This window comes from Coturnix japonica, chromosome 3, assembly GCF_054131305.1.
Source record: "Coturnix japonica strain WE chromosome 3, WE-NBRP24, whole genome shotgun sequence".
NCBI lineage: Eukaryota > Metazoa > Chordata > Aves > Galliformes > Phasianidae > Coturnix > Coturnix japonica.
Window position 1 is genome coordinate 82,833,628 of NC_140665.1, and position 236,239 is coordinate 83,069,866.

At 37.4% G+C, this 236,239-nt stretch overlaps 3 protein-coding genes across 8 annotated transcripts; 1 reads left to right on the forward strand and 2 right to left on the reverse strand.

The window, feature by feature from the left end:
- Positions 1-36,008: 36,008 nt before the first annotated feature.
- Positions 36,009-130,841, forward strand: HMGCLL1 (3-hydroxy-3-methylglutaryl-CoA lyase like 1). 5 transcript variants are annotated; one of them, XM_015859229.3, is made up of 10 exons: positions 36,009-36,251; positions 54,709-54,786; positions 55,565-55,672; positions 59,076-59,171; positions 60,484-60,632; positions 70,930-70,993; positions 75,143-75,331; positions 101,497-101,622; positions 105,303-105,412; positions 118,276-118,408. In XM_015859229.3, exons 1-10 carry the CDS (start codon positions 36,159-36,161, stop codon positions 118,307-118,309), a joined length of 1,047 nt encoding a protein of 348 aa, XP_015714715.2. In that variant the 5' UTR covers positions 36,009-36,158; the 3' UTR covers positions 118,310-118,408. The 5 variants fall into 5 exon arrangements, with proteins under 5 accessions (XP_015714715.2, XP_085399973.1, XP_085399972.1 ...); XM_085543847.1 differs by lacking the exons at positions 36,009-36,251; positions 118,276-118,408 and adding exons at positions 36,376-36,565; positions 128,891-130,841; XM_085543846.1 differs by lacking the exon at positions 36,009-36,251 and adding an exon at positions 36,376-36,565 and having other exon boundaries at positions 118,276-118,407.
- On the reverse strand, positions 111,350-138,025 carry GFRAL (GDNF family receptor alpha like). Of its 2 annotated transcripts, XM_015859232.3 has the most exons (10): positions 137,825-138,025; positions 134,027-134,161; positions 127,800-127,952; positions 125,852-126,280; positions 125,130-125,186; positions 124,194-124,518; positions 121,412-121,671; positions 119,508-119,603; positions 113,831-113,912; positions 111,350-112,855 (listed from the first exon to the last, which is right to left on the reverse strand). In XM_015859232.3, exons 1-10 carry the CDS (start codon positions 137,844-137,846, stop codon positions 112,768-112,770), a joined length of 1,647 nt encoding a protein of 548 aa, XP_015714718.1. In that variant the 5' UTR covers positions 137,847-138,025; the 3' UTR covers positions 111,350-112,767. The 2 variants fall into 2 exon arrangements, with proteins under 2 accessions (XP_015714718.1, XP_032299512.1); XM_032443621.2 differs by lacking the exon at positions 113,831-113,912 and having other exon boundaries at positions 137,825-138,023.
- Positions 138,026-142,098: 4,073 nt separating this feature from the next.
- Positions 142,099-172,938, reverse strand: HCRTR2 (hypocretin receptor 2). The gene is made up of 8 exons (XM_015859165.3): positions 172,490-172,938; positions 159,799-159,977; positions 157,866-158,109; positions 151,991-152,106; positions 146,555-146,775; positions 144,999-145,120; positions 143,725-143,925; positions 142,099-143,200 (listed from the first exon to the last, which is right to left on the reverse strand). The coding sequence occupies exons 1-8, from the start codon at positions 172,716-172,718 to the stop codon at positions 143,007-143,009; spliced, it is 1,506 nt and encodes a 501-aa protein (XP_015714651.1). The 5' UTR covers positions 172,719-172,938; the 3' UTR covers positions 142,099-143,006.
- Between the last annotated feature and the right edge of the window lie 63,301 nt (positions 172,939-236,239).

Sequence of the window (236,239 nt, forward strand, 5' to 3'; positions counted from 1 at the left end):
AATCAACAGGAGAACAGAGATTGAAATAGATATGTCTGTTCTCTTGGAAGGAGCAGCTTCACATTTATGTATCTTTCCCTTCCTTCGTCTTTGAGACCTGGGATGTGCACCATCAGGATCCTGGAGAAATGACTTTCTGAAAGTCACAGGAATGAGCTGATACTGAGCAATGGTACCACCTTAATGAAAACAGTTCTGTAAAAATTCTTAACTTTCTACACGTTGGCCTTCTACAAGAAAATCTACTTCTTTTTGCTTAGGCTTTTATAATTCATGTAGCTGCCTATACTCATCTTTAGCCTATAAGAAGGAGTAGTTCCACAGTCATCATAGTATCTTTTATCCCTTTGAGTTTCTCTTCAAATATTTTCTTATTCTGTTCTCCTGAGCTATATTTTTCTTTCAAATACATCCAGGAGAAGGATACAAAGAGACACCATAGAGATCAGTGGTGTTAGCATTTTGCATAGGATGCTGAGATACTGAAGATGTTGCCTTGAAAACCCTCAATCTCTTTAGGTTTTCAAAAGGATGACTGAGGGGATGACTTGAATGCTGTGTTTAATTACATTTGTAGAAACTTCTTGACATTGCAGACTCATCTGAAATAGGAGTCTCATGAGGACTGAAACAATCAGAAAGAGTCAATGAATTCAGATCATAGTTCTTTGTTTTCTTACTTTTACAGCTAAAGCCAATTCCTGCATTTGAAAATACTTTAATAAAAAAAAAATTACTTAAGTGAAAAGAGGTTAAATAAAAGGTCTAACAAATATTTTGTATTGACCTAACCCTTTTGTTTGATAAAGCAAAATCTGGGTTAACTCATTATGTTGATACTAACTGCTCTAGCAGTCCAGCTATCACTGTATTAATTATTCTAGTGCTAAACAGACATCCACCGCAGTGGGCTTTGTATTCTCAAGTTGATGTAATCAAAAAGGGAACAAGACTCTGGAATCATCTGAGCGTTCTAGGGTATGCAAATAACCATGGTCTTCTGTCAATGGGAAAGTCAGGGAATGGCCTACCCGTATTTTTATCTGTTAATTTGTCTCATATATGTTGAGAAGGAACAGGAAAATTTAGCCAAGTATTGTTATTATCATTTTTCAGTCTTAATATTGATTTAAGGCATTCATTTCATAATGTATTAATGTTAGCAGTAACCTTCAGGTGAAGTTTTCTTATGACCTCTAACTTTTGCTTTCATGATTTGAAGGTCCTCAGCTTTATAAAAGGTACTTTGCTAAAATAGCTATTGTATAGATGGCTGCAGAACATGTCTCATTTACAAAGTTATAAGGAATGTAAGAAACATGGATTGTTGAAGCAGTCAGGGATATGGACTCCTTGGGGGATGACCCAAACTCTTCTCTTAATGAAGAATATCAAGCTCAGAATTTAATTAGAAGAAGTAAAATTGTGAAATGAAACAATCCATTTTTAAAATTCTTAGGAGGCAAAATGACTTTATTCATATGCAGCTTTTGTATCTGTTTTCTGGAATAAGTGGTAGCAAGGGTCTTTCACTCTACAGTTTACCAAATTTAAGACGATGAACCGTCTTCAGCAAAAGTACTCATGTCTGCTCAATAGGCCAGCCAGCAGCTCTGGACTCCTGCAAGCTGTTCTGAAAAAGAAAGCATTTGACTAATTGGACAAAGGTGCTTGGTGGAGCTCTAAAATAATCACTACCATCCCTCATCTTTCCCAGCCCTAAATGTACATTTGAACTCTATCTTCTAATCCCCCCCCTTTTTTTTTGGCAGAACTCTTTAATCTCCTGTCCTCCATACTCACAAAAATTCATTTGCATGTGAGTTTAAATAAAAAGTCGTTATTTATAGTAGATTCATAATGTCTAAATTTTTATTATACTGTCATGAAGAATTTTTCAGTGTTTTACTTTTAATGGAGATTTAGATGTGTGCTCTACATATACCCTCTAACTACTGATGTTTGATTTTTTTCCTTCCAGTAGCAGTTATCATTACTTCTTGCAATCTTTTTCTAAAATGCAGTTTGAAGTCATTCAAAAACAGCTGCAAATTTCACTTGAATTTTGCTTTACTGTTCTTACAAAGTGAAAAACTAAGATTTTGGAAATGAGAAATTTCTAAATGATTTAAAGCCTATTGTTTGGTTTACAGCAACTCTAAGATACCCTTCATAAGCAGGTTTTGCCACTATCAGTGAACTCAAAATAGGATACAGAATCACAAAACTGTAGGGGTTGGAAGGGACCTCTGGAGATCATCTAGTCCAACCCTCCTGCTAAACCAGGTTCTCTAGAGTAGCTTGCACATGTAGGCATCCAGGTGGGTTTTGAATATCTCCAGGGAAGGTGACTCTACTGCATCTCTGGGCAGCTCGTATCACTGCTCTTGTCACCCTCAAAGTAAATAATTCTTTTTTTTCTCACATTCATATGGAAATTCCTATTACATTACAGTGTTAATACATTTAAACTTGCAAGGCTAAATCTAATGATCAGATGTGCTTTCTGTGAACATTATATCCTCATTCTTTTTTGGAAAGTGAAGACCTGAAAACAGCTGTTAGCCTCAAGAGAACAACGTTCTGAACATTGTTCAGATGTTTGCTGCTGTTTTAAATTGTTTCAGGAGACCAATGTGCAATGCTCTTTAGTTCTTTACACAAATAGATTAAAAGTTACATAAAAAATTAAAGACAATAAACAATGAAAGCAAAAAGAAACATCTTGTTTTATAACCAGGGCACACTATGTGCAAATACTTCTTTTCACGTTTGTCCATTGATATCAAAATGTAGCATCAATTGCAGTAGACATATTTTTTTATCATGACAACCCTTTTCTTTTTTCATCCATTCATCAAAAACTAGAACAGTCTCCTGCACTATTTTTGACTTGTAAGAACTTGTTTAAAGTAGAATCACCATTGCATTTATTGCTTAGATCATTAACATTTGGAGAGCAACTATGGTCCAGTGAAATGTAAGTGCTAATAGATTATTCATTCCTGCATATAGAACCTTCACAGTTCTCACACAGCCAAAACATGCACTTATCCACTCCTTAGTTCTCCACTATTCAAAGCAGAGAGCTATTGTTTTATAAGCCAGAATTTATTCTTTTTTCTTTCACAGAAGGCCTCCATTACATGGCTATCAGTGATAGTACTGAAAGTCAGCATGAGGGGCTAGGAGAACCTACGTTAAGCATGATAAGTGGAAACCAGAAAAAAAAACACACAACAACCATAAAATATAAAATTTAAAGTATTCTTGATCTTTTCTTATATCAGTGTTCATTGCTGTCACTCATTTTTCATTTCAAGAAAGGAGCTTGCCTGTTTTATTTTACTATTAAAAGAAAACAAAAGTGGCACAATTAAAGAGCTCTGGGTGCAGTTCCTTGAAGAGAAGAACATCAAGAGCAGATGAAGGGCTGTTGAACCTATAGCTGTGGCAATGCTAGTGGGAAAGGCTGGAACAGCCAGGAAGAAAGTGCCAGCAAATAAACCTAAAAAACTGTCCAAATGCTATCATAAAGCCCTTCTCATAATAACATTTTTAATTCTAATAATATTGCTTGGTTTGTTTCTTAGGGCCCCATGTTTCTTTTCACACAATTCTTGAAGATGCCAATCTATGGGATCTCCCCTGAACTCCCTCAATACACTGTTTTGGTAATTTCCCTTTGTATCAAGAAGGTCCCTTAATAAGTACACACTGTTAGAGGTATTAAATAGGCCACCCACGCTTCTAACATGCACAATCCACATTTCTCTCTGCTCTTCATGGCAGCTAGCCTAATGGGAATGATGTCAAGGGGTGCAGTGAAACACTCTGTTTGCCTCTTGACTTCTATCTTAGGGTGGATCTTTTCCTGTTTGACAACTATTCATTTACTCAGAGAACACTTAAGTGGAGTTCATTTAGTGCTGACAGGAAAGGAAGAGTGCCACCTGCCATATCATCAGCAGCAGACCTGGCTTACAGCCTACACTGCTGCCCTCTGGTCAAGTCTGCATACACAGACCTGTAAGTTGCTCTAATGACACATTGCTCTGAAGTTTATCATTCACACGTGTTGCATGACTGTGACCCATAAGCAGCATCTGCAGTGGTGGGAGCCTCATTTCTGGCTGACTCCAGACATCTCATGCTTGCTCTGTGCTCCTCCCGTCTGTCTGGCCAGCTCCTCTGTCTGCCCAGAAGTAGACAAGCGAGCACAGATGAGGTTCTCTAGGAAGTACATGTCTGTGTGCAACCCTTTATTACAGACAGAGATCATTTATTACAGACTCTGCTTATTTAAAGTTGCCTGACACTTCTAACTATAAAATCTAATTTTCAGTGCTGAAGTGTAACCATCTGATCTGAAATGGTCCAAGTCAGTAGTCCACCTCAGACTGAAGTGATTGTGTGGGGCATGTGCTTCTTTATTTGAATCTTTCAAGCAGAAAGTTAGGGACAAAAATACGCAGCTTTACAAGAAGTGCACTTTTCCCACATTACAAAAATGATAGCTCTTTGGTGAGTTTTTCTTTGAAAATTGCTCATGCCTTCATAATAGCGGGGATGACTGCCAGCTCTGCTGGCATATGGTGGCCTTTAGCTTAGGGGGGTATACTTGTGCAAATGTGTCCAAATCTGGCTGAGGGTTAAGCCACCAGCTCAGAAATTACAACCTGCCATGCAATTGCAACTTCCTTTGCTGTTGCTGCAGCCACCCGGAAGAGTGTGGGCTGGTTGTAGGCTGCTCACTTCCATCTCTTGACCTACCAGGCTCCTGACTGCAGCACTGTGAAAACTTACATCTGAGACTAACAGCTACTCTACAAGCCAACTGTTTGAACTGTTTAACTGATTTAACTGTTCTCTACTGACTAAACAAGTTCCATTTATGAACCATACTGCTGGTTAGCGGTGGTCCCTAGTGTGTGCCATCCCTCTGGCGGTGCTATAGCACTGAAGGGAAAAGCACGAGTTAGCACAGGAAAGTTAGCTGAAGCCATTTCTCTGATATCATTCCATAGCGCAGTCAGAGCTACTGCTGTGACCTGAACGGAGGATGGCCAGAGTACTCAGACTCATCCAGTTAAAAAATAAGGGTATTTACAACAGAATTCAGACATTCAGAAACCCTGCATTCAGTCAGATTTGTAGAGAGGCAAAAAGAAGGATCAATGGGGAACAACACCAGGCAGAAAAAAATTTACTTTCTGAAGCCTACCCCTTGCAGTCAGAGCCCAGCACTCCTCCCCTGCTATCACGCTGCTATCAGCAGACACTAAAAATGTGACCTATCCTTCCTAGTGATAATGAACAAAGAAGAAGGCCACTCTAAGTATGTTATCGAGTTACTTCATTTGTTCAAGTGGAAGAATTTTTGTCTGGTGTATTAGGACATCAAAGGGCAGATTCTGTTCTCTTTTCTGTTTTCTTTTTTTCCCCCAATTTGTTTTAAATGAAAGCACCTAGACCTTTGCACATAAAAGAATTGTAATTCAATCATGTTCAGATATTCAAAATATAGGAAATTCCAGTATTCAAGTCTTTTATCCTGACAGTGTTTGTATGAAAGCATAATTCAATAATACATAAATATAGAATGCAACCAGTCATTTTTTACAAGGCAATCACAACCTACATCATTTTTGATTTCCTTACATATAATCACTTATCTCTGTGTCTGCTGTACAAAATTTTATTGAACTGGTATTTTTTACTACCTCTCTGTTACATACCTAATGCAATTTACCAGTCAAATGCTAAAAAACTCCTCAGCTTGATCCTTTCTTCTTTCTAGAACTCCTATTCATGAGTAACAAACCTAATCACATACGCATTTTTCTACTTAATTTGACATTTTCTTTATGTAAGTATCCTGAATTTTAATGGAGAAATTAAGTCCTTCAATCATAATTACAAAGAAATACAATTGCATAAAAGAAAAAAAAAAAAGCATAATACAAAGCAATTGCACACTATTGTTTCTAATAATTGTTTCTAATAATTTTTACTGTTGTAAAAGAAAAAAATACAGTCCACATTGTTTTCAAGTTGAGCAGCTTCTAGAGAGCTTTTATCAACAGCAGCTGTCACAGATGGGTTATGTTAGTTAAGAAGATTCCAAAACAGGAAAAAGAGAAAAGAAAAGAAAAGAAAATGCTCATATAAATGAGGAGTATATCAGCTTGATTATAATAGTCTTTCATGAAAAGAACATTTAGTGCTGGGCTCATCTGTGTTTCCTTAGACATGTGTAAGGAAGTGTAGACCATAAAAATATAGTCCAGAGCACTTTTTCCCATCTAAAAACTTGCATTTATTCACATGCTCAGTGACTAAATAGAACATAATTTATCATTCTGCATTTTTTGAGGACTTCGTAGGAGCCTGGATGAGAGAACTGTTAAGAAGATCATGAATCCAAATGCTAAATTCATTAGTAAAAGAATAATACTTTATTGCCAGATTTGTTTCAGAATGATACTGATATTTTTATCTTAATGTATCATAAATTTATATAATATAGCTATGAATATAGCTATTCATTTTTATTTCAATCTTTACAGAACTTTAATTAAAAAAAACTGTTTTACATTGACTTAGCATAGGCAGTCACAAACCAAAATGTATTAATAATCTGAAAATGACTGGAACTTTGTCTGACATGATCTCACATTTTTATTTTTAGTCATGTCAATAGAATTAGCTGGAGTATATGCTGAGATTTCTGTTATCTATGCTGCACAGCTCTTCGTGAAGGGAAAATAATGGTGGTGGTTGTTGTCAAGTTCATTGCATAGTCAGATGGAAGAACTAATTAGCATCAGAACATTGATTTAAATAACATTTCTCTAGCCAAATTCATCAGCATAATCTAATAATAAGCCATTCATTTCAGTTTTTGTTATTGAGATTATGTCTCTACATTTTGTTAACTTGAGTGCAATGCATATAGTTCCAAAAATGTGAATATGATCTTATGTACAGAGGGCTCTAGCAGTCAGAGGTCCTTCTGATTCCACAGTTGGTGTCCTTGGCAGCCAAACTGGGCACCTTCACTAGGACAGTCAATAAGTTGAAAAGAAAGATAAAGATTCAGATCGTCTGAGGTTAAATTGAGATCTAAAATATGATATTTTAGGTAGTGATAGTAGTTTCAGCATCTAAGTCCATCTGACAGAGCAGTTAAAATATGTGGAAGGGTCAGAAATCTGAACCCTTTCCTTTGGCCATATCCCTCATGTAGGCTGAAGTTATCCATATCCTCCTAAGGCACCTAGCTTTCTCCATTTATGGCATAGGGAGTACAGATTCCTGACTCAGTGTTATGAATTTCATTCCATAATACTGGTGCAGCAAGTCAAATGCAGCTGTGTGATACCAATATGCTTCTCTCATAGCACGCCTGAACAAGAGAGTAAGATACACACATTGCACGTTAACCTATACTGATATGTGAACTGTACAGCCTGCAGAGGAAAAACATACCTCTGCACTTAGCCATGGCTATGCTGCTTTTCAAACTAGTTACTTTCATACTTGATATTCTGGTATCCTGGATATATTAGAAAGGTTTCTTTAACTACATGTATGACATAACCACTGGCTTGCCAATGGAAATGAGGTGCTGGAGAAACATCATTGTAATACACTGAATAGAATGTTTAAATCCACGTGATCTCAGATTTATTAATCACCTTGTAAGGTGGTATTTGTAGTGTAACATGAGACCTGTGAAATGTGAAAACAATGCATAGGTTTGGATATGCTCCAGAATTTCAGTCTTTTGGAGAACATGCTTCACTAAAAATTTGTCTGTTTGCTCATTAAGAACTGAGGAGTTCACCTATCCCATTGCTGACATCCTCATCTGTTCAGACATCTGTAGTGTCTGAAACAATTAATTCACTAAAGTTACAGTTTGCACTTAGAATGAAGATTGTTGTGTTTGTGATAAGCAAAAAGTCCCATGTTCCTGAAAACGTAACTGCTATTTCAAACAACACTGATCTAAACCCTCTAAAACCTGCACCCTGTTCCTATTGAAAATAAGAGCCTAGACAAATCTGTTGAAGATCTATGCTTCTAAGCATGTCTGTAAGCTCTTTTTGTATATCTGCTATGTATAGAGTTTTCTAAACTCTGTTAAGATAAGGCATGGGGTGTTCTATGTGGGAACTGTCATATAACACATTGTAAAATTTGTTAAAGTTTAAAAAGTTTTACTGTATCAAGAGGTCAGAAAGATAGGAGATTTGGGAAGAGGAACGTGTTAGCTTGCTTTTAATAAAGACAAAAGGAAGGGTCAATAAGTAATGCATACTAAAGCTACTAAAGGATTAAAAGGTGCAAAATTCTAAATAAAACGGCAGTAACATTTAACAGTAATTACATGAGCAGATCCAATGATTCTTTATATTTAATATTCTTTGTGAGCATAACATATTTGGTACTAAAAACTAAAGTTTTTTGGTTTTTTTTTTTTTTTTTAAATAAAAAAACCCAAAACATTTCACAAAACCTTATTTTAAGAATCATTAACTATGAGAGGTAGTAAACAAGATAGCAAGAAAGAGAGTAAAAAAAGAAAGTAAATGAGAGATAGCGAAAAAGGATGTATAGCAATGAATGACTCATAGAGCCAACTTCTAAGCAAAATAACAGACCTCAGTTCAAACTGCTGGTAAAATTAAATTTGTTTGAATGAGATATCTTCAAGTAGCCCACTGAACCAGTAAAATTGAAACCAGCTATTGAAAGCACATCAAGGCATCATCAAAAGGACTCACTGGAACCAAAAGCGGAAGAGGCTGTTACTGATTTCAACATGAGTGAATTATGCAAATAGAAAGAGATACAAACAAAAATATAATTTATTTTTCCTTAATCGGTGTTAATCAAACACAGAGTAAGAGTTTTAGTTTGCTATTTCCCAAAAGACAGTCAGAATGAAATATTAAAGTAACTCATCCTTTTCCCTAACAATTTTTTTTCTTGTTCGTTGTTTCTACTATGGGAGGATCTTGGCCTAGCTCTTTTTCCCTTCAGCCATAATTTGTAAGAGGTCCAACATCTATGTTTCCAATGTAGATGTAGTGGAAAAGCTAAGAAGAGCACGTGTGTAAGGGAGCAAAACCAGCAGTCTTTTTTGTTCTCACTTCTATGAAGTAAATACCCTTGTTTGGTAGACCACAGGAGGAAGTTTAGCCCACACGTAACATTTTCACCCAATCTCTTGTTCAAAAGTGTTAACCTAGTTAGCAGAACTGAAGTCATTCTGCCAGAACACTGTGTACCTTTGGCATTCCCAGATAATCAGACACAGAATATATTCCTGTAGGTATAATTGAATTCTGAAGTAAGTACTTACTGTAGTATAAAATACACTTGGGCAGCATTTTCATTACAGCACTTAATCCAACAGGAATCTGTATGAATGCCTCAGAATTCCCCCAAAGAGTATCACATTTTCAAAAATAGATTTGACAGATGTACAATGGGTCATGAAGTACTTAACAGAGATAACACCTCGAAAACATGATTACTTCTACAATGAAATGAATAAAAGAAAGGTGTAGAGTCTTAAATAAAACAAGTCTGAAATGCTACACAGCTGACTGGTATACTAAAGAGGTCGAGCTTTCCAAGAAAAGAGCTGAACCTTTTTACAAAATGGAGGTGAAATATCTGCTCTCAGGACATGGCTTCCAAAATACCAATTACTTTATTGTGACTGTAGCACATTTAAGACAAAGATTGGTAGAAGTATTTTAGTTGTGTTTTAAAAAGCATTCCTCAAGTCTTTGAAAATTATTCTAGTGATTTACTTTCAAAAACACTGTACCTAATTACAAGACATAATAGAATAATTCTGAATAGGTTTTCAGCTGCCAAATTAGTTTCAGAACTAAAATAAGTCTGGAACTTCTACTGTCTGACTTTTCAATATTATAGAAAAATCTACATATAGGGGCACGTATTTCCATTTGATCACTTTAAATGGTCTTTCTATCATCTTTTCCAAAGAGATTGGAAAGTATGTTCAGGTAAAAAAATATGTGCTACACATATATTTCTGATAAGAAATCTCATTAAGTATATGTATAAATTCCCTTATGTCCGAAAAGAAACATTTAATAATATATGAAGCAGATGTTTTCAGCATAGGCAACTGTAGAGACTGTATATATAGTCACTGAAATTGTATGGTGTAGGGTTTTATTTCCACTTACACAATATCAAAATATTTCACTGCTAGGTGTCTGATTTACCCAAGCACTTGCAGTTGCTTCTTAACTATGCAGTTTTTACATCTGTTAGCTCTGATTGCCTAATAGTGGCTGTCAGGTAATCAGAACAGATTAATTTGCATGATGATGATATATTACTTCTTCAACGGCTACCAGCTGAATAGACAAATCTCTACTTGATGGGATGTCTACAGCCCTCCTAAAGATTTTCAGAATTATTACAATGCTTGCCAGCAGTAATGATTCTGTTTCTCTCCTCCCTTCTCTTAAGTGCAAGCAACCACTCCCAGTTTAAACCAAATAAAGAGCGAATTTACATACATAGAAGAGAAGGAAAATCTCTTCCCTCTAGACCTAGTTCTGCTGTAGTTGGAGGCAGTGGAAGTTTTGCCAATGACCTCAGTAGGAGTAACACTTTGTAAACTTCCTTTCTTCTAGCAGCCCAATAAACTTCTTATCTGCACAATGACTGCCACATATTTGTACCACATATTTTTACCTACAGTTTGACCAGCTTAACACTGGGAGAAGTTACACAGTCATAAATTTTGGAAGCGTTTAATAGGGCTTTTAGGCACACAGTCCCCTGCAAATCAGCAGAAACTATGCAGCTGAAACCTGACATTCACTCTGCAAGTGCTATTGAGGTACCTTTTTCTTGTATATCCTGACTGCTAATAGACATAAGAGTTTTTATATCAGAATAATGAATGTAAAACAGATATTATTTACTTGTTATATTATTTACTTGTTATATACACTACTGGACACGTGAATTAATGAAACAGAATTTGTACATGGATGGCAAACTCAGGGAAAAAGATAAAAATATAAAGATACTACTGCCTTATTCAACCTATTACTGCCTAATTCAACCTTTGACATATTCATTTACGAGTGGCTGAGGAGGAAATCTGGTGTTGCTCGTTTTGTTGGCTCTTACAGTTCTAATTGTAATTTGAAATTTGGAGGAGGGAAAGCAATTAGTGAAATTATATGTATAACTGAAGAGTAGACAAATGCAGGCAAGGCTATTTTCCAAATATCAGTCTACTCATGTGTCTCTGTGAGGACTTGAAAGAGTATCATAGAGGCCAGGCAGATGCAGTCTTTTCTGACTAGAGGAAGCAAAAAAGGCAACTGTAATGCAGCTATGGAATAATCACGTATGCCCATTAGGCTCTGGACATCTATCTCTCTTTAAACAGAGCTGCTGCACAGCCATCATTTACATTAAAACTTCCAGTCCATTACTAACGTGTGACCTTGTGACCTTCGTTTAAATGCTTCACATCTTATTGCTTTCCTTTGAGCCATCTACTTTTTGAATACCTTTACAATGAGTCTTAGCATTGTCATGTATTTCCAGGTTCCAACTCTGGAAAATGTTTCTGTTTGAGAAAAAAAACAACTCCACCATGTGCATTATTTTAATCTTCTTGTGTAAGCATGCCATTACCTTTTGCTGTCCATAGCAATGGACTGAAAATACATTTGTGTGCTTCTCTGTCCTGGGCTCTGGATGATGGCAGTTAATTTTCCCAGTCTTTCAAACAAACAACAAAGAAAAAGCAACTAATGTAATCATAAATGCATTGAAATTAAATACTAATAAAGGGTCCTTGGAAGAAAGCATATATTCATGTTCCCACTTAAAATAAAGGTTTATTATACTTGAAAAAGATATTTGAAGCATTCCAGCTCTCTAAAGCCTTGCAGTACACTTCTGCAATAGCTTGTTACCCATTACCGAATAGATCTAATTATACTTTCTCTGTAGTAGAGTTTCAGTTACAGATGTTTTTTTGCTACTGATTGGAACGTCAGTAATAATTTAATTAGATATTATGACAGTTTCCATGCCTTATATGTTAACACAGTTAAATTCTCTCTGTAAACTAGTTTTGAGAACAAATGTTTCTGTTCAAGAGCTTTTACAGTGGAAATGTTTCAAAGGTAGAAAAAGCTAATTATAAGGCTTTTTTCCCCTTCTAAATCCTCTGAAGGAGCAGGAACATTTTCCATGGAAATATGGTCAGTGGCTGAAATGTCAGAGAGGCTCTAACTGTCAGGCACTGAATAGTAAATGGAAAGTATATGAAATTTAAACTACCTTACAATCTAAGTTAAGCGGTACTATTTGTTTATATAACTATAGTGACCCTCACTGTGCAGAAGATATGCTTTTTACTGTGTGGTTTGCTTGTATGCGAGAACATTGAATGGCTGTATTATATTTAATTAAAAGCAATAGTGGGCCTACCCAGATGTTAAAAGGGCTTGATCTCAACAGTGTGTTGACATCAGATGAATAGGAGAGGCCACCTGCTAGCTCCACTTTTGGCTTTGTGGATGATTTGCATTCCTGTGGCCTGTTACTCTGCATGATTGCTCTCAGCACTTTACAGCCCCATGAGCTGTTTAATATCATGGATACCTTCCAGCCATGCAGGCTATCTCCTTTTGTAACATCAGTGCGAAAGAAAGAATGACCACTTGCATGATTCTGATGGGTAGAGTATGATGTTTTCACTTAGTATATACCACATCAGAGAGGAGGAAATGCTTTTATATAAACTGGCTTAAGATAAAAATTAATTCATTCTTGCCTAAGAGCGCCAACAGACTTTTTTTCTCTTTCTGAAGGATAATGCTCATCATTTGAATCTGTGTACGATGTGGCTCAGTCTGTGAGCAATACCCTTGTCTTTTCACTTGAGCTCAGAACATTTTTAGTGCAAACACATAAAATGAGGATAATTTACTAAATGTGTTCAGTGATTGTCTGAACATTGAGGATCTCTTTAGCAGTCTAAATGCATTCATGAACACAAGTGCAGCTGTTAGATTATATGACTTATAAGGCCAGTGCAGTCCTGATTTCTAACCTCCTTCTATGAAATAATAAATATTTTAAGTGAGAAGAACCGGATCAGAAGAAAAGGAAACAATCATAACAATATTTTGCACTGGGTAATAGAAAAGACAGAAGAAAAACATGAGATGCGTATTTCCATATATTGTCTTCTCCTGGAGTTACATTTGCTGTGTAGTTTAATTTCCAACTTGAATGTTACAGCATTATCACTCAGGGAGCAGAGGTGTGCCATTAGCTAAAAATAGCCATAGTTGTTTTACAGATTATTTTGCATTTGTGATCTGTATTTATTATTTCAGAAATGTGTTGACTTCATCCCAGCAAGCTCCACTAATATTTCCTTGTAGTTTTATACTTGGTATTAAATAATGCATTCATCAGACACAAAAATGCATCCCATTATGCTCTGATAAAAGGTACATTCATTTACTTAAGGTCCAGAAGCAAAAGCTAACAATTTAACTTACAGTAGACTGCTGAAAAATACACTTGCTTTTTTGTTTGATCTGTCTTTTTCATTATGCAGTATGATGATTAAGGTGCAAGACTGAAAAGTGGATTTTAATGCATTATGTGCAGTAATTCAGTTTTAACTTCATGTTAAAGGATTGTTAAATGTTGAATATTTTAATTCAACCTTTTGCTATGACTGGGCAATGATTTTTTGTGCTAAATTAGCAAATTAAAGCAGAATATATATACCAGGAGTACAGTTTTTCTGACTCCTTACTAGTTAATGCCTTGTGATAGCGGTATATAAAATTCCTATGCATTTAAGATTGTGATTTCAAAGCTGCTCATGACTCTTAATTTTAATACTCAGCATATCCACAGACAATTCAAGTCTTTGTGCTTAGAGACAGTAGAGATTTTATTTTGAAATTCAGAGGATAAAATGCCCCTCACACTTAAGGGAAATACGGTTTCAGGCTCATCCTTTGGTTGTAATGGTCTGACTGTTTCTAAACCACGAGACTTCAGAGGTCTCGGAGCATAGGAGCTGCCAGAGTCTTGTGGCTAACTAAAGTTTTTCACAGACTGATTAAACATTTTCTAATAAGCAACTGTGATTCAGAACATCAGTGAGTGAATTGGTACTATCCCAGGGAAGACTGCAGTGATAGCTCAGCTAGTGTGACCTGTGCCACTGCCACTGGCTAAGCAGTAGGCATGTGGCTGCCCCAGTTTTCTTGCAGGAAAATTGACCCCAGTTTCCAGATTGTGAAAAACGATCAAGCAGAGATATCTCTTCAATCTGTAATTAAATATACAAAACCTTAAATGGGAGAAGACAATTCACCATGTAGATCATTTCTTACAAGCTGCCTTTATTGACCCCTGCTTTCTGAGTCCAGTTCATGGGTCCCTGATTCTGCCCCACTCTTGCACAGGAAATCCAAAACGTGGCTGTGAAATCTGTTAAGGAACTACATTTGGGTACTGAATATTCACAACTGCAGCACTTGAATACTACTCTTTTATTATTATTTTTTTGATGGTGGTTCCAGTAGTAGGATCTGCAGAGAAAAAAGATCAGATTCTGGAAACACTTGCAGTGTCTGCATACACACCAGACTTGTGTTCACCTGGATTGCCATTGCAATTAGTAAAACTATAAGGCCTTAGAGAGCATGTTGCAACTAATACAAATGTCGTATACCAGCCATTTACAGGTAACTGTGGAAGCTAGGTATTGTATGCCCCGACTGCAGCATAAACTGCAACTACTTAAACAACACCATAGCATCAGGAAAACGTAGAGATAAGAGAACATACTGATATCCCCCCAGAAAGCTGGATTGCAGGGCATTTAACTAAGAACTCATACAGCTGGTGTCCACTATGCTTCTTCTGGAGGGGCCACACAGGCTTAGGAAAGCTCAAGAAACTGAGACTGGCAGCAAATTAAAGTTTAATATGCATTGCAATTTGTATCTTTTAGAATCCTACATCACTTCCTCATCATAACTGTGTGTTAACTGCCATTACATCCAAGTATATGAAGTAATAAATATGTCCCAAGTGCCAAGTAAATAATAATAATAATAATAAAACAAACCCGAGGCATTTCTCCATGTGGGAACCATCCCTGGTGAACTATAGTTCTGTAAAATGAAACTTATTACTGTTGTTCTACAAGTGTTTTCCTTCACTAGAAAGCTGCTATGGAAAATGACAAAGAGTTTACTTTTTTGTTGAGTGCTCTGTATATGTTGTATGCCTTATCCAGATACAGCTTTACAGATGGAAATATTTGAGGTGAGGCTGAGTGCTGTACAGAATTGCGATCTGTTATAACAGGAGTTTTCTCAGTCTAATTCATTCTGCTTTGCACTAGTCAGGTGCTGCAAACCAGCTGTTGGACTAGCTGATATATACAGCTGTAAATTCTCCTGATGCATGAATGCTCGTGCAATGTTGATAGAAAAGAACTTGATAGCTTCTTACCAATAGACTTTCAGACACAAAGAATCATAGAATGATAGGATCACCAAGGTTGGAAAAGACCTCCAAGATCATCTAGTCCAACCATCCACCAATCACAAATAAATATATGACCACTAAACCATGTCCATTAGAACCACATCTAAGCATTTATTGAACACCTCCAGGGATGGTGACTCCACCACCCACCTGGACAACCTGTTCCAGTGCCTGACCCCTCTTTTGGAGAACAGTTTTTGTGTAGCCTGAACCTCCCCTCAAGGAAAGAACTCAAGGCCATTCCCTCTTGGGAGAAGAGGCCAAACCTACCTCACCACAGCCTCCTTTCAGAGATTTGTAGAAAGCAATAAGGTCTCCCCTGAGCCTTCTCTTCTCCATACTAAACAATCCCAGTTCCCTCAGCTGCTCCTCATAAGACTTGTGCTCCACATCCCTCATAGCTTTGTTGCCCTTCTCTGAACATGCTCCAGGGCTGAGCACAGGGAGACAATCACCTCTCTGCAGCACCATTTCTGATACAGGCCAGGCTGCCATTGGCCTTCTTGGCCACCTGGGCACGCTGCTGGCTCATGCTTAGGCAAGCACTGAGCCCTAGGTCCATTTCCTCAACCATCTTCCAGCCACTCTGCCCCAAGCCTGTTGCATTGCCTGGGGTTGTTGTGATCACAGTGCTTGAGAGTGTTGAGATCCCATTGACCTCATCTCATCAATTCAGTCTGTCCAAATCACCTTCTATAGCCTTCCTAACCTCAGGTAGATCAACAGTTCCTCCCAGTGTGGTACCATCTGCAAAGTTACTTAGGGTGCATTCAAACCTCTCATCCAGGTAATCAGTAAAGATAGTGAACTCTGGTAGAGCTCAGAGGGTTGTGATCAGCAGTGCAGAGTCCAGTTGGAGGCTTGTATTTAGCTGTGTTCCTCAGAGGTTAGTGCTGTGTCTGATTTTGTTCAACTTCTTCATCAGTGACCTTGATGTGGGGATAGTGTCCACCCTCAGCAAGTTTGCTGATGCTACAAAGCTGGGAGGAATGGTTGACACACCAGGAGGCTGTGCTGCTGTTCAGTGAGATCTGACAGGCTGGAGAGTTGTGCAGAGAGGAACCAGATGAGGTTTAACCAAAGCAAGTGTACAGTCTTGCATCTGGGAAGGAAGAACCACATGCACCACTCCATTAACTCCACTCACCAGCACTCTGTGGGCCTGGTCCTCCAGCCAGTTCTTTACCTAGCAGAGAGTGTACTTGTTCAAGCTACAGACTGCCAACTTCCTTAAGAGAATACTGTGCAAGACAGATGGTGTCAGAAGCTTTGCTGAAGTCTATGTAGACTACATCAACAGCCTTTCCCCCATCCACCAAGAGAGTCACTCAGTCATAGAAGGAAATCAGCACCTGCCTTTCACGAATCCATGATGGCTAGCCTGATCCCCTGGCTGTTCTGCACATACCATGGGATATCACTTAAGATGATCTTCCATGGCACCAAGGTCAGGCTGACAGGCCTGTTGTTCCCTGGCTCCTCCTTACAATCCTTCTTGTAAATGGGAATCACAGTGAAATAATGAAATGAAATGAAATGAAATGAAATGAAATGAAATGAAATGAAATGAAAACAAATTGGATTTCCCTGAATAGGTGATAGTCCAGAACATTCCTGCACTACACTACACCTCTTTATGTTTGTGAACATATCCATATAATTTTGAAGCAGAGCTAACTTCTACCACACTCAAATTAGTTTTTGCTGAACCTCAGCAACACTGAAAATGACCTAAAGTCAGCTGTGCCACTCATACATGTCAAGGGGTTATGTTTAATTAGCCCTAGTTAAGGAATTTAAGTAGAAAGAGTAAGATTATATAAATCTAACTTTTAAAACAAATATAAGATTATCATTCCTTTGACCATATCTCAGAGCTTTACGATAGTATCTCTAAATATGTCCCAAACATGATAAGGAATTGCTAGTGGATGTTTTTGTTGCTATAGCAAATGGAGTGGCAAGGCACGATGAAAACAACTGCTATATATTGCTATTGTATACATAGTGATGGGGTTGCAGGGCACCACTCTCTTTGCTTATCTTTGTCTATTTTTAAGCAAAGTGTTAATTGAGTGCAAATGTGTCTGATTCTGTGATGTAGAGAACTGTGCTTTGTTGACAGTCTTTAGTCTCTTGATTGCTTGTTTGGTACTGACCAGCTGTAGCCTTGAGTGATGAAATATCTTAAAATATGAACTGTGCTTTCTTCAAAGTATGTATTCTTCCTTCACAGAAACCAAGCCTTTAGATTTAGCTTACAGGAAGAGAGGAATTTTGCTACAATAAGTGCTGTGGGGGATGGGGGTGGGAGGGGCTCAGTTCAAGGAAAGAGGATACTGAGGAATGTTAAAAGCAGATACTGTTATCTCTCAGTTTGAGTACTGAGTTTACCTTCAAGTACAGTTGCTTCAGATCCTCCTTCTCTAACCTTAAAGAAAGTCTTTCACAATTATTGTGACCTACTTTAAAAAAAGATTCAGCATTGAGAGAGGGTGGGAGGGGAAGATCCCTATTTTCTCTTCACAGTATTTTTATAGGGACTACATAGCGAACCCTCTGGATTACATGAACCTTTTTAAAGTTCTGCCTTCACAGTAACAGTTCAAACAAATGAACAAACAAAACTACAGCAACATAATTTGTTTAAATCAGAAATTCTAACCTAGAAAATTCTCCGAATATTTTCACAATGTTTGGAAAATTAGAAAGTGTACGTGCCACTCTTAAAGGGTGTATGTTAACAACTTCTCCTCCTGCAATAGTTGCAGGGAATCAAACACACTTTCCCTCATATTCTAATAGAATATCTATATGTAATATCTATATTTGAGGACAAGCCTGTTCACAAGACAAAATCTGAAAAGCTTAGGACCTTTGTGCTTAAAAAATAAAGAACTGACCCCAGTCTCACCTTATAGGCACACTTGAGTGGTAACTGAAAACTGACTAAAGTCTATGGCTCCACAGGATCTGGAATGATGTCACTGTGGCATTCATTTCAACAAAGCTACTCAGATGGGATGAGAATTCACAGAACCAAGTGCAAGTAAGTTGCTTGTCCCTCAGAGAAAACATCTCTTGCTACTTCTTTTCCAGAATTATTTGTATTTTTAGCATAGTTTCTGGTGTGTTTGGGAAGTGTGCCTCACAAGATCTGTTCCGCTTCCTTGAAAAATAAATGTAACAATCATATTTGTGGTTCACATTCGCTCCAGTGGAATCCCTGTTTCCTATGTCTTTGTAAGTCACACATTCTCTGCTCTCAAACCAGAATCACACAGAATCACAGAATGGCCTTCATTTGGCTCCACTGGGAGAGAGCAAAACTGTCTGTGATTCTCTCCTCTAAAGCATTTCCTCACTTATTCTTGTGTTTATTATCTGAAGAAGGTGAGGAAGTTCTATCTGGCTGTATAATTTTTCTTGCTACCCTTACATAGTGATTTCCATTGGCAGAAAAGTTGGCATCCTGCTAGCACATCTTTCTCACTTGTACTTTGTGGGAACTTACACTGATGTGGGCACAGTGCAGGTCTTAGCAGCTGGAAATGGACTGTCAGGCCTAGCCAAAGACAGGTGTTGAAAAAGACCAGAGATTCTGATTTTTATCAATAAAGTCACTAGAGTATTTGCAACAACCACACGAGTTGCATATGTTTGGATATGTTAAAGTTGCAGTCTTTCACATGGGCATGCCATTTACATATGTATATGTGAGGCTTCATCTTCTACAAATCTTTTTGGTAAGCTGGTATCATCAATTAAGCTAAAAAAAAAAAAAAAAAGGATCTGATTTTTCTTTTCTTTCATTCTTTTTTTTTCATTTTTTTTCTTTTTTTGCAATTCTTCAATTATGACAGGTGACACTTCAAAACAGTGCGTAGGTAGCTCACTTGAGATCATCAAAACAGATTTACTTCTGGTGTGATGAGCCAACAGGAATTGCAGTGTATAGAGCTGAGTAGGCTGTACCCAAATTTCTTACAATTGGAGGCTGGAAAAGGGCAAAGAGGGAAGGTAAAGTAGAAGGGGTTAGAAATGGAATATGTTATTCCCCTTCCTTCCAAAATGAGTTCCAAAATTATAAGACTGCTGTCAAGATTGTGTTCTCAACCTACAGTAAAGAGCCCGGTCTGCCAAAACAAAGATGATTTTCCACCTTTGAGGCTCCTGTTATTTTTCAGTGAAGCCAACATAGCAGAACACCCAGCGAATAAAACAACTCTAACTACTGTTTGGAGGGGGAAAAAAAGAGTTTAAATTTCTGTCATCAGAAAGAAATGTTATTCCTAAGCCACTTAGTTGTGTTTTATTATCCATTTGAAATGTTACCTTTGAGGATGTTTTCCCCCTGCTGCTTGTGAGCACATTAGCAGGTATCCTGAATCTGGAATATCTCTTCTTGAAGCATGATTATTGTTATCTACAGTCCTAAAGCACCGCACTCTTCAGAGTTAAGAAGGCAGAGCAAAGGTCAATGGAAGCTCAGCTCATGACTTTTTACAATCCAGCTTTTTCTTTAGCACACACTGTGAGGAAGTCCAAGCTGTGGTGTTTCACTATCATGAATGTCTTTTGGCTTTCACTTCAGCTTTGTATGTGAAGTTGGATAACTGTTTTAAAGGGCACTTGAATTCAGTGTCCTTTGTAACATACTGTTCTGCGTCTGTTTAAGAGGTGTTCCATGTGCTTTTTGGCAGATGATATATCCAACCATTCTGAAATGTTTTAAAAGGCCAGTTTTCTGAACTGCCTGCTGCTGTGTATGCTGTAATTCCAATTCAAGCTTTTGAAGTTAAGGGTAGATTCAGAATTTCTGTTTTACTTTGTTGTGAAATTAATAAGCAAAATAAAATACCCTTCCAAAATACAAATAACAGAGGGAAAAAAAATAGAAAAATACAGATTTAATGATTCTGTTGTATGTCTTTTTATATTTAGAAGACTTCATCTTGTTTCTTCTGATCCAGCCAAGAGTCAACAGTTTTCACTGTAGCAATATGAGAGGCTACAGGCCCAGAAAATATCACTGCAAAAGAACAATATTGTTAATTATTGGGTAAATAAAATACATTGAGGGTGACTCCCAGACTAAGTATATCAAATCTTTATAAGCTTATCTATTGTGACACTCCTCATTGTTCTGTAGACAACATGAGATGAAATACAGAAAGGTTGTTTCACCTTGCAGCATGATGCAAAATATGTATCCAAGCAAGTAAGATGGGATGTGTGGGAGACCCCTCTTTCATTTCTGTTTTGCTCATTAGAAAAATAAAATAAATTAAAAAAAAATAAAAATAAAAATAAAAGCTGTTGTGACAGAGCTTGTGGCAGAGCTTAACATTCAAAGGGTGTTGAGCTGCTTATCCTTATGTCAACCTTAAACCAGAGCTACTTTTTTGGCAGTTACAGCAGACAGCCATTCTAGATGGGAATGGTTCGCAGTTCCATTCATCTGCCATGGATATACAAACAACGTATCACACCTTGTATTTCAAATCCATTAGCTCCATACAAACATCTCATTCACTAAAGTGCTTGAAAAGATCAGACAGCCATGTTACAAGCCCAAATCACTCCCCAGATGGACTAATTGAGAAGGAGGAAGGGAATCAGTTCTTGGCAAATATTTATAAAGAAGGATTCAGTGGTTGTCCTATGTTTTGTTCACCAACAAACAAGTACCTTGATTGTAGTTTAGGTATTCATATGCCAGTATTTAAATTCTGATAGGAATATACATGAATGCTATGCAAGTTTATGTCTCAGTATTAACAAGAAAAGGTACACCTCACTGTGTGTTTGTGTTATGCACATTTTCTACTTAGAAAATGTATTATTGGAAATACTAATCTAGCACATTTTCACATGTATAGTGAACGGACAAGTTCTTCCAACTTAGCATACACTAAATATCATACTCCAAGTCATGTGCTTATGAAATCCAATTGGAACAGTATGTATCCATAATATACAGGACCTGCTACCTTTATTTAGACTTCTAAATTTACATTAAACAATGTAGCTACTGCATTTTTAGTTAACAAAATACTGTTCTACAGAAGGAAATTGTCATAACAATCAGACATTGCTGGTGTTGAGGGTGTTTAACTCTGTGCTTCAGTAGCTTTCATATGAAGCTGGAAAATAGGATATTGGGGTGTTCACTCAAGAGCAGTTATTTTGAGTAATCAGAACTGATGGCATAACAAAATGCCTTTCTTTTTGCCCTGTACAGCTCCACATTTAAAAATATTATGTGTCTTAAGTTGGGAGTGCTCAGCACTTCACAAAATAGTCCTGGAGCAGCACAGATGTACAGTTGCATTTTATTAAGCTAACAATAAACGTTCACTTTTCAGCCTTGGTATCAATTTTATGCTGTTCACATGCTATGGTAGTTTGCTAGATTTGTTGCTTTTGCCTCACAGTAAGAGGCAAGTTTACAATGTTGCAGAACCGGCTGCACCTTGGTAGAAGCAAATATATTGCAGACATATGCTAAGCAGCCACCCTGTTACACTGTTTCTTCTGATCTGTCACACCACTGTGATCACCGATTAGAGCCTCTCCCGAGCCAGGGCGGCCAAATGTGCTGACATCCCTCCAACCTGTGTGGCAAGTCTCTTAAGGGCTCTCCCGACATGAGGGAGGTTTGGTACCTAAAGAGGGTTTTGCCTTAAAGAAGTGTATCAAATCGAAGGCAGTTGTAATTTGGAGCATAAATCATACATCAAGTAACTTAACTGTAGTTTGCCCATTATTTTTTCACATGGAAAATACGCATAAAAGGTATTTTGATAGGGAATACATAAGTGGTGTTGCAGTGTGAGAGAATTCTTGCTTTAAAGGAAGATTGGCCCTTTACTTGAGAAAACATATTTTATCATTAAGATTAACATAGGTATCCAAAACAGTATTTGTCTGCAAAATTCCACAATAATTTCAAAAGGATTCCTGTTGGAGGGCAAGGCTCACCTCAGACTGACTTCCACATTTGTCGCCTTGCTGATCAGGGTCTAAAAAGTTTACATCTGTGTGAAATGTCCTTTATCTCCTTTCAGAGCAGGTGAATTTGTCAGATGGGAAGAATGATACCAAGAAGACTCGTTCTAGCCCACTTTATCTTTCAGTCTTGTTTTGCTTTATTAAATTTTTTAATCGATTCATCAGGTTAGTCACCAAGCTTTATTCTCTATTATTACACTAATTTTAAAATGATACTATTTTGTCTGCAAGAATAATGAGATAAAGTCCTTGGGGATCAGCTGTGGATACATGGCCCCTCCTTTACTCATGCTCTCATGAGGAGGATTAGTCATGTGTTGGTTTAACACATCCCTACAGGCAATGTCTTATTGCTTAAGGTTCAGAAATATGAATAATAAAACTAGACCATAAGCTATTTAACTTGCTAGAAATTAAATTTAACAGCTTCAGCTCATGAATCCAGCTGTAAAAGTACATAGAAGGCATTAAATTAACAGGAACACGTGGAAATCTACAGGATCGTATTCCAGAGGAACCAAGTTTTGTGTTTGTCTTACCAGATAATGTGGTAAGACTAGACAAAACAGATTTCTTTTTTCTTTTCCTCGCATGAAACATTTCATTCCACTGTGGAAATCCTTCTCTGAAGAAATGTCACTGCTATAGAACAATACTCATAGCCCTGATTTGTCCTTAACTCCAAAAAACATCACATCTCTCAAGTCGTCACTTTCCTCCATCCCTGTTGAAGAAAAAAAAAAAAAAAAAAAGAGAGAGAAGTTACGCAGGATTAAAGTACCCAAAGAATCACGTGCCTTTTTTCCTTCCCAAGTATAATGATTAATCTCCCTAAAAATACAGCCTCTACCTACAGACTCGTGCATATTTTTCGACCACAGCCACAGCAGTGCAGTGCTAATAGCATTAGTACTTGACAATATATCCATATTAACAAAAATTAGTAAAATCCTGCATATCAAAATAAATTCCAGTCCAAAATAAGGTGTTTTTTTTTTTAATTGTTTTGTTATTTTGTTTATTTGTTTGTTTTTCAAAGTAAGGGCATTGCTTTTGTTATTGATTCTATGCACTCACTCTGCAGCAATAGGCAGTAGTACAGGGTAGATCATCTGGATGTGTTCACTGATAGCACTTAAGATACGTTTGAGTCTTTCGTGGCAGAAGGTTCACTAGGAAGTTTTTCTGCTTACTGCTATGACTGGCTTTAAGATGAGTGAGAAAGTAAGGATGATAGTGTAGGGGCATCATAAAAACGTGAGCTTTTAATCTGTTATAGATATATCAGTGGGGACATATTGGGGTAGGCCAGGTTACAAGCAGAAATGAACATCTGGCCACTTGTCTTCCTCCCGATCCTACATGCAACACCTGCAGAAAGCCCAAATGCTGTGTAATTACATGGGACTTTAGGATTTCTCATTGTGTGAGGAAAATAAAGTGCTTTTTCTCCCATGAGGAAAATCCCAGTTCTGCTTTTGAGGCCAAGAAGACCCCTTCTATGCTGAAAGGGTGTTTTGGCAGCAAAAGTCATGACAACGGACTTTGATGGTATATCTCTGTACAGACCAGTGTACCAATAATGGATAAGAAGGAAAGCCAGGCCAGTGGTCAACTGATAGCCATCTCTCTTCCTTCAGCAGAACTACACTAGCTGCACTAACAGCAGGATGTTCTGCTTATTCATCCATAGCACTCAATAAAAGATGAACTGCTATCAAAGTCTTGGGTCATATCTTGTATGAAGTCAGTGTTCCCCTGCGGCCTACATATTCTTTATGTAGTTACTGGCTGGGCAGCCCTTTAGGAGAAAGCTGATTTCATCATAACCTCATATCCATCAACTTTATTGTTTTCTGACATCATTGCTCATGCCCTTGTATGTCTGTTGCTAGGTGACATCACCTATTGTGAAATCACATCTGAATAAGTGTTGTTCAAATTGTCATGCTTACTGTCCAGCTATTGTATCCAGTCTTATCTTTTGTGGTGGTAGAGATGAAAGGATTCAGCTGTGGCAATATAGAAGGGAGCAATCAAACCTTACTTTAAAATTACAACCTGATTAATATGATTATCCAAAACATAGCACTGCACACTGGTACACATGATGTGTTTTGTTCACATCAGAGGCATGTATTAAGATACCTCTTTATGTACAGATAGATACAACTACATCAGGCCTAGCTAATAAGTAATCCATCTCAGGAGCTGCAGTCCATTGGCTATTATAAAAAATCAGGTAGTGACCAAAAATTAAATCTGCTTCTAAGGAAAACTCTCTAATTCTTCCACGTGTCCACTGGGTAAACACTTGGTGTATTTTATAGCCCTTTGTTTTCAACTATCTTTTCATGCATGCGGTCATTAGTCCTTCTTATAATTCTTCTAAGGTCTTAGATTTCGTGATGTCTTATGCAAATAATCCCTACTCATTAAGAATTGCCTAAATATGTATTGAAATAAAAAATATTTCTATCAGTTTGAAATGTTTCGCTTGCCATGAAATTTATTCTTACTTTTATGCTATAGGGCAAAAATGTGACATACTCAATGTTAACCTTCGTTAAAAAGTCCTCCTTTTTCTGATTTGTCATGATGGCATGTATTAAGAATCAAAGGAACCATTTGCTTTCTTAATGGAATGGGAATATAATTTGCAGTTTGTTTTTAAAAGCTGAAACACTGTTTTCAGATATAATTCCTCACAAAATATGTTTTCAATTATACCCCTTCCCCTTTTTCTCTTAAAGTAGCTACACAGTATTTTAAAGCAAGATACATTAATGTTTTACATAAAGATACTTCTCAGATACCTTCTTTTCTAAGTTTCCATTTTGTCTTAGAATTGCTTATGCAATATCTAAAATAATAGGCCTCTTATTTAATTATGTCCACCTCACTAATTGGTGACTGTGTTCAGTATTGCTCTGTCTCATGAAAAGCACAGACCACGAGTGTTATATTTATAGACTGATAAGACCAATTGGCAGTAGAAATGAAATGTTCTTTTAATGTTTTAATTAAGTCTTGTATTGTCTGTCTGTGTGGAGAACTAGTGGCATAATAATTCAAGTCAGGGAATTTCAGATAACCCACATTTTGAATACAATAATACAGTCATACAGTATGATACAATAATTACCATGCTGAACGGACCACTTATGAATATATACAAAGTTCCCAAATCTGTCTCGGCAGACTCGAAGATTAATAAGAATTGCTTCATATCTTCCTTCAGAAACAAGACTTAAACTCTTTTTGTCTTTTCTTTACAGCTCTCTCCTGAGTGGAGTCTTCATCAGTGTTAAGCTTGTTCTGGTTAAAACTCTGCCTTACACTTTGGAGCTCCACCTATCTTCTCTATTCTTAGGACTTGACTTTCATCTCCTTCCATTTAAGAAGAGCCCATCTTATTATCTCTCTAGCATATGACTGTTTAAGTGCCATAGGGATGATTTACTTAAGAGATCTAACAACAAAAAACCGATAATTTCTTGCATTCCTTATGAGGTCTTCAGCAATGCATCTCATCTGCCCCTCCTTAGCTAACGTGCTCATTCATAAAATTTAGTAATGACACAGAAAAACAGAAAACAGCAAGAGATTCTATGCTCCTTGGTTTATTCCTAAGTGTTTCTGTCCAAAATAATTTATATTTTTGTATCTTTGTCAGTGAAAGGCTTGTAAATTTGCTTATCTTCTGATTACCTTCCCCTTCACATATTTCTGCTCTCTCTTTTTGCATTTTGATAAATTAGGGTAGGGACTATGGTTTTGTGTGTGTTTTTGTTTTGTTTTGTTTTGTTTTTAATGCCTAGATACAATCAAGCTCAAGAGAAGCGCTGAAGTACTGTTTTATTTTCATATGTTCATAATTAATATCTTGTATGTTAGCAGAATGATCTCTTGCTGGAAATCATTGTTTCAATAAAAAGAAAATAGTCCATAGGTACAATAGAACACCTCTAGAGCTAGCATTCTGTGATTTAGCATTCTGTGAATTGGCATCTTGTGAATTATCATTCTGTGACCTTTCTGTTTTTACTGTAAAAAACATAAGTATCAGACATTTCATCTATGAAGCACAGCATCCTGTCAGTGATGGCAGCCAGCACCAGATGTTTTAGACAAAGGTGAAAAAAATCCTTACAGTAGGCAGATGTTGGATTATTTTTCTATTAAGAAGATCTCATCCTAAACCCTAATACTTAGAGATTGTCTGAAACTCTAAAGAATGAGGTTTCAAGTTCATTCCAGAAATCTTCTTTAGTGTCTTATTATGTTTGTTGTGGAACAATGGCAGGAATTGTGTTGTGTGGGCTCCAGATGTAGGTTCAACATTGTTTCCCATGCTGGAGCAACATGCAAGAGCACAATCTGCTCAACCAGTATTTTAAACTGCTTAGCTGTTAGCCCCTAGCAAGCATAAAGAAGAAAAACATAACAAAAACATTATACTAACAGTTTGGAAATTAGATCAGTATTCACCTAGACAACAGAGTGCATGTTCCTGACAGGTTGTACTGCTGTTAAACTCTAAAGATTTTCTGCAAGTCATGGGGATATCTGTCCTTCAGAAATAGCTTGGCATACTTTTGTAATGGAAAAGCTTTGGCAACTTAAACTCAGTGGTTGCTATTTCAGGCACCCATTTACCATGAGTAAACACCACTGTGTTTACAATGGAAACATAAGTTCATTGTCTCAAGAAACTACATGGTGACAACAGTATGGCCATGAGAAGGAAATGGATGCTAATGAGGCTGGAAGAGCTGCTCTGGCAATTCCAAAAGTCTCTCTGGGACCAACTGCAAAAGAAATTAAACCTTCCCCTCCTGGCTGTGATGCACTGGAGCAAAGCTCCTATCCTTGTGGTTATAGGGCTGCCTCTGCTGTTAGGCCTTCTGGAGCTCCATGCCTATCTTCATTCTTGTCCCTCAAACAACCCACTGAAAGAGAAGCATAAGAACTCAAACACCTCCATTAACATTGCTGTATGAGCATTTTTGATAGCTCACTCCTTGAGCTCTGAGTTATAAATCTGGTTTATAATAATGAAGGCATTGGGTCAAATTGTTCCTTAACATGGTATGAAACACCTCAAAAATTTCAGTGGAAGTCCTGTATGGGCAGCAGACAAAAAAGCTTTTTATGAAACCGATAAATAATAGCTTCAAGTCCAAAAGTCTAAAAGTCTATTTACCTGTTCTCCTCAAGGGAAGCTAAAGATATTTAAGAATCTCTCAGCCTTAGAACCAGCAATACTTAAAGGTCAAAGAAAAGTCAGAATTCTAACACTAATGTATAACTAAAGAAATACTCTGTGCATTGTTTTTAATTCCTTATTACTCAAATTCCTGGCTGTGCAGTGATCCAGTGTCAACATTTGGTTTGGCATTTAGGATTCTCTCCTAGGAAATAGGAAGTGTGGGTTCAGTACTCTCAAGGCTTCTCAAATCCTGAGCCAGTAACTTCATGGCTGTTCTTCTGTGCTTGAGGTTTCCTACTGGCCAAACCTTACTCACAATATGAGCATATGGCACTGCCTACAAGAGACACCTAGGCTTCCTTCATTGCACAGCAGAAGCAAGCCTAAATCTTGGCTGCTCCAAAGAACTCCCTGCGAGTGATACGGACACCTACCTCTCTGCATTGGCTCTGCAGAAATATTCAGCTAATAGGCAGTCTGCATCTCTCCAAAGGCTCATAAATGCTGCAGTGCCTTATTTAAAAGCCTAAAGTAGGAGGTTTGACTAATACTTCATGCCTATTTTAATTCTCCGCAGTCACATGCAGATCTGTATCTGTTAACCCCAGCAGGCAGCTGAGCACCACACAGCCACTTGCTTGCTCCCTCCCTGTGAGATGGAGAGAGAATGGTAATGGGAAAACAGAGAAAAATTAGGGGTTGAGATAAAGTCAGTTTAATAGGTAAAGCAAAAGCCACACGTATAAGCAAAGCAAAACACATATAAGCGAAGCAAAAATTCATTTGCTTCTTCCCACTGGCAGGCTGATGTTCAAGGCTCATTCTGTGTAATGGTTATATGGGAAGGTAAATGCCATCACTGTGAAAGTCTCCGCTTTCCCCCTTCCTTCACCCAGCTTTTATTACTGTGCATGACACCATATGCTGTTCAGTAACAGATAAAACACAGGTGTGTTACCAATACTGTTTTGATCACAAAACAAAAACATAGTACCATATGACCTGCACTGAAGAAAATTAATGTCATTCCAGCCCAAATCAGCACACTAGGAGCATACTGTCACATTTTAAAACTACTCTTTGCAATTAGAAATATTAGAAAACTGCTGATTTTCTAAGGAAGCTAATTCTTTCATTGCCACAAACCCCTAGACCTTCTATGTGAAATGAAACCCTGAAACCCTTTTTGCTACTGGTATACAAATACCTTCTGCTTTGGAGGCAAATTATCCTTTAAATGGGGGAGAGAAACCAATTAAGGGTAGAGTGAAATAGTTGATATTGTGAATGAAACTCTTATGAAAAATAATGTTCTCTTTTACAACATGGCATCAGTATTTCCATTTGAAGGTTGATTATTTTTTACTATTATTAGTTTTTTCTTCAGATGAACCTTAGTTATGTTTTCATTTCATATGCTTTGGACTTGAGAAAGTGCTTATTATAGCAACAGTATTATGAAGTAGAGCACATGAATATTTGGGTGATCTTGTCTTATGTTATGATGAAGTGAAAAAGTAAATATAACCTACAATTTTTACAAGTGTTTTATTTTAACTTGCTTTTGCTACTATTACACTGCAAAGGGAATCTCTGAACGTAAATATCATTCCAGTACTTCCTATGTGATCCCTTCCTCTAGAGTTACAGCATTCATTTGCTTGATTCAGTCTTTGCTATTGAAGCCAAAAAATACAACCTTTTGTCCTAACTTACGCATACTACCAAAGAGGATTTCAGATCACAGAACACAGCTGAAAACTGCAGTCTGACTCTGAAGTTAAATGCAAACAGAAATGGAGTAAATAAATGACACACACACTTGAGGATCTCAGATTACTTTGTCTTATGGTGCATATGATACTTGTTTTTCATCCCCATTACACACTATTTCAATTTATTTTTCATTATTTAGTAGTATTATGTCCAAAAGGTTTGTGCTATGTTGATAGTTTAACAACTGCATTCAATTGAATATCCATTTTAATTATACATTGTTTAGTAAAAATGATATAAAGTAAATTGAAATATGCCATATTAAACACGAAGAGACTACCTTGGCAAGCATGGTATTTTGCTGTAAGGAACAGAAAATTGCACAAGATGCATTATTTCTGTCTTTTCCATCATTGTTATTTTAGTTGGAGAGAAAGCAGTTTAAAAGAGGAGTTAATAGGACAGAGTACATATCAATAATTTAAGAATGCAATACAAATCTTCAAAGAATGATTGGAAATTTTATAGAGTTTACAAACGTTTTGGAACCTTAGTAAATTCAGAACTAGGAGAAGGTTGAAAAAAAAAATTAAAATATTAAATAATATTGAAACAAATCCCTGTATACACATGTACAAATGTATTTGGTAGATGGTAGTTGCTGTATTTTTAATGCAACATCATGTATTTTAAGCACTCTAAAGAAAAATGCCCTCCAGGCATAACCGGAATAACCCTGTATTCTTAGTGACAACACAGCTTATCTCCAACACCTAATACCTTGAGTTTGAGTTCTTACATATTCTTACAGTTCTGACTAAATCAGAAAAAAATAAAAATTCATAAAATAACTCTCTGTACTCTGATTTTGCAATATATTTTTAATGAAGCATGCAAATATAACCGTGCTTTGGATCTTATAGTTCAGAAAACCGATTTCATTGACCCACTTAGCTGCCATCCTTCATTGCATTTTTAAGGAATTGCCATTTAGAACTCAGTTATCTCAGTTATTTGAGGGGATACTACATGAATCTTCTTGGAATCAATGATTTCAGTTTTACGCAGCCACTGCACTGAACTCTGGTTATTGTATCTGCATTAGGAGGATAATGTTTGTTAAGTAATACCTTTGCCTTTTTCAGTTTTTGGTTGGCAAATTAAGATGCATGTTTATACTGGACTAGAAGACTTCCTGCATTTATTTTTTGTCCCATGTTGAGTACTGCTGGTGACAGAGAATAGATAGAAAAATTATATTGACAGACAGGTTACCATACTGGTATTTAAACACTGATGTTCCTCTGGGACAGTTTAATGACAAGGACATAGTTATATAGCCAACACCTAAAAAAAATTAATTCAAACATAGTCATTCTTGGTATAGTCACAAATTATTTTCCATTGTACATCAGCTTAGTAATTACAAGAATAAAACCAAAAATAATGAAATCTAACTTCTGAATTTTATTGCCTACCTATATTTGTGCCAAATTAGATAATTGTCAGAGCTGTATCCACTGTCACTTCCTAGAAAAGTATGAAGTTCTTGCATATTAGATTTTAGTATTGGATCCTAGGATTTGTAATAAAACCACCAACAACCAAGTTAGCAACTCATCAATCTCTATTTTGTTATTTCACTGCCTACGTACTCAGTTCCTATCTGGGCTTCCCAGAAATGCTCCAGTCCTACTCCATCTCTTCTTCCCTACCCTTAATGTAGAAACCACATTCAGTTCTGACAGTCTGTAGCAGGGACACACTGGCTATTTGTCTCTTTTATCTACCTGCCTCGAAGCTATTACTGTATAACCTTTAGAAGATCAAGTTTGGCACCATATGTCATGCAAGGTACAATGAGATTATATATTCCTATTTTCAGATTACGTTTCTTTTTCATCTTTCCCTAACAGCAAGATGACAGAAAATAAAATGATAAAATTGTACATGACATTTCTAGTTATTATCATTTAAATTAAAATGGTTATACACAAAAAAATGACTCGATCCATTTTTGACCAAGATCAGACAACTTAACATAGATAATGCTGTACATGTCATCCTGCTGCAATTTCAGTCCACTTTCAGATTCTGCGGTGATTCTTTCTCTGAAGCCAGCAGCAGGTTTGCAAGTAATACTGGTCTGAGACTTTCCTTGTCTGCACAAAGCAAGTAGAAATCAAGTACTTGAAACTCGACTTGAGCTGAATGGAATGACAATACAATTGACTTAATCTAGTTAGCTGGACTGGGTCTTATTTAAGCATATTTAGGCAATGCAGCTATTTATATCTGAGTAGTTACTTCTGGTTCTTGATGTTAGGTACATATGAATACAGTAGAATGTGGTAAATGTGTCTTAAAATAAATGTTTAAAGTAAGTTAGAAGAATTGATCCCTATGAGAACACAGACAAGGTCCATGTCTTTTTGTTGTTGTTGTTTCTTTCCTCTCTGGAAAACTCTATTCTCAAAAATCACTGTAGAATTCACTTGCCAGGTGATTAATTTGTGGTGTTTTGCTTTAATTCCAATAAATGCTAAGCACTTGGGAATAAATGAATCTAGCATAAAAGTCATCCCAGCATTTCCTTATTCAGTAAACACTTCTTAAGGATGATTTAGAGTTTCTGTGCAGTGAGTGATGTAAAGGGGGTGCTTACTGGAAAAGCAAGAAAACTGGCCCCACTGACAATCTGTACTGTTCTGCTGACTCTCAATAACATAAAGGGAGGAAGGAAATTGGAGGTTTCTGCCTATTCCACCTCATACTCCATATAAGAAATAACATCTGTAATTACTGGCAGAAAAGACTGGCTGGAGAGGGAGATACCAGCTGCATTTATGTGCAAAACAGAGATGGGAACAGTATGAGTAATGGTAGGCAAAATACGTGCTCTGAAATGTTTTCTTAAATATCATAGTAGCAGTTTTAAAATCCATTCAGGCATCAGCTCTTAGTTTCTCCTGATAAAGCTGAGTAGTAGGTAGGATCCCTAAGATGAAGAACTTGGAAAAGATGGAGTCAGGCAACAGACAATTTGTTCACTATTTATGGAAAATGGAAAATGTAACCCATAAATAAACCCTTTCTGCTTCAATTAGTATTTGACTGTGATAAGCCTCACAATGATTACATTTAGCTGTGTAGTGCTGGCACTTCGGAGGGCCCTTGAGAGGTTCAGAGTACCATTCTCAACAGTGAAAAAGGCAGTTTCCTTTATATATACAGCATAGCTGATGGCACATTCCTTTCTTTTAAGAGTCTGTGCATCAGTGAATAGCTTTCATGATTAAGGAACAAGCTCTAAGCTCATAGAATTTCCTTATCTTTAACTTAATACTGCTTAGTAGCGCTAGAATTATTATTATTATTATTTTCTTTGTTTGTTCTAGTTGGCTAAAACACTGCTATCTGATTGAATTAGGGAAAGAATAGACAAGAACAGGATCCAACATCTGGCAAGATGCAACTTGGACTTTCTTCCTGATTATGTCTGTTTCAGATGCCAGGTGTCTATCACCTGGGGTGCAGTCTTTCTTTGGCAAAGTAAATCTATTACTACCTCTCTGAAGAATGCTGTCTCTGAATGATGCCGTTGCTAATGGAACACTGATTTACTGCCACAACTGTAAAGAATCTTTTTTAACATTGTGTTACACTTCCCATCAATTTAGATCAACCAGACCTACCATATGTGAGAAGTTATCTGCATTTTTCTCCAATAAAACTGAAATGATGAAAGCTTTGCTTTCCCTAAGGTATCATCCACTATTGGTAGCGCAGTTGTTTTTTCTTTAGCCCCCATCTTCTCTGACAAGGCTGGAGCATATTATTCCTGCAGTGCTTGCCAGAATTCTATGGCTTATTTGTTGTTTGAGACTCACCATATGTGTCTTTGATCCCTGCCTAGTAGGCACCTTGGCTGCTTGCCAGTTTGGCACTTAATGATTATCAGCAGTATGAATAGCTCCCTTGCTTCTGATTCTGTCCTTCTCACTGTCATCAAATCTCTCTTTAAACAACTTTCTTATTTTATTTTAGATGCTTGTAAATGATCGACTTATTTTTACCGTGCTTCTCTTGGCCAAGGGTTTGTGTCGCACTGCAGGAAATCCAGCAGTTTGGTGTTTCCACTTCTAATGATCTGACTGCCAACTACCTGTGTAATTGCATGGAAACAATAAGCAGTACAGAAATATCTCTCATGGTAATAGCTGAAGTTTCTCTGCATTTTACCCAAATGTGCTGGTTCTTACCATCTGGTACACTTGGTGGCAGGATTTCTATGAGATTATTTATTGCAGTGAAAAGCATTCCTTTTAATAAACGTTTTAAAACCTTTGACCAGAATACAGCAAGCCAACGACAATGATAGATTCAGAGGAGTATCAAAATGATAAATAGTTTTATGAGACAGATGGAGAGCCAAAAGCCAGCCATGTGCAATTTCTGTTCACTATTCTGATATACCACTAAACACATCTGAGTCCTTCCATGTGTTCTTGTAAACAGACATTCCTCCAAAATGCCATTTTTGAACAACAAAAAAAACAAAATAAAGAACAGCACAGGGCATGTAAAGGTCCAGACCACAAGAGGCCTGCAGCAGAAAGATCTGCCAAAAGTCTCCGTTCCTTCCATCAGTAAATATGCTGGTACTACCACTGAGGCTAGATTAAGGTTAAGCAGCACATGGTACCATGACAACCTTCAAGTTAACTCATACTGTAGGGTGAAGTTAAGTAAGTTTTTTAACCCCTGCAACTAAATGACAGCATCAGCATGATTAGGTCTGCATATAGTGCACTCAGAGCTGCTTCTACTTTGTATTGTTCCACATGACTCCCATGCATGTGATTTGGTATAACTCTAAAGCTTTTAGCACAGTGCTTTTCCAGTAGATAAATCATGATTATCTTAAGAACCAGCCAGTTTCAGATGAATATTGTGCTCATACAAACATGTCTCTTGATTTTATGGCAGCTGTTTACATATGCAAAAGAAAAACAAAACAAAACAAAACCAACAAACTATGAAAACCTGTTTATTTGGGATTATATTTTCAAGTATCATCATTATGTTTTCCTTCTCTGCTCAGCACTACTGGGATTTCAGTTAAAAATGCTCCTTTTCACCTTAGTTAATGGCACTCTGAGTCTTAAAGCCGATTTGTGCTACAAAATGTTGACAGAGGCCTTAGTGTGGAAGGGGACTGTGAAGCTCTGAGCCCCAGAAATACAACATTCAAATCTGGCACGATGTTTTTCTGGTTATGATAACAGTTACACAGAAAAAGGCTTATACCGAGTCTTGTCATGAAACTAATTTCAGGCATATATATATACATATATAAATGATTAAAGGTTTGACTCCAGTGCTGGAGTAACTGGAGAAGAGTCCAGGTCAAGTAGGCAGGAGAGGTACACTGTATACACAGGCAGACTCTACCTTTCCCACATAATTGGTTTTTTTTCAGCCCATTTCTAATTTGCTGAGAAAACACAGTACAAAACAAGAAAATATTTACATCAATGCAGTATTGTTCTCTTCACATACACCACATCTGAAATCAACAGCCTGTCACGGGGACACATAAGAATATGGCTTGTTTATTGTGTATATTGCCTTTGCGCATTTTATCCTCGGTTTTACAGGCAGCAGGATTCAGAGTCAGCATGTAGTGGGTAATTTGTGGAATCTTGAGCTGAGAACATGTAAGAATTTTCAAGGCAAATACTTATCTGGTAGAAAAGAGAAAGGATATGAATTGCTTCAGATTTCAGCCAGCAGAGAATCGCCTCTGCACTTTCCCGTGGGCAGGCTTGAAACTGCAGAGATGCCCAAGAGTGGCATTTTATAACATACCGTAAAACTGTATTTTAAATATTTTATTTCTGTCACGATCCTCAGAAAACAAACATTTCCCAGCCCTGCAAACACATCCTAGCGCTGTTTTACAGGGTTTCAATAGACAGAAGAACAAGCCCAAAATACAAGTTGATTGCCTTGAGACTCTCATGCCTATCAGCAGAGAGCTGAAGCAGGGACTTGGCTGTAAACTTGCTAATCTCCTTTAGAAAACGAGGGAAAGGTGAGTGAAATTATTAACTTGCTGATACCCCAGAAAAGGAATTATCCAGAAAGCATAAGGTATTTCACTTGAGAGGAGCCTGGAAAATTGGCTGACACTGAGCACTGAAGGGAGATGACAAAACACAACCTGCTGCTTTTGAGAGAGCTGTTAAATGTGAACAATGTGCTGCTTGCTCTAAGTTTCCACGGCGCAACTGCATAGCAGACGTGCTGACAAGCACAGGAAGACTTTTGTCGAAGACCTGCTGCCACCTGAACTGCCAACCAGGAAAGGTTTTATCTGGAATCATCGGCACAGCCCCAGGGTCCCCAGCCAGGCCGGCTCGCTGTCAGTCCTTTCTCCTTGCCCAGAGCAGAGCACAGGCCGGGCTCCATACCCCCAGGATGTGTGTGCTTGCCGTCGCCCTGCGGCAGAGCGGTTGGCTGTCCCACGTTCGTGCCTCCCGCCCGGTACAGCTGTTGTCCCCGCGTCCCCTCAGAGCTCCCTCCACGCTTTCCCGCAATGGCAGGCAGCTGTGGAGCCGGACAAGGCACCGCCCGACGCGGGCAGGCAGCGCCCGGTGTGAGCAGCGCTCGGGACGGCGCGGAGGGGCAGGTGAGGAGCGGGGGCAGCGGCAGCCACCGCCGGTTGCGCTGAGGCGCGGTTGCCGCATCAAACTGTAGGCGGCGGGGGTGCCGGCACGGCGGGCTCTCGCCTTCCGCCAATCGCAGGCGCTGCCGGGACCGGGCTGCAGCCAGTGGTTGTAGCGGGAGCGGGGCCGGGAAGCTGCGCTGACCTTGCGGCTGGCCGCCCGCCACCCCGCCATGGGGACGGTGCCGTCGGCGCTGAAGCACTGCCTCAGCTACCAGCACCTCCTCAAGGAGCAGCTGTGGATCGGGGAGCCGACCGCGCCTCCGCACCCCGGGCAGGTACCGCCCCGCGCCGCGGGGGGTGGAGGGGTGGGCTGGGGCCGGCCCTGGGAGGCGCCGCCGCCGCCGCCAGGGGGAGAACGGGGCGCGGCTACCGCCATGCCCCGCCGGGCGGGGGGCACCGCATCGTCCCGCAGTCACCTGCGGCACCGCTGTGCTGTCTGCGTCTGGTATCCGACTGTCCTTATCCTTCTATTGGTCAGTACTGCAGTATTTCTCATGTGCTTGAGGGTACGAAGGCCCTACAAAGGGCTCTGGATAGGCTGGATCGATGAGATGAAGCCGACTGTATGAGCACCAGCAGGACCAAGTGCTGAGTCCTGTACAGTGATCACAGCAACCCCAGACAGTGCTACAGGCTTGGGACAGAGTGGCTGGAAAGGTGCACAGAGGAAAAAGATGTGGTGTGTTGGTTGACTGCCAACTGAGTATGAGCCAGCAGTGTGCCCAGGTGACCAAGAAGGCCATGGCAGTCTGGCCTGTATCAGAAATAGCCTGTATCAGAAATTAGGATTGTTGTTTTTTTTTCTCAAAGAGTGGTCAGGTGCTGAAACAGGCTGCCCTGGGAGGTGCTATAGGTGTGGCTCTGAGGGACACGGTTAGTGGGCATGGTGGGGATTAGTTAACAGACCAAATGATCTTATAGGTCACTTGCAACTTCAGTGATTCTGTGAACATGGCAAGTTTTAAACTATGCAGGTAGGCTTCTTCTGAGTCGATCTGGGATCAGGGATGAAGCACTGTTAAAAAAGAGTTCCACTTGTGCATCTCACACTTCGACCCTTCCATTATAGTTCACAGTGTGAAAAGTGAGATAGTTTAAAAATTGTGGGGTGACAAAAATCTTGGCAAGGCACAGTATCATCTTTGCTTACCTGAGTTCACTTTTCACAATCTCTTGTTCTGGGCCTCTCGTAGAGCTGCCCATGGTGCTGCCCACAGTTCCAAGCCATGCGGATACTGAGCCTGCTCCTGGTGCTGCTGCTGGCACCAATGGAACTGTCATACCCTCCTGTAGATTGCTGTGCTCTTACCAGGCATGGACTTGTCATGGAGCCCACCAACATGCTGGTCAATAGGAATATTCAAACATTTTCTTCTGCATTACCTCCCTGTTGTTTTGTTGGATGATTTTAGTAATTTTTTTTCCACCTTTCATGGATGTTCAAATATTCATTTTTCTCACATGGATGCTCAAACAACATCTATAAGTTTTCCTTATGCTTGAGTGCATTCTTGTAACTACTATGTTCAAGAAAAGATATGTTCTACTTTATATGATAGAGAAACCACAGTAGCTCAATTGATGGCTGTAGAAAATGAGATGTTTTTAGTTTGTTAGATAGCTGTTGTTGGGACCTGGGGGATCCCTGGGCAGAGAGAGAAGAGCTTAAAATAAGAGAGTGTTGCTACACACATACAGACATATATACTCAGATTAAATATGGAGTAGAAGTTTAAGAGCTAAGAATCAAGTGCTGGTGGTTTGTAGTAGCTTTTGAATCAAAATGACAGACCTATATCAATTAGGTTTAGGAATCGAGTTAGATGATGCAGTGTCCATAGGAGCAAGAGTGAATAGCTTCCTAAGAGAGTTTGAAGCTTGGTTAATAAGGACTGTGGGAATAAACATTTAAGTGATTCTTAAAATACAGGCTGTTCCAAATTCAGTTTTTTGATTGTGTCACATGACTTAGAGTACATTGGACAATATGAGTTTGGTGAGTCCAAATGTCTATTTCGGTGTGAATATTCATCTTCTGCTTTCAATCAGAAAACTCAACTGCAGGAAGGTTGTAGCTCAACATAAATAGGTAATAAGCATCTTTCTCTTGGACAAGTTGTATTGTTATGAGCCACTGGCTAGATGCACTGAAAGGTGTGTTATATTATTATTTATCTGCTTTGTTGAGAGCTGCTTGTATCTATTACATGCAGAACTAAAATGATTAAAAAATAATGCTCTGGACTCTCACTCTGCTGGATGAGGCTGTGACTGTAGGAGCCACAAATCTAAAAAATGCTTATTTGTACAATGTAATCTTGTCTAATTTCTGGCACAGATTTAGGGTCCTGTGTTGGATGCAGTATGCTGAGTTATTAACTGATTGATATGTTATCACTGCAATCATGGTATACATTAATGTTAGTTATAGAACTACAGATGAATTCAAAACATGTATAAATTTGTATAAAAACAAACCAAAGCTCAGGTCCTTTAATTTAGACAGTTAACATCTGTTTCAGTGCCTAGGTCACAGTGATTTATATCTTATATGCCTAATTATGTTTAATGACCTAGACCTAAAATGCACTCCGGCAGAGGGCTATGAAGATGATTAGGGGCCTGCTGTACTTCCCTTATGAAGAAGACTGAGAGCCCTGGATGTTACCAGCATGGAAAAGACTGAACAGGGATCTTGTGAATATCTCATGTGTGAGAGCCAAGTGAATGAGGCCAGGCTCTTTTTGGTGGTGCCCAGTGGCAGTACAGAGGGTGGAGGGCACGAAATAGAACCCTGAAGTTCCATCTGAGCATGAGAAAGGGCTTCTTTTTCTCTGAGAGCAACAGAGCACTGGAACAGGCTGCCCATAGAGGCTCTGGAGTCTCCTCTGGAGATGTTCAGGACCAGCCTGGATGCTTTGCTGTGTAACCTACTGTAGGGAACCTGCCTTGGCAGGTGGGGTTGTGCTCCATGATCTCCAGAGGTCCCTTCCAACTACTGTGGTCTATAATTCTGTAGTTGTGTTACTTTTGCAGTTTTAATTTAGTAGTTTAAATATTGCAGTGTGCTGTCATTTTTTAATGGTACGCTAGAAACCTCTCAGATTTATTTTTAAAGTAATTCAAGAATAATGTGATGAAAACTGACAAGTTTATCTCTTTTTGTCTTTACCACCTCTTGTGTTCAACAACTGAATCTTGATTGAAATTACAGCATAAAAATGGAGATGTCTGATATTATGCTGCCTGGGAAGAGAAGGCATGTCTGTTATATATGAATCTTTTAGCTACTCCTCAGAGTGATTGATTTGGGACATACTGCACTTAGTGTTCTTTTTATCTCTGTGTAATTATATGTTCCAGCAATGAAAGTGCATTGCAGACTCTTCTTACATTACTCGGTAATTTTATTTTATTTTTTTATTTAACATATTTATTTTAAGAATTATACAGGATTTCTGGTATTGCAAATATATTATGGCAATTACAGTGTACAATAAGTACATCATAATTTACATTCAGTTTGTTTTGCTGTGCTGAAAGTTGCATACTTAGTCTAGTATGGGAGGAAAGAAAATCTGAACGTCGTAAACTTTATATTGTGGAATTCTGGTTTCCTGAGTTTTAGAAGGATGATATTACTGAAAGATGCTTAATGAACTCAGTACTCAGTACAGAGCAAGTACATTCATTTCAAGGGGCAAGGATCTGGCATCCTTTTTTTTTTTTTCCCCCCTCTCTTTCTCTCTGTGCTTTACCCAGAACTTCAGAAGTATTGAGAAGTAACGTTGTCTTTCATGTAGTTTAAATAACTCATTCCTAAGAGACTTTGAAATTCCTAATTTCGAGCCCTGTGTATTCCTCTACATGCTGTGTCAGTACAGAACGCATCCCAAGAATTAGACTTCTCTGGTTTGTTACAGATTTCCACACATTTCCAAGTATTGCTTATTTACTTGATAAGACAGAAAGCGTACGATGTTATTCAACCAATAAATGCAATCAGAAGAATAAAGTGGGAAGGATTACTTGAAATGAAGAATAATTTAAATTGTTAACTGTTGATATCAGCATGTTGTATCATTTCTTGATGACTTTGGGGATGGTAAATGGCATTTAACATGTGCTAACGCTGAAGGTACAAAATGAAACGCAAAATACACTCCCACTGAGTTTAACAGCAGTAGAGAGAGTTCACTGTCAAACTCTTTCCAAAAATTTCCTTTAAGTCAAGTGGAATTTTCCCTTTAGAAGACCAGTTCAATAGACTCATCTCAATTTTTTCAGCCAGATATTCTTCATGCTGTTATATAACAGCTCGAGAACATTGCTGCATAAAGCGCTGAAGAGTGGAAAGTCTGAAAAGGCCAAGCAGTCAGTTTTCTAAAGGTGCCAAACAGAATATTAGAAGATCAAGGTTGGATAATAAAGTGTAGGTTTGACACATGTGAAATCACTGACTTTTTTTTTCTTTTTAATGCTATTGGATTGTGAATGATGGAAAGATAACAGAAACTTTTTAGCTGATACAGATCTATGCTATATTGGGATTGTTATGTAGGTTTAGAACTTTGTAATGCAGCTGGAGATGCTGTAAAGGATTTTACAGATCTTGCTCTGCAAATTTGGGAATTAAAAAAATACACAGGAAATTTCTGCTCAGATCCAACATCTGTTTTTTGGTGAGATCTTGTTTTTGACTTGTCCCACCTCCACCTCCTTCAAAGACTGCATACGGGCAGGGATGTTCATTTCCTCTCTTGCCAGCTCAAGGAGGGAGATTAATTTCAGACACCCCATGTGTCAAATCATCATTCTGACAATTCATATGTCTCGAGACCATTCTTCTTAATTCATTTCCTATTTGCTTTTGCTGGGGGTAAAGATAAGTGGCTTGTCTAAGATGAGCTAGATTCATGTTTAATTTCTGCAGAAATAAATGGAGCTTTTATCATTAGCTCTGGTTTTAATCTTAATAGTGGCTCAATTTACAATTTGTGGATCTTCCAGCTACAGAGTTACTGTACTTTGAGGAAGGAAATCTCACAACCTGCCTCATCAAACTAGCAGTAAGTCAGGCATAGAAGTTTTCATAAAGCAAAATATTTACTGTTCGTAATGAGTCAAATTTTGAATCCTGAAAATGTTTGATGAGGATACTAATTGTAATAACAGTAGTTTCTGTGGTTGCTTGGATCAACAATTTGTTTATTCTTCCTTGGGCTTAAAGGCAGAATGTTGGGTACTTAGAATGAAGTTACATTTATTTACTCTCAATTTTAATCCTTTTTTTTTTTAAAACTTGTAATTGTTTTGGAGGAAGAAGGTACCTCTTGTTCTTGCAGAACCTGTTATGAAAGATTCACTTGCATATGAAGAGGTGTAAGAGGTGTATTAGAATTTGTTTCCTTGTGAATATCATGTGGGGTGCAGTGTAGGTACAGTCCAGAGATAAAGCTGAAATGAGTTCTTGTCACCCTCTTTCACAGCATAAATATTTGTGGTATTTAACCAAGGCGATGATTCCATGAAATTTTAGGAATTGAAGGTTACTGAAATCCTTTGATGTGTCAAATGTGGAAGGAGTTATGTTAAAGGAAACTGGGGGGGACTCCAGCAAAGTAGTTATTTAATACTTCAGGCTGTGTTGAACTCTCTTGAATTGTTCGGCTCCCTCATTCATTTAACAAAGACGGCCTATTTTCCTTAACATTCTTCTTTTCCCCCCAAATGTATATTTTAAAAGATACATGAAGTATGAAGAGGAAAATGTGCGTTAAAGATGGTGCTTACTATTGTGAACTTGCTGGGGAATGTGTGCTGAAGTGTGTGCCAGGGCACATCATCATGCACACATGGACCTTGGCGCACTCATAGTGCCATCAAGGACCATTCACCCAACTTCTTGTAAGAAGTAAGGCTCATCAATTAACTGATGTTCAGAAAATAATGGAACAGAAAGATGTTAATTTTAAGAATGTGAAAGACAAGCTGCCAGACACAAATTTATAGGGAAAGGTTCCCTTTGACTATTTAACCCATCCATTTTCTGTCACGTGGAAGAACTCAGCAGGATATTGAAGCTCTCAGAAAACTTGCTTTATTGGCTGATTTGGAATGTCTGAGATAAGAACATGTAATATGAGACCTGTAACTCCGTGATCAAAATCAGGCTTTCCAACTGTGCTAAATACCAGTAAAGCTAATTCAGCATTTTAGCTTTTCAGCAAAAGGGAAATATTTTATTGCTGCTGTATTAGTGGTTTACACAGGCATAGACCTCATGGGACAGAAATGTCAAAATTGTGCACAAACTTTAAAGCTGAGTAGTGGAGTGAAGATAAAAGGTTTCTTTTCAGTTTTGCAATGTATTGGTAGGGAGAAGGATTTAATGAATAAACAGTTTGTTCAGGAGATTATGAATCAGATATGGATTGTATTTTTCTGACTTTCCGGCACTTTAATCAATATCTTGCTCCAAAGGAGTCAGAAAACAGAAAAACCTTACAGGGTTAGTTTTAAGGTTTCTTAAGGTATTGAGTTGAAAGTAATCAACTTTCCAGACTTTGACTCAGATAGATGTAATGATTGGCAGTGAAGATCTTGACCATTGTTTGAGGTTAAATCTGATTGTGAAACAGAAGCTGCGGGGGATAGGGAGTACATTATACTTCCTCCCTATCTCAGTGTTGTGGTACCTCATGCTGTTCTTAGATTATTCCTTTGTTAAACAGAGATTTATTATTTGGCTTGATATAAATGAATGAAACATACTCCAATTTTTATATTCCGTTTGAATATATTAGTTGGATTATATGTATTTAAGAGTTCTTCTCAGCAGCTTTAAAAAAAAATAATAGATTTATTACACGCAGAAACTGCTAACAGTGTGTTGGTAAAAAGCTGTACTGGACAGATATTTCTTCTTTGTTTGGCTGGTTATTTTTTTTTTTTGAACACAGATGTTAGCTGTTTTGTATGAGAATAAAGGTGTTAGTTTATGAGTTTCTTGGAAAAAAAGAAAAAGTTTAAAGGCTTTGAATGCATGAGATGTGGACTGAAGCGCCAGAGGACATTGGTGGAATGTTAGGTGAAATCCACTGGGAAATAATTGAACAGCAGCATCTGGAAAGGAACTATATGTGGCTTTAGGGTTTACTTTTAATGCAAGTAGTTAAGATGAGATTAAATATAGGTGTTAGTATGTGAGAAATGGGGGAGCAAGCTAAGTGATGAAGGTATATCATGTGGAACACTGGGATTAGGAAAAAGATTTAACTGAATCTATAGCTGATCACAGCTGAATTTTTAAAAGCTTGGAAACGTAATTTGACTTGAACTATGTGTTGGCTTCATAAATGGCAAAACAGCTTATATTAAGAATATATTGGGAAAGAGAAGAGAAAGGATAGGGAAGCTGCTTGGACCTACTATTTGTCACTTTGCCTGAATGGTATGGAAATGGATTAGTTTAGCTACGAACCAAGCTGGGTGTAGGCTGTATGGAGAGGAATGTGCTGGTCACTGAGAATTGTCTTATCTCCCTGTCATCTTTTCATCTTTAGACTTGATGAAGTTGCTAAAGTGTAGTTGACTGGTACTGTTTGAAAAGGTCCAAGGTAACTGAGACATCTCAGAATGTTGGCCAGTACCAAACAGGATTTATGGGAGATCTGTGTAATGGTAGCTGGCAGTCAAGTAGGATGCATCTCAAAAGGTACTTGCAATTAACCATCAGAATTGTGCCCATATTACTCAGTTGAATTGTTCTGTATGCTTTTGGCCATTGCTGATGGTGCTGAGAAATGTCATCTAAGATGCTCTATGATATCTTGTACTCCATGCCCCCAAAAGGCCACAGGTCCCTATGTCCTACATTTTGTCTTAAGACTGTATATGTGAAGGTGTAAATGGACTTTACTGAGCAAACCTGTAGACAACAATGTAGTGTTGATACATTCTTGTTCACATATCTTAAGTTCCAATTCAGTTTTATCAGTAAGGTCATGTGTGGACATCTTGGGCTTAGTGGTATTGCTGGATTACATATTTTACACTTAGTTAACACTGATCCACTGGTCTTATTATCAATCCTACAGCAGTGCGTTCTTCTTTTCATATGTTGTATATCTTAGTTTCTAGAATATTAAGGCTGAAAAAAAGTCTTTGCTAGGTCAAGAAGTGGAAGCAATAAAACACCAGGAGATCTCATGATGACTTTTGCCATGACAACCTTTATTTTTCCAAAGTAGTCTGAAGTGGTATGATTCCATTCTGTTTTTCTCATATTTTCTCCAGTACCACTCATATTCTTCTGCCTTTTCCACTTCGCTATTTTCATGTTTGCATGATTAGATATGTTAAAATTTCATACATTGGTGTCTGTTCATAATACATACTATACACTGGAAACTTAACCAGTTTGTCAGAAGCCTCAAGTATACATATCTTTACAGTGGCATATTATTCTATTTGTTTTGAAGTAAAATGATAAATAGTGTATTTATTTAAAAGTAAACAGCATACCTGTCTTTTTCTGAATTTTAAATAAGGAGAAATTTCAGTATCTTTACTTGTTACCACTTAAATGGTCAGAAATTGATATTCTTTAAATATAATCACAATTTACTGATTCTGTTGTGAAAAGTGGAACATTCTTATAACACTGAGAATGTTGTAGTGTTCAAGATACAATAATTTCCTTCCTGCTATTGGGAAATTATTATGGTAACACTTTACAGATGTTACCCTTCTAAGGAGCTTCATAGATCTCAGATTCTCCTGGAGTACAAGTTGCCAACTATGGCTAAATAAATAATCATTAAATTACTGTCATTTTTATCAGTGTCTTTTGGGGAGAGCTGTGGAAAAAGCAGCAGTAGGCCAGCTGTAGTTGAGCTAAAAATTTCCTTGATTAGGTATTGGTTTTGGACGCAGAAGGTGATTTTGATGACACTAATAATTGAGGATAGTTTATTTGCTTCCAGCTTTTTACTTGAATTCTCAAGGATCTAAACATAACTCACTTTTATTGACAATGAGGTATTCAAAGAGCATATCTGATAGGGTGAATGGACTGCCTTGTCAGTGTATTCATTTTTTTTTGCCATTGATAGCTTGAAGTATTATAAAGGGCAAATTGCTTTCACATGTTGGTCTTGTAATGATGATCATGCCTCTGCTTTTTCAGTGCATGGAAAAACACCACTCTTTCTACGTTCTAGAATTCTGTCTTCAGTCTTGCCCGTAGAACACCATACACACCATAATACTATTACCATAAATAATAGTAAAGGAAAGTGTGGGAGGTTTTGGCTCCAGTGTCATCAGTATGCTGTTGATCACAGTTCTCTGTATCCTTTTCATCCAACACAGATGGCAGAGTATAATTGCTTTTCCAGACTTTGACCAAGATAGGGAAATGGATGAAAGTGAGTTGGCTGCAAATCAACTTGGTTAATGGAGAAATGCTGCTTGTTAGCCAAGGGGAGCATTTAGGAAAACAGAAAATGGTAACATATACACTGTGTCCTGAAAATACATTTTTAGTTTTTGCTAAGTGACCAGAAGTGCTGGGATCTTACTAACAATAGGCCTGTAGTACTGTTAGTTATTAATGTTTCCTCTGTAACATAAGTCTAACTGTGGTCATCTGTGCCTCTGCTACTGCCTGATTCTAGTAATACATTCCCTTCATCATTATTTTGCAAACATTACACAATCATCTGTGACTACAGAACATCTGTCTGCTTTTAGGTTGCATGAACTATTGATAGCTGTGATTGACACTTGTATGCAAACTTCTCTGATAACACATGTACTCCATTTGTAGAAAATAGCAAATCTTTTTTCTTTTAGAAAATGGCAATTCAAGTTGTCCCTGATAATTCAGAGTTCAGACTCATCCAGGAGTCTGTTAGTTGACATACTCTGTTTAACATTTTGGTTCTGTCATGTTACTTTATGTCATATACATACACGAATGAAGAGGAATATCTTTGTTTTTGCAGGCTTGGAATAGCCTATGGGCTTGGTTTTATTCTTCTGAGTATCTTGTGATAGTTCTGCTCATTTCAGAGCATCCTGGCAGGGAATAGGTTGTGATTTGCAGTTGCTGTTAGAACTAGCTGCTACTATTGCTGGACATTCAGTCTGCAGTTCCTGACGTTTCAAATCCTCAAGGCTGTCAGAACAGCAGTTTGAATAGCCTGCATCTGCCTGGACAGGTTGGAATGCTGAAAGAGGTTACTCAGTAAGGTTGGGGATGCCCACTCTGTGGGGCTGTGTAGGGCTTTAAGCAACCTGTTCTAGTGGGAGATGTCCCTGCCTATAGCAGGGGGATTGGGACTAGATGGTCTTAAAGGTCCGTTTCAACTCAGTCCATTCTGTGGTTGTATGATTAGGTGGTCTTACTAGGTTTTGCTCTCTTAATTACTGTTCTTAATTTTCTATCTAGCACAGCTGTTACTGTGTACCTGAGACATAACCACCAGTTAAACTGTATTCTGTTATTTCACTGTACCTGGCTTTGCACTGTTTGGGGGTTAGAAACAATATATGAACAGTTATGAAGCAGAGGACTGCATTAGAACTGATGCCAAATAATATAGTCTAGCAACTCATTGTTTTATATATTGCCATTGGGGAAAAAAAAAACAAAACAACAAAACTGCACATGCCTGATGTAGTATTTCCATATAGTCCTTCAAACCTGGAAGAAATAATACTTTTACATTCTGTGCTTGCATCAAATAATGAAGAGATTGAGAAGAAAATCCAGTTTATGAGGAAAATGAGATGTTATTAATAAGTACGGGATACTGTGAGATCAGTATGATAGCCGATGCAATTTGTTTAAGTAACAGGAGTAGTTTCAGAAAGCAATTCAAATGCACGATATGATAAAACAGTGATGAGGAGACTTTAAGCCTGTTTGTATTACTTTTGAACTCATGAAAGAGGGAAAATGAGAAATAATCTAATAAAGAATGTTGGTATAATCTTTCGTGTAGTTTGAAGAATATAATATGAAAGAACTTCTTTTCTGTACTAAAAATGTATTAATGAAATATTAGTGCTTAGGCTTTTAAAAGAAATGTAGAAGTAGACGTTCCTAAACAGTATTTGAATGTGTGACTGCTTTTTCAGTTAAACAAGAAGAAAGGAGTCAAGGTTTTAGTCTGTGTGTATTTGTAGTTCAAGCTGAGTTCACTGGAATTGGTTATACAGGCAAACTATTTGATGGAGGCAGCTGCAGGTTTTATTTGCATCTCCAATCAGCTACGGACATCCGCTGCAAGCCAAGTGTAAACTGCATCATGGAAAACAATATCCAGCAGGTGTTGCGCGCAAAAGATGCGAGAGATCACCTCTTCAGTCTGCTGTAAAGGAAAAAGGTCTGAGGTGAAGACTTCTCTTATTCCCTGTGTTTGACTCCTGCAAGCAGAAATTATATTGATTTATGGACTCTGTAAAATTGTTTGGAAAAGATGCTTTTCTGTGTTTGGCCCAAAACAGGTGTTCTTTCATCCAGAAAGGGGTTGCTTTATTTAATCTGTTGTTATATGAAATCTCTTGCTGCATTTTGCTAAGATCTAGGAGATACCAAGGGAAACAAGCATACATGCTTATTAGTATTCCGGTGATTTGTTTAGCAGAATGTGGCCTAACATGGCTGCATACACTTTCTTTTGAGTAGATTTGTATTTATGTATCAGACAGAGCTCTTTTCCTATTAGTTGGAAGTTTGGTGTGTTTTTCATGCCAGAGGCCTCTGCTTGTATTTAGAGCCCATGTTCTATCAGGACTTATCCTTTGGTATGACTCTCATAGCATCAGATAACTGCAGCCTCCACTGGATGTGGAAGCAATGCAACCACCTCCCTGGGGAGCGTATTACAGTACCCTACTACCCTTTCTGTAAAGAAGTTCTTCCTTATATCCAACCTAAACTTGCCCTGGCTCAACTTGAGGCCATTTCCCCTCGTCCTGTCACTTGTCACTAGTGAGAAGAGACCTGCCCCACTCTCACTGTAAGAACCTTTCAGGTACTGGAAGAGGGTGATAAGGTCTCCCCTCAGCCTCCTTTTCCCCAGACTAAACAGCCGCAGCTTTCTTAGCCTCTCCTTGTAGGTGTTTAACCTAATTATACCAAAGAACTGTCCACTCTGGCAGCAGAAGCATTTATAGTTTGGCTGAATTCCCCTTGTGTTTAAAATCACATTTATTTTGTTTTTGAATGACTTGTATTTAGTTGTAAACAGCCTTGCAACAATTTAATAGGTGTGATAGCAGATTACATTTGGGTTTTACAATTAAAGGAAATGATGGTGGAAATGTTAGATGTATTTGCAATAATGAATCCTCTATTCAGGTAACTTCCTGATATATCTAAATCACTACTCTATCATGAGCTCTCACAAACCCTCTAATAAAAGTTATAGGCACATTTGAATTAAATTTGAAGAGATGGACTAAAGTAGTAGCTGTATGTTTACTTCCCCTTAGAAGTCACGTGGACATACTGGATTGGGTCCAGCAAAGGGCCACAAGGATGGCAATGGATGGGAGCATCCCATGAGAAATGAACCAAATAGAATTTCTAAAAGACAAACATACAACAATTATTTTAATTAATCAGTCAGTATTAAGTATGATCATTAATCAGACAGTATTTAATTAATCAGGATTACATACAATAATGATAATCCTAAGTGTTATGTATTGCTTTATTGAAATGCTTTGTGTTTCAATAGGGGATGCTGGACCAGATGACATCCAGAGATTCCTTCCACCTCAAACATTCTGTGGTTCTGTTTGTTTCTCCTGTGTGGAAATGGAATTTTGAATCTTAGTCCTGCCATCTAAAGCATTTGCAAAGTATTTGACTGTGGTATTTCTGTTCAAGTTATGAGTGTGTAATAGTATGAAATGAACAATTTACTTGTGGAAAAATTCTCAAGGGCTGATGAATTATTTTGATATGTGCTCCTGGCTAGTGGCCATACAGCAGTCATGTCAGCGGCATGCAGTAGACATTCTAGGATGGATGGCTCAGTTTATCTTTTTCATAGAATTATAGGATGGTTTCGGTTGGAAGGGACCTGAAGGATCATGAAGCTCCAATGACCCCGACACAGGCAGGGCCACCACCCTCCACATTTAATATTAGACCAGGCTGCCCAAGGCCCCATCAAATCTGGCTTTGAACACCTCCAGGGATGGGGCATCCACAACCTCTCTGGGCAGCCTGTTCCAGTGCCTCACCACTCTCATAGTAAAGAACTTCCCCCTGACATCCAACCCAAATCTTTCCTCCTTCAACTTAAACCCATTTCCCCTTTTCCTGCTGCTATATACCCTTTCAAAGAGGTAACTTCCCTCCTGTTTATAGTCTCCCTTCAGGTACTGAAAGGCTGTAATTAGGTCACCCCACAGCTTTCTTTCCTCCAGACTGAACAAGCCCAGCTCCTTCAGCCTGTCTTTGCAGGGGAGGTGCTCTAGCCCTCTGATCTTCTATGTGGCCCTCCTCTGGACCCTCTCCAACAGCTCCTGGTCTTTTTTGTACTGGGGGCCCCAGACCTGGACACAATACTCCAGGGGGGGCCTCATGAGGGGAATATTCACCAGTTGTGTCCCTCCATTTTCTGAATATCGGTATATATTCTTCATATCTCCAGGTGAATCTCCGCACCTTTTTCCCTGGTTAAATTGGGAATTAATATCTTTTATGTACATCTTCTCATGGTGTGTGCTGTATAAACAAGTCTCTGCAATAGCACTTCAATCATAGTTTTGTAGTAATATTTTATTTTTTTCCTGTTTATTTCTTCTATGTCTTGTAAAGTTTAGAGATGTCTGTGCATTCAGAAAATTGACCACTGTTTTCTTTGTTCTCCTTCCAGCAATTGTTTGGGTTTTTTTTTTTTTGTAATCTCAGAGCCTTTACTCAGTTTTTGGGCATTTATCCATGTTGCTGCACGTGTGCATACAAGGTCGTAATGCCACATCCCTGCTGATTCGTCTTTAAAACCATTCTCTCGAGCAAATTTGCTATCAGATGGTCCTGCTTTTGCTCTGTTGTCCTCTGTGGCAGAACACCACCTTGTGGAAAAGGAAAGCAGAGGCTTCAACTCAGTTAGATTGAAAAAACCAAACCTTCAGTTTATTCTCCCTTGGTTTTGGGTCTCTTTAGTTACTTTTGATCATCTCTGGGTAATATTTGCCAGTGCTGTTAATCCCCATGTAGATGAGCTGCATGGAATGAAAGTGAGAAGTCTGAATAAACCTTGGTGCCTTCATTAGAAGTTTTGAAACAGTGACAGAGCTTAAAAAAGCATGTTTCTTTAATTTGATTACATTTATGGTTACATTAAATTGCACTGCTTTAATTAAGGATTACTAGGATCTTCTATAATAAACTTGAATTTCCAGCTATTTATAACTCAGGGAAAATATTTCCTTACAGAAATTTGGCATCCAGTGTCTCAAGCTGAATGGTATAGCTTTCCTTCTTCTAATTCTCTCTCTCTTTTTTTTTTCCTCTTTTTTTTTTTTTTTAAAGACTCTTTGGCTGGGTTCTGTTTTGAGGGAGGCAGTTTTTTGTGGTTTTATATGCTTTTTGTTCTCCCTTGGCAAGGCTTGATACATGGAAAAAACAAATTTTCCAGGCTCTTAGTCTTTTATGTCATCTATTTCCTTCTTGATATTTCAAACATCATGCTTTGGTAGTCATTACTCTTTAACAGAGCCAGTATATAATTCAATAAACAGTCACCTCTAAGTATCTGCCATAGCTACTTTTTTTTATACTTCATTACATGAAAGTAGTTCATATAATACAATTAAGCATTATTTTTTTTCTGAAACAAGACTGATTTACCTTACATGTTTAGTGTATCATAAATACTTGTTTATGTCTGTAGGGTTCATCTTTTTTTGGTTTCTCTTAAACTATAAAAACTATTTCTCATTTATTTGTTTATTACAGAAATAGTTCATTTAATGCCGTACTTAAAGGTATCAAAGGTCTCTTATGTCTTTTTGTTTGCTGGTTCTGAAAACCCTTCCCATTTACCCAAGGGGATGGTACACATTTAAAATACCTGTTTTAGAGTTAAGGGGACTCCATCCCTGAGTTCACAAAGTCCCGATTAAGGTCTAATGCCATCCAGATAGTGTTTAAACTCCATGTAAACTCTTAAAGACTTTGGTCTGTTTTGTGGATTTAATGTTTGCCTAGTGAATGCAAATGACATAGACCCTGGCACAGAATGACTGAGTGGCCTGTGCTCAATTCTTCAGCTGTGTTTTAAGCGGCATCCAGATATTCTGCAAGTGTGATGCTGTGATCAAAAGACCAAGCAAGAAAGCAGGGAGTCTCATTTTCTGATTCCGTTGTCATGTATGTATCTTCAGCTTCTTGGATGAAGGTCCTAACTGCTTGGTTACTGAGTCCTGTGAACATAGAACAAGTGAAATGAAGGTGAAGAGAATTTTCTTTCCCCTGGGATTCAACTTGAATACAGACTGTAACAAATGTCACCTGAGAAGATGGCATATGTCATCACATTGGCATATGTAGCCCCTGTTTTATTTCTGAGTTTTACTCAGTGATTATGTACTGTAAAATGTGCAAATAGTACACAGGGGACTGAATTTGTATTTGTGTCCCTTTTACTTGTTACCTGAGCTCTGGCAGTACAGCACAAGAGAATTTGTGTTGTGCTGGGGAGAAGGATGATGAGAAGAAGAATTGTGAGATGAGTAAGAAGCTGGCTGAGGAGGAAATAAGAGATAATGTTGAAAGCAGATGTATTAGACTGAAGAGGCATTGCCGGTGGAGATCCTCAGGTCATTTTGTTTAATGTGTTTCTTCAATAATGCTAACTCAAATATATTGAGTTGAATGTATTTTTGCTAAAATGAGGTGCTCGTGGTATTCCACGTGTTTTAATTATGAAATATCAGGGTGGTAATGTCTACTGATGACAGAAAGACAACCACTTCAGTACCGTACTGGATAGCGCACAGGAGGAACTGGGTGACCTTGAAGACAGAGCAATAGAATGTAATAGGTGAAACCAGATGAAATGTAATGTCAAAGAAGTCTTTCGTGGTCTGAGAGCCAAGATGTTTACTCTGAGCCATTAGTTCATCAGCATGAAGGGAGTTAGGATTTGTCTGTAGCACTGCCCTGAATTTCCATTTTGTGACTTGCCTTCATGAAAATCATTCTGTACCCTTTGGTCAGCGTTGTGGTCAAGAACAGAGTTTAAATTGGAACTGACTAATGAGCAAGAGGGATACAGAGAAAATCAGATATGTACGCATGTAATATCACAAGTGGAAAATATAAATCAGTATTGGAATGGCTTTCTGCAGCATCATTCACTCTGTCTTCTGTGAAGTCTGAAGGCTGCAGAGCTCCACTTGACTGGCCATGTAAGTGGCTACAACACATAGTACAGCTGTGTGAGTTGTTCTGTAAGGACAAGTACGGCTCTTCCACTTGACTGGAAGTTTTACCACAGTAGGGACTGAGCAGGATTTACAGGATTTGGCCTAGGAGTTGAACATTTTTTGCCACCAAAGTTTTATGGATATTTTTCATACTCTGAATTAAACTTTGCATTATCTATTTTAGATCCTTATTTTATTTTTTGTTTCTCCCCCCACTTTTCTTTTTCCCTTCCAGTCACAGCTTCTATTCACAGCAACACTGTGGCATTTGCCTTGTAACAAGAAGGATCTATAATCATGAAATAACCCAGATTTATGCTTGAAGCTGTGCCATATTTGTGAAAATAACTCGAGGGGGGAAAAAAATAAAGAGGAACAATATGCAGCAGATGTGAAGGTTTTACCTTCCCATTTAAGTAGGTTTATACTGTCAGCGAGTGTGGGCTTAGCACAGCCTGACAAAGTTTTAACTTACCAGATGTTCCACGTGATCAAATAGATACTATACAGCTGTTTCCCATTCTTTTTACTGTGCTCAGATAAATATACAGTAAATGCACTGAAATATGTTTATTGTGTTTTGGCCAGTATGTCTCCTGTTACTACGGAGAGCTTCCTTTAATCCACAGGCGCTGAGAACACAGGGGAAAACCAAAGGTGCTGTAGAAGTGTGGTGCAGATGGCTCATTTTCTTTCCATTGCTGTGAGGAGAAATTAGCAGCGCTTTGATTGGAACTGCACTGATGTTACTAACAAGAAAGGGATGAAGCACACATTTTGAATGTTGTGAGATCAGTGGTCTTATTCATGTGTGGTACAAACAATTTATGTAGGCCGTGCCTGATCTCTGTGCAAGCTCTGACTCCTGCATACAGGATTGGTCCCCTGGAGCTGACAGCTTCATGGATGCAGTGGAGTTTAGCTGCCAGGGGAGGTCATGGTTATGAGAGAGCTGCAGTCCCACAAGTAGCTTGCACTAATCCCATTAAGGGCTTTAGCACGAACTGAAGACACCTAATAGAATTCTGGATTCAGTGCAGTATAGAAAACAGGGCACCTCCGGAGCTCCTGGTGGGGCTGCCTGTATTCTTCATCCTGTCTGCTCATCCAGGAGCTGGCTGCCTGCCCGAAGATGGCCATTTGATTTGTTTTTTAAAGACACAAAGCATTTTGGGGTCAATCTAAGCAACTACTCTGAAGTGTTTCAGGACTTCAAGGTGCAGGTTACATTAACTGCCGCACCTGTCAACTTGATTCAATAACAGAGCAGCTAAATAATAAAAAAGGAAGTTTCATTTCCCCTCACCTGCTTTTCTGCTCTTGTTTCTTGTTCCTCTCCCTTCGACTCCCCATGCTCTCCTTAGCCCTATAACCTTACTGTTGCCTTCTTTCCCTCCTTTGAGCCTCCTGCCTTTTTGAATCTTCTCTTACACCTGGAAAATTCCTCTTGTCTACCAGGGGCCTTCCTTGTTCCCCTTTAAATCCTTCTTTAAAGCCTTCATCTTCCAGCAGAGGAATTACTTTCATCTTTCACTAATAATCTCTTCAATGTTTCTTGACTTTGCTCTGTTCTTTCCAGATTTATAGCCTAGTCTTGCAAACCTTTACACAGAAGTAACTGTTTGGTTAAATTGAGAACATTCAGGTAAAAGTTTGGAGGATGGTAATGCGTGTTCACTGGGAAGCTTTTAGAAATGGGAATATTTCTCACTTTGTAAAACAAGATGTTCACTTACGGTTTTCTGTATGTTCTTAAAATAAGCATTTGTAGCCTCAGTTGCTGTAGAACATACATGTCAATAACTTCTGCCTTTTATTCCCTAATTCAGGGTGTGGAACATATTCTCACAGATTTTTTAAAAATTTACTGTTGACAATATGGCTTTATACCTGGAGTGATAGGACATGTACAAGCTGTGCCTTTTATCTTACAGGTCTTCATTGTTTTGTGTTTCAGGAATCCCAAGCATCTGGGCTGCCTGAGTACATAAAGATTGTGGAAGTTGGGCCAAGGGATGGTTTACAAAATGAAAAGGTAATTTCTTTTTTTTTTTTTTTTTCATGTGTGCCATATCTTGACATAAAAATCAGTTTCTTTTCATTGTGTAAAATACTTGCATTATAATAATTATATTTTTTCAATTTTATACAGGAAATATAGTTAGTTATGTGTATTAATAACTGTCTTGTGTCTTAGAATTAAAGTATATTACTGTTTAGCCAAAAGTTAAATTGCATCACCTCTTGCTATACTTGATTAAGTAGCCTTTATTTTATTCAACCACCTTCTTTTCCTCTGGAATTTTTGTCAGCTAATCACATTCTGTTATGACATAATTAGCAAACACCACAACACACTAGCTATCTTTGTAACATGGAATATGTTGGTATATATGTATGGTAAGCATAGTATGATAGATTTTGTCATAATTCCTGATGAAATGAAATTAGGGAAAGAAAAATAAATATTAGTCCTCTGATATTATTTGCCTAAAGGAGTATAGGGAAGTATGGAAGTAGATTGGAAGGGATTATTTAAAACACAATACTTTTGTCAAAACTCAAACAATAATTCTTTTCCATAAATGTAAGTGTTTCCTCATTTTATTTTCGTGCTGGAAAAAATGGTCTAGAATCTTGTGTACCATTTATTGCTTCCCCTGAATGGTAGCTTCTGCTCTCAATAAGCAATGTAACACAAGTATAGTTGGTTATTTTATAACACATGTAGTGATTATTGATAGGAACGTGTCACTTATACAAATGACTCGCTTCATGAAATACTTTACAATAAAATGTCTTTGTGTTCACAGGTGATGGTCCCAACTGATACCAAAATAGAGTTAATCAACCGACTTTCTAAAACAGGCCTTCCTGCAATAGAAGTGACCAGTTTCGTTTCATCCAAATGGGTGCCTCAGGTGTGTAAAATCATCACAATTTCTACTTTAAATTTACATGTCATTTCATGCAGTAGTGTTTTCCAAAAGTACAGCCTGTGTACTTATCCAAGAATGTGGAACAGGAGTAATACATTGTTTCTGTAAAATCAGATACTATTGTCAGATGCTATTTATGCAGTTTTCACGTTTCATGGTTTTCTCTAGATTTGCTGAAGTTGAGCTAATAATAGAAACGTAGTCTCAGTGTATGCACCTTTATATAAGAACCATACATTCCTTTATCTATCTTTGTGTCTTTGTTCCACAGCGTGTTCTAATAAAAAATAACAAGTTGAAAGTATTTTTATTGTATTCACCTGTGCCCATTGAAGGGCTTGTTGGAACATGTAGGCTTTATAGCTTCTAATTATAATCTAATGTTAGCCAGAGCCACGCATTGCATGCCCTGGAGTGGGAATCACCTGCAGTGAATGCAAACAGAGTCGGTGTCAGCAACTGAACAAAAGTTCTGAAAAAAAACTGGTTAGAGTGAGGAAACAGCAAAAATAGATTGCTCCAGAAGGGAAAGGGAACCCTGAATCAAACACAGTAACCAGGATAGCAGAGTCTGTAGCCTTGTTGACAAAGGGTCATTCCAGCAGAGTCCAAGAACGGAGCAAGGTGGATGAATATAACCAAGACTGGCAAGAGTACACATACTGAGGCAAGTCCATGGTGATTTTGCAGTTCAAGACAGGAAGTCACATCTATCTGTGAAACACAGTCAGGATCCATTCAACAGATACATGGCCAAGCATGGGCTTGGTTGCTCCACAGCTGTGCTGTTCCTCCAGCAGGGAGGAAGCAGTAGAGCCTCAGCTTTTGACTGAAAAGGGAAATGTCTTTAACAGAGCAGTTTGGAGGAGCCTCTGCTGAACCTTTTTCCAGCTTTTTCTTACTTCTAGCTTTCTACTTCTAGCTTTCTTCTTCCAGCTTTCTGCTTTCTTTCATAGCTGAAATCTTAGACTTAGTCATCACTCCCAAACATAAAAAAATTCTCTACAGTCAGAGAAAGAAAACGTAATTGCACAGAACATGTGCAAACTGGGGATACTTCAGAAATGTTCCCTAACACCAAACCAAGGCAACTGACTTCCCTGACTCTGAAGTTCCCCAGTATATGCAGAAGCACTGGAGTATTTGTATGTCTAATAAGGACCACTCAAGTTATTGAGTGAAATATGAATATAATTGATGTGAGAAAATATGCTAATTTTTAACATTTTTAATTGCACATCTTCTGTTAAAATGTATACAAATTTTGTCCAGTTTAAGCTGTTGAGAATGTGTCCTGCAAGTGAACTGTAGTCCAGACTTTCTTCTGAGAAAAACATGATATGGTCATACTTTTTCTTGTTCTTGAGATAGCAAAGCAAACTGGCTGTAGAGCACACCCTGATTTATTTCAGTGTTTCTGGGATCACCAGAGAAGAACTCAAAGAAAGGATAAAATAAGGATGACAGCGATAATGCAGAATTTCTTTGGTGGCAGTGTACTTTCAGTTGTGCTCATTAAAGTGCCTGTGCTAAGTGTCATCAAACTTTGCTGCCACAGCAACACAAAATCTAACATAAAGTTTTTAAACACGTGAGGGGAAAGTCTTGAAAGAAAGAAAGAAAGAAAGAAAGAAAGAAAGAAAGAAAGAAAGAAAGAAAGAAAGAAAGAAAGAAAGAAAGAAAGAAAGAAAGAAAGAAAGAAAGAAAGAAAGAAAGAAAGAAAGAAAGAAAGAAAGAAAGAAAGAAAGAAAGAAAGAAAGAAAGAAAGAAAGAAAGGAAGGAAGGAAGGAAGGAAGGAAGGAAGGAAGGAAGTGATGGACTTCTTCATTTTCTATCTAATTATTTCCTTTTCCTATCAGCCATTAAGAGCATCAAATTTAACACTGCTGTGACTGTGTCAGAAAAAATGAACAGTCCCTTTTTATCTTAAATACACGTCTGAATACTTTATTTTAATGACTTAAGTTATGCTTAAAATGTTTCTTTATTTAAAATATAAGATTGTGTTGCTTTGATAGGAAATGCAGTCTTTAGTTTGTCTTTTCTTTGCTCATTTTTATTCTCAGGAGTCGTGGGAATAAAATTCTTGGTTATGTTTAGATTACTCATTTACTTCTTTATTTTTTGTTACTTTCAAGTTCTTTTATGGTTTCCTATCCATTTTTTTTTTTTTTTTTTGTCACAGAGATTCTGTTGCTGAAAAAAATGCTAGAAGTCCCACAGTAGAACAGTAGAAGTTCTATGTAAACAGGATCCTGCACCTATAAATTACAGGCCCCCAAATTATAAATGCCTACCATTAGAAATATTATTTTTAAATACATTTGGAAAAGAAATATTTTACTACAATTTAAAATTTTCTATCATGCAATGTGTAAAAATGGGATTTTACATACAGGAAAAATAGTAATGGGAGAATATACTACTTAAGGTACTTTTTGGACCTGGCAGCTTTATACAGTTTGAAACTGTGTCATTTTTATTTTCTAATATATTTTAAGTTGGACTGTAGAATTAGTTCCTACATTTGCCATTTATTTAGTCATTTAGTTTTAAATGTTCTCCTTTGCTCTCAGAAATGTTATTAATTTGAGGAATGAAAAACTGTCCTTAAATATAGCAATACAGAATGTTTTTCTAAGTTTATCAACTATGTTAGGTATAAAGACTGATACAGTTTATGTGGAAGCAATTACAGAAGTTGACTTTGTACTATTTCTTGATTCCTGATGTGAAATAAGTTGTATCAGCCTGTAAGACATTCTGCATACGTACCATGTATCTGCTAGGTGCACTTTGGGCTTACACTGTTGGAGGCAGGCTTGCATTGTTCTGATATATTTAATTCAGCCATTTTCATAATAGGAAACCAGTGATGTGAGATTCTAGATTGCTGGTAGTATTGACACTTAGTAATCTAGAATATACTGTGATTTAGATACTGCAAACTCTCAATATTTCACATCTTGCAGTTCCAAATAACAAGTAGTGAAAGCTTCATAGCTCATGTATTTTTTTAATACAGTATTCCTAAGTTGACTCTGCACAAGTGTGAAAATAATCAGTATTGTTGTTTGGAAATTTATATGAAAACTGATGTAAACAGCATTTAAAACATTCTGTGTAGATTGATTTTTCTAAAACTCAAACTCTGTAAGATGCAAAATAGGAATTACATGTAATGTTAACTTTATTGTTTTCGAACATAGGCAACATTAAAAAAATAAGTAATCTACAGTTTAATACACAAATAAATCTTTGCTTTTTCTTCTTTGTTAATACATGGAGCTATATTTAATTTTGAGTGAGAAAAGAGTAAGTATATCTTGCAAAGGCACAATTGCTCAGGTGTGGGCTGACAATGCAAATTATTTCTGTATTTTAGATGGCGGATCACAAAGAAGTAATGAGAGGCATTGAGCGTCATCCTGGAGTCCAGTATCATGTTCTCACACCTAATCTTAAAGGTTTTCATTCAGCTGTAAGTGTGTTAGTAGCAGACATGAATGTTCCTCCTCCATATTTTCATTTTTTTTCTTCCACCAGTGAAAATATCCATCAGTCCTTTTATATTCATATAAATGATGCTTGCATAAAAAGGAGAACTCCCTTTTTTTCTTAGACTTGTTGGCACTGGGAAAGTCTCTGCAGAATTTTTTCTTGTTAGAAAATAGTGAGTGAATTAAATGAAAGAGGTTTATAGGAATGTATTAGATTCCTTAAATATTTCATTTAATAAATTCTTAACTGTTCCAGTTCACACAGTGTAAATATTCATTATGTTAAGACTCAGAATGGTATAGTTCAGTCTTGAAAAAGCAATGCATATTGATATTTGTCTTTACATAGTTTGTTTGGTTTTTTTTTTGGTGTTGTTTGTTTGTTTTTTCCTAAAAATGTTTCATTCTTCCATGCTTTGCCTTGAAAGAGGGCAGGCCATATTTGGGAGGCATACTGCTTTACAGATGGACAGTTGTGGTATAGTCTGTCATTCAGTTTCTATACCGCATATGCAATCTCTGTTAAGTACAACCCTATACATAAGTGAGTCAGCTACCAATAGTCAGCCAACTTTGTCTGCAGTGGTTTCTGATTTGCCTCGTGTCAGTTGATTTACTGAGTACAAGCTCAGGGTAATCGTCCCTTCAGTGAAACACACACATTGACACTAGGCATTTTCTAGGCTGGTATTTGCTCTGACTCTTCTAAGCAGTATCCAAACACCCTCTTTCTATATTCTCTGCTCAGCTATGACGCCATTACCATTACACTCGATCATTGCCATCAACTGTATTAAGGAGATCTTATTTGTTACTGTTGCTGATACTGCAGTCAACTGTATCAAGGAAATCTTGTTGGTTACTGTTGCTGCTCTGTGTATTTGTGGGTTCTGGTCTAAATCTACTTCCTGGGGTAGGCAAGGAACTGACTTTGTACAGAAGATGAATATTTCAGAGATGTTACATGATCTTTACTTTTGAAAAAAAGAAATGAATTGTTATTTTTATTATATATTTTCCTACATTTTAATACTTAAATTTTATTACTTAAAAATATATGCATTTTTATATGTCTATGAAGAAGAAGGAGGTTTGTCATAAGCAAATGAACTCAAAAGTTTGATTTGATTGATTTGTATGCAATAGATTAAAACATAAGTAATTAAACTTATACGTTAGAAATAGAGATTTATAAAGTATATTAAAGTTCCAGAAGCTCTTATGGAATTAAATACTTAATCTCATCTTCTAATGTATTGTTGTACTTCTGTTCTGTTGAAATGTATTTTTCAGATTGCAGCAGGGGCTACAGAGGTCTCAGTATTTGGTGCAGCATCTGAATCTTTTAGCAAAATGAATATTAATTGTTCTATTGAAGAAAGCATAGAAAAATTTGAAGAAGTTGCTAAGTCAGCAAGAAATATGAATATTCCAGTGCGTGGGTAAATATTAAGATTCTTAAATCTTATAGAATTTTCAGAATAATGTTAGAGGGTTTATTTTTTTTCAGTAGAAAAGATCATTATCATATTTTTATGTAATAAATTAATGAAATAGTAGCCTTTTCTGTGATATTATTTTCCAATGTGAATATATTTAGTAATTCATTTCTATATTTTGCAACAATTAGTGGCAACTAGATATATCTGGAAATTACAGTGGATATATACAAATCTATTTTATTATGCAGTTGTTTTTTGTTTTGTTTTTTTTAATCATCACAGATGACAGGAAAAAAACTTACTTTGTTTTGCTGATGCCATTCCCTGAACCTTAAAAAATATACTGAATGTTTTTATTTTGTAGTAGTGTTCATGATGTATCACTTCATACAATGTATAATGGAACAAATTTATTCCTGAAGAAAAAATTATTTTTGTTGAAATCTGTTGTGAAAGCTTGAGGATCTGAAGCATACAGGATATCTGAAGTATGAAACTTTGAAATCTCCCAGTATTGATCTTTTTCTGGAATATTTTCTTTTAAAATTTCAGAATTCCTGAGTAGTACTGGCCCTTTGACAATCTTTTTCATTTCTGTTTTCTGTTGCATTACATTGAGCTTCATATCTAAGATTGTTTGTGAATGGAAATAACATTTACATATATGTTTCAAAATGAAACTCAGCACTGAGGAGTGCTAGTTATGCAAACTATATCAGGCTCAGGAAATACCTGCAGCTGAAAAGAAGTAAAGTTAGATACATCAGAGACTCTGTTCTTGGAAATCTGTCTGGGAATAAATACTGAGATCCGTCTTTCCTTCAAAACAGCAAAGAGAGAATGTTATTGCGCACTTTTTGCACAGCATAGTGTTTGCCTTGAGAAAAGATTTTATAATTATATGTCTCATACATTGTTATGTCCTTTTTGCCTGGCCTGGTCTGGCCCATTTTGGATGGACAATCACTTGGATAGAAACGAACCTCATTAAAAAACAATAAAATTGTAACAGAGTTTAAATACTCCAACTAGCAGCTTGATTCAAGCTTTGCCTTCCTGAGCAACATCTCTTATAAGAAGTCTCTGTTATTTAACCAGTCTCTACAGCCGCTGTTTGTTGTGTTTTTCTGAAACTGAACTCTAAGCTGAGAGTGTAACTAGTAACTTAAGTTTTCCAGGAAGACTAAGCTCAGGGATTAGTGCATGTCAAACAATGCTTTCTCTTTTGTGTTCCTGTATTTCACTACCAAACATCAAACATATGGCCCAATAGAGCCAGCCAGCAATCAAGGGAATCCTCAAAGCTTGTGGATCGCATATATTTTTGGATAGCTACGGGTGTCAACAATTGGAATTTCTGAAGATGTAAACTGCAGGTGATGAAGAAGCCCCCTGTGGTAGACTCTAGATTGATGTTGAAGCTTAAAGTGGTAACTTATATTCTCTGCACTAGTTTGCACATGTTTAAGAAGCCGGAACCCTGCTGCTTTTTTTGCACAGAATGTGCGTCTGAGGCATTTGTAACATGCCAGCAGCAATTATTCTGGCTCTGATACACTGACCTGTGATGGAAATAGCCATTCCCATGATACGATTCTACAACATTCCCATACATTTATTGTTAACTACCTGATCAATTATATATGGCCACAAGGCAGAAAAGAATGAGGAGAAAAGCCCACACAGTAATCCAAAATGAGATTATTTAACTCAGATAAAATATAATCAGATTACGTATATATTGAAGTAGGTTTGCACTTGTGGAGCTTTACACTGCGTTTAATGACACAGAACAGAATGTGGAAAAGATAATCAGGAGGTGAAACTTAAAACTATCTTTAGCAGAAATATTCATTGCAATCAAGGTGACTTTTTTCTGGATATAAAACAATCAAGAGTTGTTTATCAGAGCCTGTGATTTATGACCTTGATATACTAATCCCGTATTCAGCTGATATTTAAAGTATTAGTGTCAAATGAAATAAATGTCATTTTCCTTAAAACATTTTAATAACCTTTGCGTGATACTCTGAATGCTCGAACAAGCAGAGCTTTATAGTTTATAAAAATTGCAATTGATAGAATGAATGTATCTTTGTGATTCAAAGTAACATAAAATGAAGCTGTAGAATGTAAGGGCAGAGATTTGCATTCTATGCATCGAGAATTCTTGTTTTTAATCAGTTTCTTAGAGAACAGCTACTTCTGAAGAGCTGTAGCCGAACTCTGCAGCCTTTACACATGCACACTCCCAGGACTACACATTTTGATTTTTTGTAGGCAAAATATTTAGTTTGAATTACTTCGGTAACAAAAATATGCATGAATTGTATTTCTATTAATACAGGGATTGTTTCCTTTCTAAGGCACTATTGTTGTTTAAAGTGTTATTTATTTTCAGGAAATGGGTAATTTAGTGTCTTGCCCTAAGTCCTTATTTGTGCAGTTGAAAAATACTTCCAAAATAATTTTAAGGGGTTCAAATTTTATTTCTCATTTTTACTAGCAATTTAGAATGTATGTACTGAGTGTAAATCATTGGCAATCCTTGAATCTTACAAAAAATGCACTCAAATAGTTGAAACTAAACGTTAAGCTTTTGCATGTCTTACTGTTGCTACAGCTGCACTAACATTGACTCGATCATCATCCAGAAAATTTATGTTGTCAGCTGTCACATTTAAAATCTGTAGTGCAGTACACAGTTTTCTAAATGTTTACTAAATTAGTTCAAATGTTTATGAAGAATTGAAATCTTGCATATGGTCATAGAAGTTTGACTATTTATTAGCATCATAAAGGGGTTTTAATTTTTAGTTTTTGTACATGCATAAAAACTTTACAATAACATCTGGGACACATTCTGTGAAGACACTGTGCCAAATCAGTGTTATAAACTGTGTGGTCAGCTAATGACTACTATGCATGTTTTACATGGGACATGGCACAAAATATAGCTGGTTTTAGGACTGTATCTTTTAATGCATCATTCAGATACTATTACAGGTATCACATCTTTTTCAGTGATTAAAAAAGAACTCAAATAATCCAGGATTAGTGAAAAATTGTGGCACATGCTAGTTCCAAGTAATCACTTGGGCTGTGCTTGACTTTAAATGTAATTTTAATATAAGTGTAGGTATGGTGAAAAAATTAAGTAAATTCTGTTTAAATTAAATTACTTAATTAAAAATTAAGTAAATTCTGGTAAATTCTTCAAAGTTAATATAGTACATAATTTGAACATAATTTGAACAGAAACATTGCTGTTACTGCAGTAGAAGGTCTTTAAGAAATTAAGGAGTTTCTTGTCTACACTCTCCACCTCTTTCCACGAATGGCACTTCAGTTCTTACTTTAGTTCTGTGACAGTGAAACAGTATAATACTATTCCTCTGAAATGTTTTGTTCTGTGTAGGATTGTGTTTGTCCTGAAGAAAATAAATGAGGAATATAAAGCTGAAATGTTGCAATTATTATTATTTAATCTATCAAAAAGCACTTTTCCGTGACCTGTAATTAAAAGCTGAATGTATGTCACAGCCCTGAAAAAAAAAAATAAATTCCTGTGGATAGTCCATTTGAGGCCACTTGGACTATCTGCATGTGCAAATCTGAGTGTGTATGCAAATGTTTAGAGTTTCAGCGTTAGAAAAACAGATGGAAATGTTTGCTATGAAATAGCTTCTAACTCTGGAAGTGTTTCCCTACAAAGCTGCTGCTTCATAAATTAAAGCACGTGTAATCACACATTAATTCTAAACTGATGTATATAATTCCTTTGTTTATAGTCTATAATTTCTAAGAATGAGCAGCAGTGTGCCCAAGTTCACAATATGGAAAAGATTATTGAATTGTATCAATATTTGGCAAACATCCGTGCTTGTATGGAATTCAGTGCCAGTTGGTATACTTGAAATTTGGGAATATATATTTTTTTTCTGTGGCAGATAAATGTCATACAAACAATAACACACATAAAATTATTCAAATTTTGCAAACGGTACATTTTTCATTATGTTGTAATAAAGCTATCTTAACATTGAGATTTAAATTTGTATACGTCCTCATTGATCATAGTAAATACTTATTATTGTACATCTGTGTTAGTATAAAAAGTAAGAAGATACAAAATAGTACAAAACCTAACAGAAAGAATCAACTCTTTTTTTTATTTATTCTGCTAGAGATACTTGGATTTATTCTGAGGGGGAGAAAAAAAAAAAAGGAAGGGGGGCAGAAGAACACATTAGTATTCTTTTGATGTATTTTATAGCAAGCAATTCCAGAAATGTTTATTTCTATAATGAAACATTTTGAGTATCTGAAACTTCTGATTTTCAAGACAATTTGATCTTAGTAATTTAGTTCAATGATGCCTTCTTCCATTTTTGACAGCTTATCTTAGATTCCTTAATTCAAGACACTGCTGGCCTTACAACACTGTATTTCGCATACCCAATGAGCAGTATGAGGAGATGAAACTCGAGCAGTGCAGTTTTGCACAAATCAATGTGGTTTATAACCGTGTATATTTTACCAATGAAGACAGAAACTTAGAAGTCATATTTTTTGGATTTTTAGAGTACTTAGACTACATTTGCTTTATATGAATTGTATTAAACCCTCATTATTAGGCTGGATTGTGTAGTTCTTTGGTGTAGCCACAGTTATATTAATAACAGGGTGATTTGTATTATTATCCCTGCTTTAGGAAGTTAGTAAAACTAGCTTAGCACATTCATCTCACTATACGTGAGTCTATGTTTAAGACTGTGGGAACAACAAATGTAGACAAGCATTTAATAGACTTGGAAGCAATGCATTTTAATGTGTAAATAGTAAACTAGTCTATAGGGTTGTACAGTATTAAGCCATCTGGTCACAGGCCCCTGGAGAAGTTTGAGAATCCAGAGACTGCTAGGAGCTGGGACTTCGCACATTTCTCTCTACTGGGCAAAAGTTATGAAAATAATGAAGGAATTTTATCAAGGTGGATGATTACTCAATATTAGAAGAGAGATTTTTATTGAGAACCATGTTATATCAATTTGTACTCATCAGTTTTGTGCCAGTAAGATAGGAAATATTACTGTAGGGCCAGAAGTGTATTTACTTATTTCTCTTATTTCTCGTACTTCTCTGAATTAAAGCAATCCCTCTTCATTTCAAGTGTTGATGTAAAATTAGATTTAAAATATTTGAATGAAATTATAAGATAACCATGCATTGTTTGGTAGTATGTTACTGATTGTTGCATTGATAATTAAAAATAGCTATTAAACCTGAAATGCCCCTCATTATAGTAACAGTATTCTGTTTTTTAGAGAGGTCTCTCACAGAATTTAGTGGTGTTTTCTGGGCTTCAAAGTACATTAAAAAAAATACTGGACTTATTTACACACTGTGAGGCTGTCTTGGAGATTTTGTTTTTAGAAGAATCTCCTTTCCCCCCTCTCTTATTTGTATTCCCCTCTCCTTACAGTAAAGATTGTGTGTTTCTAACAAATGGCTTCCTTTGCAAAGAGACAGAATATATCAACCTTAGTATTATGAATTCGCTAAATGATAGGCATATACATTTTAGCACGAACATCCAATAAAAATAAATACATCTGCAGTGAACATGGTAAATTATATGCGAACTTACACTATAATAATAAACAGGAAACAGCAGCATCTGAGTCTGCAACTGGCTTCTCAGGAGGCTCTGTGCTTCCAGCTGTGGTAGCAGCTGTGGATCTGGCTCTCGAACTCTTGCTGAAACAAGCTGACAAAGGGCTGATTACAACATGGAGTTGAGTTTCTGCTTGGATTCATTTTCATTTTAACACTTTGGTTTTGAAAAGTTTGTTCATTTACCCTGTTTGTGGTTTCATATGCAGTCATTGGGCTGGTGTGGTAGTTATCACTGCTCCTAGTCACCTTGATCTTGGGGACTTCGTACTGTCTATACAATTTGTGGAGCGCAGCAATTTAGTTTTGGCTTACTGGAAGAAACCGAAAACTCGCTTCCTCTTCCTTATCCCTCCCCATCCCCAGGGGCTGTTCAGCATTTTTGTCCAAAATATTACACAGTAAATTTGTTGGGTTTTGTGTTTTAAATTGTTGTTGTATGCATAGAAAGCAGCTTAGGAGAAGCTCAAATGATAGTCACCTGCAGTGAAGTCTGAAAAACATGCAAGAGACTGGGCAAACTCTGCCTGGGGAAGGAAGCAGAGATCTTTTTATCACCTTTACTAAGGGAATTAATTGGTTTCATAAAACCTGAGTGAGAAAAACAGCATCTACCTGTGTGTTACTAAAGGGGCTTTATAGGTATTTTCACATATTGCAAGTTCTTTCTGCTCCAATTGCTTGAGCTCTTTTAGTGATAGCATGCTAAAGAAATAGTTAAGCTACTAAAATGCCTGGCCTTCCTTCAACAAAGATTTAAGCACATACTTAGAATTAAACACTTCCAATTGCAAAGTTTGCTTTGTAAACTTCCAGATATTTGCTTCTGCTCATATACTGAGGAGTGTCTCTGGTGAGTATCCTGAGACCAAGGCAGTCTTTCTCATTACAAATTCCTCTTTCAGTCTTGCCATCTTTTTTAGAAAACAGCTGTATTCTCCAACTTAAGTGAATCCCCAAATTAAATCCCAGTTGTCTCTGTAACTTATTGCTAAAACTCTTCCCTCTTTTTCCCTCTGCCTCTTTTCTTCACACAAGAAGAAACATGCTTTTTCTCATGTGGAAAAATAGATACACTGTGCTTTTCCTTCTGTCATTCCCTTCCCATAATCTTTTTCCTTCTCCTCCACTGTCGAGCAGCAGGAGTTTCTAGTCTTCTTTCCATCTGTACCCCTTCCACTTGCCCCAGTGACCCCATGTTCTGTTCTCCCTCTTATTTCATCCCTCCCTTATTCTCTTTCTTAACCTCTCATTGTCCTCTGGCTCTTTTCCATTGCAATATAAGTAAGCATTTGCCTCTTAAAAATTGCACCTTTGACCCTACTTGGTTCTTTATATCATATCTCATTGCCTATCTCTCCTTCATTTCTAAGCTCATTGAAGGCGCTGTTTATAATTACTGTCTGGAGACCCTTTTCTGTAATTCCCTCCTATAACTCCTACACTTTGGCTTCTGTTGCTTGCTTGCAACTGCAACAGCTCTCACCAAACTCCCTGATGACAGGATCTCAGAAACAGTAGTCTATCGCCATTCTTCTTGCTTTGTCAGTAGTGTTTGCTGCAATGGACCACGCTCTTCTTTAAATGTATGTCCTTCGTTGCTTCCTGTGGCTCTATCTTGTTAATTGTCTTCTTTTTAATCCGTTCTCTAGCATGTTCTTCAGAGTTGTCTGCCATTTTGAAAGGGGTGTGGGTGGAGGTCCTAGGTTTTGGCTGGATTCTCATTTATACCTTATGGATCATTTCAAATACTGCAAAGAAAATGTAGTTGGCAAATGTATATGTAGATAACAGATAACTTTATATTAAAACCTATCTATCTCCTCTTCCTCAAGCTTATTAATTTGGAATCACACAAATGCAATTACAAAGCATCCCACCCAGAGCTCCTTTGAATGTCCTGGCAAATTCTCAGAGGAGATAAATAATTATCTTCCCTCTTTAACAGAGGCATGCATGTTTTCTCTTTTCATGTAACAGATTGTACTGCTGCTAGCTGTACCAGTCCTTGCAGGCATCTGTTCCAGCTTTTTCTGTGAATGACTCAAATTGTGTCTGCTTTCCAATAAGAGAACATAACAAGAACTTGTCAAATGAAATTCATGTTCTGTATTCAGTTCTTGAAATGCTTATCCTTGTATATGTTTGGAGTGCATTTTGCTGTTTTACAGTCTCAGGCATTTAACTTCCTTTGTCATTGCTGTCTGTTGAGTCCCATTTCTGTTGATTCTGTCCTTTCTTCATAGAATCCCACTGCTTTTTTGGTAAGGACAGTACCAAGAAAATTGATGTTATAACCACATTTCTTACTGTAATTCATTAAATGAGAGCATTTAGCATTAGCATACTAAATTCTGCCAAATCCTTAGAGTTCATCTTTGACAAGTTTGACTAAAAATAATTATTTCATTATCCTTAGAACTCTGCTGTCTCTGGCTGGAATTCCTTTACCTGGCTAATTTTTCTGTAGTCTCTATTTTCTACAGTGCAGTGTTGAATATCAGGTGCCCAGTTAGATTATACTTGCCATATTTTCTTTGTTTAAAATTTCATTCCAGTTGCAGTGGTGGAAGCATGCAGGGAGTTCATAATCTCAAACAGATTTGTGCATTGTAGTAGGCAGATTCCTTAGGTCACCACATAATTTCATACCCCAGCAGGCCCAGCTGCATTATGTGAGCTCAGGCAAGTTTCTGCTAGCTGATGGGAACTACAGGGAGTCAGTAGTTCCTTGTTCTGTAGGTACCTTTTGTCCTATTTTTACTTCTGTTTGCCATATGCCTTTCCAGATGTCATTTGTGCCACATTATCACTACTAAATGCAGATCTTACTGATCTAAGGTATGTAAATGCTAGGAACATGCAAATAAATACTGTATGTTTTGTATTTACTTTGCTCTGGTTTTGCCTCACTTCATAATGAGAGCCGTGGTTGATGTTGCAAAATCGTTTCATTAAAAGTCTGTGTGTTTGCTAGCTGTAGGCACAATGGTATTGTGTTATGACCAGTCCCTTTGGCTCTGACATTTGTCATGTTTAGTAGCTTTTGAAAATCTCTTTGTATGCAGACAAGAAAATTAAGGAAATTTTCTCCAGTTGTTTCTTAGTTATGTGTTTCTGGAAAGCAGAGCAGTGCTTAACTGTTAAAAGTAGCTACTGTTTCATGTAGATAAGAAAAGTTGGAATGTTAAAATTTAAATGGTGACAACTAAATTGAAGGATAAAAAGTGCATGGCTGAGTTTGAAAAACCTGGTTTTCATAATAACATAAAGATAATTGAAATCATGCCTACTGGGCATCTGGGTTAAAATTACAAGCAGGATGTATTGGACCCAAGCACTTTTGTGGAAATGAACTTTCTTTTCCATTTCTTTGTCAGGGCTAATCAAGATGCTTTTTTAGGTTCAGGATCTGCTTCATTCTCACTGCTAGTCCCCGTGTGCCGACAGCATGCCTTGAAATAAAGGATGGAATATGTTCTGTGCATTAAAATACTGACATTTTTTCACAATTTGTTTTTGCCCATTACTCATCCTGATTTCACATTATATCAATCTGTTTATCTGTCAACTGCAAAGAAAATACATGCATTTTACTACAAACTGGCATCTTTTCAATCTAGTTTCATTATACAGTGTATAATTTTCTGTTATATTCTTTAGTGCTGAGGGAAGGGGAGAAACAGGGGAATGATAGAGGCTCTTGCTCCCCTATTAAGCAGTTGAGTAACCTCCCACTGGGGCCGGGGCTTTGCCAGTCTTTGAAGCTGTTGGAAATACCTCTACAGCTACACTTATTTTGATTTTGAATGTCTGTTTCTGGTGGGTTTAATCCTTTTCCTAATCAATTTAAGATAAACAATTAGAAATATAATTGGAATTTCATGTATTTTAATTGTTATTAAAAAAAAAGGAAATTTAAACCCAATTCTACATTATCACGGCATTAAGACTGAACAATGAAGATTCAGCTGTGGCTTTCAGTTTTTGTGCTTTGTAGAATAGACAGCTGCTGAGAGACACAGTCTGGTCTCGATTTCTTATTGTCCCAAGCAATGAAGCTGTAGGTCTCCTGGGGCACTGGGACAGAGGTGCCAGCACAGAGGGCCAAAGCTACCCCCAATCACTACTGTTCCAACTACTGTGATGAAGTGGTGAGGTAGTTTTAAGTTGCTTATGTCCTTCTACTGCTCTCTGTGATCCAGGTTGGCACAATGAAGGAGGTGTTAGGATGCTTCCTCTGAATAGCTTGTGTGGGCCAGGCAAGGCAAAATTTGAACAGGCTCTTGTAACTTATAAAGGAAATGTCGAGAAAAATTGAAGTTTCCTGCAGCAGAGTTAACTTGGCTGCGCTGTTAATGCTTTACAACTTCTAACGTATATTGAGCATAAATAAAAATATAAAATTTTGTCCTGTGATTTAAAAAGAAATTTGGGAAACCTGCTATTTTCATCTGATGTAATTTTAACTTTTTATTAAAATCTTTATTCTACATTGATTAGCTTAATTACTCAAGGTTATATGTAAGCATTTTAAAATTTATTTTAATGTAGCATGAACAGATACATAAATGCACATATAAAACAGAAGTATCTTTGTGTGTTGTTCTTTTTACTATAGGTATGTGTCTTGTGCATTGGGATGCCCATATGAAGGAGACATCACACCAACTAAAGTGGCAGAAGTAAGAGTGAAATTATGACATTTCTTTTAATGAAATTAATATACATTTGAAGATGTCTATAAGTCATATTATCTATTTAATCCTAAAAAAGATCTTTAATGAATAACAGGAGAAAAAAACAAAACAAAACAAAACAAAAAAAAACACCACAACTAAAACTAAAAGTAGGTGCACAACTTCACTATTTTCCTCCACCATCTGTGGTCAAATGGTGTGTTTTGATTGTCATGAGAATATGGTGTCCCTCAGTCATGAGAAGATGTATCATGTACTATTCCCTTCAACAAGGAAGTATGGAAACACTTAAAGAAATAGGTGTGTCAGTGGACCAGGTTGTATGAGATGATCCATCCTACACTGGCATGAGTTATTGCTGCTGTCAGCCAGCAAAGTCACAGGTAAAACATTGTGTTTTGGCAAGTGCCACACAAGTCTCACGTGACTGACACATGAACTTGTCCACAATGTGATTTTCTGCAACTTAACTCATTATGCTCATCTGATGAAGGACACCTCTCTCCACCAATTTTTTTCCATTTTGGATAAAGACAGTGAAGATGGTCTTAGTCCAGCCTTTTCTTTCTTAGCAGAGCTGGCAGACTGAAAAAACTGGGAAGTGGAATACAAGTGTTATATTTTGCAGGAAGATGAAGTGTGCAGTGAGGGTGAGATGGACAGCAGAGATGAAAGCAGGGAGGGAATTCAAGCAGCACAAGATCAAACACAACGTTCCTCCTGGAGAAAGACTTGTCTTCTCTGTTACACTTAATCACCTATTTTTGATGATGTAGCAAAATGTGCAAACCACTTTTTTTGGTAGCACTAGCACCTAGTCAACATTAGTCTGATTTATTGTATTCTCCTTGTGTGGCTTTCAGGTCCCATTCTCATGCATCTTCTTCTGTGTACATCCCAGATGGAATTTGTGATAATACTGCTCCCACAGCAGCCACATAATACTTGAACTCTTTGAAAAAATAGCTAAATTGGAAGGTACTCAGTATTTCTAAATTAATTGGTTTTAATATGAAGTGAAAGTTATAAGTGACACAGCTTTACTTAGAGTGGTGATGACAGATTCAGCTGTGCTGTTGGTAAATTGCTTACTGCAATATCATGTTCCCCAACAGGCTTCTTTCCATGTGTTGCTTGTTTTCTTAAACTAGCTACTCTCCTTGTGCAGAAAAGCCCCTTTTCAGATTGACAGTGGGTGTGCTATCTAATGTTCCAAACATGCATATATTTACATACACAGCTATTTTATGCCTAAATCTTAGTACGTGTCTTTTTGTGTACCTCTACACCATTGTGCATGAGTTTAAGAATGAAAGCTTCCTCATTAAAGTTACTAATGCAGGCCTCGATTCAGCAAGCAGTCATGTTTCTGTAGAAACATCTGATTAGCTGTTAATGGATTTTATGTGAACATCTGCACTCATCCTTTGCTGAACCAAAACAATCAATATTACTGGCCCTTGTTGCTCTCCCTGTCAGAGATCTGCCTCTTGGGTCATCATTTTTCTTGGGATGGGAGCATCTGATTGTGCATTGTAATCAACAGCTATGATTGAAAGGTTTAGGCTATTTTGATACTGTCAATGAGAGTGAACAGATTTATTTATTTTTTTTTTAATCGAAACTTTAACTGAAGCAAAAGCAATTAGGGGAGAGAGGTGGATCATCAACCTACATACTTTTCGGGCTTAACTATGTCATAACTGTTTTACAGTTATCTAGTGAGTCCAAGCTTCAGATACGTATAGAATACATCTGGTTCATGCATATAGTTCTTTGTTAAAAGTAAAAAACAAAACAAAACATTTTTAATGTATTATAATAAAACTACATAACTCATTTTTGTCACTCTGCTTCTCCTTGGAATAAAGTCTCTGTTTAACTGTTTTTCATATAAATATTTATTAATATTAACTATGGAGTAATTTCCATTCACTGATCAGGCTACAGAAAATGTACCTAATTTTGTTTTAACATCATTTTCTATTATTGCAAAGTTTCTCTTGCATCATAAGGACTGCAATGTGATTTTGTGTTGTTACTCACTTAAAAGTGTTAGTAACTAGACTATGACCTTTTGTATTAAATTTAAGAGTATAGTTTTAGATTTTCTTTGCAACATGCCTCTTGGGTTGCAGTGATAGGTCACCAACTTCCATTTTGATCAATGCTTGATGTCAGGGCGGTGCTCCCAAAGGGAGCAGCCCAAGGCTGATGCAGAGAAAAACTCTCCAGTAGTGCAGAACACAGCTGTTCAATTACAAACCTATAACACATTCTGGTTACATTGTGTTGTGTTCTCTTGTCCCCTACCTTACTCTCAAAAATCCACACTGAAAACTTAAAAAACTTTATAACTAATGAGCTGCCTCTTAGTATAGTAGGTTAGAAAATTCAGCATGAGAAACACTCGTTCATGTTCTAAGCATGCATGTTCTTCTTGAAACTAAGCATCTCTCTTTTTAAGGGTCAGTTTAAGGCTAGGTCACGACACGTCAATGATGATATTCAGTTTTGTTAGCAAAGTTTCTCATTTTCTTCTTTCAGAACAATATATTTAGAAAGCTGGAAGAGAGAAGAACTCAGCACAGGTTTGAAGGGAATTCAATAGGATTTCTAGCAGTTCATATAGTCTCCTTGCCATCACTAAAATACTCACCTATAAAATGAATCAAGTGAGGAAAAGAATGTGAAAATGAACAAAACAAAAACGGATGTTTGGGGACTAACTGGGGCTAATTCACCTCTAACTGCAGATGGTCCATTTTATGTTACAACAGCAGTGCAGTTTAAACATCCACAGTGTGATGATGATATAAAATTATGCTGCAAGTTACAATTCATTTTTGCAATCTGGTGAATGTCCTTCCCTTTCTTAAGTAACAATGGAATATATATTGATATGACTAAAGGACTCTTCGATTATAAAGCAGGAGTTTTACTACATTTGCAATGCTCATAGTGCTTAAAGGCTTTAAGCAAGACAACTCAGACCACTTGAACTTCTTTTTCAGCTGTTCTTTGAATTAAGTGAACAATGATATTGATCCAGTACTTCTGGGACTGCTAGTGCAGCACTTTGTCAGCTTCCTCAGGCATATTCACAGCAATCCTGCTGATGAAGTCTTGGAATTGCTTTAACAGCTAAGTGCAGTGCAACCAAATTTGTCCTGGAGAAGAGTCATGTTTTTTTCATTTCTAAACAGTTGATGTCCAGATTAGAATTCCTCTCCAATGGAGTGGCCTGTTGGGATTGCTGATGCACAGTGGGAAATGCTAAAGGAGACATACATACACAGCACGTGCAAATCACTTGAAGCCTTTTCCGGATAAATTTGACAAAATCAAAATAGGAAGTTCCTACATTCAATTCCTAAAGCAATATATTCAGTGTAAACATAATTGTTGCTTCCTTGTGTATGTCTCTCCTTGTGCAATCTGATCTCATGCTCACACGGTAAATTCAGCAGACATAATTCCTGAAACATTAAGGGCTCTAGTTCTGTAAGAACTGCAACAAGTATGGGGTTTTGCTTGTTATGAAGAGAAAAAAAATAGGACTTAAAAACTTGAATGTTAATTGAATTACAGCTTTTCTTTTATACGTTTTTAAAAAATTGGCTTCATGAAAAGCAAACATCTTAAAACTTCAGTTTTCATTGATGTTTTCAGTACCTAGACAAAGCCAAATCAACCTACTTTTTGATTATTTAATGTCTTAACTAAGCCACGTGCTTGACTCTATTTAATAAGCAAACAAAAAGGCAGGTCTTTTACCCTGTGGTTTGTAATCTGAAAAGTGCATGGAGAAAAACAAACAGCTGGGAAGTGCCCAGAGAAAAGAAAATGCTGGGAAAGGGCTTGACAGAAGTTCATAATGTAAAGTTTTGTTTGTTTGAATTATGTGGAGAGCCAGAAAGCAGTTGTTGATGGATTGCTTAGTTGTTTTTTCATACGCAGAATCAGACCTATAAACTTACAAAAGGAGAAGATGAATGGGATGTTCTTCTTGGGGTGCAATTTTGAAGAATGAATAGTGGTTTTCTGATATGTAGAGAAGTATACTCTTTTTAATGTATATTCTGGACCTTATTTTTACTTTTATCTTGCCTTCTTGTTTCTGTTTCTGATCAGGTGTCTAAACGGCTGTACAGTATGGGCTGTTATGAAATTTCTTTGGGGGATACAATTGGTGTGGGGACTCCTGGAAGTATGAAAAGAATGTTGGAAGCTGTTATGAAGGAAGTCCCTCTGAGTGCCCTTGCTGTTCACTGCCATGATACATATGGGCAGGCGCTAGCCAACATCCTCACAGCTATACAGGTAACATGAGTTCTTATCTTGAAGTCATGATAGAAACAATAGTTTAGTTCAAGTGCGCAATTTAAAAAAAAACTCCCACCTTTAATGGAGAGGAAACAGCCACTCATTAAACTTTCAGCAACTATTGCTTGCTTTTCAAACTGTCTACAGGTATTATTGAATTATAGGATCTTTGGTGTTGGATGGAACCTTTAAAGGTCATGCTTTCCGGCACCCCTGCAATGAACTGGGACATCCACAGCTAGATCAGGTTTGTTGTAGCCTGATCCAGCCAGGCCTTGAATGTCTACAGGGAAGGGGATTCTACCACATCTCTGGAGTGTATGCCAGTGACTCACCACCCTCAGTGTAAAATAGTTTTTCCTTATATCCAACCTAAATTTGCCCCTTTTGGTTTGAAGCCATTTTCTTATGTCCTATTACCACAGACCCTGCTAAAGAGTCTGTCTCCTTCTTTCTTGTAGCTCCTCTTTAGATACTGAAAGGCCACTATCAGGTCTCCCTCTCTTCTCCTGGCTAAACAGCCCCAGCTCTCTCAGCCTGTCCTCACAGGAGAGCTGTTCCATCCCTTGAATCATTTCTGTGGCCATCCTCTGGATGTGCTCCAACAGGTCCATATCTCTCCTGTGCTGAGGACTCCACATCTGGATGTAATACTCCAGGTGAGGCATTGCCAGTGCAGAGTAGAAGGGGAGGGTCACCTCCCTGACCTGCTGGCCATGCTTCTTTTGGTGCAGCCCAGAATATGGTTGGCTTTCTGCGCAGAAAGGGCACATTGCTGGTTCATGTCGAGCCAGCCATATCCTGGGCTGTGTAAAAAGAAAAATAATGCCACTGTTTTTGAAAAGCAACAAACAAAGAAAAAAGCACAATTGTAAAAAAAATTACTGCTTTTTTTTTTTTTTTTAATAAGAAAATGTCAAAAATATTCTGCAATCTTGCATGAAATAGAAAGTAGTCAGTTCTGGATTCCGATCTACTTCTTATCTTTAATTCTATACAAAAACACTAAGAAACCTTGATGATTAATATATTCCATTTATGTTGCATGAATGAGGGAGGTAAAATACTTTTTATTCTGATGTCTCGGATTCCACTTTTCCAAGGAACATTTGTACATTCATTGTTAACTAAACTAAAATCTCTGCTTTACAGATGTGTCTAAATATAAAATAGAATAATACATTATTACATTTAGATTTCAGGTTGATAGGCCTCAGTTATTGAAATCACATACATAGAATTGTATAGATAATTTTTTCCACTATTAACACACCTTCCATATGCTTTTATATTTATGAATTTCATCTTTCAAACAACTTTGTACCATGTTAATGTTATTTCAAATTCATGGGTAAATTATCAGGAATACTTAACTCTGATAAAAGATATTTTACACTTTGTGTTTATGGTGTTTGGTGGTTGTATTTTATTTTATTTATTTATTTTTTATTAATAATTTAACACAATTCAAAAAATAGACTACAAATTCTAATGGAGTTTTTGTAATGATAGCATCTTAATGAATAATACTTTCACAGATACATGCATCGTTAACTAGAAACAGTATTGTTCTGTTTTATACTGAATGACACTTTCTGCTTCCTTACATTTCATGATGTTACTTTTAAGGTCAACTTTTCTTTGTCCTGTCTTTTTGCTTTGGCACCGCTCTTATCATTTCATTTAGAAAATAACAGCATCTTATTAACAGTGTTAGTGATAAAAGCAACAAGAGAGAACACACAAGTGTTTCAGTCAGCATTAGAATATCTGTAGGTACTTGATTAAGTGCTGAATGACAAAATCTGATTAAAAACGGTTCTAACTTTTACTTACAGTGTATTGCTATTACTATAGTATTCATTATTGACCCTTACTCACTTTTACTGTTGCAAATATGTGTATGTACGTGCCATGGGATAAATAAATTGCCAATTTCACAGTTAGCTTCAGTTGCAGATGTAATAGCTAAAAGCATGAAAACCCCTGAGTATGGGAGTAGTTTGCCATAAAAATGCTTGAAGGATTGTATTCAGATCCTTCCTTAAAATAATTGCTGTCATGGTGCCTACTAAACACTGAGCTATGATTACGCTTTGTTACCCCTGATATTTGTTGTGATACTCATGTTTATATCATGCTGCTATCTTTTTGTTTACATCTTAACTCTGGAAGAGTTAAATGGGAAAAATCATCTTAGGTTGCTAACGTGCAGTTTAGGCTGTTAAACATGTAAATTCAAGAAAGCAATAGACCTGAAAAAAATCCCTAGGCAGCTTTCTATGATTTCTGGGAAGCCAGGGGTGCCTAAGCTTCCAACAGCAAACTTCCTTATGTGCTCAAGTTCTGCTACAATGCATGCCTAAAGGTGCTGTGTTTTTGGCTGAACTGAGCTTGTCATAGGTTTTGCCAAAATTTCTTGATGAAGCAGGCATTACACAGTCTCCCTGGCTGGATTTATGCAAGCAGCTCCTTGGCTTGGCCTAAACGTAAGTCCCCAGACTCTTGGATACTCAAATGGGTCTGGAATGTCACAACACATCCTGCCTCTGTGGCCTAGCACTGGCTCTAAGTAATGGCTTTGTTCGAAGAGATGGGGCAGCTAGCAGTGAATTATAGCTATTCGGTGTTATTTCTAAAACAGGGCAACTGTGGCTGGTCAGTTGGATTATAGATGCCAAAGGTGGATTAGAATTCCAAGTCACTTTTTAGTCCCTGCTGCTGTGTTTGTCTGTGTTTTCTTTTCTGCCAAAGAGACATGAATGGGCAACTTAAAGTACTGGAGCAAAACTGTTGACTTCAACTCAGTAATTTGTTTCATAGACCAGATTCCCATAGATGGAATTCCTTACTCTGCTTGCTTTATGGGTTTGTGTGACAGACACAGTATTTCATCAAGAGTGAAATGTGATTGAGGGGTTATAGAAATAACGGGCTGCAATTATTGCTTGAAAACAGTTTTCAAGAATATTCAGTAGGTAAATTACAGTGCAAACTACAACCTCCAATTGAGTACTATTGCATTGTATATTGTGTTTCCTAAGAATTAATGACTGACAGCTGGAAAGCCACAAATCACTCTACACTAATTCAGGCATTACTTCGATGGGAGATCTCCTCGGAGTGGAAAGAGGTGCTGGTGATTCAGTAAGTGATTTTTTATACAGATCACATTGTCCTGTACAGGATTATACTACCCAGAATATTTTCTTTTGTTTGGGGCTGGTCCAAAGTCATCTAGAACTGACAGACCGTATCTGTATAAGAAATTAGCAGGGAAGTAGCCTTGTAATTCTAGTATTCAGTTTTATGTGTGTTGTTTTAGCAAAAGGGTAGGTAGTGAAAGATGGAAGAGAGATTAGCCAACTTTTAGGGGATAAGTAATTTTTTAAGTTGCTGAAGTGAATAATATGGGTAGAAAGCATTACATTAAAGAAAAGAAAGGAGATTCACTTTTATGAAAAGAATCTATGTAAAATGTGAAAAACATGAAGTGATGTTTCAGAACAAAACATTAAACAGAGGTGACTGGCTCTCTTGGTTAGCTGGCTTAATATTAAAACACCAAAATACAAAATTAAATGAGGAGGCAGGTTTGGAGGACAAGAAATGATGTGATGATTTAATTAGAAGTTGTGGTATGTTGAGTTAAATTGCATATGTGGGCTAGCTAATGTGACAAATACAAAATGGGGCTAAAAGAAGTAATAAAACATCTATAGAAAATTGTTACAGACCTCCAAGGAAGACTAAAAAGAATGGTCAGGAAACTTCTGTGCTGGAGAGGTCCCAAAAAGGTAGACCATTTATCTCAGGAGATTTGAGTTACCTTGATAATTGACTCCTGTAGCATTTGTGGAATGGGTAAGAAAGAAGAAGTTTTTTAATGGAAATAGTACAAAACTCTGTTTTCTTTTAATAGCTTGTGCCAGAAATAGCTTTGACTGTTTTTGTAGCACATACTTTAACATGAGAAAAGAATATGCTAACAGGTAAGAGGGAGTTTTGCCCTGCAGTGTTACCTCAGTGAATTAAACAACTGCATGGTGATCTCACTGTTTTGTCAAATTCAAATTACTATCTTAATTCATTGATATGATCTGATCCCTACACTACTGGGATCAAGTCCTAATTTTGAAAAAGCGAGTGTGAAATTCTGATGACTTGCAAGGAGCTGATTTATTATACTGTGTGTAATATTTCTACCTTACTAGAATACAAAATGAGTTTGACAATTAGTCAAATTTATTATTTTTCATTAGTGATTTCTTTTTCAAGCAAATAGGAACTCTGAAATGAAATGCATATGTTAGTACCAGAAACATAATCTAGGAAGTCTATAATTAAGCTTTTGAGTCTTAATTTCAGATTTGTGAATACAGCGTTTCTCATTACTTATAGAGATGGAAAAGAAAAAAAAAATGGTAGTATCTCATTAATATCTTTAAGGTCCTTGAATTTTAAAAATTAATTTCTTTAAAAATAGCAGAACCAACAAAGTAGAGTGGTTGGCTGCTGAACTCTTCCCTTCATAACTTAAGTGGATTCTAGATCCCTTTTTACACACTGAAGAGATTAACCAACTTACATGTTTTTATGCTCAAGTTTACATATGGAATGAGGGCTGCATTCACACAAAGGCAAGCAGTGTTGATATGGATAAGTTTTAAGTGCCAGAACCAGGAACAAAGATGCTGAAGGTCATGGTGTATTAATTCACAAGGATCCTTATGTTGCAGTAACAGAGTTCACAACTGCCAGCAGCTTGAAATGGGAGAGCCTTAGTTTGGCAACTGAAAAAAGGATTGTGTTTTAAATTCCCCTTTACACAATTCTTAAGGGCTTGCATTTGAAGCCTTAGGTGAGATGAATTTTCTAACCTGGACCATCTCCTGGATGTGCCTGACCCCTTTTTTTTTCTTTCCCCCCCACCTCCCCCATCACAAGATTTGCTTTTCCTGACTGATTAGCTTCCCTGACTGGTGGTCCATTTAGCTGCTTGTTAGAACCAGCTCACCATTAAGATAGGGTCTTGCCAAGAAATTGCTCCTAAGATGCTCCTGTTGGAACTCCCCTTCCTTTACCTAAGGGTGACTTTAAACCTGAAACCTTGCGCTTTGTCCCCTCATGAGTTTCCCTGCAGCAGAGCTGCATCTGTGCTTGCAACCATTCTTTTATCTTGATTCTTAGCCTCATCATCACCCACTGGCTTATCTTTGAACCTGGCTCATCACTGGATTACTGTATGAACTAATGACTCAGCTTCTGGCTCCTTTTTGGTGAGATTAATTCTGCTGCCAGCCTAGCTGTGACTCTTGGCTCCTGATTTGCCATCCTTTGAGGAGCAGACTGTCCTTGGCACTGCTACCTGAGACTGTCAGGTATTTAGGGGAGAGACAGGAACCGGTGTCTTCTGCTTTAAAGGTAGATTTGAGTGACAGCTAGTGATGAGTTGGGCAATACAGCGGTTGTGTGAGTTAGCACGTATCATGTGATCTTGGAGCTTAGCTGGTGGCCTTGTTTATTGAAGAAGCGAGATACTGCTATTAAGTTAAATACAGAATACATTTCCTTGTGTCTGGTTGCACACAAAGTGCTTACAGTACTGCACTGAGAACTTCACTATGTTTAAGAGGGTACAAAAAAAAAAAAACAGTTTGAGGCACTGATGTATGTGGCAGAGGAATATCAAGATTTTGAACTAAAATAACTCTCTTAAGCACCCAACCAACTTTAGCCACATTTACTTAACTTGAAATTCCTGTTAAGTACTTAGTCCACTATTTCTGGAACTAATTGACCTAACGAATATATGCATAATGATGAATTTCCAACTACGTATGTCATCTGTAAGAATATTTCTTTACTAGAAAATTTGATTAGTATTTGTATCCTGCAGTCAATTCTTGCATTTTTTATTTTTAACCAGTTTTTTTACCAAATAATTCTATTAGATGGTGTATGGTAACTGTTGAGTCATAGCCTGAACCACTGATTGAGTACCTGGGGAAAGGACCCTGTCAGCACTGGGAGCACAGGTGAAGGCAATTGAGCTGTGTGACTGGAAGGGGTAAAGCCTGGCTGCACCTCTCTTAGACCCCATTTAAGGGCTGACTGCCACTAGGGAAGGATCCCTGATTGGAGATCCCATTCTTGTTGAGTTTTCTCTGCAAGCCTTGTTATTTGGAGGCAAGTGAGCACTTTCCTTTTGTAACACCATTGTATTTACGCTAGTCCCTTTGCTACTGCACTCCCTATTACCTTTCCATCACATTGACCTTCCTGATTATAACAGATGGATAGTAAAGAATGCAGCACTCATGCTAATGTGCCCTAGTAAATGACTGTTATGTGCAGCTGGGAGCTGTACAAATTAGAGTAGCTGAATAAAATGGAAAATTAATAAAGAGGAAATAATGATAGATTATCATGGAGGTATCAGTAGTGGTAGAGGAAGGCTGAAAGGGAAGGAGGCATGTATATTTGTATTTTATAGATGTTCAATTGTTTAGGGTTTCCTTTGGAAATTTATTACATTTTTACTTTTTCATGAAATGTGAATAATTTTATGATTTATGTATAATAGTGTGTATGCTGTCTTAGTGTTCTTGATTTTACAAGAAGCAGCAGAATTAATGTCTGAAGTATAATTTTAAGAAACCTTATTATGTAAAATGTTATAAGCATATTTTACTGGTTTAGTTTTCATGAGCTTTATGTCCTTTCTTCTTTGTAATTCATTTCTGAAAAGACACAAAGTTAAAAGGAACTGGAATTTATAGTGAAATCCCCCTTTTTTCTTCATTATGATGGAAAGGCATAGCTGGGTTCTGAGTTTTTGGATGGCGGCTTGGGCAGAGTCACAAAATTAACAGTGATTTTAAAACTAGATGAGCTCTATTGCAAACTGCTGTATTAGCAGAGAGCGGCGAGAATGTGAAGTAAAACACCAACAATAAAACTGAAAGACTCTCAGTTCCCTGCTTTTCTAAAAAATGGAACAGCAACAAAAAAGCAGAAGAAAGCCTGTAAAAGAGCAAAGAAAGCATGATTAACTCAAAGCATCATTCATTCAGGCATGCACACTTCTTTATGTGCTGATATAAACATTCACCATTTGAGACTGCTGAAATTTGGGATTGCTTTTATCTGCCTGCAGTCGGGTTTTGACCAATATCTAAATTCTGTCACTAAAACAGAGAGCACAGTGTTGTGTGTGCACAAGCCTTGAAAAAAAGCATAAAATCTCCATTGATTCCTGGGCCTTATATTTGTCACAGAGAATTGTACTTCTTCCTAATGACCGTAGGCCACAATTGTGGTAGTACTATAAATATGCAATATATCTGCATCTCTCATATTGTCTTCCTTATTAGTGACCCAATACTGGACATGCAAAATGGTGTATGGAAAGAAAAAAATAATCCTTTTTTTCTTTTTTTAAGAAACGCTGTCTTTTAAATTCCTTACCATGCACAATCATTCAGATTTATCGTGTAGGAGCATAAACTGACCCTTCTGTTGAAGGATAGAGAAGACAGGTAAACCAACATTGATAACACTGAGCCTTGCACGTAGGCATTGTGTTAGACTTGAACTAGGAATTTTTCGTGGAACAGTGAATATGAGTTTACTATCTGTAGAAGGCAGTCTGGCCTTATTTGCCTATTGATAAACAAGTCAAAATATACTTCTTTTTTTTTTTTAAATAAATAGTAATGGAGGAGATTAACTTTTATGTGGTGGACTGCTGAAGTTCTTGATTGAGCAGTACATTCGATACCATTAGGATTTTGTTTTGCCATGTACTGGGATGCCCATTGCATTGCAGTGAAACGAATTACATCTAAACTCATTTTTAATAGTTTACTTAATGTTTCAACAGTATGCTAAATACAATTTATTTTTAAGCCAATGGGGTGGTATTGTTATATGGAGTAAATGAGGCACAGGAGGCAGAAAACATAAAACCATGGCTTATCTTTTCCTGAGTTGGCATGTGACTGTGCATATCAGTTGTCTTTGGTTTTTCATTCATGAAATGAAAATAAGGCTCATCTCTCTCTTTTTTTATGTGTGTAAGATGCTAGAAGGAGGATCATCAGAAAATTAAAATTATTATTATGAAATGCAGATTTCAAAATAATTAAATTGTGGCATAGAAGCTTTTTTCAAATAGAATATAATTTTGATATTTGAAAAGCTAAGGTGTGTGAGTGGGCAAATGATCAAAATACATACACGCACATTCAAATCATCTGAGTCTAGTAACACACCATTTCCTTTCTCCTGCACAGACTGGTAGTCTGAAGAATTTATTCAATGCAGTGTGGGGGTGGGAAGGGCTTACCATATGAAACACTTGTGTGTTTTGAGATTTTGAAAAGTATTAACATTGTGTTTTTAATTTGAGAAATGCATAGAATTGCTGGGGTTTCAGCAGACCTCGTGAGTTTACTTTATTCTGCTGTTTACAGATGAAGGTAAGGTATGCTAGGATACTGCAGAAGACTTAACAGAGAGCTCCAGAAAGTAATTTCAAGGTTCAGATAGGGAAACATTAGAAAAAGCACAGCTTGACTGAGAATGGGATTCAGGAAGGGCTGGTCATGCTTCAGTATTTTGCTGGAATTCTTTGAGGCAAACACTGCCAAAGGAGACAAAGGAAACACAGTGGCCATCATATGCTTTGATTTGTCAGAAAACAATTTACAGTGTTCTGTACTGGAAGTTAATATTAAGGCGTGGAGATGTAATAAGCGGAAAGTTGACTAAATGGCATGAAACAAATGGAGTTATAAAACAGAATTTCTTCAATCTGGAAAGCACCCATCAGCAGAGATGTGGAAGTACTGGCCTGATTAAATAAGCAGTTCTTAGTTTCATAGTGTTCTGAAAGGCAATTGGTCTAAGATATACAGAAATTAAAATTTCTAGACTTAAATTTAGAAGTTTTAGACTCCTGTTATTGTAGGGTAGCTAGCACAAATTGTGTGTGTAAATCTGTCTAATACTCTAAAATGTGCAAAAGGAAGAAGATCAAAAGGAGGAGAATAGGAAAAAAACATTATTCTTTGGTAAGATAATTTTTTTACTTATTTATTTTTTACAGCAAGCCTCTCCCTTTAAAAAAAAGAAGTCTTTCTGGAGCTTTCTAGTTTTGGATTTCTCTGGGAGCTATTTAGTCCTAGGTACTTAAAAAGGTATCTTCAGGGTTTGAAGTGCAAGGGATACTTTTGACCTATTTGCCAGTGTCCTAATAAAGCCATTAACAATAACCCAAAATTATTTAGAAAATGTCAGCTTGTGTTTTTATTATTCCTTTTGTTCATTTTTCCCACCAGAAACAGCATGAAACACAGGTATAGCTGGTAATTTAAAAGTTCACATTTAATCTGAAAAATATACATTAAGAAAGAAAAGAGTGAGTAAAATTGCTCAAGAATGAAAACTAACAAAAAAGAAGTGAGCAAATCTGTGTTTGAAAACAGATAAATGAGAGAAAAATGGCAGGTGAACTGTGAAGAGATACCAGATTGTGGTGTTTCTGTTAAGAAAACTTAGGAGAGTACGCACTTGAGGAAAGTAGGAAAACAATTGCATTATATCAAATAATATCACACTACTAAGCGCAGTCAGCTAGTTACTTTTGCAAGTGAAAAAACATACTGCAGAAATGAGTATATCAGACTTACATATGGGAAGAAAATGAAAACTTAAGTGTTCATACTGAAAATCCAAGAGAGATTTTCCAGTGTTTTCTCTGTTCTTTTTCTTTTTGTGTCTTTTTCTTCATAAATATACTGGTTTTATATTGTTGCCTGTAATTTCAATGAAATAAAAAAGAAAGAGAATAAACAGACAGTCCCACTCCTGCTCTTTACTCAGATCAGTACAAAAGAAAGAGCAGCTCTGTTTTTATTGCTTTCCGCTGCCTTTAGCAGGATGTGCATAGTATGCATTTTCTGAAGGTCTGGATGTTTCTGACCTTTCCTTCTGTGCTTCAGAAAAGCTTGATAGCCCTATAGTTAACAAATAAATTCTTCACTGCTAATATTGCAGCTGTTACACTATTTCAAGGAAAGAAAAAAGTTCAAAAGTGGACACTGCTTCATGATTTTTGGTTTTCAAACCTTTTAGTTTCACACTTCTTGAGATAGTAATGGGAATAATATGTTATTATTTACCAAAATAGCAGCCAAAGTTGCAAGGTGAAAAATATACATTTTCCAATAGGTAGCATATATGGCTTCTTAGTATATTGTAAGTGATTATCAAATAATAGAAGTTTTCATTATTCTAGCTGCTTTTAATATGATGATTGAATTTCAGAAGCTTTCAACCCTAGTTACTGAACCAGCAAACCTCAACTCTCTCTGTTTCAGGATACTAATCGGACAAAGAGATCCTTCATCAAAAATAGATTATTCTCATTTCCAATTTTTCTCACTAGCACTGACTTGGAACAGTATATACTACTTCCCTTTGGCTTAAAATCAAGCCTCAACTAACTTTTAAACCATTTTTAAATAGTGTTTAAACTGAATTTCTCATGCAAATTCATGTGTGTTTCTGTATGTCTCTGCAAGTTCGTATGGATTTGTCACTCTAGATCTAAGTGGAATATGAACAGAGAAATCACTGTAGTACGAGAAAAATAAAATCTGAAGTGGTTTAAGCACTTTTTTTTAATCTTAAAGGCAAAAAAAATATTTACTAATAGCACTGAAGCTGTGGATTTATAGGAGGAATGAGTTTGTCCCAAAAATGTTGTCTTTCCTAGTTTTTTTCTGTGCTTGCCTACATAGACCTTTTTCTTAGAATGCTGTTTTAATGTAGTTTTTGGAATCTCCACTCGAATGCTTTCATTTCTGAGTTTTCCATGCTGTAAGTGATGTTCAGTTGCACATTTCATTTTTCAGTGGCAGTGATATGTTCTAGTTTCAGCTTTGTTGATAATTTTCTGATCCATTAAATCCAGAACCATTAAGACCATTCTGTTTTGATTGACCAGTACCTGAAATATGGCATTGCTACCATAACTGATCATCTTTCTCCTCCATAGAAGTGAAAACACTTATATGAATGTGAAAATAAGCAGATTCAGATAGCTTACTGTAAATGATTCTTACATCTTCATCAGTTGCTGTTCTACTGCATCATTCTTTACTTGCCATATCTGGAGTATTGTAAAATGGAAAGTAATTGAAGTCAGTAAAGTACAAGTAGACAATTCTGTCTTATTTCACCTTTTGCCAGTTGATAATAAGTTTGGAAAATTGTGCTTGCAAATAAGGCTTTCACAAGGTAGCACAGTACATGATGTAGGTACTTAACCCACAGATTAAAAGCCCTTCTGAGGACAGTGCTCCATACAGGATGTTATTGTCTACCTCTGTTCTCCTTTGTAATTCCCATTTTTTTTCTTTTCTTTTCTTTTCTTTTTTTTTTTTTTTACCATTCTTTGTCTCCCTCAGAGCTTGACTGGGTAAATATACTGCTGGCAACTCACTGACAAGAAGGGAAAATGATATGAGCAGATACCGTGTTGCTACATCATCTAATCATAATATTTTCCCTGGCACTTAACATTAATTTTCTCCTCTCTTTCACTATTTTCCTAGCCATTGTTTTGTAGTGGTAAGTCCACATAGCCAGAGCAATAGTCTTCTCACAGACCTCCTTCTATCATCCCAACTGTGTCTTGTTTAACTTGACTATTTAAATGGATGGGAGTCAGCATCATCCAGTTCTGAAGTGGACTGGGCAATAATCCAGCTCTTTCTGTTAGAGACAGACATTCATTTTTTTGGAATAGAAACAAATTACTTCCAAATGCTGGAAATGTAAGAAGGCTTTTCAGAAAAGGTTTTCAGGTGTTTATAGAACAAATTAGTATAAAATAGTTTTCAAAATGCTAAGCCCAGTTTAAAATAAATATTTAGTGCTTTTAGGAGTTGTGAAAATATAGCACTAGAAAACTGAAGTCACTAATCTGTAGCATGCATAAAAAATGTAGTGAGGGCACACGGTGTCAAATTCCCCATGCAGTTTTTCTATGGTGCCTCAACTGGATTGAAAGCATAAAAAGGTAGTACTTCGTTGTTTTTTTTTTCCCCTCCTTGCTTCCCCCCCCCCGCCCTTCTTCCCCCCTCTTTTATTTTACATAAGACATACATGGCTGGCTGTAAGTTTGTCAAGATGGATGCCCATAACAAACCAAAACTGAACTATTTTCAAACAGCTTTTGATGCATTGTCTGAAAATCTAGATTATCTGGATTCAAAAATGTGGACTTTTCATAGAATCATAGAATGATTTGAGTTGGAAGGGACCTCAAGGATCATCAAGTTCCAACCCCACTACCGCGTGCAGGGTTGCTAACCACTAGATCAAGTACTAGATCAGATCAGATTGCCCAGGCCCCCATTCACCCTGGTCTAAAAACACTTCCAGGGATGGGGCATTCACCACATTTCTGGGTGAACTGTTCCAGCACCTGATCACTCATTTGATTTGAAGGTGTTTTTCTGTGTATGTGTCTCATTTAGACACTCTCTCATTCTCCACAGCTATTATCTATCCCTTTTGGTTTTATGATGTCATACTTATCTATACACACCTTCTACAACACATAAAATGGGATTTCCACACACAAGTACTTTGCCCAGCTGACTCATCCTAGATCTGCTCCATGTTGTCTAGCAAGTTCCATTCTCTACACTCAGAATGCCTCCCACAACATGCATTTCTTTATCAATTTCTGTTTTGTCAGCTGTCATGTTAATTTTAGGTGTCAGCCTATATGTAGTAATAGGTGTAGCAATTGTAGAATTGCTGTATTGCTATTTTTTGTGTTCCCAGTCTGATTATCCTCCAATTCTAGCGGTATAATTTTTTCCCTTATTTACTTATTTCATACTATTTCCCATACTGTATTCATTTTTGCCTTAACTCCATTTGAATCAGTCACCTCTCTTTTGCTGCCTAGGTTCAGTGAAATGTCAAAACTGGCTACATCTGTGCTCGTAAATTACCTGTCCCTAGGCTTCTCTAGTATTGAGGCTGGTCAATATGAAAAGTTGCATCCATGAAATCAAATTGCTGCCTCCCAAATCAATGCAGTCACCTCAAAACTGCCAAATAAGGGTGATCTCTAATTGGTGCTAGTTCCCAAAATGTGCCAGAAATGGTTTGTTGAAATACTACATGGCCAAGGCTGAAGCTGTGCCAAGGCTTACGGGAATAATTATGCGCAGTGTTCAATTGATTTCTACTACTTGGGAGTCTTCCCTTACACAGTTTACTTTACTGGTCCAGTATGTAGCAACCAGAGAGCACAAGTTATGTTAACGGCAGGAAAGAGAGGTTTTGCCGTCGTTCCTAGTGGTAAAAGCCACTGGCTGTCCCCATTACTGAGGTTTCCAAGTTCTGGTCAACCCTGGCTGTGCTTTGTGCTACTGGAGTCTGTGGAGATTTTCACTACCCCCTGACAAGAGTCTTCATCGCACGCCTGTACACTGTGTATGTATGTTTGTACATACACTGTATGTTGGTGGTGAAGGTGGGAGTTCCCACATTACATGTCCTTGATTCAAGACACCAAACAGGAGCTCTTCAGGAGGCTATCATCATTGTTTTGAAAAACTGATCTATTTTGGCTGGTTTTTTCCAAAGGAGTGTATTTCAGGGCAGACATCCATCCCACAGGATTTCATCTCAATTAGTAAAAATTGCAAAGCTGTAAGTAGTGTACCATAGGATCTGAGTAGGGAAGATGCTAGCCAATCTTTATAGCTGATACTTCCAATATGCCAATTTAAATTAAATTTCTAATTGAAGTACACGACCAAATTAATGTCAGTATTTAAGAAAGTCATGTGAAGCATATTCTTGATTAACAATTTATGTTAATAGACAACTTACTTCCTTCCATGATTAAGATGCACTTACGATTCTAGGATATGTACTTTTTGATCTAGAACATCTTAATATGCCAGTAGCTGTGCACTGACCTTTATGTTTTAAGATAGTCTCCCTTTGAATGGACTGTGGTATTTGTTTTGAGCTTACATGCTGTACACTGAAAAGCTATGTTGTACAATGACGGTAATACCATATAGTATTTCAACACAACTTAGAAACAGTTCTGAAGAGAAAATCAGAGGTTTAGTTAGGATGCATTTATTTTAAGTGTGTGTGTAAGAATATTTTGTCATGGCATTAAAAAAATAAATAAAAATTTAAAAAATTACAAGAGCTTCTTCACTTGTTTTTAGAAATTCCCCCTAAAATCATCTTACACTTTAATCGGGCTGTGACTCTGTATAAATCTGCTAGAAGAAAATAAATGGTTTTTAAGCTTGTGTATTTTTCCACCCTGTCAGAATGATTCTCTCTTCCTTTTTCTCCTGAAGTAGATGTTTTTTGTGAGTTTTTTTTAGGCTTAACAGTAAGTGTAAAATAAGGACAGTATTGCTACAGTGCTACTCACTTGAAAATGGTATTAACTTACATTGTTTATGAATATGGTAGGGTCAGACTAGTTTGCCATGGCAGGAGCAGCCATGGGAAATAACTGCAACTGGGTCCCAAATCTCTGTGTCTCCAGCAGGGAAGTGCAGTGTTTACAGCATGATGCTTACTTCCTTTTTGGGCAGCTCTACAGACAGCTGTGCTGAGGGGGTGTAACTAAACCTCTAGCCATTTTTTGCATGTTTATGGCTTCTCAGAACCAATTATGTTGTGATCCAGCAGGCAATGAAGGAGAAAGATTTACTTCCTATTGTTGAGACACATCAGGCAGCTTTAAATAAGCTTTCAAAGTAAACTGAACTGCAGAAAGTCTAGGGATGCTGGTATTAGACATAGTGAAGTTCCAAATTCTCTGTAAGAGCATTTGTTCAGTAGATCTTTATAGCTGTATGAGAACAAATGGTTGTCTTGCGTAACTGCAATGAGCCAAAGATGACTCTTCTTTGGTCAAGACAGAAACCAAAGCTGATGCAGTACTTAAAGTATGACAATCATCTTTCCCTTCTGTGCTGTCCAGAAGCAATGCTGAACCACTCTTCTGAAGCAACTCATTTGTCATATATCTATTTTTTTTTCATTTGAAATATTACAGTACAAATTGAAACAGCCAGGGTTTCAAAAACAAAGCCTTTTTGATCATTGTAAAGACAAATGGATGATACGTTCCATAATTTTTAACAGCTTGCATATTTTCCTGTTTATTTAATTCTTTTCTCCTTTGTTGCCTAGTGCAACTACTATACAGTGACACATTGTCAGAGGCAAATGATGTGATTTGCTTAACGTAAAGTCCTTTCAAATGCAGAATGTAAACAATTATAGAAGGAAAGATTTTTCTCTGATCTGCGTTCTTTATAGTTAGATGTTGCTCGCACTAAGAGTTATACCAGTATATAAGAATTTTTATTTTGATGGATCTTTTCCACTTAAGAATTCACTGTATGAACAGAGTGGAAATAGTCTTAATGTGGCAATATAGCATGCATTTGTAGCAAAAGAGAAGATGCTAAGTTGAATGCTTTTTCTGTTCTGGCTTTAACATTAAAATTGTTTTCCTTGAGCAATTTGCAACATTTTTTTTTTTTTTTTAAGAAAAGGACTTTATGCAGCTTAAGGAGAAATAGTGGAAAGTAGATTACAGTTTGCGGTTGCCCACCTTCATGCTACCAATTAGTTGATGTATTAGCAAGATTCTTTTGGAAATACTGTGGTATGATAAGAGATTATAATGCAATGTGATGAATTTTACAAAACTGATCCACTTACAGCAGAACAGTAGGAGCTGAGAAACTGTCACACTCTCTTTTAAAGTTTACTGCATTTTGATGAAAATGATGCTGAAAACTTTACTTAAAAAAAAAAAAAAAGAAAAAAAAAGAAAAAAAAAAAAGGTTAATTCTTTCCTATAATGTTTAAATGATGCCTGATTTGATTACATTTTATCTGGTCACTTTACAGTCATTATTAACTGTTTAATCCCATCCTGGATTCCTATTCAGGACATCACATTTTATAACAAAATGGAAAGTTCTACTTCCTTGAAATTACACAGATGAATGAGTAAAACATATTCTGGAGCTCCTAAAAGGAGTTTGGTCCTTGGTTCTGAATCTTTACAGTAGAAGCCGTATTTTCCAGCAAGACCTTGATGGTCCATTTGTTAAATACATTTGTCCGAGTCTTGATTAAAATTAAGCATGTGCATAGCTATTTGCAAGTTCAGGGGTTATTTAGTGAGAATGAATAGAAAGCTCAAATTTACTGCTGGAAATCCTTTTTTTTTTTAATTTTTTTTTTCTCTTCAAAACATTTAGAAGGGAATAAATATTTAATAAAAAACAAGAATAGTTATTAATTTATTATACCATAACTTGCATTGAAATTTTGCTATAACTTTTGCTTACCTGAGATCTTCCTTCCTAGGCGTGATGGAAAAAAAAAAGAACACATTTGTTTTTATAGTTGGATTTTGTTTGATGTTGGTTTGTTGTTTTTATTTTTTCTGTGGTGGTCTATTTTGTTCCTTGCAGTGGTTTTCATAACACAGATAACAGCGAGGGGAAAAAAAGCTGCAGTGAAGCTATTGTAAATATTCTACAAAATGTCCATCTGAAGCCCTTCAACCTCTGGTAATTAGAGGCCATACTGTGGAGATTGACAGGGTAAATTACCAGTTAATATTTACACAACAAAACATATGCCCAGTACAATATCCCACACTGATGTTACTGAAACCAAAGTCCGGAAATGTACAGTGGAAACAAGACGTGGTACTTTTCTTGTGCCAACACAAACAGCAATTACAGCACAGTGTGAGAGAAGTCATAAGAAATACTACTGCGTATCAGTAGTTCAACAAAGTCAGCACTTTTGTGTAATTGCAGGGGAAAAGGGCTGAAAAACATTACAGAACTCAGCAAGAAATGGCCCTTTATACTTTTAAAGTGATCCTTGATAAAACAATGCTGGGGTCATGAGAAGGCTACTCTGCCAATTTTGCTTCACTGTGGGATCCATTGACATCTGGCTGAGCTGCGGAAGCTGGAAAACTTCTTTAATATTCTCTTGACAGTAAAACGGACATGTGGAAAACATTCTAATCTGTTAATCTTTGGTGCTCCTGAAGAAAAAGGACATTTGGCTTTATACTTTGCGATGATAAATATTAAGTCTCCAGGTCTCGCTGTAAATAAGTTAAAAGCATTCAAATGGAGAATGTATTTCTTATTTTCCAAATATGGGAGAAGATGGATACGCACCTGTGTAATCCAGATGATGTAATAAATGCCAGCAGTTTTTTTTTCTAAGGGTAGTTTACCATGCATCTTTGGCGATTTGCTCTTCTTTATGGTGAATATATTTAGTCAATGAATAATGGGGAGAAGAATCTCCAAACTTCCTTACATTCCACATACTAAAATAGAATAAAGTATTTTTTTTTCCCACTCAGGGAATTATGAAAATAGAAATATAAGGGATTCAAAATAGTAGTAAATAAAAAGCTGCACTTTTTATTTAATAGCATTAACTCTACAAATCCTTTTTGACCTGACATTTAATATGGAGTAATGTTGAATGATGGAGATATAAATTCATTTAACTTGAGGCAGAATGTACAATTCTTCATTACTGTCATGAAATACATTACCAGAAATAAGAAGAGCAGTTATCTATCACTTAAAGAAGTAGCTGCTATGAGCTTATAGTATGTGTTGTAAATATGAAATGTATATTCAAAAAAGGCAAACATGGGAGAACAAAACTGGAATTCAAAATTCTGCAAATATTTATACATTTTTAATTAGTCTGAACAACCAAAACAATGCACAGAAATAATGCATCTATCCATTTGATGAAAATTAAAGTGATTTTCTTGTCCTAAGTAGCTAATTATGCTATTGTAACACGTGTTCCGTGCTGGAAATATCTGTGACTTCATTTGGGTGACTTCTTTTACAAAAGAAATACCCTTGTAAAATAACAAGACTGTTGTCTTTCTCCTCCCCCCCCCCGCCCTCACAAAAGAAAAACACAAACAAACAAAAACAAAACACAACAACAACAACAACAAAAAGCAACACGAAAGAACAATTAAAAATATGAAAACAGACTTTTGTTCTCTATAGAAACAGGCCTATTTCTTTCTGCCTGCTTATTTGGGAGTGATGGTATTTCAGTGATTGTTACTGAGATCTGCCAGAGGCATCAAATCTTTGAGTTCCAGCTGCAGAGTAGAATTATTTTAACAGTCGTAGTAGCAATGATATAGGCCTGATGTTCATGGCCTTGCTTAAGCAAGCTCCCAGGGAGGAATAATTTTAGTAAAGTAAGAATTAGCCCAATCTACAATTGGAAGACTGTGTTTGCAAGAGTTCTATGCTTATAAAATAGCTTCTTCTAAGAAGCTGGTTTTACTGACAGGAATTTAAATGTTGCTGTTGCCTAGGGAAAGTGCAATAAAATCTGACTGAAAAGTTTGTGGGGGGAAGATGAAATTACAGAAGTTCTAGGCTTCTCAAGACACACAGACACAGACCCACCAACATCCTGGCGCTTCTGAAATAGCTTTGGCACAGTATTCTATTTAGATGCTGTTTAGATGGGTTTTGTCTGTTGAGCTTCCCCAGCTTCCATGCCAATGAGGCAGCAGCAGTTTTAGACTGTGAAGACCACACATGCTGTATGGGTGATCAGCCCTTAGGGAGCTGATAGTACTCCGCAACACATCTGGAGATACCAGCCCCAGGGATGTGGGGGCGGTCCCCCTTTTTGCTGTCAGGGTGGCAGGTGGGTGGGATTTCAGAAATAATACAGGGAATGAAAGTCAAAACAAAGTGGTTTCTGTGGGTGGGTGATGTTCCTGGCTCTAGGGGAGTCAGGTGCTGCTGTGTGAGGGCTCTGGCTGAATTAAAGTCAGATGCGATTGTAAATGCTGTTACCACTCCTTAAGATACCCTGTTGTTTACATACTGCTACGGAATGAAATAGCTCTGTTCTGCTTTTCCAGCTTTTACATAAGCACCATCATTGCTACAAATGAGTTTTATTGCATTTATATCTATGTTTACAGCAACCCACCTATTTCTTTTTCTCAGATAGGTACAAGCTTATATCCTCTGCCACTTAGTACATACTACTGGAAGTGTTGTGTATACAAAGTGAGGGAAAATAGACCTCAAGGAACAGTTTTTGGCTACTCAGCTCAAGCCACAGAGTGGATCAGAAGCTGGTCTTCTGGGAACTAAAAGGGGTAGGAGCTGGCTGACGCTTATCAGGACTGAATGAGGAGATTGAAGCACTTATAATTTCTTCCCAAATTACAAATATCAAAAAAAAGGGGAAGCCAGGATAGTTGAACTAGAGTATATGATCCCTGAATGTAGGAACAAGCTGCCTTTTCAGGCACTGCGATGTTCGAGTCAGATTTGCTATTTTCACTGAATTCATGTATTCCATTTCTGCCACATCCACTTGAAATACTAGAACAGTGCTTTTCTTCTGTCCACCACGGTAGCACTCAGCATTTTCAATACTGTAACTTACAGTGAAGTTCATTCCCTCCAGCCAGTATCTCAGCCATTCATTTTCTTCCGTGGTTCCAATCTTCAATGCACTCTCAGCTGATGCTCTGTAATTCAGGCATTGTTATAATTCAGCCATTTCATCTCAGTGGGCACATCTCTGCTCACTTATTCTCCATGAAACACCTCTGGGAAAACGAGTGGGTTTTGTTTCTTGATGAAACCTTCAACATCACCTGTTCCAAACAATCTTTTGTTAGTCTCAGCACATTCTTTCTCTCTCGGAACAATCCTCAGGATCTTTACCAACAGTTTTAGTAATCTTTTTCTCTTCCCTGTTGATTCTAAGACCTTTATTATTATTAATTTCCAGTGTGATGTAGCACATGACAAGAACCTTGTAGCTACATGGGTGTGGAATAGGTATTATTTTATCTGTGTGCATAACTCTTTTCTTCCTACCCACTCCACTGTTGTCCATAGCTTTTCTACTCTTATTCTCTTTTCCCTCTGATCCCAAAATTATTATTTTATCCATTTGCCTCCTGACTGTCCAAACTTGAATAAATAACCTGGATATCCCAATTTTTAAAATCAGATTAATTCATAAGATGTAACAAACAAAGTGTGGAACTACCAGAGCTTTAACCAAGAGCAGGAATTTCTGCTTCTAATCTCCAGCAACAAAACTGGAAAATCTGGCAATGCCCTGGGTTGCTTGGGAAGGGAGGAGGAAGAGAGGAATGTTAAGAAGGGATAACAGAAAGCCATTCAGTGCCCTTATGATCATCACTTCTTCATGGGTTTGGAAATTTGTCTCCTTCTCTCCCCCCCGCCTCCTCCAGCAGGGTCAGTGATCTTAGTAGGGGAGTAACTCTGATGTGCAGCCCTGAATAAGCAAGCCACAATGTCCTGTAAATAAAGGGGAGTGCATGAACCGTAAAAAGAGCAAAATGTGCCTTCAAAAGCAATACTAGTGAAATCAATAATAATAGTGGTTTCTAAATTTTAAGATTTTGAGTAGGACATTCTAAACGTTTCAGAATCTCAAAACTCCTGAAAAAAGCCATTCTGTCTTACATTTAATGACATTGGTCCTCCAAAACACCCAGGAGACTTCACTGAAGGACTGGATCCACAGCACAGCATGCTGAAGCCAGTTGGTGAGATGTTTCCCATAGAGGTGATGCAGTGTAGGGCAGAGGCACAACTTTTCAGAGAGAAATTGCTCCCTAGTTAGTTCTTTGTCAAGAGTGAACATGGTCAGTTGTTGGTGCTTTGACTCACGGGATTTTTAGATACCAGGCTGCCCCGGTTCCTGACAGGGAGGTGAAGCTTTCCTCAGCCCAGGCTGTGTGGGCACTTAAAGTCAGTGTTACTCCTGTTCCACATCTGAGAGCATAAAGCTACAAGAATGTCTCCAAGAAGCTCGTGTTAGAATTATTGAATATTAGCATAACAAAGCACTTTTTTCCCCCCAAAACTTGTTCTCGGAAGCAGCCAACTCCATTTTTCACTAAAACTTTCCAAAACAATACAGCCTGAGGCAGAGACAAGGCATGGAAAATATAAGATCCAGCAGTTAAAGGCTGACAAAGTAATAAACAACTGAAAGTAGGGCCTTATGATGGAAAGTGTTAGGGAACTTTAACTCTAGATGTCATTGCCAGCTTTGCTTATAATAAATGTGTCAGTAGCAATATGAAAAGATGTGTGCAATACGTTAAAGGAATGCTGTTTTAACCTATTTTATGCAGCACGTCTGCCCACAAATTGCTTGCATCTCAGTATGTTTTGGGAGTAAAGGATATATATATATATTTTTTTGCTGAGCAAAATTTTAATTTTCTAAGTAAATGAAATGTGAAGTAGTATATTTTAATGTAACAGTGACACCCTGTGGGCAGTAGTGATGCTGTTTATTCTGAAAAGCTTTTTCTTTTGTGATGCCTTAATTTTTAGCAAGAGAGGAGTAAAAGAGAAGCAGAAGGGAAATGAATTTAACTTTCCACAGGGAGAGGTGCCACAGAGAAAGGTGTCATCGCATTGTATTGCTTTGTGTGTAGAAATACATGCTTCTAATTGTTCTTGTACTAAGAAACTATTCACTTACATATGTTGTTTTACTGAAGTAAAGGGGGATGGCAAATCTTGGTTTTAGTGAGTTTGAGAGTGTAGCTCATGAAAATGTTTCTGTGGACATTCCTACAAGGAGTTTTCCGAATAGATGAACTTTGTAGGTACTTTATAAATGCAATTGACCATAGATAGATAGATAGATAGATAGATAAAAATGTTAAAAGCCAGAAAAAAAACAGTGTATATATTATGGTTTCAAAATCTCATAGTTTAAAAAAGTATAGTATTTTTGACAGACCTGGCTTATTGTTTCTGAATTCCAGTTCATGCATCCGTCAAGTTACTGATGCTGATCTTGTCATTTTTAAGAAAGGGACAAACAAACATACATTTCTGTCAAGCGAATCTAGGTTTAAAGGTGGTAATGAAGAAGGCCGACTGTCACACCAAGAATTTATGGGGAGCCAGTAAAGCAAACTGAGAAATACGAAGCATTTATTGTCCACTGGCAATACTGGTTTCCTGTTAAAATTGGCTATTTGACAAAGGTGATGAATTGAATTCCCTGCTATCTTTCTGGGCTATCAAGTTAACATGGGACAGAGGCAAAGAGCCTTCTGCTTTCTCTGGATAGTAAGTTGATACTAGCCAAAGGTGAAGTTTCAAGAACCACTATCAGGAATTTAGTGATCATCAGAACTCTACAAGTCTTTAGGAAGTTTGGAACATTTAAGTGGTCCTGGAAGCCAAGCCATTGTTCACCCACATACATCTATGTAAACAGCTCAGTGAGTGCTCCTCTTGAATGTATTCTATGAAACAGCCGCAGGTCAGTGTATCAGGAATCTTAGCACAGTTCAGTACCTGTTAGGAAGTGAGAATGAGACGGTGGACTTTTTAAAGATGTCATATCGACGAATGTTTTCACAGTATCACAGTCTTGTGCGGGTTGGAAGGGACCTTAGAGATCATCGAGTCCAACCCCTGGGATTCGAGCCTCCTGTGTAGCAGAGCGGCACTTCTACCACTTGCGCCACAGGGGGGGATTTGAACCCGGGCCTCCAGTGTTGCAAAGTGGCGTCCTTAACCACTGCGCCACTGGAGGCCAGCTTAGAATGCTGAAAGGCTTGAAACTCATTATCTCCTTTAAAACCCTGACAAATATTGTACATGCGATGAAGGATAAGGCCTTGTTTTACACTTCATGTTAATTTTTTTTGCTTTCCTTTTAGAGCCCCTTCTGCTTTTAAGGGCTGCAAAAGCAAAACAGCTTCATAGCTGCTCAAACTTGCAGAGAAGTTATTTATTAGGTGCTATTTCAGACTCTGAGCTTGGACAGGCTGTGCTATAATATTAGCCTCCAAATTAGTTAGTAGTGCTGCTGAAGGATGTTTTCCAACATCTGTTTTTAGCACTGTTAGAATGGATCTTGGAGTATGTGTTATTTAAGTACTTTTTGAATGGGGCCATACTGGAGATGAACTGCGGCGATATTGCATGTGGATCAGAAAACACGTTGTAGATGCCTATCACTGAAAGAAGTACCACATGCAAAAGCAGATGGATGCTGCTGAGCCTGATGCTTAAATAGCAGTATGGTACAGCAGGCAATCAGAAGTGTTGTAAAGATAACTTTAAAGAACACAGATCTAAGGCAGAGACCTGCTCACCACATATTAAGAGAAATGATTTGAAGTCATCAGATTTGAATTTAGTCAGAGCTGCTGTACATCATGTCAGGACCTAGTCTACAACTTGCTGAATGTTTAAATGGCAAATCCATCCTAAATGCAGATACAGAGACAAGTTTATATCCTACTTCTCGATGTGTTCCAAAGTAGCATGAAAGCTGCCATTTTGGGACTGTTAACTATTTAAAACTGTGACTATACTTCCTCCTTTCTCTGTTTAGCCAAAATAGTTGGCCATTTAAATGAGATTGTCTCCCAGTAGTCATCTGTCATCTGGAGGTTGTTGCAGAGCAGAAAGCTCATGCTTACATAGGCAAAATGGAGCTCGCTCCAGTTTACAGTTTAATTAGTTTGAACTTGACCCAGTGAAGTTGCCTGAAAATCCTAGGATCTACTCAGACAAAGATGTGTATTTTGTTTACGTTGCTGTGATATCCTGTACCTTTCCATATGTTCACAAACTCTTCCAACAAAGAACAGTAAGAAACATATACTGCAGTGATATGGACCTTGTACTATAAATACACCATTACAGTGGCATCACAGCTATCTATAAGCATGTCTGTATTCAGGTATTATATTGTCACCAAAAGTTGATATTTTTCCCATTTTTCCTCAGTGAAAATTGTTTCATGAGATAATTCCACTCACATGGAATGAGAAGATGACTGTTTATATGATACTAAAGCTAGTCCTGAGTTAGCTGATCTTCTTTAACATCTGTGATGTCACTCAGCACATAATTTACCTAAAACTTTATCCCCTTGTAGAACTTTAACAAAAATAAGTGCATCAAGAAGTATTCTCTAGAAGTCAAGATTTAACTTGACAGCTGAGGAAACTCCATAAAGCACATGTTCTTCTAGCTTTTCACTGCAGTCATTTCTGGTGGAAATTGTTATTTCTGATGGAAATATCAGAATCAGACTGAGAGAGCAAGCGTGGTTTGAGGATGCATGCTCACATCGAAACAGCACATCTATATTGTGGTCTCCCTTTTTTTCTTCTGTAGACTTTCACCATGCTGTAAAGCTTTTCAGTAAGAGACCTTAGGTGTGTTTTGCAGTTGGACTAGATGATCTTGTAGGTCCTTTCCAACTTTGTGATTCTATGATTCTTCACGGATGCTTGCAAACCCATCAACTGCCACTTTGGAGCTCGAAGCAATGATTTCCAGAGTAAATGTATGAATGTTAGCAGCTAGTGCGAAAGAAACAGAATTTCCAGTTGAAAGCTATCACAAATGCATACCCTCTGTGTATTGCACACAGATGTGTTGTATAACACATTTTTTTGACCGGTGGGTTACACAAACAAAGTGTGTGACAAGTGACTGAAATGTGAAACGTGTACTTGGGTGATTCACTCCATAATTCACAGATTAGTATACTTTTAAGTACAATATCCCTTCTCAGAAAGTCTCATTGTGTGAGCAATATGAAACAGTACTTACTGCCTTGCCTGTCATGGTTATTTGCCTTGTCTCATTTGAGGTCTTTATTACAGGCTTTTAGCAACTACCTAGCTCAAGATAGTGTTTCCCTTTTTAGAACGGGACATAGCACAACACTTCATTGGATTCCTCTTTTATTTTTACCCTTCAGAACTGCTAAAACTTCAAAGAGCCAAATTCAAAGGCCAATGATGTAACTATGGAAAGTACTGTTAGAAGCAAGTACAACAAAACCTTAGGGAAGTTTATTTCAGAACTAAAACTTCCCACATGTCAGGTGAAGCTGATGGGTGTATTCAGAAAGGGGACTTCGCAATTGCAGCACCCAGAACTCATCTTTATCATGCCTTTCCAGGTAGTAGTTGTATGTGTGGCTGTGAAGGAGAAACTCAGATAATTATGAGTTAAAGACAGTTAAGTCTTAATTTGAATTTGAAAGTTTAAAATTGTGCTTCAGGTATTTCCTTAAAAGTATTCAAAGTAAAGATCAGAGCCTATACCTATGGAGAGCTTCCATGATACCCAAACTAGTGAGTAATTCCAAGCAACTTAACAATCAGATTTTGGAATGCTTTGCTAGTATATGAAATTGAATGGGCTTGGGACTGTTTTCTTCTAGGCTTGTGAAGACTGTAAACAAAGAGTCAGAGTCACCAGGATGCTGCTCTTTATGCTTTCTTTTTTTTTCCCCAGTTGTTTTGAAATCAAACTCTTTTAACAAGTGTTCCCAAATGTAATTCTTCCTGACACTAAAGTGTTCAACTAGTTGAAAATACCTCATAATCTTCATCTAAACCAAAAACTTAGAAAATGTTCACAGAGTTGTTAACATGGTGATTTCATTACCTCTAATAAGAGAAACAAGAAAGTTAGAGGAAAGAAAATGCTATTACTGACCTTCCTTGTGGATGGGCAAAACATGTTGTAGAGTATTTATGTACCAAAATCATTGAATGACACATAAACCAGATGCTAAGATTAAAACTTAAAACTAGCAAAGATTTGTGTGTATGCTTAAAATTACATATTTGAATAATGTATTGATTGTGCTTAGTTATTAGAAAGCCTTTACAGAATAGATACAGGCTCCTTAAAAAATAATTCAGAGATATAAAGGAAAGATACCACATAACTATGTTTGGCTCTAAAACAGCAATTAGTTTAGCTGCCAAAATCACACATAAGTTCTCTGTTCCACATCATGTGTTTGGAGTTTTACCTTATAAAGTTGTTAGGACTACAACAAATTTCCTCTGAGGAATGCCTCCATTTGTGGAGGTGTGAATTTTATCTGTGGTAAATAATGTGTATAGTCTGCCATTTATCAATAATTATAAATAATACTTGTTGATGGTAACACATTTTTGTGTTGTTATTTTCCAGATGGGAGTGGCTGTAGTGGATTCATCTGTTGCAGGTTTGGGTGGCTGTCCCTATGCAAAAGGTGCTACTGGAAATGTGGCGACAGAGGATGTGATATACATGCTTAATGGTCTTGGGATCAATACAGTAAGTTATCTTTACTTTGTATTTAAGACTTTAAGGCATACTGAACAATGATGCTATGCAGTAAAATACTGGGAGCAAATGGTAGTTTTTGCCAAGTCACTGTTTTAACATGGCTTGTCACAATATGAATGATGTTCATGAGCAATATAGAACAGAATTGTATTTGACAGAGATTTGAATAACCACTATTTCCTTACCTGGAGACATGAGTAGCATATTGAACTTAGACTTAGACTTTGAGGGTCAAGTTCAAAAGAGAGCATAGTAGGAGCTGACAAAACTGAATGCATGTGGCTTGCATTTAAACCACTTGAAGAGCTATGATGTCTGCCATACAAAGGTCTAAATTACAAGGAAATGTTTGTCTATGGAAGTTCAGTGTGGCATTCTTTCTAACAGAGTTGCCTGACATAATAGGGTCATGGAACTTCTTTCTGAAATGAACATCCCCTTAGCACTGCAAAATCATATTCTGTGTCTTACAGAGTTCACTGTAATGATCACTGGCTTTCGTATACTTCTGAGGGAGTTCTGGTTAGATGTCAGATACCTGCAGAAAAGTTTTAATCTCAAGTGTCTGTTGTACAAGTGGACTCAGTTTTGAATTTTTGAATTGTTCATAGATGATCTGGGGTGACTTTTTTTCATGAAGGAGGTGCACATTCTTTTAAAATAACAGTTATTTAAAATAGGAGGAGAAACCATGCATTTTAGTTTACATTGCCGTTTACATTGCACTTTTAGTTTACATTGCACTGTTTAAATTTAGTCTTTCAGAATATTCTTTCTCTGGAAAAAATACCCACTGGCTTTTCTGACTGACTCCCAGCAAAAGGAATCAATTGAAGAAAAATACCTAATTGAAAGTAATGTACCTTGTTCCAGTCTGGTTGATAAGATTTACTGGTCTATAAGTTATTTGGAATCTAGCTTATCCTAAAGGCTAATGCCAAATCCCATGAAGATAAATATCTCATCCTCAAATATTTAGTGCTCTTTTTTTGATTTTAAATTATGAAATAGCAAAGCACAGTGCTTTGCTTCTTGACTCTTTTCTGGCCCATTTAAAAGAGAGTGGTTTACTAGATGAGAGACAAATCGATGGATGTAGACAGAGTCTCAAAATTCTTATTTTAGTATATGAGCTTTGGTCTTTGCAGTCTCGGTTGGTTTTGGTACCATGGCCATTTCTGTAAAATAGTCATTGAAAAAAAAAATCTATTGATATGTCCCTTTTCATATAATGGCTTAAAAATGAAATTATAATTGCTAATGATGCTCATTTGGAAGGAGCTTCTTCTCTTGTTCCTTTCAGCGATGCACTAAAGCACTCATTTTGTTGACTAAAGTCATGTAAAGTGACAGCCAAAGGATGGGTGGTAGTTAAGTGCATGTTACTGTGTTCAAATTGACTAGATGCATCAGAGTAATAATAAATATTTGCTATATACTGTTCTGCACAGTGCCTAATCAAGAAATGATACATCAAATGAATGTTGAGAAGGATGAACGTGAAATTTGCAGCATAGTTTATCTACAAACTGATTGGCTGTACCATAGTAAATGGACAAAAATAATGACATGGATCATTCGTGTTCATGAAACTTCCTCATGAAGGGGAGTAGAGGGGCAGGTGGTGAACCACTTTCTGTTGACCAGCAATAGAACCTGAGGGAAAGGCATGGAACTGCATTATGGGAGGTTCAGACTGGATATAAGAGGTTCTTCACTGAGGGGTGATCAGGCACTGGAACATCCTCCTCAGGGCAGTAGACATGGCACCAAGATTGATGGAGTTCAAGGGGCATTTGAATAATGCTCACAGATGCCTGGCCTGATTTTTGGGTGGTCCTTTTGTGGAGCCAGGAGTTGGATTCAGTGATCCCTATGGATCCCTTCCAACTCAGGACATTCTATGATTCTGAACTTTATCGGGACCCTGTATATTTTATAAAGACAATTTCTATATGGTTCCTGTCTGATTATAGTAAACAGTGCTTACAATGCCTTTGAAATTTTGTTAGCAAACAATAAGCCTTTCTGAGAAGCGACTAAATACTGTTACCCTCACATCCCGACAATGAAACTGAAGTTCCTACAGATAATAGACTTGGTATTTATGAGTGTTGAATGAGAACCAATTAATTGAACTCAGCAGGAGTTAAAGACCTGTGCTTTATGGTAGATGCTTTTCTGTAAGTAACTCATTTGTGTTTATAGATGCAATTGGAGAAAGCTGGAGAAACATGGTAACAAGTAATAATTCTGTATATAAGAAATGGCTACCAAGTACACCTGAGTATGTGTCTGTGCATCTATCTGAAGACATTATTTTGACTCAACAACCTTATAATATCTGTCACTGCTCTTTTGCTTCACACATCTGTGAGCATTGCTTTTAGATGCTGGGATTTGTGCCTTCATAACCCATTTGGGTCCATGCCACATAAGAATGATCATCTAAAAGGCAGATACGTTTGTGTTCCATTTAGTGAATGTGAAATGTAAATATGCTCTTTCTCAACATATATCATGCTATACAGCGTTACTGTGCTGAAAATGTGATTTTTGTATAGGTTTGGTTTCTTATTTTGACATCTTACATAACCTAACCACCAAGTATGTCTATGGTGGGACGTACCTTGCTTCTTCCTAGTAAAAAGCACAGATACTCTAAGAATTTTGAGACAGTTATATACAATAGTACCCTACAAACTAAAGCTGAGTAATGACCAATGAAGTATAAACAGAATGAGCTGAAATTACCCTTGTTATAACTCTTTAAAAATGAACCATAAGCCTAAGTTTACTGTAGAACATGGAAATAAGTCCTAGAGCTTTTAAAAATTCTGTGCAACTAAATGAGGTCTTGGTATAAACTTCAGTACAGTATTATGAGAATGTCTTTCTGGTGGAATAAGGCTTTCACTCCAGTGCTGACTGACACACTACTCTCAGTTCTGTGTAGCTACTCAGTATATTGGCAGTTGAAAGTCTTGTTATGCATCCCTTCTATTGGCTTTACTGGTTTCTAATTCCCAGCCTTCAGAGCAAAAGCTTGAATCACTTACATGATCTAACTCTAAAACTTCAAGTGTATATGAGTCACTCAAGAGACCATTTAGCTAGGACCGATCAAGCAGCTGCAAGATTTTGCTCAGTTGTGTTACCAGTGTAAACTGTAATTTTGCATTGAGGGGAACTTTTTCAGGAAGGTTTTATTCGTTCAAGAGAATGCAGAATCCTGTTTCTCACTGATGTTGGTTGCCAATACATTTCCTCCATTTTCATGAAATGCAGATGGAATATTTACGAGCATCAAGCTTTTTAGCTCTTGATGTAGTGTAGTACATATTTAGACAATGTATTTTTCTTCCAACTTCCAGTTGTTATTCCAGTTCTTTATTCCAGATTCTTCAGAATTTGAAATTTATTACTATAGTATTTGGTTCACTACCATTAGAGTAAGAGATCACCCTTATAATGGTAGAACTTCCCGCCAATGGGAAGCTGTGACTGTTGTGCAAGTCACCACAACTTTACTGACCTCCATTAGTGACTTCTGATATGAGTCAGACCCTTTACAAAAATTAGACCCCAGAGCAAAATAAGATGACATTTAAGCATTTTCAGTGTGTGTGCATTTATTGTTATTAATGACTTTTACCTCCATTTTTCAGGGAGTCAATCTTTTTACCGTGATGGAAGCTGGAAACTTCATCTGTACAGCTTTGAACAAGAAAACGAACTCAAAGGTTGCACAAGCTTCCTTCAATACTGGAGCTATCAAGTAAATGGATTTTCTTTGTGGATTAATTATATTTGTCATCTACCTTGACCAAGAATGCATATATCAAAAAAGCAAATATAAGAAAACCATTTCTGCAAAGAACTAAAATAGAGCCCAGATATAACTTTCTGTTATGGAAAGAGTTTCCTTACTGTGGTGTCTTGTTGAAAATTGTCTTATAAGCATGAAATAAAAGACTGTCACAGATAACGCTATGCTTGGTAATTATACAGGTGAGAACACTGTATAAACAGCAGGCCATTTTACCATGCTTTAAATCAAATTTTGTTTTTTGTTTTTTTCAGTTGAATTGGTTGGATACTGTGGATACATAGTTAACTTTTAATTAAGATGACTTTTAGAGTAGTACAAATATTTGCAGTAGTTTATGAGAGCCCACATTGTGTGTGGTCATTCTCTTATGTGTTTTATTTATCTGAATCTATATTTTTCATTTGTCAACTCAGTTCTGTTATGAACACAGAGCCAAATCTGAATTCACCGTAAGAAATTTTTAGCAATAGCACTTTTGTTATTGTGTTTTGTATAACATCTGTTAAGTATACGGATAACTTTATCTTGTTCCAAGACTTTATGGTTAATGGCAGCCTTCCAGATCCTCCAAATCTAATGCAAATTTTCTTATTTATTACATATGTTAAATTTGTTGTAGTTGCTTTTTTTCTTTTTTTTTTTTTTTTTTTTTTGTCAACTGTATTAGAAACTAATAACGTGAAGCAATTAAAAGCCAACAAGATTTTCACCTGTTATTCAGGATAGTAGTGATATGACAAAAATTTTGTCTGTGGTCTCAGTCAACAACATGACTTTTTCTTCTATAGTTTGAGTTGACAATTTCAATTAATTTTTGAGGATAGTACTACCCATTTGGACTTATTTACACAGGGAGAAGCACTGATACTATTTCTCTGTGCTCTTGTGTTGGTGATACTTTACTTTTAGATGACTTAGTTCAGCAATATGCTAGTGAACTGCATTGTCATACTTAGACCCATAACTGACAAATGCAAAGAAAAGCCTTATATTTATAAGCAGTTCAAATGCTCCATGAAAATATCATCAATTTTCAATCTGAAACATCAGTACTGTCACTGATTTTGTGCAGAATCTTATCTGTTATCAGAATTCTATGTGCACTTAGCTTTTTTATACATTTTTTCTGAAAAATAATCTGGTAACGTGGCAGTCCAAAGCCCGGGACTATGGTCCACACAATGTGGAAGTTTGGAAAAAGGTAAGATGAAAGAGTCTGAAAGATAACATGTAAAAAAGGAAAAGGCTGAATCATATTTGTTTGGAGCTCAAATCTGCCAGGTTAACATTGAATATTAGCTTGCCTCTGAAATTCTGAAGTGAATTTTTTTTTAAATATTTTAGCCACTGCTGGATTTTAGAATTGTCACAGCTTAACAAAATCAAACTTGGCATGCCATGTAGCTCAAAGATATCAATTTAATATAATCCTTTTATCCTTTTATCTGGTTTATGCTTTAGTGATATTCAAGACCAATATAAGCTGTGTTTTTAAAACTCTTCTCCATAGAGTAAGAATAAAAAAATAAACAAAGAAATATTTGTAGGTGAGACAGAATGTATCTTGCCTATCCGGAATACAGAATTGCACCCCTCCTTGTGGCATCCAGTAGGAAGACCTGCAAGTACCCTTAAGGATATGGATTCCATGATCTGCTTGATCTGCTCTGGATGCATAGTTGAATCACCTCAACAAATGTTCTGTCCTCATTTTCCTGTGTTTCAGTGGGGTCTTTGTGATCTAGCAACCATTATGGCTCATCATGAACTTTAATAAAACTGCTTCTGGAATGTCTTAGTGTGTATTGCACTGTAGGCTTTTCAGCAACCAGGCTGCTTGGTTTAGAGTTCAAAGTCTCTGAACTCTCCCTGTGCACTGAAACAGGGTACCTGTTACACTGTGGGGATGAAAAACTTAAAATGCCACAGTTCTTTACAGGTTTTGCTTTAGAAACTACTTGGGAGCTTATGAAGAGTCTTAAATGCAAGTCTTTTGCTCTTTAATGATGTGAGCATTGGAAAAGATGAGCAATCACATCTGGAGCCTGTACTTTACCCACATGTTCATCTTCTCAACCACATAGTGAGTTATAGTAATCCAGGGTGGAGGTCACAGGCATATAGATTGTTTGTCAAGATTGTTTTAAAGTAGAAAGAAACATAGAGCCAGATTAAAAAATAATGAATGCTTATGTGCCAAAACTGCCACCTGGGATGAATTTAAGCCTGGGTCCAGGTGAGCAATCTCAGCAAAATCCCTATTTGCTTATGGTGTGACTGAGAATCATTAGACATGTCATGTTCCTGCTGCTAAAGTTTCTTGGGCACATAGTGTTCTGCTGCTTGCTTTCTGGGGCTGGCATTGCTTTGACTGTGCAGAACATTTTAATGCCTACTCTTTGCCTTCAGAAAATAGACATATATCAACCTTAACATCAAGGGCTAATCTGGTTGTTACTCACATTGATAACACTGAGTTCAGCACAGAATAATAAAACAGACTACATCCCTTCAAAAATATGTCAAAAGCAGCATGCATTGTGATGATGCTACTGCTTTCCAGCAGTTGTTGTGGCCATCTAAATCCTTATGCTACCATTCAAAGTGATTGACCACCAGTGGCTGCTCTTCTAGTCCCTATCAGTGTCTCCCATTGAGTTCACTTCACCCCGAAGTAACTCTGCTTGTGGAAGGCTTGAATGCAGAGTTTTTCTGTTGTGCAGCCCTATTCCCTATTTGTAACCCTATTATTATGACATTAAAAAACATATGGATTTGTTGAATAATGTTAAGAAAAATAGTGTGCCCCAGTGGCGCAGTGGTTAAAGACGCCGCCTTGCAACACTGGGGCCTGGAGTTCGAATCCCCCCTGTGGTGCAAGTGGTAGAAGTGCCGCTCTGCTACACAGAGGCTCGAATCCCGGGGGCTGGACTCGATGATCTCTAAGGTCCCTTCCAACCCGCACGAAACTATGAAACTATGAAACTATGAAAAAGCAACAGAGTGCTGAATATCACGATCACACAATTAGAATGTGGGGACATGCTGCCTCTCTCTGTCTGTTTTGGTGACGCTCCTCTATAAACACTGAAAAGGGGAGAGCATAAACCCTGGCATCCTGCAGAGGAGAGAAGGAGTGCACTCTGACTGCTCTCTGCAAGTCTTACCAGAGCCAAATTAGATGTTCCAGTATATTTATTTCTGTTCTTTGAAAACTGTCTTCTGTGGTTCACTGTAATATTACAAAGATATTCTGGAACAACATGGAGATCGTTTTACTTATGCCAGGGCCATGGCGTGTGTAACTGGAGTATCCAGGGCAGTCTTTGGTCAGTGGCCTGCTCTGAGCCTGTGAAGGTTTGACAGATGACCTATGTTGCAATGCTGAACTTTCTTTAATTCTTCCACAGTAGTTTTTCTTCTTTCCACATTGTTGACCATAGCTAAAAAGTCGAATACTGGCTCTTGGAAGGTCAAGATACTTTATTCTAAAAGCATGGCTTGTACGTGTTTCTGTAGAACTTGATTGCTTCCACTAGTAATGGGTGTAATTGTTCTTCACTGGACAACATTGTCTTGAATCCCTTACATGGGCAGTGCTAATGTCTTCCAGCAGCAGTTTGCTTTGTAGTTGCAGCTTTTATGTGTTTGGGCAACTTGGCTCTGGACCAGCACTTTAATGTTTTATTTTCATGTGTAACCAGAGTTTATGGGACAAAGAAGTGAATACTCTGGTCTTGTGAATAAGTCCAGAGAAGCTTCAGCTAATTTTCCTTTCTTAATAGCATCATTTCAGTTCATAAAACTTTTACTATCGAAATAAGGAGTCACAGAATGAAGACCACAAATCTGTGAGGTAAGACTCCCATGTTTGGGATCAGCACTGTTGAAATGAAATGTTGTTTATCCAGGGGTTTAGTGTGAGTGTAGGAGATATGCCTGTTTTTTCACAGAGTTACTTTTAAGTGGTGGAAATATTGCTTAAAAACCATGCTAAATATCCGAAAATTAGGATTTCCTGGCACCGAGTTTTATATGGTTTCTCAGACTGCCATAACTTCTTTTTAAAAAATAAAATATCATTCTGCTCATATACTAACTGTTTCTCTAGATCCAAAATGTATGCAGAAGTGAATAAATATAGAGAACTGAACACACTTCCTTTCAGTTCTTGTTGATAAATCTTTTTCTGTTAAGGTGCATTTCTGAACATTATTTTTCTCTAAGGTTCTTCTCTGACACCGTGTTGTCCTTCAATGTTACAGTGTCACTGCAGGCAGAAGGAGTAAAGCCAAAGTCAACTTAGTTCCCCCAAGCTATTGTAGGAATGGTGGTGCGTTTGTTAAGGAATCAACACATACCCTCTTGCCTATATCCATTTGTGATTTTGCAATGTGTGATGTTAAAGATGAAACAAAATCTCTCTCGGTGTTTATTAAAACTGATACGCTCATCTCTTATGCCAGATTCAGCAGCTCTTATTAAGCAACTCACACGTATGGCATTAGCAAATATAAGCTGTCCCTCTGACATGTTTTCCTGTGTTGACTTTTCTGCCTCGTAATCTATTTGAAGTACATTTTCTTGGAATCACCTCTTTATCAGTTGTCCCAGTGTGCTTTTATAGATGACAAATCTCTTCTAAGTAACTAGGAAAACATCTTTTTCCCTCCATTAAATAAACATTAAAAATGACAGGCAGTAATGGAGGTACAAGCTGAAAAATTCAATGAGGCTTCATCCAGCTTTTGATGTTCCCCCTCAAAGTAAAAATCTCTGCCCTGTAAGTGATGTCAGAGATACTCTGTGTAGCTCATGGGAGGTGGAACAGCTTCAGTATATGGTCTGAAATGTCATTATGTTGGCTGGAAAGTATTCATGGAAAAAAAAACGCAGTAAATATCCTAACCCATGGCACTGAGCTGCCTTAACCTGAGCTGCAGACATTTGGCTTCACCAGCTTGAATCCAACAGTAAAAGACTCCCATGGTAATTTTTTAAAATAACAAAATTGTGTTCACTCTTAAGGCACCACACTGTGGTGGTGATGGTCCTGCTTGCATCCGTCAGTTGTGTTAGTAGGTTATGATTCCCACATCAGCTTGAGAGGGTTATCCTTCTAAAAAGCAAATTCTCTCACATCACAAGCAAGTGCGGTGGCTGAAGAAAATCTTCCTTTTGGAGAATTCAAGACTCACTATGGCAAGACAAGAGAAATGTGGATTTGAATTTTAAGCTTTGTATCTTCAGACCTGCACAAGGAACCAAGTCCTGGATATGTCTCAAAGACTCCTTAAATTTAACTTGAAGCAATCTTTAGATAGACGGCACAAACAATATTGAAAACAAAAACTGGGATCCAATATTCCCTGTTTCAAATGAGAATAAGACTAAAATTTATGTTTTCTCTCTCACCTGGTTGTTCTTCATCTCTTTACTGTGCAGTGTCCCAGCTCCAATGGAAGGGAGACAAATCATGTTCTTTCCCAGAATGACCTGGGAATACTGAGTCATCAAAGAGACATAAATATGGACTTAATTTTCCTTGGCTGGCATTTAATACAGATGTCTCACTTCAGATAAAAAGTTTCTAATGATGAAGCTGTTAGAAAAGATAATACTTCTTCAGGACCCACCTACATACTTTCCTGTGCAACCTCTTGTAGGGAACCTACTTTAACAGGGGTTTGGCGTAAATGACCTCCAGGGTGTATTATATTGTTGGGTGTTTCCTAATCGTATCTGGGACAAAAGTGGCAAAACTGGGGGTACTGCTCTTCATAAAATGCTGACTGAACTATATTTGTGTAGTTGGTGCTGTGCTGCACAGTGCTTCTTTGTTCAAGAAGTAGTTAGAGTCTAATCATGATACCTGAATACAGATTATCACAGCAGAGATTCCTTTATTTAATAGTTAATGTCTACATACAATTGACAGAATACAGTGCCACTATGAAATATAAATCAAGGGAATTGTGATACAAGCACATGTTACGTATTATAATGGAGGAAATATCCTTTAAGCATTAAAGTTAGTCCTAATGTCCGTAAAATTCCACAAGTACACAGTACATATATAGTACATACACAGTATCCACTCAATATCTTGCGGTCTTTCAGAGTAAGTCACGTGCTTACCCCAGCTTAAGATGCATTTTACATGCTCCTGTGTGTGAGAGTTTGTGTCTAAGCACACGTATGAAGAGTTCCTAACATCTTAGTATAAACTAATTAGAAAATTTGGTGGATGTTATGATGAAAAGATAAGACATACACTGCTTGTGACAGCAATACAAGAAATGCTAGTCTGTTACCTTGTGCTGACCAGAACATGAATGTTACAGAAACACAACAGACAATCAACCTCTAATAAGCAGAAGCTTAAATCTAGTGAAACGACTCAGCTACAAGGAGAAATGCAGAACTCATCGCCACAAAGTGGGATCCAGAACAGTGTGTTAGGGATCATGACTCCCAGTACAGTGCACAAGGAGAATTAGGCACTTCAAGTATGGCCTAGAGACAATTAATATGAAACAGAGATGAAGAGAGAGGTTGTATCTGATCTCTCAAGAAACAGGCATTTCACTCTGTCCCCCAACAAATGGTTTTTGCCACTGGGAATTCAGATCATAGAATGTTTTCTAAAATTGTTTTCAGTCTGGCGATGTTCTCTCATTTCTTTTTGAAGCATCTTGGAAGGAAAGGATTAACCGGTTTCAACGACAACATACTGGTCAAAAAATCCACCAGACACCCAATTAAATTCCTCTTCACTCTGACAGGTGCTGTAATCCTGATCTCACTCTACCTCACTGAGTGCTCCACAATCAAACTGCAGGCCACCTGCCTCATAGATATCCCACTGGGTACATGGAGGGAACCTAGAGCACTAAACCCCCACATACATGCTTTCTAACTACTCTCTGAAATGTCTCTGAGTGGACTTTTTTCCTTTTGCCTGATGAATTCACCTCTGTAGGGTGGCTCCCACAGTTTGCCCCTCTTGCAGTTTGTTGCAAAGCAAGACTCGTGCTGATATGGCGTTAATATCAGATGTGAGTCTGAGGATATAGCTAATGTATAGCTCAGGACAGATCTATGAATCTACACAAAAATATGTTTCTTTTTTTCCAGGTTGTGAAAGTTTTAATGTGTTAATAAATAGAAAAATCTTCTGTATGCACAACTACAAAATACCATAATTTATAGTAAGTTTTCTAATATATATTTTATTACCGCATATGTACAACAGGCTGGCTTTCAAGAGTAGCCTTAAAAAGCATAAGCAACAAAGTACTTCATCTGTGACTTTTATAATGGACCATAAATGTTTCAGAAGAATGATCTGGCGAGGGACTTCTTGACTCATGTTTTGTTCTGCAGGCTCTGAAAACAAAGAATGTGCATGTATTTAACTATAAACTATATGGCTTTTGGTTTGAACTTTGGCTTAATTGAAATCAGTGGCAAAATTCTGCTCTTTTCATGATGAACTCTGTGGTATAAAGTAATTCCCTTCACCATTATTAATGTGCTGTTCTTTCTTCCATCCCCTGTATTCTTTAAATCTGAGTTTTATTTATATGCTGATATTCCTGTAACTGCAAACCTAAAGAGAAGGCCTCTGTGCCCATATATCCTTGAATTGCCTTTTGCATTTTTCTGCACGATTCCTCTTTGATCTGCCTCTGAATTTAATAATGAAATTCGACTCAATATCCCCCCCCACTATATATAGCTCCTGCTACATCATGTTCTGTTACCTATCATCTGACAGTGTAGTTCTTGAAATCTGGCCATTTAATTTGGTCCAAGAAAATGTATCATTTAAGAAAAGTCCATGTTCATTTGATTAAGTGAATGCACATTTCTGTTTTCTTACCAAGCACTGGCATATGGGCAGCTTTTCATACTGTGTGTGGGAATGTTTACAGAATCCTATCAGCAAAAATGGTATTTGGCAAGAATATTAACTACAATAGCAGCATTCACAGTTCTGTTTCTAAATATGTTATAATGCTGAATGTTCTCATTTCCTTTCTGCACTTCCTCTGCCTTCTATAGGGCTAGGAAGGTAGCCCTGCAGAATTTTTGAATTTGGATTTCACCTTCCCCTGCCATGGGACAGGAAATGAAACCTCTTAAAGCCTGAGATCTCTGTATGAATGGAGGGCATTGTAGATATGCATCGTATTTCACATCTTCCCACTGACACCCGCAATGTCAGTTATTTCCATCGCTGGGACATGCTGGACTGTTTTTGAAGACAGCCACAGTGCCAACTTTCAACTAAATCAAAACATTTTATTTTCTGCTTTTCCAATTTCCTAGAACCAAAGATTAATACTCCTATCAAATTACCTGATCTTTAGGAGAGTCAACAGGACTATTCCTATGATGAGAACTATGCAGGAGGAATAGGCAATAATGTAGACTGTGTCACCTACAAGCCAAAACCAGAAAGCAGACAAGAAACATTCTTCAGTGACAAGAATCAGGTTTGAGGTCTGAATTGGAACATATACATTTGCACACTAAATTAGCAATCAGTTCTGATGCCAGTAATTAAAAGGAGGTGGAATGCCAGTGGTGGGAATTACTCCTGCTTCACCAGCTGGTGCAAAATCATTTTCAGACTTCTAGTAAATACCAGCTCCAATAGCACTTCACATGTGTAGCACTACCTTTTACTCTACCCCAGGGAAACTGCAACAGCTTGTTACTCTGATTTGTGTTTTGGAGTATTTTCCCTGTTGATTTTAAGATGTCAGCTTTATTCGATGTATTGGGGGAAATCTGGCTCTTAAATATCTGCTTGGCCTCTTTTACTTTTTCACATATTACCATAATTGCAGTGTGAAGCAATACTCAGTCTAGAATCAAATTAATGTAAAATGGGATCTAACATTGTGTTTCTGGGCCCTGTGCCCATGGAGTTTCCTCTTTCTCTTAGGCTTCTCACCAAGAAGTCACTTAGGCAGCTTATGTGCTAAAAATTCTGACTGTCGAAAAACTGGGAATTGTTTCAACTTTTGTTTTCTAAAAGAGGGGAAACTTGGTTTTCCTGATAGAGTGAATGCATCACTTTTGATCAAATATTCTGAAGGGAAAATATTTGGCTCAGAAGGAAACCTAAACCCAGAATATGCCATCAAGATGTGCAGAGGTTCTACAACAAAAGGACCCAAATCAAGAGGCACAGGAATGAAAATGGGACCCTTCTACTTGCCTGTTGCAAGATGTTCCCGATGAGATCATGCTAAAAGCCATATATTTTCTCCTGCCTTCTGAGAAGCGTGGGAATTTGTAAAGCTGGGAGAGGGCACAGTTTTGTGACTGAAGTGATAATTCTTCATTTTATTTTTTCATTTTATATACTCTTTGTTTTCTAAATACTTGGATGTGCCTATTTATCTTCTCTTAAAAATGTTTTAGGGTGTGTGTTTCTTTATAGACATCCTGCTTCTCTAAAAATGCAAGGAATGTTTTATGTTAATTTTCACTGTTAATCTGTCTCCATCCAGGTCTCAAAATATGAAATACTGCTAGAGGAGTTAGGAAATATAGATATGAAATCTTGGCTCTATTCATCCCAAATCCCATCCATGAAAACTACCAGAATACACATGTAAATTCCTGTATGACACAATGGTCTGTGTGAATCCATTTTTCTTATCTGAGTATGATCTTAGCAATGACTTAAGGCTTAAAAACCAGTACCCTAAAAAAATAACAAAAACACTGACTGAAATTAAGTCCATTTGTAGTTGTGGGTCTGTAAACAACCTTAGCTCTCATGCTCTGCCCCTGTTCACATTTCACTGGACAGCAGACATCACAATGATTAAAAACATGATTAAAAGTTCAAACACTTCCCTACTCTTGGCAGGATGGCAAATAAAAAATGCAGTGTACATAGGTCACATCATGACTGGGTTCTAAGAAGCAGCTGTCTGCCTTACTGCTTCTCTTCAGCTGACTGAGGTGCAAAAGAAGAGACCTTGTTTGAGTATCTGACCGGATGGGGAAAGGGATGCAAATATCTGTGTGTCCTGTGAAGACTGAAAGGCACATGTGATGTGTAAAGACACAGTGCAGTAGAATGCAACTGTGAAATGTTTTCATCTCAGTCCTGCAGAGAGTGAAAGGACATAAGTGGAGATAAAACGTTCCCATTGCTATGATGTGAGGCACTGAACTGTACCATCCTATGAATTTGTCTCCTGCTCACGAGAATTTGGTAGAGCAGCTTAGGACAAGTCTATGGCAAGGCTGCCATGGCTTAGGGACAAATGTCCTGCCCTTCCTTGAATGGGCTACAAACCTCAGGAACACAACTGTAGTGCTAGCAGGACCTGCCTGTATAGAAATACAGATGCTGCAGTAATGAAGTTTGGTAGAGGACAGCTGTGGGCTCATCAGCTGAAACAATTAGTAGGATCAGTCACCTGTGTAAATCTATATGTATATGTAGTGAGAGGACTGTGAATATTCATTAGACAAATTAACTCTGGCTGGTGCTCAAAGGTTTCTTGGCTACCTGCAGGTCATTGCAGGCTTTCTTCTACATTTATAAAATAATGAGACTGACAGTGTTTCATACCTTACAAATTAATGTTGCTGGAGAGGAACTAATCTCAGTTCTCACAGCATCCAGTATAATTATAGATAAAACCCGCCAATTACATGTTTATCTAGATTCTCAGCACAGCAAAACTACTCGGTAGAAAATATCTGATAACTCTACAATTTAGGAGGAAAATAAGATTAATTCCAAGAGTCTTGGGTCATGCCCAATTTTACTGTATCTCACAAGAACCAGAGAAGCGTTGTATATTCCTAGCTTTTTTTTTCCATTCAAAAAATGCTGCAGCTCCAAAGCGCTACCCTGATGAATGCAAATGCTTATCTTCATGCATGATTCATTTTTCAAATTAAAGTGTAGGAAGAAATCTTTTAAATTATTTGAATCTGCAAAATCATGGAGATGATTTGCATAGGATTAATTCAAAACAAGGCAGAAGGTGGATAACTACGTGGGCAATAACAGCATTTTTTGAAGTTTGGAGAGCTTTTGTCACCCGTTTTTTGTACTATGACATAAGATTCTGTCCCCACTTAAGCTTCCAGAAGTCTTGTTGACTTTGAAAATAATCAGGCCTCTGCCTACATCACACTGTGTTAACTGGGACGTTTCAACCCACAGGTTGTCATGTATCTTGCTGGGTATGTAAGTGAATGAAAATCCTGTTAAGACTTTTAAACAGTCCTGTTTTTACATGGCAAACCAAGGGGGAGAGGCAGGGGACTTCATCTTTTACACCTTCTTCTTGAGATATCCTATGATTCAATATTCCTGGCACAAGCCAGTTTCTTGTGTGTCTGATCTCACTGAGCTAAACAGAGCCCTTTCACAACAGCAAAGGTGACCTCTATCTTCACTCTTATGCCACGTGGCCAATGGTTGCCAAAGTACTTTTGATATCTAATTCTGTTTTCAAATATCACAACGTAATTTAGGAGGCTAAGATCATTGACATATGCCATGCCAGGCTGTAAAATATTACCATTGCCTCCACATTATGTAGAAGTTTCTCTGCAGCAACATTTTATGCATACTATTCTCCTTCTCTCAGTAAGAGATGGAATAAGTTGAATTTTATTGCAGGCTAGGAATGAGTGTTTGTACAGTCACCAAGGGTCAGTTTGTCCACAGCACATGGTTAGCTCTTGGTTATGGAGTTGTGCATTTGAACTACGTCAGACCCAAGATATCTGGCTACTGCATTCACACCAAAGCATCTTTGCTTACACCCAAATCTGGCTTAATTCCCAATGAAGTGGTTCATATTCATTTGCGCATATGTTTCTATTATGCCTATATTTATTATTTACTATGAAGCACTCCTTTTATTAAAAATTATTCAATTATCCAAAGATGTGCAGTACTACTGTATAAAACAGAAAAGTTTTTTGAACTGTTTTTGAGCAGTAACTTTTTTGAGATAAAGAAATAAGGGATAGTTGAATAAAGACTGAGTTTCTTTCTTAGCTCGCTCATCTACAGACAGACATTAATTTGAATTTGTGAAAGATCTTTTTATTTCATGCAAGTTAAGTAAAGAACTCTTCTGAGATTTTGAGCTATGGACAACACACAGGCAAATGTTATCTCCAGTATTCTGAGTTCAGAACATATTCTTTAATATCTTCGGACACTCAAAAGGCCGTATTTGACAACTTAACCATTTTGCATCTGCACCATGGGATTCTTCTTGGGATTTGATTTCAATAAAGATAAATACTTTGTAAAGACGATTACTCCCTTTGCAGACAGAGTAATACACATTTACTAGCATATACATTCAGGGTATAGGGATATATTTTTGGCAGTGGGATTTATGAAATAATTTGCAATATGGTTTTTATCATCAGGTGGATATCCTAAAATCAAATTCTTCTCCTTGACCTGGCTTCCTATGAGACATATATCGCTTAGAGAGTTCCCAGCTAGTGCACATGACAGCTCCAATAGGAGGAATACTTTATTTTATCTTTCAGGCTGATCAGCATTCTTTTTATTTTTCTAAGGCCATCCAAAATTCTGTTAGAGTTCAAGGATGAGTTTTTGGAACGTGTTCAGATTTCAGCGGGAGCAGAATTAACTGGGTGCAGCCTACACTTTGCAAATATTTATCTAATTCTTTGAGGGAAATCCACATTGCATTCTACCCAGTGAAGGGGTCTGCATTTAGAACTGGTCACTGGGGTGACATAGCTCACATTTTACATTTTCTCACTTGCAGGAGGATCTCTTCCATTGCAACATTCATTACTTAACCTCTAAAGTCTAGTTCCAGCCAGCTGGAGATTCAGTCTCCCCCTGTAGTTGGCAAAAAAAAGCCAACACTTCCAGGATACAGCAAAGAGATTTTATGCTAAAATTACAGTGGAATGCTCAATTATTCATGACATTTGCCTCAGGAATCCTGTTCCTACCAGTCTATATTTATACTTCCCAAGTTGGCCACTTCAGCAAAAGCTGAAGGGTAGACTTGGTGAAATATTCTTTATTTTGTATTGTATGTGAAGCTTGAATTATTTTTTTACTGTTAAAGGTGTTCAGTGTGAACATTTCTTGTATAAAAGGAACTAATTTGTAGTAATACCTAGATTACTGCAGTCTGCCCTATGCAAGGTAGAACAAGTGTTTCACATTACAGACACTATTTGTGCATTGAACTTTTTGTATTCTTACTCTGTAATGGTGTCCTTTAAAAGGAAATATAAAATTAATATTCTTTCAGGTATGAGAAAATGTGTTTATTAAATCAATATCTTTTATGTCACTTAGTTGCTTACTGTAAATGCATAGAAAGAAAGGCAGATACTGCTTTTCAACCCATGAGATATCATGATCCACAATTGCAGTCCCTGCTGTTGCATGAGAAGACAATAGCTGATGGAGTGTAATTATCTTCAATAATTATATATTAATTATAATTATCTTCAAAATATCTGTAATAATCTTCATAATTTCTCTGTAACTAGTATGGCACAAATAGTCAAGAAAGTTAGGAGAGAAGAAGGTGTGACATCAAAGCTAATCAATTATTTTACGTATTATGATTACTATTGATTCTATATGAGTTGGACTTGATGATCCTTGTGGGTCCTTTCCAACTTAGGAGATTCTATGATTCTACAATTCTACTGCTTCTTTAATGACTGTATGGGGAGTCAGACTATGGTGGGCTTAATAGCATAATTGTCCCCAGTTATAGTATAGTGATTGTGAACTATCTGTTTCAAAACCAGTTATCAAAGTAATTGGGGTAGCCTTGTTATCTGTATTTTGAGGTTATATAAGGAAAGCAATTAGAAAGATTTTTCCAAGTAATGTTGATTGAGAGTGAAACAGGTAAAGCTCACCTTCCTGAACCCACTCAAGGGAGGTAATCTTTACTCTTCTCTGTAACACAAGGGAAATTTCAATAGTGCTTCTATTAAAATTGCAAAGTGATTCTCTCAAACTTACCATCAATTGAAGATGAATGCAGTTGTGTTCTGGAAAGCTTTTCTCCTGGTATTTCTGTATTCAGCCAATGAAAACCTTTCTTAACTGAAATTTGACCTGAAGATTGGAAATGTATTAATTTAAATGATTACTTCTAAATAATAATGTAAACAAATATTATTACTTAGTGTTTTGATAAGAGCCTCAGAATTTAGAAAGGCAGCTATAGTACCAATCCTTTACTTAGCCAAAGCCTTTGGATCCCCAGCTTTTGACTGACTAGCAGAATATTCATTGCACCGCAGGAACAAGCAAGCTTCTGCCTTTAATCCCAATTACGTTAGGAAAGTTCCCTTCACAAAAATACTTTTATTCTGAGACTGCTTCAGTGAATGGCAAAACCTGACGAGCAATTATTTTATTATTCTAATATGATAATCATCTTTTTTCTTGCTACGTAAAGAGCAACTAACAGAGTTAGTTTGGACCATTAGATGCAGTCATGGAGCAAACAAACAAATAAAAAACGTTCATCAGCAAACTCATTGCCAGCACAGTCTCAAATCTAACAGTGTTATGGAATTACTTTGTCAGAGGAGCTGGTATTGCAATTTTAAACTTTTGCCAGGCTGAATTGTCTGATTGTACTGATTGTCTAAGCTTAAGTGCATCATTTCTGCAGTTACTTTGTTTTTAAAAGTAAGTTGGATGGAACTATGACATCATCATTCCTTTTTACTGAAATCTATGGAAATAATAACTTCTCCCAGGCTACCATGTGAATATATAATTACATATAGATGCATCAGCAAGCTCGTGTAATAGATATGAGTGCCACATTATGTGTTTTTGTGGAGAGGGTAGTCAGGTCTTAGTTCTGGTCCACAGATGGCATGGCCAGTAGCTGATGTAATAGGTGAACATTCAGCTTCAGTTTTAGGCTGTGGGAGTCCAGTTCATCTTCTCCTAAACTACTCTGGGATGTAACCCACGGCACAGTATGTGAGGACAAACAAGGGAATTGCTTCAAAAGCACTCTCCTGACCCATATGAAAACACTGATATTCTCTTGCTTGTTGCCATTCATTGCACTAATGATTGAGTCCTAAAGAAGGTCTTAGCAAGGAGTTTGATATTTAGTACATCCTGGCCTGCATCATTCTGTGCCACTGTATAGAAAAACAAATGAATTCTTCTCCTGAAAAAAACAGAATTTATTGCATTGCCTTTTGTGTCCCAGTTTCTAACACAAACAAGAACTGTGCTCAGAAGTTGAAGCTAGAGAACTCTCAGTTTAGGTTTGTATTCTTTCTCATTACTGTTAAGTAACCACGTGAAGGTAGCAGATCATTAATTCTTTTTATGAAGCTTCACAACACAGTTAAACTGTGTCTAAGATACCAGTCATTTGTAAGGTTAACATTTACTAAATCATTTCCTAAATGTTTGTTAGCCAAGTTACAGTTTTATGTGGGCTAAAGTTTAGACTCTAAGAAGAAAATGAATGAAACAAAACATAAAAACATAATGCATATTATGTTCTATGTACGAGATATGTACAATATTGATTGTTCTAATGATGTGCCACAGTACAATATTAAGTCAGTGACAAAAAGGCTCGGAAGCTTTTCTAATCTGCATAATATTATTCACCCCCAACATTGTTTTTTTATTGTTATTCCAGCTGGAAAATTAGTGTAGTGAGGCTTGTAGCCGATTTATTACTAGTATAAAATATTGCCTACAACCAGAGAAAACAACTTGCACATGCAGTTTGTGTTTCAATTTGGATTAAAAACCTGCAGATACGAATCTTGGCAAAATCCATAGTATTTTAGCTGAGATACAGTTAAGATTTGCTGCAAGTTAGCATTTAATTTAAGATTTTAAATTAATTATTCTTTAAAGTATCATCTGTTACTCACGTAACTGACTGAAGCAGGATGTGCTGTGAAGCATGTGATGGAAGAGCTTGCACAGCGACTGTTCTGCTGGTGGTGAATTCTGACAGGTGCATTCCACACGCAGCACTGTGCCCCAGTTGCTGATGTAGGCTGCTTTGCAATCAGCAGTTGCAGAACAGGGCATGTCGTCTTTGATTAAAGTTTCAAGACAAGCTTCATCATCATAGCATTCTTTGGTGACGTGTCTCCAACATTTGGCCCAAAAAGTTTTGTATTTTTTCCTGCCAGAAAAAGAAGTGTACGATGATGGTTTTGAAACTGATTTCACATAGTTAGTTAAGGATGATCATAAAAAGAGAGTGCATTCTTGAAGTGCCGTGTAAGCCTTAAAAATCAAAATATTCAGCAATAGCTGGCATAAATTCTGCTCTGATTTGTACGTTCTTGGTTTCAGTGACACTGCAAAGTTGTAACTTAAAATAATGCCATTACTCAGAAAGTTTTTGTAATCAATCAGTTGTACCCCAAATCAGCACCTGTGTGTTCTTTTCCAAATGTCCAGCAAAAATCATTGTGAATGTCAGCAGTCCCAGACCCTCAGGGAGAAAATGTAGGCAGAGGGGTAAAGCCAATCACCAGAATGAAAACAGAAGAGGAACCTTTCTAAGGGATGAGCCTGTCGGGCAACATGATAAGAAAAAAAATACTGAATTTAATTGAAATAAAATAATCTGCATGCAGTGCTAAAAGCCAGCCAATCAACCACAAATTCCAGATAGAAAGCTAACAAGATACAAAATGTCCAAGGATCTGGAGAAAAAATTTCACTGCAAATATTTGCCCTTAGTATTAATTGACAGTGAAGAGAAGTTATGTGAAGAATTAATTTGTTTTCCAGCTCTATAAACTTAAATTATTTTAGTATATTTGCTCTTGGAGTAGAACAAAATTAATATTTAGTGCTTTTTGTAATGACCAAAAAGAAATCTAGTTAAAGATTAATTAAGGAATCTGTAGATATTGACTGGAAACCAGTTTATCACTTACATTAAATCTTAGCAGACCAGTTAGGTAAACCATTGTGTCATGTACTGTAGTACCTTAAAATATTCCTTCATTAGTCATGACATTAGGCTATTGATTTACTATTGGTATTGTGTAATTATTAAAAGTGAGTCACGTAGAAAAATGTGGACTTACTTATAAGCTGTAAGTCCAGCTAGGACCGTATTGTAAATATTTTCATGACAACAGCAAAGGCTTCAAGGCAGATGCCACCTCTGTGCTAATGGAATTATTTTTGTCCACCTTCAGATTTATAGATACGGCTAGCCATAATTCACAGAATAATTTTGCTAATTATGTCCACTTATTGTCAGTGCCAGGAAACATTAATGCTCCCAAAATAATGGGTAATTCAGCAAGTGTCCATTATGGCATTGCATGTGTACACATGCACATACACAGACTTACACTCATAGCCCAATTCTTCCTGACATAAAAAAGGGCATTTCCCACTGACGTAAATCTGAGTGGCCTGCACAGAACAGAAAGTGTCTCTCGGTCTCCTGCTTTGCTTACCAAGAGTAAAATTAAACACAGTTTTGAGGTGAAATTGAGGTGAAATCCACAAGAGAATCAGAGACTACATTGAAAATCAATGCAAGCCAATTGACCATCCCCAAATGGTGTCAATTAAATAGAAATGCGTATATGGACTAATCCTGTTGCATATTTTCTAAAATAAAATCTGAAAACTGTGTTCCTCTTCATGACTTTGGTGGTCTGTACATGTCTCAGGGCAGTTTTTTTGTTTTGTTTTTTTTTTTTTTTTTCCCATGTATATCTGAGAATAAAAGAATATGAAAGTTTTATGAAGGGCCAAGTTAGTCACACAGCAATTGGATCCAAAGGGTGAGATGCTAAGGTGGAAGACGTAATTACTTTAACCAAACAAACTTCTCCCAGACTGCTGCATAGTTTGTTAAAGCTGATAGGGGGCAAAGGAGCAGACTGGCAGGTGTTATCTAAAGAAAGTGGTAATGAAAATACCTCACAGAATAGTTTGTCTAGCTGAAATGGTGTTAAGAGTCATGAAACAGGCAGAAGAAAAGGCCACTGATGATCCAAGACCTGTCTGAAAATGAATGTTTGTGGTTTGCTTGTGGGATTACTTATTGAATTTCCAGATTCAGTGCAGACATCTATGATGAATGTCCAAGTGGATCCTGCTGCTTTGTAGACTCTTTTCAGACTAGACTTCAAAGAATTGCTGTCTGTGCCAAGGGATAGATAACCTAACTTTTTGACTGGGTAATTGGGTAAATTATCCTAATCAAACCTAATAATGTGCTATTTATAGCCTAGTAAAATGTTCTCTGCCTATATCTGATTCCTCTAAATATTTTAAATATTCAATGCACTTCTAACAGTAGGTGATTTAAAGGCCCCTTCTATTTGAGTTTGTGTGAAGACAGTTTGTGTCTCTAGATGCCTATAGTTATCACGCAAGAGTAAGTCAAAGGGGTGAAAAGCACTTGGTGGGAAGGTGGTGTGTGAAAACTGTGTTCTAAAACTGATAACTAAGATGTAAAGATCAAAGATTAAAGGTGGCAATTCTCTGCTGTTTGTATCCGTAAAGTATGACTTTTAGAAATGTCAAACACAAGAGATGATACAGAATTTATGTAGTGCTGAAAATCATTTTGCCATAGATGAGAAGTACAAAAATTATTTGATCAAATCATTATTCACAGGCACACAACTGGGCGAGATTAGGAAAAGTAATCTTTATTCTACTTACCTGCACAATTCATTTTCCTCACACATGTGAATTACTCTTAGACATGATGGGAGTGGAGATGAAGTAATTGCACAGGGCTTGCCATGAAGAAGTTCTTTGGCACTGTGGCAGGATTCATCAGGCTGGATGCAATCACAAAATGCCATCATTTGGGCAACTTCAAAAGGCATGTTGTGATAGAAGAACCTCATTGCTGCCTGGCATTCTTCCATGTTGCACTTCTTATTTGAACAGACCTTTAGGTACAGGGACAACTGTTTGTTACATACTTCATCTTCAACACAGTCCATGTTCACATCCAAACAGGATCTGTTAGCTGTATATGCTAAAAAGAATAATGATTTTAAAAACCCTTTTCACGTCATGATTGGTAGTCAGCCTGCCTGCATTATTACCTTTAAAAGCAAGTTAGACTTCCCAAAGCTCCAAGCCATTGCCTCTCCTATGCTCATTTTGTTGTCCTCATATTCCACCCTTCCACCGCTTGTCTCTCACATACAACCCCCTTGTAAGTTCCTGCCCTACCAGATAAGTGAGGAAGAAGAAAGTGAGAGATAGAAATTTCTTCAGAGTATTCAATAGCTTCCAGGAGCTACTGACTAATGGATACTTAAAAATGCTGACATCTTCAGTACTACTGTTTTAAATCTAGTTCAGGCTGTGCTATAAGCCTTCCAAAGCTATATAGTTTTTTTCTAACCCTAAAAGCGCTATGGGGTAAGTTTTGCTTCTATAAATATAACAGAAACAGGACTGTTACCTATCATTTGTGGATTCTCATCTATCCAGTAGTTTAACTAAAATATCAGGGTTCTACTGACTCCTTGCTCTTCATTAATCTGAATGAAAACTATTCATTTTCATCTGGAGATAAAATGCAAATTATTCAAGAGCAGAGCTAGAACGGGTTACTAGGATCCAGAAATAAATTCATACCTTGCTTGGAGAGAGATGATAAACTCCATTGTAACTTTGTTTCCAAACTAATGTGGTCTAAAACAGAAACATATGGATATACATATGAACAGAGGAGATAAACCATGTCTTAGCTTAGTTTTCAATTTTTAAGCATTGTCTGTTTTGCTGAGATAGTACTGGTAGTAAAAAATAAACAAGAATAAAATAGCTCAGCTCAGTGATCAGTCAGGATTTGCCAGCTTTTAACAAACCCTAAAAGCACTGTTACATATATTCATAGACTTAATGGTCGTTGATACATAATTACACGTGCTGTGAAATGAAGGAGAGCTTGTAGAGATGCTCAGCTCGGAATAAAATCAGTGTTATTGTGAATAAATAAGGCCAATGGCCTTAACATATTCGTCTGTATACACACAGTTTTTACAACTCAGAAGGCTTGAAGTCAATGCAGACAGAGAATTCTTGTTTTTAGAAAACTTGTTTGGTTTTTGTTTGTTTGTTTTTAGCTATAGTGTAGTGCTAAAAGAGGCTGATTAGGGTCAGGAGTTACCAGTGAAAGAAAATAGTGTTTTCACTCAGGCTTTTGTTTTGCTTTCCAGTTATGCATTTGCATCTAAATAAGCCTCTTAAAACTATCCTGTCTCCAATAGTAAACTGCAATGGTTTAAGAAGGTTCTTATTTTACTTTTTTCACAGACACACTCCCTATGTGTTCTGATTCCCAGAATAGCACCAACCTGTGTCAGTGTCCTGATTTTTATTATGATCATCACCATCATCATCATCTTCATCACCATTTTCACTAGCTATGGAATCTTGGATCCCTTGAGAGTATTGCAAACAAGGGTTGCTAAATATTCTTTTCCATATTTTAAGGCATCTCCTTTGAAGTGGCTCTGAGCACTTGCACTCTCCCAACACTGTTTTCCTCAGTTCATTCCATGCTGACAAACATTCTTGGCTGCCCATGCTACATTTTGCTGCCTCTGCCCTGCATGCTCGCTGGAAGCTCTTATACACTGAAGAACAGTAGGGATCCTCTTGGCAGAATCTTTTTGCAATGTTGCAGTCCTTCTCTGATTCGTTGGGGTGTCTTTGGCTTTGGGGCTTTCTGAGATGCCTAAGACTCAGGTCAGCATCAGATCTTGAGGAACTTTCCAAATACTCTGTGCAAACAAGTAAGCAAAAACAAACCAGAATAGAAGTTGCAACATCAGCTCACACAAAATTGCAGAAAAATGAATGAGATGGTCCTAGTTGTGACATGACTAAATTCAGCTGTATGAATATATACAAAATAATTTCAGATTCTTGCAGAATATTATATTGTTTTCATTCCTAGTATCTGTATAATGTATAGTCTAGTTTAACAATTCAGTTTCCAAATGCCACTCACTGCAATTACAGCATAAAGGGATTAGGAATTAATGTCACATAATTTTATCCACCTGCAGATTGCACATACGACAGATTAATTATTTTAATAAGAAGAGGGGGAGAGGAGAGGAGAGGAGAGGAGAGGAGAGGAGAGGAGAGGAGAGGAGAGGAGAGGAGAGGAGAGGAGAGGAGAGGAGAGGAGAGGAGAGGAGAGGAGAGGAGAGGAGAGGAGAGGAGAGGAGAGGAGAGGAGAGGAGAGGAGAGGAGAGGAGAGGAGAGGAGAGGAGAGGAGAGGAGAGGAGAGGAGAGGGGAGGAGAGGTGTCTCCCCTTCCCCTCCCCTTCTCCCCCTCCCCCCACCCCGCTCCCCTGACCCCCACCCCCCCAAAAAGAAAACAACAAAAAACACACAACACAAGTAATTCTTTTGCTAAAAGCAAAATCAAGTGGTCCAGTGACATGAACATAAGGATTTAGCTACCCACTATTCATGTTTCAGATCAGGATGTTATTATTTCCTCTGGAATCAAGACATATATTCTACTAGTGTGTGTGTGATATACACTCATTGATGTCAGCAGCGAGTGATGGATCAGATGAATCAGAGCAGTGAATCAACCTCAGGGCTTACTTTCCAGATTCTCGTTCTCCAGCTGATTTTACTGCTCTCATGTCAGATTTATTAATCATTAAATTGGGTGTGGAGCTGCCAGCCTGACACGCACCAAGAATTTCTCAGTTATAGAAACAGATTTTCTAGTTCTCAGAACAATGCAAAATGAACTAGAAGGAACTGGGCCCCTTGATTACAATGGAGTTCTAAAAAGGAACCTTTCTGTGTGTTAAGTATAGCTTTGTTGTTAAGCTAATTGTGAAGGCAGTCTTAGTGTTCCCCACACCACGTAGATGCAGTGAAGATGCAAAATGACATAACAGCACAGTGGGGCAAGCCACTCACTTTCACTCCCATTCACAAGGGCTAGATGTGGGTAACACAGATCCAAGGCAATGAGGAGACCTCAGCACACACAGTGTTTTCACTCTTGCTTCCCAGTGCATGGAGGAAGGGTTTGCAAAACCATTTTAATTCCTCACATGCCTCTTACTAATTTTGTTTATTATAAAGCATTGTTTTCGTGTGCACTCTGAAGTGTTAATATCATAGAAAAGACAAAAGACAACTAAATTGGGATTGTGTGTGAATTGTAAGGACTGAGAAATACACAAATAAACCTGAATCTAGTTAAAATGAGGGCTACAGAGTTATATTTTTTCTTCTTCGCAATTAACATTTCCCATTTAACTACTACCTTTGTCAACACTGCATCGATTCCTGAGTGTAGCTGTGATGCTGCAGGGACCATCTAGAGTGCAGACACAGTTTTTGAATTCTGGATATTTGTCAGCCAGTGCCTGGATGATTCTATTACAGCCAATTGCATCTTCTGCCTTGCATCTATTATCTGGAACACACAGTTAAAATTATAATGCTGTTAATGCTTATGAACGCTTAAGGGATATGGTTACATAGAGCAATTCAATTGAAGCACAAAAATAATATGTTTTGCCACAAGAAGACGGCTCAAACCTCGTTTTCCTTGAAAACCTGACATAATTTACAAATTCTAAATAATATTCAAAGCAGTGTAATAAAGATGTGGGTACAATATTGCCTTCTTTTATTCGGCTTGACCTGCTGCCAGGAATGTCTGTTTCTGCTCGCTTTTCCAAGGTACATAAAATGTTAAAATGATTACTTTTGATGGGAATTGAACAGAATTAGTGCACTTTTGGCTTAAAGAGGAGTTCATTTAAGGGACTATGTTCACAGTGAGGTAAGCCAGCACATATCACTGTGCTGGAGCTTGATGATAGAAATACCTGCAGGGGAGGGGAATAGAGGAGGAGCATAACTGGGATCTGAGGCCACTCAGGAGCATGAGTCAAAATAAATCAGTTAGCCCTCTGCTTTACAGACTAAATGGTTTTACAAGTGCATTCATTAATGCTTGTGAAAGCTTCAAGTTGGTTAAGAAAGTTACACAGGAAACAATTTATTACCATTTTTTAAAGTTTTATAATGTGAAAGCCATGTTCTGTTTTGTGAAAGCAGGCACACAGCTCCCCAGATCAGCACATTCCCCTCTCTTTACTTCATGCATATTAGTTATTTTGCCATATGTAGGGTAAGGCATACATATATAGGGCTCATGAGATTCAGACTGGTCATGGGGCAGCATGAAGATCTGTTTTAACCGACAAACTGCTTATAGCTCCTGTCTGTGCTCTGTCAGCAGTGGTGCCTGGCTGCCTGCGTTGCTGCTTTCTAGGTGAGTGGTGCCTTCTGTCACCACGACTGCTGACAACTGTAATGTGATTACAGCTTTAATGTCATTTACAGGTTACTGACATGAATGGCAGCAGAAAGCAGCTGAGATGAAGGAGTGCAAGAGGAAGAAGAGCCTGAAGGAATGAGAATTAACTTCACAATGGTGTACGTCCCCATCCTACCACCCCTGAATGCTTTTTCAAATAGTGCCTGCACTGCACTTTCTCCATTTACCATTACAGACTAAGGAGGGTTTGGGGATCCATGAAAACGTGCACTGCTCCAGGGGGATTTTGCAATCTATCACAGATGACCTCCCAGCCTCTACTTCCACTTCATCTCTTGTCTCGGTAAAGTTATGGTGCCTTGGCTTGCCTTGATATCTCCATCCTATATCAACTTGCCTTCTCCACTTCTAGCAGCAGTGTAAGCCCCATCCCTAGAGGCTTTCAAGGCCAGGTTGGATGGGCCCTGGGCAGCCTGATATAGTGAGTAGCAACCCTGCCCATGGCAGGCAGTTGGACATGAAGGGGCTTTAAGGTCCCTTCTAACTCAAACCAGGCTGTGATTATGATTCTATGATTCTGTGAGTCTATGATTCTATGATGTAGAGAATAGCCCTGGTCTTTATCTCTCGTGTTTCTTTCTCTTCCTAGTAGCCAAGGAACTCAGGAGGTCTAATAGAAGCTATGGAAGGGTGTGGGCATAGAACACTCTCTGACAGTAATGATAAGGAGGAAAGTACATGGTGACATGGGGACTACGGAGACACGTTGAGGCAAGTAGGAGGATATTCTATTCTGTGAAATAAGAAAGGAATAATAAAAGAATTTCAGGATACAACTTCAGGAAGACAAATTTCAGTTGTGGATAAAGAACAAATATCAGCTTTTGTAAAAAGTTGTTAATTTACAAAATTTATGACTGTTTTTCTCATGGGCTTAAGGACACTTCCAGGGTGTTGACTTCAGTTGTTCGACTTCCCTGGGAGACCGCAGTTTGGCCAATCGCTGAGGTGACACCAATAAGATGAACAGCAAAATGGTGATTTATTGAAGCTGACATGCACTTATATATTCTATGCCTTTCGTGCACGCCTACTAGGGCTGCACACGTCACTGATCCTTATCGCAAGGGGAAGGGCCTAACGCGTCACATCCCGAAGCCCGCATGTGCCTTATTCAACACCAGGGTGGAGCTGGGAAGAAAGAAGAAACTCAAATCACATTATATTTCATGCAGGCTTCCCAGCCTCACTTAGCTCATCCACGTTCATGACACCAGCCACACTTCTGTCTCTGTGTCCTACAAACACTGCTGAATTACTGCAGTAGGGAATGGGATGTAGGTTGTAGGGCTATGAACTTAGGAAGACCATTAATAGAATCAGGAAGCATATCAGATTTACCCCTTGCCTGGCCTCTTGAAAGCTGTGTAGAAATAACCTATTATCAGCATTTGTCTGTTTGTACACTCTGTTGATTCAGCTGTGATGAACAGCAGAAAATATTTTATTGCTGGTTTTCAATTATTTTGCTTTATCATTCATTAGTTCAAGGAAATAAATTTTAGCTTATACAAATGCTACCAAGGCATTTACAAAAAAAATGTTCTCTGACCTCATACTTGGCAGCCATTCCTCATTGTCTGATTTATTTATATGTACATAATTTATGTACACGTGAGCACAGATAAAAGCGTGACAAAACAGAAGCTTACAGTTCCAGGGTGATAATCTCTCTTCTTGCATGGTCAGCAATCCAGTCATCTCAATGGTAATTGCTTCAAAAGACTGCAGAGGAAAGTATGGGGGTTTTCCCCTCTAGCACTAGTGAACCACGTGTGAAGTACTGTGTTCCCTGTACTGGACTCCTGAATGTAGGAGGGACATGGACATACTCAAGTGTGTCCTGCAAAGTGCCACAAATAAGATGAAGGGATTGGAGCTTCATGAAGAGAGTCTGAGAAAGATGGGATTGTTTAGCAAAGCCCAGGGGTGTACTGACTGTACACATATTCATGCAAAAAAAAAAACCAACTGAAAGGAAGATGAATCAGACAAGACCAACCCAGTGACAGAACAAAAAGGCACCAAGAGAAGTTCAAAAAACTCCATTTAAAGATCAGGAAAAAAACTGTTTTTACTGTAGGGGTGGTCAAACAGAAGAAGAGGTTGCCCAGAAAGGTTGTGGAGCTCCCTGTTTGGAGATATCAAAAATCCAATTGGACACACTCCTGGAAGACATCTTATAACCAGCCCTACTTGACCATAGGTCTTGCCCTAAATCTGCAGAGAACCTTTCCAGCCTCACTGATTCTATTTAGTCTAAGAAAAGTAAACTCAGTAAACAAGTATGCTCAGAAATGTCTTTTTTTTTTTTTTTTTTTTTTTTTTTCCCCACTTCAGTGAAATAAAAGAAAAAAAAACTACAACAAATGAAACTTAAAAATCTACATTCTGCAATGCTGAAACATTTTTGGTATTTTCAAAGCAAAGATTTTGGATTCAAAATTTTCAAAATCAAAATTGAATATTTTAATCTTTTCCATCCTGACTTGGAAACTGACTCATGGACATTTTGATCCCTTTTTATTTTTCACAGTAATGCAAAAGAAAAGAAAATAGAAGAAGGGTTTGTCTCAGAAGACTATGAATTGAGATTCTGAAAAAGCTTTCGTAGTAGAGAAGCAGAGATGGACAGAGTGACTGAGAAAGAAGTCACTTAGGTTGAGTGTCCCCAGTCTTGCTCTGGAGAGCAAAAGTTGATAATGCGTGCATTTAACTTGGAGGTTGTCTCCTGAGTGACTGAACTGCTGAACTTGTAACACAGAACAGGAGCAATATAATCATTTGTATTTAGGTTTTCATAAAGAACCTAGTAAAAGCAGTGTTTACCCCATTGCCTATTGTCTTTAACTAACATGCTTGTGCTCAACACTGAAGAGACTCTTTCCATTCACACAGCTCAGCCACTAAGTTTTTTCTCTTGCACACGTGGAGTACTCTTGACAGGTAGTATAATGTTCTCAGAAATAATGTTGTTATTTAAGTTTTCTGTTGCTGTTCCAGTGGGCTCTCTTAGAGATACCATCAGTGTCTGACTTTGGGTTCACACCCTCTGAGGTCATGGCACATAATAACCACATTTAGAATAATTTGTCCTAGACATAATTTGAGTGTTCTGCAATACCAAAGAGTCCTTGCCAAAAGCCATTATCCTAAGGAAATATACAAACGCAAAACCAAACAAGCAATCACAGGAAGAGTTTATTTTCAGAAGGGTTCTCTGGCCCAGTTATATGCCATTAATATCGGTGAATAAGTACACAGGAGAATAAGTGAGGGAAATAGTATTACATGGAAACATTCAAAAAATCTAAAGGGGGTTCCAGAGAACTGATCAAGCTGGTTCACCTCACCTGGCTGTGATGAAAGCTACAGTGTAAATCCTGGCCTTTAGGCCAAGTGACCTTGGTGCTAATGCCTTTGTGAGTGATGTGAAAGATGCAAATTCATTTTCCAATTTGAGGAAGAGGTGTGGGTCTAGACAGTTCATCTTTAGCTCACTGTCTTGATCCTGAAAGTACAGCATATTCTAACACTTTTCTTCAAATACCAATTTTTGAAAATGCACATAAAATATTTAAAAACTCAACAGAGCACGAGATGAAACCCATTTCCTCTGGGGACTGTTGTAGCCATTAGGATATCATGTATTTTTCATTTACTCTGTCTGTTCTTGGCCATTCTGTGCAAAGCAGATGTGTATCTGGAACAGGACACACTGAGAAGGAGCTAACAGATGACTTGCTGCTCTAATTATTTTAAATACTGCCTGTGACCTGGGACACCTGGGTGCAAATCTCTGCAACAAATCTGGCAGCGGGATCATTCAAGTAGCTCACACTGCAGGTGTGAAGTCAGAGAGTGTCTTCTTCTGCCTGGCATCTTACACAGACCAAGCATGAGGGTGGACTCTGAAGCCAGAAAAAACAGAGGGATGTTCACTTCATGAATTCTGCTGCACTTGAAGCTCTGTGGAATCAGGATGTGACTGGTTTTGTTCAAGCTGTGTCAGTATAAGGAGAAGGAGCATTTCCATGGAGATTTAAATACTTTGGTGATTCCCAGTGATCAAGAACCTGCCTTATAGAATTAAGTTGCTAGAAATGGCAGTTAAATATGTAAATCCTTTTGGCTGAATCTATGAATAAGACCAAGGTATGGACTATGCTAATGGCAAGTGTCTGTGTCTGGATTGCTGCATTTTAGTATGGTACCTGGAATGGACTGAGTCAGCAACATGGTGAATACTTAATATTTAATGGTGAGCTCTTTAAACCTTTACATAAACATTTAGGTTACCAAAAAAAAGTGAGAGGTGGTGACTGATACCCAAGGACTTTTACATGGTTTGTTCAAGAAGACAATAGGTTTCTGGAGAAAGCAACATTTTCCACAACTGAGATTAAGATGAGTTTTAGGTCAGACATATACCTGTTCTTCTCCCACTCAGAACATAATCATATTTCGCTTGGAGATGATGGAAATGATGCACCAAACACTGGAATTGCAGTAAAGAGAGAGCGAGAGACTGATCTGCTTTCTTTTATGTAAGAATGTGTTAAACAATTCAAGGAGGATTAGTCACATTCTTAACCTGCAATTTAGTGTACCATCACTCCCTGGAAGTGAATCACTCAGACACATAGGTACTATTTTCACTGAAAAAAGACAATATACCTTCCTATATCACAACTTTCTTTGAGGAATGCTTTATTTGATTTGCTTCTCATTGTAATATGGTATTAAAAATTACTCTAGCAGACTACCCCACTGTTTTGGTTATGATACGAAATCAACTCTGAATTACAGAGAAAAAGGTTGAAATCTTATTCCAGTTGCATGCTGTAAAACATTTATCATAATCCCACAAGATAATAATTTCCCCTGAATTCACATTTGCTGAGTTGGCTCAGACTCTGACATTGCATTTACCACCTTATTTAAGGGACATCAGCACTGTTAGTTAAGATACATAGTATTGGTCATAGTCAAGGATTTCAAATATCACCTGCCTGCTGCTACCATTTGCTCTTTGGAATGTCACTGATTTCAGTCATTTACCACAGCAATATTATGACACACTATGAAAGTACAACAACTCAGCTATTCAAAATGACAAAGTATATACCATAAAGAATTACCTGAAATATTGCAGATATCTTCAACAATAGTCCAGACACTATCACACCCATTTGCGACATTCATACATTGCTTACTGAAGCGTGGGCAATCAGTAGTCTGGGCAGTGCATGTACTTGTGAAGTACATGAGCAGCACTGTAAAAACAGAATATAATGACTGTTTAACACAAGTATTGTCTTTTCTCACTGGCAGTTAGATTAGAACAATACAATTTACTGTATTTTAAAATGATCTACTAATTTACTTTTTTGTTGGGGGAGAAGGGCACTACAGAGGGACCTGGACAGACTGAATTGATGAGCCAAGCTTAACTGTATGAGTTTCGATAGGGCCAGGTACTGGGCCTTGCATTTTGGTCATGACAACCCCAGGCAACCCTACAAGCTTGGGGGGAGTGGCTGGAAAGCTGCTTGATGGAAAGGGACCTTGGTGTGCTGATAGTTGGCTGAATACGAGCCAGCAGTGTGCCCAGGTGGCCAAGAAGGCCAATGGCATCCTGACTTGTATCAGGAATGGTGTGGTGAGCAGGACTAGGGAAGTCATCCTGCCCCTCTACTCAGCACTGGTGAGGCCTCACCTCGAGTACTGTGTTCAGTTTTGGTCACCTCAGTACAGAAGGAATGTGGAGGTGCTAGAGCAGGTCCAAAGAAGGGCAACAAGGCTTGTGAAGGGCTTGGAGAATATGCCCTGTGAGGAGAGACTGAAGGAACTGGGGCTATTTAGTCTGAGGAAAAGGGGGCTGAGGAAAGACCTTATTGCTCTCTTCCAATATCTGAACGGTGCTTACAGCAAGAGTGGGGTTGGTTTCTTCTCACTGGTGACAGGTGACAGGATGAGGGGAAATGACCTCAAATTGTGCCAGGGTAAGTTTAGGTTGGAGATCAGGAAACACTTCTATACAGAAAGGGTTGTTAAGCACTGGAATAGGCTGCCCAGGGAGGTGGTTGAGTCACCCTCCCCAGATGTGTTTAAAAACAGTTTGGATGTGGTGCTCAAGAACATGATTTAGTGGAGGGTTGTTAGTTAGGGTGGTATGGTTGGATTGTGGTTGGATTTGATGATCTTTAAGGTCTTTTCCAACCTGACTGATTCTATGATTCTATGATTAGAACAAAGATTTTCCTCAGTTTTACAGCTGAAAGCTTCAGAATTTTCACAGTTGCAGTGTGGCTTATTTCATATTGTTTTTACTCCAGTATTATGACATCAGCCATAGCTACATATGACATCAGTCTACAGATATATAGAAATGACTGGAGTTCTGAGGGCCACAATAAAGTACAGAAAGGAAGACTGAGTATGACATTCAGAGGATGTATCACTTTATTTGATTGCAATTTAATGAAACTGCAGGCTACACAGGAATTCCTATGAATAGAAGATACAAGAGATCTGACAGCTCTATAAGTGTTAGATAATAGACTCCTATTCAGTGTCTTTGATTTTATTTTGCAAATCATCATCTTGAAAGCAATCCCCATGTTTGTCTCTTTATCTATTTCCCTGAGAGCACTGAACCTAAAGGCAGTGTTGATTGCATTAGAAAGTTCTAGAATTTATAAAAGACTGATACAAAGTTTTCAAGGTAAAGAATTTTAACTCAGCACCACCTCTGGCTTATCTGTAGAAAATAAGATTGCTTTGCTATGAGGAGACAAACCAGTTGGGGGTTAGACCTCTCATCAACATTTCCATAGTAACATAACCTATAATTTGTAGCCATGTATATTTGATGTAAAATTAAGTTTCAGACACTTACTTAAGGTTTCATCAAACTAGCTGCTGAACACGTGCTGAGAGTTTTCTTTGATTGTTGATTCTTTGAGCTATGTCATTTTTTATGACGTTCAGTCAAGTTTATGTGGAATTTGAGGAGTTTTCATCTCTCTTTAAATCCTTACATACGAACTGCAGGAGGGATGAACTATTCTCTCTGTACTTGTCAAGCTATTATTCAGAGAAATTAAGTGTTTCAAATGATGCATTTGAGAAACAAGAAACCAAATATAGATCTTAATAATTTCAAAGAGCTCCTACTATTTAGAGATGGTGCTATCCCTTCTGTAAATGTTGTTTAACTTTATATAATGATACTATTGTATGGAACACATTCCTTGAGACACATTGATAAGGATGCTGTGTAACATTTATGACTTTATATTTAATAAGTGCAATAGCATTTAGTGTGCTGCAGAGAAACAGAAGAGGCCATGTGCACTCATCATAAGAGAGTGAAGTTAGTGCTTATCCTTTCCTACTTGTCCATAATCCTCCCATTTCTCAGATCTATGTTGAGCTGATTGTGAGATCAATCATTTAAAGCCTGAAACACTCATGTAGGCTTCTTCTCCTAGTCAGCCTCAAAGACTGACAGAAGCAACTTCGGCAGTCAATGCTGAAAAATGTCAAACTGGCCCATGCAAAGGAATAATTTTTGTCTCATTGCCACAAAATGCAATTCCAAGGGTTGGTTGTAAAGGATTCTTCTGAAATGTGAAGTTACTCACTGTTTACTGAGGTGACAGAAAAAGTAGCTACATGGTATAATCTTCTACAGGTGAAAATGGTTTGTATATGTAGGCAGTGAAAAATTATATATCCAGGAACATCTTAAGAAAGGCTGCTTTGCTGGGTGAGTATTCAAATATGCTTTAGGTACTTATGCACTGGGATCTAATGATACACTATGATCTTTTATTTCCTCAGCAACACACAGAGGGCATTCAATGTCAAGCCGATACAAAGCAGACTGGCCTATGATTTTAGGATCCAATATACTCCAGTTTAAGCACAATTGCATGAACTGATGGCCTTTACTTTAATCACTCTCTTTATTTACTCTGGTGTTTGGAGTACTCAAAACTGGTTTGCTATTAGGAAAGTTCAGGGCATCTAAAAGATGCTTTGAACTAAAAGCTTTAAAGTGATATAGTTTGACACAAAGGCACTAAAATTTAAACTTCTACAGTTATCTCTTTGCACAAGTGTAAAGTATTTATTTATTTATTATTTAAAGAAATTTATGTCTAAAGAGAAAGGGGGAAAATGGACATTGTCATCGTCCAGATTAGCAGCTAAGGCACAGGGGAATTATGATCTTTCTTCCAAGATTAAAGAATGATTATCTGCTAGATAATAATGAACAGGAAACTCAGATTTCTCGAGCTGCGTCTTCTTACCCAGCAGCAAGAGTAGAAAGATAGCAAGCTCCAAAGGAGAAAAGCGAACAGTAGCTGTTGTCAGGGGTACAGATGTGAAAAAGGATAGCTTTATTCAAATAAAATCCTAGGTAGAAATTGCTATGGAATGTTTTACCAGTGGAGTGGAAGTTTTGGGTAGTGAGATGGTAACAAGAGGAGCAGCATGTATTAAAAAAGTACAGAGTAGGAAAAGAGGAAAGAAGAAATAAAAAGAAAACTTGTCTCATACTCACTTCTACCAGTTCTTTTTCTACCAGCTTTTTCCTATTTTTATCCACTCACTCTCAAGGGGGAACATGTCAATAATTACCCACATAACACTGCCAGCTCTGAACACTATCCCATTAGCAAACAAGTGACTGTTTATTTACAAAAAAACATCCCATTTGTAGATCTCACCAGCTCAACTTATTATCAGTGCTGGCGGTGCTTCCCTGCCTTACCTCTGGCTCAGTCTAGGATGAAGAAGCCCAAGCTACAAGGCCTGGATATCACACACCGGTACAAACCACCTCCAGGTGTCTGCTCACCCCAGCGTCTCGCCAAAGGAAGGGTCCTCCTGGCGGAGCCTCATCCCCCCGCCGCCCGCTCACTTACCGAGGCAGGGCAGCGCGTCCATGACCGGCGGCAGGCGGTGCAGCTTCGTGCCGAGCAACGGCAGGTGCCGTGAGGCGCCGCCCCTTCAGCACCCGGAGTGGGGACAGCGCCCGCCCGGCCCGGCGCGGGGACGGACGCGGGTGAGCGGGGCCCCGGCAGCGGCTGGGGAGGCAGAGTTGATAGCCCGCCCGGGAAGACTTCGTGCCTTCCTCTTCCCACCTCCTTAGGGAGGGAGCAGCCCAAGCCTCTCTCCACGCCCAGAGCTTCCCTTTCTGCGTTTGTTATACCCTTCTCATTTGTCTTTTTGCTGTAGCAGTTGAGCTGGACCGCCTCTAGGTGAGAGGTAGTTCTTAGGCGTTTATCATGCAATTTGTCATTCCTCCTGTACTTAGCTAGCACTGGATTTCAGGAGGAACAAACAGAGCGTCGCTTTGGCTGCTTTCTATGATCCCTTCTGAGATACCTGTTCAAACATTCAGTTTTTTTTTTAACTGTTGCCACGTTTGACCATCTTCTGTAAGCACTTTTCAGTGCACTTAAGAAGTGATTTTGACTGTTTTCATCTCAGATGTAGGACTGATTCATGGTCTATTGAGGAGAACGTGTAGCTGTGGACCATCTTGGGCAGCAGACAAGCGGAACAAACAGTGAGCATATGCAGACTAGGAAATTCACTAAGATATATATAAACAGAACCCCTTGCAGTACAAGTGTCAGAAACTGACTTGACTACTTAATATAAGATAAACCAACCAGGAATTTTATAATCGATGATAAGTTTGCTTCTCTGTAGATAAATGAGAGCTAAAGCACGGTTTCACTATTCCAGTTTAAATACACTTTTGCATGGGTTAAGCTAAGAAAGACATTTATACATAGATGGGTAGGCAAGTTGACAATTCAGCCACAAAACATGTGAATGAAGTCATGTACCTAAAAACTCAGATCCAACAGAAGTATGAGTAGATAGTACAGACCACAACACTGGTAATGCTGTAAGAGTTCAGGTGGAAGGCCCCACCCACCCACCTCCACCTACTATACAAAGTACTATGGACAACTGTAAGACTACAGCCAGTGTAAGGTGCTCCTTCCTGGAATACTCAAATGAAAAGCTTGAAGAGCTTCTTAAACTGGAAGACCATTCCACAGCCTTCTCTCCTCTAAACATGTTCAAAATTCCCATGATCCCAGGTAAAAATTTGCATTCACACTCACAAGTGATATCATCTGATACAGGTATCACAAAATCACAGAATTGCAGGGGTTAGAAGGGACCTCAAGAGAACACTGAGTCCAACCTCCCTGCTGAAGCAGGATCCCTACAGATCACACAAGAAGACCACCAGACAAACCTTGAATATCTACGCAGAAGGGGAACCCACAACCTCTCTGGGCAAGCTGTTCCAGTGTTCATCACCCTTACCATAAGGAAATTTTTCCACATATTTGTCAGAGCTTCTTATGTTCAAATTTTTAGGCCATTATTCCTTGTCCTAATGCTACACACCACTGAGAAGGGCCTGGCCTCATCCATTTGCCTACCACTTCCCTTCAGCTATTTATGAACATTAATCAGATCTCCTCTGTCTTCTACTTCCCAGGCTGAATGGACCTGGGTTACTCTGGCTTTTCACATATGGGAGATGTTCCAGGCCCTCAGTCATCTTTGTGGTCTTCTGCTAGACTCCTTCTAGGAGATCCCTGTTTTTTTTTGAACTGGGGAGCCCAGAACTGGACACAGTAGTATAAATGTGGCCTCAACAGGGCAGTGTAGAGGAGGAGGATCACCTCCCTTGTCCTGCTGGCCACAATCTTTCTAATGCCTCCTAAGATACCATTGGCCTTCTTGGCCACAAGGGCACACTCAGCAGAGTCATGGCCAAGCTGCTGTCCACCAGGACCCCCAGGTCCTTCTCTACAGAGCTCATTTCCAGCAGGTTATCCCCTAACCTGTACTGATGCATGCAGTTATTCCTCCCCAGGTGCAAGACTCTACACTTGCTCTTGTTAAACCTCATCAGGTTCCTCCCTGCCCAATTCTCCAGTCTGTTCAGGTCTTGTTGAACGGTAGCACAGCCTTGAGGTGTGTCTGTCGATCCTCCCAACTTTGTAACATCAGCAAACTTGCTGAGGGTGGATTCTATACCTTTATCTGGGTCATTGATGATGATGTTAAACAAGACTGGACCAAGAACTGACATCTGGGAAACACTGCTAATTACACATTTCCAAACAGACCCTGCTCTGCTGATCACTACCCTCAAACCACCTCATTATCCACTCATCTATCCTACATTTTCTAAGTCTCATAACAAATATGTTGTGTGAGACAGTGTCAAACTCTTTGCTGAAGTCAAGGCACACAACATCCACTGCTCTCCTCCCATCTATCCAGCCAGCAATGACATCTTAGAAGGTGATCAGTTTGGTCAAGCACGATTCCCCTTTGGTGAATCTATGTTGACCACTCCTGGTAACCTTCTTCTCTTCCAGTTGCTTGGAGATGGCATTCAGGACAAGTTGTTCCATCACCTTTCCAGGGATGTAGGTGAGACTGTCTGGCCTAGTTTCCTGGATCCATCTTCTTCCCCTTTCTGAAGACTGTAGTGACATTGGCTATTGATTAGTCTACAGGCACCTCTTCCATTTGCCAAGACCTTTCAAAGATGATAGACAGCAGTGAAGCAGTTTCTCAGTACATGTGGGTGTATCGCATCAGAGCCCATGGATTTGTTTGTGTTGATTTTGGGTAGACATTCTCTGACCAGATCCTCCTCAGTCACTGGAAAGGCTTCCTTTACTCAGTCTCTCTCAATTACCTCCAGGGTCTAGGATTCCTGAGTCTTATCATTAAGGACTGAAGCAAACGTGGCATTCAGGATCTCTGCTGTCTCAGTGTTTCTTGCTACCAAGTCACTCAACTTGTTCACTAGGGAACCCACATTTTCCCTAGTCTTCCTTTTACTGTTGACATACTTAAAAAAAAACAAAACACAAAACAACAACAACAACAACAAAAACAAAAAAAAAACCCTTTATTGTTATTCTTTACCTTCTTTGCAAGGAATAATTCCAATAGGGCTTTAGCCTTCATTGTTGCATCCCCACAGGCCCTGACAACATTCCTGTTTTCTTCCCAGGTTTACAGGCGTTTTCCACATTTCATGGATCCTCTTCTTTCCTTTCAGTTTATCCAAGTTTCTTGCTCATCCATACAGGTCTTTTGCCACTTTTCTTCAATTTCTTACTCTTGGAGATGCTCCAAGCTTGGAAGAAGTGGTGTTAAAGCACCAACCAGTTCTCACAGGTCCCCTTACATTAAAATGCTCTAATTCTGTAAAGCTGATGTGATAGTCAGCTTCTCTTCCAGTTCTCTCAAAATTTAATTTTAAGTATTAATTCACATGTCATGAGAAGTCCAGATCCTTAGGATACTTTAATTTTTGCCACATGCAAAATGCACTAAATTCTGTATTGCTTGCAAAATCTTACACTGTCTTCTCTCAGCTGTTTCCTTTTATTAATATCCACTGCTCTCATCTTCAGTATGTTCCTTTATCAGGGTAGGGTTTATCTTCAAAGAAAACTTCCAGAAAAAGACATCCAAGTATTTCTCAAATTTTATAAAATAAAATAAATAAACAAAGAAATAAAAATATTTGCCTCAAAAATATTTATTTCAGACCCACATTTTGGATGACCATGTTTTTGTTTGTTTGTTTTTTTCATCAAGATAATAAAATATTTAGCTGGGTAACCATATTTCTGGCCTAGAATTAGTTAGCATTGCACATAACTTTACATTTTTGAACTTTAGAAAAGTTCTGATTGTATCACTTGTGTCCGAAAGATATGCCTTTCACTCTGGCTTGAAAAAAAATTCCAAGAATTTTGTCAGTGAATAAATTGCATTCACTCAAAAGAATATTCAAGTTTTAATTATGAATAAAATAAGTTCTTAGTAGTGCCATAATATTTTGAGTGAAAATCAGAAAAGAGAGCAAAGAGGAGAAAAAACAAATTTTTCTTACAAAAGCAAAAATTAAGGCCATATCCTCAATTTCCAGCACACCAAGAGATTACAGGAGTCAAAAACTGCCAGTGGCCTTTACCCCAAGTACACTCAATCTCCATTGATGTATCATCTTCGTTCACCAAGGAAAAATACTACATTGTGTGGTAGGAAGCCCCAGGACAAAGAGTTTCTCCCATAAGTGAAAAGTAGATGAGTGAGTACTTCATCTGCTAGAGCAATGAAATATCTCCTCTAATTTTCCAGAAAGAAATACTTTATTTCAGTTGTTCAAAAATCGACATTTTCTTGGCACATAAAATTATTAAGTGTTTGTATCATTGGTATTAAATGGCAGTTGAGAGAGAAACTGTGAGAGCAAGCAAAATAACCAGTGTTTTCCATCTTAAGGGTCTTCAGAGATCTTCTGGAGCTGCACATGCAGACATTGTGGACTAAAATGAGTTACCAAAGTTAAAACATCCAGTTCTTCAGAAGTGCTGATACTTGTTATTCCTAGCGGCCTGAGTAGGAATAGCACCTTTGAACATCATGCAAGTTTTATTTGAGTAGTTACCTTTTGAGGTACTCATCTGAAGAAAAAGAGACCAGCTATTTAATGTAATTATTTTTTAAAGTAGCATGACTTTCAGCACTTTGAATTAATGTCTCAGAAGCATGTCTGTGCTTAGAAAAGTAGTCTGGAATCTCCTAAAATCAATCTGAAGTGAAAATTCCTTAATACAGAATTTACCACAAGTGAAGAAGCAGAAAAAGAAGTGCAAAGTAATTCCAGGATACCACTAGTGCATAAGTAAGTATTCTTTGTAAATAAGTCATTCATTAATAGAAACAAGATATAAATAAATGTTTGAGACTTCTTTCAAATATGTAGAGTTCTTTATATGGTACAATGTTTTAGAACATTCCACAGAATCTAAAATATATAAAAATAAATATCTACAGTATTTACAAAGTATGATACAATCCACTCTTTAAAAAGACTTGTAAAGATGTGTTTTTTAGCTCATACTGAGGTAAGTAGGTTTCCATAAGACTGAGAAGAAGTAGAAGAGGCAGTCGTTTTGCAGGAATCCTTTTGTCCATCTGTTCTAGTCTGTAACACAGCTAAAAACAAATGCCATTCTCAGCTGTATTGAGCCAAAGTCATCCTTGTTGTAATTCCATTGAGGTAAGTTTAGTTACATTAGGGACAAATTTATCCCATTCTGCATTCTCTGCATTGTCAGTGCATCCTGCGGAAATTCTCACTGCTTCATCTAAATTTGAAGACATATTCACCCCTGGTATGTGGAGATGCAGTTCCATTGACTTCAAAGGGCTCAGTGCACCTGTAATACCTGTAAGATAAGATTTTTAAGATGAATGTACTGCTTTCAACAGGTATCTGGCTGGCTCACCCTGGCTGGCTCACAGATACCACGGGGATATCTGTTATAAAATGTTCTATAACTTCAGCTAATTAGCTCTGAGTAAAACATATCTGTTTATAAACAGACTGCAACCCTACAGAAAATTATTTCCACATCTTCAGCTATCTGCTCTGTATTTACTTCAGAAATTAAAGGATGCAAAAATCCAAAGAAAATATTTAAATGAAATATTTTTACTCTATGCCTTCTCTAACTGCAGCTCAGATTTTGAAGGAGATTAAATGAAATTTTGATTTCTAAATATATAACCTAACTTTTGGCCTACTACGTAAAATATATTTTGTAACTTGACTTTTCTTACTTTCTTAATTGTGAACACTTTTTCTCATTATGCTCAAAGACTGTTCTGTGCACAACTAGATTTTACTAGCACAGCATCAAAAGACATGGGGACAAGGATACTATCAGTGGGTAAGAAGTAAGTGCATTACCATTTGTAGTAAGTGTGTTTATGTTGGTTAGTACAACATGTTCTGAATGCTTTGAAGCATTGTCAAAATTGCTGATCTGGGTGGTCAAAGATTTCCGACTCTCTGTACTGGCACGACCTCTTGTAAGCCGTTCATCATGATGACTGTGAATACCAAAGATGCAACATGAAAACGCTGCTTTAAATTCTTCTCTAAACTTCCCTGTCAAACAGAAGAAAAGAGTAATGACAAAAAATTATACTGTAAATCATGTTTCAATCTACTTTGTAGCTTACAAAAAATGGAGTTATCTAATGAAAAATTAATCCAGAGCATTAACATGTTTTTCTAGCACTACTGAAGCAGCAAATGACATTTTAAATGGCTTGGAGAAACACAGAATACAACCTTCATAAGAAGGTATTTGAGGTATGGTATGAAGTCTAAATAATTCTTTTCAAGACAGGATGAACAAAGTAGAACAATCTATGAAGGTAATGTGTGGATAGTTTGCTGATTAACAATGCATTAAAAAAAAAACAACAAAACAACCCAAACAACTAATTGAGCCATAGTAAGCTTAAATGACTGCATCTTTACAAGTGAAACGAGAGAGGTTATTCTGTAATTCAATTTCAATAATTTTTTTGAAATGTTGTTCAACAGCACATTAGTCTGCTTTCAGAGATTGTGATAAATTGTTCAGATCATCCTCACACTAGACATCACATACACACACACACACACAGAGAACACAAAAAAACCAACAACACAAAAGGAAAACGTGCAATGAGGGTTAACAAACTCTTTTCTCCCTGTATTTAGCTGTAATACTACCAGTTTTGGTCATGATTCTGCAGCTCATAGCCAAATAAGACAAATAACAAACTAAGACAAACATATTATTAAACACTTGCAACCTCCAAAGCCTGATATCTGCATACAAAATACCAACTGGGGACAGCCCTTGGACTGTGCTAACTCAAGACATTATCCAGTGATTTAGAAGAATGGTAATTGTTTCAGACTGAAGTCATACCAGTGACTACTCCAACAAATTAATGGCACGGACAGTTGAATTCAAGCCCTTGGACTTGGGCCCTGGCACTATTTTGGCTAGTTATAAGTAGATAGTCTAAAGACAAAGGGATTCATCAGGAAAATTCTTCCAAGAAGAGGATCTAGCTATCCCTGGATGAGCTCAACTGATGTTATATAGCCATTTTTCTTATTTGCTATGGCTTATTACATTTAAACTATACATTATATTTGAATTCTATATAACTGCAACTTACCACTGAGGAAGTTATAAATAATAGGATTGGCCGCACTGTTTGCATATACAAGCCAGTGTGAGAATGTGAACCAGGCATATACGGTTTCTCTGTCATCAGCATGATTAAACATCCCAAAAACCCTAAAGAAAAAGAAAAGTAAACCTGAAAGATGGCAAAATTAGAAATCATATAAATAGAAGTAATTGCCAAATTTTAGCCTAATTTTCCTTTTGATGACTTATTTGCAGTATCACAGAAAAGCGGATTCAATGCTGGTGTTTGCTTGAGAGAATAGAGTCTTATCCCTGTGCATCAGCATCCATTCCTGGTGGTTTTGCACAAAATAGAGAGCATAAGCACTTTGGAAAAGTGCAGATGCATAACTTTTCTGCTATGCAGCAACATCATCGGGTGCTAGATAAGACGGGAAATGTTGTTTTTTGACCAGTTCATATCACTGGGGTTTCCAGCTCTGGAACCATTATCCAACAGGATCTCTGTGGAATTAGAAAGGCATTGAAATGGCCAAGAACTGAGCTATGGAATCCATAGTAGCAGCTTCTGTCTTCCAGAGAAATCTGCCCTGATTCCTTACACCTAATTTTTTCTACTTAAATGCACATCTACCTGCAGGCCTACTCTGCTGGTGTGGTGGAAGCAGTCTCTGTAGTTACTCTGTGGTTTAGATCAGATGGGACCTGAGTTGTCTTCTGGAAATATTTATTTCTGTATTGCCTACTAAGTGATCTGAGAATGGAAACTGCTTAAATCACACCTCAGAGAAATGTCAGAATTCAGTGGGATGTATTCTAGCCTTCATATCCAACTTTAAAAATCAAATATTTCTCAAGTACCAACAAAACAGTGTTTCTTTTTTTAAGGATCCTTTGCCTCTTGAAGACAGTTAATGGCTTCAAGATCTAACCATCTGCTATATGTCATTATTTATCAGTATGCCAGTGGTCTCAAGAGATGTAACTGTATCAAAACTTGTCAAGCTCTGCACAAAAACAGAGTGTAAACAATTATGTCTCAAATGAGCAGGAGAGAAAAGGGTAAAAAAGTAAAAAAAACAAACAACCAAAAAAACCCCCCAAAAACCAAGAGCTTAATGGAAAAACTGAGGGATTGTCCTAAAAATAGACTCAAAACTGCGTTTCAAAACAGTACTTTATGAAGCTTGAGTAAAAGTCCTTGGGGTTAAGCCATTACACTATTTTCTCCTGGCAGCTTTCAGCTGCTGTTTTAGGGAAGTGCACTTCCAGGGTTCATTTACAGCAAACAAGCTGTAATCCCATGTAAATGGCAAGTTTTAATGAGAAGATAAGATAGATCACTTTCATGAGGAAGAGATTACTAATAAGGCTCATACAATCTGTCCAAGATTTTCAGTACTGTAGATTAGTTGAGTACATTTTTTTCTTGCAAATATATGCTCATTTTCAGTCTTTTTATCATGAATTAAGTAGGCTTTGTCCTTCAAAAGTATGTCAGAATATTAAGATTCTCATAACAGATGATGGATTTTAGACAGGAAACCTTACTAAGTGTTTATATTTTATGATAAACATTACCTTTTCAAGATATTGAGGATGCTAATTGGCAGATAGCAAAGTGCAAAAACCAGAAGGACAACCATTAGCATACGTGCTGTTTTCCTTCTTGCACGAATCTGTTTTATTTCAGCTGCCACAGCACTGATCTTTGACTTTGTTGACTGTCCCAGCCCTCGTTGCTGTGATGATGACTGCAGAGACTTCCATTTTTTCTGAACAACAGAAGAAGTTCCGGGGATCTAAAAAGGACAGAATAAGGGGCATCCTTGTCATTGGCACTTGAAAAATGAGGATTGTAAGTAGCTGTAACAAGAAAAATAGACATATTGACATGTCAAGACAACTTGTATGGAGAAGTATTCTATTTTATCATATTAATTTACACAGCTGGGAGAAAAAAATCAGATTTCAGACACATTTGAAGGAGTTTGAAGGAGTGCCATTTGTCCAAATATACTAACTTATGCACTAAAATTACCCTTAGTTACCACTTGATTTGCCTTGATATCTTCAAACTATCATACTTAACAACCCTACTACTACACTTACTTTGCTACAAAGTTGTACGTTAACTGTTTTGCTACATGACAGTATTTTATTCTATTAATATATTGCTAATTTAGGCTATGACACAGCTTTTCAGTGATAGAAAACGAGGATATAAAACATACATTAGCCATAAAATTTTCAAATACACAATCTAGATGACAATGAAGCATTTAAAGATATTACAGCTAAAATGTGAATCTTGTTATGAGAGTCTTCAGAACTAAATGAGTATGCAATGATGAAAGGAGAATCACAGAAATTGTCAGGACATAGGAAGAGTTAAGTTGATCATAGACAACTCTCAATGGGTTGATGTAGAAACAAGGTATGAAAAAGACATCACAGTGTTTGCTTTCTCTGTTCTTATACAAGCCAAGTGAAATAAAGCAATTTTGTTTCAGTTCTTCAAAATTATTTCCTGTGTGCAGCCATATGTGCAAGACCATGGATCGCAAGGATTTCTCAGAGAAATAAATGTCATTTATAATGTTTTCAATATAAACCTTTTGGGTAGAAGTATAATTATATAATGAGTAATGCAATTGTCTACAGGATGAAGAGTCCCACGAGTGTAAAATGATTCTTGTTAAAAATTATCTGAAGAATTCACATCCTCTATTGTAGAATTTTAAAATTAGGTCTTATCCACAGAAACTAACCAGAAGGAAATGAAATTTTGGATACATTTTTCAGGGAGAAAAAACAAACCAAAAAAACCAAAACAAAAAAAAAAACCAAAAAAACCCCACACACACTCAAAAACAAGAAGTTAAAATGGAAACAGCTTAAACCAAAAAGACGCACATGCTGAATTGTTCTAGAATAGTTATTATGTATTTTTCCATGAATAGCTTCCTTGCATATAGGAGCTCTTAACTGAGCATTTATGTGCACCATCAAAACTGGTTTACAATAACTGGATTATCTGGCAGTGTTGTGTTAAAATGAACAGGAAAACAACAAAGCAAACCAGATAGAGATACATAATAACCAGTTTGTTCTATTGTTGGTATTTTTTTTCTTTAAACAAAAGTCTGTATGAACACAAACCAAAAAGAAAAGAAGAAATGAAGAAATGAAAGGGAAAGGGAAAGGGAAAGGGAAAGGGAAAGGGAAAGGGAAAGGGAAAGGGAAAGGGAAAGGGAAAGGGAAAGGGAAAGGGAAAGGGAAAGGGAAAGGGAAAGAGAAAGGGAAAGGGAAAGGGAAAGAGAAAGAAGAGGAGAGAAAACAGAAAAAGTAGACAAGACTTGCACTTATTCACTTTCTTCTACTCATTCAGTTTAATGAATATTCCTACTTATTCAGTTAAATAAAAAATGCCAGTTTCATACCTGGACATACCTTGTTCTGTTTAAAAGATTTAATCTATTTATCTGTGGGTGTAGTTCTGCATTGTGTACTTGCTATGCACTACAAAGGTGACACACTAAGATTCTGATTCTGGTTTATAGGGGGTGTTCTGTGTTTCTGTTCTTTTAACTTTGAAGTGGAAGATTTTCCTTCCTTTTCTCATATGTTGAATTACCATTTTTTGTAGCAAGAACTCATCAGATAATGGAGATGTAAGCAGCAAAAAATCAGCTGAATCTCTACCGATTGCTCCCTCCTAATGATGCTGAAGATTCACATGAATGGTTCTGTGACCATCATTTTAAATAGATGCAATTTTAAAGAAGATAAATAGTAGTTTGGCTCAGAACTGTGACTGGCTAGTGTTAGACATGACTGCGTACATGGCTTGTTCAGGTATGTATGATCTGATCAGGTAGAAGGAGCTTCTCTGCTCTACAAGCAGTCTTCAATAGCAAGAGATGACTGTGTACAATGTACAATGACACTGTACATCAAAATGACAAATATTCAGAAGTTTACACTGAGAGCCTTTCTATCTTTTCTACCTTTCTACCCTTTTAATGTCTGTTTTTACTTAACAAAGAAATAGGCTTTGCTACTGATAGTCCAATAACCAATGATAAAGTAAGAATTTTATCAGAAAAAAGGGCCATCTACCCTTAGATGCAAAGGTAAACCAGGACCATCTAAGGGACAGAACACATCAGAGGGGTGTGCATATACAGAATGATTTACAAATCTGTATTTAGGTAAGCACATGTGTTACATATGTATACATATAAACAGCTTAGTAAAATGCATGTATTTGCTTTGGTTATTGAATCACTTATACAGTTATTTGTGGAGCACACAAGCACAAAAAGTTGTGTTGTTATTCTCATATGCACCTTTGCTCTATCTCCTCAAATTATTACCAAAGGATTTATGAGTAAACTCAGTCTCCCCAATTGTAAGAACAGCTTGTGAAGAGTAGGAAGGGGTATTTCAGATGACAAAATAAAAATGGGCAGGGTTCCTGGTTGTTAATATAAAAAGATTTCAGTGTCAGTGCATTTGGACATCAGTAAAACCAAGTATGGAGGACTTGATAATATAAATTATGTATTAACACTTTTACCATAAGTCCACTCAGCCCTACTTATTTGTTTAGATGTCAGTTTTTATCCACTTAAAATCCACAAGAGAACACTGTCACTAAGTCACTACTTCCTTTCTAATAAATAAAATAAATTACTCAAAATTCTGGTGTTTGTGGCATGATTGTTCTTCCCTTTCCACAGATGAATCATTAAATCAAAGACTGCAAAGACTGTATGTGAAGATCTGCCTGAAAGACACAGTCAGTAGTTTTAAGAGCTCTTGTAGAAAGTACAATAAGGATACTTTGTAAATTTCTCTTATCTTCAGTCGTCGGAATGTTTGTATGCATAAAACACTCCATTTAAAAAAACAAAAAAAAAACCAAAAAACAACAACAACAACAAAAACAAACAAACAAACAAAAAAAAAAACAACCCACCAATGAACCTTTAGAAAAACTGTGAAGCATACAAGAAAAAGTTACTGCTTATGTTTTTTCTATCACATTCACCTGGAATGCATTGCACCTTGCAACAAGATCACCATATTTAACTAAAGTTTTCATAAACAGCATCATTACTTAACTGAAGATATCAAATAATAGACTTACAGCACTGCATTAATTTGCTCTACGTGACTGATTGTGGCACACCTATTGCACTTAGTAAAATGCCTGATGTCTGCAGCCAACTTGCAGCTGTTAATAGACGTGAACTGGTTTAATTATACATACTGCAGACTATTGTACGTACTCTTGTCATCTGAGCTAGGAAACAAGGTCTCTGCAGTTTCACATCAGAGACAGCACTAAGTACATAGCAATATTTGTCCTTTTGTCACCAAAAAAACCCTGTACACTTTTTAGTGTACAGAGTGTATAGAGGGAAAAAATATTGTGAAGAAAAAACAACTAGAATAACTGGAAAACAAACAAACAAAAAAACCCCATAATTAAAAACACCAAAATTGTTTATTTCTAGCAACTCATCGTCTGCTTTGAACTTTAACTAAACTTTAACTAGCATTTTCAAACTACTTTCAAGTTAAGAACAGTAGCTTACATTAACTAAACTAACAGTTTCAGATTTTAGGAAGATTGTAAAGAAAATACGGAAGAGAGAGTTAAGGAATGCAGTGGTAAGGCCATTGGGTGGTAACCCAGCAAAGCCTTTTTCCTATTGAAGATTCTTATCTTGAAACTATCTTACAATTTAAACTTATTATTTAAACTTCCAAATGTAAGAAATCAAAGTAAAAATAATAATTCAAAGATAAACAGCTAGATTTTACTCTAGATTAACCAAACATCATTAAAAATGAGACTAATTCCTATTCCAGTGAGATATCATCTGCCTTAAGGACAGCTTGGGTTTTGTATTTTAGTTATTTGAAGGAGAATTTTTTGTCACTATAAGGTTTGATTTTAATTTTTAAACATATATATCTTTAGAAATCTGAAATCCCCTTCAGATTTCCACAATGACTTAGCCAATGAGAATAAGCTCTTGTTGTGATAGATAATATACTCTGGCCAGGACAGCCTCAAGTTCAGACAGTATAAGACAAAATGGTGAAAGGGAAAGGGTTAATGTCCATGTTCTGATAGTCACTGTCAAGGCCATTTGAGAAGGAGTAGCTTTCATTATCTCTGCAATAGGATGAACTGATTATCTTTCATAGAATGATAGGTAAGGGGATGGTGGGAGGCTACAGCTATAGATAAATCCTGGACAAAGCAGAAGACTGCAGAGGGAGATTGCAGAGATTGATGCACGATAGATTATGGCACTGTTCACATCCAAAACATTATAATATAAATGTAATATATATAATGTATTACATAATTCAAAATGTTGGAGGGGGAAAAGCATTTCTGAAAAATTATCACATGATTTGTACCACTTTGGCTTGCATGTTGCTCGCTTGCTTGTCTGATATTGTTTTGTTTTCCATTTTTATTTTTCCATATTTTTTAAATGAAAATTGAAAAACTAGATGTTCATGTCATAAATTATGCCAGTTATTTCCCAGTACTTCACATCTATCATTAGCGATGTTAGCCAGGTTAACATGGCTCACATCAGACAAGTCCAATCTCACAGTTCTGATAGATGAACTTTCTTTTCCAACTTCTGTTCAGACCAGACCTGCTCCGAAACTGAGACTTTACAGAATGAAAAATACAAAAGCAACTGTACAAACTAATAACAAAATGAGGATCCGACTATTCTAACTTTTGACCGTTACAGAGGAATTTTAGCAACATTTAGCCTGACTACCATCATTTTTGAATTCTCGTTTTCTATCCAAGGTGGCTGTAAGCTAGCAGTGTTGCTGGACCTGGTGACAATGTAAAAATCCATGCAAGGCAGATCCTATGTGACAAAATGGAGCATATATAGAAAAAGGGTTCACATGGCAATCAGCCACAGCCATAAAAGCAAGCAAAGTGAACTAATGCAAGTAACTTACCTGGCGACACCACAGCTTTCGAAATATTTGCAAATAGGCCAACACCATAAGACAAAGTGGTGCCATGTATGTCACCAGGAAAAAGCACGTGTGATACATTTTGGGGTAAACCTCAGCTGGAAAGATAGTTTAAAAAAAAAAAAAAAGAAGTGTATTTAAATATAAGTACAAGTCAAAATCAATTTGTGCCATTATTGGTAGTTGATTATTTGATTGATAATTAGCAGTAACTTGAGTTTCTATATTTTCTGATGATCTCAATATTGTTAAATTATTTTTGTACTTCAGAAAAGGCAGCCTCACCACGGACCAATCAAACAGGGAAATATTGACATCCAGGCTCCACAAGCGGAGAGATCAAGAGGAAACTGAAGGCACGTGGCTTACTGGGATCACAGGAGGTCAGAGCTGAAAGCACATTCCTGCTATTCAGAAGGAGGTGCCACCCGCCTCTTCAGTACTCTGCAGGCAGCCAGGCCCCATTCAGGTGGAAGGACAGTGAATATTTAAAAGGACATCTGGAGTTTATGGCTTCCAATTTACCATTCCAAGTAAAGTGAAACATTAAATGAGCCTAGCTATCTACAAAGAACTGATGAACCAGGTTGGAGGAAAATCCTAAGACTTGCCTTTGAAGTTTAACCACCTGGAAAGTGCCAGCTGCTTAACATCAAAGGAAAACTGTCCTTCCTCCACCCACAGCAAAGCTCTTTGGAGAAGTTTTCCCAAAGAAGCATGACTCTGTTTAGCTTCTCAAGCCAATGAAAAGCTTTAAAGCTGTTTGACAATCACAGCAGCAACGAGGAGGAAGGGCATGTTTGGGGTACTGTTCATTTATCAAGCAAGTGAGTTGCAGACTCCTTGAATGAGAGCATCAATCAGTCTGTGGGACCTGGCAATACATCAGCTGCCTGATTGGAACCACTGATTATCTTACTCTAAAGCAGAAAGCTGTTTTTGCCATCCACAACTGACTTAATGGACTGTGGGATGGGACAAGATAATTCTTAGCCAGAGTAACCATCACTTTAATAAGAAATTAATGATTCTCACATCACTGGCTACTGTTTTGCTGAAAAGAGGGAATGGGAAAAAAGAGAAAACAAATAGTCACAGGGACTGGAATTGAGGTGGGACTGGCATTCCCATATAGCATGATTATTCCACCTGATAAATGACAGATATGCTAAAGTTTTCTTCTCTCTGTTGCAGGAGTTACTAAACAAACTTCTAACTTTATTGTAAAGTTTCCTTCTCAGATCTGTGTTGTAGTCCCAGACTTTTGTTAAGTAAGTAGGCGTAAGTTTGAAACTACATCTTCCTGGTTTTGCCAGAATTTTATATATGAATATATGCATACATATAAACTGAAAACAACCCAGACTCAAAAGTTTTTATTATGGCTAATAAACAAAATATTCCCATCAGTCATAAATGCACAATTAAACTGGTACCCATGTCAGCTTCCCACAGAACAGGGAAAAATAGCAAAGTTACCAACTTTTTAGAGCATCCATGGAACATTCCCAGATTCTATAATCTTAGGAAGATGCCTATTCATTTTTGGACTTACCAATATGCAGATGCAAACAGCTTAATAAGTATTCTTTTAGAATGAACCTCAATAAGTAAAAATGTTAGAAATTACCCACACATAGCAGAGAAAATTACATTACACAACACAGTTGCTTTCAAACTATGTTCCTGTGTCGGAGTACTTACAACTATTTAAATACTAAAATAATATTTCTAAGCAGTTATATCATCCTTGCGCTATCAATCCATCACAAAGCCAAGCATGATTTTAGTATTTGCAATAATCTGACTTCCTGCTGCATTAAAACATTCTTTACATTTTCCTTTACCTTCTGCATTTTTAAACCACTTAATATAGTTCAAACATTCTCACACCTTGCATTTATTTTGGACATAACAGCATAGTTCATTTGTGCTTTTAGTATCACTCACACACTGTTCCAGGTCTTATCTAACTCAAGTAGCTTCTAACACTATGCAATATAGTTGTGTCTGTTCAACTGCTGCACGGTGCTCTTAAATAACTTACAGCATTGATCAACATTCAGGGTCTGTATGTTCTTTTCTACACACCAGGTAGCAATACAGGATGTACAAACCTTCTTGTATCAATGCAATTTCCAGCTATATTATTTTTCAGAATTAAGACAATGTGTTTTTGTACTATATCTAAGAGGAAATGGAACACAAAGTCTTCCTTTTGTCTCCATTCAACTACATAGTATTTGGAAAGGATTATCTCTGTATCCTTTTTAACATATGCAAAGAGGTTGGCTAGCGCACTTTGGCTAATACCTTTTTCATGAACAGCTCTAAAAGAATGTGTTTAGCTGGCTTGGACACATTAAAAACTCATTTTAATATATGTTTATTTTATTTTGGCACTTTATCATCAAATTCGGCACATAGTAATTACAGACTATTATAGAACTGTGGCCAATGCTGGCTCCTTAAGTGAGTTGGATCCTTCTGCATTCCTAAATAAAATATTGCTATTAGACAGTACTCAAAATGAAAAACCATCAGCCTAGAATTGGCAATGAATTTTATATTCAGGAATGCCAGAAGCAATTAAAAAGAAATTGAGTCTTGTTTTAGACTGAACTATTACACCATTTGCAGTCACTGACATCCATCCAACCACATGTTTGAAATCTTATTATTAGTCAGGGTGGCTACTATTTGTTCTCCACTTAGGAGCCCAGGTGTTGCAGTGTGGATCAGACCTTCCAGACACACACCAGACTTGTACAGATTTCAGTAGCTGAACCCAAGTCTGGGTACAGTGCTGTCTCCTGCTTTGGCATCTCTGACATTTTCCTGGACTGTTCCAGACAACCTCCTATCTGGTAGTCCATCATAGCACCTCATGTTTCAATGGCCCTGAGTTCCTGGAATTAGTATAGACTTCTGAAATACGTTGGAAAGTGTCACCAAGCACCTCCTGTTAAAATTTCAGTCTTGATGATTCACAGTTTAACATCCTTGGGATATAAGGTGCTCACGATACTCTGAAAAGTTTTCATTAGATGTATCTTAATTTTAGACAACATAAATTATTTTCAGTTCTAAATGAAGCAGCTAACACACAAATATAAGCACTTTCCTCTTCACACGATTTCACTCTCCTTTAGAATTTGATCTTGAGTGTCTGCAGTTTGAAGCGTATCTACTCTTTCTTTGCAAGTATGACTTCTTAGAAACACAAATTTCCTTCTCCTTCAACCTCCTCCTGATTAGATCTCTTTCATCTTAGATACTCCATAGTCAAAAAAGGCAAAATATTACCCAAGGAAAAATGCAAGTGTTCTCATGGAAAATATTAGCTCTTTAATTATTCTTCTGGCTGCAATGCTCACCTATCTTTTCAAATTGATGTCCTATTATGCATGTTTTGTTTTCCTATTTGGGGGCCTTTATGATTTCAAACCCATATTCTCAGATGAAAAATTACTTTTTCCATGCAGTGGCCCAAGTAACTGTATTTAGACAATTTAAATTGAGTCAGAATTATTTGTGGCTAATGATTCTGCATTATCAGAAAGGAATGTATTATATTTTATCCTCATGGCAAATAAATAGTTAACTCTACATTTACTTAGACATTCCATGATTCGAGAACCTACTTGTAACTTAATAAAGAGAAAGGTCCTCTTCTCTACTTACTAAGGTATGCTGTTATTACAAAGTGATTAGAGGACTATTTTTTACAAGCGTAAGAAATGCACCAGCAGACTAACTAGCAATAGTGGTGTTTTATCTCTAGAAGAATAATTCATTGGAAAGGCATCAGGATAAAAATAGAACTGCTGTCTTTAAGTAAAATGAAAAACTTTCCCATTTCAGAAAACTTTAATGGATTTTTAATGTGAAATAATTTTCATTTTATGTTCAACATCAATTTAAAAAATATATATTTTGGAGTGTTGACTCTTCAGTCCTGAATTCACACACAAAAATAACTCAATTCTGCGGGCAAGTGCCTGCCTTTACTATTCTTCTTTTCATCTCTCCTGATGTCTGAGTAAAGGCTAACAGCATCACCTGGAGAGAAACAGATTTCACTTTGTATATATATACTCCACTGGAGTAGAGCCTGGGAGCTTCTTTTAGATAATGGGTACTTCAGATGTATCTGTGGGCTACAACTATTCTTGTTCAGAACTGAATGAGACAATCTTTGAAATATTTCCACAGTTACTATGGATTCAAGTCTGAAAGATAAATTTTCCTGTTGGAAATCAAAAAGAGGCCAATAGAGATCTGGAAATCTTGAGATTGTGTTCCATGATGAGATACTCTCCTGGCACCCTAATTAATTAACTACAGTGCTCTCCATCATTTTCAGTTCCTAGGTTAATTAAAAGAATCTTTGCTTCCTACCTAACCTTCAAGTGAAGAAGGCATGGATAAATAACTCCAAAATGATTGGACACATATTGTATTCAGAGTGAATATTGTGAAAGAAAATAGTCACCAAAAATATGGCAGATTTGGATTCAAAATTTGTATGTGAATAAAGAACATTAGAAGTACAAATGTGCCACTCCCATCTGAACAAGGTCTTACTTTAACTTACATAGCTTCTGCACAATTTTGTCTGGAATGACATCCAGCTAGCTAATGGCCATCTCTGCCTCATTGCCTTGTCCCAGAGGACTAATGAGGATGGAGGAGATAAAGAACAGGGAATGTGAAAGCCATTGTCTTCTCATTAATTCCACAATGGCCATACAGAGGCCATTAGAAGGGGAGGAACTTTCAGAATAGCATATGGAAGAGCCCTCAGCAGTTTAAGCTGCTTGAAATTATTTATCACAATAATTAAGTAGTAGTGGTCAAGTTGCATTTTTTCTTAATTGTTCACAGGACCGGAATCTTCAGCAGACACAGCTCTGATGTAGAATACCATTGTTTTATAGAATGCCTTGAGACTATTAAACAATTATGTGTTTTGGCGAACTTGGCTTTATTTTCCTGTGTGTGAATAATGGTATTACTAGTGGTCACTATATCCAGTGTCAAAGTGATAGCATGTAATGCATATGCTCTATTAGCATTGGAGTTATGCCAAGGCCCATAAGACTTGAATCTTAACCATTTGAATGAGTGTCTTACACATCTTGCTATGTGAACTGAGACAAATTGAAGTAAATACTCCCAGGCAATGCTTATGACTTCCTGCATCTGAATTCAAATACAGAACTAGTTAGATTCAAAGTTAATCTCAAAAGGCAGAGTAACACTTCCTGCATAGAATAAGTTGTAACTGATTGTAATATTAAAGTTATTTAAACTATCTCGTCCATGACAAATCTCAAACTGTAGGCTAACTTGCTACCCCATACCCATGACGTCTCTGTAAAGTTCTGTTATTACATGCAAATTGCACTGAAATCACAGGAGATGTCTATGAAGATCTAATTAAATATTATCAATTAGCAAAATCTCTATATCAGGTAAATAAGAGATCTGTCTCTGTGTAATTGTTTATGAAGACTAAATTCTCTAAACTTGCAACTTCCATCAATCACTGAGAATTATATAAGCATAAGCATTTAAAAATGGGAATATTTTTACCCTTTGGCAAACATCAACATGGCCAAGACACTGGGCAGCCTCATTCATTTAAACTTGGTTTAAAATGTACTTTTATTCTTAGCAGTATAAAAGAAAATCAAAATTCAGAGTATTTCAAAAACAGTAGTACTAGGAAATGTTATAGAATTGTGAACATTGTCATATGTTTATGAAACTTGACTGCATTTTAATATGTTCTGATATTTTTATTACATAACAGAAGGAAAAATTCAGTCTTTATGATCAATGACACACTCACCTCCCCAGTGTTCATCACATACTGTGAACAAGGTGGTTTTATTGGCTAATCCTGGGAACACGCTGCTGCACTCCATAACAATAGCCTGAGGAATCATTATGATGCAGGACACAATCCAGATAATTATAATGCTGTTCCTTGCACGCTTGGCTGTGCTTTTAAACATCAAAGGGTGACAAATTGCATACCATCGATCCAAAGCAATGCAGCTAAGTGTTAGCACAGACACAGAGACTGAAACTGTCTGAAGAGAAGGAAATATTATGTAAATGTAAACGTAATTATTCAGTTTTAAAAAGGATTTCAATTCTCAACATACCTAGCTTTCTATTTGAACATACTACATGGAAATTGTTTTCAGAAAAAGACTTTGTTTTAAGTCATCTATTATGGAATTCTAACAGATATACTCATTTACTGTAGAATCAAATAGAAAAGTTCAATTGGAAAAGACCTACAAAGATCATCAGGTCCATCTGCCCGATCACTGCAGGACTAAATATAAGTTATGTGTATTATTAACAGTATTGTCTAAATGCCTCTAAATGACAGCTGTGGGGCATCAGACAGCTCTCTAAGGAAGACTGTTCCAGTGCTTGACAACCCCCTCAGTAAATACATTTTTCCATTTATCTGTATTTCTATATCTTACATGTGTATACAATGCACATCCTAGGGTACATACCCACAGTAGGAATAACAGTCAGATTCTGAAAGAATATATTTATGCAACTTAGAATTTGCAAAATATGTGAAAAATTTATTCTAAAATAGTCATGTACTTAGATCTTTATTTCTTTGATGAACAATTTTTTTTTAAATGTGCTTTTTATTTCTGCTATATTTGATTATCAGTAGCACTGATTTACCTTCTCAGTTTTCAAAGGAACAATGGAAATCTAAAAATCTAAAATCTCATGAAAAAAAAAAAAAAACCCAAAAAAAAACAAACCATCAAACCAATGAACTTAAAGCAGACTATGTTATTTTAGCCTTCTATTCAGTATAGAAAATAGCCCAACAATTTGATTTCATTGTTCAGTGTTCATTTCATTTTCTCTTCAGATTTTCTCCCACTAGAATGGAGGCTTTGAAACAAGATTTGTGCTTTTCATACTATCCAGCAGAAGACTTACTTGCTGGAGAACTGTTGCTCTTGACAGAGTGGGTTTTCAGCCTGAACATGCAGGTCTCTGCTGAAAACACAGATAGTGCTTGGGGCACAGAGATGACCAACTACATGCATTCAGAGTTATAATTAATTCTTTTGATTTATAATGACTGTAAGGCCAAGTAGGTTACCACTCTAGTATTCCCAGTGTGTTCACCTGAACATCTATACTTAGGAAAGGTATCTTCCAATCATATTGGTGCAAATAATCTCACAACTACTTAAGTTCATTGGTAATGAGTGGCAATAAGACAGAAGACTTGATCAAGTATATTAAAGGTAGCCATTATGACTGGGTCTCAGGACACTATGACTACCTCTAAAGAAAGAAAAACAAGTCATTAAACGTGTGTAGGCATGGAGTCCCTTCAGACTTCTTCAGAAGTTCAGAATCTATGTCATGGATACTTGAGTAGCTTTTTAGGCCCCCTTACAGAGTATAATTCTGTACATAATTCTATTACCAGGCTTTTTGTGTGTGTGTGTGTTTGATTGTTTCATATCTCTTCTGAATCATTAAAAAAGATCACAAAAAGTGAAGAGTATTGGACAAACGATCCAGAAGGTGCATTGCCCAAGTCTAACAACATTTGCTAAGCACATATTTATTCATAGTGGAACAGTGATTATATATAGTAGGTATCCTGAGGTACCTACTTCAGTAGCTGTGACAGATCTGCATGATCACCATGAGCAAGATAATGTAGCTCTTCTCTTTTTTGTAACATGGACAACATGTATACAAACACAGTAGAATAATACCTGTAAGTAGGGAATTGCTTTGCAGAGATGCTGCCCAAAGAACCAAGTTTCTGTGATGTCCACCACTAAAGTTGCTGGAAGACAAGTAATTGTGACCAGAATGTCAGCCAGAGATAGATTCACTATGAAATAGTTGGTGACTGTTCGCATGTGATGATTCTTCCACACTGCAATACAAACTGAATTAGGAAAGAGAAGTTAATAAGCTGGAAGTGTCTTAGGGAACATTTTAACAGGAATTTTTGTAGTTGCTAGAATTAAGAAAGTGTTTTCCCTTGTCTAATAGGGGGACAGAACATTTGGGTGTGTTGTTTGGTGTAGAAGCTGTGTGTTTCCTTTTAGAGTGGGAAAAAAAGAAATTGCTCATGTAGGTTGATTCTCAATAAACAAAGAGTAGTTTTACACAGACCACAGCAGGGAAAACGACTGACTTACAATAAAGTAGCTTATTGTACTTCAAGTACTATTTTCACTGACTATTCTCACAACATCCTTCATGCCTATCCACTGACTCTATTCTATGGCAATAAATATCTACCTCTGTGAAGGTTTATCTTTCTCTTATGCTATTGTGATGCTTGATTCAAATTGCTACATGTAGTCTTATAAACTGTATCAAGAAAACAACAATTTAAAAAACGATTTTGCTGGACATAATGTGTCTATTGCACCTGCAGATAATCTGTAGCATCTAGCTGGGAAGAAGGTATTTATGATTTGAGGTAAGTAAATGAATGTAATTTTTTCAGTATTAAGAGCAATGCACTTTAAATGTGGTATATTTTTTACCATGAGTATTATAATCAAAAGCAGTATGTAAAAGATACTCTAAAAGATGTACGTTTGAATTTTGTTTTCTGTCTTCTCTTTTTATCTTTTCCAATTTTGAAAGACTTTTTCAAATGAAACAAATCCCTTATTTAACGTGGATGCGATACATTCATAATCAAATACACTAAAAATGCCAAGATTGAGTCTGAGAAACTTGCCTAAAATAGATTTTGTAATGATTTTAATAGTTAGCTCCTCAGAGATCATAAAAATCAATATAGCTTTTGAATGTTGTAGATTCACCAAAAGCTCTTTAAAGACTCATACTCAGCATTTTCTTGAAATACCACAATATAATTCTTGCAAGGAAACAGTACAATTACCTCTATATCAAAGATTCTTCTCCTATAAACATTATTTCATCCATCATACAAATCTAAATGAAGAGTCAAAGTCTCCTTAATCTGTCAGGATATAGCACTATGCTTAATTTAGAAATACTAAACAGATCACAGAATGCCACAGAAAGGAGTTTGAAGGGTTCTCAAGAGCTATAAAACAGAATCAGCTAGAGTTAAACCATTCTCTTATTAAAATAACACAGATGGAAAAAAAAAACAAAAAAACATACAAAAAAAAAAAAACCAGCCTTGAAGTCACAGAAGTTCTTGAGATAAGATGCTTCTTCAGATCCTAAGAAGCATGGTGTGCATGAAATCTTGTGCCCAACTCCCAACTAGTATCGGTTGTTCTAATAAAACATATTTCTTCACAAATCTTGTCTTGCTTAAGTCTTTATACCAACCCAACTATACCAGAAGCACCACTAAGCTGCTGTTGGCAAGTTTGCATTTCAAAAGCTGTTGCAGGTGAAAATATCTATCTTTCTCAAATGTGCTGCAATGATAAACCACATTTCCTTTCATAAAGAAGAAAATAATCTTTTAATGTCTAATCTACTTCTATTTTGCTGCTCTTTACATAGCGTTTCTGTACACAGGGCAGCAATGCCAAACAGCTTTTCCCCATTCGATTCATATATGTGAGATATGATATATAAAGATTGTTATTATATGTCTACTCAGTTTTCTTTTCATATTGAACAACTTCAGAACTCTGATTTTTAAAATTTATTTATATTTTGTTTAACTGATGCTAAGTTTTAGAATTTCTGCAAACATCCTCCTTGATGCTCTCTGGATGTTCTTTAGATTGGATCACATCATTGTTGTCACAAAGTTAAAGAGACCTTATTGCTCTCTGTAACTGTCTGAAGGGAGATCTCTTCTCTTGTGTAACAGGTGATAGGACTAGAAGGTGAACCAGGGGAGATTTAGGCTAGACGTTAAGAAATACTAATTCTCTGGAAGAGTGGTCAGTAAGTCGAATGGGCCGCCAAGGGAGGTGCTGGAGTCCCCAACCGTGGAGGTGTTCAAGGAATGTTTGGATGTTGTGTTGAATGACATGGTTTAGTGAGAACTATTGGTGATGGGTGGATAGTTGGACTGGATGATCTTTTAGGTCTTTTCCAACCTTGGTGATTCTGTGAATCTGTGAAAACCTCTGTTCTGTTAATATAGATGTTCTTAATATCTTCTTGTCAGTGGTTCTGACCTGGTTTGGCCTGGCTCCATGACTGAATGAGGTGTGAGGACTCACCCCAAGATGGATCTAAAAGCAAAACAGCATCAATGAGCTGCTGGGAGGAAAGCAATTAAGTAATTAATTAATAAATATGGTAGTGGAATGTGAAATAACACAATATAATAAAGTATCATTAGAATTGAAGCTACAAATCAAATAAAATGATTGAGTGTCCAAATCCAAAGGCCTTATTCTAATGCTGAAGGTGAGATGGCTAGGGAGCACACACAGCAGAGATGAGGAGAAAAAGAAAGGGCAGTCTCATGACTCTGAAACAGTTGTATCTTTCACCCTGAATGGAAAATGGAAATGGAATAATTAAATCTTCTGGGATCTGTAGTTCTTCTCTTCTGAGAAAGGTATTTTTTTTTGGCTGTTACCCTAGATATCTGAGAGGCAAGGCTTATAAATCAATAGGAAACACATTAATTGTATTTACTGCTCATTTGGGTGATTTAATTTATCTACTCAAGTAATTATTTATCTACCACTGTAAGATAATTATAACTATCCAGGTCTTTGCTACTGCCACTTGCTGCATGGGATTACTAAAATTATCATAGAATCGTAGAATGTCTACAATTGTAACAGACATTATGACAATGCAGACACAGTCAGCACTAACAGAGGAGATAATCCACAAAGTTAGCTAATGCGAGTTCCATTTCACTGGCAACAAATCATGCCAGAAATCAATTCATTGCATTTTGCATGTTGTGTTTGAAGCTTTTTACAAGTGTCTGCAAACAAAACCTCAGAGGGCTAAAAAGAAAATAAATAATTTTCATCTCTGAAGTAAGGGAAGTAAAGCACAGAACAGAAGTTGCCAAAGGTCATACAGTAAATCAGATATAGGATAAGGAACTTAGACTCCTAATTCTCAGCTCTGTGCTAAGCCTTCCAGATCACACTAACTTAACAAAGATGGGATTTAGATGAACTTCAGCACTTGCTGCTCCTCAGGGAAATAAAAAGGACTGTGCTTCTTGCTACTTAGGGAGTAGCAGTACACAGGAGGCAAAACTAATATACACAAAGTAGGTCTGAATTCCTTTTAATTCTAATTTACAGGGACAAGAGAGTCCTGAAAGTTGAAAGAAATAATAATTTACAAACAAAGAAATGAAAGATAATTTCTATATGTTTGTATGTTTACCTGTCTGAACTCATGCTTTCTTTGCTGCACAGCCCATTTTCCATTCTTTGTATGATGCATAGTGCAATAGCAACTTGATTGGCATGCTTACATACTGCCATAGTAATTAGGAAGTCTCCCAGAGAGTTATTCCCTGGCTCTGTTAAAAAAAACAACCAAACCAAACAAAAAAAGGGCATGTTTAAGAAAGGCCGCTAAAAAAGCCCCTGAAAAGAAAGGATTCTAAAACGTTTCCCTCTACCCATTGCCCTCTGCTGGCTGACGTACGGCATTCACCGGCTCAAGCATTGACAATGTTTTCCTGCTAGGCTATGTTTTCCAGTGTTTTCAGTGCTAGGCTAAACAGAGCTGCAAGGATTTGAATCAAATTCTTTGAACAGGGCAAAATAGTATAAGTGACAGCAAGTTAGTTCAATGTATTTCTTATAGACTGGGTGTCTTTCTGAGTCCACTGCTTGGTACAAGCTTGTTCAGTTGCCCTGGACATGGTAGCTTTATAGCTACACCAGTGATCTAGTAGATCACTGAGAAGGTCTCTATGGGATGTTCAAAATGTATTACTTTATGGGAGTTCAAAGTAGTGTGACTATGCCATAAAATATATTAGAAGTAATTAAATATCCCAGCAAAATAATTTTGTATGCTAGCCACTCTCATCCCATTCAATATGCATTTTCATCTCAAATAGCTCAATGGAAAAGTGGAGGCATGCAAATCCTGTTCAGGTGTTACAGGAATATGCCATAGAAAGACTCGCTGGAGTGCAAATATCTGCCTACAAAGAGGGAATGGCAGACATCAAGCAGCTTTCTTGCTGACCCTGGAGAAGACAAGCAATGATGAGAAAGGTAAGAACAATTCTCAAATGGAAGTGGATTTTGCCAAGGAGAACTCTAAAGTCATGAAAGGTGAGAGCAGCACCAGTCTTTCTAAGAATAAAAAATAGGAGACGCAGCAGATTTAATGGGTTGCCTGTTTAGAGCATCTTGTAGTGGCCCAAACTGGGCTCTTCAGTAGATCTATGAACCAGTAAAGACATCTCTGAATAAGTTCAAACCTTTTGCACAACTTTGGATATTCCCAACTATGAGAGGAATAGTGTGGAAGAGCATGCATTAATATGGGCAGGGGAGAAGAGAGGCTCAAAAATTAAAAAAAAAAAATAAAAATGGGAGATAAACAGAAAAATTATCCTGTATCGTGCTTCCAGACTGAGAGAATGCTGTATTGGAACATAAATACCTGCCTTATTTATTTGAATAAATTCTGTATTTTAGTTTTCATTTTATAAAATTATTAAAGGTTCCCGTTAATAACTCAACTCAAAAACAAGCAAGCAGATCCTTTTGCGGTGTTTTGTTGTTTTGTTTGGTTTTTCCTCCACGAGACTCAAAAGAAGAGCTTTGATCAAAACGAAAACGACTGCTATTCTTGCCTCGGCCACACAGTGTCAGTGAAAGACTGCAAACAACTCGAGTTGTCAGGCAGCGCTTGGGAAAACTTCAGGAGGTTTTCCCCATTGAGGGCAGTTCTGCTCTAAGCAAGTTGTTTTCAGCACTCACGCTCCAAGCATCCCACGCCCCTTCCGTGCCCTCCCCTCTCCCATCCCCTAAAGGCTCTCAGGAAAGTATCCAAAAAGACTAAACATAACAATTAAAAGTAGAGTTAAAATTTAAGAAAGATGCTATTTTGAGTTCATCAAGAAAACTCCATATACTCCGTAGTCCTGAAGATAAGACAATGTAGTGAGGGTTTTAGATTGGTATTTTTCATGTTCAAATTGAATCCCTGTTGATTTTGTGCTCCAGGGCATTTTAATTAGAGACCGTAATTCCACCTATTCAATCAATGAACATAGCTCATTGTATCTAAAGATGAATATGAAAATAATACAGAGGCTCCAGCTGGTATAAAATGCAGCTGCTTGCCTCCTGGAACACTTACACTGTCTTGAGCATATTAAACACTATGCTGATCTCCTTCCGTTGGTGAATAGCTGGTTCAGCTGTCAATTGATGCCTTATGGAAGACCTAAATTATTTTCCTAACACTCCAGAAGTCTTGTCAACCTCACTTAATGGGTCATCCTCCAACTGGACTTCTTGGTCAAAACAGAAATATATATATATTTGTAATAAATTTCACCTGAATATAAATAAAGTGTTATATCTTTTTCTCCATTATGCTACGCTTCAATGGCTTTAGTTCAGTTTAGAAACTCATTATCACAATCTTTTGACTAAAAATATGGCCACAAAGAAGTTACATGATTATAAGCACTAGTCATCAAAATCTGGTCCTTTACATGGATTTTTGGGTGGTCTTGTGAGGAGCCAAGAGTTTGAGTCAATGATCCACCTGGGTCCCTTCCAACTTAGAGTATTCCATTATTCAATGAAATATCTCCCTTGTTCTTTTGCATGTAATGACATTACTGTGCATCAAAACCTCAGTGGTGGAGTGTCTTATCAACATGATCAAGCTGAAATAAAAGCTGAGTAGATAAGCTAGAAAATGAGATTCCACCAGAGCTCCTGTTGAAACAATAAATCAATGCATACTGTCCGGTAGAAAAATCTATCACTGAAATTATTTTCATTATGTTCTATTCCTGATTGAGAATCCTTCTGCTTTAACATAAGTGTCTAAAAATTAGGTGCCTAAGTCCAAGCTTATTTTATTTATCTTAGGAAAGCTTTCTAAGAGACTTTCAATACCTTCATTGATGATCTTGATTAAGGGGTGAGAAGTACTTTATGTAAATTGCAGAGGATATATAATCAGGGTTTTTTTTAACCAGTAGTGAGAACTAATGATCTAAAACAAAGAGATTTCTGCTGTGAATAGAAAGATGATATCTAGGTCCTATGCAGTCAATGCTGTCAGTCTTTTACCCACTACTAAGCTCTGAACTGAAACAGTCCAAAATAAGATCAGGGCTCCATTGAAAAAAGTAGTAGAAAGAGTGATACAAAAACCAGATACTTCTGATACAGCAGTTATTCTAATGAAAATATTGAAAATATTCCTACAGTTGGTAATAAAGCCCAGCAAAGATCTATCCTTGAATATATTAATTGGAAGCAGAATAGATGGATTATGTTCTAGGCTGCACCTACAAAGGAAGGTATGAAAGGTGACAGATTCTCCTCATAGGACAGACTAAACACCCATCAACATAAATCAATGAAGCCTGACAAAAGGAGCATGTGTTAGGTGTGCAGCCCATGTATGTCATGTAAACAAGTCTAGATGTGCTGTTTACACATATACATTGCACAGTTAGCAGCAATATAACTTTTGAGGTGTTTTGTAGCTACCAAGTGCTCTGTTCTACTCTGACTTTTAAAAAGAATTATGAGATGGAGTCGTTGGCTGTCCATTTCTGTATTTTAAATACTGCCTCATTACAGGGCAAAAGAAGAACATAAGAACTAAGTTCTGCTTTCTGGAAGCTTATCTGTACAAATTACAATCGGGAGTAATCATCTAATTGGCACAGAATTCATTTTCTAACTCAGCTGCATTACATAATCTTAGGCAATTAACAGTCTAATGGAATGGGAGTTTTTACTGGAAGGTCAGCTACACTATGCAAACAGTCTGCCAAATATATTAGCTTCGGTCAATTCTGGATGAAGCAGAAGTTGTCTTCATGCAGTTTCCAGAGTTCACTGCATGAATTATCACAGACTGATCTGTTTTAAATTGCCTCACCACACACATTTATACTTCTTTATCTATTCATAGTAATGATAAAAACCTACAAAATCCTTACACACACTTCATATTTGATATAGAAGGACCTTTAATGTAGCTGTCACAGTGCACATAATATTATGATAAAAAAATTTCACACTTCACTATGATTCAAATTTAAACCTGCGTGGCTTGTTAAAATCAAAGTAAGCTCCAGAGCTAAAAAGATGTTCAACTCTAGAATTATATATTTCAAAATGCATCCATCAGTACAAAATGGAATTGCATTAGGAAAACTGAGGGAAAGGTGTGTTAGTCCCTGTTCAGCTCCTGGTAGACTGGGCTTTACTGTTTTTGGAAGTCTTGTGGAGCTGGATAGAGGCTGAAGAGTCATGATGAGATATTTTCCTTCTTCCATATCTATATGATTCTTTCAAAACCTCACTCAACACTAGGCAACATATCCTTACACCCTATAACTCTCAAGGCTGAATCTGTTTTTAGACTAATTTAACGGTCTGGTCTTCAGATCTATCAGTCCTACAGCTATGGGAATGTAAAATTAAGTAAGATGAGTTTTTTTCTAAAAGAGTTCCATGTATTTATCAGGAGGACATCTTGAAAGTAAAAATGCCATAAAAGCAACAACAAAAAAAGCAACAATAAAGTTTGCTATTTGCTTCCTAGGCAATCTGCCAAATGCATGTGAGTATGGGAATTCTGACTACTGACTGATAGTTTGCTCTTCTGCAGAAGCTGCTGAAATATCCAGCACTTTAAGTCAAAGCTTGTGGTATATCAAATAATATCAGATAGGAGATATTTCATCAGAAGTACTGTAGAAAGCAGTTGCTGGAAGGCAGATGAGTCTTAAAGTTTTAGCTTAAAACAAACCAAAAACAAAACAACACAATATTATGAAGAACAGCTATGAATAAAACAGGTTATGGAAGTCCGTATGAAAAGGAATACTTTTTTTTCTTTTCCTTTTTCAGCACCTTCTGATGGTTTCTGACCACTGAGACTGGGTACTTTCCCAATTGTTCTGATTCCAGTCCTCCTCCTTTGTCATCAAATGAGTTTACAGCAGAACTATTGTTTTGTATTCTGGTCCTCATCAGAGGGGTGGTCAGAGAGGAAAGGGAGTTGATTGTGCCCTTCTGCCCTGCACTCATGAGGCCTCATCTGACGTACTGCATCCAGACCTGGGGCTCCCAGCATAAGAAGAATGTAGAAGTATTGGAGACGGTCTACAGGAGGTCCACAAAAATGTCAGAGGGCTGGAGCACCTCTCCTGTGAAGAAAAAAGTTGGGCTTGTTTATCCTGGAGTAGAGAAGGCTCCAGGGAGAGCTCCTTGTGGCCTTTCAGTACTTGAAGGGAGGTTATAAGCAGAAAAGGGACCAACTTTACAAGGGGTGGTAGGACAAGGGGGAAAGCATTTAAATGAATAGAGGGGAGACATAGATTAGATGTTAGGAGGAAATTCCCTACTCAGAAGGTAGTGAAGAACTGGTTGTCCAGAGAATCTGTGGATACCAGTGGCAACTCTGGCTATGGCAGGAGAATTGGAACTAGATGATCTTTAAAGTCCCTTCCAACATAAGCCATTCTGTGATCCTGTAGTTCTATGAAGATCATGGCATCATTTACAGGAATGCATGGCTCATCCAGTTCTGCCAACACTTTCATGTACGCATAGATCTCAGTATTCTCCAGACACCTGGGGAGTGATAACAGAGCAATCACTGAAATGTTACAGTTGCCTACGGATAGCATTGACTAGAAGTTTGTTGTTAAAACCTTACATTCAATTTTTTCTTCTACACTCAGAAAGAAAATAGTCCTAAAATCAAATAATAATAGGTAAACATCAAATGAATGGTGCTGAGTTTATGAATCAGAATGTGAACTCTGAGGAAGAGACCACAGTTGGGTTCTGTACTGATGTCACTATAACATGGCAAAAGAGATTATTATAAAAGATGGAAAATAATAGAACTATCCAGAGAAGACTAGTTCTCTGTCAGTTAGGCAGGATTTAATTCTTAGGTGGAAAAAGAAACAAATATCACTATGTTTTGTGAATAAATAAGGTTTCTGAGTCCTCTGGATGATATTCTGCATGGTGTCCAATGCACAGAAGCCAGCAGTGCTGAAGAGCTTCATGCTGGGTGCTGGCAGGTTGCTCAGGCTCTCAGCCCTTGCCAGCAGTGAGAGTGCCAAGAGAGCCAGCAACCCGGCTGGCAGGACACTAGAAGGCTGCTTGTGTTGTGTCCTTTCCTTGAACACATCAAGTGATCTCTGCCGTACCATTTGGTTGTGATGAGTGCATGTTCCCTGAGGAAAAACATTTCATTAGAAAAGTTCTGACCTACTTGAATAAATACATTAAATGAGAACTATTCCCATTCTTTATCTGTGTAATTGCAGCTGAATTGGTGGGGCTGGACATTACTTATTTATCCCTTTTAGTCTTATTCCAGTTTTTAACCACTGCAACTACTTCATGAGGAATCTTTCTGCCCATAACCAGTGACCTCCATGCATACTAAGTATATCTTTCCTTCTTTAATTTCCCGCATTTCTATTTCAAGCACTTTTGTTTTAAATAGAGAAGAAGTAGACGATTAGTTCAAAGTCAACTGTTAAGAAGTACTTTGGTTTCCTCTAGCTTTGCAAAGAAGTTGTGATTTTGTTTCTGTGTAAGGGAATACTTTGGTCTTATATGAAAAACAGAAAGTCCTCATCCTCAGTGACTGTTCTGCTTCTACTGATAAACCATGCCTAAATGAAAAAGAAAACAGGACAAAACATACTGATGTTATCACCATGATTTCAGTTTATCTGAATGTCTCAAAACCTTCAAATCTGTTCCTTTTTAGTGGCTTCCAGTGAAATCACTGGTGAGCAGCTAGAGTGGGCACACACAAGAATTACTGATGTGAAGTACTTGAATGCTGTAATCAAACCTGCATTCAAACACAGAGGCTTGCAAACACCTTTCATTTTAGCTGGTTTGTGCAGCAGTTTGGACAGAGTGTGTCAACTCTCCTAATTAAACTGGAAGCAAAATAGCAATGCAGATCTTGCTGTATGCTACTATTAGCAGGACAATTCCTGCAGAGCAGATCAGCCCAAAGCTCAGTAAATGTCAATCAAAGTTCGAACTTTCTACCGTAGCTGTTAATTAAGTGTCAGAATGCTTAACTGTAGTTCATTACTAATACCTAAGGGTTGTGCTGTGCTTTCCACTTGCACAAATGTCATTCTGAGAGCACAGTGAGTGACCTCATTCTGTGTGAATGCACAATTGAAAATGATAACCATATATTAAGATTTTCAAGGGTCTTTCCAAAGTGCTAACTGTGTGAAATATGGACAAATGCAAGCAAAACTCTGACTTCTCATCTCACACTAGTCCAAATGCATTAGTCAAATCTAAGCAGAGGAATGTACTACATCATTAAGGATGATGTGATAAAGTGCTAAAACTTTACTGAAACACTGTTAGTCACTAAAACTGCATCTGGTTTACTTTGAGGAGATCCAAGATTAAATTACAGATTAACCTTAAGTAAGAACTTTTCATGCAGGAAATTTTTCTTCTTGGATACTTAAGAACACGAACCATTCTCAGATTTTCACTGCTGATCAAATAAACAAGGTTTCACAAAAATGTCTTTGGCAAGAGCACATCAGTTTCTCTCCTCAAAAACCAATGAACCTGCAATCAGCTTTCTTGCATAAAGATGAGACAGTGTTCAGCTAATGAGCACCTGCACCTGCAGATCCCAACAAGCTGGTAGTGAACAGTGGTAGCATTGTTGAAGGGTGAGATCTGTGTGATACACAAAGGCAAATGGCTTGGATAGAAGCAGTCCTGCCAAGGGAGAGGTGGGCGGACAGCTAAATGCCAGCTTTCACCCTAGGCACAAAGATAAGGTAGGCATGTCAAGGAGGAGAACCAATGATATTGTCTCTGTTTGCAAGTGAAAAGAGAGGAAATCTTTTCTTCTCGTGCTTCAGGGAGAAAAAAAAAAAAAGAAAAAAGAAAAAAAAGAAAAAGTGTAAACAGCTCCAATAGCCGAAGATTTGACCTTGAATATTGAAAGGCGAGAGGACAGCTTGTTTGCAGAATGGGTAGTGGGGGGCGGCTGAACACAGACAGTTCTAAAAGCTGTCCTCTTTCAGGATCAGACGGGAGGCACTTTTCATTCTAGTACAAAGCACAGGCTCTGTGCGAAGGCAGCTGTCTTTCACTGTGAGCGCAGAGCAGCTGACCAGCACACACGCTGTTACACAGCCTTTGTGGTGAAGGCTCCATGGGTTGGCCAAAGTACACTCTAGGTGTTTACCGGCAGCTCCAGACAAAAATAGCACCATCAGTCCATCGAAAAATAAAAAAGAGCCGTGAAAAACGTTGTCTTTGGCTGAAGCTTTATTTGCATCGTGCCTCGGGAAGCCTGGATCGCCGGCAGAGCGCATGACGTGCTGAAATTCATGAATGAAGGGCCCACATGGCAGGGCTGGGCGCTAGTGAGCCGCTCCGTTCATGAGAATGTCAGTGATGGGAATGAAAAATGCAAATGGCCGTGGCTCTGGTGGAGAGGATTTTCACGGCATACTCCGCTCCCTACGCGCACGTTCATTCACAAAGACGTTATTTATCGCTCTCAAAGCGTTCCGCGCGGCTCCGGATGGCGCAGGGACCCCCGCGGCCATCTCCCCCTCGCCGAGGCGAGGACGGCTGTCACGGCACGGTCACAGATCAGGCGGGGGACCAAGAGCAGCGCAGAGCCGCTGACCCCCGGCCCCCACACGGCCCCCGCCTGTCCCCGTCAGCGTTGCCCGGGGGAAGCGGCGAAGCCCCCCGCCGCCGCCTCCCACACGGGTACATGGGAGCGGGGAGGGGGGGGGTGAGCGGAGGGAAGGAGTCCGCCCCCGCCGCCGGGGCTGCGCAAGAGCCGCCAACTACCGGACCTGAGGGCGGACAGCCGCTCCGGCCCCTCGCTGCAGAGCGAGGTCCCGCGACCGCTCCCCAGCGTCTGTCAACCCGAGGCCGTTCCCCAGTGCCCGTCCGTTAGAAAACATTGTAGAAACGGTTGTAGAAACAGACAACCGCTGGAAAATGCCCGCGTTCTTGATTTCCAGCCCGGGGAACGAGGGGAACCGGCGGCCCCGGGAGGAATGAGAGGCGGGGCCGCAGCCGGGGCGCGTTGTTTCAGCACCTCATCTCGCGGACAGCGACGGAGCCCGCGGTGTCTCTACCCGGGCGGCCCCTCCGAGCTCCGAGCTCCGACCCGCCCCGGGGTCCGCAGCCCCCTCCCTGCAGCCCGGTTCTCCGCGGTTTGCAGCGGGGAGAGGCGAAATCTCCCCCGCGAGTGAAGGCAGGTTGGGCAAACTTCGGGAGCCAGACTCACCTAGCACGTTCCCGACGAGAGCCACGATGAACACGACGATGTATCCGGCTATTAGCGCCCATTCGTATTCCTTAGGATGCAAATACTCCTTCCAGAGGTAGCGCAGGAACTCCTCATCGTCGTAATCGGCGGATGGGGCTAAAAAGGGCTCCCGCGTTTCATTCAGCTCTGGAGAGGACGTCCAGTTCCTGCACGGAGGCGAAGCATCCTCGGGCTGAGTCCCGGACATCCCTGGTGGTGATCCGGGGGGCTGGAGGAACCCTCTCAGCGCTCCACAGCTCTCTCCCGCCCCTCCATTGAGACTTGTGATTGCCAGTGCCAAGCGGGGTGTGGGGAGAAAATGACGCGGGAACTTCGGGAACCAATGCGGGACCAGGCTGGGGCTTCGAGCCGGCCCCACACGCCCCGTTGCCTTTCCCCGGGCGGGCAGGGAGCGCAGCCTCAGCGGCCGAGGGGAAAGGCATCCAGACGGTTGCAATGCTCTCTTCTGAATCCACTGCTTCACTTTTCAGCTCTTCCGCGTTTGGACGTGAAAGAGCATCACCTCTAGGGGAAAGGACGTGAATTCGACGTGCTGCTGCAGAGGACACACAGGATAAAGGGAGCTATGAAAAACGAGACTTTCTTGTCTCTTTGTGAAAGTTGTGTGATGCTACTTCTAATGAATAAACTTAACACAGAGCCAGATGTTCATGAACACCTAGCTCTAGTGGGCACTGGCTAAAACAGATGAATGGGAAAATCTCAGTTGCTATAAGCACCATTTCCATTATGAAATGATACATCTCACTCAGTTCAGTATCTATCTGCACTTCCAGAGGAAAGTGACTCTGCTTTGACTGTACTTCCAACGCATAAACTTAAGAGAGAGCCAGATATTCATAAACACTACAGTGCTTAGCTCTAGACAGCGCTTTAGCTTCCTGAATCCTTCATAAGCGTACAGGATTCCCTAATGCCTTCAAAGTCTAATCCAGCATTCTTCTACCAGATGTTGCCTTTGGGCACACATTTTTATAAACCTGCTCTCTTTAATACAGCTTTCCTTCCATAAAATAAAGAAAAAAATCCCATTTCTATTCCACAGGGAAGTTACATGAACCTTTTAGGACAAAGATATTAAAAAATGAGATAAACTTGGATACAGAGGTAAGATCAACACCTCACACAAACTAGAAAGGTAGATACTGCAAACCTCATAAATAAAGATTATACACTCCTCAACTAATGAAAACAGCTGAGGTTCTATCAGTAAATGTATGAATATTGAAAAGACATTTAAGCTCTCTTGAGAATGTGGGAATGCAGGTTTACTTGTCACACAGAACGAGACACATTTAAGGAGTTTGTTGTGGTCTTTACAGCAGACAGAATATGGCCATTTGGTGATCTGTAGAAGGAAGCTATACACATTTTTCAGCTTGTTTCATACATTAAAAAGTTGACCCATACTACTGGCTCAGCAGTAGTAAGGAATTGAATAAAAAGACAAATATTAAGAAACAACATGGTTTAATGAAAAATAGATCCTAGAGCTCTTTTTTTTTTTTTTTTCCAACTAGATTGTAAGTGTGATTGATAAAGGCATAAATGATTGATTATACACATTTATAAGTTTAGCACAAATGTGCTATTCCTAGAGTGCTGTAAAACATTTACTCTTATTGGTTCAGTACATTCTGATCAAGTAGAATATATGGTAAAAAATCAATACGCCACACATTATAAAAGTTAAAAAGTGGCTAATAAACAGATTCCAGAATGAAACAGTGAACATAGAGCCATCACTGAGCTCATGTATTTCTGATGTCAGTGCTGGATTCTGTTGTTCTCATCAGTCAATGACCCTGCAGAAGCTGGCAAGTTATCCAAAAATTAGCGATAATCAGCTATGCACAAACACCATCACAATTCTGTAGGCAGAAAACTTTGTGTGATAACTGATGTATGCCTATAGAAAAAGATGAAGATACATAGAAATGTGAGAAGAAATCAACTGAGCTAGAATATGCTTCAGCCACAAAAATCTGGTACTGGGGAAGTACTTCTCAAAGTGAGTCATTTTAGCAGTATATTTGAAAATCAAGATGATTGAATGCTTTTCTAAAAGATAAGTGCCAGCTGAAATGGGAATTAATTCAGAAAAGTTGTCTGACCTGTAGTATGCAAGAGGTCAGACTGGATGATTAGAGTAGTCCCTTCCGGCTTTCTAATTTGTGGAAATGTGTTTGTAGAATAGATTAATTTGATGAATTTTACAGCTGATTTATCTTTTAATTATATTATTTATAACAAGACCAGTGCAAGAGTTTAAGTCTGTTAAGTCTGTTTCTTTCATATGCATGTGAACAATAAATGCTGAAAAGTAATTCTTATTTTGTTACCCTGTCCCCCCTTTTTTATTAACAATTTAAAATTCTGTAACTTGTGGTTTTAAAACTCCTACAAAGAATTTACAGGTTGTTCAGCACTTTAAAAAAATAAAAGGGGAAGGGGGGGGAGGGAGGGGAATAAATTCAGGTGTATCTCTATTAAAATGTTTATCTAATTGGAATACTCTCTAGTACTGCGTGTGCCCTGGTGGCACAGTGGTAGGAATGCCACTTGCAACACCGCAGGCCCAGGGTTCGAATCCCCCCTGTGGTGCAAGTGGTAGAAGTGCCGCTCTGCTACACAGGAGGCTCGAATCCCGGGGGTTGGACTCGATGATCTCTAAGGTCCCTTCCAACCCGCACGAGACTATGATACTATGATGATGATGTGATACTTTAGTTATCTGAATTCTTCACATACACTGATATCATTTCTAATCCATAATTTTCCATTAGTAATCCCCAAATACTGAAATTATCAGCTCTGAAAGATATGTCCTGTGGCTTTCAGTGCCACTTATTGTATGATATTAGATAATGTGAATATAGATCAAACACCACTCTATGCTTCATTGCATCTGATAGCTAAATGGATCTGGAGTCCACAGAGAACAAAATGACTGTGCTTCAGCATCCAAACTTAAAGGTTTGTCAAGCACATTTTCTCTCTTCATAGTAAACATTCTATTGCTGACTTATGATTTTATTAATTGCACAAATTGGCAGCAGTTTCTCCTGTGTTAAAGACTAGTCCTTTCATATTAAACTGATTTTATTCAGAGGATTAGTTTCATACTATTCTATTACTATATCATATTTAGAACCTTTTATCAAAGCACGGTGGCTTAAAGATCCAGACTTAGGTTAAGTGGAAGCTGAGCCTTAGGATCTCTTGGCTGAACACTTAACGTGTTTTCATTCTTGGGAAGCAAACCCATAAACATGTCTGCTGAAGAGAAATAGACTGTGGTATTGGCAGTAGTGATGAATTGTGTGAATATGTCCTTCCTTTCCATTTTTCTTTCGCTACTCTGATTTAACAACTTTTCTCTGCCTCCTTTCTTGCTGTTATGAAATATGCCACATGATTGCTCAATAGAAAAACAGTCTTACCATTTATTTGCTTGAGCAGTCCTGCTCAGTCATATGTCATGTTTTGTCTGTGAAATCCCTGTGGTATCTTTCCTCCTGTAATGTTATTTCAAGGTGGAACTACTGCTTCCCTGGCAGCAGCACTAAGAGTTCTTGAAATAATTTGGACTATCATCAGCTAAATATTGAGAAGAAGGGAAGATGCTAAATGGGTAAACAGGGAGAAGCTGAGAGCAAGTGAGAGAGACAGCTGTAAAAGACCAGGTTTGGAAACCTCTGCAACCATAAAATTCAGAGGGGTAATAAAGGTAATAACTACCAAAGAACCACTAAATAAAATAATAATAATGTAGGCTTGTGAAAACAATGGGATTAATCAGAAAACCTTATAAATAAGCATAATGATGTTCCATAATACAACACACTTATAGCACCACTTTTTCTTTAGGACCACCTTTTGTCTTATCATTAATTCATTAATCAACTGTAGGCTAAAAGAGCAAAATTAGTTTTAGCATGATAAATATTATTCAAATCTGCTACTAAATCTTTGGAACCACCGTTGATATAAAAGGTGTTCAGCAATTAGCCTTGTTTAGCCAACTTCAGGCATTTTTCTCTTTATGTATAGAAACCAGAACAGGATCCTGCTTTATGCAATTCAACAGCATGCAAAACTAAATTACCCAGATATATTAAGATTAGCAGCTAAGCCTATTGATTTATTAGCTCACTAGCACCATTACAATGAGTCAAATCCAGGGTGACTTTTTCTAATTCTAGCAATGATCAGATAAGAAAGGTCAGCAGATGGCTAATTCACACTGCCATCATTATTATATATCTACCAATACAAAGGTATTTCAAGAGAAAAAAAAAGTCTGATTCAAGCCTTACAACTTGGTGCAATTAATAAAAAAAAAATGTATTAGTGTACGCACATGATTCCTCTGTGCTTCACTTGGGTCTACTTCTTATTTACTGCCAAATACTAAAAGGAGTTCATAAAACTGTTAGTTTTGATTTGGAAATGGAATGTGCTCCATGTGTAATATTCACTCCTCCATTAAGTCTACAAACATTCAAAAGCAAGCATGTTCCCCTCACTCCAGGAGGAGAGTAAACTCTTTGAAAGGGCTGATAATAGAATGACAAGGGGATATAGATTTAAGTTGAAAGAGGGTCGATTTAGGTTGGATCTTAGGGGGAAGTACTTTACTAGGAGAGTGGTGAGGCCCTGGAACAGGCTGCCCAGGGAGGTTGTAGATGCCCCGTCCTTGGCGGTGTTCAAAGCCAGGTTGGATGGGGCCCTGGGCAACCTGATCTAGTAAATGTGTATGTTTGGTGGCCCTGCCAGGCAGGGGAGATTGGAACTTCACAATCCTTGAGGTCTCTTCCTACCCAGGTCATTCTGTGATTCTGTGATGTTTAATGATCAGGATACAGATCCAGCCTCAATGGAGCAAATTACGACATGCCTTTCCTGAAGATACGTATACTCTGGAGAAGGGATGACTATGTGCACTTTCAGTCATCAGGGTAAAATAACTAATAACGAAAAAGCTCTTCTTCACTTCATGTTTATGTGAATACTGAAACTCATTGTAGAAGCCAAGGTAAATGTATTACAAAATTGTTCAGTTTGTTTCAGCTTCCACCAGGTGCTGTTCAGATTAAACTTTTCACTTGAGAGGTTTGTAGCCAAATAAAATTAAACTCCAAATATAAACTGCTTTTTTAAAAATAATTTCCCTGGCATCTATTCCTGATCCACTTGGAAGTAGCACAGGGTCTTTATTGTGATCTAAGACAAGATAGGTATGTTCACACAGACTATATTGAGAAATAAGAAGGTAGAGGCACAAAGATCTTTTTGATTGTTTTTTATTTTAATTAAAGGAAATAAAAGTCTTTCAAATGCATCTACTTATTACATTTAATGTCAGAGCTCTGGATCTATCCTTTGCAACATTCAGAAAGGAATAATCTATGTTCTTCAGAATGAAAATTCCAAGTAGGTAATGTGGATTAATAGTGGGAAGTGAAACAGTGTCAAGGAAGTTTTTAAGGAAGTTTCAGTTCTATGAAAGGTAAATGGTATTGACTTGCATTACAGTATTAATGCATTACTGTATTCAGATTCAGTGGCGTACTGCCACTCAGTGACATAACAGCAGTCCAAAAGTACCACACTGTCCTTATGTTTTCATCAAGCTGTTCCTTCATTTTCTAATTTCTCAGAAAAGCAGATCATACTGCATGGGATCAAAGATTGCTCTAAACAGTGTTACATCTCCAACAGTGGTCAGAAATAAGTGTTTAAAGGAGAAAATAAGAGAAAGACAAGTTTATAGTGATACTTTCCACAATTACTACTTTACAAATTTGAGCAATCAGCAAGTTAGCAGCTTCCTGAGGAAAAACATTAACTGTCTGGTTAATAGGCATTATGGTTTATGTTTAACTGTTTTCTGAAGCCATCCAAACACCTGGCTTCTGCAGTAGCAGAAGTGTTGTTCCTTTGCTGCCCTTTAAATTGTTGCTGGATAAATTTCTTTGTGGGTTTTTTGTTTGTTTGTTTTTGTTTTTCACATATGCTACAGAACAGAATATTTCCCTTTCCACTTCTTATCACTTGCAATATTCTTTTCCTCTGTCAAGTTTTAAGAAGTCTTATTTTGCTTAATCACTACTTGAATAGATCTCACTTTCAGCAGTCAATATATTTATGTTATTCTATTAATTGTATCAGAAAAGATTTTTGTCTTTTCTATTTATGCCTCTTCCTAAATCAATGAACATGGTGCCTGGTTCAAGTCCAGTCCTATAACTATCCACTTTTCTAGTTTCATCAATGGATTTCATTGCCAACGACAACAAAAAGTTGAATTAGCAATTGCCTTTCCTATAGAATCATCAAAACTACAGCCATTAGTGGTCACCTCCTTTTCCCAAGTATTGAATATAGTATTTTGTATTCATTTGTCATTGTTAGTTACATGTTTCACTAAGTCTTACCTTGCTTGGCTGTGCATCAAAGAACACTATCATTATTATTCATTATCCAATTTCCTGTTAGATAGCAGCTGGCTCAGATATTTATTCTCCTAAATATCGTCAACTAAGAAGTCAATCTGCAAAAAGAAGAAAAAAAAAAAAAAAAGAAGAAGAAAAAACAATAACAAAACAAACAAACAAACCCAGACTGACATAAAGGAGAGGAAATGATAGAAATCCTTAATAGAGATCAACTTTGTACTGCAGAATTTATCTCAGCCTGAATATCAGAATATCAGACTTTTAAACTCATATTATCATAATAGTCAAGTCACCTTGCATTTTGTGAGTCAAATATACAATTCTTATGCCTGAGTACCAGAACTTATGATTTGAGACAAATATTTCTCTCTTCCCTTTGCCACTTGACTGCTTTTGAACCTTAGATAATTATAACTCTCTCTACTCTTAAAGTCTTTTTGTATCAGTGATTTAAAAGAAAGAAAGACATGCATGTACTTTGTAAGATGAGACTATTATCTATAGAGAGGAGGATGTCATTTAAGGACTTTGCTACCTGCAAATACAATTGGGAAAGGATCAGTTTGGTCACCAGTCTTGTGCAAACTCACCTCCTGTGCAGCTGGCAGTGTCCTGAGTTGGCTGAGTCTTGTGCCAAAACAGATATGACCTAATTTACCCCAAGGGACAGGAAACCCTTCAGGATAGAATCATAGCATATCCTGAGCTGCAAGGAGCTCATAATGATCACAGAATTGTAGAATCACCAAGGTTGGAAATGAACTCCAAGATCATTCAGTCCAACCATCCACCTACCATCAATATTTCCCCACTAACCCATGCTCTGTAGTACAACAGCTGATCCTTGAATCTGACTTCTAGCTCCACACAGGATGACCCAGCATAGGAACCTTGCATTTTCATGTGTTATGAGCAATCTGAAAGCTCAGTGTTAGTAATGGAAACACTTCCTGAATGTTTTGTTTTGAAAAATATAATTATATTGGATGCCCATTTTTCATTTACTGCTTTAGAACACCTTGTGAACAGCCTTGTCTCAGTTTACTTTTAGTTGGTTCATAATTAGCTAAGATCTGCAGCTAAAGACATGGTAGAGCAGAGCTTGGGAAAGTGTTACCTGGAAAAAGCATTATTCACTTTTTTCCTCCCAAGTTTCCAGTCTATAAATGTTTACACCTCCTCAGACATCTCTTACACTTCCTTTGTTGTCTTTGTCTTCTGAATTTTATAACTACAGGTGCTCTAAGTGTAGATGATATCCTTGGAAATACCAGCTGAGATCTTAATGCTTTCACTGCAAACAGGATTATACATAAAGCGCTTCATGAGGATTTAGAATGGTTATAAACTTAATAGTAAGTTGGTTGTAACCACTTATAGAAAATTCTGTCATCACCTAAGAACAGCTTCTAAATCCTTGTCTGCCATCTTGACTCACAGAACTTCCTTCCCATTAATATTTATTAAAACATAAAATGGAAGTGCTGTATATGAAGGAAGTGAGGGATGGTAAACCAAGTTAGTATAAACTACCTTAGTTGCAGAACTCCTCCTGCTGCTGCACTGACTGAAGCCCATACTAAATTAATTAAGTCCAAACTATACTGAGTCTTCAAAAGAATGTTTTGTCCTTCAGATTTTTGTTTTGTTTTTTTTCTGCTAATTTTCTTAATAATTCATTTAGCATCAAAATAATGAGCCTGGCTTCAGAATATCTACTCACATCTACAAATGCCTGGATGCCTAAATGGAGTTGATTCCTAACCTTTTGTAAGAATACATGTATCATGTTTTAGGAAAAATAAATTACTCTTTAAATTTTTTATTCACCTTGCTAGATAATAAGTATGAGGTAGATCAAGAGATGGAGAATTTACACTGTATAAAGAGCTGGTGTAAGTGCCTGAAATTGTAAGTTATATTCTTGTTAAAGTTCACTGCAGGTCCCTAATTTGTATGTATTCGCAGTGAGAAAGCACAGAGCACTTTAAAAGAATGTGGTATCATTAAATTTATCAGTGGCGTTGTCTCACAAGTAATACTGTTGGATGTGCTAGTCAATCTATCATTCAAATAGCACGCTGCAGATTCTGAAGATCTTTGTAAAAGGGTGGTGAGAGTGATAAAGACAATGAGAACATGTTTGAAAAGAAAATGAAAAATAAGGGTGGTTTATCACAGGATGCAGATCAGATAGGATATCAGTGAATATATGCCAAATAATGAGCAGCAAGAGGAAATCAGCCTGTGTATTTCTGCTCTATTTAACTCATGGCTCAAAAAGAAGGAACAACAAAGTAAAATTAGTAGTGGGAAATATGTATAGACCCAATAACTTTTTTCTTCCTACAAAGTTAAAATAGTCTGTAAAATTAATTAAGGCCAAACCTTTAGCTATTTTACAAAAGCTCTCACTGTTTACAAAAATAACAAGAATTTCCACGGTTTTTATTGTATATTTTAATAAAAACTTTGGCATATCCTCAGTCTTCAGGTTTTTGAATTTTCCTGTTTGAACTTCTGCAAAATTTCTGAAGTTTCACATGGAAAAATAATATGCCTGGGGTCATCTTGCTCATGTGTTAATGCAATATAAAATCTATGCAATAAATGTGTTAAGCTGTACCTTTAAACAAGCCAAATTTCTTGCCTACACAAAACCCATCTAATGTGAGTACACATAGTATTCACAGATACTACTGTCATCTACGACTTTTCAACAGGAAAGACTTCTGAACTGACTGCATTTTTCTAAGTTACATTCAGTTCAAAATAAAATTATTCAAATTAAAACAATAAAACAAAATTACATCACTTCTTGAATACAGCATTGTATCTGTCTCCTTGGAAAAGGGTTTCCCATTGTCTTGAAGCATTGGTGTAAGAGCTGCATTGATGCCCATCTCAGGACACAGAAGCTACAGCTCAGATATGCAGATTTAGCCACAAAAAAATAAAAAAATAAAAAAATGTTTCTGCACAGCGTATGTAGTCAAGATAACTTTGCAAACTTCTAGTGACACTGTCATTCTCAAACTCCCCTTGTTCCTCTCTCCCACAGAGAAAATGTAAGACCAAGATTAATAACCTATAAACTGACTAAATTATTCTACAGTAATTCAAGATATTTACATAGAAGCAAGTTTCCTATTCCTATTCCCAAACTCATTAACAGAGCTCAATACTGTAGGCTGAGGGCATGCTGGATTGCAAGTAACGCTCCAGAGAAGAGGCTGATGCTGCCTCTTGTGCATCAGTGTCTCCTAGGCAACTAGTATTTAACTAATCATCCAAAAACTATAGCGTCCCTTTACTAGTGACAGGAGACAAGTTAGTCAGATCATGTTTATCCTCTCTGTGAGGAGAAACACACTTTAGAAGGAATATCTGAATATGTGAGCTCTGTGAATAACGTTTTGGTGGGCATTCATTCATAAGCAGCTAAGAAAAGAATAATGAAATTATTCTCATTTAAGTAATAATAATGAACTTGAATCTCCGAGAAAGTTTAACTCTGTATCTGAATTTATAATATTGACAAACTTACTTTTATTATTTTTTTATCCCAATTGAATTTTGTGTATTTTTATTGTAAGACAAAGACTGTTTAAATAACCATGGTAAACATATGCATGTGTTCTACTAAAAAGTCTTTGAACAGTCTCAGAAAAGTTCTGCTGTTCAGAGTGGAATTTGATTACAGATAAGCAAAGTATTTACAGTCCACTTTTTTACTTGCTTGTCCCTTGAAGAGTTTGTGCATGTGTTTAGCTAATATGTAATTTAACGTATGCCAGGGTGTCATCTTTGGCCCCTGTGTTAACGTGCCACAGGATAGCTACATCAACATTACTTTGCTCTTTGCTTTGAGTGTCTTTGACTTACATCACTTCTGGTACTGGCTAAATCTATGTAGAAAGCTAAACAAGACCTGAGCTATATTTGAGTATGATTTGGAGGCTAAAATAAGGCAGGAGACATTTCCAACTGGCAGTTTTTGGAATGCTACCTATTCTCCAAGAAAAGAGTTTATTTGTGCCAATGTGAGTCATGTCAACTGGTGTCATCAAAGAAAGACTCCTTGCTTGTTTTAGGTGCCCTGGATCCTCCTTGTCCTTGAAAATGCATGTGACATTTTAGTTTTTTCAGTCAGTAGGCATTAAAATGGTCATTGTCACCTATGCTGGAATGCTTAACCATGAAACACTTCTGGTAAAAGTGTGTTCAGGATTTTGTGAAGAATTTTTAATGTAGATCAAGGGTCATATGCACAGTTATTGTAACATAAATAAAACCTCTGTTCTCCTTGAAGCTTTGGAACTACATCCATGTCCTTATTTTTCATTTGGTTGCAGGTGGTACTGCCAGATGACCCAGTAATGCTCAGCTCTTGGACTGATGATGGCTGTAGCATGTCTTATGTCTTGCAAATATATCTGAAAGGGATTGAAGGGGATAATTGGTTAACTATTCCAGGGAATTCAGCTGCAAGTCTGCCAGTCCATGGAATGAGCTGTTGTGTTTTATATGTGTGTTTTTTTCTTGATGGAACACGTTATTTACTTAGTTAAGATGGATTTTCCCAGGAAGAGAAGCTACTTTGATGTTTTCTGTGACAAGTGCTCTATGCATTACGGTTGGACTGAGATTTTAGTTAAATTAAATTAGGCAGTGCAAGTAATACATCATAGCAGTTATAAATCAATAAAAGCCCATGAAAGTTAGCACAAACTGCCTTGTTCTTATTCCAAAAGGCTGAACCCATAAGAAAACCACAGCAGCCTAGAAAAAAAATAAGAATACACAGTTAAAAAAATGACCATCCTTGAAGAGGTAACTGTGGGAACAGACATGAAAGAAATGTAGGAGAGCAAATATAAAATTAAAGAGATGTGCAAATATTTCTAATGACCCAAAGAAAATTACAAAGTTGGAAATCCAACTCATATCTCCTAATTTTGCATCTTTGACACCAGACACGTACATGCGACTGTGATCGAGGTGGCCTCTTAAGACATGAGGCATCCACAACCCCAAGCATTTCAACTTACTCTTTATATCTAACATTATAGACTTCTGTAGGAGCAGTGGATCAGAGCAGAACTGTGACCGTGTGCTCTGTAGTTCTGACTGCGAGTCAAAGCCTCCATTCCCCGTGTTGGGTACCTGCTGAGAATTACGTTACTGGGAGGTTGCTAAAAAGGTTTGAACAAACACTGATTTTCATCTGCACCTGTGAAGGCTTCTCACAGACTCACTTTGGCTCCCTGGAACATAGGGGAGTCTCTTAGTGATTTCTAAGTCAGGTTCTAACGGGGTGATGCTTAAATGTTCCTCATCCTAAGCACTGGTACAGAAGCTCACTGTTTCAAGGCAGGCAGCCAACTGCTGCTGCCAACAACTCACAGCCTGGCATGGGAGCTTTCATCTGAGTAAAGGAGTGGTATTTATTGTGAAAGTGAGTCTATGTCTATACTAATAAATTAGTATTCTCAACACAGTTCTCTAGCAGTTGCATCCATACTATTTAACTCTTACACTTTTCTAATGAAGGCACCCATGTACAAACTGTTCATTACTGCAAGCAGTGGTGTAGCCTGAATGCACACAGTTCCTGTCAGTCAGTATTCCCTACAAGCTTGATGCCATTCTCAATGAAACTCAAAGAATTAGACAAATTAACTGGCACACTTCTGCATAAATATTTCAAGTTCATTGATTACACTCACTAATTATTTTTATTTGACTGGAGAAAGGCATGTGGCACAACATCATATGAATATTTCCTTGGATGCCTGAGCATGACTAGATGGATCAACTACTGAAAAAAAATAAATAAATAAAAAAATTCTATTGTGGAGTCATCCAGCAATTAACAGAGCAAGAGATAGATCAAGGCCATTTAACAATATTCCACCTGATCACAGTCTCAAGGCCTATTCAAAGCCAGAAGCACTTGCACAAGTGTGCCAGCAGGTCTAGTTAAGTACAAGGAATTACCTTTTCTCCCAGCAGTACCCATAACGTACTTCTTTAAAATAAATAAATAAATAAATAAAATCAGGAAAACAAAATGTCCTGACTCACATTTGGTTTGGTTACTGTCCAAGCATTTCAGATTTTTTTTTCTTGGGTGACAGAGGTGATGGTATATGAAGGTTCTGGGGAGCGACTTGAAAAGACTGATTTGGCAGTTGATTCGTTTTCAAGGGAGGAGTACTGTAAATTGTGCTATAGCACATATATTTCTCCCACTTGAGTTGCTTACAGGAAACAAAGGACTATTATTAAATTAATTAAAGGATTACAGTTTGCCTCTTATAAAGATGTAGGCTAAATAAATGAGCCAGCCATGACAGGCCTTATCAAGCACTGGCACAGCTAAAGATAATGCTGATTTCAGTCATGTACATCTGCACTATAAAATCATAGATGATAAAATTGCACTGGAACAGTTCAAGGAAAAAAAAGAAAAAAATTTAAACCATTAAAATACTTTTTTCCCCCTGAAGTTTCCTTAAAATTTCTCAGTATCTTAATTTCCAAAAAGACAAAACATAGTTGAAGTTCTGTTAAGAGTCACATTGCCAACAAAGAGCTCCAGGCTCTGGGAGGATATGCATACTACATTTAGCACACTGAGAGTTATTTGCCCTAACCTCAACTTCTCTCAAGGTGACCCTGAAAAATGAGAATGTTTGCATGGGTGCGAGTCACAAGCTTACACTATCTGGGACATATAGGAAAATAAAACCTCTGTCTTTCTTTTTATTTTATGAATGTTTATTTACACAAGACACAATTGTAGATTAAAAAAAAATAAAGAATGGAACCCAAAGTGCTATAGTTTAGTCTGAGTGCAAAAACTCACTACCCACAAATTTTCTGTGCTGTGCTATATCTCTTCTTTGTTTATAGCTGCTCAGATACAAATATATAAGATAGTACCATTAGCTCATGAGAAGCTTACCAATATTTTCTATTTGGGGAGAATTTGAAACATTTCCAACATGCTGATGTTGCACATTTCAGACAAGGCACCACACCATCAAAGAAAGATCCCACCTACAGTCCTCACATAACATAATCAGTGTCAGTGCATGGTCTGTGTTCTGGAATTGAGTGTTCACAATATAGTTGTTAAAACCATCCTTGACCTGATTTTCACCCATACTATAGAATTCCTTTATTAAACAAGGCCTGGGAATAGTTCAGGAGGTAGCAGAGGCAAGGGAATATTCCCAGTAGAGTATTTGAATAATGAATCCTCCTGTCTTGAAGACAGTTTAGGACTGGAAGATTAACTTGGACATTGTTACTCTACTAACATAGATGTAACTTGACAATATATAGAGCATAGCATGAATATTGATTTATTTAATTTATATTTAAGTAATCTGTCTAAAACCTGACCTTATCATTCATTTGTACTGGCATACAGAAAAATTAGCTTTCAGATTCCCTTTGAATATGCAAGCAGTATCTGAGAATAAAAGTCAAGACAGCTGATAGGTAAGATGCCAGAACTGTAGGAAAAAAGATTGCCAGAGCTCAGGGGAGCTAACTTTACCATTAAGGTAATGTCATTAGGCATGATAAAAAGCAACACTTGTAATCCTCTCACCTGCTGCAGAATTGTATTTCTGCAAGAAGAACTGATCAGTAGCACATCTGCTAATGTGTGCTAAGTCATTTCCTTTATCCACTGACTGACTGTCACATATTTGTACAGGACTGGTTTCCCAGAACAAGCTAGTGTGAATTTTCTGATTTGCATTATTCATCTCACTGTTCTGTAGATGGGAACTCCCAACCCTTTTGAGAAGTAATGAATTATAAAACTAAGATTCTTTATCCTACATGCAAAATCTTTTTTTTTTTTTCTTTTTTTTTCTTTTTTTCCCTGAGCAGAGAAGGAACAGGACATTGTGTTTAGTTTCCTCTGCTTTCCTTACAGTGCATTTATGCAGCTCTCTTCTTCTTATGCCCAAGTGCATGACTGCTTTTCTTCTTGTCTTTTTCTCTTCATATGCATGCACTCTTCTGAACGGGCTAAATGTCTGCTCATTTGCAACCAAAGGTAAATCTCTCACAAACTACAGCTCATCTCCACCCTGGTTGTTATTTAGGAAATGACTTCTTAATTTTGATAGCATGGCATCAATATACAAAAGTTTTATTTGCTGCAGTTGAGTGGTGCAGTTGACAAAATAGAAGGGAGGGACACCATGCAGAGGGACCTGGACAAGCTTGAAAAGTGGGCACATGAGAATCTAATGAGGTCTAACAAGGTCAAGTGTAAGGTGTTGCACTTAAGTCAGGGCAATCCCAGGTATAAGTAGAGAATGGGAGAATTACTCATTCAGAGCAGCCTTGTGGAGAAGGACTTGTGGATCCTGATGGATGTAAAGCTGGACTTGAACCAGCAGTGTGCTCTAGCAGCCCAGAAGGCCAACAGTATCCTGGGTGGCATCAAAGTGAGGTGGCCTATGAAAATAGGTTGAGGGAACTGAGTCTGTTTAGCTTGGAAAAGAGAAGACACCAGGGAGATCTCATTGCCACCTTCTAGTACTTGAAGGGAGCTTAAAAGGAGGAGGGGAGACAACTTTTTACACTGTTGGATAATTATAGGGCAAGGAGGAATGGCTTTAAAGGAACAGAGAGGAGATTCAGGTTAGATGTTAGAAAGAAATCTTTTACTTAGAGACTGATGAAGTGCTGTAACAGGTTACCCAGGGAAGCTGTGGATGCCCCATCTCTGGTGGCATTCAAGGTCTGATTGGATGGGATCCTGGGCAGCCTGACCTTTTGCCAACCCTACATATGGCAGGAGGGTTGGAAATAGATGATGTTTAAGGTCCCATCCAATCCAATCCATTCTATGATTCTGTGATTCCGTGATTCTATTTCACAGAATTTAAGACAGACAGAGTTTAATATTTAAGATAGAAGAAGGCTGAAGTAAACATTAGTCTGTTTAAACTGGGCTTGCCACTTGATCAAAGACACTTCCTTTCACAGTAATAAATAACTTCCAGGACAGGAAGTATGCCTCCATGTGCCTCTCATTATTTCCTGTCCTTAGTCATGATGTTAGAAATCTGCTGGAAGTTTGATGGGAGCTAAATTGAATCAAATTTTCACTTCCTGATTATTAGAAGTTCTTACAGAGACTTGTTTTTCTGGTAGATCAGCCATTTAACAATTTCAAAGGACCTGATAGTGACCAAATTCCAGACAACCCGGATTTCAGTAACTCAACAAGAGCTGAACTCAAAAGTGATGTCGACAATGACATTATAAGTTCAATTTCATTTCTCCCTCCTCCTAAGCCAGGAGGAACCATTCACCTGGTAGTCACACTAGCTACAAACTAGTGCTTCACAAAGCTTCACAAGCTGTCGGTGCACACAAACTGGTAAACACAGTTCAACACAAAAAGTAGTACATGGTGTTTTCTTTGTTTCTTCTGCTAATTATTTACACCAATGTTTCAAAGACTGACCATTTATATAACCTTATTTTTGCATCTTGTAGGATTTGGATCATTGAGTCAGAGGCTATAACCTTCACTTTTGAATGTACAATAGCTGCTCTGAAAGTACTACCTTCTATTTTATTGTGTTGGCCCACAATGTCAGAAGCGGATGTTGGTGGTATGGAAGTAGTAACAATCCCACCAATATTCCATTCATTTTGTTTCTTCATGACAGATGGCAGAAGAGAGGCAGTCTGACAGAATTGCATCTGACATGGAAGTGTGTATGAAGAAAAGGTGTGGAACTGAATTCCTCCATGCGGAATAGATTGCACTCATTGATGTTCATGGATACTTGCCAAATATTTTTGAAGAGCAAACAGTGGATGTGAGTGCTGTGAGGCTACAAGTGGTGTGCTTACGGGTGGCAACAGTGATGTGAAAGACAAGCTGTATTTTGGATGGTCATGAAAAACTTTCACGCTATTAAACAAAGAGTACATCGATCATCTCATCTGTGCAAGTGAGATGGTGACTATGTTGAAAAATGTTTTGTGTTTTTGGCTGGGAATTTGCTCCATCAAACAGTGTTATTTTGCTCTTTGTATCTGTTGTAATTTCCATGGAAATAAATAGAAGAGATTGTTTTCTAGCAACCTATGTAGCATTAGGCATACATGTAAATTGTAAGTATATTCTAATTTTTACATGTGAGTGAGATCTATGACAGACAATTTTAGTTGGCATGCAAGACAAAAAAAATGATACATGGTAAGCTCATTATTTAGTATTAACAAATTCATTCAAACTAATAAACTAATTCAAAATATTGTGATTATTTAGAATTTATTAAGTCCTTAAATTGTTAAAAAATGCATATGGCATATTTCTAGCTGGTAACCAGTTCTTTAATAAAGAGGCTAAAAGTTATTTTGACAGACAGAAAGATGTTGCATATTCCAATTTCTTGATTGATTTACTTTTGTTTCTACTATCAAGATAAGAATTTGGAGCCTGTATTTCTAAATATTTTCCCTAGGTTTTATTTAGGAAATATTATTGAAAATGAATTATTTTGTTTGAAAAAGAAAAAACATGACAGTTGAGCAAAAATAGGTGCAGATATACTCTGAACAAGAAGTCAGTGTCTCTCATGTCTAAGATGTTTTCATTATTTTTTTTTTTTCTGCTGGTGTCAACTTGTTCTACTCCTGAATCATAAGATCATCTTAACCATAAAGACTGGTGAAGAAAATGGTCAGTAATTTGGATGCTTTGCACAAATTTAAGCATATCCACAACTGATAATGCATTTGAAAAGACCAACAATCTTCTTGTTCCCTGCAGGTAGAAAACCCTTAGTAAAGAGCAAGGAAGTACAAATGTCATAGAATCACAGAATCACAGAATGACCTGGGTTGGAAGGTACCTCAAGGATCATGAAGCTCCAACCCCCCTGCCTGGCAGGGCCATCAAACTTCCACATTTACTAGATCAGGTTGCCCAAGGGCCCTAGGCCCTTTTACTCTCCTAGTAAAGAACTTCTCTCTAACAACCAACTTAAATCTTCCCACTTTCAACTTTAAATCATTTCCCCTTGTCCTGCTACAGTACAATATACAATGGTAGCAAAAGGAACAATTGAGAAAAATAAAATAAAAGCTTCCAATATGCCTGCAAATCTTTGATTATTCATTAGCATAGCAGGATTCCTGCTCGACTTATCAGTAGAGGCAGTGTACTGTGCTTAGCCGTTTTTCATAACAAATACTCATATCAAGAAATAACTGCTGTTCAGATGAAGTAAAGGGGGGGTGGGGGGGGGGGGGGGGGGGGGCATTTATGCCAAATACAGTGTTTGTTTCTGAGTGTACTTCTCCAAAGTGTGTCATGAACACAACAAGTTAAAAGTGACACAGAGGTAGCTGACAGGGAATTATGTTAAAAACAAGCAAACAAACGGATAAAAACAACATAATATATGGATATATATCTGTTTGCCTCTTTAATAAATAAAGGATATCTTAGCTTCTAATATCTTACTGAGGCTGAGGAAAATTTGAGAATATTTGGATTCTTTCACTTTTTATCTTGCAGCAGAATGAATTGTTGGAGTTAGAAGCACAAATACAAGAATGAAAGACTTAGTAAATAAAGTCTATATACTCAGCTGTGATCTGCACTACATGAAAACAATGGAATGCTTTTTTTCTGAAGAAATGGGAAAGAAGATCTCTAGTACTGAATTTACTTGCCTTTATTTTAAAAATGTCTTTCCATTTTAGAAAACAAGAGAATTGAAGACCAACATATCCAGAATATGCAGGAGATAAAAATGGAAATTTAGCTAGCAGATGGTTTCATGGAATGGTTATGAACCTTACTTAAACTAGAGTACTTTTCTCTTTCCTCTTCAATAACATGAGAACATGGCTAGGGAGGAAGAACAGTTACATCTCCATTGGACCTTGACTGTTCAGTACTGACACAATAGAAGACACAAATCAGAACAGTTTAGCACATCCTTAAGCTATCATTATTGCTAGAGACCTGCTCTGAATTACTCTGGAAAAAAATTAATAAGGTCAGCTATTGTTAGATAAAAATAAATTGGTAGAGTAACTGCTTCAAAGTCCCTTTCAGATACCTAAGCTTTGGCAAACTACTCTGGAATGAATAATCTGAGGGATCATAGAAGCTCTTGGTGAATTCAAATTTTGAACAAAGAGACAGAAACGTATTCAACCTCTGAAGACACTGATATTCTTTGTTATTTTGCTTGAGCAGCTCACAGTGAGCATTTATTTGATGCTTGTTACCTTAAAAATAAATTCTATGTATAATACAACATATGGCAAGTTACACCCTTGAATAACTTTTTATTATTATTATTATTCTTTCTGGGTAACTTCAATGTAAAAAGCAGAAGTTTATACCCAGAAAACCAAACTGGAAATCTCATTCTCCAAAACTCACATGTCACTCAGTGACTCATAGACACTGGGCATGTTCCTTGTAATTCAGGATCCCAGTCAGGCACTATGCATGATCCAATGTACTTTGGTATGGAAAGCTAGTTATTCTCTCCATCTTATTCTGTGTAATTCTGTGACCTAGTTGAAAAGAGTCCAGAAAAGGAGCTTAATAGAAAACCTCACAAAAATGTTAAAATACTAAAAGATAGGTAGGAAATACTAGCCAATAGGTAGGAAAGAAAGAAACTCAGATTGTTTTAGAAGCTGATTTTGACTTCTAATGAAAACAAAGTAATGGGCTCTTAACCACTGATGTGGTCACTAATAAAATCCAAGACATTTAGAAGTTCTGGAATATTGTTTAGCAGTGACCCTTTAAGAGATCCTTCTTCATTCCCTCATTATTCCTAAGATTACTTCCATCTTCAATGTGGTCTCACTCTGTTCCTTCTCTTCAAGTAGTTTTTGATATTTGAGCATTTTATGCTTATTGATCTTATTGCTTCATGTTTCTCAATTAGCTAGCCTAGTCTTACTCTCCCTCTTCCTTCTAAATTCATTACTGAGGCTGATTTCAACTACAGATAGGCTCATGCCATGAAGTTCTGATCAGGCTTTTGATTAGGCAAATCTTGGGCTCTCTGTGTTCATTTCTCTGGCTCAGAAACTTGTTTATCTATGACAAAATCCACTGAAGATGGTCTTTCCTTTATACCTGGTTCTAAAAATTTGACATTAGACTAATGGACATTACATTAACCTCACACAACATAAATTCATACTTGATAGATTTACTAAAAATATTAACTACCTGACCATGGACATCATTTGCTACTTCTTTCAATGTTCAAAGATTATCATATACAATAATTTTATCTATGTTTTCCTTAAATCCATTATTTCTACTTCAGTTGTCTTATTTCCAATAACAGTCTGGTATTTTAAAACATCGGTTTCACTGAAAATCAAGACGAAATATTCTTTTGTTTCAGCACATTGTCTAGATTATCCTCCTTCTTTTCACTGTAGGACCAGTTCTACTTCCTTTTTGTTTGTTTGTCTATTGTTTGTGTGTGTGTGTGTGTGTTTTTAATGCCACTTGAATGCAGAGTGATTCATTGATTTTGCAAGATGCTACTCAGCTTTCTTCATTAACTTGTATGTTCTCATTAATTCTTTTAGTCTCTTATTTTTTTCTAATATTCTGTATGGAGTAGTTTTTTATTTATGGAGACTCAGAGTTTCGATGTCTTTTCCTATTAATGTAAGCTACAAGCACCACAAAGTTTTATATTCTGCTGAACAAAAGTTCTACATGCCAATTTATGGCTAAGTCTCCATGCAGCCTGACCTCAGCTGGCTTCAGTGAGTCTTCTAACAATAACAATATGATATTTTTTTTCCCCTAATCATGTCACTTTACAGATCTAGTCTAGAACAAAGTAAATTGCCAACTCAAAAGGCACCAGGAATGATGTTTCCAACTTCTATGGAGAGGTGAAGAGGTAAGGGACATGAATGTGTGACTGATGGTAGACAAGGGACCAATTGATCTTAAAGCACATCTTCAATTTTAAAAAAGCATTACAGGGATATATAAACCTTTAGTCACAATTTCTTTCTTGCAAAAACAAGAACACCAAACAAATTAAATTAAAGCAAAATCAATGTAGTTTTAACATTTTAGCTATCTTTTTTCCAAGTGAATAAGCTTTTGATCACTCAGTTTAACATTAGAGTTTACCATCAAATCTTCACTGAAGCTCTCATTGCTTTCTAGTTTGCAATAGGATCTTTTCTCATGAGTATCAAATCACATGATAAATAACTGATGTTCTTCATTGGGTCCAGAGTAGAAAATCCTAGAAAGAGTACATAAATATCTCTTTAACAAAATTTTAGTTTTTTTTTTTTTTTTTTTTTTCACATGAATCCAATCATATAATGGGCTGCAAGCATTTATCTGTAAAATATTATTTTCTTCCTCAGCTAGATCTGGATGCAATCATATTGTACCTTTTACATATTATAATCTATACTGCTTTACAGTTTATCACATTGTTAGTACCCAGTTTAACACTATCTTGGCTTTTCTTTCCATTTTTTTCCAAATGGTACATAAGAATGCATTTTATAAACATATGCATATAGTAACTCCAAAATGAATTATCTTGGTGTTTGATTGCATAAAAGAAATTTTAGCATGCGCTCCCAGTCATTGGCAGCTTAATTGTTCCTTCAGCAATATTCTATAACACCTTGCAAAGAAAAAGGAAGTTTCCAGGACATCAGGATTTTTGCTTCGTTAATGTCATTTTTGACCCATCTTTGATAAGATAAAATGTAACAACTGTAACTGTGTGAAGCAATGGAGCAAAGTTAGACATTCAGGTTTTGAGGACTGATTTAAATTCAGTGACTGAGTGTGACTTTTCACACTATGTAAACTTGTTATGATTCAGATACCATGTTGATTAATACCGTTTTATTTCTATTGAGACACTTCACCAAATAGTGTTTACGCCTGAGTTTACGCCAGAACCTGAGTTTTTAATTTGTAACTTTCTTCTTCCTTCATCTTGTGATAAGGTAATCTTCTTTTCAGGAATAGTTTTAGTTATGATACTTCAACAAAAACACCCTTATTATTTTATTTTCTAGGGATTGAACTTATTAAAGGCTTGTCTAGAACAGTAAAAATTCATATTATTCAATGACTTGCTAATCATTTTGTTTCTTGAAAAAGAAGCAGACAGATTGACAAAGTACTGTGAAAATACACTGAGGAAAATTTGTATTGTGGAAGAGCAAGCATGTATGTCCATAAAAGTATGAAAGAGTAAACATTTCCTTGTGATAAACACTCAGTATTGGCTACAATGCCTAACATCCTCTATTACAGATAGAGTGTTCAAAGATGCTGTATTTGGGAAGCTTTCAGACAGTCTCTCCTATCTTCCTTGGCCTTATCTCAGCATTGGTATAGGAAGGATAAATAAAACACATCATAGCTCTATTGGTCACACACTACTGATCTATTAATTCACCTCAATATTATTAGGCTACTGTGGAACACCTCTGACTTTCACAAATAGGGCTCATTAAATACCTTCTGCCAAAACTTTTCTACCAAATTTGTTAAGCACTAGAGCTATATTTCCAAATTAGATATGAATTCTTGGTTCACAAGCAGTAAAAAGTCCCTCTTGTGTTGTATACTTTAGCATCTAAACTATTTTGCCTAGATGTGTCCAGGGACTTTGAATGATGCTGCCTACATCCCTATAAAGAATATACTGGGAAGACTGCAGTTTTCTAAAACTTCTGATGAGGCTGTATAAGACCTACTGAAGTCTCATATGGGGCTTAAAATCTATGAAAGACCTACTTCTGTTCACACAACTGTAAGACACCGGTGGTAGATCTTGTCCCATATTCACAAGAGTCTCCCAAGATATTTTGACTTTGCAAGTATTTTTTCTGAGTAAGGACTTACGTTAAACTAGCAGAATGTACCCTCTCACATTTTCTGTTGTGCAGTATTTTCTTTTATTTCAGTTCTTATCCTTGAGCAAGAGGTGTAATAAGGAAGAAGTAGTGGAATGAACATCATTTAGTTCTGTGACAGTAGAAAAACTTTTGCAGTCTGTCTTGGTCATAAGGAAACTAGAGGAGACATTATTATTGGTGATACTTATTTTAAATTCCACAGGCAGAGTGCTTGTTTTTGCAGGTTAGTTAATTCAGAGACAAAACTGCAGATCTCAGTTTAATGAATGCGGAGTTGCATAGATACAATTGAAATGATAATTTTGCATGATAGAAAACAGCACTCACATCCTTACACTTGAAAAAACATAGTGCTGAATAGGTAATAAATAGGTATTTGATAATAGGTAAATAAATAAGTATAATACTCTTCTAATACATCATGCTCGATTTACTCCCACGTTATGTATATGAAAAAGAAAAAAGTCAAAATTAAAAATGAAAAACCTCACAAAAATTTAAAAATATGCTTACATTTTTTAAAGTCTAAATATTCCAAAAGTCAGAAAAGTTGATTTTTAGGGATTTGAGGTATTTTTTAGCCAAAGAAACCATGATAGAATGAGTTTCTAAGGGCTGACGATCCACCTACTACTTACACGTAGATTTTGCAGCATCAACAAGAATTCTGATGAGTAATGGTGCCCTAAAGGAGGATGCAGCACTTAGAAATATCCACTGCTAAATTTTACAAGCACACTTCCAGACCACATCTGCTTTCTTTTTTTTTTTCCTGTTCTTGAGCGGAATAAAGTCATTCCATGACAAATAGCAAACTTTGTCAGCTGTTGATTTAATTTGGCTTTTTATGTAATCTTTTTAGAAAAAAAAAAAAAAAAAAGTGTATCCAGCATAATTCTAAAAATCTATATGTATTAATAAAGCTCCAGTCTTTGTAAGATTGGATCATGTATCTCAAGTGGTAAAACAGACTTAAGTTTCAGATGCTTGGAGGCTGAATAACCTATAGCATAGCACTTGCAGGTGACAAAGAACACAGATTTTCTTACTTATTTGTACATTCACGTGCTTGCACGTATATACAGTGAGGAGGAGATTTCCTGGATGGAAATTTATAATTAGTGTACAGAAAGAACACATGCAAATATTGAAAGAATTTACTTCCTTGAAAGAATGTTTCTTAGAGCACAGCTCGTATTTTATGTAGCTTTCTTAATTCAGTGACTTAGCAAACAGCAGAAGAAAGCAGTCATTTTGTTTGTGTGGGTTTTATAAAACAGATGTATGAAATTAAAAGAGAATATAACCTCTCCATTTAAAAGGTAACATCTATATTTTGACTTCTTAAAGTTGGATCATTACTAAGGAATTTAAAATGAAGGGGAAAATAGATATTTTTTGCTGTAAATGTTTAATATAAATAGAAATCCATGTCAAATTATGACTAATTAGGAATTAGGAATTAGGAATTAGGCCTACTGAAATTATCCTACATTCACAAAATGTAATTGATAAAACAAAAGAAATGGATATTTTGGTCACTGCATTTAGTTTAATAGCAAAAGAAATACATGGAAGAAACAACTAGAAAATAGCAAGCCAGTAGTCAGATGAATCATTGCAGAGGCTCTGATAAAAATATACTGACCACAGTCTGACATTCAATCAAAACCTTTAGTTGTTTTTATGAATGTTTCTTCAGAAGTTCTCACTAGTTCAGGAGTTCTCACTAGTGCCCAAAGTGTATTTGAAGAATGCCTTCAAGTTCAGTCCCACCCAAAATGAGATGAGTTTGCATGTATGCAGTGTGAATCAAAACAAAGCCAGTGAGGGAGGTTCAAGTATTGTCTTTTAAAGTACATCCCTGAAATGAACTAAAATACCAGTGTTATATTCCCTCTTTATCTGCTGGAGGCACAAAGCCCAGACTCTTAAAATGAGATGTCTACATCAATTCATAAAAAGTTAACTCATAGGAGCATTCTTGAAAGTACAAGTGATGTTGATGGTGCCTGCTATCAGATTAGAGGGCACGTATATCATTTCTTAGATGACACGAGGCAGTTACCATGTTCCTCTGCTCATTGCTCTCTGGTACACTCCACTCTTATTTTGCTACAGTAGCCTAGCTCTAGTTTTGGGAAGGAAAATCCTTTCTGGAACAATATCCTGCTAAGCAGAAGTTTAAAGTTAAAAGCCTTCATTCTGAAAAAAGCAACATGTCTCTATTTCTTGATTAATAACAAAAAAAAAACAACAACCCAACTTCTTCATTCCAATCTAACAGAAAATGAAATTTCTTATTCAAGGGGCCTGCTGCATGGATTTCCTTGCTGGATATAAGTTTTCAAGCACTGTTTTTCTGGGCAGATTTTCACAGATACCAGATTTCTAAGACTGAAAAGATTTCCAGTATGCCCCCAACAAAAATTGATATACACTGAAAATTTCATAGCTAAAGTGAGAGCTTTAAAAAAAGCTCTTTTAAAAAAAGCAACTTTAAAAGTTGCTTCTAGAAATGATGTTTAGTTTAAATTGGTATCACTTGTGAGAATGAATAGCTATTATGAAAAACAAAGCACTTATTAATAACAACCAATTTTCTTTGCTTTGTACCATAACTTTTATTGCCAAATTCATCAGGATGATGTTGATTTTTTTTTTATTTTTTATTTTTTTTTCCACTAAGATGTCTTAATAGAAAATAGATGTAGTCAACTATATCTTTTGTATATCTACCATCTTTGCCACCTGCTTTGTGGTGCCTTCATATCCAGGCCCACAAACTACTGTAAATGTGGGATGACAGACAAAATGGTGAATATCGAGGCAAACAGTTTTTTGGTAAAGTTGATTGGCATTGACCTGGTAGTGGACATTATCCTCACAGGGCTAGTTTTACAAGGCCCTTTCTCCAGCAAGAAAGAATATTTACCAAGGAAGTTAAGAAAAAGTCTGAATAGCCTTCTGGCAATCCTTCTTCATTTACCAAGGAAAGAACATCCCAAGATTAACCCCACTTCAGTTAAATGAGCTTTTTTTCCAATTACCTTAATTACCTTCTATTCAAACATAAATGCTTCAAGCCAGGGGGCTTCCTTTCATGTATATAAGCACCTGAAATACTTGGCAGTGGTAAATTAAATAAATGCTTTTATAATTAATATACCTTGCAGTAGAGTTTAATTCCAGCTCACTGTTCTGGACTCTTTCCCTTTGAAGCTTGCTAGGAATAGGCACATTATCCAGCCAATCCATTGCAACACGGCTGTATGGAAGGAGAGAGCATCTGCTCTTCTAGGCTTGTATGGATTAGGATTTTTTTCAGTGAAAAATTAGGATAATAAGAAAAGTAGGAACCTCTGAACAGGGACACAAACCTGACAGAACAAAATAACAGAAACAAAGACAACCATTTGAGTTGGAAGGCACCTTTATAGACTATCTAATCCAACCGCCCTGCAATGAACACCTGCAGCTACACCAGGTTGCTCAGAGCCCTGTCCAGCCTGAACAACCTCATAAGCAGTTGGTAGAACATCGATAATCTGCAAGCAACCTGGACTTGGCAGTCCTGAGTGTTGTGGATGATGGAGACAGTTGGTGAAATATGCAAACTGATGAGGGAATTTCCAGGGGACGGAAAAGCATGGATAATGGAAGAAGGGAACAGAGATAAATAAGAGGGCAAGTTAATGGGGCCAGTTAGTATGCTTATCTGACTGAGCACTGCCTCAAAGCACTAAAGTTTCTCCTGTTTTCTTACTAACTCATTCCCTGACTACCTCACTCTCTACCTTGTGTGTTTGAGTCTGGATCTGGGTCTGGATCCAGGTTTGGACAGGGGTAGCAGGTGGGTGCAGTGTCCATTCTGGCATTTTATGAACCTGTGTGTATGTGATGCCTGTGGCATGAGTATGTCTGCAGCAAGCACTGAGCTGACCAGCTGGTTGGTAAGAGTGTCTAGAGTCTGGCTGGTGGTGTTAGACATACAGAGATACCACACCAGTACTCAAGGAATCCATGATGTTGCTTTTGCTTGTGAACCTAGAGAATAGTGTGTTTGTGTGTCTGCAACCGTGACCTCCTGACTCTGTCTGCACCAGAGCAGGAGCACTTTCAGCTTCTGAGAACCCTATCAAACAGCACTTGCTGTTGAAGGCAGCACCTGCTCTGTGTAACTGGCCTTGTCCCTGCCCTGTAAGTGCCCTGTGTGTTTCTGGTAGGTGTTCAGCTTCAGTACTGGTTGAACTAGCAAATGGGAAAGTAGCAACTGCTCTTGCAGCTGGGCAGGAGTCCTGGGAGTGTGCCCTGGATGAAACAGACACTTCTAATATCCCTTCAGTGGGATATTACACAGCCAGTTTGGTAAGACAAATTTTTGTCCATTAAATATTCTATTAATCTCTGAGAAATAATTGCTCTTCTTTATGGAAGTCATTTGAGAAATAAGAATGAATATTAACATACTTGATGAATTACATGTTTTCAAAATTACTTTTGGAATAAAGTCCTTAACCTTTCCAAAAAAACATTAGTCCACATAAATTTTATTTTTAGAAATAATTATACTATATCATGTATGTAAGTAGAAAGGGAAAAGTAATTATTTTTACAGTAGATCTAATTATGAAAAGGTTGTATGAAAAATGGAAATGTCAACCTTAAATTAAGATCATGTTGGACAAAAGTTCAAAAACGCTTGTTTAATCAAAAGTAAATAGTCCCTCAATGTAATGTGGGAGCCATAGTAAAAAATTACCAGGAAAACAGAATAGAAAAAGGAATATTTCTACGTATTGTAACATTAATTCACTCTTGTTTCTGCTTTTATTAATAATTCACTGCAATAGATTATTACATAGATTAGTTGATCCATAGAAGCTATGTAATTTATTTTCTTTAATTTTTTGCTCCTAATTTGCTTTTAGAGACTTGTTTCCAGTTGTCCAGACACAGCAAGCCAATCAGAAATAAAAAATTCTAAGTGCCAGGATGACAGCCTTAGTGTCCTGGGCTACTTAATTGTATTTAAAAATATGGAACAGGAAGACACATGAGCATTGCATATAGGAGCACATTCTAGATTTTCTCTGTAGCTGTTTTATCTTATACACAACCTAAGTAAGTGGAGATATACAGAACATGGCAGATACCTCCAGCTTATGTTCTTTTGCAAATGTGGCCTACTGGTGTGGGGTGAATTGGAGGAACAAGTCCTGAAAAAGGTCTTTGAGAGTTATCTTGGAATAAATGTTTTTATTCTGTCTGTCTTTTCATTGCTTGTTTCTTTACAAAATTCTATGATTTATCATGAATTTTAGATGTACAGATACACAGAATACATTTATTTTTATGTGCAAGAGTTGTGCTATGACAAGTAAAGACAGGAAGTATGTACATGTGTAAATGTGTTCTCTGAAGGCTGGTGTTTTGTCAGCATAACTCTTCGGTGCTTTAGGATGGGTTGCAAAGCACCAGGATACTGGAAGCATGTGAGATATTTAATTGAGAGCAATGTCAGGAATTTAAAAACATTCAGGAATTATTACTGAATCTTACCCGCAGAATTAGAGGACAGGTAAGTATTTAAAATTTAGTGAAAAGTTTCTGGAGCTGACAGTTCTTAGCACTCCAGAAGATCAAGCTTACAAGTATATGAAACTGTCCAGCTGATTCTAAGCAGGACTACTGGATGTTTGCGTCTCTACTGGTAAGACTGGCCTTCCAGAATCCTAGGTCCCTAGGACCAGTTCAAAAATATAAAGAAATGATGTCTTACCCTTGGAAGAGGAAGACTGTGTTAGTGAATATTTAAACAAACAAGACATGTGCAATCTGTGGTGCCTATTGTGTTGCATCTATGAGTGCTTGGAAGCTGGCCAATGTTACTGTGAGACCACTCTTGATTATCTTTGAAAGGTCATGGCTATGAGGAGACTATCCTGAAGACTAGAATAAAGCAAATGCCACTCCTATCTCAAGAAGGACAAGAAGACATATCTGGGGAACTACAGATGCCACAGTCAACTTTACTTTCACTTCTTGAGAAGGTGGCAGAGCATTTTCAAACATGAAAAACAAGAATTAGGTCTATAAAGAACAGACTTACAAATGGGAGATCATCCCTGACAAACTTGCTAGCCTTCTACAATGGCCTGATAAATATGCTGCTCTGAGGTTGGAATGGAAGTCCAGTTAACCCTTTTGATGAAGAAGAAGAAAAATCCAGATGGCACACTAATTGGAAATGTTCTCTGCTCATGAGACTATTTACACCACTGTGGATTTAACTTTACCTTAATTCTTGGAAAATGTCTTGGACCACTGAAAACTAGTCAGGGACTGGACCAATTTTATTGGCCTTGATAAGGAGGAAAGTATCATTTTGGCAAGAAAGGATGAAAAAAATTTGATGAGCATGTTTTAAAATTATTTTTATAATCTTGAGAGTTGAGTCAGAGTCCATTGTGACAGTAACCTGAGGCTCTTACTCTATACATTGTGTTGAATACAAAGAAAATAGAAAAATTCAAAAGACCCACAAAGCTGTGATTTTCAGTCAAGGTTTGTTGAGTGCCGTGGTCAACAAAAATGTTATTTTCTTGTTATGAAAAACATTAAACCATATGACTGCTATAGCACTGAAAATTATTTTGGCCTTGTGTGTAGAAACACTGATGGCGGTTGCATTTCCACTAACTACAAATTAATCTGTTCAGAAATTGCTATTCTTTTTTCCTTCACCAGTCCAATCTGGAGAAATACCAACAAAAGAACACTATGCTTTTTTTTTTTTTTTTTTTTTTCCTCCAGTTTCTGTTCTTTCCCCATTTGATGACATTTGCTCACAAACACACCCACACTGTTAAATACACCAGCTATGAAGCACACTAAGATAGCACTGAAAATCTTGAAATAAAGAAAAAATGTATGTGACAATATATGTGAGTTTTTTGTTGCACACAGGAAATCAGTTAAAAAAAAAAAAAGAGGAACTTCACAGAATCACAGAATCCTTTTGACAGGAAAAGATCTCCAAGATCATCAGATCATCAGATCTATCTGACCATCAACCTGACTTACTGTGTCCCATCACTAAGCCACGTCCCTTAGTACCACAACTCCTCAATACCTCCAAGAATGGGGACTCCACCACTTCCCTGGTCAATCTGTTCCAATGCTGGACCACCCACTCTATGAAGAAACTCTTTACAATATCCTAATTGAAATTCTCCTGTCACAGCCTGGGACTCTTACCTGAGCCTGTGCTTGGAGCTGGTGATTTTTGACAAGTATGTTACACCTCCAAACTAGCAAACTAAACATTTTTGTCATTCAGAGGTAAACAAGAACATTATTGGTCACATCCATATTATTTATTCTAAGACCACTGAAGAGAGCCATTGCATTCAGCTGTCCCTCAGGAACAGATTCTGGACTGAAATAAATTCTTAATTGTACTCAGGATTTGTGCTCTGGTCAAGACAGCCATGTTTAAAAAGTCAGGTTCCCATGCCTGTCCTTCCACCATGTTGCTTAACTTTATAATATAGAGCATACAGACTCTGAGAAGGCCTAGTAAAGAAAACAAAACCCAGTGGGCAACGCAGGAGAAGGAATTGTTAAAAAATAAGAAAAGTAAAAAGACTTTACCCTAGTTCTACATCTGAAATACATAACAAATTAATTTTATACGTTGAAAATAATTTTTTATCTATTTATGTTTTGCAGATAGCAAAAATGAAGTGGCAGAAATATAGTTTCAGGTCATGACATCATATGACCCAGAAAAATTACACAAGATGGTTTTGAAGAAAATAATCAGAGCTTATTGAATCATCACATAGACTAATGAATGATACAGCTGGAATTAACTTTTTGCAAATTGCAAAAATCCAGAAGATGTCTTGCCACGTATTTAACAAATTGATCATAGCTAACATTTAGATATAGTAGAAGGGTGAATCAGAGCATCACTTTTAAGCAACAAAATAGCTAATCCAGGGCTAGCAACAAAAAATTAGCACATACCTGACAAGCATAGAGTGAGTAACAGTATACAATCAAGTTTGACCCTTGCAAGAGGCTCAAGAGAGAATCTTCAAAGAGAAAAAAAGGGGAAAAAATAGAGCCTTATGCTGTGGTGACTGAAAATCACACTCTAACTGTCTAGTCTATCTATCAAGTCAGAAAGAAGCTACGAAGGTCACTAGCCATGAATAACAGGTACTTACTCCTTGTGGGAAGTAGAGAAGTTCAGTCCAAAGGATGAGAGCATGAGAAAGCACAGCTGCTAAAAGTTGAATCCAGGCCGCCTCCCTGAGGATGAAAATTAAACATTGGAATGATTCATCAAAAGAATTGGGGGAATGGTAAGCTCTCACAAAGATATTGAGTTTCATTTTAAAAGCCAATCGTTGATCCACCTCCTGGGAGCAGTCCAGTAGCCAGTGTTCAAAGTGAGCCTGAGCAGTGCGCCATGTAGTCCCAGAGCAATACTTGAACTTGTCTGTACTGAACTTTCCCAGTATAATGACACAGCACATTAGCCTGGGTCAGAGTCCTGAATATCCTACGCTCTCATTCTGCCTGAGAGCCCAATACCAGCTATTCCCCCTGGAGCTGGCATAGCAAGTCCCAACCTGGACTGTTAATACACTGCTAATAAACCCAAAGGAGCCTAATTCTAGACTGTTTCAAACACTCTTGATTTTGGGGCACTATAGGCTTCTTTCGAATTTCCTCCTGTCACTGCCATTAGCCTTTGGACAATAAGACTTCTCAGCTTGGGATACTCCCATTTATCTCCAACTGCATGCATGGCCAAAAAGTAACTGCTCAGGCTGTCTGTTAAAAACAAGCAAGCCCTCTTCCCCCACACCATTCACGTGCTTTTGGACTGCTATTATGTCCAGCCCTACCAGGGACAATGCTAAGAAATTAATGCTGAGAATAATAGTACAATAGCAATGTAGTGATTGGATCTGTGCAGTGGCCCTTATAAAGAGCTAAATGCACACACAGAAGGAGGTAGAGTATATCAGCAGCACAACACTAGCAGCATTAACATGGCTCTTCTACATTACAGTGCTGTAATAAAACCCAGTATGGTTTTGAATTTGTCCATTTGAATGCAGGAGCCCCCAAATTAAATAATGCTCTGGTTCTGGACAGAAGACATACTAAAAGGTGAATAGATAGTGTGAACACATTTAATGTGCTACACAGCTGTCTCTTTTGTCTGTACTCCATTCTGAGTATTTGTTCATTGACACAAAATCATGAAATATAAGATAAAGAGCTGAAGAGATGATCTGATAAAAAAGTGTGTCAACACACCAATTTGAGACAACCATAAACAAAAATAAGGAGCAAAAAGTTGGGAAGGGACCTCGTAAGCAGAGTCCAGGCTGCCACTTCAAAAAAAAAAAAGAATGAAGAGAATTTTTATTTCAGTTCAGTGATATTATAAGTAAAATAGCTCCTGAGATACTGGACTTCTGTGATCTTTTAGTAAATGTACACCTGAATGAGCAAAGAAAGGATAAACAAATTAACCAAAATAATGCATAAGCAGGATCTAGGCAAGGAGATGTGGGAGTCGTGCCCATATTGTCACCTTAAAGGAGAAATGAGTGAGAAGTTTTCTCTTATTCTAAGTTCAGAGAAATATATGGAAATTAAACTTAGTACTGAGAAACTATTGTCAAATACTTTGGAGGAAATAGTATAGCCCTTTCACACACTGAATAGTGGAAAAGGGTTCATGACTGAGTAACCATAAACATCAGAAATAATGTAATCAGTTTGAGAAACAAATTGTTTTTAGCACTTTACACAATTATACAATGGAAAAAATAATTAAGAATTATAAAACTTGTCCAGTGTCTGTATTTTTTGACCCTAAGTTAGCTAGGTCTATTATAAAATCTGTCTTTTATGAGGGCAAATTATACTCTGCCCATGAACTATGGAAACATTTCATCCCCACTTCAGCTATAGAGAGAGAAGCATGGTCACCTTCACCTCTGCTTTGCAATGGCTATGTGCCAAAGGAACACAGTGAACATAAAAAACTCAGGTCACATTCTTTGCTCTTCTGCTACATCACCTTAAAACATAACACATATTTTTCACTGAAAAAGATCTGGAAACTTTTGCATTAAGAGTGGAAATCGATAACAATCTTAAGTTATAAATTTCTTCTTAAACTCTTAAAATTATTTACAAGATTATTTTTTTTTTTGCTCACTAAATCTGATGTTACCTTTTGAAAAGCAAGTTACATATGTTCAGATGAGTGTGCAATCAGCACCTGTTAATCATTAGGTTAATAATTAACATTCATACTAGTGTTCTCACCAGGAAAAATATTGCTACTGTTTACTTCTTAGGATCAGAGGATTTTAAGTTAATTTTCAGATGTGGTAAAATATTTAGCTGCAGGCAATGCTGATCCAATACAGCATTAGGATTTAAGGATACAGAGTATCCTTAAAACTGTCCATATTCAGAGCACAGAAAACATACAACTGAGATGCAAGCAAGCATTGATTTTAGAGACGAGTTCTTGACTAGATAGCTTGTTAGTTGAAGTAAATGAAGAAGAGTAAAAAAGAAAATTGAGATGAGAGTGAAGAGTACTAATACTATAAGAAACATCTTTCAGAGATAAAAGTACCATTATTATATGAAAGTAGCAGCTGGGAAATAATATCAACCCACAGAATATAAAGAGTTTTGAATGGGAAACTGCTCTTGTAAAATAGGAACCTTCCTTTTTCTTATCATCTGTCCTGAACTACCAGCTGCAACAGAGGCATGCTGTAGATTAACTTCAATCCATTTAACTCTTTGGGCATTAGAAAGTTTGTGCACTCCTACAACTCCACTGATGTATCTCCTCATCCCTCTTTGCCTGACTTTGCCTTCTCCAGGGTGCTCCTGACCAGGCCTTAGGAGCCAAAACAAAGGTAATGGAAGGGGCATTACTTGGAGCAACCCAACTCACAATGAGAGATTAAAATTGCTCATTGTTAATTCAATCAAAAGAATATAGAAAATCAAGTAAACCTAAAAGTTGGAAGGAAGGAAGGAAGGAAGGAAGGAAGGAAGGAAGGAAGGAAGGAAGGAAGGAAGGAAGGAAGGAAGGAAGGAAGGAAGGAAGGAAGGAAGGAAGGAAGGAAGGAAGGAAGGAAGGAAGGAAGGAAGGAAGGAAGGAAGGAAGGAAGGAAGGAAGGGAAAGAAAGAAAGAAAGAAAGAAAGAAAGAAAGAAAGAAAGAAAGAAAGAAAGAAAGAAAGAAAGAAAGAAAGAAAGAAAGAAAGAAAGAAAGAAAGAAAGAAAGAAAGAAAGAAAGAAAGAAAGAAAGAAAGAAAGAAAGAAAGAAAGAAAGAAAGAAAGAAAGAAAGAAAGAAGGAAAGAAGGAAAGAAGGAAAGAAAGAAAAAGAAAGAAAGAAAGAAAGAAAGAAAGAAAGAAAGAAAGAAAGAAAGAAAGAAAGAAAGAAAGAAAGAAAGAAAGAAAGAAAGAAAGAAAGAAAGAAAGAAAGAAAGAAAGAAAGAAAGAAAGAAAGAAAGAAAGAAAGAAAGAAAGAAAGAAAGAAAGAAAGAAAGAGAAAGCAGTTCTCAACAATGCAGGCATAAGATAGGAAACTTCCCATGTGCACATGATGGAAGGGTGTGAATGCTAAATTTTATACAGGTCAGAAGCGTGACTGTATAACTGCATGAAAGATTCACTGAGATTTCACTGAGGATTTTTTAAATACAAATTCACCACTTAATAAAATACTCTTGAGTTACAGAGCACTGAAGTGTTGTGGAGAGCATCCTGAGGAAGGATGTACTTGTCTTTGTACCCTTGGCACTTCCCAGTGGCCGTGGGGGACCACACAATGCAGAGCCAGATGGACTGCTGTGGCTGCACTTTCCCTTTTCCCTATCTGTATTCTCTTCATGCTGAAAACTATTAACAGGCATCTGACTTCCTTTTTGGTGTTCAGATAGCTGATCCCTAATAAGTAGCAGAAGGTGAAAAGCAAATACAACTCTTGCTTTCAGATTTACACCATGGCTACTACAGAGGAGACAGAATTTGGCCCAGTAAGGATAAGAAAATGGAAATGAGTACTTTAACAAAATATGTTCTTATGGAAGCAGTCCTCTTCAATGCTTAAATGAATATTGATGATCCCTGAAATTGGATTCAGATGTCTTTCCCTATGAAAAACAATCTGGGATATTTTGTGTCAGGAAAAACAAACAGATCATGGCAATCGTGACTGCACGCAAGTAAGTAAGTGAAACAGATTGTATTTTGGGAAAAATCTGTTATTCAAACATCTGTGGAGCATCCTCAAAATCTCTGTGTATAGTATTTATCTCTTAAATATTTTGCTTAGTATTTTATAGAAAATTTTCAGTCATATGGTGGAGAAAGCTAAACGTTAGCACACACTGTGACAAACAACAGTTGAAATGTAGCCTGTACAGTTGTTTAATTCTAACAAATGCATAAAATCTCAGACAGCAAAATATACATTTACACAGATGTTCCACAATAAAATGGTTTCGCATAAATATGACAGATAGAAGATTTTAAAATTGCTGTAGCCCACTGAAAAATCTCTTCTTGCTTGGTAATTCTTTCTCTACTGGCCTGGATAATTTGGAGCATATAGAGAGTTAGATATGATCTCCTACTGCATGAATCTAAAGGTCATGGCATCATCAGAAAAGTGACTTCTCACTAACAAGTCCTGTGCCCTTGATCTTGTTATGTTTTGTCCATTCTCAGTATTTCTGTTTATCAGACTGATATTCATTCTGATTATTATTATTAGTAGTAGTAGTATTTTGAGAAAACATTGTAAATCAAAGAATATTTCTTTGAAAATGAAAATCGGAAAGTTTGAAAGACTGGATAGCTGGATGAGAAAAAAGAAATAAATTCATTAAATTCAAATTAACAACTCTCAGTTTTTTAGCATTTAACTTTGTCTGCACATACCATAGGATTAATCTGGCTACAATATTTCGTTTCCATGACTCTGACCTTCATAGAAAATCTTAAAATCTGCATTAGCATATGTAGGTCTAATCTCCTGATTAAATGGCAATAATTAGGATATTTATTCAAAAGATAAAAGTGACTTACTCTCTTCTGTACTTGTATTTGTAAAGATGCTGATCCTAAGAGTGTGTAGTATCACTAAAAATTTTCAACCTTAATAGTATGTAAGATGGAAAACAACAAAAAAATTATCATATTTGTTTAAAAAAAATGTGGTAGACAACAAACTTACACAGTTACATTTTTAATAATGAGCCATTTTTATTCTCTAGATATTGGACATAAGATCTTAAAGTAAGGGCCCTACTTACCGCCTTTCATGAAGAAATCAAATATTTGTTATGTAAACCAAGGGAGTTAAAGTCTAACCTCTCTTCTATCTTCATATTCTGTAAAAAGCGCTGTGCCAGAGCAGTAGTTCTAACATTCACTAAAAACTGCTGTAAAGAGATATTAATGTACAAACATGGATATTACCCCTAATGGTTAGAGTGAGAAGGCTGTATGGAGAGGTACGGGGGCATACAGTGTTATTGCATGAGAGTGATTGAAAACAAAGCTTAACCATGGATTATATCAGAGTTCTTTCAGTCTGCAAAGATGCAGAGCTCTTGTTAAAAAAAACAATAATAAAATAATAAAATGTTGTTTGTATACATTTTGGAACTAAGAGTTTGGCCTGCAGATATCTCAATTAATTCCCATGCAGAGAGTTTAGAGCAGTTTTGATTTAATCCCTACAGCATCTTATAACTTTCAGACTCCACAGTACAGTGGAGTCTGTGTAGTGCTGAGCCCTAAAGGATCCATCTGCATTTTGCAAGGGCTGCTCCAAAAGTAATGCCTCCTATTTTGTTACGTTGGCCCACAACATCAGAGGTGGATGTTGGTGGTATGACAGAAAGATTTAAACCTTCTCAACAAAATTCCATTCCATTTTGTTGCTGTGTGATGGGTGGCAGCAGAGGGGCAGTCTGGCAAGATGGTATTTGACATGGATGTGCATACGAAACAAACCAGTGGTACTAAATTACTCCAGATGGCACCCACTGACCTTTGTTGATACTTTCAGAAAATTAACAGAAACGAAACACAGGATGTGAGCAAAGTGAGATGGTGGGCGGTGCATTTCAGCAGTGGCAACAGCAAAAGTGGGTACAAGTTTTGATGAGTACAGCATGCAGGCTGTTGCTCACTGCTGACAAAAATGTACAAATAATGGTGGTGACTGTGTTGAAAAATAATTCTTTGTTGCTGAGAATTTGCTCTCCCAAATATTGTTATTGTGCTCTTTGCAACTGTTGTAGTTCTCGGGGAAATAAATAGGAGGCATTACTTTTGGAGCAACTATTACAGAGTGCATAGGTATTGTCAGTTGTGTTTTATACACATTGCTTTCAGAGCAACCACAGAGTCTAGCATGTAAATGTTTATAATTACAACCACTGTTTCCCAAATGCATATTTTTAATCATATTTTATCTTCAGAATTTTATGTATGAGTGACATTAAAGCTCCATTATCCAATGTACTTTTGCTCTCCAGGTAGTATTTATGTTTATACTGTTACCTCAGCTGTGTTGTTTTAAAATCTGGAAAAGATTAAAGGGAAGCAGTGCAATTATTCCAGCTTAGTGTTGTTCTTACATTTAAATGTTGCTTTTAGTCATGTGTGACATTTAACTTTCTTGTATATTCTTTCTATACTGTGGTAAAAAGAAGTTGAAAGTATAGTAATTACATGGAGCCTGGGAATGGTCATGAAACAGAGATCTGAAATATAGAGCTCACTTCTGGCAGCAATGATATCTTTGCTAGTCATAAATAGTTCCATCACACTTAGTGAAGAAAATGGTAGCTGAGTGAATATACTTAGAATACTGGGGTGCAGTGGAAGTGTACTGCAGTTGCATGCTAACAAACCCATGCTGCATAATGTAGAAAAAAAAAAACAAACAAACACACACCAGTAAAGTTTCTTCAGAGCTCCAAAAATACCGTGGTTTGAGAGCAATGGGATGCTCAGTGTAAAACTATAAGCATAAAAGGAAAAACAAAGAAACAACAAATTCTTAACATTAGGTAGGTCCTTAACAACCTTCTTAATTGAGAAATACCTTTGACTTTGTGTATACAGATGGAATAGCATGAAAAATAGCAATAGAGTAGGCTTAACTGAACAGCTATGAGAGAAGCCCCAGGCAGGAAATGGTAACAGCCTTTTTTTCTTTTTTGCTTCTCTCTGAGTTTAATGCCAGAAGTCATGTATTACATTCTATTAAGACACTGGAAAACTGTGGACACATTCTTGGGCTTGAAGAAAAACATTCTGTAATTTGGATTAGCTCACCAATGTATGAAAGGGGTTGCAGATATTCTATGATGTTTTGAAGGCTTTGAAAAAAAAAAAAAGTTGCAGAATGAAGAGTTTGCTAAGAAGAAAAAAAAGGATAGAAGATGAACAGCCTGCTAGCTGTTTAAAGAACAGAAAATATTTGCAGGTAGAACCTGTATGGTGAAGTAAGTAAGAAAAGCATAGAATGACAGGAGATGAACTGACTAAATTGATCGACTGTGTTGCAAAGATGGGAAGCATCATACTGATGGGAAGAAGGCGTTTCTGTTCCCAAAGAACTGCTACAGTAAACAGGTAAAATCCTACTACTCCTCTGTAAAATGACAGTTCAGCATCAATCTGGTTAAAGTGTCAAAGAGAAGTGTGCTGGGCTTTGCATACACATGTGCCTGTGTTGGGATCCCAGGACTTCAAAGATAAAATGAACTTAATAGAAATGGAAAATCTGGTCTCTTTGTAGGACAGAATTTGCTCCAGGCTTTTCTTCATCTGCTCATTTGGCACAGCAGACTCCCACTTACTGAAAAGAGATGGGTTGCCTGCTGGGTGAAGTGGTGGAAGGTGATTTGGGGATTGACACCTCGTTGCATGATTTTCTGTATGAACTTGAAGGAAGCATTCAGAGCCAATTTTTCTTCTCAGATTTTTTTTCACTTTTTCCACCAAAATGTCTCTTTTCTCTTCAATAATGTAATTAGAATTAATTTCTCCCTTTTTTGAAGGGAATTTATTCCATCCAAATAATGTCTTATTTTCGATTAACTTCATTAATCTTCTCTGAGCTACCTACGGAGTAAACTTGACTGCACCTGTGCTGGGGCAAACCCCTGATGCAAGGTTCTATGCCTTGCAGAATTTCATCCACAAAAACTTTGAGAGAAAATGCCATTCTGACTCAGGGTTACTTAGCAGGATTTATTTGTTAGAACCTACAAAATGCAGTTAAAAAGACAAGAAAAGCGTGCAGAATTTGATTTTAGGTAGATGCAGCAATAGTCTTTTTGCCTCCTAGGTGGAGCTAAAGCACTTGTCTGCAGTGCTTTGGCTTGTGGGGTGGAGGGAAGCAAGTAACATGACAAACACCATTGTCTTTTCTTGCATGCCATGATTAGAATATAATCTTGTTCATTCCTAGGAATATATTTTATGGAATGAAATAGAAAAGAAAATCAAGTCTCCATTCTGCATTGGACTGTCTTTTGTGAGGTGGAATGTAAAGCAGTGCAGAATTTACAGAACCTCTTTTCAGCACTGCACAACCAGGCAGTGCTGCTCAATATATATATATACTGCAGGAGGCACTGCCACGTACACAGTTTGGATTTCTGGAAAAATAATGTTCAATCTTCTTTCCCTTCCTCCTCAGAAAGGATAGATAAGGGACTTCAGGCTTCAGGACAGAGGCTGAGCATATTGTCTAGATGAGATATCTTAGGTATTTATAAAGGAGAAAATGCCACAACCTTGAAAGCAATCAATTTAAAAAAAAAAACAAAAAACAAAACAACAAGATATCATCCCATGTTGAGTGTAGATACAAAATCAAGACAAACCTTGCAGTATTATTTACTTGCAAACAAAGACTAAAAAAAACAATAAACAACAACAGCAAAAACCTACAGGAACAAAATCAATGGTGTCACTCACAGGTATAATCTGTTTCTGGGAAGGTCATATAATTTTAGGAAAATTGCATTTCTCTTTCAGAGTGCTGTGGAACTTGAAGTAAATTACAAGGACGGACATAGGTCTGTATCAGCCCACATGACTTATAACAAACCAGTACACTAGCTGACTTAATTTTCACAGCCTCTTTTGTGGGATTCAGCGTTCTCTTTGTGCTCAGTTTGGGGTGAATTAAGTAAATGCATACATGGAGGAGGCTTATCAAAAAGACACAGGATGAAAGAGGGAAGAGACAAAAGCTACATTTGTACTTTACAGAAAGACAAGAAGCTTAGAACAGATGTGAGCAGAGTTCAGAAGCATTAAATACATAGTAACGTTATACATAAAGAATAAAATTTTCACAGTCTATAAGAGAAAGATGCTGCAGGTGGCCAGTGAGCCAGCCACAGGCCAGTGTCAACTAACACCTGGGAAAAGATCACTGTTATCAGTAAGGTGGTGTGTGAAGTGAGATTGCTACAGTGAGTGAGCAAAGCAAAGTCACAGCAGAAGACCAGATACTTTCCTCTGTTTCACTGTACATTCATCTGTGTTTTTGCACTCATGACACAGATTTGAAATGCAGCCAAATATGAAATGCAGGATCATTGGTATCCGGCCTGCCTGCATTGCTTGTGATTTTAATTGCACTGATTTATTGCACTAACTTATGACAGTTTTTAATTATTTAATTTGCACCTTATGAGGGTTTTTAATTATTTAATTCATGTTTGCTCCCTTATGCTACTGCATTTAACAATCTATGGCACTGACGACAATGACTTCCTTATTGATGTGCTTCTTTTCCACAGTGAATCTGTGTAAAGGGTCTATACATATGATGTGGACTTTCCCCACATGATTGAATTAAGAAATAATTATTTATAAAATGTCTGCCCTAAAATATACTTTAAATCAAATCTATAGTATTATTTTTTCAATAGGAAAAACTCACAATACACTTGAATTAATCTGCAGAGCTGAGTTTAGTGCAGCAGAACAGAGCAGATAGTACTTAACATGGATGTGCAAATGGAGCATATTTGCTTGGTAATGAGAGGACAATGCTGAACAAGTCATCAACATGCGGGCAAGTCTATGTTGCTATCAATCCTACCTCCTTAAGGTACTGCAAAAGCAATCTTATTTTAAAAATCTTTACTTTCAAGGAGTTTTTAAGCCTTGCTTCTTCACCTCCATTTTTTTTCCTCTTATCTTTAAGAAAATCCATACACCAGAGAGGAACGTATGCTTTTAAATCACTGCTTGATAAAGAATTGAGGAATTTATACTATTTTGTCAATCATGTATTTGGAAATCAAGCTCCATCTTTAAAAATGGATGCACATGTTTGCTTTGTGACTACATACAATGTTCTCACAAGGAATAATCTTCCAATCAGCTTTGAAATTCTTAAATTTTGGATTGCCATTGCTTTTGTTGGGTATAATGCTCTGCACCTGTAAACCAGTGAAGAACAGATTATTTTAGTGTGTTTTGAGCTCTAGCTGCCTTTATAATCTGGTTCACAACTTTATGTAGACATTAAAACGGTATTTTTAGCTCAGCGTAAAATCCCACTTTGAATTTATTTTGTGGGAAGTTGGAATAACTGTGTAACACTTCATTTAGTCATGGTACAGCTTGCTCTGCCAGAGTACATGTCCTGACTGTCAGTTTGGAGCAGTGTGCTCCACACAGTGTATTTCATAAATTTATATATCTGTTTGAAATTCAGACCAGGTCATTATCTGGAACCAGGGGCCACAATCCATTACATTTACCTATAAGAGTCTTCTCCCAGTTCCAGTGCTTCTAGCTGTTTGATACTATGCCACAAAACAAGATCAAATTAAATTCAAGATCCATATACATATTTCAATGTATTTATTCCTCCACGCATGCCTAAGTATTGCAAATATTCAGTCCTAATTAATGGCCAAACTCCATAAACACTCTCTAGCTTAAACATTGCAATCTGCTGAAAAGTTACTCAACAAACACCCATGCAATACAGAACATGATGTTGTTTTCTAACACTGCAGTATATATTTTGGCATGAGGTACAGTATAAATTTCTGACAACTGTAGACTAAAATAAGAAGCATTACACTGATCTTCTAAGAATATCTAAACGGATCTTGATTTACCATCTTTTATCTGGCAAAATCACTGCTGAACTCTTGGCAAAATTCTCTTACATAGAAACTGCATTTAGTAGACTTGGTGACACAACACACCTCTAAGCAGTATCCTAATGTCTACGCCACTTGTCCTTCAAAATGGCTATGCTTATGTGTGCCCAGATGCTTTCTTTGTTATTTTAATTTTAATGAGTTTAAACATTTTATGTAAACAGGGAATATTCCCCTGTGCTGTGTTAGCGCTGTCATGGAACCAGTTTGTCCTTGGAAGAGGGAGTGTCAAGGCATGTTGAAGGCTTGGCTAAGAAAACAAGCCCATGGTCTAATCTATAGCTGAGCACAGATGGAAAGAAATGTTAATTAGACTGCAATTACTTTACAACAAGATTTGCACATCAGTTAATGGGAGCAGGAAATAAACACGGAACTGATGGCTGGAATCACTGGACTATCCAGCCTAAAGAAAACTGTATCATTGGCCCACGGGTACAGAGCTAACCAGCTCTGGGGCTTACTGCAGCCTCTGTTAAGGTGACAGCAAGGCCTAATGGAGGGCAAGGTAGGAAGAAGGTGTTCAGAAGCTTTTCTGCTTGATTTGTTTTATCAGTTTAAGCATCATTTAAAATAAAGTACTGTTTTTTGGGTTTTTTGGTTGTTTTTTTTTTTGGTTGTTTGTTTTCCTTTTGTTGTTGTTGTTTTGGTAGGTGTCCTGGTTTTATCAGTGTTCAGTAAAACTGCGACAGTAAGAAATGTCCTTTGCCATTTTCTAGCTGTTCAGCACCACTCAGTTTAGTAAAACCTGTGAAGACAACAGTGGGGAAACAAAACAAGTATGAGAAGCAGAACAAATGGCACATAGAGACTGAAATCCCTGGGAATGCTGCTATTGCAGAACAGAATGCCGCACAATTATAGGATCAAGAGCTCACTTTGTAACACAGATATGCCCATGGAGGTTAAAGATCAGATGATGAAGTTTAAAAAAAAAGTAAATAATGGCTTTACAGTCTTAAGAAGGATCCTCAGAACACTGCAATAGATGTAAAAATGTTCTGATGAGAAAGACTGCAAAGAGAGAAATAGGTAGCTGTTTTGCTTTATCTTTGAAACTGTAACCAAGAAGCAGGAGAGACAGCAGATGGGCTTCAGAATTTGACATTATGCTGTCCACATTTAAAACTGCAGACAAAAACTTGAAAATAAGAAGCATGGTGATTTGTGAGTTATATTAACCTCTGTAGAAGCAGCTGCTGGGAGGAATAGAGCAATGCCTTCAAATATCAAAGTGAACTGACTAAAATGATGGTCAAAACTATGATGCTGGTAAAATGTAGAAAAAATTCACAAGGTCAATACCGAAAAAAATCAAGAAAAGGAGAAGGCAAAATTGTATTGTATACAATAGGAAAAATAAAACAGTTTTAAATCAAGCTGGAAGTGTTTCCTGGATTTCTTACCCTTCAAGATTTTATTTTTTACTTTTTAGTTAAAGGATTTTCTAACTGTGATTGTCAGAGTGGAGTTATACTCTGATAGAGGAAGCATTCATAGCTATGGTTTTTGGAATGGGATGTTTCCACCAGTTCACTGGGAAGACAGACAAACTTGTCACAAATTAGTAAAGGAGAACTCTCAAATAACCTTTGCTAACTACAATGAAGTGAATGTAATGCCTATTTTTAAGGATATAGCGCTGATACCTGTCATAAGGAAAGTTATTATCAGTGTTAGAAACTCCAAGGAGGTCAAAGCATCAAGGCACTATGAGACACTGTGCAAGTCATACTAATATACTGCATTGTATCTCTAATGAGCAGCTCCAGTCAGCCCAACAAAGATGAGTTACTCCAGACAGTATGTAATTCTGCTCCAGCCCTGGCTGGAACCCAAGACATGTATCTCACACAAAGTTACTTTCTTGTACCAGCAAAGTGGTGTACTGTGGGTGGATGAGTGAATCTTTAAGAGAATCTTTAAGAGACAGTAGAGTTGGCAGATTCAAGAGCTGACAAGATTTAATAGCTGCATATTTCACACCTGGAGATACCACTTTGCATGAAATGGGCCAGGAACCTTGAGTTTTGCCATGAAAACCTAGCTGAAAACATGCAGAGAAATGTGCAAGGTGTGTGAAGGTGTGTATCTTTGATCATCTACAGAAGGAAACTTCTCAGACTTGAGAAATCCCAGCCTAGTTTTTAGAAAAATTTGAGACAAATCTCTCCAGTTAAGAAGTGATGCTGGCTATGCTGAAGGAGGTTAAAACATCATCCAGTGAAAATGATAACACTATTGTGCAGAGACTGATGTATTAAATAAATCCCCTAGTGATGCTGTAGCCCATCAGAACAGATATGGGTTTGATCTGATCTGAAAGTCTTAAAGCAAGAGTGACAAATGAAGCTCCAACACAAAACCAAAGGACCTTAGGTTTCTGCACATAGCATTAGGGATCTGAAATCCCGCCAAGTAAAAGCCAATCTGCAGTACAGTATTATTGATTTATATAACCATAGTCAGATAATAGCAACAAAGGCAAAAGTGATGAAAACTGCAGAATACTGTCAGACTGTTCAGATCAGGTCAAGAATAGAGGCACAAATGAGCTAAACAAAAGTCCAAGTCCCCCTGAGGGGCTGTTGGCAACAGCTGCTGGAACAGTCTCACTTGCATCATCAGTTACCCAAGCCACGCTCTAGAACAACATAATGAAAGGCATATGAAACTTATCTACTTCTTTCAGGTAGTGCAACTAATTCTAGTAAGCTTTGACCCCAGGAAGAGGATGATGCAGAGTAAAGTCCAATAAAGGAAGAGAAAGATGCAGAAATACTGGATCCTGGAGGGAGGTACTCAGATTGCAGGAAGGAAGAGATTGGAGGTATCACTCTAACACCTATTTATGTAGACAGAGCTGATGGGAAATTACCTGCTACACCACCTTACTTAATCTAATTTTACAAGCTCTGACTCTTCTGAATTATTATTCTTCTCACTGCACACAGAATAGGAACAATACCACCCACACATAGAGAAAAATGACAAGGAAGCCCAAATAGGATACAAAAATCTGTGACCTGACTCTTACATGGGATGAGGGATGGATGAACAGTGGATGTGGATAAAAGCTGATCTTTATTGTGGTGGAAGATAATGATTTCAGAGGTAGAAGTATGAAATAAACCAGTGTCTACACAGTAAATAGGTTGGGGATCCAGCTCAAATGCTAACATTATCACAAGTGCCTAAATGCAATGGAGTGCTACACAGAAATTGTATCTCAGATTAGGCCTGTTACATTGATACTGTGTAGACAGAGCAGTGGAGGTATGCTATTTATACCTGAAAACTTCTATAGCTACACTAGTTCCATACAGCATACAAGCTGTTAAATACAGTTTTGGTAAGGCTGGAAGATGTTGCCTTCATTCACCGTCTAGTTCCATTCTGGAGCTGGCTCAGTCATTGGTAGCTTGCACACTCCAGTGTGCCAAACAAGATGACTCCTAAGTCACTTCCAAAACAAAATTTGTATTTTTAAAGTAGTTGCAAAATAATATTCAAGTGAACTGATAAATGTATCTATTTCTTCACAAGCAGATGATATCCTGTTATTGCAAATGCTGATGCCATTCTCCCATGTGGATCCCTGAATATTGCTTAATGTAGCCATTAGGTTTTGGAACACAATTAATGGAAAATATAGCAGATTACAGTGATCACAATGATAACAATCTCAGGACCACAGAACACCAACATAAAATGAGACTAATTGAGCAAAAACCTTCAGGATTCAACAACAACAACAAAAGGCCTTCATTACTAGGCAATTTGTAGGACAGGGTAGTATTACTCCATACAAATAGTATACATTCCAACAGATCTGAAGGTATATTTTGTAACCAAATCCATACTGTCAAGTAAGATAACATGAGAAAGAGAACAAGAAGTAGTCACACACTAGATGAATTGAACACCTTGATAATTTCAATTACATTGTTTTTTATTCTGTCCTACAATAACTTTCGATAACTTTTCCTGATGTGTATTGACTTAAAGAGATTTTCTCATTACTGCATTGAAAGTGAGAGAAAACAGGAGAGTAATTCACCACATCAGGATATGTATTTTCTATGTCAGTGAGCATCTGCTTTTGCAATAACGCAGATTTTCAGACTCTTCAATTTTAGTGAAAAAAGCTGCTTATTAATCCAAGTTACTCAATTGAATAAAATTTGCATAAATGTTCATTTCTTGACAATATTTGCGTAAGGAAGACATGAAGCTCATTAGGTTACTGTTAGATGTTTCTGCATTATCCTGATTCTGAATACTGATCCCCAGTGTAGAGCAGAAGAGGACTTGTTATTTTGGTGCATATTCTGTTCTTTGTTAAGCTTCTGATAAGACTCAGTATTTCCCTTTTTCCAATGAACTCTGCACATGCGTCTATTTGTACATATACATACACATACATATATGCATCTTGATTTAAATTTGGAAGAGTTTCACAGTAAAAAACCTATGATGCACCTTAAGGGATTTATTTTCATATACCTCTTAGAGCCATATATCACAGTCTATATTATCTAAAACCATCACGTCATAAGCTTTTCCTTCAGAAAATTCACTGTGAAATAGAGAGAATTAAAATAAGAAATTAGTAGTTCATATTTGAAGAGTTTAAATTGATACTTCCTCTCCTTTTTTGTATAATTGATTGTGACTTATAAGGACTGCTTTTAGAATAAGGTGATAGAAGTTTAGGAAATGTTAAGTACTGTAGTTATAAACAAAGACTTGACTCCAGAGCATATTGACTGGGGACTATAAAAATTACCTTAGGATCCAAAATTATGAACTTTATAATGAGTATAAATATTACAATATCCAGATATTTATTGTTATACTTATTTATTTTTCCAAAAATCTTTTCCAAGAGGAGGAGGAGGGAAATATTACTGATGCCTTTGAAAGTACTGGTTGTGCAAAGCATGGGCTTAAGGGTACAACAGAATGCAAACAGAGAAGGGGAAGTGTTTGATATGTTACCTATTACTGCTATTATTTGTGTGAGAAAAAAATCTGTCCAATGCAACAGGAATTTATTTTATTTTCCAAATTTACATTTCCTTTTTGGTCTATATTAAGCCTGAGGCCCATTCATCCTGGTCTTGAATACCTCCACAGATAAGGGCATCCACAACTTCTTTGGGCAGCATGTTACAGTGCCTCACTCTCCTCTGAGTAAAGAATTTCTTCTTAACATCAAACCTAATTCTTCTCTCATGTAGTTTAAAACCATTCCCCCTTGTCCTATCACAATCAGCCAATGTAAAAATCCGTCCCCCTCCTGCTTATGAATTCTATGAAGTACTAAAGGGCTGCAATGAAATGACACTGGAGCCTTCTCTTCTCCAAGCTTACTAAAGCATCTCTTGCTTTTACCTAAAATTTTCCTAAATTTGATGGCATGTTATTTTAATACATCCATTAACTTCTTATTTTACAGTAAGGTGAACTTGTTTGAGTTGGTAATCAAATTAAACACCAAATATTTTCTCTTGAAGGGTTATTTTGATTTGTCTTCTATCTCTCTGAAAGAAAAGCAAACATTCAAGAATAAAGACGGATCTTCTCTGAGAGGAATATTATAACAATCACTTAAGTAAGAAAGCTTAGGACTTTAGACTGCTGTAAAAGACTTCCTTTTTATCTATTGACATTGGTAGCATCTGGGTAGTCAGGATTAGACCATAGACAAAGAGACACAGAGGTGTGTCTTAACACCCAGCTAGGCAAGGATTCAAGCATTTTCTAGTTAGCATTTATTTACTTCCCACAGCTTTTTTGCACACAAGTTTATAGGTGGGTAGACAGATTATAGACTCAAATACAGAGGTCTCTGCAAAGTGAGAAACTGAAAGCATTTCCCACTCCATCACACATCTAATATTACCTCTGCAAATGGGTGGATCAAACACAGGCAAGGCTGGCGGCATTTCAAAGTCAACTGTATGAGTTCAGGAGTTTTTCATGTTAGCTTGCTCATTGTTTAAATTATCTGACACATGGCTTAACAAACAACTTGTATAATGGTAAGTAGTTTACATTAACTTACAGTATTCACCATCTGAGAGACTGTACTTTAAAAGTCAAATTTGATTTAGTTATCAGTGAGATAAATGCTATGGCTGCTTTCTTTGCGTTCTCTTGACACACCTTGGCTCGAGTTATAAGGGGTCATAAGAGGGCTGCAGAAGTAAGCAATAATGGAGGACTGTTCCTTGTTAATCTATGTTACTCTATGCTCTCTATCTCTTCTTTCTATAGGCAGAGCTGGAATGAACTATCATATCAGATAAGGCAAACCTGTCTGAGGTTTTTTACTACTCAGAATTCAAGTTCCCCAAATAATAGAGGTTAGAAATGATTTTGTGCTTCTTAACAATGATATTTTCATATTCCTTCCTGATGTAGAACTCAAGATGAACCACTCAAAAAAATAGTGTCTTGTTAAGTCTGAGAACTTTAGGAGGAACTTCTCATGTTCATGAAGAAATATTTATCTCTTACTGTGATGTCAGAAACAAAACCACTTATTTAGCAGAGCAGGCCTGCAGGTGGGAGGACATGCCCATATTCTGATGAATTAGATTTCCTTCCTATGCAGTAGCAGCCATTCCTGAGAAATATTGCAAAGAGATAACTTAGGTCAGATTTCATGCCTCACAACTTAACTGAAGGTCTGTTCTTTTTACTACCACAATTTTAAATCCATTTCCATGGATATATGCAGGTTTCAAACACATTCATTCCTGTATGACTTCCACTCCTTTGTTATTAGGCAAATGTGCAGCGTGAAAGACAAACACCTCAGAGAAATTGTGCATGCTCACATTGCTCCAATGAATATGAGTCTTTCTTGATGTTTTGTAAGACACACTTTCAGATGAGTCAACAGGGAGTATCCTTAAATGGATAGCCATGCCCATAAACAAGAGACTTGACTTGTAGACTTCATAGTGTATAAGGGTGTTCCATCTCTGAAGGCAGTCTAAGAAAGTTCAGGGCAGATGAATAAAAAAAATGTAACTCTACTGAAAGCCCTCTTTAATGATTTTTTATAGCAAAGGCAAAACTTCCTTTCTGCTCTTTCAGTGTCTGTACTGTAAACTGGTTCTTCATTTTTCCCCTCCTTAAAGGTAAATATTTAGCACTAAGGATATTTCTGTCATGAATACAGAAATCTCCTAGGACACTACAGGGTTGATTCAGAGAAGAAATTATGCTGATACACAAACATTCCCCTAACGGTTTGTCTTGGAGATATTAGTTATTTATCACTGACATTTTGAGATCTGAATAAAGCTTTTAAGAGAAATACTGGGATTCAGTGTAAATGAGTGTAGCAGTTTATAAAATAGAGCAAAAAGAAACCTTTGACAGCAGTTACTGAATTTAGATTCAGAAACGTGAAGAGTGCACAACATTTTCCAAACACGAGTGGTAAAATGAAGACCTCCAGCATGATGAGTCATGTTTTCTCCACAGTTGAGATATGTACAGCTGAGAAGAAAGCAAGCAAGCTACTAGGTTAGCTGTAACTGAAAGAGGAATTTATGAACTAAAAGGTATGCCAGTGGAGCTCTGGTTCCCTCCCTGGACGTCCATATTGAAGGCATCCCCATTGAAACAGAAGTAGGCAATGATGCAAGTGGAAGGAGCATGGGGAATATTTATTTGGCCATCTGTAACTAATTACCTGCAATGAAACAGATGTATCTAAAACCTGAAATCTGCCTGTTGGCCTTATAGAATCTCTTGAAGTATTGTTTAGACTCAGCAGTAGGTAGCTCCAAGGCTTCTCAGCTTTACTTCTATAAAACTACATTTCACAATTTCACTACTATATATTTGACAGTTATACCTTCAAAATCCCAAGTAAGATTTTAATTATGGATATTAAATGATTACATGCCCAACTTCACGCAAAATAATAACATTAACAGCAATAAAATAATCTTTATGGATTATGTCCGTGACTAATAACTTCAGTACATGTGATGCTGACTTGCTTAACAGTAAGGCAAATCTTCTATATGGGACCAACACATGACACTTTTTCCTCATCTCATAGCACCAAAATGTAGGCATATCTCTGTAAAGACCAGAGGATTTGTACAGATCTTAAGATGGTAGGAGAGGAAGCAATTCCCTCCTGATTCTCTGATCCTCATGAATATTCAGTATTCCTAGATACATAATGCCTCACAAACTCTGCACAGTAGCTGCACATTTCAGAATTTTTATTTCTTTCCTGCACACTGTTTATAAGATCTTACAAAGATTTAATTATATGCAGTTAGAAGGCAAGGAGATGCAGGGTAACGTACACAGCTGCTGAAGGAGCCATCAAAGCATGAGCAGGACCATTACCATAGGCAATTTCCCCACTTATAACAATAGGAAGCATCATCTATTGGACATTCATTTTTAATAGCTGATCTTTGAAGTGACTTCAAAGATACTGGGTGATTGCAGATAGGAGCCTGGCCAGCCAACCTTCCCTCCAAGTGATGCCTTACTCAAAGACTGTGCTAGTATTCAAGAACTGCAATGACTTATTTCATGGAGAAAAAATATTCTTAGATGCTGATGGTCTTTGGCTGTAAAAGCAGCATCCTTAAGTTTGACATACTCTGAGACTATGAGGTAAAAAAGTGGTCCTGAGGCTCTCAGTAGCAACTGTAGAATCAAGCCTGGGTAAGGTTGCTTATCTACAGGAACTGCATCTGGGGCTAAGTGTGAGATTTCCATGAGGGATTATTGATAAAACTCTTTCTGGGAGCAAAAATATTCTTTAGGGTAAGTTCACAGCATCTCCTTCAGATGCCCTAAAGCTTATTCAAAGACAACTTTCTAGAAAATATTCTTAGCACAGAGTGGCAAGCAAGCTATAATTTCCTTCTGTTTCAGAAGACAAAGGTTAATGTAGCTGCAGTATCAGCATTGATGATTACAGGAATATTAGAGAGGGAATTAAAAGAATATTGTGTAGGTTTTATCCATTATCTTAAAATCTTATGAAAAAATCTCATTATTAGCATAGTTGGAATTAAAAAGCTATACTTCTGGAAAAAAAAGAGAAATGCTTAGAAACGGTAACTGCCTGAATTAGTACCCTGTTGAGGCTGGAATACCAGTAGGGGCCTTTCAGAGCATCTAAACTGAAATCTAAATTAATTTCTTTTAACCAAATTGTCAACAAATTTATCTAATTAAAAGACCATCTACCATCCACTATTTGGGGAGAAAAAGGAAGTGCTATCACATGCAGTGCCAGCACAATGGTATTCATTTTTAAACCAGAACAACAATGAACATTTTAAATACTTATTTGTTTTTTGACCTTCCTTATTTTGATTTATTTTGTGCTTGACTGCCTGAGAGGTTTTATTTTTTTGAGGGTAGGGAGTTGTCTACAGTCATTTAGTGGAAACTCTTTGATGTTCTAAGAAGCAACAGCAGTTCACAGATCATGGGCTGAATAATGCTAACCTCAATCAGGAAACATTAAAGCAGTCAGAATAAGAGCATAGTGCAAACTTTGTGCCCATAAAGATGCCTTAAATAGACATATTCTGTAGAAGACAAAACAAAGTCATAAAATGCACAATGAAACTTGCATGCTAAACTCAAATGTTATCATAAATAAATAGTCTGCCTCCCTTGAAGATGCCCTCTCAGGGAAGTCAGGTTGCCACAATGGAAACACAGTTCCAGGTTCGGCAGCAGGTACACCTTCCGACTTTCCCTCTCTCTCTCTCTCTCTCCCCCTGTATAACACCTTTCTGCCTCCTCTGTCACAGGCTGGGGACATGTCCAAAGCTCTGGGTGACTGACAGGAGCATGAATGGGACACAGGCAGCTGCAAAGAATTACATCTCTTTAAGTTTCCTCAGAGTTACAAGCATGTTGGAGGACCACACAGAAGCCAGCAGGTAGAAAAGCAACTCCAGCTTTCTAGGTAAATTAAATTAGGACCACAGGATAATTAGGCCTGGAAGGAGCCTCAGGAGGTCCCCAGTCCCCTGAGCCTACTGCGTGGTCAAAACCTGTTGTTCCAGGATTTATCCAGCTGGGTCCTGGAAGCCTCCATGGTTGTAGATGGCACAGCCTCTCTAGGCAACCCACTCCACTGCTGGGCTGCACTCCTGGAGGACGGGCTTCTCCTTATATCTGGTCTGAAACACTTGTGGAGGAAAAGTTTCTCCTTAGGTCTAGTCTGAGCCTTTCTTGTTTTAGTTTATATCCCTTCCTTTGTCCCTTATCCTCAGCTCACACCTCGCTATATATAAATTAACAGTAACATTCATCTCCTTTGTTTAGCAAAATGAAGAAAGTTTGGTAGTAAATCTCAACTCAGATCTTCATTAATCTTCATGGTTAGTAACAACTGTGTATCTTCAATCTGTCCCATGGAGCAACATTACCAGAGCTGGGAAGGAAATGTTTTTCACCTTTGACTACATACGACTGCATTTTGAGAACAGAATTTCAGTTAAAAATCAAAGATGAAAAGTGAAATATCTCTAGTAAAATAAGTTTCAAAATAATATTTTAAAGGTGTTTTCAGTGAATTATGTCTGGCTGTGTTTATGTTTTCATTTTTGTACGCACACTCCTATTTAAAAGTCAGTGTTCATTTTGAACTGGATGGGCTGGAATTTCCACCTCCATAATGACTGAACAAAACAGTCCATCTCTTTTGGGAAATTTTTCTAAATCTTTACAAACTGATAAATAGTTCACCTTGTGGGGCAAGATGATGAAACAAAATGAACATGCTTTCTTTTCAGATCACTGGTATCTCCTTTCAAAAGCTTTCACCTAACCCTGACCAGCTACAGTCATCAATTCAAATTCAGTGCAGTTATGATTCTATGATCCTCTTTTTCTTTAAGGAGTGATCAGATTACTATTATTATTATTATTATTATTATTATTATTATTAATTACTGAGATACAAATATAAAAGATTTTCTTACCCAATGATGTATTGCTATAGACATATGGCAGTAAGTTGCTGGCATAATGAATGTTGAAAACAGTATTACCAGCAAAACTGGTAAGAACTCAAAACTAGTTATATTTGGGGTTTTTCTGGTCTTATGTAGTTGCTCAATTCAAAGCTTTTTGAAGAGTGCTTCCATCAGAGAGACAGTTAATGCCTCATGAAATTCTCTGTCATCCAAAGGACTTTTTATCTGTTGCCTTAAAATATTTCTTTAGACTTCTGCTGCTTCAGGGAACTCTGGGTCCAATATCCAGATCTACAAACAAAAGGAAACAAAGAAGACAAAAGAAAAAAGTTTCTGATTTTGAAATAAGCTGCAAGATGATGGTGGGATTTATCTGTGCTAGCACAGCACCCAGCAAGGGCGTGTGGTGTGTCATTATGTAGTCAAACTTAGCCCCTGGCTTACAACAGGTATTTCAGTCATTTCTTCAATTAGTGCTGGCACTCCCTCAGCAAGGCTAAACAAAAAGCTCCTTAAAGTATTTAAGGTTTGAGAGCTACTGGGAGAGTCTTGGAGTTTGTTTTTACCTCTTTCATGCAAAGTCAACTGAGTATCTCATGTGAAGGAGATTTCCTGGTATTCCAAGTGGCCATGCCAAGGTCTAAGGGAAAAGATATCAGCCCTAGACCCACACCATGTTCTTAGTGTGACATCTCCATGCAGGCACACCTCAGCCTGCTTCACTGTCCAGCACTCAGTCCCCTCACTGCTTGCTAACAAGGATAACTTCTGTATAGGCCCAGAGAGGCAAAACATTTGACTGATGAAGAATAAGGTGAAACCACTCTCCAGTTCTGAAGAAGTTACATGTATCTTCTACCATCCACTCTGGATGGCTGTACAGGAGCGATTGTTGTGGTTTAACTTGACAGGCAGTTAAGCACTATGCAGCCACTTGCTCAGTTCCCCTATTGTAATGGGAAAGGAAACGGAAAAAGGTAAAACATGTGATAAAGGCAGTCTAATAGTATAGAAAAGGAAGGGAAATCAAAAATTCCCATAATAATGATAAAAGAATATACAAGACAAGTGATGCACAAAGCAATTGATCACCGTCTCCTGATTGTTGCTCAGACAGTTCTTGACCAGCAGTACAGCTTGACCAACTCTACTGTTTTTAACGTTCAGTCTGATGCTATGAGGACATCCCTCTGGCCAGTTGCAATCAGCTATCCTGATTATTTTCCCTTCCAGCTTCCTGCAAGCCCCCAGCTCCTTGCTGAAAGGGTCTTCATAGCCTTCATGCTGTGTTAGAACTGCTCACTGGAAACTAATATATCAGCATGTTATCAACATTGTTCTCATTATAAATGCAAAATGTAGCACGTTCAAGCTTCTAGAAAAAAATTATCATAGCCAAACTGAGATATGTCCCATGATTTTACTCACTTCTATGGGAAGAACCAGCAGTTTGCTTCCCCTCTGCAGTATTACATTTGATTCACTGTCACCCCATGAGGAGAAGACAAATGCATCCCTAGTGACTGTTCACCCATCCTCCCATCTTGGGAGAAAACTGGGAGAAAAAAAAGTATAAAATTACAAAGTGTAATCAATCCTACAAATAATAATCAGTGCTGCTTGAAAAATAAACAAATAAAGATTTAGCCTCTTATTACCACAGTAGATTTCTTAGCGTAAATTCAAACCCTGATTTAAAAGCACAATCGAAGTTAATACGGTGATCAAGGAATGAGTCACATACAAACTTCTTAGTAAAAAATTCAGGAAAAAAAAAGATTTTCAGAGCTGTATTGCTAATAGTATTGTATGTGATTGTGAATAATATTAAAAGAAATTTACACAGCACAGTTGTTCCTACCCTTTCCACAACCCTATAAAGTTAGACCCTATCTAATCAAATAAAGCTTGTTTGTTAATTATGAAAGTAATTTAGGCAAAAGATGAAGCAAGAGGAACATATTTGTCCTTTTGTTGTGAAGGTCATAATACATAGAGCTGAGAAAATTTTGAAGAGGATACTTTAAGGGATATGTCAGGAGTTCTTACCAGCTAGCAGCAATTAACTACAATGGATAGAGGAAAAGGAAAGCATTATAAACTGTCCATGCCAAGATGCAAATAGGCAAATTGAAGATTTTCTTTATTTTTATTTTTGCCTTGGGGTTACTATTTGCTGGTAAGAGCAAACATAGCCCAGAAACCATTCAAGCAGAATTGCTATCTGCACAGTACCCATTTTATTTACATTGTTCCAGAATTGTAAGCCTCAAGACCCAGACTGGTTCCTATGTAACTGGGAAGGCACTGGAGAGACCAGTCAGTTGTCACTTTTACAGTACTCTGACCATTAAAATGCTCTTTTAGACATCCCTCAGTCTTGCTGGCAAAGAGAAAGTCATAGTCACTCTCACATCTGCGCTTTTCTCAGTTAGGCTTTCCTCTGTTTATTACACTTGAAGCACGTGGTCCACATATGCATGGTCTGTGTGCATCCTTGGTTGATGCAGAAGGTTTGCACCAAGCTGAGAGAGAACCAGGAGTTCCTAAGGAATTTCTCCCCTTCAACAGAGCAACACTGTTGAATCTGAGCAATCAGCTCAGCAATCAGCCAGCCTGATAAGAATTAAAAAGCTGTGTCTGTTGGTTAAGGAATTCAGTCAGAAAAAGAAAGAATCATGTGTTTTTGGTCTTTGCATCCAGTTCTGCTGCTTTACTTTAGCTGTGAGGCCACATGGAAGAATTGTGGTTGTATGGCCTGTTTGGAAATCAAGCCTTAACTAGTTACATAAGAAACCTGCAGAAAAATTGCTGAGCCTTAACCTTCCAAGTGCTCGTCCAGTCCTCTATTTAAACACATTGCCTTTCCTGAAAATCAGGACTGGGAACTGCCCTCTCCTGAGTATAAATCAGCATGGAAATTGACTCAGTGTTTTTTAGACATAGCAACTGTATGTTATAGTATTAGCTGGAAGTAATGAATACATTATTAACTGGGTTGTACAACCAGTAGTATCCATTTATTCACACTGCTTTTGTTTTATGATTCATCTCTATTTTCTCATCTGTACAGGGAATATGCATTATGTACATGAAAAAACCACAGAAGATGCTTGAAAAACTCTGTCATCAATTCCTCTTTTCCATACCCTTTCTTCTAATGATCACCTCTTTATGCCTGCACCATCATCATGCTGAAAGCAAATGAATTATAGGTTTCCTAAGTATAATTTCATGTAATTGATTACTAGCTAAAACAAACCTCAGAGAAAGCTCTGTTCTTAATTTTGGAGGACAGTAAGAAATCTTCTGCAGCACCAGAATTATTTATTAATGTACATAAATATTATATATGTTTTTATTATTCATATAACATTATAAATTTATTGTATTATGCATATATATGCACATATATGTATCACTTGTAATCAGTCATCATATGAAAACTTCTATCAAACCAACACATTGTTACCAATTCTCAGAAACTGTGGATGGCCTACGTGCCAGTTTTGTCGTCTCTTATGTGGTCACGTTTATACTTCTGCCAATGCAAAAGAACAGGGATATCTGAGCATGTTTTGACTTATGGCTTTCAGATACTTTAGCAAACTCATCATAACTGCAAAGTTGGCCATAGCATGAAAGATTCTGTGATGTATATTCATGTTTTCATCACTGACTCTTGCTACTCTTTACTAATTAATGCATGAGTAACAGTGAAGGGAGAGTAAGAATTTATTTTAGAGAATGAAGGAAAACTGAATACCAGGTAATCTACCTTGATAGCAGGCATGAAATTTTTATCAGAGGAGGAATACTGTGGACCAGACATTATTTCTCAGAAGTGTTTACAGTAGAAGATTAATTTACATTACTGATAAGGTCAGATTACTACCGCTTACAGTTTTATGCCATTTTACATTTTCCAACAGAAGATTGAGAAGGGAGAGGAGAGGAGAAGAGAGGAGAGGAGAGGAGAGGAGAGGAGAGGAGAGGAGAGGAGAGGAGAGGAGAGGAGAGGAGAGGAGAGGAGAGGAGAGGAGAGGAGAGGAGAGGAGAGGAGAGGAGAGGAGAGGAGAGGAGAGGAGAGGAGAGGAGAGGAGAGGAGAGGAGAGGAGAGGAGAGGAGAGGAGAGGAGAGGAGAGGAGGTTTCAGTTGGAGGACAGCAACAATATCATCTAGTGCAACTGTCAGACTACTCTGTGACTGACCCAATGTTTAACGTATCATTAAGCACATTATCCAAATGCCTTTTAAGCAGTCTTAAACAAAGACAGGCCTGGGGCATCATCCGCCTCTCTGGGAAGCCTATTCTTGCATCTAACTACTGCCTTGGTAAAGAATCACAGAATATTCTGAGTTGGAAGGGATCCACAAGGATCATTGCGTCCAACTCCTGGCATTGTCCAAAATCTTGAACTCTGGCAGCTTGGGAGCATGACCACTGTCTGTTCCATGCACACCGCCCTCTGGGGCAGACCCTGTTCCAAACCCTCAGCTGCCCCTCCCCTGGCAGAGCTCCATGCCATTCCCTTGGGCACTGTCACTGTCACAGAGCAGAGCCTGGGGCCTGGGCTTGGCTTGGGCTTGGGCCTGGGGCACCCCAGGGTGCAGTTGGTCCTTTGGGCTGCCATGTACACTGCTGGCTAGCATTCCCCTTTCCATCAAATGGAACCCCAAACTCCCTTTCTGCAGCTCTTCTCCCCAGTCTCATCCCCATCTGTACAGTGAACCAGGGTACACTCATGCCAGGTGAAGAATCCAGAATCCAGTTAACAACCATACAGTAGGAGATTGCCAGCCCTCTACTTTGTTTAGACCTGTCTGCAAGGCCTCTTTACAATTGAAGGAGTCAACAGCTCCTCCAATTCAGTGTTGTCTGCAAACTTAGAATAATTTCAAGGCCTGTATCCAAGTAATTGATGGCAACATTAAAGAGTGTTGGCTCTAAAATGGAGCCCTAAAGGACCCCACTAGCGACTAACTGCCAACTTAATGAAACTCCATTTACTATAACACTTTGAGCCTGACTCATTGCCAATGGTCACTGCACTATGTTTTTGTCGAGCTGCATGCTGGACATACTGTGAGAAACAGTATTGAATACTGCTGAAATCCAACATGACTGCATCACCTGGCTTCATTTAGTCAAATAGATGGGTAACCTTGTCATAAAAGGAGATTAAGGAGATTCGCTAAACATGACTTCCCACTCATGAACCTGTGTTGGCTGCAACCAATGACTATGTTGCCTTTCAGGTATTTTTCAATTTCACAATATCATCAGACAGCTCTTTGAGAATTCTGACATGAAATTCTTCCTAATATCCAGTCTGTCCTGTCCATGCGTACCATGAAGGAAGCATGACCACAACCCTCTCCATTTCCCTTCTTTGGGAAGATTTAGAGGGCAATGAAGTCACTCCTCAGACTCCTTTTCTGGAAGTTGAAAAGTAATGGAATTTCTCACACTGCATCCTTGCCAGTAACAGAAATCTCCCCAAGTTCTCAGTGGGCATTTGTCAACAAGAGCAAAGATTTCAGAACTGGTTCTTCTAACAATTTAACTTGATAGAGAGCAAGCCAGAATAAGATGCAGGTCATGTATCTCTCAATTTGAGCTTCACACCTAAATAAACACAATTATAAGGAGAACAGAAAAAAAAAATGTGTTTGTCCAGGAGCTGCCCTTCCAAATTTTGAGAAGCATTAGATACACCAGGTGAGGCAGCCCACTGGTTATGCAATGGGCACAATGAGCAGTGTGCTGGCAGACTGTCTCACCTCAGTGGTGCTCAGCAAGCAAAAATTCAGCCCTCTGTCATATAAACTGCAGAGGATTCTGTCTCCTCTAGCTTCTCTGAGATTTGTGTTTAAATTCCAAAGCCGGTGGTTTTAGTGCTGTATGGTAACCCATTCTTTACAATGTTTTTATTTGCCACATTATTTTGTTTGTCTCTTCAAACTGCTGCAAATGTGGTTTGCTGCTGACAAAGAATTAAAATATGTCAGTGCAGACTTGGCTGCTTTAAACAGATGTAGAGACTAATATATTTTTCTCACCTCGGATTCTTTTTCCAGTTTAATTAAGAGATTTATAGGGGTGTATTAAAGTATTATGATAATAAATACTTCATATTTTCTCTCACAAATAAAATAATTTCTCAAGAATTCAAGGCCATAATGATTCCTGCTTCTCAAGTAAGAGGAAAAAGGTTTTTAATTACTTCTGCACAATGCACTAAAATGTGCTTCATGGTATGCTTCTTGATGCAGACAGTTTGCAAGGTCATCTCTTCTGTGCTTCCTGTAATTCTGGAACCCAAGGCAGTCATGATGAATGGGCTTATTTAAAATTCAAAGGAAGAGGAATTATTAAGTAATAACAAGCATGAAGTAAGAGGATTTATTAAGTAATGATCTTGGTGAATTAAAAATTAAGATCATTATTATTTTCAAAAAGGAAACAAACGCATTTTTCCTGTTCAAACTTGTTTATTTCTATTTATTACTCAAACTTTCTAAGACTCACCATACGAAAAAGCCAATGACTTTTTTACTTCCTTTTGAAAATAATCTCTCCGAGTTCCAAAAAATGAGTAAATTTACTTTATTCTTTGAAAAGCAGCTCCCTCTGAAATGCACCCCTGGTTATTTCAGTTGACTGAAGGCATCACAATAACACAAAGAATTTTAAAGCCTTAAAGATGTTAGAAGTATTAATTTATCTCCCTGAGAAATCAGTAAGAGTTAAATATGATGTATCTTTTCAAGATACGCTTCTCTACGGATTATAAGGCATTTAGATGCACTGCTTAATCCCCACAGCTTCATTCAGTCTGCAGTGCACAGGTGCCAGCAGGAGAGGCACTGTGAGTAGGGTATGAGACACAGATGTGCCCTCTGGCTTATTCTCCTTTTTAGTATCTTTTACTCTCTGGCCACATCTATAGGGGAAGAAAAATAAGGACCAAGATGCTCCAGGAAAAAAAAAAAAAAAAATCAGTTCTGTTAATAATCTCTCCAAAGCTCAATACTATATTGTTTGCATGGTTTTATTACTTTAAGTCCGCATGCTGGACACAAAAGATCTAATAGGATATCTAGTTTAAAAGAGCCAGTTTGTGGGATATCTGTTCTTGAAATCTGTAGAGGGAGGTACAATTCTCTTGTGTCTTACTTCTTCCAAAAAGTGAGAAGGATGCTCTTTTCAATCTAATTATTTGTCATCTTGTCATTAAAAGCTTTTTAAATCCTGATCACTGAAAGTATCAGAGGATGATGGCATGGTCTCCTAAACCACATCAGAGAGGTTCCGCTGTGAGCTGTTCGAGTGAAATGAGCATTTCTCCAGGAAACTGTCCCCTCTACTAAGGATTTGCAGTACACAGACCATCTTAGCCTAGGGTGAGTTTCAGAGATTAGAAAACTGCTGTTTACTTAAGTATTAGGTGACTGATGGAGTATATTGTCCTCCTAAAGCCTTTTATCTGAGGTATGAGAACAGAATCTAGTAACATGTTTCTAATCTACCTAATTTGTTTTTCTTCCAGTTCTTTATGTACTTTCCTCCAAATCCTTGTGCTGCTCAGAAGAGGAAGAACAAAGGATAAATATCTTGAGGTATGACAATCAGAACTTCTCTGGCTGATGTGCTTATTAGTGTGCAAAGCTCCAGTACAGCAGCCATATACTGATTGCTGTAGCACTTTTAGTTAGAAGAAACCCTCATTAATTGTTTCTGAGAACACCCTGACCACAGCCACAGGCTGCCTCATTGACGAGTCTGTTTACATACCTCAGCAAAGCTGTCCCACCTTGAAAAACACTGAGATACTTTTACTTTGAGGGAAAAAATCAAAGACAATTGTGAAGACCGTGGCTGACGAGCTTGAAACTGTGCGTTATGGATGGAGTAATGTTTAATCTCTTTTATAACTGAAGTGATATACCCTAAATAATTAAATGCTTTGTTTTTTTTTCAGTGTTTCTCTAGTGAAATGCTGCTGAGAGCGCTGCTGGTAGGGTAAGGTTAGGTTGGGCATAAGAGAGAAAAGCAGGAAGGAAAGAAGAAATGAGAATTATAATGAATTATTGTAGGTGGGGCCAGAGAAAAGCCCTGAGCTCAATTAAGTGAAATGAATTGTACTTCTATTTCTATGTAAGTTCCTGTATAAGCTGGACACACTGTATTATGCATACATGTACATTCATGTGTGCCTGCATAAACATCAGCACAACCCTACCCACTGCACAGAGTAACCTTCTCACTCTTAGGTAACCTTCATTTTTTCACGTTTCACTTGCTCCCTTCCTCTTCATTTCCTTCCTTCATTAAGTCTACATACAGACTGTAAGCTTTTCCGAAAGGTTACTGGTTCCTACTTGTTTTCCAAAGGAAGCAAACATATATTCATGACAGAAAATCAATTTGTCATTAGCCATTCAGTAGTAGCATGCACTCATGCATAGAGAAGCTGCTGGAAGCTAATTCTTTTAAACAGTGCGATGGAAGTGATTTTCAATAGTTTTTACAAGGCAAACCATGAGGAATACAGATTTCTGAGGGATATTTCATGTAAATAGGAAACAGGAAATTAAGGCAGAGGTGGAAGTAGGAAACAGAAAAGAACCTGATGCTGCCACATGCAGCCTTGAAACCTCCATTTACAACACTGCTCCATGTATCTGACGTCAATGGCTTTTGGAAAAATACTCTAAATTTTGAAATGAAAAATGTTGATAACAATTTGAGCCAGTGAAAAAAAGAGCAGAGGAATGAGCTGAGCTTTAAAAGAAACATTTTATTTGGTAAAAAATAAAAGTAATAAATTATTTCAAGACATTTTTTGGGTTTGTATCTGTACACATACAGTATATCCGTAACATAGTTGCTATGTAATCTGGGAACTCCATCTGAAGAAACAACCGATTTACATATCAAGTATCAATTTTAAATGAGAACAGCACAATCGATTGCTGTAAGTACTGGAGCCAACTTGTCAGCATTAAAACCACCTTGATGGAAGTCCTTTTCTTTCCCCTCAGAAATTACTCAGAAAGACCTATTTCAAGTTTGATGTGTTTGTAGCACTCCTCATGGTTGTTTTGCATCCTCTTGATCAGCGTTCCTCAGCTTTTATTATTATTCAGTGACTGCAATATTGAAATACAGCTTCCATTTTCAACTAGTAAAATTCACATTATGAATGTGCACTTTTATGACTCTTCTGATTTGACTTGCTTCCATTGCTCTGTGTGGAAATATATGCTAAAGACTTTTTGTTTGGCTTTGTTCTGCTTTTAATAATCTGAATTCAGTTCCATGACACCTTTTGAAATCATGTGGATCAGCAGGAATCCACAGAACCTGCTCTCAGAAAAGCAATCCAGACCCTGAAGCCAAGAACAATATTCTCATACTGGCATAAATGAGATGTTGAAGAAATATGCCAGACATGATATCAAAATGCAGTGTTAACATGGGTAAAATTAGATGTGGCCCAAAGAAAATAACTCATTTAAGAACAGATAAATCATATACTCAACAGTTTCCCAAAATACGTCAGCTAGGATTACACTGAGATTTTTACACCAGTATTTAGCAAAACACATATAGCCATGGCTGGTGTAATGTTTTATCCCAGGAGGATTTAAACTGTCACAGAATCATAGAATCATTTGAGTTGGAAGGGAATGTTAAAGGTCATCAAGTCCAACTTAGGCTCAAAGTGTGCCTTCTTTAGGTAGTTTCATGTTAGATATAAGGAAAAAATAATAAAAAGAGTGGTGAGACACTGGAACAGGTTGCCTAATGATGTGGTTGATGCCCTGACACTGGAGACTTTCAAAGTGAGGCTGGATAAGGCCATGGGCAGCCTGATCTAGCTGTGGTGTCCCAATTCATTGCAGGGGAGTTGGACTAGATGGACCTCAGAGGTTCCTTCCATCTCTAAGGATTCCGTGGTTCTTTGATTCTGCAAACTCCCTTGCAATGAACAGGGACATCCACACCTAAATCAGGTTGTTCAGAGCCTGGTCCTAGTACTATCCTCCTGTTTTAAAGTTAAGTGGGAGTTTAATGCTTCACTGGATAGGTTTTTTCTGGGTATTATTCATGGTCTTGGGAAATTGAGGACAACTAGTCTGCATCGTGAGCAGGCTGATTGCTAAATGAGGCAAGAATAGACAATGTACAACAAACAAGTAAGAGTCCTGTGTTTGAATGCTAATAAATGAGTTGCATTCATTTCTCAAACATAATGAAATATTGCTAGTGGTGCTAAGTCTTTATAATAATGACACTTGGATTGTCCTCAGTTCTCTACTTCATAGAAACAAGAAGTAGTTTTTTTCCAGCTGTATTTACACATAGAAGCAACACTATCAAAATAAACATGGATCGTGAGCCTCTTTCTCCCCAGAAATCTTTTGTGCTTGTCCATGAATTTTTCAGTTAGCATAACACATCTGATGGGAGAAAGGTGCACAGTCTTCATAGAATACATCAGCTTCTTCTGAAGAGATATCCAGAGATCTTCCAGAAAAATACAAAGGTGTTTTCAAGATGTACAAAACCTTGATTTGGTAGCATAGGACCACAAATCCTCCTAGATTTTCAAAAATAGGACTTACTTTTTGCTTTAGCATTGCAATGTATGAAAATTGCTTTTAAATACTGACCAGGAGGATATTGCTAGAATCCAGAAGTGCATTAAGCAAAACTTAACAAGTCAATGTCATTAAAATGAAAACCACCAGCTTTGCCTTAGAGCAATGTAGCTCTATTCCGTGCTGTTCAAAAGCACGTGGTTTCTTCCATCCCATTTCAAGTTGTCAGAACGTGCAACATTTCTTTGGCACTGTGTTCAAATGTGAAAAAAAAAAGGAGACCAAACTGAAACTCCTTGTTAAGGGTTGGAAACAAAAATGTAATAGTCTACAAAAAGGTACTAAGACATCTGTAAGCACCTGTATGAAATTAAGAATGAAATGGCAA

Bases quoted from the DNA above. Each gene is read 5' to 3' on its own strand.
- HMGCLL1 (XM_085543846.1), top strand. From the start codon at position 36,461: ATGGGGACGGTGCCGTCGGCGCTGAAGCACTGCCTCAGCTACCAGCAC. The intron at 59,172-60,483 runs GTAAGTGTGTTA...TGTATTTTTCAG, and splicing joins TTAAAGGTTTTCATTCAGCT to ATTGCAGCAGGGGCTACAGA. The intron at 101,623-105,302 runs GTAAGTTATCTT...TCCATTTTTCAG, and splicing joins ATGGTCTTGGGATCAATACA to GGAGTCAATCTTTTTACCGT.
- GFRAL (XM_032443621.2), bottom strand. From the start codon at position 137,846: ATGGACGCGCTGCCCTGCCTCG. The intron at 125,187-125,851 runs GTTGGTGCTATT...TTTCTGTTTTAG, and splicing joins AAATCAGGACACTGACACAG to ACCACATTAGTTTGGAAACA. The intron at 121,672-124,193 runs GTAAGTAGAATA...TTTTTCTGGCAG, and splicing joins GAGGAAAATGAATTGTGCAG to GAAAAAATACAAAACTTTTT.
- HCRTR2 (XM_015859165.3), bottom strand. From the start codon at position 172,718: ATGTCCGGGACTCAGCCCGAGGATGCTTCGCCTCCGTGCAGGAACTGG. The intron at 158,110-159,798 runs GTATTATTCTAC...CCTTCTCTTCAG, and splicing joins AAGCAATTCCCTACTTACAG to ACAGTTTCAGTCTCTGTGTC. The intron at 143,201-143,724 runs GTAATGCACTTA...CTTATCTTACAG, and splicing joins AAACACACTTACTACAAATG to GTATTACAGGTGCACTGAGC.